We start from the raw sequence: 288,358 nt of genomic DNA, 5'->3' as shown, positions 1-288,358 counted from the left end.
GATTAAATTTTTCAGTTCTTTAAAATATATATGTGAAAATTACAATATTAAAGGCTTTGTACTTCAAAACACTTGATGAGCCAGCGTTAAGTTTATCAAGTCAGAACCTTAAAATACGATTCAATTGCTCCTAATGGACTCCGCAGATAGCCCAATGTATCTTTGTTCTAAAACAAAGAATAACAACAATATCATTTAATATATCCGGAATTAAAACAATGAAATATTTGAGAACGTTTTACTCTGTTAAAGCTTTGAAATTATATGTAGACAAATTAATCTGAATACTTTTAGTCTATAGGAAGCACATCTAGACATGGAAATAATAAAACTTAGATTTTTATCAAACTTTATACTATTGAATAAATAGCCAATCCTTTCAGGTGTTGTAAAATATAATAAAAATGTTGTACTTTTTTTTTTTTAAAGAGCAACTGCAAATTTATAGTCATTGATTTTAAATTTTCAACCACTTCTGAAACAGTTTCACTCTATAATCAAAAGGTCGTTTTTCAACGATGAAACTGATTTTGATGCTATTAGTAATACACTAAATTTATATGTATGTGATAAGTTCAACTAGCGAAATATTTAACTAGGCAAGAACAAATTAAGAAAAAAAACTTTATCTGGATCAGACCATTAACGACTTTTGTCTGAGTTTCCAAACACTAGAAACTCAAGCATTACAAAGTAAAATAAAATTTCAGTTTATGACTGTTTCCTTTCAATCAGTAAGTATCCTGGCAATTTTCTAACTTCCACAATTACTGCGATCGTTTCAACAGTGACCAAAATTCTTAATATTGGTTTTGTACATTGATTGGATTACACTCTGATTGAACGAAGTCAGAGGGGTAGTTGATTTCGACGATCTTAAAAAAAAAAAATGATTCTGAGATTAAATAAATAATGAGTAAAGAAAACCTGAAAGTTCGTTGTTTTTGAATTTCGCGCGAAATTACACGAGAGCTATCTGCGCTAGGCGTTCCTAATTTAGCAGTGTAAGGCTAGAGGGAAGGCAGCTAGTCATCGCCCCTCCCCACCAACTCTTCGGCTACTCTTTTACCTACGAATAGTTGGATTGGCCTGTCATTATAACATCCTCACGGCTAAAATAGCGAGCATGTTCGGTTTGACGGGGGATTCGAAACCACGACCCTCAGATTACGGCTCAAATGCCTTAACCACCTGGCCATGCCGGACCAAACGTGAAAGTAAGCATTTTTAATGCCATTTATGAAAACGGCTTCACTACCATAGTTACTATTTATGGATAAACATAATTTTTACCTTCCATGACACTGGATTTATTGAGGGTTTAACACTCTTCACTAATATAAAATCTTATGTTCGATACTTTTAATTATTATTGAAATAAATATATCGTCATTTTGCATTGTGTGACTAATTATAGAGCTCATTAGGGCTCGTTGTGACAGTCATGCCAGGCTGAAAATAGTCAAAACCTGAATTTTATTTTGCAGTATCTTGGCTTCTGGCCAATTGAGTTATGACCAAAATGCATTGTGATCATTCTGAAACGTCAGATCCAAAAGCATTAGCCTGTTATTTTCTTAATAAAAAATTTTCACTTCGAGCCTGATGCACACATACACATATCAGTTAATTATGTAACTGATAAACAGAACAAATCAAATACTAAATAAAGAGAAATAAAAGCCAAGCAGATAATTGAAAAATACTATATTCAAAATGAAAGAGTAGTTTATTCCGTAACGTTCATCTGTTGAGTTGAATATATCCTCAAACTAAAAATGTTTCTTGATGAAAAGTTCGTTTGGTTGTCCTCCTAATGGATAAGCAGCAAGTTTAGGGGTGTACAACGCTAAAATCCGATGTTCAATTCTATGAGATATATAGGGCTATCTGAGTCCAAAAAATTGAGTTATTGATTTCAATAGACATATAATTTGTCTAAAAAGAGACTAAGTAGAATTTTATATTAAGATTTAGAATAACAACTTTATTTTTTTTATGAGCAAAATATTCACATTACGAAATTTAAGCGTTTTCTACACATATTTAATATTTATAATTTTTTGTTTTTGATGTCTAGTGAAGTTTAAATTTCAAAGGTTCTACTCAAATTGTTATCTCACTACGTATAAATTCCTTTCTTTTAAATTTTCAAATGATATAACTCAATTTTACCTCAATAATCTATGTATATAGCGTTTTTTAGTATGAAGCTACAGAAATACGACCCTCATAGAAAACCGAAAAGCTGTAAGTCGCTTGCGAGTTACATGTTACTAACACTAAAAAAAAAAGGGCAAAAAAAGGAAAAGAGGTGAGTTAGGGTGCTTTCTGACACCCTGTATTCTTAATCAAGCAACGAGGACAATAAACCAACACACACTCAAGTATCTTAACATTACAATACTTTGAATATGTATGTCAATCTCACGAAGCTTTGTCTGAGATTTTATAATTTATTTATATATTTTATACTTTGTTAAGGCAGACCTATATGATTTTTTTCGTATAATAAATAAGGTTTACGGTATTGCTTGTTATCAAAAACATTGAATACATAAAATTACTCTCAAGTTGTAAAATTTTATTAATAGTTAAGCCTTTTATTTTGAATGTCTAATTTAGCTCATTCCTCAAGTAGCTTTGAGGACTGAAGTTGGCTATAACCTCCTTTAGTTTCGAGCTGAAACACTAGAGGGAAGGGAGGTAGTTATAACACCCATTGCCATCTTTAGGGCAAATCACTTTCTAATGAGATAGTGGAATTTGAGTGTCCCCCATGGAATGCACCCAAAAGTTCCAAAATACGGTGTAAGGGGACGCAAACAAAATCCTGCATGTCCACAGTGTGTCACACTAACGACTGGACCACGTTTGGCCTGTAAATCATAGGTTTATAATTTTATAAGTGTAGGTAAAACATATCTGAAATTATATAAGAATTATATGTTTAGGTTTTCTCTAGCACCTTTAGTGAAAAAGGTAAAACTTCTTAAGGACAGTAGACATGACTAGCTAGTTTAAAGGTCAGATTGCACGTATGGAAATATAAAATGGTTAGCATGATGCATGTCTTGTTTATCATTCAAACATAAGTTAGAATCGAAATAAATAGGTTTAAGCTATACTTACACATTTATGCTTTTGCTTGTGATCAAACATGATGCAAGTTCTCCATGTTTTCCAAAATAGTAATTACTTTATTGAGTATATCATATTAAAATGATTTTGAATTTGCAACTCATCAAGTCACGTGATAACCACAGTGACATAAAATCTGGTGGAACGAAATGTATCAAAACTAAATTTGTACATTTTTTTGGTGTTTAGTACATAGTTCGATGCCTCCGAAAACTGATCGCTTTTGAAAAGGGTATGTAACAATCATTTTCAACAAAAACATATTTACGGTCTTAGATCATAACGATGTGTTCCGATTGAGGATTTAGAATTTCCAAGACAGGAATATCCTGCAACAAATAGTTTGTTTGTTTTTGAATTTCGCACAAAGCTACTCGAGGGTTATCTGTGCTAACCGTCCCTAATTTATCAGTGTAAGACTAGAGTGAAGGCAGCTAGTCATCACCACCTACCGCCAACTCTTGGGCTACTCTTTTACCAACAAATAGTGGGACTGACCGTCACATTATAACGCACCCACGGCTGAAAGGGCGAGCACGTTTGGCGCGATAAGGATGCGAACCCGCGACCCTCAGATTACGAGTCGCACGCTTTAACACGCTTGGTCATGCCTAGCCGCAACAAACAGTACTCTGTCTGGAATCGAAATCAACAGAGTATGAGTTCAACAAAATTAGAATTCTAATAATACCTCCCGTTTATCTGTTGCATACCTCAAAGAGATATATTAATGATATGCCATGGAAAAAAGTCGTTATACACAGCGCTTATGGAGTTCTCTACTAGAGGACTGTTGTAACTGGCACTGAGAAGCGTACGACTCGTGTACTAAACGGATTATGGAAATGTTTCAAGATGGAGTGTAGTGCTTTCGTTATAAAAGTTTTATTATGAAACCTTTTGTTAAGGGGCCCGGCATGGCCGAGCGTATTAAGGCGTGCGACTCATAATCTGGGGGTCGCGGGTTCGCATCCTCGTCGCGCCAAACATGCTCGCCCTTTCAGCCGTGGGGCGTTACAAGTCACGGTCAATCCCACTATTCGTTGGTAAAAGAGTAGCCCAAGAGTTGGCGGTGGGTGGTGATGACTAACTGCCTTCACTCTAGTCTTACACTGATAAATTAGGGACGGCTAGCACAGATAGCCCTCGAGTAGCTTTGTGCGAAATTCAAAACAAACAAACTTTTATTAAGAACTTTTCTCAAGATGGACTGTCGATGGACGGAGCATGGCCAGGAAGGGACTGTAATATTATGGTGAGTAACAAAACCTAATTTAATATAATATACCGATAATTTGTTGTTCCTTGCATTCCAAAAATGTTTTGATAATTGACGTTTTATTTGTTCTCTATGAAAATAAGGGTAAACGTATATATATATATATATATGCTTTGGGATTTTCAGAAAATACAAAAGTGTAATATTTTTATTGTAATAGTTTATTTAACTTTGAAAAAAAATACAAATTATATAAACATTTCATATAAAGCTTCATAAAATAGAACACAAAAGTGCAAGTTTTATTTAACAACACACAAAGATTATAGATATTAACATACTATACCTTATACAGATATATAATATATATATTATTTCTTGTGCTTTCTATACTGTGTAAAAATGTAAGTAATGTTAAAATAGCTAAGGAAGTCCGTATTTAAGCTGATACGTTACGTAATACGTATCTGACGTGATTACTTGAATTGTTATTGGGTGGACAGTGAAAAAGAAATAAGTTAGACACAGTCATGGTTTCCATGAAAACTTTCTACTTGCTATAAATCTTTCATTCTTGGCAGGTGGACGGCAATTTACAGAGTGTCCATTAATTTTAACCAGAATATTTTTAGGTTACATTTAGATAAGTGCTATTAGTTGAGGCAGTGATCTGATTGCACGTAACTAGGCTTCACTAGTTGTAGCAAATTTTGTATAATCACTATAAACGTACTCATTAAAAGAACAGAAAATGGAATCTGAATAAACCAGCTGGGGTCTCTCATACTATGACATACAATATTCATGTTTCTTCAATTGATAGATATAGATAATTCTAGCCTTACCCGGTGAAAAAGAAAAACAATTGAAATGAACTGGTATTTGAGGGATCGGCCCGTGCAGTTTATTTTGAGGACTCAGAGATTTACTTATGATTTTATATTTATTTTTTCGTATTCGTTACGAAAACAAAAAATTATATCGTACAGTCTCCATCTGCGAACGCAAGAAGCCTGGAACGTGTATTACACAGAAAACTCTCAAACCCTTAGTCTGTGGGTGTGGGAGATAAGACACGTGGACTGTGGTATGGGAATATATCGACGCACAGCATGTGCTCTTGTCCTCTTAGGTTGCAAAATAATATCCTTCGGACCTCTGTCCTTTATTGCGAATGTATTACTCTGTAAGCAGTACCAAGTTGATTAAAGAAGGAAGCCTTGAGAAATAAGAAGCACAGAGAACTATCAAAGTTTCGTTTGTCTGTTCATCCACTTATTCAGACAATTGGAACGTAAAAGGCTCGATTATTTATTTAAAGAAAATCAATAAATGTTAAGTTGAATAATTTACTATGATAATCTTGAATGTAGGTGTTGAGAAATAAAGCTTTCTAGTAACTGAATAAGAATATTGTATTTGAAATACTGTATCTTATCAGTATTTTTAACAATGAAATATGTAGAGAGTAAAAATCAATATTAATTTATATAACGGACTTTCAATTAAAGGTTTATTTTGTCTTACATGGTTGGCCTCCTTACCTACTTTACTGAACAATATTTTAAAAAGTCAAACCTACATTCCTTTTTTAATTTCAATTAAATACATTGTCAAATGATAGTACGTAATTGGAACTATTGCTTTACGCACCTTCTCCCCCCCCCCTCACACCAAACATGCTCGCCCTTTCAGCCGTCTGGGCATTATAACGTGAAGGTCAATCCTACTCTTCGTTGGTAAAAGAGTAGCTCAAAATTTGGCGGTGAGTGGTGATAGCTAGCTGCCTTCCCTCTAGTCTTACACTGCTATATTAGGAATGGCTAGTGCAGATATCCCTCGTGTAAGTTTACGCGAAATTCAAAACAAATCAAACCGCACGCTCTCTAGTGAATCAGCTGTAAGGTTGAAGGTATGTAAGGTAACAGATAAAAGAGACAGTTCATTTCGTAGTTTTGTGCTTAACAACAAAGACACACGCTTACGACGTGAGATATGAAACTTACCAATTCTAATGGAACCACGTTTGAATTAGGTGTGAAAATCAATATACTAAATTGAAGGTTTTTAGACAGTGATTTAAATATAACGTTTGAAAATGATATTGTTATGCTAATATGGCGTAAAACAAACTAAAAATAAAACATCAAAATCCCTTTTCAAAATTAGTCGCATATATAGCCATGTTTAAACTTCCTACACTTGTCCTTTAAATCATTTATGTAATTTAATTTCACTCTGTTTTTCAAAGTAATGCCAAGAACGGTCTTATTCAAGGGCCAAACACCATGATATTTTCAGGTAAAACCGATTTTCCGACAAGTAGCAGAGAGGCAAACCCGCATATAACAGCAAATTCAATCAAGAAAGTAGGAAAGAGTTCTGTTATTGATAACTGAATTTTAAATTTCATGAAAAATAAAGAGATTGGACACATTTAAATGATACTAAAAACAGTATTTATTTAGACACACATGAAAACATTGTGCTTACCAGCGTATATCAGCAGACAACTGTATCTCAAAACGACTGGTAGGAGTATTAACACTTTTATTGACAAGCAGACAACAACGTTTCGACCTTCATAAGTAATCTTCAGGTTAACAAAAACAAAAGTGGGTTTCTCGTCACCAAGAAGTAGACAATTGCTTCTACTTCTACTGGATCAGTGAATATATCATCAGCTTTCCGTCTCTGATGACGAATTTCTACCAAATGGATTATGACGAAAATAGAACTAAGAAACAAATAGTGTGCCTCTGTTTCAAACATTACCTCGCCTTCTTGGTCCAGTGAACGGCGTCATCTTATGATTTCTATTCCCTGATACTACTGACCAGCTATTGTGTTTAATTAACGTCATAATTCGGCCAGCACAGGATATTCCGATTTAACTAGCTCAACTCATGTTGTTCAAGCTGGAGCAGTAAAACATCCATGAGAGCAGAAGAAATCATCTCACAAAAGAACATAGGGCTAAAGCGACTAAAACAAAACTGCATTAGATACCATGAACCACATGCTGCTGTCATGACAGTGCTGAAACTAAATAATCAATAATTCGGAATTAATTATTTGTTGCTTTAAAAGGTATGGAAACATTATATGCATTGCATACCACATCATTAGTTAAATAGTAAAATACATGATTAGCAACCAAATACTGTTGCTAATAAATACAAATAGTTGAGTACATTATATTAAAACAATTTTGAATATCCAATTTAAGAGTTCACGTGACAACAACATCCGATATAAAGTCTCATTAAAATGGAATATATAAGTACTATATTTTGACATTGGCGTAACATAGGTAGTGTAATACCATCGGGTGGCCCGGCATGGCGAGGTGGTTAAGACGATCGAATCGTAATTTGAGGGTCGCGGGTTTGAATCCCGTCACGCTAAATGTGCTCGCCCTTTCAGCCGTGGAGGAGTTATAATTTTACGGTCAATTCCACTATTCATTGGTGAAAGAATAGCCCAAGAGTTGGCGATGGGTGGTAATGACAAGCTGCCTTCCCTCCAGTCTTAAACTGCTAAATTAGGGACGGGTAGCGCAGATAGCCCTCGTGTAGCTTTGCGCGAAATACAAATACAAACAAAAAAATACCATCGGAAGTTAATAGCTTCTGGGAAAGATACGTAACAACCCCTTCAGAAGAAGAATATCGTGTTTTAACAGGTGAACATCTGTGACTACCAAGTTCAATTACAAGACCGATCAGATGCTCTAGGCATAAATACGTAATATAATCAAGAAGGGTCTCCGTATGAAAAAGCGACACAGTCGTGCTCACATAAGCACAAGCAAATGGAGGATGCATTGCGTAATCACGCTCTTTATTAGAAAACTTACAGGTCAAGTCGCCCGGCGCAGTAACTTTAGATTTATTTGTGATCAGACTGTCTGAGCAGGTGCTGGGAAACTGCCATTCTCGTGCATTAAATGGACTGTCGAAAGTGAGTAAAGAGGATCAGTAAGATTTGGACATGACATTCTTACGACGAAGTTTTTGCAGTAGGAAATACTAAGCACGTTCATCCAAAAGAGCATGCCCAGACGTGGTGACAACAACTCTAACAAAGTAACGAGATTTCAAAATAATTTTAATATATCTAGTGTACTCAGCCTCTATATCATTCAATTACTTGTTGACGTAAAGGATTACGCATTTAATGCGTAAAAGTAATCCCACAAACAAAAATAAGAATCATAGATATATATAAACAGGGCACATAACATTTGTCTTCCTTAACATTTCATTCTGAGAAGTTTGTTTTTTTATTTAGAATTAAGGACAAAGCTACTCACTGGGCTATCTGTGTTCTCTCCATCACTAGTATCGAAACCCGGATTTTTACAGGTGTGACACCGCAGACATACCGCTGTGACACTGGGGGGTCCATTCTGAGCAGTAAAGCTCCTAAAGCAACAATCAACTGTAAGATATAAAACTGAGTTATTGATATAGTCTTATACCATAGTAGTTGATTATCCTTTGATGCTTCATGTACACTCTTGTGCAAATTAATTGAAACAAATGGTCATTTTACAATATTTTCAGCATGGCAGCCGGTGTAGGCTCGCTGGAGCCGCTGATTTCCTTTAATAGTCATTTTTTCACACAAACGGAGTCATTAGTTGTGTTTTGCAATAGAGTCGATCTATTTTTGGGATGTATGACGAAATTTTGAGGAATGTTATGTCATTCAAAATTGCGTTAGAAGATAAAAAGACCAACTCAATGAAGAAAAAACGGTATCAATGGGGTCTGAAATACAAGAACTGAACGCAAGAAAAATTGAGGAAGGTGTTATTCAGTGACGAGACTCATTTCTTCGTACAGGGTCAAAGAAGTCTGCATGTTCGCAGATCTTCAGGTGAGAAACTTCGAGAATCTCACATCAATCAGTTCGTAAATATCCCTTGAAGAAGATGTTTTGGAGCTTTTTTAGCTACTATGGCGTCGGAGGCTTACATATCGTAGAAAGTATGATGCACGAACCATAGTACATCGACGTTTTGAGAGAAGAGTCGTTTTAGAATTGAAAAAGAGATTTCCAGATGGATCTGACATTTTTCAGCAAGATCTGACTCCGTGCCACACATCGAAACTTGTGAAGATTTTTATGACTACAACACGAATAAAGATGCTGGACTGGCCTGGAAACTCTCCGGACTTAAATCCTATTGAAAATCTTTGGGCAATTTGTAAAGAAAGACTTCGGGAAAAAGACTGTACTACGAAAGATAAGCTAATTAAGGCCATAATTGAGGTCTGGTACCACGATCCAAAAATTGCAGTCAGCTCGTGAACTCGATGCCAAAGCAGATTAATGATCTTCTGAAAAATAAAGGCGGTCATATTATGTATTAATTGTGAGTAATTTTTGGATTATCAGAAATAGAACACAGAAAATTGAAAAATTCGTAATTTTCCGTCTTGTTTTAATTAATTTGCACAAGGGTGTATTTAAAATAGTTGAATATTCGTACAGTTATGTAAAAAAGTTAGGGCACCCTATGAAAGACTGTGTATTTTTGTAAAATTTTTGGATATATAGATATTTAATCTCAGTTTCAACAATACTGAGAGATTATAGAAATATAACTAAACAATTAAAACTGAGGAAAAGACTTTTCAAGATCCTCTGTACATATAATTCTACAAAATGCATATTCTAACTGAGGATAAAGTAAGGACACCCTGCCCCTAATAGCTGGTGTTATCCCCGTTGGCTGAAATAACTGCAGTGAGACGCTTCTTGTAGCCATCTAACAGTCTCTGACATCGCTCTGAAGAAAGTTTGTCCCACTCCTCAATGCAGAATTCTGTCAGCTGAGAGATGTTTGAGAAGTTTCTTGCATTTACAGCCCGTTTCAAGTCATCCCCACAGCATCTTAATGGGATTAAGATCTGGGCTTTGACTCGGCCATTCCAGGACTCCCCATTTTTTAGTTTTCAGGCAGTCCTTGGTGGATTTACTGGTACGTTTTGGGTCATTGTTGCAGGGTCCAGGTCCGCCTCAGCTTTACTTTTCTCACAGATGGACTTACATGTTCCTCAAGCACCCTCTGATACACAGAAGAATTGATGGTGGTTTCTATGATTGTGAACTATCCAGGTCCTGCTCCAGCAAAGCAGCCCCAAACCATGACACTTCTACCTCCATGTTTCACAGTTGGTATGAGGTTCTTTTCCTGGAATGCTGTATTTGGTTTACGCCAAACATGTCCTCTGTTCTGGTGTCCAAATAATTCAGTTTTGACTCATCTGTCCAAAGAATATTATTCCAGAAGTCCTGGTCTTTGTCTACATTCTCTCTGGCAAACTTCAGACCGGCCTTGATGTTTCTCTTAGAGAGCAAAGGTTTCCTCCTTGCACACCTCCCATGCAAGTTAAACTTGTGCAGTCTCTTTCTGATTGTAGAAGCATGCACTTTCACATCAACAGTAGCCAGAGCCCGCTGTAGGTCCCGTGAAGACATGTTAGGGTGTTTGGAGACCTCTTTTAGCATCTTGCGGTCTGCTCTCGGGGTGAACTTGCTTGGACGAACAGAACTGGGCATGTTGGCAGTTGTTTTGAAAGCCCTCCACTTGTTGACTATTTTCCGGATAGTGGAATGGCTGATTTCAAAATCTTTTTAAATCCCTTACCAGACTTATAAGCTGCTACAATTTTCTTTCTGAAGGCCTCAGACAGCTTTTTTGCTTTCACCAAGGTGCTCACTCTCACTTCAACAGTCAGGAGCACACCAAACTAAATGTCTGAGGTTTAAATAAGGCAAGCCTCATTCAAAATGCTGAGTGACAATCTCCTAATCATGTGCCCCTGGTGTGATACACCTGTGTGTGAGTTGAGCCATTTTAAGTTGGAATAAATGTGGGTGTGTCCTAACTTTTTCCTCAGTTAGAATATGCATTTTTGTAGAATTACATTTACAAAAGATCTTGAAAAGTCTTTTCCTCAGTTTTAATTGTTAAATTATATTCCTATAATCTCTCAATATTGTTAAAATTGAGAGTAAATATCTATATATTCAAAAATGTTACAAAAATACACACACTTTCATAGAGTGTCCTAACTTTTTCACATGACTGTATATCACATTTCAGTCTAACAGCTGTTTGTTTTGTAGTTATTTTTACAAATTACAAACTCTCAATCAAACTGAAATGACAACTAACATCATCAAGGCTTTATTGGAAATAAACAAAGAACATTAATTGTAGTAAATTGGTAACATTTTTCTTGTTTAATAAATAAATGACTTAAATAAGATTTCTTTATGTACACTTTTTATCGCATGGTAGGACAGCAGTAACCATACGGTCTTGTAACGTTGAAATCCGAGATTCAATTCCCCACAGATGACACAGCAGATAGCCCATGTTTTATGTTGTTCGTTTTTTGCTATAAAATCGCACAGGTCAGTTTTATAGTCTGTTGTATTTTTCTTATACAATTATATGGCCTTACAATGTATACTTGTATTGGATCCTCAATGACACTGTGGAACGTCTGCGGACTCCACCGCTAGAAACCGTGGGATTGGTACCCGTGGTGAGCAGAACACAGATAACCTACTGTGTAGCTTTGTGCTTAATTCTAAACAAAGAGACAAATACTTGTATTTTAAGATGTAAGTAAAATCACAATATTTTAAAAATCAATTTAAAAGAGTGGTATTTTATACATGATTAACATTACTGTTATATTGACAACATATTATTGATCATTACGCTTTCGCTTTCTTTATTTTATGACATATTGAACCTCTGATTGAAGTTTTATCATTATGTTTTACTAGTTAGTTCTTTGAAATTATTTAGAATTAAGGTGTATTTCTCTTTAATGCAGGGGCCTGGCATGGCCTAGCGCGTTAAGGCGTGCGACTCGTAATCTGAGGGTCGCGGGTTCGCGCCCGAGTCGTGCCAAACATGCTCGCCCTCCCAGCCGTGGGGGCGTTATAATGTGACGGTCAATCCCACTATTCGTTGGTAAAGAGTAGCCCAAGAGTTGGCGGTGGGTGGTGATGACTAGCTGCCTTCCCTCTAGTCTTACACTGCTAAATTAGGGACGGCTAGCACAGATAGCCCTCGAATAGCTTTGTGCGAAATTTCAAAAAACAACAACAACAATCTTTAATGCAGGAACTATAACATTCTACAGCTAAAAAAAAAAGAAATACAGCATTGACTGTAAACTCTAAGCATGGCATTTCCTGACAACAATGATATGTTGAATTTTATGTATCAGGTAAGGTTACCCTTTTATGATAAAAAGTAGCTATTAGAATTTCATACGTTTAGATTTGGGTTGGTGTGAATGCTCATCACTGCCTGCATACAATGCTAAAATGGTGAACTACATTAGTAACAAGTCATTTATCAGTTATTGTCTTTAAACTAGTTCAGTGGTTTATAATATGCATGCATGTGCGCAGAAGAAAGTGTCCTCAGTCTAATATCCTAATTTGTTTCAGGATTATGTCAAGTTATTCTGTGGAAACGTTATAGCTCTGTTTACCCGATAACAAAAATAACAAAAAAATAGAGAAATAGTGATCTCCTATAGCTATATTAAATTAATGTAGTTTCTAATGTTATGCCAAACTGTCAACAAAATAAAAAAAACATATTTCTTGTGAGCTTATCTAACTATTCCTTTGTATGTGGTTTCCTTCTCTTATTTCTATGTTTTTGAAAATTTTATTTATTATATCTTCGTGGTGATAATCTTAAATACATAGGGATGGTACCGGATCAAGTTTGTTTGTGTGTTTTTTGAATTTCGCGCATAACTACAGGAGGCCTATCTGTGCTAGCCAGTCCATAACAGTGTAAGACTAGAGGTAAGGCAGCTAGTCTTTACCTATCTGTGCTAGCCGTACATAACAGTGTAAGACTAGAGGTAAGGCAGCTAGTCTTTACCTATCTGTGCTAGCCGTCCATAACAGTGTAAGACTAGAGGTAAGGCAGCTAGTCTTTACTTCCCACTAGCAACTATTGAGCTACACTTTTACCAACGAAGAGTAGAATTGACTGTCACATTACAAGCCTTCACGAATGAAGGGACGAGCATGTTTGGTGTGACATGGATTTGAACTCGTGACCTTTGAATTACAAGTCGAGCGCCTTAACAACCTTGCCATGCCGGGTACCCAATCAAAATATGTATAAGATACACTTCTTAATTTCCATGAACGAAAGGTTTATAATAAAGCTTCCGATGTTCCTTAATTGCACAACGGTTAGTCTGGGAAAACTTAATAACGATAGAAACTGGATTTTGATACCCATGGTGGACACAGTACAAATAGCCCATTGTATAGCTTTGTAGTTAATTACAAACAAACTGATTGTTCTAAAGTATAAGTAGTGGAATAGTGTATATAATTTATCACTGAGAGTAGTTAACAATTTTAATAATAATTTCAAAATCATTTAAGCATAGTGACGAGTTAGGCTACAAACCCTACAAAATGTAAGCTTTAAATCAATCATTCAAGTAGCATCGAAATGCGACATGATGTACAACACTTCCACTTGCTTCTTGCACAGTCACAGCTCTTTTCACCTTCAGTTATTGTTAACTCCATCCACGACTTGTTATGGTTATTCCATCTAGTCTTCTATATTACTTTTACAAGATTCCCAGAACCATGCCAAACATTTCTTCTTTGTCAAGCAAAAGAGTTGAAGTTCATGAGATGTGACCAAAGTACTATAACTTTCGTATCTTAATTTCCTAAACTAGTCTACACTCAAGTCCGGGATTTCTGCCCACAAACCTGCCATAGACCAAGACTTAGTAACAAGAGGGCTCAAAGTTCTTTTGTCATTAAATTAAGAGATATAATTGATTTTGAAAGTGTAGTAGAGTTAAATACAAACTACAGGTCATCATCTTAGACTTGTAAGTTAACGTTTGATAATTGTAGGTTTTCATTTTTTCAAATCATATATAGCAATAAGTTTATTGTGAGTGCTCTTAAGAATAAAAAAAAAATCGTTGACCGATTAGCCACTGATAACTGATCACCCCCATGTCCAGCTAGTTCGTCTTTTGTTATATGTTGCTATCATATATCGAAAACCCAAAACTTGTTAGATTTTGTTTAGAGTATTGCTAGTGTTTGGTTCTCAGTATGATTTTAACGGACTTACTTGTATAATTATTATTTGTTTGTTTTTAATTTTATTGATTATTCTATGTGTATACATGTGTATGTGTATGTGTGTATAAAATTATTATCTAATAAAGTAAAAATTCCTCACATAAAAAAATAAAAACTATACCAATTGTAAAACAAAAGCAAACGCTATAATTTTAAAAGATGCCTGCGGAAATAAAACCCAAAGGCACTGGTGATATCTCGTTTCTGTCTGGAAATCCTACAAGTTGCAGAATAAGAAACAAGTATGTAGAAACTCAACATTAATAAATGGATAAGAGTTCACTTGCATTAATCCATATCGTCCTGAGCTCCTTCCCTATAACTAGTTGTAGGCATGGTAACTATCACCTTACATTCAAAATTACAAGCCGCGCGAGTGTTTGTAGACATGGAAAGCCCAGGAGAATGTGGTTTTGGATATTTAAACCTTACAATTACAAGATAAATGTTTATTTACCCGCTCATGGTTTGAAGTAAATGTTAGGAACGCCTAAGTCCATATACTAAGCTATTTTCAGTGTTGCAACTGCTTACTTTATGACCATATTGATGGAATAGTGCTATGTCACACATACTCTGAAAAGATACATTGTTTATGAAAGATATCACATGATTAAAACCTGCTCGGAAACGAATTCATAACAAAAATTTTGCAATTGCCTTTGGTCAGTGCAGAGGAGTAAATCTCTAAAATAAAAGAAACTGCTTAAAATTAGAAATAAAATTATTCTGAACAAAACACACACAATCTTACAACACTAAATCTACCACATCTAAACAAAATTTAATGCAAATTGTTTATCCAATTAAAGTGCAAGTAACTTCTTGTGTAAATGAACCAATCCCAGCGCTTATTCAACTGGCCACTATATGCATTCATAAAGGTCTTGTACGGCCAAGTGGGTTAAGGCATTCGACTCGTGATCCGAGGGTCGTGGGTTCTAATCTCCGTTACACCAAACATGCTCGCCATTTCAGCCGTTGGGGCGTTATAATGTGACGGTCAGTCTCACTATTCGTTCGTAAAAGAGTAGCCAAAGAGGCGGTGGGTGGTGATGACTAGCTGCATTCCTTCTAGTCTTACACTGCCCTTTATATGCAGCCCTCATATTTATTTATTTTGTTAAAACACTAATATTCTTTTGAAAACGAAAGCCGCTTTATAATAAAACAAGTTTAATTAATGAACAGTGTTAAAATGGTCTACATTCTACCTTCTTTTTAGGTAGATTTATTTACCAATTAATTTTACGTAATATCTATCATTGTACAAGTTCGACTAACTTTGGATTATTGTCTAGCGATATCATACGTGCATTTTCATGCCCTCTGGAGACTCGTCTTTATTACATAAAACCATAAATATTTGAATAGGGAGAATGTTTCAATGACACTCTATGATGAATTGATATCATTATAAGTATTTTAGGCCTGCAAAGTCAAATGTTTTTGAGAAACCGCTAAGTGAAAAATGGGCAGTTCTAAACCAATAGTTATCAATATTTATGACCAGTCTCGTATTTTACAGATCGTAATCTCCAGACGCTAATGTGTATTTAAGTTTTGTTAATAAGAGTTTAAAAGTTTACAAATAACAATTGTTTTATTGTTGTTGTGTGTTTTTTTTCTACTTATGATGAGATTATGGATATTAATGCTTGATATTGCGCTGTCTTTGCTTTTCAGGGTTACGTCAAAGATCAAATTGAGTCATAATGTGTTCTAATTTTTTGTTATATTTAAAACACTTTATCAAAATGAGTTAAGATGTTAAAAGCATTCCTGTACATAAATTACATTCTAAGTTATATATTAGCTTTTTTGGTGGGAGGCGCAAATTTCCAAGTACAAATGGTTTGTTTGTTTGTTTTGGAATTTCGCACAAAGCAACTCGAGGGCTATCTGCGCTAGCCGTCCCTAGTTTAGTAGTGTAAGACTAGAGGGAAAGCAGCTAGTCGTCACCACCCACCGCCAACTCTTGGGTTACCCTTTACCAGCAGGAATAGTGGGATTGACCGTCACATTATAACGGCCCCACGGCTAAAAGGCCGATCATGTTTGGCGCGATGGGGATGCGAACCCGCAACCCTCAGATTACGAATCGCACGCCTTAACACGCTTGGCCATAAGGGCGGTAGTTATTCATCACCACCCATCACATGATTGATTCCTTAAATAATGTAAATCTGTTGATTTTAAAACTACACTTCAGACTTTCCTATTTAAATATTTATTGACTTAAACCTTAGAATGAATTTGTGCAACTGAATATTCTAATCTTATTAAATTTAGAACCACGTCCCCGAGGCTTAGAAAAGGTTGTGGATATGGTTTTAAAGTTAATAAGATTAGAATATTCAGTTATACAAGATTCATTCTAAGGTTTAAGTCAAGTAAAATGTACTTAAACTTAGGAAAGTTTGAATTCGTAGTTTTAAAGTTAACGAGGTGTACATTATTTAAGGAATCAGTCATGTGTGGGTGGTGATGACTACCTGCCTGTTCACGGTATCTGTTTTAAGAAATAAAAAGGCAACAGACAATCAGAGCCGCCATTAATAAACATGCTTAATACACTACTGACACTACCGCCGATCCTTTAGGAATGACAAATGTTGAGATGACACGCACAGTGATAATTCTACTCTGTTCTCTTGACTGTTGCCTGATAGGGAGGGGTATTTAGTATTTACCTGATTGTCTGGCATTATTTATCGTCATGATAGAGAAAACACAGAGGTGAGGGCGTTGTCTTCCAGCAAACTATTTTCTGTCTCTTATTTATCACCAAATATTAGTTGTAGAAAAAAAATAATTATGGTATCAAACACTAGGTTGAATGAGCAAATGCTTGTCTTTCTTTGTTTGTTTCTTTGTTTTGGAATTTCGCACAAAGCTACTGAGGGCTATCTGTGCTAGCCGTCCCTAATTTAGCAGTGTAAGACTAGAGGGAAGGCAGCTAGTTATCACCACCCACCGCCAACTCTTGGGCTACTCTTTACCAACGAATAGTGGGATTGACGGTCACATTATAACGCCCCTACGGCTGGGAGGGCGAGCATGTTTGGCGCGACTCTGGCGCGTACCCGCGACCCTCAGATTACGAAGCGCACGCCTTTACGCGCTAGGCCATGCCAGGCCCTCAAATGTTTGTCAATTTATCTGTTAAGACGCTGTCGGTGCTATACAAAGTTAGTATCTATATTGAGTCATATGTAATCTTTACATGTGAGTGAAAATATGTTCATGGATTCGGAGTTTTTCAGTATCTAAACTGTTATTTGACAACAGTCTGTGAGTCCGCTTATAATTCGCGAATCGCTGGATCGATTATCATCAAGTTTGGTATGAATCCTTAGGGTCCGTTAAGGAGTGACATAGGGAGGTCAGCGCTCGAATCTATTCCATATGTCACTCACCCTATGGCTCTCTAAGTCTTCCCTGTGTGATGAACTGGTACATTAACTAGTATAAACAGAGTACATCTGCAACTTATAGTTTCGTAAGTCCGATTGCTGGAAATTCGTGGTATATCTAAAATCTAACGATGTTTAGTAAAGGAATTGACAAAACCTGTATTGTTTTTGTTTTTTGAATTTTGCACAAAGCTACACGAGGGTTACCTGCGCTAGTCGTCCCTAATTATGCAGTGTAAGACTAGAGGGTAGGGAGCTAGTCATCATCACCCACTGCCAACTCTTGGGCTACTCTTTTACCACCTAATAGTGGGATTGGGATTGACCGTAACATTATAACGCTCCCACGGTTGAAAGAGCGAGCATGTTTGGCGCGAAGGGGATGCGAACCCGCGACCCTCAGATTACGAGTCGCACGCCTTAACACGCTTGGCCATGCCGGGCCGAGAAAACTCTCTCTAATGCTCATGTAGTAACAGCATCTGATTAACTTGTGTGTAACAGTTTACTTATGTCTATATTCAATGTTGTTTTAGAGCAAAATAATCACGATACTTGTAATAATCAAAATTAGTTTGGCACTTTTCTCACCCAGTGGTTCAGCGATAAGTTTGCAGACTAGCGACAATTAATAAACAAGTGTCTGGCTAGGACATTACACCAATATTAATAAACAGTTTATCATAAACCAATAACAATATAATCAGGGAAAAAAGAAACGTAAAGAAACCAAACCCTAATTTAAAAACAAATCCTAATAATATCCTTCAATAACTACCTTGTAATTCTCTCTTTTAGTGAAGCTTCTAGCAGGTTATTCATTTACGGTAGCGAAATTACAACTTCGTGATCATAAATGTAAGCACTTTTCTGTTACATTAACAGTTAAGCACAAAGCTATACAATGGGCTCTCTGTACTATGCCCATTATGGGTATTGAAACTCGGTTTCTTGTGGTATAAGTCTGCAGATATACCACTGTGTCACATGGGGACAACATTGATAGTATCTGTGCATCACCGCTGGGGAAGCAAGTGTCAGTTTCATCAAATACACATATATATTTACTCAAAATACTGATGATAACGATGAAAGTGAGTTAACGTACGATAAACAAAACCAAATAAAATAAAATACAATTTTGTATGTAGTTTTTCCATTACTTTGCTAACGGAAATATGCGTGGCTTGTTGACTGGTTTGTTTTGAATTTCCTGCAAAGCTATACGAGGGCTATCTGCGCTAGCCGTCCCTAATTTAGCAGTGTAAGACTAGAGAGAAGGTAGCTAGTCCTCACCATCCACCGCCAATTCTTGAGCTACTCTTTTACCAACTCATTATAACGCCCTCCACGGCTGAGAGGGCGGGCATGTTTGGTGCGACGGGATTCGAAGCCGCGACCCTCGGATTAAGAATCGAGTGCCTTAACCACCTGGCCATGCCGGGCCGTGTGGCATGTTAAGTAAGTAGTTTTCTATTATCACGATGTTTCGTTTGTTTAATCAACGAAGCAAGCAAATAAAGGTTAAGCCAGAGGGTAAAGCGCCCCACTGAGCAACGGCCCGCCATGGTCAGGTGGTTAGGGCGCACGACTCGTAATCCGAAGGTCACGGGTTCGAATCCCCGTCACATCAAACATGCTTACCCTTTCAGCTGTGTGGGCATTATAATGTTATAGTCAATCCCATTATTCGTTGGTAAAAGAGTAGCCCACGAGTTGGCGGTTGGTGGGGATGATTAAATGCCTTCCCTCTAGTCTTACACTACTAAATTAGGGACGCCTAGCGCAGATAGCCCTTGTGTAGCTTTTCGCGAAATTCAAAACAAACCAATTTAGCTGACTTCCCTCTTTTGTATCAGGAAAGGCTGACGCAGATTTAGTCTCCGAGTAACTTCGTAGAAAATTTAGAAACAAACAGTGGTTTCAAAAATTAAGAAATTATTTCTATGTGAATTTCTTTCTTTGAAGCAGTTTTATAATACTTCTCTTGTTAAGTTTATAGGTGGCTAAATTTTAATATGGCGTATTAAATAATTAGTAACTCTTTAATTGTTGAAACATCACATAAATAAAAATAAAATAAAACAGCTGAAAACTCAAACTTTTTTTCTGACTAAACTCGTGAAAATATTATTGTTTTCGATTTTGGCGAAATTAATAAAACAAACGACTTAATGCGTTCTATTTGTTTCGGAATTTTTGCGCTAAGCAGCCCAATGCTGTATATGCATTGCTGTCACTAGTTTCAAAATTATATACTAGAGGGAATAACACCAACCGCTTTTGGGGTTCTATTACTTGATCAAATAGTGGTATTTGATTGTCAATCTTACGGTGCATTCGCTATCCACGGTACGAAGCGCTTTTTTTTTTTCAGCAACAAGTCGCGAACAGGTACGATAATCAGCAGGCCACGCCTGACCCACGTTTTCTGGAAATCCAATGACGTTTATTCAGTTTGTGATTTCATTTTTCTGCTATAGTCCATTTTTCAAGACAAATCTGTTTGATAAAGATACGTTTGAACTCTCTAGTCTCTTTAACACAAACATTTCTCCAAACCACCCCAAGAGATGGGAGACAAATTGTGACATTATTAGTCATATATTGGCTCTTTGGCAGTATTGAAACATTAAGCGCATTGTTATTTCTTTTGATACAACAAGACAAAAGAAACACTTCTTTTTGTTACAGTTATTTTACCACTAACATCAACACCGCCATACATGCATACATAAACTGTGCTGTGGGTGTAACACTGTCCAAGTTAACCTGTTCCTAACATTCAAAGCTTGTTGCAGACCTCTGGTTATAGGCTGGAGGTAGGAATTGCTGTAAGCTGTAAAAGTAGAAGTGGTGGTTTCTCACAACTGACACGAGGCCGAGGCTTTACAGAGGCTTGGAGAACGTTGCTGGTGTATTAATCGAAATGTTGCTTTGGTGTTCCGTCTACAAACCTACAGTACTTTAGACGGCGCGTGCGCTTGTAAGTATTAACTGGTGGTTAACCTGAAATATGACAGTTATCATTGGATAGACGTATGTATTTCGTGAATACTTTTATATTTCGATAAGGTGAACGTGGAATATAAAAACTATGGTTTACTAGTCACTACTTGTTATGTTTAAAAGTTGCACACCTTTGTCTAAGAACAACTACAAAGTGTTTAAAAAAAGAAAATTTGTTAATGAATCCTGTCAGATAAAGATTATCCGGCCATATTCGGGTCGAAGGTGGAAATAACTATACCCCAAGGCTTAAGCAATCAAAAGGACTAAGTTTCGAAACATGGAACTGAAGTCTAATAAAAACACGATGCTCCAGGCTTTGAACAGATTTTTAGGACGTAGCAAAAGGTATGCACTTGTAACACATTTTTCATAGTTTATAAGTAATTAAGCTAATTCATTTATATACTTGGATGAATAGTAGACATCTTCTTTCAGAATTTTGTTATTGAATACTTTTTTGTAGTTTTATAGAATCGTTATTTAAATGTTTAACATAGTATTCTTAAGGTATGGTTAATAGTATTTTTTTTGGAAGATTATTGAACACTGTATATCATTAATAACTGTGAAAGGTACAATTTTAGGAAGTTATACCCAATCTCGTCCTTTAAAGACCAACGCTCGAGGAGGTTTGTCTTTTAATTTTGCGCATAGCTACACGAGGTCTATCTGCGCTAACCGTCCCTAATTTTGCAGTGTAAAACTAGAGGGAAAGCAGCTAGTTATCATCATCTACCGCCAATTCTTGGGCTACTCTTTCACCAACGAATAGTGGGGTTAACCGTCACATTATAACGCCCCCACGGCCGGGAGGGCGACCATGTTTGGCGCGACGCGGATGCGAACCCGCGACCCTCAGATTACGAGTCGCACACCTTAACGCTCTTGGCCATGCCGGGCCTATCAAGTAGCTAGCGCACCGGACTGCCGACTGAAGGTTCAAGATTCGAATCACAATACCTCGCATAATATGTTCTGTGCTTTCAGCTATAAAAGCTTGAGAAACGTGAGAGGAAGTATCTCTTTTCGGTTAAAAGTAACTGTCAGCGGTCTGTTCCGATGGCTGAATGTCTTCCTATGGTCAATAGTTCTAAATTTCAGATGGCTATAACTAAATATCTGGGTTTCTGACCTAATCATTTACTTCTTGTGTCGTATATAGTTGAAAATGTCAAAAATCATGCCTTATTTAAATTGGATTTTTAACTAACAAAGAAGAATAAACAGCTCCATTTTTAACTTAACTTATTTAAAAAAATAACAATCACAATTATAATTATTTCTGATTAATTGAAATATGAAAGTATCGCTGTTAAACTTAAGCAACTTTCAAAATTGTCGTTTAATTTAGATATTCTAAAAATGTAAATTCTTTAAGTTGGTTATTTTAATTTTTCAAATTAGACATCCAACGTGGTTTGGTTTGTTTTGAATTTTGCGCGAAGCTACACGAGGGCTATCTGCGCTTGCCGTCCATAATTTTGCAGTGTAAGACAATAGAGAAGGCAGTTAATCATCACCATCCACTGCCAACTCTTGGGCTACTGTTTTACCAACGAATAGTGAGATTGATCGTCACATTATAACGCCCCCACACTTGAAAGGGCGAGCATGTTTGGTGCGACAGGGATTCGAATTCGCGACCTTCAGGTTACGAGTCGAGTGCCTTAACCACCTGGCCATGCAGGACCCCATCCAACGTTACAAGAAACATACGAACTACCTTCGCAAATCGTCCTCCGCTGGTACAGCGGTAAATTCGTGGATTTACAACGCTACAATCAGGGGTTCGATTCCCCTCCGTGGACTCAGCAGATAGCCCGATGTGGCTTTGCTTTTAGAAAACACACACACTTACACATATACCTTCACGAATTAGTTGCAAAATACTTAAGTGCTTACTTTGCAATAATGATATCGAAAATGAGGACTAAAATAACAGAACAAAATCAACGTTTCACTACGGTTCATTGTTATCGTATGGTAATTACATGTGACAGCCCTTAAAAAAGGTTGATAACAACGTTTCGTATTTACACAGTTTAAAACTTTATTGGAATCGTACGGTTTCCTTTTTTAAATGACACTCTACATATACACGCTTTAACATGATATACAGTGATAATACAGTTCAGGTTTTGTTTCTGTTTTAATGCCATAATCTGATCGACAGTATTTTGTGATTACATACATGACCAGCTGCATTGTAAGTGCTTGTCCTCGTTATTATTCCAAGGGGCTTCTATCAATCAGGTTATGTGTTGTTGTTGTTTGTTTCCTTCTGAAATATGTTTTCTTACAAATTCAAATGTCTCAGGTATAGATTCTAGCGATCAACTACTTTTGATAAAGGATATTCAGTAGTAAAAACTGGATATTTATAATCGACGCCCTCCTATTATACCAGCTATTAATGTCAGCAAAAATGTTTAAACCTACAGCTTATATATATATATATGTGTGTGTGTATATATAATACTATTTATACAAAAATAATGCAAAACCAATTTATCTGTACCCACTCCAGTGGTGGATACAGGATTTTTTGGTGGGGGGGATGATCGACTAAGTAACAGTGAGTTAAACCTGACCCCAAGTAAACTTTTCCTTGTTACTGCAACGTAAGTTTCATAGAATTAACTTAGAAACAAATAAAAGAAATATATATGTCTATGAACTCTCATTTATTGATTTTATTCTAAATTATCAAGTTACAAATAATCCTACAGTGCTATACTAAATCACACAACATAGTGCATGTGACAATGAACTTTCATATATTCCTAAATAACATGTTACAAGTAAACATACAGCAAAAATATTCTAATTGAGATGATCAGTACTTTATATTTCTGATTTCCCATTAACATACACAATTTTGGTATGGCCAGGGGGGAATGCATCCCCCCCACTGTATCCATCCCTGACCCTCTCCTACATCTCTACGACGAGGCTTAATGACGTAACGTAAAAAAATATCTTTAATTTTCTCGATCTTATGAACGACGGGAAAATAAATATTTTAATTTACATAAACTGAAACAGTTAAATGTTAATAATTATAAATTTATACATACATATATATTATATATAATCATACTTAAGTTGTGTTGCATAAACGTAAATATTTCATGTTTTAGAACTGTATAAAACTTTAATTTTTATCCCACCCAGGCATGATGTGACCTGTTAGTAGGCCTGACAGGCTGTTGAATGCAGGGTCCAAGGTTCAAGAGTTGATAATGTCGAATACGTTCGACACGTCCAAATGTGTGTGTGTGTGTGCACTAAAACGTGTCAGTCGATCTCATTATTCGGTCTACAGAGTCGGCTGGAACAAGTCCCTGTGATAGCGCACCGGTGTTTAGGGCCAGGCATGGCCAGGTATGTTAAGGCGTTCGACTCGTAATCTGAGGGTCGCGGGTTCGAATCCCCGTTGCACCAAACATGTTCGCCCTTTCAGCCGTGGGGCGTTGTAAAGTGAGGGTTAATCCCACTATTCGTTAGTGAAAGAGTAGCCCAAGAGTTGGCGGTGGGCGGTGATGACTAGCTGCCTTCCCTCTAGTTTTACACTGGAAAATTAGGGACGGCTAACGCAGATAGCCCACGTAGCTTTGCGCGAAATTCAAAACAAACAAACCAATGGGTAGCTGGTTTTGGTCAATAGTTTAACATTACGAATGGCTTTTCCTGAACAATAATAGCCTTTGTCCTGATCATTTAGACCATGTGTGCATAAAACGCCTTTCAGTTTGAAAATTATAATTTCTTTTCTAAGCCCTAATCACTTGCTTGGATAATAACGGCGTTTCTGTGGAAACTTTTATATAGAACATATGAAGTAAATGTACTTATTATACAGGAATAAACTGTAGTTTACCGAATTGGAACTATAGTTTTAATTCTGCAATGAAGTATATATTCATAACACCGGTTATCATAAGTAAAGTACTGTCGCTTGGAGCCATGTGAAAGAAACGACCGTTTTAGAGGATATTTATTCTAGACAGTGACGTCACTAATTAAACCATACGTAACGACTGTCTACTGCCAGTTACAAAAACTACTTATCTCTACTGCATTTCGAGGCTTTTATGTCTTTACTTTGTTAAGTTTCAACTTTATAGCATGTGTTTACAGGCGTGTGCCTGTAAGCGTGTATGCAATGACAACCCTTTTCTATGTGAAACGTAATTATACTAAGCTGGAAACAAGTTTGAAATTACTTCTGTAGTTTTGCTTATATACTTGTTTTTGTTTTCAGGCTTTTCTACATTGTTTTGTATGTAAGAAGATAAATATTGTAACAAACTCGTAACTTGTCGACTTAAATTTCTGAGCAGGTATACCGATATTAAAATATAGTGTGCAGCGTTTTATCATAAAAGTAAGAATTTTTCCATTAAATGAACTTGGTTTGAAGGCTGAAATGGTTGCGAAAAGCGATATTTTAAATTATTTTGTATCTGGATGAAAACCAAATTATAAATTAGTCTGTGTTACAGGCAGGTTATAGCATTTTTATATGAAATAACTAGTTTGTAATGGGTGGTATTATACAATCTTAAGTAAGAACAGCCTAGTGCTACCAGGCCTTGACTTCGATAGTAATGACTGAGCAATATTTACTTGATTTTTTCCTTCCTTTACTACTTTAGTGAATAACGTGTAATATTTAGATTTGTTAAACAACTGTTTATTATAAGTTGCCTGTTTAACGAAAACTTTACGACCTTACCAGTTTTCAAGTACGACGTTGCCTTGTGGGTGATGTGTCATGCTGGACGGATACTGGTCAACAGTTGAATTGGTTATATGTTCTTATTTCACTCTTAAATTTACCGTTTAATTTAAAGACTTAAAAGACTTGCTACGATAATTTCTATTATGCTACACAAGACAGGTTTTGGAAATGTACATTGGTCATTTTCACACAGATTTGCGTTTTCATTGACTTACCCTTTTATCTCCATTGAAGGAACTTAGCCATTTTCTATCCTTTTGAGTTATATATGTTTAGTAAGCCATGTGATCAATCCAAACAATCCTGTTCAATTCTCTGCTGACAACTACTAAGAGTACTATTAACAACACCTTGTTTTTTAAGAACAAAACTAATTTCCAAAATATTATACAGTTACGTAACTCTGAGTAGTTGTTTTGTTGAAACTTTTTAGAATATTGACCTATCATTTTTCTCCATTTATAATTATGGCCATCTCTTTTTTTTTTATCTCTTAAGTATGCATATCAACATCGTTACAGACATGTAAACGGATATTTACTTATTATAAAAACACACATTATGTGTTTCATATATTTTCTAGTTTTGTTAAATTTCAACAAAACAAAGCTTTTATCCATCTCGCGTCAAGTTTTCATAAAGGATTACCTTATGTTCAAGGATGGTACCAGATGTGACAGCTGCCTTAAAATTCTGCTCTTCAGTGGCACAGTTGTATGCCTGCGAAAAATAGGGTTTCAATTCCCATGATGGGCAAATCACAGATGGCTGTATAGCTTTGTGCTTAATTCCAAATAAACTCTAAACTTCGTGTCATTTTATTTAAATTGCGATAACGATTCAAAATTATCTCAGAAGGCTCGGCATGGCCAGGTGGTTAGGGCGCTCGATTCGTAATTTCAGAGTCGCAGATTCGAATTCTCTGTTACACCAAACATGCTTGCCCTTTCAGTCATGGGCGTTATAACGTGACGGTTAATGACATTAACCGGTAATGGTGTTTTAATGTACATTCCAACTGTTCGTTCTTTTCTTAGTAACTTTAGGAAATCAAACTTTACGTTTACATGTGCGACAATGAATAGCTTGTGGTCAACATTTGTACTTTTTCTTCTTAATCTTTAGTCTAACAATTAAGGTAACTTTGTTACACATATTTTGAACGTACGGGTTTACTCTTATTATGAGGGCCCGGCATGGCCAGGTGGGTTAAGGCGTTCGACCCGTAATCTGAGGGACGCGGGTTCGAATCCCCATCGCACCAAACATGATCGCCCTCCCAGCCGTGGGAGCGTTATAAGTGACGGTCAATCCCACTATTCGTTGGTAAAATAGTAGCCTAAGAGATGGCGGTGGGTGGTGATGACTAGCTGCCTTCCATCTAGTCTTACACTACTGAATTAGGGAGTGATAACGCAGATAGCCCCTCGTGTTGCTTTGCACGAAATTCAAAACAAACAAACAAACCATCATCTCAGGTGTAACTCTACCTGTTAATTAAAAAATAAAAATATCACACAGTTATCATTTCAGAAGAAAATTAAAGCTAAGTAGAGAATAACTAAAATGAATTATCCATTTGAAAATCCCACAAATAAATTAAAGTTCTCTCACTAAAGCTGTTTAGAGAAAACGTGAGCACTCCCTTTTCTATTCATATCGAAACTAAACAATTTTGACAGACAATGGTTATGTAAAGCCCATTTTTCTTTTATCTAAATTCATGAAACTATTGTTTTGATTGCTTTCACTACACCTTTTCGTTTTCGTTTTTTTAAAGGTTGGCCATGACCTAATCTCGTGCTAAGTAGAACACGAACCAAATGCACGAGGCGGATAGGAAGAGGTTTGATACGCTACTACACAATTACGATGCTCAGTTTTAACATTTCATTTGAACCGTTGGAATACAATGTACAATATTTCTGAAATATTTGATAAATATTGTACGGGTTATTTGAAATAATGACCTTTGGGTTAATTTTGCGACGTATATTCTAATTATTGGAACAAACCATCACTTTTAACTGTTTATGTAATTTTTAAAAGTCTTGATTTTCCAAATTGTTCTTTGAAGAAACCAAATGGAGCTTCTTTGAAAACGTGATGTTAAAATTTAAATGTCACATACATACATCTATATATATATATAATCAGTAATGTGTAGAAAATATAGATTGCAGATAAGATCTGAAATGAATTTGTGAATTCAGAACACATATGACATCTTCAAATAAAACCCAGATTTCCATAATGTTTTATTTTAAAATAACTAAAACCATATATTGTAAACGTTTTCGTATTCTTTTCGACCGTTTAACGTCCTAAAGTAAAACATAGTTATCCCAAGTTGTGTAGCTGTTGAATATGTTACAAACAGGGACTTTTATCCAAGTTTGTAATTTGTATTAATTTCTCAATCGAAGAATTTCTCATTCTTATCAGTTTTATCGAATAGCACACTGCCTACACAGGTTATGGGCGTGAACACACTATTATTTGATATTTGTTTCACAAACAAAGGAAAAATATGCATCGCTTGCGCCACTGTTTAAGTGCATACTTCACACCATCGAAGAAATGGAATTACTAGTTTTGAGCAAACAAGAGCAACAGCGAATTGTGTTAGTTAAATAAACTTAAACACCAGTTTGTGAGATAAAAAAACACGCTAAAAATTTCATTCTACCTTTGTAGCTGTTTTTCTTTTAAAGTAGACAGCTAGACACACTGGACTCATTACGTAGGGCGTGTGTTCACGCCCACAATGCTTAACATTCACAGTAGGTTATAAAAATATAAAAAGCAGAATCTGTTAGCTAACTAAATATAAACGCCAGTTTCTGAGGTAAAACGACAACAACAAAAAACAACAACTTCGTCCATTTGGTTGTAGGTGTTTTTACATTTAAAGCAGGCAAGTATACTCCAAAATCATTATACAGTGTGTGTATTTACGTCAAAAATACTTTTAATTCAAAGTAGGTTAAAAAAAGTATAAAAATAAAAAATATATTACTGTTTCTTAATGTCTTGTGATGTCCCAAATTTCTGGCTAACAAGAGCAAAAGCCCGGCATGGCCAAGCGCGTTAAAGCGTGCGACTCGTAATCCGAGGGTCGCGGGTTCGCATCCCCGTCGCTCCAAACATGCTCGCCCTTTCAGCCGTGGGGGCATTATAATGTGATGGTCAATCCCACTATTCGTTGGTAAAAGAGTAGCCCAAGAGTTGGCGGTGGATGGTGATGACTACCTGCCTTCCTCTAGTCTTACACTGCAAAATTAGGGACGGCTAGCACAGATAGCCCTTGAGTAGCTTTGTGCAAAATTCCAAATCAAACAAGAGCAAAAAACAGATTGTGTTATCTAAATAAAGCTAAACCACAATTTCTGAATTAAAAAAAAACAATAAAAGCTTTGATCTATCTGTTGTAGCCGTGTTTACATTTAAAGCAGACGAGTAGACTCTAATCTCATTTTGCAGGGCGCACGTTCACGCCCACAATGTTTTGCATTCACAGTAGGTTAAAATGTTTAAAAATAAATAAGCATTACTATTTTTAACGTCTCGTAATGTTCCACTGAACTTATTTGCTACACACGTCCTAAAGAAGAGTTACTTTGCTGTGCATAAGATTTGTCAGGTTAATTAATGTGACACGATTAATTTTCTCAACATAAACTTTTGCGACTGTTCCGGCCTCCTGAAATCGATTTAAGTACATAGTTTGGGTTGTAGAAATTGAAATTTATGAGCGTTAGTGAACTTTTAGACCTTTATGGTTTTCATTATAATTATGTGGTCAGTTTTTGTGCAGTCCCTCGATGTCACAGTGGTGATTTTGCTGACTCACAATACTAAAATCCGGAGTTTGGTTCGCCACAGTAGACTTAACTAATAGTCAAATGTAGCTTTGTTCCAAAACAAACTAAGTATTTTATGCAAAGAAGGCTATTAGTTCAATAGCACCTTCAAAGCTAAAGCAAACCAACTTATATTGACATCGTTCAATAAAACCCTCAGAGTTAAATAGGGCGCACTCTCATTGCTTACTCACTGATGTTTTTCAGCAAAACCTTAAAAGTTAAGGTAAATCAACTAGATTTGTTCAAAATTACATTGTCATTCGGTATTCTCAGATAGTCCTGTTTATTTAGAATTGCATGGCCAATCTACTGGAAAATTCCATTCATAATATATTCGCAAAGCAGTTCCTGTATTTGCTCTGCTTTCGACCGAGTCTTTACATAAAAGAAAGAGGCTGGAAACAAGTTTGCATGCAATCATAAACTTTATTAAAACAACAAAATTAAACTTCGAGTTGACGCAAGTATTTGGACAAGTGTTTGTGTGTTTGAGTGGGGAGAACTTTATTTGTGCTGTTTTACAAATATACTTCTATCTCGTAGAAACTGAAGTTGAATAAGAAAACTGTCAAAAGCAATCTGGAAATATATTGATATAAATCCCTCAGTGTGTATCAAAATGCTAGCAGGCTATAAAACTATTTCATAATTAAATAAACTTAAAAACATGTACAAAGCTTCCTCGGGCTATGTATCCATCGCTTTGCCAATACATCAACCACCGACTGTGCTAAAGTATCAGCCAATGGATAAGCTTCGACCCATTTATTGAAGTAACTGATAACGACTGGCACATATCTATTATCTAGTTCAATTTCTGGGAGAGACCCAGTAATATATGGGGCTAGTCTCTGTAGAAGAGAACCAACAATTCTTGGTTTGAGTTTACTTTGTCTAGGCCTAACGCCTTTACTCAAATACGGTCGCACGTTAGCATAAGTATGCTTTAAACCTTGGTAGTCTAGAGTTTTTACGTTATGTAAAACCTGAAGAATCGTCTGAAACACAGGTAGGAAACCACATTTATAACTGCTAATACATATACCACAAGCTGCATGTATTCATCCTCACTCTGTGTTCCTTAAGCTGTGTTGGCTGTACTTCATCTTGTTGCATGGTAAGGAGTATCCATTCTAGCTTGGACTTTCCCAGTTGCTGTTCCCAGAGCACTTAGAGGTATTAAATGTGGTACCAAATCACTAGTGGAATACAGTGCCGACAAACTTCATCGTATTGGTATGACAAAAATGGCTTTCACTATCTACTATCACATTGTATCTTGACTCGGGAAGTTCAACAAACTGATAGAACCTAATTTGAACTGAGCAGTCTGTCTGTGCTTCCACCTCGTATCACAACCAAACCTTGCTGTATAAGTTTACCATACTGATTTGATGTGTTGTTATTATATCTTCTAGGTTTCTGAAATTTATGAGCCACATCCGTAACGCATGATCTAGTGCAATAACCTTGGAGAAACTGGCCACAGAAGGTCGAATATGAAGCAAAACACAGGAAATCTCTTAATTTTCACGGTTCGATCGAGACCAGTCTTAGAACTCCGTGGTCTTTGCAGGATCTATCAAGATGCCACTTGTACCAAGAACATGACCGAGAAATACTATTTCTGTGTATATGAACATGTATTTTCTAAATTTATCTTTGCGCTGGTTTTTCTTATATGCTGTAGCTTCATGGACAAATTCGTAATATGATTAGAATGTGCCAGCAGACACCAAGACATCCACCATAGATCATGTATTTGTCCTGTTGTAAATCTTTAAGTGCAAGTTTCATTAACTTACCAGCAACCAGATGAGCATCATGCAGATCAAATGGCACGACTTAGAACCCATTTGCACCATTTTATTTGCTGAACACAGTTATGGTTTTGTTCCCATCATTCAGCTCAACTTGCCAGTAACTAGAAGTAGGTATAAAATGTCGAACTTTTGGGCACTTTCCACTAAATGTCAGTCTCAGAAATCAGTACAATCTATACGCGTTGTTCATCCTCTTAACAATCACTTCTGAAGATTATCATTCTCTCATTGAAGGCTGCATAATCTTATACTTTACCATCTGCTGCACCTTTGTACTGGCTATATTCATAGACAATAAATGTACTGTTCCCCCCCTCGAAATAAAATAGAAAGTAACTCATTAAAGACTTAAGTATCTACTGAGAAGTGTGTCCAGTTGCACAATTTTAATAAATAGTGCGTATCGACAAAGGACATGAGAAACTAATAATATGTTTCTGCTGCATTAGTTTGTACGTTGTCATATTTAGGAACAAAATATATGGGACTGTTCGCTTCAGTGATTGACGTCATCACTTCACAGTACGTATCACTATTAACTGTTTCACGTACTTCCACTGAGGCATCACAAATAAAGAAACTCGAATAACATTTTGTTCTTTTCACTTGCAGTTAGTTGAAATAATTTGGTAAACATGGTTTACTGTATTACATGTGATCCCTCCTCAGGGACAGCGGTAAGTCTACGATTTACAGCGCTAAAATAAGGGCTTTGATTCCCTCGGTGGACATAGCAGATAGCCCGATGTGGCTTTGCTGCTATAAGAAAACACACACACACACTATTACATGTGTTAATTTGATACATTGACGATGACTGGTTTTATGCGCACAAACAAACACACATGCAAATTCACGTCATAAACTTGTGGCTGAAAATCGTCATTTCCTAATTAAAGCAATTTTAGATATTAAAGATTATACTTTAGAATGGACGAAATGTTCATTTATAGAAAACATGTCACAAGACGAAATAAAGAACTCAAACATTCTACAGTAACTAAACCAATATCACTTGGCATTCATATATACTTGGTGTTTTTAAAATCTGTAGAAGACATTTCATAATATAACCACATTATTATATGTTAGCCAGACTCGACTATGAAACTATATATTTCACCTGAACTAAGATACATATCACATGCTGACAGTATCAGTAAATGTAAGCTACACATAAATGACTATGAAAACATTTCTCCACGTTCTTGTCACTGGTTTGCACAAAATCTTTATTATGCTTGTTTCAAGTTTGTCGTGAAGATAATTAATTATCCGTGAAGTGTTTTTCATAAACTGGAGGCAAAGACCAAAATTTGTTCTCGCTTTAGAAAATCTGCTTCTAGAAATGCAGGTCGAAATAATAAGCTAATTACTTTGTCATGTGAAAGAACTTCGAAGCCGTGTAATTCTTTTAATTATTATAATTGAAACAATACACGTTTATTCACGTAAAGTACTAGCATAAAAAGTTCTAGGTGTAAAAGGTAATAGCTCCAGGAATTCGCAGACTTGTCTTAGATTGTTTTTGAATTTTGCATAAAGTTACACAAAGACTATCTGTGTTAGCCGTCCCTAATTTAGCAGTGTAAAACCAGGGGTAAGGCAGCTTGTCACCACCACCCACCGCCAACTCTTAAGCCATTCTTTTACCAACAAACAGTGGGATTGACTGTACATTATAACGCCCCCACAGCTGAAAGGGCGAGTGTGTTTGGTGTGACGGGATTCGAACCCGTAACCCTCAGATTACGAGTCGAGTGCCTTAATCACCTGGCCATGTTGGGCCGAAGTCGGTATGACATGTTCAAGTTATTTTTAATCAGAGGAAATATAACATTTTTTTTTTATTAGATGTGATATACATATAATTCAAGAATAGCAACTCTGATTTTTTTGAGCTGTGAAAAGAAAAGGGAGAGCTACAGTTAAAAAATCTTATTGCTTATTAATTAGAATTAGAATTTATAATCACTAGAAGCATGCAGGTTAAACGTCCTTCACAAAATGTGTATTAATAAAAAGTATGATATTATGTAAATTTAATGGACATATGAAATTATTAGTTCACAATTTTTTATCTCTGAATTTGGGGGAGTGTTTTTTTAGAGTGTGTGTGAGTGTGTTTTTGAGAGAGAGAGAGAGTTCATTAAGCATATTTTTTAACAACAATCATATTTTTTGATTCATTCTACTTATTTCATTGTAATGTACCGGATTAAGTTTTAAAATACCACATATAATGTTTACTTCACAACTTTCCTTCACAATTGATTTTCTGTCGTGTATTGGTTCATCATCATGTATCTCTCAACTAAATTATAATTTTGAAAAGTGGGAGGCTAGATAACAATATGCCTTTAATATTGTCACTAATGTTACTTTAACAAGTATAACAAAATCCAAGAATATGATTTTCTAAACAGGACATATAGTTAAAAACATAGATTGCAATCTAGCGAACAGATCCTTTGGTATTACATCTAGGCTATTGATTGAGAAGTCTGTGTGTATGTAAACAGTTCACCAATTTTCGCTTCCCGGAGATGAATATCTGCCGAACTAGTCGTGACAAAAGCCAAGTATAATTGAGCTCAGAAAGAGTGTCTATATTTCGAACGTTGGCATGCTTTCTTATTAAAAGAGTATCATGACCTCTGTACTTTAACAGCGTTACTCAACTATCGGTTGTATTTGACGTCAAACAAGTGAGACGGGAGAGGCATTGAACGGGCATTTCAACTAGTAAATTATGAAAAAGCCTCCTACAAAACAATAATAGTTTATCACTAAGTTTCTCTAGAACGCGTGAACTAGTATCGTGTTTAAACATTTCATCGTGAGCTTTAGGTCATTTTGTGCTTTATGTTATTATTGATAGTTAGTGTTTACTGTGTTTTAAATATTTCAGAAAAACGATTTCTAGCTAGCAGCATAATTCATGCAAACATTCGTTGAATATTATAGGTTCCGTGATTCGTGCCTATTAATCTTAGAAAAACAACAACCTCGATTTGCACTTTGAGGGACATTATAAGAGTAATTATCACGTCCCACTATTCGAGTAGACCACGAGTTGGCGGCGGATCGTGTTGAATAGCTACTTTCAATTCAGTTTATCGTGTTCCTTTATCCTAGCACATAGTCCTCGAAACCTTGTTCGAAATTAGAAGCAAAACAAAACAATATACAATTGATTATCGCAACAAAGAAACAACAATACAAGAAAGAAAACTAGCACAATAATCACAATAGAAATTAGATAAAATTAATAGACATGACCCTCAGAAGGAGACGAATAATAAGTAATCAAGCAACAACAATAAACAAAACATAAGAATACGAACTACAATGGTACAGAAGGGAGTGAAAGGTCAACTAGAACCTTCCAGGTGTTCAAGACTAACTCCAGATGCCTATAAGATAATGAGCAACATTGTCATTTTTTGACATACAAATATGTAATTTAAAAGGAAGGTAAGGTTTACAGAAAAACATTGATGAATTAACTTCGTTTTATTAATGTGGCAATTCATTTCTGTTTTTGTATAAGCTATTCCTCACAGCTAATAGAAGCGTACACTTTGTTCAATACAAAGTGAAAATTGCACCTGAAGCTAACAGTACACTTCCTGCACTTGTTTTTTGTTAGTGGAGCTTATCGTGTACCATCAAGATTACAAGTCACGTGATGAAGGTAAAATTTCATGAAAGGGAAGGTATAGTCAATGTTTAGTTACATAATACATCTTTACACTTTTCTTTCCGAAAGTGTTTGAGATTATTTAGGTTTCCAACTAAATGATTGTTTGTTTTTTTAATTTTGCGCAAAGCTACTTGAGGGCTATCTGCGCTAGCCGTCCCTAATTTAGTAGTGTAAGACTAGAGGGAAGGCAGCTAGTCATCACCACCCACCGCCAACTCTTGGGATACTCTTTTACCAACGAATAGTTGGATTGACCGTCACAATATAACGGCTGAAAAGGCGAGCATGTTTGGTGCGACAGGGATGTCACACGTTTTAACCCACCTGGCCATGCCGGGCCTACAACTAAATGAAAATGGTCTATAAAACGATGATTTTACCTCTTCTTTGAAATCCTTTATCGATTTATAATGCTTTCACCATATTCCACAAGTGTTGAAGAAAAAACTATAACACTACCAAAAAAACATTTTTAGTCTTGTTCATAACAAACCTTGGTAATGTCACTTTTGACATACCGTCTTCACATTACACCTGTGATATTTTCAGATGCAACCATTTTCATTACAAGTGTCAGACAGACAAACCCACAAATAACGACAGATTCAATCCATAAATCAAGAGAATAAATGTTTTGTAATTGATAATTTGGCTGAATTCTAGGTTGTGTGATAAATAACCGAACTGGATATACTTAAAAGGCAGTAAAAATGTGTGTTTGTGTGTTTTCTTTTAGCAAAGCCACAAAGGCTATCTGCTCAGCCCACCGAGGGGAATCGAACCCCTGATTTTAGCGTTGTAAATCCGGAGACATACCGCTGGGCAGTGAAAATATTATTTACTTATATACAAGGTAAAAACAGTGTGCGTACCTATGTGGATAAACAGACGATGAACTCTTCTGGATCAGTAAACAGTTCACCAATTTTCTCTCCCCAGAGATGAATTTCTGCCGAATATGTCGCGAGAAAAGCCAAATTTAACTGAGGTAATAAAGTGTCTGGATTCCGAACTACGCCATGCTGTTTTGTTAAATGGGATAGCGTCACCTCGTTACCTCAATTCCCTGACAGCATACGAAATACTAATTGCTTCATGTGAACAAAGGATTGACACAAGCTTGTTTTTTTTTTTTTTTAATTCGCGCAATGCTATACAAGGGCTCTCTGCGCTAGCCGTCCTCAATTTAGCAGTGTAAGACTAGAGGGAAGGCAAAGTTAGTCACCCACTGCCAACTCTTGGGCTACTCTTTTGTTTGTTTTTTGGAATTTCGCACAAAGCTACTCGAGGGCTATCTGTGCTAGGCGTCCCTAATTTAGCAGTGTAAGACTAGAGGAAAGGCAGCTAGTCATCACCACCCACCGCCAACTCTTGGGCTACTCTTTTACCAACGAATAGTGGGATTGACCGTAACATTATAACGCCCCACGGCTGGAGGGCGAGCATGTTTGTCGCGACTCGGGCGCGAACCCGCGACCCTCAGATTACGAAGCGCACGCCTTAACGCGCTAGGCCATGCCAGGCCGGCTACTCTTTTACCAACGAATAATGGGATTGACCATCACATTATAACGCTCCCACGGCTGAAAGCGAGAGCATGTTTGGTGTGACAGGGATTCGAATCCGCGACCCTCAGATTACGAGTCTATTGCCTTATCCACCTGGCCATGCTGGGCCTTGACACAAGCTACTTGTCAATGGATAAAATTATTATTGGTTTTACAAATTCATTGAGAAAACATTGTAGTGGCCAAGAATTATTTTTAAATTGATCTACTTCCATAATGAAAATATATATGTTAGAAGTAACGATTTTCAAACAACGATATTAAATCATAAAATTTGCCTATGTAAACTGAAAACAACTAAGCTGTAAATCACCTCGAAAAACGTAGAAAAGACGCGTTGTTACCTCGTGAAAGTGGAAACACAGTGTTGGATGTTACATGGGAACGGGTAATAAGTGATTTTAACGTAATTTTCTCTAAGAAAGCTTGTGTTTTAAGCTTAAGTTTCTTTTTTTGTGATCCTGGGAGTTTAAAAAATGGAAAGATTTCATACGGACATATGTTCGTATTTTTTGAGGGCCAAATATGATCAGTGTTGCGCGTCAGAGGTTTGTGCTTTCCTGAGTGCCCTCTAGTGTTTATTTTTAGCACAATAAGTGTTCCTGAAAAATACTGTATTTGTCATTTATATATTTAATTGTATTACAAAGGTGAATATCGTTTCTGTAGACGATTGGTTCTACTAAGACTGTACATGCATTTTGTTACTAAGAGGCAAATTTATTTTCAACGTGCTACCAATGTGTAGATTTAACTATGTGTCCGAAGTAAAACCAATACCATATTATGCACAACAAAAAATACTCTTTTACTACTTGTTTCAAACACAACTGTTTGTGACTAATTTGATGATGTTGATTCTAAAGGAATCATGTTGAAAATTACTAAATCATCTCTTCTTCTCAAGTTATAATAGAATTATTCAAAATATTTTTATATATAATGTACATATCAATGTTTTTTTTTAGTAATTTTATTTATTAATTTAAGAATGCTCAACAAACAATACATAATAACAACACTGGTTTAAATCGCAATGAGTATCATAAGATTACATTCTGAAAGTACATTCGAGCTACGTTCAAACTTTTATAATGATATTGTTTTCATTGCTTGTTTCACTTGTTGCACTTGTAGTGTAAATTCTCAGTTTCACGCTGTCCATTCTTTTTACAAGATACTTCGTGATGTGTTTCTCTCCTTATTTCATGTTGAATGGAGAGAGAAACGTATTTTGAAGATTCACGAACGGTTTATACTCAATATTATGTTTCCTTGGTACGCAATTTTACATTATTGAACATTCCTTCTTTATTAAATGATTTTTACCATTTCATGTGACAGAGATACAATAAACAACTGTTTAATATAGCTATTATGCACGCCTTGGAGAAGTGTAATAAGTTATAGTTTTGTTTGTTTTGAATTTCGCGCAAAGCTACTCGAGGGCTATCTGCACTAGCCGTCCCTAATTTAGCAGTGTAAGACTAGAGGGAACCAACTCTTGAGCTACTCTTTTACCAACGAATAGTGGGAGTAATCGTCACATTATAACGCCCCCACGGCTGAAATGGCGAGCATGTTTGGTGCGACCGGGATTCGAACTCGCGACCCTCGGATTACGAGTCGAACGCCTTAACACACTTGGCCATGCCGGGCCCATAAGTTACAGATCGCTACATATGTTCTACCTACGGTGATCATATTTGACAGCTTCAAGCATAATCCACGTGCTTTGATAAGTTCGTTAATGATCACAACATGAGCAACATTAATTGATAACTTAGTGTTCTCATTGTAGAAAAGTACAGCTTTCACGCTAACTTCAGATAAATTGGTAACAAGTTTCTAATCTTGCGGATAATGTTCAACATTTAATTCTTCCATCAGCGGATAATTGTTTGTTTTTTTGAATTTCGCACAAAGCTACTCGAGGACTATCTGTGCTAGCCGTCCCTAATTTAGCAGTGTAAGACTAGAGGGAAGGCAGCTAGTCATCACCACCCACCGCCAACTCTTGGGCTACTCTTTTACCAACAAATAGTGGGGTTGACCGTCAAATTATAACGCCCCCACGGCTGAAAGGGCGAGCATGTTTGGCGCGACCGGGATCCGAACCCGCGACCCTCAGATTACGAGTCGCACGCCTTAACACGCTTGGCCATGCCGGGCCCCATTAGCGGATAAAGATCTCTAGAGAAACACAATGACTCTGATGAAGCCTTCAATAAATTAATATTTTTTGTACCTGGATCTTATAAATTCCATTGTTGTAGACAAGAGCCAAGAAGTTCCCAACGCTCATTTCATAGAGACAATGAACGAATCAGAGCATTTAGCTCTTTATGTGTGATCAAATGAGGCAGTTTATGTTATGGTGCAACAGGAATACAATTACTACATAAGGAGGACAAATATGATTCCATTTTCTTCTTCTCTGGATAACGTTTCTGTTTCCAACTTCATTGGTGGATGTGGCACTGAAAGACCACCCTTTCGACGTACTGGTTTCATTGCAATAGCAATATATGAATACTTAATGCGTTGTTTAGTTTTGTCTGGATATTCAGAAACATTAGCCATGCAAATATAACAGCCAGGTAGATGATCTTTGACTCACGATATATCATGGGAACTATAAATGACATATTTATTCTCTTATTAGTCAGCCGTTGTCAGAATTGCAAATAGTACAACACATGTGTGGAGTCTAATGTTTTTCTTGGTCTCCAATTTTACATAATAGTGGTAGTAAGCCACCTTTACCTTGTGTGTCGTGATTTTCTTTCATGAAATTGTAATATATCTTCTACAAATGTAGAGAACCTGCTTGGCTGTATTTTTTCTTACTTTTGGACTTTACTTGAACTGGAGGCGGCCAACATTTCAAATGACTTTGTAAATGACTATGTTTGCACAACTATGGTTTAAATGTTTCAAGAACAAAGTTTTGCAGAAAGTGATTATATCGCGTGTACTATGCGATGAACAAAAAGATTTTATCTTGTTTGACTCCATTTGGAACAAGATGAAGTGACCAACTGAGTGAGTGAAACGAAACTGTGGTAGAAACTTTGTACTTTTTATGCTCAGTTGACGAACTTCTTGAATGTTCAAGCAAACTAGGCACGTGAGGATTTCGTGATTCTCAGACGAAGCAGGTGAACGTGAGAATGAAGCAAAAGTGTTGCAATTTGCTATAATTACATCGAGGACAAATAATATATCTAATTTATTTGTAATTTTAGACAAATACAGTGAGTATTTGAAATTTTCAAGAACGTGTTCCTTTTACCCATTAAACTGTCCAAGTACACGTAATCTGACAGACTTCTAAATACGACCATTTAATATTTCCAGAAGATTCTATTAAAACGATCTAATAGGCGAAGTAACCCATTACTGCACACATATTTGAAATATACTGGAATACTTCTCCTCACTAAATATCTACATCGAGTATAAAAATTTGCCATCTACAGTTAAGAAGTAAAATACTGGATGTGTTTTCTTATAGTAAAGCCACATCGGGCTATTTGCTGTGTCCACCGAGGGGAATCGTATCCCTGATTTTAGCGTTGTAAATCCGAAGATTTACCGCTGTCCCAGCGAGGGGCAAGTAAGATACATAATTAGATTAAGTTAATACGAAAGTATTTTTAAAAAGGGTATTGTATGTAAATAGTACACACTTGGTAGTTTAAACTAGTGCAAAAAAACGTGATTACTTATGGAACTGTTTGCAAACGTGGTGCAGAACTACAGCACAAACCTGACATAAGTGAATTATTAATCTCGCACTAAATGTTAGCAGTGATATATACATGGACTTGATCCAAAGAGAGGTTCAGAAGAAGTATTCGAACAAATACAACTCCTGGCTCTCATGTATCAACAAAAGGATGAAGAGTTCACCATTGCACCTAACGTCCCCAGGTCACTGGCCTTAGCACAGATCTTTAAAATCTTGACATTGTAGTTTGACGTTGCTATAGAATCCTCCACTATCTAAATTGCTGTTATTAAGGGATAGTGTTGCTATCCATAATCGTTAGATATTTGATTATATTTAAGTAGACAGTTTCCAATAATTGTATGTAAGTTACATGCACTATTTGCACGACGTTTCAAGATCATTAAACCGTGGATCGTCAGACGTGCCACATAAGTTGCCCTCTATCTTCGTTAATTTGGAATACACACTTTTTACAGGCGAGGTCACATTCGTGAATGCTTGTAGAAACGTACACGTTAAATTACTGGTGCAACTACTTCACTTTCAAGTGCGTTTTTAACGACCTGTTCCGCTTACAGGAACCATTTGATCGCGTTTGAATAAATTTCATTCATAATCAGCATATACAGAAAGTTTCCATGAAGATTTACACGCCCATAAAAATAAACAAAATAAAAACGCGAAAATATTACAATCTACGAAGTGTCAACAATTACTCTGGGCTTATAAGTCAAGAAAGTAGTGCACAACTCGCAAGCGGTGTAATTGGATATACCTTGCATCTGTAAGAAAATGAAGCTTAGAGAATTAACTAAGTTTGCTGTTTAGTTTTTTAAGGTGCAAAATCTCGATTGTTACTTTCACCAAATGATTATTTAGGAAAAAACACTTTTGGTCCAAAGTTAAAAGTTGATAACTACAGGTGTTAGCATTCTATTGCTAGAGGGGTCTGAAGGAAAGTTAACCAGGAAATTGTAAGCCAAAATATATTGTTAAAAACATTGGTTTTGCATACATTTAAAAATGGAAAACCTCTGGAGGGATAAACCAGTTTGGGGCAAACCCTCCTTGGCCCCCTTATATCTTATATACTCACCACGAATTTTGTGTGTTATGTTTTTGTTTGTTTTTGAATTTTGCGCAAAGCTACTCGAGGGCTATTTGCGCTAGCCGTCCCTAATTTAGCAGTGTAAGACTAGAGGAGAAGCACCTAGTCATTACCACCCACCGCCAACTTTTGGGCTACTCTTTTACCAACGAATAGTGGGATTGACCATAACATTATAACGCTCCCACGGCTGGGAGGGCGAGCATGTATGGTGCGATCGGGATTCGAACCCGCGACCCTCGGATTATGAGTCGAACGCCTTAACACGCTTGGCCATGCCGGGCCTTGTGTGCTATTGCAAACAGCACAACCCAATTTACTACGGTTTTCAAAACTACAGATCAGTGACTATATCTTAACTATAGATCGGTAACTGTATCTTACGAAAATATTTTATAATAATATTTAATTCGTTTAAGCAAATTAATTACAGACAATGAGACAAACAAATTCTAATCATGAACTTAAAATATATTGGTAAAAACTACCAAATTTAGTTCATGTACTGTCGCTCTTTTCTCTCTCTCTCTCTCTCTCTCACACTCACCAAAAACAGAAAAACTATTATAGTTCATGGTATGGGTTACATCCAATATAACTGGTCAAATCCTCGATCACTTACTTTTTAAATGTAGTGTATAACCGGTTAAACTGTTTGTTCAGGAGCTATTTGAATGTGCGCTCAAACAATTTTGTGTAGTCATGAAAGTTCAATGTGCAGTTGGAAATTGAGTTTTGTACAAATGCAGATATCAGAGAGTTGCAGAAGCACAAACTTTCCTCTAAAAACGTACGTCACATTTACGTATAACTAGAAGAGACCTCTTCAAATAATTCAGCAGTAATTTTCCGAAAAATAATTATGGAAAAACATCGAATTTGCATTCAACTCAATCCCTTGGATTACAGCGCATGTGTAGTATGATTGTCTAGTGGACCATTTAAAGCCGTTTGTTATTCCTTATATTATTTCAATAAGGAAAATTTTATTGGTTTTGTTTTTAACCAAAGGAGAGTGACTGCAATGCATTGTTGGTAAAAATGTTTGGATTTGAATGCAATGTTTACATCCAGAACAGTAGAGCACTCACTTTCGTTAAGTAGCCCTAGGTTCTTTTTCGTTGGATGTCGCAGTTCCTTGTCATATAACTGGGTGCAAGGAACGACCGCTACCGAAATGAGCGCTTTTTAACACTTGTAATTTCTATACGGAGTATCAAAACGGAGATATTCAAATCAAATAGATTTTATTTCCACATGGTACGATAAAATAAAATAATATCCGTACATAATACTAACATGAAACTGAAAAATAAAGGTCCACCTTTCGTAATTGTTTAGGTTATAGGGTACCGTATCTTTTTATTTAATTTTCAGCTGTTAGATTACAGGAATGGAAAATACTCGACAGCATTAACTAAAAACGTTTAGACGATTTTTTATCTAACCAAATAGTGGCATTTGACAGTCATTGGCCTAAAATCCACAGAACATAACATGTGTCATTATGACTTCTGATCTACCCATAATAAACGCATGATTTAAAACTATTTCCTGACATTTTAGGCACTCAAAAATTCAATGGAAGCTGAATTAGAAATGTTGGCTAAACATTCAAGGTCATCTGCATTAGGTCAAGATCATTTTTCCGAAATGGCTTCCAAATTCAAAACATATCACTAAACCATGCTATCTAGTGTATCAATGTAAAACATTTTGTGTTGTTTTACGCATCAGGTATTCTAACCAATGCGTTACGTAACACATGTTGGTTGTTTAAGGTCATTTTGGAAAAATATTTTTTTTCTCTCTTATAAAACGTCAAGCTATATCAGTTCATTCAAGATACAAGTAATTTTATATCTTATCTTGGTATTTTAAACATATTTACGTCCAGTGAAACCTAAACTTAATATTTGAATTAACATTTTAAGGTTCGTTGCCAAAAGTCAAGTCAATTTCGTTTCAAATGCAACTTAACATAGTGTTGATATTATATTAAATTCCCAGGTGTCAGTTAAGAACAATAATTCTGTATCCAATATCTAGCTTTAAGACATTATGTACACATCAATCTCCTAATACTATGATTAATGTAGGATCAACCTTTATTGCCTCAGTTTATATTTATACTAGCGTTGAAAGATAATGCGAAACGTAGACTACGTTTGGTAGGTTTCTGACAAAATGTGCACAGCTTTCAGTATATTGGTTTTTATCAGCTTCGAAAGTTTGATCCATTAATCTTATAACTACAGCTTGGTAGTGGATTAATGAACCCATTGATGAACATGATTTCCCTTTCGCTTTGGCACAGCGATATGTCTGCGGATTTACAAAAGTAGAAAATGGATTTCGATACCCGTGGTGGGCAGAGCACAGATAGCCCATTTTGTAACTTTATGCTTAACTTCAAAACAATAAGACAAAACAAATGACCATCATTTGTGCCCCTGGAATGACTAGTTTGATCTAAAGAAAATTTACAGACCTGTCTCTGTTTGTGTCTCTCAGAGTCTGCTTCTTGTTAGCACTTGTGTAAATTTTGAACTTCCTGTTGACCCTTATTAACAACCTCTTCTTTTCTGTCACCTTGACGTATGGAAAAAGCAGAACATATGAAAGTGTTTAGTCTCTCACGACTGATAATTGGTTATGTAAAATTGCTTTCTTTGTGGAATTATTTGTTTTGGTTTTTTTTTTGTTGTTAGTCTCTGTCTAGTAAACCCACAGGGTCACTACTGTTTTATTAGAGGTTATTTACTTTGGGTCATCCCTTAAACTACTTACGTTTGGATCCACTACTCTAATCACATGTACTTCATGTAATACAAATCTACCAACTTTAGAAAAATTGAATCGTATATTTATGGTGGAAAGTACCATTGAGTTTCTCAAGGTGGCCTCAAATGCATATTCCTGTATATTTCTATTGTGCTTTGGCAGATTCCTCGATACCTACGACATTATATTGCTCTATCTTGTCTGGAACAAAGGTCATAATATCTTCAATTTTGTTTGAAAATAATTGTGAAAAAAAGCCTTGAATAGTTATCGCCACAGTTTTAGTTTTGCTTTTGTTGAATTCCTGAATGTCTAAAGTGTTAGATAATCTTTATAGCTTGGGAATGTAATAGTTGCTTACATTGTGATTGACGGCCACCTTGATTTTCACACATTTTTGAGTGAAAAAGGCAAGAATGAACTATACCTCAAGCTGTATTTCCTGGACATGGGACTAAAATATAAGATAGCATTACACATACTAATTTAATTACACGTTTTTGTGCATAACTTCTTTATTATAATACCTACAAATGCAGTTTGTTTCGCTAACTATAAAACATATTGATTGGATATTTTTCTCTTAATCCTCAACTTATTGGCTCGTTTTTTTATACTGTTTACCATTGGTTGAGAGCCACATATTCCATTATATCGAGTTATTTTTTTGCGTATCATAACGCTCAATGTAAAAACAAAGGAGCGTGAAATCACTTGTTTTGTTGTTGTTGTAATTTACGCAAGAGTCTCCAATATAATTAATGTGGTTAATTTTCATATATTTTTCATTTCTTTTACGTTGTTAGAGATGTTATAACTAAAAACGTTAGGTACCAAAAGACGTAATGATTCACAAATAGTTCATAAAAATATGGACTCTATCAGTAATACTACTGTTAAATTCTTAGCATTTCATTCCAACGTATTTACATAAATAGAAAACTACTTGCTACTTTGCAGATCCGTCTCTGACGCAACACTTCAAGCTCCCAACCCTGTGTCTGTCAACATTCTTCAGAATCTATTCGTCACACCTAATCTGCCTCCTAATTCAGATAGGGGCACTGAGAAGCTGCAAGTGGGGTAGTTGTAACTGAAGGTACTAAAAAGCAACTTGGACAGAACAAATGGTCATCAAATCAGCAGTATCCATCCCATCTTCCCACACTATAGTAATTCATTTTATGCACCAACGCAAACCATTAGAAATTCTCAAAATAAGAACCCTATTGCACGTTTCATCTTGCGCTTCTAAGAATTATTAGTAATGCAATACGTTTTAATTACGTGCTAGAAACACAAATCGACAATTATTTTCGCGTATAACAGTTTCATACGTAATTACATAAAAAAACTAAATAATTTTAATTTGAGTCTTTTAAAATGTGAAGTATTCAAGTTTTCTCTTTATCAGTGTTAACGTAGGTTGACGAGATATCGTTTCACAATATCTTTAACCTGAAACCCTAAGTTTTCGATTATTAAAACTGGAAAAGGAAAAGGATTGTATACATTATTTTGTGTTACTAACTTTATCGCTAAGTGGCTTTTTCCCCTATTCGATGGTAAATGAAATATAGAATTTGTAACGATATTTTTGGGCTTATTTGAAATATTTTCAGTTGTATTTTCTTTATAATTTCGGATTTAATCCGTTGCTAAGAAAGATGACCGTCTGTGTTTGTTATCCGCCATTGAGCAAAACCATCATCCCTAAATGTGAATGACAGACTAGAGAAAAAGCAGCTAGCCACACCCATTGCCAACTCTTTGAGTTATTCTTGTCTGAACGATTATTTGGATATTACTGCCACATTTGTAACGCACTCATGCTTCCAAAGTACACCGATCATAACTTTGGGTCACACTCAACCCTAGATGCATAAATAATTGCCCTGTTTTTGGTTTGTTTGTTTCCAAAAAAAATAAATTCTCAAGTGTTTTATTATGCAGCCACTTTTATATAGATAGACTTTTCAGTAATCTGAGTATGTTACAGAACACCAACCACACCCGCAACCGCTACACCCAACTGTCCTTTTGTATTTCTTTGCAATGACCTTTTTCGTATTTCCGACTTATGTGGAGCTTTAATAAAAGTCAAAATCTGTGGCTGGAAGGCTGTAAATCTCAATCGTTTGGTTACTTTTAATCTGATTTTTAGTTATTAATTGGTGAATTTTAACTATTTTATGCACTGCATTATTTTGCATTATATGAAAGCACTACCAAAAATCTGCAACACACAACACAAATAAAACAACGTAGAAAATAATTATGTTGACATTTCTATATAAACACACTAAGCTGTGGCATTAAGTATTGATTATATTTCATTCATGAAAGAAGACGAGCTTGCACTGTTGCAGAATAATAATGTGACACCTGTCACACATCAAGACACATCAACAACTTAGCGCCTCCTATTGAAATCATTTCATATCTGGATGGCTAGAAAGAAAGTGTTGAAAACTAATGTACAAGTAAGTATTTGAACTAGTTCAGATAAGCTTCTTTAATCACCCCTTTTTGCTATGGAAAATTGCAATACCATTAGCTAATATCTTCTGTTATTATTATTGTAAATAATGCTACTGTTAAAGTTCTCAGAAATGATCAAAACTCCACTGCCAGAACAGAGACCCCCGCTAGTACAGCGGTAAGTCTGCGGATTTACAACGCTAAAATCAGGGGTTCGATTCCCCTCGGTTGGCTTAGCAGATAGCCCGATGTGGCTTTGCTATAAGAAAACACACGCACACGCCAAAACAGATATAAGCATTGCTAATGAAATTTTCAAGAATTTTGAGGGCTGGTGGTTGAGGTGTTAAACTCGCAACCTGAGGGACGCGAGTTCGAATCTCCATCACCAAGCGTGCCTACCCCCTTTAGCCGAGGGAGTGTTATAGTATGACGATCAATCCAACTATTCGTTGTTTAAAGATTGTCCCAAGAATTGGCGGTAAGTGATTATTTGGAAGCTGCTTTCTGTCTAGACTGTTACTGCTAAGTTACGACTGGTGGGGGTAGCTTTAGTGTAAATTTGCGCAAAACTCAAAACATATCAAATCAAGAATTGTGAATTTAAAGGAACTAAAATTTAACAAAAAAGGGACATTTATTTCAGAGCTTCGAGAATCGAGAGAGAGCGCGTTTTAAAAAATAAACTCAGTTATTATTTACATTTATTCTCTTTTATAAATGAGGCTATTTTTATATATATATTGTTATTACACGAGACCCATACATTAATTACGTAGTGCATATATCTTTTCCAGCTGGGCTATTGCATATGATTGGTATACGAGCTAAGACATTTGAAAAAAGTGTGGTTAAAATACAAGTCCTCTAGGGCTCGCCATGGCCAAGCGTGTTAAGACTCGTAATCTGAGGGTCGCTGGTTCGCATCCCAGTCGCACCAAATATGCTCGCCCTTTCAGCCATTGGGGCGTTGTAATGTAACGGTCAATCCCACTATTCGTTGGTAAAAGAGTAGCCCAATAGTTGGCGGTGGGTGGTGATAGCTAGCTGCCTTTCTTCTAGTCTTACACTGCTAAGTTAGGGACGGCTAGCACAGATAGCTCTCGAGTAGCTTTGCGTGAAATTCAAAACAAACAAGTCCTCTAGTTTGTAAAAGGCTGTTATACATAAGTGCAAACATTTCACGAATATTTTTCGTCTTTTTGGGGGTTTCTTGTTCATGTTTTTTAACAAAACTAAGAAATGTGATTTTCTTTTTCGCTGAATGAGAATACCAATATTTCTTTTTTGTAATCAGAAATAAAACAAAATATCACAGGATCGTAAAAGCAATTGGACAAACATTTATTTCTGTTATAGTGTTTAACAGTGCGATACCCTCTAAATTTCCACGCTCTTTAAGCCGTGAGTGCATTACAAGAGTGACAGTTATTCCCTTAGCGTGGGTAGCATGGCACTTCTAACTGCTTTTCGTCGGTTCAGTAGTTCAAAATTATGAATGACAGCACATAGCTTCACTAGAAGTAAAATAAGGTATGCATGTCATTATGGACTGTTTTATTGAGTTTTTTCTGCTTATTAAAGCGTTATTATCTGGGCATTCGTAGAAATATATGTAACTTAAGTTATTTAGCATATCAATGACTCGCGAATGTGACAATTAAACGTACAAGAGAGGTTGGCATCCCATGTTTCACTATGCTGTGCTTGTGTTCTTGGTTGTAGATCATTAAAATGTGGTTTCTTTTAATCACCGTCCATGTACTAAGTAAATATCTTGGTCATTATGCATGTCACTTTTTACAAGTATTTATACCATAGTCCGCTTTTAGATGACTGGCATGAGATCAGTGCCCTACTGTTATAGTAGATTAACATTTCATAAGCAAGACGTTACATTAATAAATTTCTATCTTATTATGTTGGTGCGTTTGGTAACTAGATACCGTTCCTGCAGAGCACTCAACTTTCTCGTGCAACTAGCTAACCTGCTTTACATCTTCAAGGACATCTGAATATCAGTGACCCAACATACCTGCCATGCAGTTCATTACCTTTTCTGTACGTTATCACCAGACACATTGAAATACAGATCCTTCTCTAGCATGTATTATAAATAGTAGTGGCCAGACATCAAGTATGACCTTAGTTTATCTTTTCCTCGTTATAAGTTGTAGCATTATTCACTAATATGATGAACTATATTGCACGGTATGCCATCCATGTTTTATTAAGATCATGTAAATGTCTTAACAGCACAATAATCAACGTTAGTTAGTGGTAGAACTGCTCGAGTCTTCTTATTCAGGCTTTTGTGATGAAAGAACTACAAAACAGTTTATAGACAGCGTTATCCTGTAAAGAAGACCGGGAAAGTGGTTGATAACAGTATTTCCACTGCCCGTTAAAGGAGTTGTTGTTGTTGTTTTTGGAATTTCGCACAAAGCTACTCGAGGGCTATCTGTGCTAGCCGTCCCTAATTTAGCAGTGTAAGACTAGAGGGAAGGCAGCTAATTAAAACCACCCACCGCCAACTCTTGGGCTACTCTTTTACCAACGAATAGTGGGATTGACCGTCACATTATAACGCCCCCACGGCTGGTGGGGCGAGCATGTTTGGCGCGACGACTCGGCTAGGCCCCTTTAAAGGAGACGGGAAAAGTAAAGATGTATCGCGAACCCGCGACCCTCAGATTACGAAGCGCACGCCTTAACGCGCTAGGCCATGCTAGAAAATAAAATAAAATATAAAATACCTTATAAGATATAACATTTTTGTTATTTTGCTATGGCTACCACATAGATCCAACCCCAAGTGTTAGTAAAAGTATAAAAATTGAATTTTCAATCATCCCTTGGAATGAGATTTAATATAACTAAATTTATAACAGCGATTTTTGAAAAACAAAGCACAACTGTAACAACGTTTTGTAAAGGTGCTACAAATTCCAAACATAGACTGCTCAGGGCTAAGTTTGAGGATTCTAGGCCTCAAACTCCACTAAATGCTTTGCTAAAACTTTTATTGTCGGAAAGTTTAAGACTTCTCAACTTAAATATCAGTTCCCCTTCTTCATTATAAAATACCTTATAAGATATAACATTATTGTTGTTATTGTTTAACGTCTCTCGTTTAAACGACTGTCGTAAGTTTTTATTGTGAAAATGTGTGTCCAGAGAGCGCTTTAACACCGCAGTGATTGGTCAGTGCTTCCAGTAATACCTCTTCAAATGGATAGAGAATGGAAACGTAGATCATGATGGCCATTGACGCTGGTAAGGTATTACGACTAGTGTTTGGGCTCATATATCAATTATACGTGATAAGTATCGTAAATGATTTATCGTACACACTATTAAGGTAATAATGTTTCACGAGCTTTATGAATCATGATTCATGATTAAGCCTATAAATTACCTTTCGCATCTTAGGTATCTCGAAGTGGTTTCACTACGCGAGTTCTCTGAAATATGCGTTGATAAATCATTGGTATTCAAACAATTATTCTCTACAAGATAAAATATCCACAGTTTTCGCTTCCAGTGGGTGCTAACTTTGTGACAGCGAGATGCGTTATAAGTTCCAATTATGCTGTTTCTGAAATAATAAGTCACGAGTAATAAACACGTTATCCACCTAATTTATTTAGTGTCAGTTCATGACCCCAAGGTTACATTTCTTCTTCTTTAAATGCTATTAATTTTCCAACCTTTCTCTTTTTGCTTATAAAGTCAAAAACAAAACAGCCTTGGAATCGTGCATGACCTTCAGAAAACAGGGATAACTGTGAAACTAAAACATTATAGTTTTATTATAAATTTTTAATTTGTTTTTTCTTTTAACATAAATTCTCGCTGTATTGGTTTTTTCAAATGAGCATTGGGTTGACTTATAACTGGCCATGAACTGAAGTATTGAGATAAAATAAAATAAATACCAGACGGCGCCTCTAGAAATAATTTATCACGTGACTATTAACTTGAACTATTATTTGGCAATAAACACTCTCCAGCAGTCAGTTGCTTAGTGGCGCAACTCTCTTTTTACCAAAATATTTTCTTCATACTATAAAATGAGCAATTTTTCATTTTAATTGCATTGATTATATACTAACTTGAACTGTTCTGGTCATTTCCAATCACTTATTTTATGGTATTTTTGTTAGATTAGGTTTAATAACCCTAACTGGTTTTCGACTGTCAATGGCCATGTTTTCCAAAATTAAAAGCATATGCGTATTTAAATTCCCGACAATGATTGAAATCTGTTCTGACTTATATTACCTCAGACAGTGAGATAGATTATAACGAAACCCCACGGGTATATAGTAATGACGACGAGTTATGTCCTATAGGCCTGGGGTTTGATATCTGAGGTGGACAAAACGAAGATAGTCCGATATGTAGCTTCGGCTTTTAAAATAAACAAAAAGAAGCTTGAAATTCCCGTTTTAAATGCCAATTTCTTCTGCTTTCCCTCTAATTCTTTGCATATTATAAACTGGTTTGAACCATCATTCATTGTACTCATACATAATAACAAAGCAGGGGTTAGAGTTAGTTGTAAGTATATTACTTTTCTGACACATTAGACAATTAAACGAAAATCAGACTTTGTTCTTTTTTAACACGGTTCAGTTATGTTTAAAACGTTAAAAATGCACTTCACAATGTTTGTTCCTCACGTTCAGCCGACGTTTAATGGTATATTTTCAGACAAAAATCTGATATTTAAAATAAACGATATTTTCTTCGGTCAAAACATTTCCTTGTGGATTTATTTCGAAAAGATTTATTTATGTGTTTTTAATTAATACGCACTTCTTTAAAGCTGCAGTAAATGTTTTGCTAAAGCTTTATTACAAACACTTAAGTGCCCTGCATGGCCAGGTAGTTAAGGCGTTCGAGTCGTAATCCGAGGGTTCAAATCCCCGTCACACCAAAAATGTTTGCCCTTTTTAAGCCGTGGGGGCGTTATTATTTGACGGTCAATCCCACTATTCGTTGGTAAAAGAGTAGCCCAAGAATTGATGGTGGGTGGTGATGACTTGCTACGTTCCCTCTAATCTTACATTACTAAATAAAGGACGGCTAGCGCCGTGGGGGCGTTATTATTTGACGGTCAATCCCACTATTGGTTGGTAAAAGTGTAGCCCAAGAATTGATGGTGGGTGGTGATGACTAGCTACGTTCCCTCTAGTCTTACACTGCTAAATAAGGGACGGCTAGTGCAGAAAGCCCTCGTTGTACCTTTGTACGAAATCCAAACAAACAATAAACCAATATATTTCAAAACATTTGCTTAACATAAGAGAGTAAAAACTAGCATCCTATTTTACATAGTTTAGTTTATTTTCCCTTTTTTCGAGTCCCCAGGCGGCATCTTTGTGAACTTACAACGCCAGAAACCGGGTTTCAATACCCGTAGTGGATGGAGCACTAAAAAGTCAGTTGTTTAGCTTCGGGCCTAATTATTAATAATCAAAATTTTTAGACTTAACCTTAACAGTTGTTAAAATTACGTTATGCAATAGGCCTAAAATTTATAGTAACAAAATAACGTTAACTGCAGATGTTTAATTTTTTTCCATATTCATTTTAATTTACTAACTTTGGATTAAAAATCAGAAGTGTGTTATTGAAAAAATACAATCTGCATTTAACTTGATTTCTGTCTCGAATTTTGTATCTTTACGGATTTAAAACACTAAAATCAAGGGTTGGATTCCCCTCTGTGTACTCGGCAGATAGCCCACATTTTTGATCCATTGATTTTTAGTACATCGACAGTTGTTAGCGTTCAAGCCTAAACATTTAAATGTAATACATTATTATTTTGGAATTAATGCTCATGAATAAAATATATAAAATGTAAAATTGACCCTTGTTTAAAGGCCCATCATGGCCAGGTGGTTAATGCACTCGTCTCGTAACTCGGAGGTTGTGGGTTCAAATCCCCGTAACACCAAACATGCTCGCCCTTCAAGCCGTAGGAGCGTTATAATGTTATGGTCAAACCCACTATTCGATGGTAAAAGAGTAGCCCAAGAGTTGGCGGTGGGTATTGATGACAAGCTGCCTTTCATCTGGTCTTACACTGCTAAATTAGAAATAGATAGCCTTCATGTAGTTTTTCGCGGAATTCAAAAACAAACAAACGAACAAACTTTGTCTGAATTGTGGATGTGTCAACGACCACGAAGAGAAACTGCGAGGTCAAATATCAAAACCTAAATAACAATTTATTAATTATATTTACTTTATTACTAAATAATTTGGGTCTACGTGTATTCTCACGTAGGCGTATCGGAATAATGAAACAAAAAATAAAAAGCGATAAGTGCAATTTCTGTTTATAAAAACACTTATGCCCCCACTTTGACCTTTAAAAGCTAATTAGGTCTAGAGCTTTGTATGCAGTACCTGTTGTATAAACTTGATCAAAATCTTAGCATTCAGTCTTGAGATATCCTAAGATCGGGGCGGACGGACAAACAGACAAGACCAATATGTCTCGGGTCTGCTTTGTTATGGCAGCATAAATACGTTTTAAATTCCAATTCGAATAAGCTGAAAGCAGCAAAACCTACTTGTTTATGACGGATACGTTTTGGTCGCCAAAACAACCTGTTGGCAACCGTAAATTAATCGCATTACAGGTGGCTCTCAAGAGCTTTCCTTCAACAAACCAAACAAGAGATGTCCGGCATAGCCAGGTGAGTTAAGGCGTTCGACTCGTAATCTCAGAGTCGCGGGTTCGAATCCCGGTCGCACCAAACATGCTCGCTCTTTCAGCCGTGGAAGCATTATAATATGACGGTCAATTCCACTATTCGTTGATAAAAGAGTAGGCCAAGAGTTGGCGATGGGTGGTGATGACTAGCTGCCTTCCCTCTAGTCTTACACTGTTAAATTAGGGACGGTTAGCGCAGATAGCTCTCTTGTAGCTTTGCGTGAAATTTCAAAACAAACAAGAGGTAATAATATTAAAAATCACGAATTTAATTCAAACTTATTCACATTTATTATTTGAATACCAACATCAATTTTTATCCATTAATTATATATCCTTATCTAGCAATATCTGAGCAACTTTAATTGTGTTATCCAAGATAATTAGTTGCTATGTATTTAGGTTCTTTAATTAGATCTGTGACACAATAACCGCATTACTTTCTGTCCCTTAATTATAAATCTTTATTTAGGAATAGCTGAGTACCTGAATACGGTTAACCAAGGTAATTAGTTGTTACGCATTTGGGTTGTTCAATTAGACCGGTGGTACAATAACTACATTACTTTCCATCCCTTATTTATAAATCTTAATTTAGTAATAGCTGGTTAACTGAATGCGGTTAACTAAAGTAATTAGTTGTTGTGTAATTGGGCTGTTTACGTAAAAATGTCATACAGTAACTGTTGAACCGTTCAGCCAGATATTGTCGACTGTATTTAAGTATCTTTTAGAATAGCTCAGCTGCAATAAGATGTTTATAAAACCTAAAATTTTCGTGAGTTAAAAAATATCTCTATTAACATATTTTGTTCGTACACAGCATGAGTTATATGTATAATATTCGTTTTCAAATAAAGTAACAAGTTTACGAAATTTTGGATGTTGTCACATGAAGTTAAACACATTGAATAACTATTGACAAGTTTAAGTATCTACAACACAAACTACGAAAGTTTAATATGTATCCTATTAAACATGAGCTAAAATTTCAATTTTTTTTCTATTTGTTGTTGTTGTTAAAACGAGGGTATCACAGCCATTTTAATACCAGTTATGTGTTTGGTTTAGTACAATTATTATTGGAAAATTTCAGTATGTAGTATTTTTAGTAATGAGTAATGCTAATTCTGGTTATCTCCCTACAGCCAATTATGCATTTTCATTAATGCGTATTTACATAATTTAAGAGTGTTGGGCCATTAATGATGTTTAAGTTTTAAGGTGTTTTTTTTATTTAGGAAATGAGAAAGTAGAATAATTTTATTTTCTAAAAATTGCAAAGATAATAAAATGTAACATTTTTTTTTAATTTTGGGTTTGATAATTACATAAATTAACAGCTTTATCATTGGGGATAAGATAGAAAAATACCTGGCAATAATGATTCACATATCCGAAGGACTGTTCGAAGATCAACCGAACAAGACAATATTTTAAAAGCTTTTGAAGTTTTTAATGAACTTGATACAACTGTTTTTAAGCTAATTTATAGTATAAGTTTGATACTGTAGATGAGGTAATATAATTTATCATTCAAGAAAACGAGATTGTGCGTTATCTTGCTACAGTTTTAACAGTATCCGTCACATGTTGTTTAAACATCCCTGATGATGTTGTACTCAAATATTTTATCATTATTACTTTTTAACTTACTTTATACGTTCCATAGGGTTAGTTTCCTATACTTACTGTCCTCGTGTTATGATCATTCTTGCTCTTACGGAAGCTCTAAACTGGGACTTTGCTATTGTGTTATTTAATATTTAATTGCATTTCACTTTTGTACGGCCTCATATATATTTCACTATACCTTTCATATACAGTACTCTTAGCAGAAATATGTCCTTTGGCAGCCTTGTCTATGTATCTTATTCTGATATCTTGAGCATTGGCAGTAACAGTAGCCCAGTTTTGATGTGCTGACCCAATTAAAAATGTTTCTTGCAAACTACTTCGTAATATCTGGAGTGGAAAAGTTTTGTTTCTTATCTGATTTTAACTTCAACTTGCCAAGTACTTATCCATACTGTAGGGCTTTTGAAGTTGACTCAGAAAATTATTCGAGCGTGTTGCACATGAATGTCAGACTTGCTCGCAAGTAAATGGTATTTTTAAATCAGTGTCTTTAAACTACGTTTAGTACGAAATAAAACAAACTTAATTTATTTGGACATTAAAAAAAACTTTAAAATAAATTGTTTTAGACCTGCAGTTATTTCAAATAGCATTGTTTCAGAATTGGTAAACGTTTTGTTTTCAACTGAAGCAGATTCGAAGTTGACTGTCAACTTTCCACAAATTACATTTGGCTTTCAGGATTTCGTGTGACCACATTTATCGAATATACTGACTTCATACTTAGCTTGTTAATGAAAGGTTAGCATTACTTCGCGATTATTGTTATTTTTAAATTCCTTGCAAAGCTACACGAGGGCTATCTGCGCTAGTCGTCCCTGATTAAGCAATGTAAGACTAGAGGGAAGGCAGCTAGTTATCACCATCCACCGTAACTTTCGAGCTACTCTTTTACTAGCAAATAATGGGATTGACCTTCACATTATAACGTTCCCACGGTCGAAAGGGAGAGCATGTTTGGTGTGACGGAAACTCGAACCCGCGACCATCAGATTAAGAGTCGAACGCCCTAATCACCTGGCCATGCCGGGCCACTTCGTGAGTATGTTAGAACGTTTATCTAACACTTTTTTGCAAAGCTTTGTCAAAATCATGATTATTTATTTTTGAAGAGTGTACCGATTCCAAACCTTGGTATTGAAATATCATAAAAGCTAGTATAAAAAGTTCTGTTATGGGTCATTAATATTTTGCTGGTGAAAAGTAGTACAAATATACTATTATTAACCACTGAAAACTGTGCAAGGTTTATTCAGTTGCCCAATAAGTTTGTTACTGTTTATAGCAAAGGAACTAGAAGCAACCATGCAGAGAACCAGACCCTACTGTGAAATGAAGAGAGAATGTGGTAAGACTTCTTAAAAGTTAGTATGTGTCTAACAAAAACTGATATCTTAAAGGAGGAATATGAAAGAGGTCATTCGATATCTTGTTTCTTTCTTTATTTGTTTGTTTCATTAAGTTAAATATCAAACCAAGAGTAAAAACTGAGCAAATAGCTTGCATAAAAAAATGGAGTGTGACTTTAGTATTCAAGGAAGCATAATTTATTGTTCTTTGAAGGTGGAACTGATATGTATCTTTGCTTCGAACCGAAATATATAACTTCAAGACGGTGTAGGTTGTTGGTTGTTGTTATAATCTTGCAGAGATGTCACCTTCCTAATGAAGTTTTGTGTATACATATATATGTATTTTCCCTACATGTAAAATTATAACAACACATATTACCTTGGTTTTGAAACATTCTGTTTACAGTGACGTATCACAGTGATGGATTCTTTAAATTTACTTACGTCGTTGGTTAGCCCCAGTAAAAAAACCCTCCGGGAGCTAGAAACTGACGTGTGCTTATGATATATGTTTTCACAGTTTTTGTAAAAAAAAGCAAAACGTTTACACTAGGAGTATATTTGAAATGGAAATGGAATAGCTTAATTACACAGTTAAATTTAATCAAAAATATATGATATTTATTTTAAGGTTGCCTGTTGAAAAACTCATACGTGAACACAGATGCCACATGTTGGTCTTTTATCAAGTAATTTGCATTGTTACTGAGGTTAAAGTGATCTGGACTTACTAATGTTGCATTTAATCACGTTAGGTCTCTTGTCACTGAAAAAAAATGTAGTTTAACATTTTTATTTTGCCAATTAATATTTTAAATTGAAATTAATAAACGTTTTTTCTTTCTTTTTTATTGTGTCATTTTATAATTTCCTCGCGTTTCGCTTCAATTATTTGTACGCATATTGTTCTTCTAACACATACAAATTTTATAAAATCGTTCTGTGAGTTCCTTTGTTTAAAAATCCTCCTTGTGGCCCGCGGTGACTAGGTGGTTAAAGCACTCGACTTGTTATCCGCGGGTTCGAATCTCCGTCGCACCAAACATGTTCGCTCTTTCAGCCATGAGGACGTTATAATGTACGGTCAATCCCACTATTCGTTGGTTTTAAAAAACAAAAGTAGCCCAAAAGTTAGCGGTACGTGGTGATAATTAGCTGTCTTCCCTCTAGTCTTACACCGCTAAATTAGGGTCGTTCAGCGCATATAGTCCTCGTGTATCTTTGCTCGAAATTAAAAAACAAACAAAATCCTTGTGTTGTGTTAGTTTACAAAATACTTTACGAGAGTAACTTTCTTGTGTACAGAGTAAATGATCCAGTTGTTAAACAAGGATTGTGGCTTGTATAACACAGTATTTCCGTAATCTTATATTTAGTTTATGTGACAAGCCTAGTTCCAGACTTTATTCTATACCTTCCATTACTTAATCAACACGAATTGTTAAACATTTTCTATTGTAGTTTCGTTTATACACATACATTCTGATTTGTTTCTTGATGGTAAAAGAGTATTTGAATTTTTTTCAGTTAACCTTAGAAATAATATATTCTAAACTTTGATATTTCAATAATTACAACATGAAATGCGTGATGATCACTTATTAACATTTTGATTATTATAAACGTGTTTGATTCAAAAATTGTGTGAAGCGAAAGATGGCCCCCAATTTTAATATGGGAGAAGAAGAGTACTTGGTGGGAGTTGAACATTTCTGTCTCAGTTAAGATGATGAAATGTCAAGAAGAAGTTATATATATATATACTGTTCATCAGATGTTTATTTCGTTATAGATGTAATCTGGATATATTTACTCGCCTCTGGCCATTCTCAGAATATACTATCGCTGGACTTTGATATTATTACGAACGGATTTGCTGATCTTGGAATAAAACGTATATAATTAGCTCTAATTCTTACAAGATTTGTTGGAAGGTGTTTAAAGCATGTTGATGTGGTGATGTGCAAGATAAAAAAAACTTAAAGTGCGTTGCTGTGTACATGAAACGTATATGAAAAACACCAGAAACATTTATGAAAGATCTGTTATCACCGAAGAGCTAAAACGTCGACGAAGAGTTTATACAAGTTACTGACGACAAGAATAAGACGTAGAGTTTATACAAGTTACTGACGACAAGAATAAGACGTAGAGTTTATACAAGTTACTGACGACAAGAATAAGACGCATAGTTCATACAGGTTATTGACAATATAAATAAAACACAGAGTTTATACACGTTACTGATAATAAGAATAAGTCGCACAGTTTATACAGGTTATTGACAACATGAATAAGACAAACAGTTTATACAGGTTATTGGCAACATGAATAAGACAAACAGTTTATACAGGTTACTGACAACATGAATAAGACAAACAGTTTATACAGGTCACTGACAACATGAATAAGACATACAGTTTATACAGGTTACTGATAACATGAATAAGACAAACAGTTTATACAGGTTACTGACAACATGAATAAGACAAACAGTTTATACAGGTTACTGACAACATGAATAAGACAAACAGTTTATACAGGTTACTGACAACATGAATAAGACAAACAGTTTATACAGGTTACTGACAACATGAATATGATAAACAGTTTATACAGGTCACTGACAACATAAATAAGACGTAGAGTTTGTAGTCCATATTATTGCCCCATCGATGTTTTGTTGAGCCAATGTAAAATAATCGAATATAGCTTTCTGGTGCTTTGTTATGTTTTTTTTTTCTGACGAGTGAAGGAACAAGATATACAATTTTCCGAGTTAATGTGTTCATAACTAACCGATTTAGAACGTTTGACTCCGAGACAATCATTGAACCGATCATTAAGCTGAAAAATTGTACGTTATGTCAGAACTTTATTACACAACGTATTGACTATAAGTAGACTTTATTTGATCTCTGGTTGCTAATGTAATATTCACAATACTTTAGAATCAGCATAGTAAAGCAACAGCCTTTTGTTAGAAATAAACAAATAAAGGAAATTGGGCACAAAGAGGACTTGATAAAATACCTAAAAACACGTTTCATATTTCAACTAAAGAACCGCTATCTTATGTGTGTTTATCTTTTGTCATGCTACCTAAATATAAAGTTCTTTTACCTATAAATTCCAACTATTTTCTTTATGTTCTACTCGTAATAATTCTTCGGCCGTCTTTGACCAAAGAGTAATTTTTACACAAATGAAAGAATTGAAATATTTTTAGCGTGTGTGTGTGTGAATGTGTGCATTTATTTTGATTAGATTTAATATCATGTTTACAAATAATAAATATTCATGAAGATGTTTCTGTTTAATTCTGAGTCGCTAAAGTGAAACTCTATTTTCCCGTTGACCTGAAAATTCTTTTAAGTTGCAAACGTTACCTCGCAGCCTCAATATACAATTGAATTTTTGGTAATTCAAAAACAACCTTGCCCACGTTAATGCCAAAAGCGCGAAATTTGTAATAAAGTTTAATGTTTTTGGAGTGTAGAGTATGTGCTCAGATAACGTGGCTAATCTCTCATCCCATTGTAGTAATTATACTAATGTTTTCCGAAAGAACATCAATATGCTGAAGGGGGTGGAATAGGTCAAGTGCACCTGACCCTCCTAGGTCTAAAAAATGCCTAAAATCCGACCAAGAAGGAAGGGTGTTTTTTGTTGGTGTCGTTAATCGGTGCATGGAAGGGGACTGAGTAAAAATAAACCTAAAATGATTAGTTTTAAAATGTTCATCTCCAGAATACGTTCGTAAAGGAGTTCCGCCTAATGGGTGTATTTATGGTTTAAATGTCTAAATTCTAATTCTGGGAGAAGCAGTTGAGAGAGTATGGAAACAACCTAATAAATGAATGATTTTTACTAAAGTGAGTTAGAAACCGACTTGTGTTACAAATAAAAATAAAAAAAGAAAGAAAAAACGAATGCAATTTGAAACTTTTTAAAAATGGATTTCCGAACTGCTCAGTATTTGTTAACGTATGAAAACACTATTACTTCTAGTAATCTCTGTAGAATTAAAAAAAAAAAGTTTTGATACGTTTGTTGTTATGAGGCCCAATTTATCGTTAGTGCGATTTATTCAGCTGTAGCCAGTTCATAGCGTGTTTCTTTATTTTTAATGTTTTCTTAGTGTGTAAGTTATAAATGTGCCAATGTGCTAAAATATGTAAAATTATGAAAAAAAGGTAAATTTGACATTGAATCACGTTTATTTTGCTTTACTTTTCTTCCTCTAAATTACTGAATAATTTTTGAAGTAAATAATACCTAGAAGAAGTCTTACAAAATAAGTTAACGAATTTACAATTTAAATAGAAACAGAAAAGTTAAGTTTGTAGACAAGCATGGCCGAAATGTTACTGCGTGAGACTGTGGAGCTAAAGGTTCGTGGTTTGCGACCTGCTGGGCCCGGCATGGCCAGGTGGGTTAAGGCGTTCGCCTCGTAATCTTAGGGTCACGAGTTCGAATCCCGGTCGCGCCAAACATGCTCGCCCTTTCAGCCGTGGGGGCGTTATAGTGTGACGTTCAATCCCATTATTCGTTGGTAAAAGAGTAGCCCAAGAATTGGCGGTGGGTGATGATGACTAGCTGCCTTCTCTCTAGTTTTACACTGCTAAATTAGGGACAGCTAGCCCAGATAGCCCTTGTACAGCTTTGCGCGAAATTAAAAAAAAAAAAAAGCGTCCTGCTGATATAGGAAAAATATCGCATTCCTCGCTTTGGAGGCGTAGGTGTGTTATTATAAAAGTAACTGTCAAAACCCACTATTTCTGTTTTTTATTTGTGTTTATTCTTTTATCCGAACGAATGACCATCTTTCTTCACGCAGCAAGAACAAAAGAACTGACTATTTGTTCTTTGGACCTAGGTCCTTGAAGTCATAATTTTTTTCATTCTAATAAACGGTCTAAATGGCACCAATTACGCAAAAGAAACAACTTATTATCAAGACTTCGAACATTTGTTTTGCTTGCTCCGTAACCCATTTTATAAGGTTTGTTTGTTTTTGACGAAATGACCCAAAGTTACACACAGGTTTTGTCAAGACAAAGCCAAAACAGTACAAAGATGTAAAGTTTTCACTTATAAAATATGGTCTACATACATTTATCGTTTTCCCATTGTGTTTTCAAGCGTTAGTAGATTTAACTGGTATTATTCAAATCACGCACGTTTCAGTGTTACTCGCTCTGTCAGGTAACAATGGAATCAGCGTTTAGACTTCTACCTCGCTATCATAACTAATGATATTGTTTTACGTTCTTCTAACAAAAATATTCAAAAAATGCCACGGTCTTTTAGGTGATACGTGTTTGAAATGTTATTATAAGTAGATTGTGACATGAATATACGAAATATTTGTATCATTTCTTGCTGATAATATCAATATTTCCCCTTTGACTTCTTCCTCCACGAGCGAAAGGCAACGTATTTTGGATTGGTGTGTGCGTGAAGTATGTAAATATTGTGTCGAATATGCGCATTCATTTCGCGAGACACGTTGTTTCTGTCATCTGTCACTCTTGCTTACTAGTAGGGTTTGCGACAGTGATTCCTAACATTCAGAGTAGCTTCACGTGCTTACATCAGTGTTAGCTCGTGCCTCACGACGTTTTCCATTCCGGTAATTATCGGACAGGCTCCAGCACGTGCTACACTCGGTACTGTTCACATGAAGCAAGCACATCACGTGGGGCAAATAGTGCATGCTACCTGTAGCTTCTCACTGTTTTATGTAACCAGTCAGGTGTAGCACAGTCGACCCGATTAACCAATCAGGAGCTTGTGAACCGATCATCACGAGATGTGTTTGCTGGAAGAAGGTGAAGGTTGGGTACGATGTGGGTAGTGTTACGGGAGTGTTAAGAGCCCGTGGACTGAAGAGAAACAAATATCGATAAACATTAAAAGAACTGTTAAATAACTGAGAATGATAATCAAAACGTTGACTTCGAAATATTGCACCTTTTTTCCAAGCATGAATTGTGACATGTTTTGATCCAGCGAGCGACGGGAACGTCGGCCATGTCTAGTTCCATCTCTGTGGATAGTCCTTTAGCTAACCCCAGTGCCCGAGGCTCCATCTACCGGTTCATCCGGCCCCGCCGCAGCCTCAAGAAGGAGATTCTTGCACAACAGCGGTACGTGGTGGACGATTTTTTTTATTAGGTTTGTCCCAGCAAGGCTAGGTTGTGACAACACAAAGTTAGAGAGGAACTGTGCTATAATATACGAGCGTACATAGTTATCAAGCTTTAGTCTAATTTAGACCATATAAAATGTAAATAAATCACCTAAAAAATCATGTGTGATAAGAAATACTAAAACATGTCGTTTTTCAGTGTTTCAGTTTACATGCCGGTATGGTTGCACAACATAACGATCATATGACCATCATATAATGACTTGTTTCACTGTTGTTTTAGGATCCGTCGGACATCATACTTTCTCACAGTAAAATAATCGCCCCCTCGAGTATACTTTCTCCTTTCATAATGTTATATTCTCTACTGATCATAAGTTGGCAAACAATAGTTTTAAGTGTGATAAAATTAATTATTTTTTGGAGGAAACATACTACGTATTTCAATGAAGCATTGGCGTGTCTTTTTCCTACCTGTATTATATCCTCCTCCCCTCAAAAAAAAAGGAAATAATTTCATAATGCTTATAAATCGTTGTCTGCTAACATACTATTATATTACTATAGTACGCTTCCTTACTCGGGTATTAGATAGTAATATTCAGTGTCTAATCGCGCTAACTTCTAAGTGGTTTTAACTCTTCGATACCGAGATCTGTACAAAGGCAAAACGAAAGTTGACCCAAAATTTGGCATTGGTTTATCTAACAGCACGTAAATAAGAAGACCTATAAATTATTGTTTGTAACTAAGTTGAAGAAATTAAGTTGTGTTACAGCGACAATGATAATTAAACTGAAAAAGTGCAAATGGTAGTTCAAGTTTTAAACTTACTTTATAGCAGCCCTTGAAATGAGGACCTAAAGCCTAAGGGTTCGTTAGTATTTATCTGTTATTCATTAATAGCACAATTTTCTTGAACCACTAAACCCTATCAAGCCTGGCCCGGCATGACCAGGTGATTAAGGCGCTTGACTCGTAATCTGGGGGTCGAGAGTTCGAATCCCCCTCGCACCAAACATGATTGCCCTTTCAGCCGTGGGGACGTTTTTATGTGACGGTCCATCCTACTATTCATTGGTGAAAGAGTAGCCCAAGAGTTGGAGGTAAGTAGTGATGACTAGCTGCCTTCCCTCTAGTCTTACACTGCTAAATTAGGGACGGCTAGCACAGGTAGCCCTCGTGTAGCTTTGCGCGAAATTCAAAAACAGAACAAACCATATCAAGCTACACGTTTATGAGATGAAAAAACGATGTCTTAATTAAACACTGTTGTTGAAATACTTAAGATTTGTAATGCGTACTTGAGGAATTTGAATACTTTGGCGGTGAGGTTTATTCTCCACGTTTACGTGTATTTTCCAGCCAAACAAATCTCTTTTGCTGAAGCTGCAATGACGAACCTGAAAAACAAAAACAGAAAGAGTATATCGCAAAACATCCAGCCGACATTAGTGATTGTTTGACAGTAGAGTTACAAAAACAATCTTTATATATAAAAAAAATATTTTGTCAGTGTTTCGCCATTGCATCTTCTTTAGGGCTAGAAGTAAAAAAAGGTTTGGTTTCTGAATACATGTAAACGTAAAGAGTAAAGATTGTTGTTGTTTTCTAACCTCATTACTAAGAAACACTTTTGGTGACCAGAAGCACTTTTGCGACAAATTTCGCGTTTTAGTCTCGATACAGCGAGTCATAGAATGGCTCTGAGTTTTTGTAGGTTTTTGTTTTTTGAAACACAAACTTTTAGCCGACCTAAAATCTTATTACAGTTTTGGACACAGGAGATCAAACCCTTTCGATTGATGTTTGTACCACGCCCAAGATCTCGTAGATTAATTTAATCGAAGTCTGCCTGAAAGAATTTCAATTTAAGGGTAGGCTGGTAGAGATCTTGATACGTAATAAAATCGAATCTAGTATTCGCGTGCCCCACGCTTGGTATTGATGGTGTACAAAAGTATTTGCTAATAAAAAGGAAAGAGAAACCAAAAAGGTGTCGTACCGTAATTTACTCTATTCCTGCTTAAAATAATTTCAACTGCCGTGGCTATTGGTGGTTCTCTCCATTTTCTAGCAATGTTAGTTTCGAATGTTATAGCTAACCTGATTATAGTGTTGGATGATTTGCCAGTTTGGTAATTGTTTGTTTGTTTTTGAACTTCGCGCAAAGTTACACGAGGTCTACCAGTGCTAGCCGTCCTTAATTTAGTAGTGTAAGACTAGAGGGAAGGCAGCTAGTCATCACCACCCACCGCCAACTCTTGGGCTACTCTTTTACCAAAGAAATAGGGGGATTGACCGTCACATTATAACGCTCCAACGGCTGAAAGGGTGAGTATGTTTGGTGCGAAGGGGATTCGAACCCACGACCGTCGGATTACGTGTCGAGAGCCTTAACCACTTGGCCATGCAGTTTAGTAAGATAAATTAACTAAGTATTTTTGTAGTAGCAACTATAGTTGTGGTAAAGTAACCACATTTCCCGAATACCTGGGACGCTTTTTACATAATAAGTGACACTGCAATAACTCTGAAAGAGCTTAAGTTACATTAATGCATATTTTAACATTTGCATCGAAATCCGGTTTCTGTCAGTGTGAATTTGGAAGGCATTCCGCTTTGCCACTGGAAGCGTGTGTGGGGGGAGACTATCTAATTCATGTAACTTATTTTTCAGTGGAGTTTTATAACATTAAAACTGAAGTGATAAATGTTTTTGTTTTCTTGTTTTTGTTATAGGATTGAAGCAATGATGTAATAATGTTACTGCAACTTAGGTCTACTGGGTTTAGTTGTAGTAGTTTAAGCTATAAACTAACCATGTTAAGAGGCTGAATCATACTTCGCATAGTTTTAAGTTAGGTAGAACAATAGTTCTTACATATGGTGTAATTGTACACATTGAACGTACCAGTGTTTTACAGGATGCTTTTTGTAAAACGTTTTGTGTAAAGGATAAAACAAGAGTAATACCAGAACGTTTATTACTCAGAAAGTTAACTTCCGGTACAAGCGTGTTGAATGTGATACTAAGTATTGCATCCGTTTTGTTTGGTGTTTAGTTTTCCGTTGTGGTAGTTTTTTGTTGTTGTTGTTTTCTCTCTGTCTCTCTCTTTTCTGATTGAATTGACAAACAAAATGCAACTTTTTTGGGAGTTTTTGTTTGCTGTTTTTATTCTAAAATGATTGCTGTACAATATAATGATAAACAGGATGAAACCAGCGTATCAAGATCTTTCTCATCCGGCTGTTTATACGTTATAAAGATGTGTAAGATATAACTCGCAACGGCCCATAATGTATCTAGCTAAGTAAATCTTTAATGACATTATCCTCAAGTTATCCCGTGATTGTAATTAAATTAGTTTAGATATTTTATCCATTGGATGAATAATATTTTATGTTCGATGGTTTGGTAAATAGATGGCCTAATTTCTAAGGCGATGTATTTGTTATCTGTGAGTCGGAAGTTCCAATTCCGTGACCAAATATGCTTGCCTTTTTATAATGTTATAATGTGACGGTCGATCCCAATTTTCGTTTGTTATGATTTGTCTTCATTTTAGTCTATCACTTAGAAATTAGAAGTGACTAGCGCAGTTAACCCTCGAGTGGTTAAACAAAATTGAAATATTAATAACTTTTCGTTTTTAAATAAAAATAATAATAGATAACCCTTAAAGATTAAACATGTAGCATTTTAAACTCTTGTTTAACGATTTTTGAATATAGTTTTTAATGTTATAATTAAGTGTTTATTTTTTAACAAAATAAATTTAAAAGTCGGTGTTACAACAGGATATATATTAGAACTTCATGCTACTACCGGCAGAGGGCACTATAGTAATTAATTCTTAATTTTATTTTAGTCTGAAATATTCTTTTAAAATTTTCATTTTTACATTCTCCAACTATTTTACGCGAAAATGTGATTTACAGTAAATAGTGCAGATATATAGTCTATGTGTGCGTATACATATATGTACGTATATATAATAGTTTATGCCTTGGGGAGTCACGGTTTGGCTAGCAATTACTGGGCTATCTAAGCGTTTAACCCTTACGATATATTATGGTTTTTATTGGTATTCCCGTCACTTTTCTCTGAGAATGCTCTATTATCAGGAAAGTAAGCAATGGGTAAAAAAGAAGGGAGACACATTGTTTTCTTTGCTGTTTTACAAAACATAATGTGTAGAAACTAATATGATATTTGTGAAGAAAATAGTGTATTTTATATTTTACAGGTACAGAAGGTAGGTTACATGTGGGAGCGTATATTCTTTTAAGTTCTAATTTATTAATTACCGAAATTAAACAATTTTAGTACATAACTTATCGTGTAGTTAAAAAGATTTTTTATGGAGATTACACTTAAAATGGCACTATCTTGGGGGCTTTTGCGACGTGTGCATATTTTTTAAATTATCGAATGATGGTTTGTTCACAAATTTAATCATAGGTAAGCCAGAGATCTGAGATTCACACACACACACGAGTCGTATAATATAGAAAAAAAAAGAACTTGATTATGTGCAGATTCGTCTGTGTTTTTATAGCAAAGCCACATTGAGCTATCTGTTGTGTCCAGCGAGGGGAATTGAACCCCTGATTTTAGCGTTGTAAGTTCGTGAAATTACCTTTGTGATTCGTCTCGTGATTAATGGCATTTTGTTTAAGTCTATAAATTCAGCAGCTAGGAAAAGTGTACACTTACCTTAAACACTTTCACTGCAAAGCTGGATGAAAGAGAATGTATTGAACTTTGTTTACGTGAGAAATAGATAATGAAACAACCTACACAAAGAAATTGGCACTAGAAATTCTGATAGCAAAGTGTTTGACAGAGCAAAACACACTATAAAGCCGAACAATCTGAATTGCTTGAATCTATTTATTCACGTTTCATGACCAGCAGAGAGTTTATGGGTTTGCAGTTTGAAAAGTTGTATTTGATAAATAATATTTTATATCATTTTATATACTTTTTATATAAAAATTAGATATTTATTTTATATATTTTAATATTCAATAGGGTTTTCCGAAGACCTGACTGTTCGTTTGTTCGGTGAAATGGTAGGATCAAATTTCCTTACCTGTCTAGGTTACGGAGTGGCCACTGTTACCTTTCACATATGACAAATTAGCAGAAGAAACAATTCATGAAAACGTTTCTCTGGCCACTACATAACCTAGACTGGGGGTGAGGGTCATCCCATTACGCAACGATCACAGTGTTTTATTTCTATGACAGACATTTTATCCATTTTTTTTTTTTTTACTTTAGGCTCAGTGTGAAGTCTGTATTGTTACGACGCTAATAATCGAGTTTCGATACCCGTGGGGTGAGAAGAGAACATGTAGTCCGCTTTGTTACTTTGCTCTTAACAACAAGTAAACAACAAAAGAACTATTTTATATAAGTTATACGAAGAATGGAGTTTGAGGACATGTTAATAATGCCCCGTAGTGCTATTCCACTAGATTATTATGTTAACAATATATATATATATAACATTGCGAAATATAAGGACATAGAGAGTAGTGATATTCCTCAAAACTATCCTTATAACTTTTTACATTTTTATTTGCAAAAGACAAACCTTAGTTCTAAATAATAACACATTAATACTTCATCATGATCCAAAACAGCCTGTTCTTAGCACACGAATTAAGTATAATATAGTTTATGATACAATACCAAAGCAGAGACAATGAATTAGATAATCAGTAAAAAGAAATTTTGCAAGGCCTAATTGTGTGGATGTTGTGGAAGGAAAAGTTATCTGATTAACGTACAGTAACAACAATTTCATGCAAGGACTTTGCTCTCTCACAAATTAGATGGCCCTTTTTTCCTTTTGATGTGAATTGTAATTGCAATTTAAAAGTCTAAATTATAAAATTCCATTTCAGTTCGTTTACCTCGTGCTTGTTAAAACGTATTTAACGTAAAAAAATGTATTTGTAAGTATTTCTCTCTGTGTAACTTTTTACGTTTACAGATTCAGTGCTGAGACAGTACAGGAAAACTGATGCACGTGGCATGCTGTATATACATACATATGTATGTGTATATATTGCTTGTATTTTATTTTAGTCAATACAGCTGCTTATCGACTTAATCTAGCTTTAATTGCACCTAAACAGCTTAATAGTGATTTATATGCAAGCACCTTGTCATTACTAAACATTTAGCGGCAATGCTAATTACACTAACAACGATACCCTGTAGGGTTAGCAACAACAAATGTTCGGCGCTACATCAATGAAAACTTTCGAGGAATCTAGTTTTATTCATTGACTTCCAGTCGCTTATTTTACTACTTATTGACACTGACCTCAGAATATCAGTCTCTGTCATTCTGCCAGTTATGCGATTGTGAAGTCTGATAATAAATGTTTCACAGTTGTTATATTGACATTTTTCTACTTCAGATTTTAATTTTTTTAATTTGAAACAGCTAGAAGTTAATCTCGTTTTGGTAGTTATCGCTAATACTGGTAGAGTACATTTTTCATAGAAACGCATCCATACAACATTATCTATCAATAATACAAAAACAAGTAACCTCTTCCAATCACATACCGTTCTCCATAGGATTTAAAAATAAAAATATAGAGATGTTATTCTAATTAAGAGGTCGTTGTTAAAACTGTCACTGCCCAATGTGAAGACTTACACATTTAAAGGACATTAAAAATTGGATTAACACTATCCTTTACCTATGAATGTATTTATTGTTCGAATAAAAGAGCCAGTTTTTTTTTACGATAATCAAAAATAATTCACGATTTAAACGAATGAGATTTATTTTAATTAGGGAAAAAACAATATTAAAGCACCTTTGTTTTTGTTGACAGTCAGAGTTGAACAAACTATTTTGTGCATTACGAAGGAGATTCTTAAGCTACGAGAATCGGATATTACTTTTTCAGATTGTATTACAAATAATCTGACTGATAGGATTAATCAGGTAATTTTTGATACGGTTCTGTGATAAGATTATGAGGCCCCTTAACATTCCTTTCAGACCAAAGATTATCTGTACTTCAGTGTAAGCTGCATTATGTTGATAATAAAACTTCTCTCGAGCTGAGCGAAACAATAGCCGTGAATAACTTGACGTTGGGAAAGACGCAGATCTGCTTATCATATGGAATCAACTGTCTGCTTTCGCTGTACTCTTTTGGCAACTACTGCCTTCCCCCCTAAGGAAGAATGGCCGCATGAATATCTGAACTGTCTTGATAAATGGAGTCTATGAATATATGTATAAACTATCTAGCAAAGTCTCACGTACAGCTTTTACTTTGCACCAGTCATGGGATCACGTGGTTTAATAGACCCCATGTGATTCTTTCAGAATGCAGGTGATGTAATATTTTAGCAAATATTGAGTAAATTGAAAGGCTTGAAAGAAAGATTACAAGTAAGTGACAAATATAAGCACAAATGATCACTCGAACAGCACGACTCCTGTTAGAAGTAAACATAACGTGACAAAAGAACAGGAAACGGCCTTCAAAAAAATATGTGTAATCAGAAGATGACAGGCAGTGATTGATAGGTGTGTAGTAGAGGAGACACGAGTCAAATAAAGACCTAATGAACTTTACTGGAAGTCAGTAGTGAATCTGTAGCTACCGCGATTAATTGAAGTAAGTGAGTTTCAAATGGTTCATTTAGTGTGTGTGTGTGTGTGTGTTCTTATAGCGAAACCACATTGGGCTATCTGCCGAGTCCACCGAGGGGGATCTCATTTAGTATTTTGACCAACTCACAGTAATGAAGGGATGGAACACCTTTTTCTTCTGTACAGGTTGTAAGCACACTTGAATTCTCACTCAAATGTGTAAGAGATTACGTCAGAATTGGAAGTATAATTTTGAAGTAGAATATTTAAATTGGGCAAGGCAGAGGAAATGAAGAATTTTAGAAAATAAAAAATTCAACTCATTTTCACTTGTTTAAAGTCATACAATCTGTTTGCAAATTCATTTACAAAGATCAGATATTTAAATTACAATTGATGTATTTCAAGGTCATAGTACTTGGAAAAACAATCCCGTGTTTTAAAGCGATGCCACCTAGTGAATTACTTTAAAATTACATGTAGTAAAAGGAAGGAAATTATAAACGTATACATGACATTCATTTAAAGGTATGCAAATTATATTTCCAGTTGCTGGGCATCGCATTGGTTTTAAACTAAGTTTTTCTCTGAACGTCTTTTTATCACATATTAACGTTTAGAAATTGAATCGTAATTTTCATCCCACATTTTCTTATTTTTGTAACAGATACTTAATATTTAATTATCAGTATTTCATGCATACCAAATATTAACATTAGTTTTACTTGAAAAAGAATTAGTTACGTGTAATTCATGTTTCTCGATCTATAAATTGTATCAGTTTTTGTCTGCACACTACCAGATATGTAAATAAATTTGGATAACAGTCAAGTCTAGTTTTTAAGGCGTTTATTCAACTTGTTGTGCTCCCTGGTGGATCAGCTGTTAATTTTCGGAATTCCAACGCAAAAATTCTGGGTTCGAGTTAAAAAAAAACAATAACAATTTGTAAATTTTACTTAATTTCTAAGAGTTACAAATATTTGTTCTGTTTAAAATAATTACAAATTATTTGCCAAGAACTGTAGCATTCGCGCCATTTTGCTCACAAAAGTAACTCTACTTTTAAGTTATATAGTTGAACTGTACAGCTGGTTAAAGTTCCAAACTTTCGTTCACTAAGTGGCACTCCAAAATAACTTTCAAAGTAGTTACTTCAGTACACGTGGAACAGCTATCATTTATATAAAATAGTAATAATTATTCAATGAAATTGACAATAAGAAATAATTTGTAGAAATTAGTCTTAGGTAATAATTAATACCGATCGTCCTCACAGGTAGCAACCTAAACATGCTTAAATATTTTTAAGAGTTCTGAGGATCTTTATTTTATACATATTTATGACAGAGATAGATGAAAAGATACTTAAAACTATTCTTTTATCATTTGATGCTTTAAACCTATTTTCCCCTCAATTGCACAGTAGTAATTCTGAACGCTTATAACGCTAAAATTCAGGTTTTGGCACCCGTGATGGACCCTTAACAGCTACCTCATTCTTTAGCACAGTCCTTAACATCAAACGAACATAAATATATTTATTTAGCCCTCTGGTGGCTCGACAGTAAGTACTGTGGTTTGTAATCTCCAAAATAAGGTTTCGATTCTTCCGATGGTAGATCACAGGTGATATATTGGTGATTAATATCGAAATAATCAATTTATTTATAACCTTATTAACTGACATAACATGTTAGAACAATCTTAATTATACTTTACGTTCAGTTCTTAATAGATTCTACTACGTATTAAAAAATGTAAGGCTCTTGGACAGAAATAAATATATTTTTTTTACTTCAAATTATATTTTGTTTTTTACGGTTAATGAAAATATATATTTGTTAAACCATGTATTTGCATTTCATTGTGTATTGGTCCGGCATAGCCAGGTGATCAATGCACTCGATGCGTAATCTGAGGGTCGTGGGTTCGAATCCCCGGCGTACCAAACATACTCATCATTTGAGTCGTGGGAGCGTTATTATGTGACGGGCAACCTTACTATTCGTTGGTAAAAGAGTAACAGAAAAGTTGGCGGTGGGTGGTGATGACTAGCTGCCTTTCCTCTAAATTAGGGACTGCTGGCGCAGATAGCCCTCGTGTAGCTTTGCTCGAAATAAAAAAAGCAAAAAAAAACATTGTGTATTAGTTTATTCACTTTCACTAGGTTTCTGTCATGCGTGTAAGTTTTGTTTTGTTGTTGGTTTTTTTTGCAACTGTAATATCTGTGACAAATCTTGAAGCCAAACATGATGCCTTGGTTCTCGATATACCAAGCTGCACTTATGTGTGACTACAAAGATTCTGTCTGTCTGTCCCAGAATATCACGCTTTACTTGCTTTATCATACTTTCTCATCCTGTGTCGTGAAAGTGTTTTGCACGACGAAATAAGCAACTGTATAGGAACAGAAAAAGTTGAAGAAACAACCATAATAGGCCGAGCTTCTGAGATGGATGGATAAGCAAGGGAAAGTGCACGTGTTCGTGCTTTTTGTCTATGATTAGGATACTCAACCTGTCCCCGTTGTACTACTTATTATCTTAAGTTGTCCACCACTCTTCAAAACAGTCTTGTAAATCTTGGCTCCCATATTCTAAGAATTAAAAGGTAAAGGGCAGATAAATATATATATATAACTCAAGGACATGACCAAACAAACCAAAAGGAAATTTTTTTATGTGTACTTAACGTAACATTTTTATAGGCATGGTCTACTTTTAGATGCTGAAAACGTCATTTAATGTTTACTTGCAAAAATATTTAATCAATTGAACAAATTTTTATCTTCATATCATTCTCTTAAAGAAACGAAAATATTTAAGATTTACATTTTTTAGATGCTTATTTATTTATTTTCATTGACTTCGGGGCCCCGGCATGGCCAGGTGGTTAAGACACTCGACTCGTAATCTGAGGGTTGCGGGCTCGAATCCCCGTCACACGAAACATTCTCGCCCTTTCAGCCTTGGAGGCGTTATAATGTGACGGTCAATTCGCTATTCATTGGTAAAAGAGTAGCCCAACAGTAGGCGGTAAGTGGTGATGACTAGCTGCCTTCCCTCTAGTCTTACACTGCTAAATTAGGGACGGCTAGCGCAGATAGCCCACGTGTAACTTTGCGCGAAATTCAAAACAAACCACACCTTTCTTCGGTTCAAAGCTAGACAAAACTTTTGGTGAAAGCGTATGCTGTTCGCAGACTGCTGTCTCACTCTCTTTAGGGTACAAATTAGGAAAGGCCACACCTAATCCAATTTATTTTTTTTATCTGCAATTTAGTCAACTTGTGTAAAAGTCCCGTTGAGGCTAAAATGACAGTCATTGGGTTTTACGACGAGACCTCATATTCAAGAGCTGAAATTTTACATTTATTAAAATAGCGATACAATCTACACAGAAAGATGTTTAGTAACTTCTACATCCAGCACCGAAGGTAATGTGGGCATGTTTTCACTCTTGTGTTTGTGTGTGTGTGGGTTTGTCAGCAGAATATCTCTGAAACGGCAAAATGGATATGGACTAAAGTTGGTATAAATCTGGACTATTAAAAAACTTAAAGATAAATAATTTTGGAAGGTCAAATTGAAAGGACAAGGTCAGAGTAAGGTAACGAAAATTCAAAAAAAATCTCTATCTGTTAAGATGGGGTCCATATTTTTACGTTATTTTTGCTCTATAATTTGAGTCAAAAAATGATCGAGTTTTTGTGACACATGGTGGACTCTTGTAGAATATTACTTCACATTCTCCTGCTAAAATTGGTCCATGTCTGTTGATAACGGCGAACATACGGTCACGATTTCGTATTACTTTTTGAGAGAGATATGATCAACGTTAATTGTCACTGCACAACAAAGTTTTTGCTTCTTGAACACTGTTGGGTGTTCCTTATAGATTTTTGGCCGCTGATCACGAAAATCACATCCAAATTTGCCCATCACGTACCGTTTCATCGAAATCTTCAGTTTCACCAGGACATTGCTACAATGGAAAAACGATATCAGGGCAACTGGAATCCGTCAATGCTTGCTGACTACTGTTGGACACTGCAACGTGATGCACCGGACATTGAATACAAACGAAAATCAGTAGCAAAACACTTTTAATTATGTTGAACTTAATTGCGTATTAGAAACATACACGCAATTAAATACGTTATTGCCGGTAAACAGTTAACTGTCTATTTCTCAGAGTTCCTTCATGATGAAGCAAAACCAAAACTACATTTGTGCATACCCACCAGGTACCTGTCACAATCAGCAAAAACTTTTCAGGAAACAAAACTTTAAAAAAAAATTGTTGTGCGATATTATATTGTCCCTCTGCAGTTATGAATATTAATTCATATTTACTATTGGATTATCCCCGTCCCACTAAACATGCTCGCTTTGTCAGCTGGATAGGCGTTATAAAGAAACGATCAGTCCCACGATTCGTTGGTTAAAAAGTAGCCCAAGAGTTGGCGGTGGATAGTGATGACTAGCTGCTTTCCCCCTAGCCTTTCACTACTAAATTAGGTACTGCTAGCGCAGGTAGAACTTGTGTAACATTGCACGAAATTCCAAATGAACCAAATCATTGGGTAATATTTTCACAATTCTTTCTGAATATTTCATCAGATAACTTTCGTTTTTTTCGCAATCTTCATAAATTTATATAAAAAAAAGAATAATGAGCAAACTATTTTACAAGAAGTTGAAGAAAAAGAACTTTTTTAAAATAACATATCAATTTATTTTCTATCCATTTTTAGCTGTTTCAAACCGTTAAGAGGGATCATAATCTGGAAGTATAGTACCGCAGTATAAATGCTGTTAATGCTGTTACATACGTAAGATAATTAACTTTATTTAATATTGATTACCTCGTACTTAAGTTTGTCACTCGTATAATCTTACCCACATATAGAAAGTTGAGTCAGTTTCCAGGGAACAATAAACCGACCGTTATTAGATGTTTGCTTTGCTGACATTATAATTAAACTCCTCTTCGAGCGGTCCGACATCATCAGATGGTTAAGGCGCTCGACTCGTTGTCTGAGAGTCGTGGGTTCGAATCCCTGTCGTACCAAACATGCGCGCCCTTTTAGCCGTGGGAGCGTTATAAATTGACGGTCAATCCCACTCTTCGTTGGTAAAAGAGAAGCCCAAGAGTTGGCGATGGGTCGTGATGACTAGCTGCCTTCCCTCTAGTCTTACACTGCTAAATTAGGGACGGCTAGCGCAGATAGCCCACGTGTAACTTTGCGCGAAATTCAAAACAAACCACACCTTTCTTCGGTTCAAAGCTAGACAAAACTTTTGGTGAAAGCGTATGCTGTTCGCAGACTGCTGTCTCACTCTCTTTAGGGTACAAATTAGGAAAGGCCACACCTAATCCAATTTATTTTTTTTATCTGCAATTTAGTCAACTTGTGTAAAAGTCCCGTTGAGGCTAAAATGACAGTCATTGGGTTTTACGACGAGACCTCATATTCAAGAGCTGAAATTTTACATTTATTAAAATAGCGATACAATCTATACAGAAAGATGTTTAGTAACTTCTACATCCAGCACCGAAGGTAATGTGGGCATGTTTTCACTCTTGTGTTTGTGTGTGTGTGGGTTTGTCAGCAGAATATCTCTGAAACGGCAAAATGGATATGGACTAAAGTTGGTATAAATCTGGACTATTAAAAAACTTAAAGATAAATAATTTTGGAAGGTCAAATTGAAAGGACAAGGTCAGAGTAAGGTAACGAAAATTCAAAAAAATCTCTATCTGTTAAGATGGGGTCCATATTTTTACGTTATTTTTGCTCTATAATTTGAGTCAAAAAATGATCGAGTTTTTGTGACACATGGTGGACTCTTGTAGAATATTACTTCACATTCTCCTGCTAAAATTGGTCCATGTCTGTTGATAACGGCGAACATACGGTCACGATTTCGTATTACTTTTTGAGAGAGATATGATCAACGTTAATTGTCACTGCACAACAAAGTTTTTGCTTCTTGAACACTGTTGAGTGTTCCTTATAGATTTTTGGCCGCTGATCACGAAAATCACATCCAAATTTGCCCATCACGTACCGTTTCATCGAAATCTTCAGTTTCACCAGGACATTGCTACAATGGAAAAACGATATCAGGGCAACTGGAATCCGTCAATGCTTGCTGACTACTGTTGGACACTGCAACGTGATGCACCGGACATTGAATACAAACGAAAATCAGTAGCAAAACACTTTTAATTATGTTGAACTTAATTGCGTATTAGAAACATACACGCAATTAAATACGTTATTGCCGGTAAACAGTTAACTGTCTATTTCTCAGAGTTCCTTCATGATGAAGCAAAACCAAAACTACATTTGTGCATACCCACCAGGTACCTGTCACAATCAGCAAAAACTTTTCAGGAAACAAAACTTTAAAAAAAAATTGTTGTGCGATATTATATTGTCCCTCTGCAGTTATGAATATTAATTCATATTTACTATTGGATTATCCCCGTCCCACTAAACATGCTCGCTTTGTCAGCTGGATAGGCGTTATAAAGAAACGATCAGTCCCACGATTCGTTGGTTAAAAAGTAGCCCAAGAGTTGGCGGTGGATGGTGATGACTAGCTGCTTTCCCCCTAGTCTTTCACTACTAAATTAGGTACTGCTAGCGCAGGTAGAACTTGTGTAACATTGCACGAAATTCTAAATGAACCAAATCATTGGGTAATATTTTCACAATTCTTTCTGAATATTTCATCAGATAACTTTCGTTTTTTTCGCAATCTTCATAAATTTATATAAAAAAAAGAATAATGAGCAAACTATTTTACAAGAAGTTGAAGAAAAAGAACTTTTTTAAAATAACATATCAATTTATTTTCTATCCATTTTTAGCTGTTTCAAACCGTTAAGAGGGATCATAATCTGGAAGTATAGTACCGCAGTATAAATGCTGTTAATGCTGTTACATACGTAAGATAATTAACTTTATTTAATATTGATTACCTCGTACTTAAGTTTGTCACTCGTATAATCTTACCCACATATAGAAAGTTGAGTCAGTTTCCAGGGAACAATAAACCGACCGTTATTAGATGTTTGCTTTGCTGACATTATAATTAAACTCCTCTTCGAGCGGTCCGACATCATCAGATGGTTAAGGCGCTCGACTCGTTGTCTGAGAGTCGTGGGTTCGAATCCCTGTCGCACCAAACATGCGCGCCCTTTTAGCCGTGGGAGCGTTATAAATTGACGGTCAATCCCACTCTTCGTTGGTAAAAGAGAAGCCCAAGAGTTGGCGATGGGTGGTGATGACTAGCTGCCTTCCCTCTAGTCTTACACTGCTAAATTAGGGACGGCTAGCGCAGATAGCCCTCGAGTAGCTTTACGCGAAATTAAAAGACAAACCTCCTCGAGCGTTGGTCTTTAAAGGACGAGATTGGGTATAACTTCCTAAAATTGTACCTTTCACAGTTATTAATGATATACAGTGTTCAATAATCTTTCAGGGACGATATGTCAGGATTTTGTAAAATGTGATTGTGGAAATCTGTTTAAGATGCACGTTTATTGCCTCTCGATAAGAAGGTGGTAAAAGGTGTAAAAATTATTTGCCCCTATTGTTTACAACATAATTTAAGATAATATTTATTGTGTTGCAGTTGTGTATCAACGTTCTTCATTCTAAGATATCTGAATAACTTCAGTGGTTGTCCATGTATTTGTAACTGACCACTTACACAAATAATTTACGTTGAGTCCATACCAGAGGAACTGTAAAACTGATACCCGCATTAAAACTTTCGTTGTTGTTTTCTTCTAGTCTTTTAGGATCTGTCTGAAACTGTTGCACGATTCACAAAGCTCTTTCGCTTAACTGAAATTTCAACCCACCAACGCTTCAAAGTCAGCCCAGCCCTGTAACTATATGGTCACGTGAGTGGTAGCTTTTTGTTAAAGTTAGTAACACCCGATGACCAGCCCTGCAAAAGTATATAATTTAATTTTTATACATTTTACCAACCAAAACTTCAGCACATGTAGCAAAAAAAAACGCTTATTTCTTGAAGAGTGGACGAAACAGCATTATAATAAACACATTCAATCGAATCAACTGTAAATATAGTCCACCCGAGCACACAGAGAGAAATAATTATTTTTGTAATGGCTGAAGGAATATTTTAAGACTAGTGATAAGAACTATAAGAAACCATAGTCATTTTCTACAATAATATGTTAAAATCTTAACAAAGTTTTAAAAAGCTCTAATATTAGTTTGTAGAACAACATTATAAGTTTACTTACTGATAGGATCAAGTACGGTAAAGTTTGTCCCTAACTAAACTAAAACAAAAAACGTACACAAGTATGTCTTAGTTTGTCTCTCAGTCGGATATAGGACGTGCTTAATAGAAGCTTAACTCAAGTTAAGCCTGTTTGCGATTAGAATTCTCTTTGTATTATTCTATACATCCTGTATTTAAAAAAGTATTGTTGCAGCTAAGTACACTATTTTAACCGTAAGTGTTTGGTGGACCTTGGATAGGGTTAGCAATAGTCAAGATTAATTAAACAATTCTTTCACAACAATGAATGGTGTAGTATTCTTACGTGCTTGTAGTTTTTGTGTACTCAGAATCTTAAGGAATACATATTCATTGTACACAAGCGGCAAGCATGAAAAATACGAACAATCTGAAACTTTTTCTATGTTAAAAGAAAATAGATGCAGCTTAGCAAGAACAGCTCTGACTTTCTATTTTGAGATAAACTGTAAAAATTAAGTTATTTTAAGCGAGTAAGTTATAGAAAACAAACACATAGACTCAAAATGAAATCATTATTTCTATAACAGGCCTATAAGCAAGACGTCTGAAAGGGGAATTTTAATTTGTGAAATAAAAAGCTAACAAATATTGTGCAGAGCACAATCACCATGAAAAGCATGCTAATGCTACGGGTGTCTTGAGGCATTACCCTCTCGAAACATTTGTAATCAAAACAAATAAAATACGTTTTATGAGATGAAATCTGGAAGCAATTTTGCAGGAAATATATTTTAAATAACTGCATGGCTGTTAACATAAAATTCACAACACCCAATGAAAAGTCAACAACTGATGATTCCGTTCCCGGTTGCACTAAACATGCTCGCCCTTTCAGCCTTGGGGGGCGTTATAATGGGACAGTCAATCCAACGTTGGTAAAAGAGTGGCCCAAGAGTCGGCGTTGGGTGGTGATGACTAGTTGCCTTCACTCTAGTCTTACACTGCTAAATTAGGGACGGCTAGCACAGATAGCTTTCATATAGCTTTGCGCGAAATTCAAAAACAAACAATCATTGTGTTGTAATACTACATGGAGTGTTAACGTTACCTGTGACAATTTCAAGTCAAAAATACTAATACTTCATCGAAATAATGTAAACGATGTATGAAACATTAAGTTCTACAAGCAGCTGCGCTATAACTGTATAAGCATTTTTTTTACATTACTTAAAAATAAGGGGTTCATCTGACACCTTTCATTCATCCACCTCCGGCACGTGTATAAAGTATAATGGTTTCCCAAAATTAAAGCTACTCTTCAGCCGAGAATGACCCAATCTTTAAATTGTTGGACTAGAGAAGATTTTTATTAAAAAACGTTACTTAATTAATATATATTACAGCCAAAGAAAATCTATAATATGATAACAATCGAAATACAAAAATATTAATCTTGCATCCGTGTTTCTTTATTTGGTTATATGTTTATAGACAGGAAAATGAGTGTTTGTGTTTCGTAATCCGACTTTTCTAGGCCCGGCATGGCCTAGCGCGTAAGGCGTGCGACTCGTAATCCGCGGGTTCGCGCCCGCGTCGCGCTAAACATCCTCGCCCTCCCAGCCGTGGGGGTGTATAATGTGACGGTCAATCCCACTATTCGTTGGTAAAGAGTAGCCCAAGAGTTGGCGGTGGGTGGTGATGATTAGCTGCCTTCCCTCTAGTCTTACACTACTAAATTAGGGACGGCTAACACAGATAGCCCTCGAGTAGCTTTGTGCGAAATTCAAAAAAAACTATTAAAAAAACCGACTTTTTTACAAAAGGCATTACACATTTCTGTAATGTGTTAATAATTAACCGTAGAAAAGTCGGATAATACATCATTCATAATAGCGTAATTTTGTATTTGTTTTAAGAATGAATTGAGATGTTGGTGAGCAGTATAAAAATAATAATTACGCTTATACAAGACACGATGCATTCAGTCGTTGGTAATTTTCATGACGATAAATGGAATGGAAATCTCTTGTTTATTTGTGAGCTAATACCTCACTTCCAACCTAGTGAAATAGACGAAGCTCAACAGTGGTTAATAGATTTTTATTACAGTTTTTTTCTTTATAGTAGGGGAAACTCCTCTAGTGACAGTTATAACCGACTTTGGCAGAATTTATAGTCAGTGTTGGAAAAGAGACAGTAAAAATTCAACAGTTTTATACTGCCCACGGGACACTACGTTTTCGAGATAGCCTTTAACAGTTGATTAAACATGATGTAGATGTGTCATAAAATTTGCCTCCCGAGGACCAAACTTGAAAGAACTATACTGTATGCAACTATTGGAAGCATCAAGTAATTGGTGGTTTTCTTTAATCATTAAAAAGCGATGGCGATTTTTAATCAAGCGCTTTCTCCCTCTGTGTCGTTCTTTCTATAATGGTAAAATAACTCTTAACCATAGCATGTGATCATCTTTTTGACGACTTGTGAAGGTTATAAACAGGTGGAACCGAAGTGGAAATCTGGTTCAATAAACTTTATAGACAACACGAAAAGACAGTATCACAAGTGATGAGTTCAAAAAATGTAATTACCATCAGAAGTGGTCTTCACTTTCAAAGTTAGTGAGAGTCTCATTCGATGTGGACTTAGTTTTTTTACACCTCTATTTCTTAAATTGTAACGAAACTTGATGAAAACTCTGGGTGCCATGATTTTAGTGATAAATTCAAAATCACAGCCGCCCGGCATGGCCAGGTGGTTAAAGCGCTCTACTCGCAATCTAAGGAGCGCGGGTTGGAATCTCCATCACACCAAACATGCTCGCCCCTTTCAGTCGTAGAGGCGTTATAATGTATTGGTCAATCCTATTAAAATCTTAATCTTATTGGTTAAATAGTAGCCCAATAGTTGGCGGTAGGTGGTGATGACTAGCTGCCTTCCCTCAAGTCTTACACTGCTAAATTAAGAACGTCTAGCGCAAATAGCCGTGGTGTAACTTTGCGCGAATTTCAAAATCACAGCCTTTTTTTTTTTCTGTAGCTCTATAAATTCAAACGAGCACGTTATCGGTAAGTACATCTACATTTTAGGCGTGTCTTTGGTGACAAAATCTGTTTATTCCGTAGCATGATCTCCATATTTTCAGGTCACGCGGAGGTAGATTTGCACTCTACTAATATTTTAGGTTAAAGAATTTCTTTTTCCTGTAGACCGGCATGGCCAGGTGGATAGGACTCTCAACTCGTAATCTTAGGGTTATAAATTGGTAAAAGAATAGTCCACCGCCAACTCTTGGGCCGACGAATAGTGGGATTGACCGTCACACTATAACGCCCTCACTGCTGGGAGGGCGAGCATGTTTGGTGCGACGGAGATTCGAACCCGCGATCGTGGGATTACGAGTCGAACCCCTTAACACGCTTGGCTGTGCCGAGCCCGGTAATATTACCACTGTTTCTTTGTTGAAATACATGTTCTTGTGTGTTAGTATATGTGAACACCGTAGTTATTCTGTGCTGGTGAGTGCTAAGAATGTCTGACCGCTAGTGAATCTCTAGATCTATTTAGAATGAAACAAAAATAAATAAAAATTAAATCGGAATATTGCAGAAGTAAACAAACGGAACGCTTCTAGATCATCGAGATCTAATTGTTCTTATTTTCTCATTAGATTTTCCTTGAAAATTATGCGGTGACCTTGGGGTTTCAGTCAATAGATTTCATTTTGTTACAATGGAGGACAGTTGTTGCGTGAAGGACTAAGATTATAAGGTCAACCAAAATTTATTAAAACAGCAGGTATGAAATGGGTAAAAACACCATGTTTAGCAATTGAGTCTCAAGCTGCTTGCACGTGTTAATTTCATGTTTTGTTTGTTTTGAATTTTGAGCAAAGCAACACGAGAGCTATCTGCACTAGCCGTCCCTAATTTTACAGTATAAGACTAGAGGGAAGGCAGCTAGTCATCTCCACCGACCGCCAACTCTAGAGCTACTCTCTTTTACCGTGACGTTATGACGCCCCTCACGGCTGAAAGGGTTAACATGTTTTGTGTGACGGGGATTCGAATCTGTGACCCCCATCTTACGAGCTGAGCGCGCTAACCACATACGTGGTTGTGCCGGGTCCTTTGTTGTTTTACTCAGGCCGGCTTGACTAATATTGATTATTTGAGTAAGAAACATTGGAACGGTAATAACAGAATAAGTAAATTGTACACTATGTATAATTTAACTCCAGTAAAACTTGTGCTAAATAGCTGTGGAAAAGTAGCTACCAGGTTAATTAAAATATGTCAGTTATAAAAACTGTCTGCCTCATATAACTGGTTGTATGTGTAACTGACCATTTTCTTAAACATTTCCTAATGTTTAAAGCTCTTAAACTATTTTAGATAGTGAATAAAGTTCAAAGAAAACTAAATTGTTTTTATGATATTACGATAAATCGATCATAGTTAACTATATACTTTGTTCTTAAACATGTTAAAATTTAATACACGTTCAACATTAATTATTCTCTACAAATCGTGAATCAGCATCGTCGATATTTTTAAAATATGCAAGTGCTGATGCACGTCGGTTGAGCGCATGAACATTCAATAATGCGCAAAAATCACGAGAAATTAACTACCTTTCGATGTTTTTCTTTGTTGTCACAGTAAGAGTCAACATTGTTATCTAATGTTTCAAACCTTTTAAAATTCAGTCTTTAACATATGAGCGTTCAGTTCCCATTTTGTTAATATTCACCAGCCGAGCACGAAAGTCTGAAGAGTGTAATTATGTTGATGTAATGTTTAGTTGTGCTTAAAGGTCTAGACACTTGCGGTAATGAAAAAAAAACCACCTATGAAAATATATGAGAACAAGTGTTAGAGGTCGCTCACAGATATGCTTTAGTTAGTTGTTTTTTTTTTTTAACTTTAATGGATTGCTTTAATATTACCTTTGTTTCGTGATCTATTTATTGATTTAGTCATGGATTTGCATGTAGAGTGACAAAATTATCTCTTATTGAACTTTGGCAGGAAGGGGTAGCGACAAGAAAGTATTTGCGTGGTTCATTTAAATCATAAAATAGTGCTATGGTTCAGCTCTATCATAAAATTTGTCAAAAAAATAGCGTCATTCCAGCACGATAGACACGACTACTTGCCGCACCTAGCGGCACCCAACCGCAACTGGCTGTATGATAATGAAAACTGTATTAAAGTGCCATAAGATACTAGTTAGTCATAGCAATATGCTAAGTGTACTCTAAAAGCACATTTCACGCACACTTTCACTGAGTAATGGAGCACAATGAGTGCTTCTGAGTTCACGTTGTGGACTCTTTTTGTGTTGTTGTTACGTCTTTTATTTCTATAGAAGTAGTACTTCACCCAAAAGGCATATTTTTACTCTCCAAGAGATGTTAAAGTGCATTCGGTAGATTACACTTTTTCTTGACGTAATCTCTTATGATACCAACACAGCAGTTATCTTACTTTTGAATTACTGATCAAAGAGGAGGTAGCCAACCACCTTCTTCGCTGAGGGATTGACTGTTACTTTTATAATGCTTCTACAGCTTAAACGCGGGGAATATTTTGTGGTATGCACGGGTTCGAACACCGCCTCGCAAGGCCTGAAATCTGAGCTTCACCAGTGGTCGAACCTATTTCTGGTAAAGTTAAGACAGTAATCAAAATAAAATACCAAATACACATAAAGAATGTCGATTTAAGTTAAATGACGTTTGTTATTGAAATTAAGAAATGTAATTATTAGTCAGGGTACAACCAGGTTTTTTCATTTTACTTTTACAACCAAAACGTAACTGTAACTGAAATATTACACAAAACACTGGCTTCTCGTTACACGTTTAGAGAGTTTGTTTGTTTGTAGTTAAGCACAAAGCTACACAATTGGCTATCCGTAGTCTGACCATCATGGGTATCGAAACCCTGTTTCTAGTGTTGTAAGCCCGCAGACGTACCGTTGTGCCATTGGGGGGAGAGTTTACAGAGATGCTTTTCTTTTTGTTATTACAACACAGGAGAGTACTTTTATAAGTATACGGATTATAAGTAACCTTAGGCCTATGAAAACTTTTTTTTTTAAATTATAAACAAGAGGAACAAAATGCAGAAATTAAGTTTCTTTTTAAAATCAGTTTTACTTCCTGAAAAACAGGTTTAACCCTACCTACATGCAAAAAAAAAACCCTTAAAAGTCTTTCTGAGAAACGTTAACAAGAGAAGCAAGCGTTAAGAGCTCTTCTTTTTTTTTCACATCTTCTCGTTTCAGGTTTCACTTAAGGACATTGTTCAGGTCTTTACCACCTAGTGTTCGCGAGAATAAACGACAGCGCATAAAATTGCAAATGAATTCAGAACGTTGCTTTTATAATAATGAACATTATTTCTGTGACTTTCATTATAGGTGTATTTTCGAGAAAGATATAGAGACGACTTCGGTTGCTAAGTTTACCCCTTTTTACATCCGAGTTTGATTAGTTATATTGACAGGTGACACCATTTGTTTACTCAATAGGGAACTTATGATTGTTTTTGTTTTTGGAATTTCGCACAAAGCTACTCGAGGGCTATCTGTGCTAGCCGTCCCTAATTTAGCAGTGTAAGACTAGAGGGAAGGCAGCTAGTCATCAGCACCCACCGCCAATTCTTGGGCTACTCTTTTACCAATGAATAGTGGGATTGATCGTCACATTATAACGCCCACACGGCTGAAAGGGCGAGCATGTTTGGCGCGACGGAGATGCGAACCTGCGACCCTCTGATTACGAGTCACACGCCTTAGCACGCTTGGCCATGCCGGGCCTGGAAATTTATGAACTAGAATAATATAGTTACAAATTAAAGATATTTATACCCTAGCAACATTGCATGCTGTATTGCATGTTATAAATGTAAATAAAATAATGACATATCTTCTCGTTTCTTGAAGTTAAGTTAACCACGTGTTTGAAGTTAAGCACAAAGCTTCACAATGGGCTATTTGTGCTCTGGCCACCACAGGTGTTAAACCCGGTTTCTAGCTTATCCATATTTGTATTTGTTAACTCATTATTTCACTATTACAGATTTGTCAGGGGGACATCGCTGTCCTCTATGTTCATTAATGGACTTAAAGGATATCGATGCTCCCCTGATAAAGTTGTAATAGTGAAACATCGAATTCAGAACAATAAATTACGTAGGTATAGAACGTTATTTTATTTACTTTAATTGTTATTTCTCGTTATAAACTCTAGTTTGCATTAAACAAAGTTAAGACTAATTATCGGCTGCTATCGTTCTAACGACTTACAATATTATGTGTACAGAGCTCTATCTACGTTAATCAGGCTTGTTATTTTCATTAGAAAAAAAATAAAACTCGTATGTTATTGTGGGAAAATTTTCATATGTTACATCGCATGTTTTCTGTTGTAATTTACTTGGAAAAGAACTTCGGCTCTTCTTTGTAAAAGCTTACGTAAACTTTTTTTAGTGTTGTAAAGTTGTTGTTTTTTTTAATGTTGGCCACCAATGACTCAACGGTAAGCATGCAAATGTACGATGCTAAATATCAGGTTTTGGTTTTGATATCCGTGACAACAGCAACCAAATCAATCTTTCACGTTAAACTGTTTTAATTCCGCATTATTCGTGTTCAATGAAGTTAATTGCACAGATGTTTAGGAAAATAAATATTGTGCTAGTTTCTTATTTAGGTCTTTCAGGTTAATATTTTTGTTCGGTCTTAACGAAATAAAATGAAGTATAAGTTATTTGAGAAAAACATTTTTAATGCTGTTACTCTGTTATTGGCCTCTCAATATTGGGTGGTGGCGCCATCTAGGAATAATGTATTTTACAAACTAAAGCTGTGAATTATAAAATCTGAAATATTGTAGAATAATTTATTAATGATATATTCTTCTCTAGATGTTCAAGTTAATTGCAGTAGTTTTAAGGAATGTGAGAATATTCAAATAATTATATACATAAGTTAAATTAGAGATTTAAAAGGTGTCATCGGTAGGTACAGGTGGAAACATTTTACCCACGCCATTTTAGGCCTCAAAGATGTAACAATGGTGTGGCTTAACGATAATTTTGAGTGCAATGTTTTATTGCGACTCGTATAGTATCTTTTTTTTCTTCATATTTTAGCACGGACCATAGAACTATAAACTCGTTTAGTACAGAAATGATATGATAATGTTTTAAAAATTTCTAAATACGCCTGTTTCCTTTAATGCGTGTTGTGCACAAGTGAACTCTTTACTTTTGTGCCTCAATCTTTTATGTTAATAATTATTACCGACTGCACGTGAGTGTTTCTTTTTCACACTTTTGTTTATTAATTCATTTCTTTATTTTATTGTAAACTTTATCTGAACTAATATTTCTTTTCATCATTACAGTAGCATATTTAGACAGGGGCTACATGGGGCTCAGTCCCTGGGCCAAGGGTCTTAATGGGGACCCATTGATAGTTGTATTCTATGTAAAATTATATGAAATGTAGTGGCCACGGGCCCGGCATGACCAGGTGGTTCCTTTCAGCTGTGGGGCGTTATAATGTTTGCGGCCAATCCCACTATTCGTTGGTAAAAGAGAAGCCCAAGACTTCAGTGGGTGGTGATGACTAGCTGCTTTCTCTCTAGTCCTACACTGCTAAATTAGGGACGGCTAGTGCAGATAGCCCTCGTATAGCTTTGCGCGAAATTCAAACAAATCCAAACCCTGAGCCCACACAACCTTAAATCTACCACTGCGTCTTTACTACAAACACGATCAATTTGAGTAGGACTATTTTTTCGGCAACCTGCACTGCAAACACCACATGAATGTTTGTGTGAGAAGGTTGTGGCTCGTCGGAAATATTTCACTGCATTCCCAAAGTATTTCGGTCATTCGCCTTGAAAGTACTGCATTCATACAAAACCAAAACAAACATACTAAAAGAAGTAAACAACTGTTATGTTTAAAAATCAATATTAGGAATATTCTAGTCTTAATAGCATTAGATCTGATTAACTTGAACTGATCCAATTTTTCATTCAAGCAAGTACATTTTGTAGTAACTTAATTAACCGGTTCCTTCGATCAGTGCTATAAAATAAGATCACGGAATGCACTTATGATACATATGTATTTATAAATGTGTTTTTAAAACGACACAAGACCCACAAAAAAAGACTTGGTGGTATTGTTAATCAGATTTGTTTCTCGTTTAATTATTTCAAGTGACATTTTAAGCTGCGTGTGCAGACAGAGAAGACGTAAAATCCATCTGGCATGCCGAGAGACCATTCGAGCGTGTGTCGGATGGTCTAAAGTCCACTTACCCTGTCGGGTTTTGTGTTGTCACAAGGTTTAAGTTACATCCCTAAAGAAACATTGGGTCTGTGACATCGTAGGAATTTAAGTACACTTCCATGCCTAAATCAGTTAGCCGAATCCTCGTGCTTTTAAACGTGAAGGTCAATATTTCTAGTCTTTGTAAGAAAGAATGCCGAGCTTTGTTGTTGTTGTTATTCGTGCCACATGAGAGCACAGTGTGTTACCGTAACTTTGAGTTAAAAAGGAATCGCATATTTTAGATTTCTGCAGCGCATAGTAGAGACCATATTAATATTTTCGATAATGATCGACATTGGGACATCTCTTCACCATCACTATTTCCCTTGAATTACCTAACAGATTGCTGGTTCACGTTGCTTTCATGTAGGTCCTTTGCCTAATTTGTGAATTTAAATTTCGTACAGTCTCAAGCTGTAGAGATATCAACGCTTTAAATCAAACCAAATTAACTAACTCATCAGTTACTCGTGCACATTTTTGTAAAGTTCGTACAATTGCACTTTTAAAGACTACACTGAAAAAAAACAACCTCTTATCAGCATTGAGTTAATCGAGGTAACTTACAAGCAATACTTTTCGTAATTACTTTTGAAATTATAATCTGTAGATTGTTCCGTGTACATGTAGTCCACATTTATTTCAAACAATAATCTAACGTAGGCCTCATATCAAGAGAAAGCTATCACGAATCTGTTAGAGCAAATAGCTATGTAATTCCGTTTTAAATTGTATTCTGATCTGCGATTCGCGTAAAAAAAAACAACAACAACAACGAAAAAAAGTAGACATAGGCTTTGTTCCGATGGTAATCGCTGTAAGTTTATTTTGAGTAATAACATGCCATTATTTTGTTTTAATGAAATACAAGTAATAATACAAAAATAAAAAAAAATTGCGTGTGCTTCTAGTTTCGGTAACACTATTGCTATCATTAGGTTTGTTTGTTTGTTTTGAACTTCGCGCAAAGCTACCCAATGGCTATCTGCGCTAGGCGTCCCTAATTTAAGCACTGTAAGACTAGAAGGAAGGCAGCTAGTCATCGCTACTCACCGCCAACTCTTGGGCTACTCTTTTACAAACGAATAGTAGAATTGACCGTCATTTTATAACACACCCACGGCTGAAAGGGCGATCATGTTTGGTATGACGAGGATTCGAACCTGCGACCCTCGAATTATGAGTCGAGTGCCTCAGCGGGGGGGGGTGATGACTAGCTGCCTTCCCTCTAGTCTTACACTGCTAAATTAGGGACGGTTAGCACAGATAGCCCTCGAGTAGCTTTGTGCGAAACTCAAAATAAACAAAGTAACGTAAATGTCTTAACAGGCCAAAGATAGGGAGATGTTGTTGGAATTAACAACGAAAATATCGTTAACAGCGAGGTCATCAAACTGGTGAAACTAATCCGTAAAATAACAATGTGAAAAACAATATATGTAGTGAGGTACATCCATTACTGGGTTTGTTTCTATCTGTGTCAGTACTTGCTTCTATCACGAATAGGTATTAAGTCTTTTTCCTGCTTAACGTTAAATGAAAATAGAGTTTTTGTATATATTGTGACTGAGATACATAACTTCGTTTCTTCTTTGTTTGCTGATATCAAGAAAGCTCCACAACAGACTACGTATAATGTGCTCATCGCAGGGATTAAACTCTGAATTTATCACCATAAGCCACAAAACTTACCGCTGAGCCACTAGTGGGGGACACATAACGTACGAGGATTTGGTACATTTGCGTCTGCATATTAGTGGACGTTGTGTTTTATTTGTGTGTTTAAGTTACGTATAACAAAATGCATCGAACTCGGTAATGCTGTTTCACGTATAATTGTGTTGCATTTGTTTCGTTTTCAAATGCGATATGTTGTCAGTAAAATAACGCCGGTAATTAAATTTCACACGGCCTTCTAGTCATATTTATAATACACTTAAGTAATGTATATTCGTAAAGTTCAGTAGGAACTGTTCAGTTATCAGTGAAAAGCCAAAACGTTTGCTCTATAGTCGCGCGCGTATTGAATTATAGTCGACAAGATTCAGAACTTGTACGTTTTTTTTTTTCCAATTATTAATCGTGACAAAGAATTCGAACAAATGGTTATTATAAAATACAGGTCAAATACACCGTACAAATCACGTAGACGAAGGCTGCTTTGAAGGCCAAATTTTTAAAGAGCGCGAAAGGAGAGGTTTTTACTATTTCGAAACACGACCCACGTATGCTATAAATATTCTTGATGTATAGCTGTTATCAGATCGAGCTACGCTATTATAGTGGAAATATTTAGCGACAGTTCCAGCCTTAACTACTGTGGGGCCCTAGGCAAAATACAAAGTGTGGGGCCCCTTATTGTATTCAGCAATTAAAAAAAATAACTGACGGAAATTGGACAAGAGAACAATGTTGTTTGTTTAAGTTTTACAGTTTCATCTGTAAAAAAATTCTCATGAAACGATGTCTATAGAGGTCCCCCATAGCGTAGGGCTTTAGGCGGTCACTTTGCTTATTTTTCCTACTGGCTGATTCCATATAGCTATATAGATCATACTGAGCTTTCTAAGCAACATCATCTAAAGTCTAAAATGTTTATATGCGATTTTGTCAATGAATAAATAAAAATATATTTATACTCCATATAATAATAACTTTTCATTATTATCCGGAGACTGAAGGTCGTTTTCTTCTAAGTTTATTGTCAAAATGGCTAAATCTCTCTAGTACAAATTTGCATTATAAATTTTGAAAAAAAAACCACAATAAAATATTTGCCACATTTCATTTTTGTGTCCTTGTTTTTGTTTGTTTAACACGATTCTCAAAGCACGAACCTTTCTTAAGAATCGTTGATAAAAGAGGTCGCTCAAAAAAATGTAAATCATAAATACATCAATTTCGCAGTCAAAATCACAGCTTGAAGCATTAATTCCGTATGTATCTTACACAAGCTGAAATACCCGTCAACTGAAGTGGAATGTTTAATCGTAAATAAAACAATGTAAGTTTATCACCAATCATATATTTCAAAGTAATAACTTGAACATCAGCTTTATCGCAAAATTTTAAAGCTATGACAATGCTTATTCGTGAAAAAAACAATTGCAGTTTGCTTTCCACCTACCAACAAATAAATATTTTAAGGTGATCTCGCCCCCGAACATCCCACATCTCATTGGCCGTGAGAAAAGCATGGTTGTTTGAGAAACATTTCATCAGCTTTCATACTTTAACCTTGAATCCCTTTAGAATATTTAACATTGTCTACAGCGTCAGCCTGCCAAGATTGTTTGACTCAATAGGCTGGGAACAATTAACCAACAGGCTTTACACATAAAATAGGGTTAGCTCCATTTTGTCCCCCCCCTCCCTCATAGTTCTAAGTACTTACATACACATTTTGTGTGAGGTTGGTCCTACAGGTTCGGAGGAGTTATGGTGCAAACAAACACACAGTTGGTCTTTACATATATGTATACTGAATGAGTGAGTTTACACAGTTTCTATAAGGTTTTTACAATGAGCATAGCAGACCAAAATATAGAATTACTCAATGTGATACAACAGTAGATCCACCTGGTAATGAATGGTATTCAAATGATTTGTTAATTTGAGGATTAAAGTAAGGTATCGAAACAAAGTACGTTTTGTGAGAGTGTGTTGTATGGATTACGTTTTGTGCGAGTGTGTTGTATGGATTATAAGACTTGAAAAACCAGGATAGTACAGCGATTGCTGTTTGGAGAACACAATTAGGAACGTCTAAGATTCGTTCCGTGATGCCGCTAAAGAAACATGCTCTTTCAGGAAGCCCGGCATGGCCAGGTGGGTTAAGGCGTTCGACTCGTAATCTGAGGGTCGCGAGTTGGAATCCCCGTCTCACCAAACATGCTGGCCCTTTTAGCCGTGGGGGCGTTATAATGTGGTGGTTGGTGAAAGAGTAGCCCAATAATTGGCGGTGGGTGGTGATGACTAGCTGCCTTCCCTCTAGTCTTCCACTGCTAATTTAGGGACGGCTAACGCAGATAGCCCTCGCGTAGCTTTGCACGAAATTCAAAAACAAACCAAAACTAAAACTGAACAGTTATTTTTCACATTATAGTCGAAGTTCTCTTTTCTTGTTTCAATCCCTGGGCACTGCATGTCAACTGGTTTTTACATTAAGATGACGTTAAGACTAAATAAATCAGTTTATTGCCATGTAAATTACATGCCAATTACAAGAAAGGTTCAGAGTTAAAATCAACAAAACATTCTCGTCCTTTCAGCCATGGGAACGTTATTACGTGGTGGTTAATCCAGTTTTTTGTTTGTAAAACAAAACTGAAGAAATGCTGGTGGGTGATGTTGATTAAATGTCTTTCCTATTGTCTATCACTTCAAAATTAAGAGCGATTACAGTAAATATGTCTAGAGTAGCTTTGAGCGAAATAAGAAACTTAAGAATTATTTTCTGTTACGTCCTTGTTTATCATCTTGTTGGGATTTGATCGTGTAATTTAAACTAATGTATTTTCAGCAAGATCGTTTTTCTAAATTGCAATAACAAAGATAAACACGATGTTAGTAGGTATTGCATAAGACATACAAATTCCATAAGTTGATTTCATTGTATCCAAAATACAGCAACAGAAAACTGGACGTGTTAAAGGTTTTCTCACTTCCTTGTTCAAAGTTATCCGTACTGGTAATGATCTAAATGTTGTAATCAATAAAATTTCAACTTACTCTTTTCTATTAAGGTGTAATATAGTAACTTAGGTTTGTCAGTCACTAAATAGTTTGCCTGATAGTCATGATGTATTGTGTTTGTGCGATAATTTGGATATTTTTAAGCATTTGTATATATAAAGTTACACCTAATATTAAGTGTCACTTCGGTGAACCGAATGCTCATTTGCCTCTTTAATCGCTATATTTGATACCTTTATTCAGAAAGATATTTGACATTTTGGATATCATTGTGTAACCGGACACCAAATTTTCACCTACTGTTGTCGTTTGTATAGACTATAATACAGAGTTTAAGCCTAGAAATGTTATAAAGTTTACAGTATAGAATAAATAAGATTTCTATATGAACCCCACGTTTCAAACATTAAAACCCAGAGCTATTATCAAAAACACCTGCAGTTATAATAATTTCTTTTTCCTCCAATAAATTTGTTGCCCCTCATTTTACACTGGCTCTGATTTTAATATTGGACTCGACCACTTCTTTCGTCGCGAGCTCTCGCGACGAGGTGAAAGGACTTTGGTACTGTTATCAATAAAACGTTGGAAACAAAGTGTTTGTATCGTGAAAGTGCATCAATCAAAGTGTTGTTTGCTTGAATGTTTTTGTTTTATTCAAGTCATTGTTCCTTTTAAAAACCAGGTAAGTTTTAATATCTTAATTTTCCTGTTAGGTGTTTCGTAATTTCTGGCAAAAAATCCTGGTGGCTGTTTTTGAAACTGTGAATATAGTATATATTTAGATAATGCAGGCTTTAATTTAAAGCTGTCATTGTAAGAATTTTTTTACACTGTATTTTCTAGGTAGTGCAGAACTGTTATCGTATAATTTATAAATATAACATTAAGACAGAGTTTTAGATTCCTACTTTTGTTTTTACAAACCAATTGTGGTACGTTGTATAAAACACTCAAACAAACGTAATTTAAACTCTTTTCAAACTTAGCACACTATGATCTTAAGATGGGCGGCTTCATTATTGTTCCGCTGTTCACTTTTTTTTTATATGCAACTTTTGCACTAGCCTTTATTGTCGACTTCAGTTGCAACTTGTAGAAGGCATGAAAATCATTCGCGATTAATGTGAATTGAAACTTTACATTTTAAAACCTGTAACCTAAAGTGGCTCACTTTTCTTTATCTAAACACGAATTGAGCTTTCTTAAGTATCGAACAAATGGAAGAAATAGAGAAGTGACACAGACATTGTATGTAAATTACTCATCTTCTCTCTCTGTTTTTGGATAACAGGGGTCAATAGTGTCACAGAAAAACGATCGATGCATGCTATGCTTGCATTTGGCCTTTAGGTTTTGATTCGTTATCGTTAAATCACTCAGTACTGTTTTCACTGGAGACAAAAGGCCCGGATGAACTGTCTAATCGGTGTACCAAAACATACCTTACTTGTCAGTTATATATTATGGTAGGGAAAAGAAATCACGTGCTATTAAAAGGGGGAATGGGCAAACAGATTTACTTGAGTACCGATTTCTATAAATGTGTGTGTGTATGTGTGTGTAAGAGAGAGAGTCAATGTGCTTGGTCTACATCGAAGACAAATATAAGAAGCGCCGGAATCGAGAGTGCTATAGCACCCTCAATTTTACATAAACGACTTTGTATAGTAACTGTAAATTATATTATTATTAATTTTCTGGGGAAGGGCATGCTCTCAGACTTCCCTATATTAATCTTTCTTTCGGAACAAGGGAACTACTTTTAGCAGCACCTTCTACTTTTAATCTATCAAGCGCCTCTACTTTACAACTCCTTCCTTCATCATTGTAATTTGTAAATGTGATTCGGGTTTTGTGGTTCTCTGATTTAGAATTAAGGTTACTTTTTGGGTAAATTATTGAACATATATTGAAATAGGGAGTGAGGTATAACTTATGACGGACAGACACTTGTAAGTTCATGTGATAACAAAAGCGCATTTTACTTTCGTTCGTCTTTAAAATTTAATGTCTCGTCGCGTCTCCTTCTCTTGTTAATTTGTATGGCCAGGTGGTTAAATCGCTTGAATCGGAATCTGAGGGTCGCGGGTTCGAATCCCCGTCGCACGAGACATGTTCGCCCTCCCAGCCGTGAGGGCGTTATAATGGTACAGTCTATCCCACTATTCGTAGGTAAAAGAGTAGTCCAAGAGTTGGCGGTGGGTGGTGATAACTAGCTGCCTTCCCTCTAGTCTTACACTGCTAAATTAGGGACGGCTAGCGCATATAATCCTCGTATAGCTTTGCGTGAAATTCAAAAACAAACAAACAAACTTGTTGAATTTGTAAGCTTCAAGGGGTAATTGAACTTGTGTCATCACGTGATGTGTGTAAACCGTTCTTGTGTAAGTTGTGAGTAAATAGGCTTTGCTTTACATCGTTTCATTCACCGAAACTTGAAACACGTTTTATTTTAAGCTTTTTCTTCCGAAACATCTAAGGTAACAAAGTATCTAAATTGCTAACAACAATAACATATATAAAGCTATTTAAGCTTTCTTTTTGTTAATATACCTTAACGCTATCGCACAAGAAGAAGTGTGATCAGAAGAGCTTCATGGCAGAGTTCGTGGCCCGGCATGGCCAGGTAGTTCCGGCATGACCAGGTAGTTTAAAGCACTCGACTAGTAATCTGATAGTCTAGGGTTCGAATCTCCGTCACACGAAACATGGTCGCCCTTTCAGCCGTGGGAGCATTATAATGTGACGGTCTATCCCACTATTCGTAGGTAAAAGAACAGTCCAATAGTTGTCGGTGGGTGGTGATGACTAGCTGCCTTCCATCTTGTCTTACACTACTAAATTAGGGACGGCTATCGCATATAGCCCTAGAGTAGCTTTGCGCGAAATTCAAAACAAACCAAACCTTCTGGGTGTACTCGTTGAAATCAAATACATTCTATACTTTGATATATTTTTGAACGCATAGATTAGGAATATTGAATTAAAAGATTGTTTTGGTAGATCTATTGCAGTTACAAAATTAGGAGAATTGGTTTACATTTATTATTTGGTTTTCGCAATTTTCACACCGGTAAATCCATACACCAACTAATAGAATAACTGAGGCCTAAAGGGGGAGGGTTCCAGCTGATGTGAGACTAATTTTGTTCATAGAAGTTAGTTATCACTTGATAACATTGTATTTGTGTGTGTGTATTGTTCAAAGAAATGTCATTACTTCCGTTATCTTATTACGGAGTAAACAAATGATAACGAATACTGCATACTAAACTGGAGTCGTTTGGAATACCATTGCACAACTTTCATGTTTCGACTATCAGTTTTTTATTACTTAATGATGTAAATGGCTATATCCGTGTATGCGTTTTCGCGGTTTTTTTTTTTTTAAATTATATATATTTTACGAAAAGCTAAGAAATAAGACGTAAAAATATGACGCCATCTGTGAAGCTTTTTCATTAACACTATTCTTTCAGATATTTGTGAAAACGAGAGAATGGGGGATGTACGAGTGATGCTGTTACAAACTAATTACACACTATACTCCTCATGTTTTCTGTCTAAAAGTTTATTTGTAATTTAGTCAAAATCCTCCTGAAAAGTATGTTATAAACGTTAAACGGGTTAAGTGACTGGCTGGGTTACTATTGGCGGAGCACAAAAACGAGTTTCAATAAGGAAATAAGTGGTATTATATCTCAACATTGATAGTATTGCGTATTGCGTTTTTTCAACGGTGCACGTGGAAAACGTTTAGTGATATAAGTTTATTATAGTGAACGTATACCAGAAAAATAGGGGTTGTGTATTAATACTCATATACAAATAGAAATAGTTCAGAGAACTAGAATATTTTATCGAATATCAATCGTGGTTTGTAGCCTCTACGATCGTTTAAGCCTAATTCTGTGTAACTAGTTGCTGTTTATTAACTAGTTGTTTTTTTTATGTTCTGGCTACTTATCTGCTGCCATCTTCAGGTTCGTCCCGAGAACTGTTTTCTCTGTTAGTATTGGTTGGAATTCTATCACGTGTCTTCTTGATGAGAGTCTGGTGCATCATCCATTCGAAGGAGACCCAGGTTGTGTGTATAATATTTCTATCAATAATATACCTTTTGCTGTCATATGTTTCAGCAATTATCGTTGGCTTTAGCCTAATGAGTGATAAGACTCGTACCCTCGGTACTAAACTGCTCGAAATTCTTCAAGAAGAAAATATTGACAGCATGAAGTAGAGTGCACTTATGTCAGGCTAAGATCCCATCTAAAATACCTGGAATGTTCTAAGGAGACGTGTCGTATACCCGATCAATTACCTCCAAACTAAAAATATCCTGGAAGCAGCTCTTTTCAGAGGAAATGTCGATGTTATCCCCAGTACTTTGAAAACATTAAAACATGCGTTTCAGTGAACATGATGGCTATGTTCCTTAGTGAATTAAAATTGTACGGGAAGATGAAAACAAACAACAAATAAAAAGAGACGTAGTGAAGTTCAGACACGTTTACTTGCCATGATCTTTAGAAGATATAAACCCATCCTTTCCAAATGACCAACTGATTATAGGCTGAATGAAATGACCAACATTTTTATTTGATCTTAAGACTGAACATCAGGTGTGCATAAAAGTGTAAATCCTAGATGATTGATTGCATTTTTGTAATGTCACTCTTTACCACACCATAGCTGAAATAATATGCATTCTGGTTGCCGTCTACTGGTTTGTGAACTGATTTTTCGTTATGGAGTTATGCACACGCAAAAATGTAAGTTATCATAAATTTATTAAGCTGCTGTGTCCCTCGCTGGTACAGCAGTATGTTTTCGGAGTTACAACGCTAAAATCAGGAGTTCTATTCCTCTCGGTAAACTCAGCAGATAGCCCAATGTGGCTTTGCTACAGGGTGTTAGGAAAGTTTTGTAATCATATTTTATTCAGTCTATTTCAAGCTAGCAACTGATAACGGTGTTTAGAAACAAAATAAGAAGGACCCAGGCCTGTATGATGCCAACGGGGTCACTTTCAACATTGTTTATAATTGTCATTCATATTTACCTCCTGTATTCTGTATTGAAACATGCCTGTTAATAAATATATTAGTGCATAGTGACCAAACACCCTGTATAAGAAAACACACAAACACACTTACACATTAAGCTGTTACTTGTTGCTATAACCAATTGATCGCTTAATGAATTTCTCTAATTGTTAAATGGTTATCGACATGTAGTTATACCCTGTAATATTGACATATTCGATAGCCGATTTTGTTTTTTACATTATTCTAAAATGCGTTTTCTCACGCTTGTAATACAGCGTGAACGATTTGACAAAAAGATGATTTTAAATGATTTAATGACAAAAATTTAATTCTCTCTTTTTGTTTTTTATCAAGTTTGATTGACGGTAAGTTTTCGTTTCCCCTGACGAGAGGTGAATAGGTGGATAAAAAATATTCAACTAAGAGAGTGACACGAACCGATGTGAGGCTTCAGATATTGTAGGGTTTTGTCAGAGAAGCTCGTTCGTGACGCCGCAATAGCTGTGTGTATTAAGTGTAATAAATTAAATCAGTGTGATGCCTGCAGCTGTAAACTCAACACATTATTTCACTTACCCAAGGAGAGAGAGAGAGATCTGTATTCAGTTTATCCTTCACCCTTCCTGTCTCTCTTTTTACATTCCTTACAGAACCTTTATTAAATCGCATCGGCATATCTACCTACAAGGCCTGGCTTAGTGTGATAATATTATGCAACTACAGTTTTCAAAAGAAAATGTTGTTTTACTGAATGGGGGAGGGGGGAGATGAACAATATTAAAATTCACCTCGCTGTAAAACTTGTTTGTAGCAGATTTACTGACTGATAAAGTACTTCTAATTGGAAGAAAAATTTTCAACTTTATCATAATTCTTTAACATTTGGTATTGGTCATGAATAAACCATTAAAACGCTGAACTATATATAGATGACATTAGTAAGCCTCTTAACCGAAACCTAAAGCTTTTCATTAAAAAAGATGGTCTATTTGAATGTATTCTTTCATTCTCTCGGTGGAAATTGTGTGAAAGCATTAAAATAAAGAAATCCGATGAAATCGTCTAAATACGTTGAATGTATTCCAGTTTCATTCTCTTGCCCTCTACCAGTGGAAATTGTGTGAAAGCATAGTTTACCACCCACCGCCAACTCTTGGGTTAACCAACGAATAGTGGGATTGACCGTAATTATGCACACCACGAAATCGGTGTTTTCGTGTGCAACAGGGACAGCATGATATACACATCTCCATCTTCCTTTTCCGTTGAAATACACATCTCCATCTTCCTTTTCCGTTCTATAGATTGAAAGTTACACTGTTTGCCTCATTAGTTAGCTGCGTATCTTACCATGATTTGAGAATGCTTGTTTGTCCTTTTAACTTCTCCTGGGCTTTTGCATTTGGATTTGTCAAATGTAGTTCAATCAACTAAAAATGATCCGATGTGTGTTAAGAAGCTATTTTCCTTTTAAAATACATAAATTCGCAACTCCAGCAGTGGCTAATATATCAATCAATGGGGTGGTTACTAGAAGTACTAATATCATTTAAGCTTCCTCTCTTAACACGTGGGGATACAAACTTTCAGTCATTATTGGCATACTTTGACCAGAAACACCATCTATATTCATAAGTGGTAAAACATTAATTCTACATTTGCATTTAGTTTTTAAATCTCATCAGTCATATGAGGGTTTTTTCGTTCTTTCACACATTATTTATATGTTACATATTACAATTTCGAATGACCTGAAAGTTAAAATTTTGAATTTAGAAGCTAATTAAATATTGAAATGTATCAAATTTGTGATATTTGCCAACAAGACTGATACTCACAATTTTCTTTCTAAATACTAATATATTTTAATACACAAACAATAATACAGTTTATAATAACGGTTATTATAAATTATGATTTATACACAATGGTTTTACAAACTTACAAGATATATTGATTCTACTATTTGATCCGAAACTTCCTTGATATCGATGGTTCACGACGGTTGATTGATATGTGTACAATTTACTTACGGGAGCTAACTAGTTCTCCGCTGATCACACATGAGTTTTTACCGCTGAAATTATATAATGTCCTCTTTAAAATACTAACGTCTGATGTTAGTATGTTGAATTTAGAAATTTGTAATGTTCGAAATTTATAAACTTTCATAGTCAAAAAATCTGAAGTTTCCCGATTAATAAGCGTTATAACTTCCGAGGTTTATAGTATTACAAATCCTGTAATATCACTTTCGGATGAGCCGCTGAAAGGAAGCAACGCACTGAAAACATGAAGTTGGTATACATTTTAAGCGTTTATGCTAGCCGTCCCTAATTTACCAGTGTAAGGCCCAAACCAGCCGTTTTTACATATATATTTCTCTACAAGTGGGTTTTCTCGTCATCATTGAGCAGTAGGATTGACCGTCACATTATACGCCCCATGGCTGAAAAGACGAGCATGTTTGGTGCGATGAGGATTCGAACCTGCGATCCTCCTCCTTCGTGAAATATTTGTCAACAGTAGTTGGTAGATAACTTGCTTTATTTTAAATTTATTCAAAGATGAACTATTTCAATTATTTTAATATTCTTTTTTCTTTAAAATATTCATTTTTTGTTCTGGTAATGATAGACTTCATTTATTTATTGCTATGATATTTTAGACCAACATGAAATCACCAGGTTTCTTGTATAATTGCCCAAAGTTTTTAATTGAAGATGTAGCTTGTATTTCACTGTTAATTTTTTTTTTTTGTAAATAGTTTCACTAAGTTTCAGAGGAGCTTTCTTAATATTGCAAAAATTGTTTTTAAGAGCATAACCAGCGTCTGCTTTTGCAGACCATCTGGATGTTGCATATGTTAATAATTTATCTTTCCCTAATCAATATATATGAATGTTCCATCTTTGTGGAAAAACAGGAAAAAACAACAACAAATAACTTCTGTACAAAATGAAAAAAATAATGTCGTTTTAAAACATGATTTTGTTGCATAATTGTTGATTAGATTTAACGAAAGGTTAACACGTAGTATGAATAAGGTTATGTTGCTTTCTTTTTAATTATCGCTTGAAGTCCCGAATGTTTTCAACCATATTTAAAGCAATATAGTAAGTTTTTAGCTATGATATTTTATGTCTAGATTTAATAATTGCAAGGTATTTAGCACAACTTTTTATGCATTTTCGGTAGTATGAGATTTTATAAGAATGAAGACAAAAAAAATTATTTTACCATCTGTTCCAGTACATCTTACAATAAAAGTAAGCTGGTCAACATAACTTGCACCTAGTGTTGAATCAATAATTATGGAAAAATAAAATGCACTTTTAACTTCGTTTGTAAGGCTGAGACGAAGCTGATTGCTATTAATGTTATGAAAACAAGTTTGATGTGACAAATAATTTCTTTATTCTGATTGTTGTAATATTCCAAATTATTTTAAAATAATAATAATCAAATTCCTCGAGATACCTGATGCAATTTCATCGAGGTTTGGTCAATATTTTGACCAGAGAGAATCAGAGTCAGGATCTTACTTTTTATACCATATATAGTATGTATTAATATGAGTTAAATATGGGTGTGTTAGGATAAAGATTCTTCTACAGGAGGTGTCTGTGACTTGTTGGCGATAAAATAAAAATAAACAACATCATGCGCTTTATTAGTTTTTTTTTAATAATAAATTTAAAAGAAGTTTAACATATATGCAAAAATTCTTTACACTATGTATGTCATAGTTGTATCTAAAATATTGTATATTTCTTTTCTTCTTGTTAAAAGTCCACTTAGGCTAACTCAATTGCTTTAAAATTCAACTGAAAAGCTGAAATTTTTTCTCTATTTTTATCCTTAACATTATCAGTGTATAATTCACTTATTCGATGTTTTCAGTCTTTCTTTTATTTCCTTTGAGATACAGTATTTGGGTATAATTCACTTACGCTGTCATTGAGTTATCGCAGTTGTATTCTGAACTTCTTACTTACGTCGTCGTATCCGTACTTAGGCATACGTACAAATAATAGTCTGCTTTCTGTCAAAACCCTTACAGGAAGGTTCATTTGCTTTAGAACACACTTTGACGAGACTAACTATTCTACTAAAATGACGGAAAACTATTAATCTCGCGTTAACATATCAATCTTTAAGGTATTCACTCATACGATGGTTAACTTTACGTTTTCTCACCTTTCTCTTACTGAAACACTTTTTCACTCGGCTTTACTTTTGGCTCTCTTTCCATTCTCTGGCCTCTGGTATGTTTCCTACTATTTATAACTCTCACTCAAGCGTTCTAGAAATCCCCTGGTCTCGACATCAGTAAGTTCTAATAATCGTTTGCTTTCTTCTCTATTATTTTTATGATTAGAAAAATTAAACAACTATGAAATATGAACTCATAAAATAAATTAATTAATACTACCTACGCTGAGTAGTATTTTGTATCCTACAGTTAGGTTAGGCGTTGAACTCTTCCTCGCATTCAAGATTTTGTTTTTGCACTGTAACTGATTCCTATCTAATAACCGTTGTTATGTTGTCCAATTCTCGCAGTACGTTAAATATCGTCCATTGTTCACATTTTTAACACTTTTCATGCCACTTTCAATTTATGAGCAGCATTAGCTCGTATATTTTCGCTAACTTCACTTATGCGTGATCACAATAACAGTCAGTATTCACAATACAGTTCCACTTCGCAGTCGTGTACACACACACACAAATCCTATTTTTACATGCAAAACCCTTTCAAAATAGAGTAGAGTTTGTTTTGCCTGTAAGATTTTTATTTATGATGTTTAGATGGATTATGTAACTATATAATTTGCTTATCAGTTTATTTTTTATCATATTTTTCTTATAATACTGAGGTGAATTATCTATGAGTCTGTCTGATAGAGTTGGAATTTTTGAATAGTTGTTCAGAAATACTGACTTTGATTATCGTGGGACTCTATACACTTTCGATAAAATATAGCATTGTATTTGCTGTGGTTTGTTGAAATGTGTGTTTGGTACATTTATCCTTGTTATTCAGGCGTATTCTGCGACTGGTCTTAGGTATGTTCTGTAACTTTTAATTTGTTTTTTGGCGAATCTGCTTGTTTGTGTTGCTAGTAAGGTTGTTAAAGAAACTCACTTTTTCCAAATTCTGATTTTTTTTTTGCTAATAATTTGTGGCATCCGGTCAGATATAATCCCTAATAATTCTGCTGTTATTGCTACCTGTGAGATAATCCTTTCTCTGTAACTGTGGTATTAATTTGCTTGTTTTGTACGATTTTGTAAATGATTATTTGTGTGTTGCGCGCATTAATTTTGATTTTTTTCCCACTTACTAGAGTTAAGTTCTATTTCGCTTAGTATTCGTTGTATATTAAAACAGTTTTACAGTATCTACTAGGCGTTTCTAAACATTGTGCTAATATCTTAGTTCACTATCCATTTGTTTTCTTATTTCAGAATCATTACGACCGAAGTTAGTCCAACGCCTTGGAAATTTTGACATATATGAATATGTGGTCTTTAGGTATTTCATGTTCAATCAATTTGCTGTATACATTTTCTCCAGTCACAAAGACTTGTAATCAGATTACTTCCTAGGCTTGCCCTTTTATTTTCAAATGTAACAATACACACAACACCTGTGGCGCTGTAGACAAACTACCGACGTTTTTATTTTATCATTATTCGACTTTACATAATAAAAACTTGTAAAATAATTTCTTCTGCGATTTTACACATTTTAAACTACACAGTGATATGTCTGCGGACCTGTCCTACTAGAAACTGGGTTTCGATACCCGTGTTGAGCGAACACAGATAGCCCTTTTAGTAGTTAGGTGCTTAATAACAAACAAACAAAAAACGACACATTTTAATTCGTTCGTGACCCGGCATGGCCAAGCGTGTTAAGGCGAGCGACTCGTAATCTGAGGGTCGCGGGTTCGCATCCCTGTCGCGCCAAACATGCTCGCCCTTTCAGCCGTGGGGGCATTACAATGTAACGGTCAATCCCACTATTCGTTGGTAAAAGAGTATCCCAAGAGTTGGCGGTGGGTGGTGATGATTAGCTGCCTTCCCTCTAGTCTTACACTGCTAAATTAGGGACGGCTAGCACAGATAGCCCTCGTGTAGCTTTGCGCAAAATTCAAAAACAACAAAAAAATTCGTTCGTGTCTCCAATATTTTCTAATCTACAATCAGCAAATTTGTTAGTAATTACACCTGGCCGCAAAGGAATATACTTTGAGTAATTAACAGCTGCATTTCAATACCTTTCAATTTTAACTTGATTTCGTATTGGATGAGGCTGTATCTATTTGATTATCCCAAGATTCGTCATCAAATTTTTGGTTGGTTGTTTTCTAAAATAAACTAGCCCCCTCACATTCGATGAAATGGTGCCCTAAGTAACGAGAAATTACACCAATCTTTTCCTGTAGACTTTATTTTAGTTTTTGTTCCGCACCGAACTGGTATGCCTTTTTCTTTTTTCTTACTTCAGTGCGATTTTAAAAGAGTAAAAACATTTTTACTTAAAAAAAATCGCTAAATACCTAAATCTCCTTCCTTGAGGTGCTTCTGGTAGATATTCCTACTTGTGGATGCTACTTAACTGAATGTCGGTTGTCATAACAAAACAGCCACAGGATGTCAAAATGGATGTTCAAGCTGAAATCTGCTGCTTTTCATGCGCATAACGACGCACACACCTCGTGTCTTGTATCGACTTGCTAACTTTTGGAAACTAATAACATGAAAGTGAAAGGTTGATAACAATTTATCTATTTAAAGAAAAGTATTTCCAAAATAATAACAAACCTTAATTCACGCAATATGTATACAAACACTAAAGTAAACATTGTAATGTTTTTTTAGGAATATTTATTTAAATTTATCTTTGTATTGTAAGTAACAAGTAAACAATAATAAATTAATGTATGTCACATACGTGTTTAATAAAATACGAACATATGTATATGAACATTTACAATATAGTGTTTTTTGCCCCATTTATATTAAGTGCATTTTGTGCACCCTTTTTACGACTACTGAGTGATACATCAGCCGTTGCTCATAATTTCCATTATTATACATTATTAAGATTCTATGACAATAGCACTGGCTTACTTCCCAAATTGTAGTTTTAAATGAACCAAAAATACAAAAAATAGCTATCTTATGTGTCATAACTCATAAGTTAAAAACAAAAGTAATCTCCAAACGAGTGTATCCGAAAAGAAAACGCAGTCTTTTAATAATTCCTTTACATACATTGTTGTGGAAGCAGTAACGTTAAGCGAGTTTGTTTAGTAAGTCTAGCTTTAAGATGTTCTTCAATATTTATTTCTCAAAGTTTGGAGGATTGGAACAGTCGAGATGGACCAAAAGGTGTCACATCGTCTCAGATATGTTAATCAATGCACGATTAATCAATGTACGATTTACTCCGCGACTAAGCCTACAAATTTAGCAGTACGAAAACTCTCGAAAAGAGATCCACAGATTTAAACTATGCGCAGCCCATTAGAACAGCAGTAATTTTATTTTTGTATCACAAATAATCGAGCATTACTTTTCTAGTTGAACATTTTTTGTTGTATTTATACAGTTCGCTGTTGAAGGAAAATGTTCTCAAATTCTCATCAAATACCTCGTAAGTTCGTTGTCGAATTTACTATAATATTGCATTCTATAGAACATGTTAAGAAACAGAAATCAGCTGTAAAGAATTATTGACTGTTTTAATAAGTGACAGGAACAAAACCTATTGTTTTCGTTCAAAATATTTAGCATTCTTATGTAAAAGGATTTGTGACTGAGGCATGCTGTTTCAAATCTTTTTATGTTCTTTACGTCAAAAAAGTGATAAAGAGACAGAGGAAAACAATTGCATGTTAATAGACAGACGGTGTCATTCTAGGTTGGGACACGCCTTAGACCGGATTCTTGTCTATAGTGCTCGAGTTTCTAAAAATAAAAAATAAAAAGAGGGGTAGATAAAAATATTCGTCTGCCCATGTTGCTTACAAATACCGACCGAAATCGGTCATAATGATCGCCACGTGCGTTATTGGCGCCAGTCAGCACATATATTAGAACTGCCTCGTAAGGACGGTGAAAGTCAGTCATGGTCAGTTCCTTTTTATCGGATACAGTCTTTGTTTTTAATTAGACGTTAGCCAATTTTGTGATTTAAGACCAGCCTTGATTAAATGGGTTATTTAGATTACTACACGTACAACAAAACTGGTTAGAAACAATAAAAAGCGTAAATATTTTGTTAAGTAATTAACATGCTGGCTGTTTCTCGTGAAATGCAACACTTTTCATTCTTAGCATGTAGAGCTTATTTCATTCCGTTTTTCGCGTGTTATATTAATTCTCAAAACAAAATCTTACGTTAAGTAGGTGTTACCAAATTTTTGAGTGTCGAATATGTAGTGAAATAAGGTGTCTTCCTTCAGCTTTAGACCTGGCATGGCCAGGTCATTAGGGCGCTCGACTCGCAATCTGAATGTCGCGAGTTCGAATCCTCGCCCTTTCAGTGTTTAATCGCATTATTCGTTGGTAAGAGAGTAGCCCAAGAGTTGGTGGTGGGTGGTGAAGACTAGCTACCTTTCCTCTAGACTTTCACTGTTAAATTAGGGACGGTTAGTGAAGATAGCACTTGTGTATCTTTGCGCAAGGTTCAAAACCTTTCAGCTTCACTAAATCGTGTCTTTAAAAAAAATTAAGTTTTTTAAAATAAAATCTAAATTTCAAGTAATGTATCATAATATTCTTGTTTAAATGCCTGTTACGAAAGTAAGTCAGTATTACTAGTTTAACTGAAAACACTTTTCTAACAATGCATTATTTTATTTTTCATTTGCAGAAGTAATAGTATTAGCGGTGAACATGAAAACGAATCTGTTAAAAATGAGCACCTTAGTTTTTGGAAGAAAGCTTCATCCCTTCGTCAGTCTTTACGGGCAAAAACGTTAAGTAGTAAAAACAAAGATCCTGAAGAAAGATGGTCTCGGCTGTGCAGGTCTAACTCCCAGTTTCACGTTAGTAATAAAGATAACTACCTACAGAAGGAATGGGGCTCCCAGAAGGATCTAACGCTCTCGACCAACCGCAAGAAATGTTTGCAGTCACAGCCTAGGTTCAGCCAAGACTCGGAGCGCCCTCTTCTCTCTGACAAACATTCCCGATCTTTAAGTGACTATTGTGATATTGGCGAATTCTCTTTTTGGAATACAGATGTCTCTGCTCGGCACAGTCTAAACTCCAGTTTATCGTCCCTGACAACTCAACACGTTCAATTAAACAACTCCGAGGATGTGCGACCACAGCTTTACCCAACGTATTATCAAAAATCAGCAAGCAAGCTGTCCAGAAATTCAAGATGTGACACTAGAGCCCAACAACCAGATCCAGATTACATAAATACGGACTGGCTGGTCAGAAGTGGGGAAATATACAGGCGACCATCTTTGTCTTCTGTGCAGAACGACTTCCAATATCAAAGTACCCAGAGGATTTCAGCTCCTACTGTGTTAAGCAGCAGGATTTGTAGAAGGCCTGACAAAGAGGGTGAAACGCAGAAAGTGCCGAAAGTATCAATAAATTTTATTCCGTAAGTATACAGTTAATACTAAATATAATATCAGGTCGTTTAAATAAAACCCAAAAATATAGTTTATGTTAATAGTTATGATATGCAAATATATAAATAAATAAAAGTGTTATAAATCACTGTTTGTCAAACATCTTTGTGTGTTTGTGTGCGTGCGCGCGCACACACACATATATACACACAAACACGCGGTGGCCTATAACTGTCGAACCGCTATACCCATTGTCACCAAACTTTGCATATACACTTCCAGTATACGGATAAGCCTCCTCCTCACACGTCTTTCCGTTGCGTTAAACGGGGACGTCAGCTGGTAAATAAACCTAAAATAAAAACCATTAATATTTGAATTACCGCGTTTACTAAACGACAGTCGTGAATAGTTTTCACATCTACTTGTCTCCGGTTGCGATAAGTCTGCGGACGTCCAATGCTAGCTATTGGATTTTGATACCACTGGTAATTAATTACCAAACAAAGCACAAAACATACAATGCGCATATACTTTTGGATTATTAATTCCGTTAGTGTTTTAATAACTGGATAAACATTTCAATAAAATACATCGACACCTATAGATGGCGACAGTGCTGTAGTGAAGAAAATCGTATTTTGTATTCTCTTCTTTCGACTGGAGAACGTGTATTTGAATAATTAAAGAGCCAAACAGCAGTCTATTAAAATTGTGTATTGTACAAACCTATAAATAATGAAATAACTTTGACAACTGGTCGTAAATCCTGAATTGGAAGATAATTAGAGAGACCTTGACATATTTTCTTTATTTATTTGAAAATACTAATAACTAATTCGTTTTTAATTCATTAGCAGCTCCCATACTTGTAACAACAAAACTCGTAAACCAGGTTCAGTAGTACAGCATTAAATTTCCAAGAACAATAAACTTATTATTCTAACAACAACATTTGGTTCTGGAGGTATAAATTAAATACCAACCTCCAGTATCTCTTGGTATTTTAGAGGTTTTAAAGTTTATACCGAGGAACTTGCTTTTAATGTTATACAAGTATTCTTTTTTCTGACGTCATGGACAGATGATGTCATGGAAGTCTTAAGTTTTCAAACCAATTACAAAAACAATTCCTATGAAAATGAAGAACTTCGCGCAGTGCTCCAGTCAGGTCATTAAGACGCCTTTATTTATTTGAAAGACTTGTACTTCTGTAATAGGATTTCTTTAAATACAGGCATTTAAGCTCATCACAGGAATCATTCCGACGGTAAAGTTAATGATACTTTGGTTGGCAAACGAATTCAGAAGTAACGTGTTTGTTTTTCCTCTGCTAAGACTAGCGACAGGACCTTGTAACACATGCCTCTAAATTCCATTGACGCCCTTAAACGTATGAATAAAAGTTTGAATGCATGTAACTACATAAAGTCCTTTACCCTCCACCCCCCATATTGTTATGACAACGTTTTGTGATATTCGTGATTGCGAATGCTGGCCCGTACTTGCAAAGCTAGGTTTGTTTGTTTGTTTGTTTATGAATTTCGCTCAAAGCTACTCGAGGGCTATCTGTGCTCGCCGTCCCTAATTTAGCAGTGTAAGACTAGAGGGAAAGCAGCTAGTCATCACCACCCACCGCCAACTCTTGGGCTACTCTTTTACCAACGAATAGTGGGATTGTACATTATAACGCCCCTACGGCTGAAAGGGCGATCATGTTTGGCGCGACCAGGATGCGAACCCGTCACCCTCAGATTACGAGTCATACGCCTTAGCACGCTTGGCCATGCCGGGGCCGAAAGCTAGATTTATAATTATTTGACATGGGCGGCTGTTATCTGTCGGGAAATATTGAACTAAAACCTAGCCTATTTTAGTTTTTTTGCAGGACTTGTAATGCTTGGTTCTGTGTTTAATTTATATATATTTATTTGTTCGAATTTGAACTTCGAAATTTTATCGAAGTGATAAAATTGTCTCTACGCTATTATGGTGGATACATTTAAGAGTGACAGTCAATCGCTCAGTGTAGACGTTGACTAGTTGTCTTCCTTCTCTCTGGTCAATAGTTTGGAATTATGTGCAGCAACAGATAGTCGCAATAGCTTTGTTACAAGTACAAAAGATGTGTACATTAAACATACGCTTAATGACGTACGTCGTCAATGTAGAGATAAACTATATATGATGATTATAACATTGGTAAAAATGAATATCGTTATACTAAAGAATTCAAGATCTAGGTGATAATAGTATAGGCTAATGATGTCAGGATATCTGATAACACTTGTGTTCTTGTATTTTACGTTCATGATACCAGTGAAACTACTGTAATGGTAACGGTCTTTGTAACTCACGATTAAGTTGTTATTAATACGTTTCATAATCACTGAAAATTATCAGAGAAAATGTATTTGATTGTTTTCTTGAGGAACAGGATCGTAATAGACATTCTCAGAGTCAAATATGTTGATGAGAAAATTATTCTTAATAACATATTTCGGGCTCAGCATGGCCAGGTGGGTTAAGGCGTTCGACTCGTAATCTGAAGGTGGCGGGTTCGAATCCCCGTCGCACCAAACATGATCACCCTTTCAGCCCTATAGGTGTTATATAGTGAAGGTCAATCCCACTATTCGTTGGTAAAAGAGTAGCTCAAAAGTTGGCGGTGGGTGGTGATGACTAGCTACTTTCCCTCTAGTCTTACTTATGGCCCGGCATGGCCTAGCGCTTAAGGCGTGCGACTCGTAATCCGAGGGTCGCGGGTTCGCGCCCGCGTCGCGCTAAACATGCTCGCCCTCCCATCCGTGGGGGTGTATAATGTGACGGTCAATCCCACTATTCGTTGGTAAAAGAGTAGCCCAAGAGTTGGCGGTGGGTGGTGATGACTAGCTGCCTTCCCTGTAGTCTTACACTGCTAAATTAGGGACTGCTAGCACAGATAGCCCTCGAGTAGCTTTGTGCGAAATTCCCAAACAAACAAACTCTAGTCTTACACTGCTAAATTAGGGACGGCTAGCGCAGATAGCCCTCGCGTAGCTTTGCGCGAAATTCGGAAAAAAAACACACAACATATTTCGTATTTTAAATATGCTGTTTGTGTACCTGAAGAAAAAAAAAAGACTATAATTATGAGCAATATTAAGATGTGTAAATGTGAGTAAATTCATATAGGTAACCATCCGAAATTTGAGATGAAAGCCAAGGACGGAATCACAGCCACTCCTTATGCGTAGAAAGCTAAACACAAGTTAACTTTGAAGAAACAGGAAACAAACGATATGTTTTATGTTGTACACTCATATTGGCCAAAGACCCAATTCCTTGTACGTAATGTAATAGGTTTCAACAGGACTGTTTTTCGTGTCGCCAAAACGGAAATTGGACGTTTTTTTGGAACTCATCAGACCAGTTTGGTAGGCTAACCAGCAGAACGATTCATCTCATACCAGGTGTACTTTTGCATTGCTTCTTGACTTCCATTTTGCACTGAATTAACGTAGCTCACTGCATGCATTGTTAAGACCGCGCGTTGTATCTCAATTAGAAAACTAGTTCCTTCTAATAATTGCAAGTTGGTCAGCTTACCACAAAATGAATATTAGTAGGTTGACGAACAACCGTGTCATGGCGTGTAATTAAAGTAAAATTATGCTTGGTTTCTTTGCGGTGGCATAAGTAGATTACTGAATTATAATATTCAGTGATGGGTGTAGGTAAGTCACATTTAAAAAATATCTCTTTGTACGAATATATTATGAAGCTTACTGAATGTCTTTGGTAATGTTCCGAGGTTCCACTTTTCATTTTTATAGAAAATAATTTAGGTGGTTACGTTACTTTAATATTCACTTGAATATTGGCTTTTTGTATTATTATTAAGTCTAGCTAAAGCTGATTAGTTTGGTGTTGAAGTTATCTGAACAACTGTTTAGTGTTTTGTGAAAACATAAGAATCATCCTTCATCTCGTAAAAAGGTTCAATAAATAGTAGCAGATTGAATGGTAATGAAATAAAACTATCCTCAGCTTCAACCTTGTGACAGGTTGATTAAAACTAATTTCTTTTGTTTTTTCTAAAAATACAAGGACAGACTGACGAATGGCACAGATGTAAGCAGACATTTTCAAACATGTAACCAAAGGGAGGGCGTAGTGTTTCGAAAAGAATGAACGTGACATTGGTAGATTATATTCACTAATTAACAAAGGATGGCTTGTCAAAAAGGACAGTATTCAAACACTGTAAGATGAACGTGGGGTGGTGGTGGTCATGATGTTTAGAACTGTGGATTGCTTCTGGTACACAAAAGGTAAGAACCATAAAAGCAGACAGACTCCTTTTATTCCTATTTAGTTGGCTTTATAAACATTTTTTCAATCTGCAACTAAACAATGAATTATTGCGTACTAATCCTAGCATATCAGAATTATTTATTTTATCATAAATACGCCCACCGCTAGTACAGCGATAAGTCTACGGATTTACAACGCTAAAATCAGGGATTCGATTCTCCTCGGTGGGCTCAGCAGATAGCCCGATGTGGCTTTGCTAAAAGAAAAACACACATTTACCATAAATAGCTGCAAATCACTGTGTACCATTCATTTCAATGTTATGTTCTCCCCCCCCCCAATTGCAGTAAACAAGTTGTGGAATCATATGTATCCTATTGTAATTGGTAACAGTTAGTACCGGAGAAAAAAAAAGTACTTTGGGGCATAAAACAAGAGCTTGAACTCGTTCTTAACCTCCACCTATGCATTTCACTGGGTGGGTTAAATATTATAAATGGGCAGGAGAGGGGTAAGGTCACAGTCTATATCAGGACTAAAATTAAATGTACATGTCTATTTATGTGTAAGTTAAATATTCTGACAGATAAGAACAAAGTGCTTTGGTTTTATGATTAAAAGTTTAATTTGGTTTAAATTTTGCCCAAAGCTACACGAGGGCTATCTGCGCTAGCCGTTCCTAATTTAGCAGCGTAAGACTAGAGGGAAAGCAGCAGTCATCACTACCCACTGCTAACTCTGAGGCTATTCTTATACCAACAAATACTGGGATTTACCATCACATTATAACCCCTTCCCCCGTAGCTGAAAGGGCGAACATGTTTAGTGTGACGGGGATTCGAACCTGCGACCCTCAAATTACGAGTGACAAAGGAATGGGAGAGAGCAGTTTTTACTTTTTTTTTCGCATGAACACAAAAGAAGATGCCAATGAGAGAAATTAATTCTGTGTATGTTTTTCATGGGTACGATCCGAAAAATAAATTGAAGTTTTTATAATGCTAAGAAATACCTTTTACATAAATACGCCATGTTCAGTGCAGGTTTTGCGATACTTAGAGAATCATACAATGTTATATATCAGTTAAGGACAAAAGGTATCCAACGATAGCAAGCAACTAGCTGAGGGGCACTCGTTAAGGTAACAAAAATTAAATAAAAGACAATGATACATAATGTACATAATATTCACCCTCTTTCTCTTGTTATTGGATCCCTGATGACTTCATTAGATAGTGATTGCATACCTTGTTTTGTGGAAGGTAATAATTGAACCATATAATTTACTAAGTATGCGTTTTACATTCAGACGTGAAGTGGTATATAAAAAAGTGAAAATGTGTCCTATTTCAATTATCATACAAAACATTACGGTAACCCAGAGATCTCTGAACGGAGGCATGGACTGTTTTTCCACAACTCGGCAAAAAAAAAATGTATATATGTATATATACTCTGAAGACAGTGAATTAATAAAAAACGACATTCCATAGAGACGTGAGTTGCGTTTGTGCTCGTGACATTAAAAACGAAATGTTTCCAAATTATGTTTGTCGTTGTTATTATTCAGGCAGTTATGTCAAACATGACTAATAATTATTATATTCACCCTTTCATTCATTCCTTTTCCTAATAAATTTTAAGTGTACTTACTGTGTCCAAGATTTTTGTTCTGTGCTTAAATCAAACCGAAAGAATGTTGTTGTTTGTTTTTTTCCAACTCCCACTGGTATTATGGTGGTAAAGATATTGGTGAGGAAATAATAAAAGATCTGCTTCAAATAACGTGACTGTTTTTGTCGTAGTTCACCGGCAAACATAATAGTTTTATCTTTACGCTTCTTTTTGTATCTCTGCTTGTGCGGTGTGAAACGGTAATTAGTGTAGCCAGACTGTGAATCTTAAGAGTCATGGCTCGTTTCTCGCTGCCGCAGAAACAAAAAATTGACGATCAAATTTCACTCTTTGGTCAGACAAGAGTAAACCAAGAGACAGCGGTTGATACTGATGGCTTTTTACTCTATCTAGTTTAAATTTAGAGATGGCTATGCACTGATAACGCTAATGTAGTTTTGCGTGAAAGGTCATCATATAAATTCTGCTCATGCTTTCAAAAAAGCGATATATTTTGATCATTCTACTCTACAAACGAACATGTTTCCTGGCGTATTCTTATCGATTGAACAATTGAAAATGTCTTTGTTGTTTTTAAATAAATAGGAGGAGCAGAGAACCCGTTTCTTTAAGGGTGTAACTAGTCATCACAAGGAAAACAAGTAACACTAGAGTAATGGCATTCCAATCCTGATGAAGAAAATATGATAACATCAGATATTCGTAAGATAAACTTTTCTTTTTATAGTGCTGGAGTTGTATGTCATCTCTATAGTTTGTATATCATTAAAGTTCACGTGAATAATTAACGGGTGTATCATGGCCGTCAGTTTCTTACTTTGTAAAGTTATCTAATTCAAAAACCTCGAAGGTCATACAACCATTGCCATTCCACAAGGACTTATACGAAGGATATGATAGTATCCAAATGATTTATGTTTACTGAATTAAAATGTTATTTTTACTGTAGAAAAGACTCCATTGAAAGTAGTTAAACCTAAATGTCGATGTGTACAAACAAACGGTCATACGTGTATAAATAAAAGGTCGTGTAACAGCACAGAACAAAATGGAAAAAGGTATGGAACTACTTCACTCAAAACTAGCTTTTGAAGTTTTCCGACAAGTTTGTTTGTTTGTTTGTAATTAAGCACAAAGCTATACAATGAGCTATCTGTGCTTTGCTCACCACGGGTATCGAAACCCGGCTCTTAGCGTTCTAAATCCGCATACATATCGCTGTACTACTGGGGGGTTTTAAAGAGGCTATGTTCGATGCTTTTCAACTTAATTGTGGGGCGTTCCCCACCAGTGGCGCAGCGATATGTCTGCGGACTTACAACACTAGGATTCAGATTTCGATACCTGTAGTGGGTAGAGCACAAATAAAAAGCCGTACTACTTTATACAATAGTACAGTTTTAACTGCTGGATGCGCCAGACCCAGCCGGAAGTGTCTCTGCAGCACAAAAGGTTATGTGTATATCCGGTAACCCAAAACTGGTAATATCAGCTTTGTAATTTTTTCACGATGAGAACAAAGTAGTTATAAGCTATATTTCGTTATAGAAGTGTTATAGATATTGAAATATGCAGTACAAGTGAATGATACCTGGTTATTAAAAGAAGATAACACCCTTGCGTTTAGATGACGATGACAATTAGGTACTTCGATGCGATTCGGTATACGTTAGCACCCAATTTACAGGTTAAAAAAAATTGCTATTCCAAGTTAACCTGTACCAAACATGTTCGCCAAATTTAGTTACGTGGTCTCTAACTGCGCCTGCGTCACATAAAAATAATGTCGTATACGTTGCAGTTAATTCCACCATTTACAGCGAATATGTGTTCTAAATATACAAGTGATTTTAATTTTTCTTGACGGGGGCATAACTATTTACATTTTGTTGTAATAGCCAAAGTAAAATTCATGATGACGAGAAATCCACTTGAAATAAAAATGTATTCTCAAGACGGGTGGTATGGGTATTAAAACTTTAATTAAAGTAAAGTACAGAACAACGTTTCGACCTTCTTATGTCATTTACATGTTGACAAACTGTCAACCAACCGTCTTGAGAAAACAAAGTAAAACTCATAAACTTGTAGTGAAGAATATAGAAAATGATTAATTTATAATCTACTTATGAAAAGGTTTCCATTCTACAAATAAATCTTAAAAAGTCTGCACTGAATTTCATTATTAGTGTTTTAATTGCTCTTTGAAGAAGGTACCAAGAGTTGGTCCTCACATGAAGCACTTTTTGTTAATGATATCCGGTACACACGGTGTGTTGCAGACGTGTGTGTAGAAACCGGTATTTATTTGTAGTACAATATTGGAGCCATTTCATACTTATTTTAAGACAGACTGTGGCACAGTTAATTCGCGTCGCACATTGAAACAGCAGGTGCAGCATGAGAGCAATGGTTACAGTATTTGGTCAGACAAAGCAATCCAATAGTCGGCGCTAGGTGACGCTAACTATATGTCTTTAGAGATGTGTAGCACAGATAATTTTCGAGTAGCTTGCTTTGCGCGAATATTCGAGAACTTGTAGCTGTCTAAACTAAATTACAAGTTTCGTCTGCTGTGGCGTACTTTATATCATAATGTGATTTTTAACTATATTTTCATGGTGTAAAAAATAGAACTGAATCAATCGGAAAATTTGTTAATTTGTTTGTTTGGTAGTTTGGTTTAGCTTGTTTTGAATTTCTCGCAAAGATACTCGAGGGTTTTCTGCGCTAGCCGTTCCTAACTTAGCAGTGTAAGACTAGACGGAAGGCAGCTAGTCATCACCACCCATCGCTAACTCTTAGACTACTCTTTTACCAACGAATAGTGGGATTGACTGCAACATTATAACGTCCCCACGGCTGAGAGGGCAAGCATGTTTGGTGTGATGGGGATTCAAACCCGCGACCCTCTGATTATGAGTCGAGTGCCTTATCCACCTGGCCATGCCGAGCCGTTTGGTACCTAAACTTAGTGGTATTCAGTATCGCCTTTAGCACAAAATTAAATATATTAAATTAAAATAAACTCTAGTATAGGATGAAAACACTTTGCGTTTATTCTTCTGTGTGTAAACCATAAATACCAGAAAGTTCAAAGTTAAATATTTATTACCTATACAATCTGATGGCCATTCTGGTGCCGAGTGGATGGATAGATTTTCTGACGTCTTATTAACATCTGAAGTACAATCGTGGGACATGTATAAGTTTTTCGAATACATCTATATTTGTCATGCATTTCATTTTATCCTTTCATGCGATGGGTTTCGTATTTACATTTTATCATAATTTGAAGTTTGATAAACAGTAGAGGAAATTATCCGACTTATGCGTCCATGTATTGTCGAACGTGTGACTTGTGTAAGTGCAGTACAGGACTAGCACACAGTACCTTTGGATAGAAACTTTGGGTAGGTGACTGGAAAGCTGCCAGTGGTACGTGAATAAAAAGTTGCACAATCCATTTATGGAAAAAGATAAAACTTATCTTTGGGTAGCGTTGAAATCGTGCCGACTTTCAAGTGACGTCACTGGGAATTGTAGTTAAAATGCGAATTTGGTGTCGGAGATCATTCGTTCACTTGTTGGTGATGCAGGAAAACTGTTAAAACTACTAGTTATTGGTCATTAACCAAAATCTGTCTATCATATCTCTTACTTCCTCTGCAGTTTGTTGAAATGGATGAAGGGCATGTTGAATATTCTATGAGTTTGAACTTCTGCTACTATGTCATTGTCGAAATAAGTTATTTCATGATCAAATTGCAGTGACGACTTTTGTTTTTCCAACTAGTGAGTTCCACGAGTGTTTTTATATTCTTATATCACAACTGGCAAAGCAGTGAAATGAAAACTTTTGTTTCTGAGATGAAAATCCACGATTGTAAAACGATGTTTTTGTCACAAAATATGTATATGCGTCTAAATTAGGTATTAAATATAGCATCTTAATTGTACGAAGGTAGATATTACATAAAATATCTAACTCAATATATTAAATTTATTATTTTATAGATCTATTTTTTGTGTCGAAAAATTGTTATTAATGAGCCGAGCATAGTCTAGTGATCGTTGTTCTGAACTGTAGATTTGAAGTTCCATGGTTCCTGTCCCGTTGCTGCAAAATCGCAGAAAGACGTTCATCAACACCACCCACCGACAACTCTTTGGGTGTTATCAGCTCATCTTTATGAATGACTAACGAAGATAATCTTTACGTAACATTGCTAGAATGCCTGTAAACATAGATATTATAATCTGATGACTGGATTAAACCTTGGTGACATACCTAGCCTTGTGTGTTACGTGACATGTTTCAAATGCAACGCTTTGTTGTTGGACATTTACCTAATAACTGGGTGTTCCTTTTCATGTAATTATTTTCAGAAAATAGACAAGTATTTCATATTTCTCGTGTTGAAGAAAGTGTAATTTTCTGTTTTGTGTTTCTTTTTAATGTGTAACACTATTAAAACAAATCGAAGTGTTAAAACGTACAATGTGATTTCGTGTCAGTGATAAATCGAAGGGTTTTATTTTTTGCTATAATTATCAAAGTAAAAGAAAATTTGGAAGTTGATCAATAACTGGCGGTCGAACTTTGTAGACCAGTGAATCGTGAGAAGCATTTAACTTTATTAAGTTCACTTCCCGTCGATTTACCGACACCCTTCTTAAAAAAACAAACAAGTTCATCTAATTACAAATCAATACATACCTGTATTTTGGAAAGAGAAAGAAAGTTAGACGGAATATTTAGTACCCGTATTCACTAACATACTCCATACAGGTTAGTAACCAAACCGAAATCGCATTTGTTGTTGTTTTTACAGGTATATCTATGAAATGCGTTGTACAAAAACAAATGCATTAAGTTTGCCTTTAATCACTTCTCAGTGCAGTCTCATCTTTAGTTTGGTGTATATTACTCGTTTATAGTGTGAATAGATAAATATTACAATAGCTGTTAAATAACACATTTACTCATGTGTGCTCAGAATAACCCACGCGTACATTTATAATATATATCAGCTTACACGCATGTGTAACATGTATCTCCGGAGTATTTAAACATTATTTTGCGTCGTTTCATGACCACGTGCAGATACTACTCCGTCACAAGTCTTCAGTGTAGTGGTAGAACAAATGAACTCAATCGCTATTTATCTCTTACAGTTATGCTCAAAAATAACATACACACATACACCCCCACTTCGTCACCACCATACAGAGTTCATCTGCAATGAGTTTTATTGCACACTAGACTAAATTATGCTCAGTTATGTTCAGTTATGTAGTTATGCATAACTACAGTTATGCTCAAAAATAACATACACACATACACCCCCACTTCGTCACCACCATACAGAGTTCATCTGCAATGAGTTTTATTGCACACTAGACTAAATTATGCTCAGTTATGTTCAGTTATGTTTATGCATAACTACAGTTATGCTCAAAAATAACATACACACATACACCCCCACTTCGTCACCACCATACAGAGTTCATCTGTAATGAGTTTTATTGCACACTAGACTAAATTATGCTCAGTTATGTAGTTATGCATAACTACAGTTATGCTCAAAAATAACATACACACATACACCCCCACTTCGTCACCACCATACAGAGTTCATCTGTAATGAGTTTTATTGCACACTAGACTAAATTTCTTTTTTGGTGTGCTTCGGTCTTTACAGCAAAGTCAGTTTTCTTCGTTAAAAGTCAGTAAAGGTTAAGACGAAAATAGTAATTGGTAAAGAAGATTTCTAAAGCATTTTGCATAAAACGTACCATATAAACATCATGCAACTGTGGAAGAATGTTTGTCATAGAGTAATGTAAGTGTTTACAGCTGTCCTAGACACAAATTCAAAATAGAACAAGAAGTATTTCGAGACCCTTTAAAAATAATTAACTATTTCATTTAATAAATGATGTACCCATTCAATGCAAGGAGAAAACATGTGATCTCGTCCGTGACATAGGGAGGGTTAGTTCTGAACGCTGTTCCTTCCTCCGATACCACTCCCTGGGAGAGAACTTAAAGGTGCCTGTCTGGTTTAGTGACAATCGGTCTAGCAGCTCACCACTTGGCCCGGCATTGCCATGTGGTTAAGGAACTCGACTTGTAATCCGAAGGTCGCTTGTTTAAATCACCGTCACATCAAACATGCTCGCCCTTTCAACCGTGGGGGCGTTATAATGTGCGGTCAATCCAGCTCTTCGTTGGTAAAAGAGTAGCCCAAGAGTTGGCGGTGGATGGTGATGACCAGCTGTCTTCACTCTAGTCTTACACTGCTAAATTAGGGACGGCTAGTGCAGATAGCCCTCGTGTAGCTTTACGCGAAATTAAAAAACAAACAAACAAACAAAACGCTGAATGAAAATTAGGTGTGCAGTGCGTACAACTCTTGAATTTCTGTAAAAAACGATTTGGTATATCAGCTTTCGATATTGTATGTTTCCTGGTCACAATGCGATGTCACATACAGTGGGAGATCGTAGTTAGCCTATCAAATTTGGGGTTTTAATAATAGAATTTATAGCTAATGTTATGGCTGGTGAACGGATTTCAGCGTTGTAAGTCCGTGAGACTTACCGCTCTACTAGCAGGGGACAGAGAAGCTAGCCTTTATGCCTAAACCTACTTATATATACATATAATGTGTGTGTGTGCGTGCTTGTAAATGCATATATACATATGAATAATGTTTGGAAATGGGAATAAAAATTGTGTTCAGAATAGTCTCAAATATTTGAGTGAAAGCAAATAAGAATACATATGTCAACCACACAATCTGCGACATACAGTGCAGAAGGTCCTTCTCTGCTAAGAACAGATGTAACTTAATGCTTAGATTCGAGAGTTATATAAGATGTATGTTAAAAGTGTATGATGCATCTTGCTTGGATACATTACTTAGTTTTTGAAATGAAAAACAGGCCTGCAGGTATTTACTCTCTATAGTGACCTCGCCAGGGATTTTAGTTGGGGGGTGAGTAATCTTAAATCGATAAACTTAATATAACTAAGTTGTTTTCTGCAGCATCCCCCGGTGGGGACTTAGAACATTAAAATCCTGCGTTTGATGTCCCTTGTGTGACAGAATACAGAGAGATCGTTGTGTAGCTTTGCACTTAAACAACTTTCTTTGTGTCTTTTGTATATTACCTAGAGAAAGTTTTAAATTACGGATAAAATAGGAACGGGCTCAAATGCAATTAAAAGTTAGGACTAATGGGTCACTTTGCCCCACTGAATGTTTCTTGTTGTTGTCTTTATGCTTTAATAATTTTTTTGTTTTGAAATTCGTGCAAAGCTACACGAGGGCTATCTGCGCTAGCCGTCCCTAATTTAGTAGTGTAAGACTACAGGGAAAGCAGCTAGTCATCACCACTCACCGCCAACTCTTAGGCTACTCTTTTACCAACGAATAGTACTGATTGACCGTTACATTATAACGTCCCCACGGTTGAAAGGGCGAGCATGTTTGGTGTGACGGGGATTCGAACCCACAACCCTCAGATTACGAGTCGAGCTCCCTAACCACCTGGACATGCCGTACTAATAAAAAATAAGTATAATTTGGTAATTTATTTAAGTTTATTGGCTCATTACAATGTTAGTTTTTTTGGCTCGAGTGACTAGATTCCCGGATGCTATATTAATTAAGACTTTAGAGGGAAATTTTATTTGGTGGTAGTATGCGACCTTGCTCCACATTGTGGGTACTTTAATTCAGAGCCACCACCCTATGTGCCTCGAGAGACAACCAACCTACGTCAAAACTTTCTGCAGCACATCGTGTGTAATGGTGAAAGAAGTTTGGTACCAGTTCCATGTGCACTACTCGTGACATAATACTCTGGTATTTACAACTCGAGAGCCTTTTAACTTTCTATCTTTGTTTGTATTTTTAACGTACTACTTGTGTACGGCGTCAGTAGACCTGCACGATTTTAAATACTTTTAGGTAAATGAACAAAAGATTGTCTTATTTGATGTTTTAGCTGTTACACATTTCTTCACTTAGTAAACTGCATAAAAAAAGTAAATTGTAAATCTGGATTTCACGCAAATGCTTATATTTATTTAATCAACACGAGGTGTAATAATTTTTTTGAATGTAGTTACCTCACAAAAACGTTAGGGGTATTGATAACTTAAAACCTCATGTTTGTGATAAAACTTGTTTCACTGAGTTCTAAGTTAGCAATAGAGAAAGTAAAGTAATCCAGTAAATCATAAACCATTTTAAGATAATATACGGCAACATTGTAAGTAAAAATTAAACATCTCTAAATAAAAAAATCTACAATACAACGACTTTTTACCACCATTAATGTGGCAATATCGGGTATGTTATTCAACAAAACACATGATGTAAAATACATCCAATTGTAACGTCATTAACACTGACCTTAGCAAATGTATAAACCTGCTTGTTTCATTTTATTTGTTGTAGGTTTGTTTTATTAATACTATGCTCACGACAGACAAGTTTAACAATTTTATCACATTTACAATGTTCTCTATTGTTAGAGTGTTGGTGAACACGTTATGGGAGATATCATTGTTTCTCTGTTATTGTGCTTACATTCCTACCAGCCTATTTTAAAGGTTATTACGGCTCGTATATTCTGGCTGTAAATTACTTCTTTCTTAACTGTAAGTATCTTAACTCTGTTTTGTAGGTTTGTATTCAACGTTTTTCTTGGTAAAATAAAAATATTTATATGAAATCATTTCAAATGAATTTGAGTTAGGTCTTATTTCTATACTCGTCTTTGAGAATAAATCTTTGGATGTTATTGTGGTAAATAAGAGAAACAATTCTAGTGTTTCAAAGTTTCGAATTGGAAGGAATATTAAAGACTGTACCTTTTAGGGCACATTTACTTTGCAAGTTGGTCAGAGATATCTTAACTTTTTTGCTACCCTGTTTGCATAAATGTATATGGATGACTGTACTTGCTTAGTTAGGTAGTACTGTAGAATGGTTGTAATTAATACATCAGTAAAATATGTCCTTCGACTACGGTAAATATCCTAATTGGTAATAATACGGTGTACATTTCTGGTGCCAAGTTTATAAGAGCTTAGGCTAATTTAAGTTCTTTTTTGACTTTGACTTTTACGTATTAAGATTTTTTTTTATATAACCAAAGCAAAGGTACTATACATGTAACATGCATTTTGAACAAAAGAATGTGCTAATTCTTTGTACGTAAAGGTGGAGGAAGAGTTGTTACTTGAAATTAAAAACCGGGTGAAGCAGTTGTTTCTATAATTCCCTGCAGCTGTTACAGACGCTGCTTCAACTAACCAGAATTCTATGATCTTAGACGTGGGAAAAAATGAGGCCATTATCTTCAGGTGGACTGTTTAACTTTCTTTTGTGGTTCATCGTCATTGTGGTTAAAAATTTGCGTCGGTTGACAGAATAATGTCATTTTCATGCCTACTCCTCTAATTGAACATGTGTTAAGTAGTCAACGTTGAACAAAGAAACAACACCTGTGTAATAACTGTAAGCACAAATATCATGCGAGATATTACAGGAGATGAAGAAATGCTAACTGCACCTGTAACACATTGTCCGCATGGGAGAGAAATAATATGTAGGCTGGTCCAAAACTACCATGTTAAGAAGGGATAGATTTCGTGATGTTATTCCAGGTCCAGGTAATTCGCACACGTTGTAAACACAAAACTAAATTAGAATGGGATAAGTCAGTTCAGAGTGGTATGCTAAATATGTAATCTTTGTAACACTATCGTTAAGAGTACCAGTTCAAAAACATAACATTCTGTACGTATCAATTTCTTTGTTTTTGAATTTCGCGCGAGATTACACGAGGGCTATTTGCGCTAGCTATCCCTAATTTAGCAATATAAGAACAAAGGGAAAGCAGCTTGTCATCACCACTCACCGTTAACTCTCAGGCTTCTCTTATACCAACGAATAGTGGGATTGACCGTTACTTTATAACGCTCCCACGGCTGAAAGGGCGAGCATTTTTGATGTGACGGGTGTGCATCAAAATACTACGCTTATTTGGAACATATTGTGTACATAAAATAAAGCGTTCTGTCAATAGTAGTTATAGTTGCCATATTCTTTGATAAAAACAAAAAATAAACGTTATTTTGGATTTTCCGAAGTTTAAACTTTACCAATATATGTCAGAAAATATGGGCGTGCGCACTCTCAAGTACAAAACTACAGTTTTACTCCAGGATATGATATTATTATATGATATTATTTTTAGAACTGTTTTTGAGTCTCTTATCGCGATAATGTTTAAATAATTCTTCGAATATCTTACCGCTGTTTCTTCTTGGGATCTGTGTACCTACCAAATCATATGTACCTACCAAACCATATCCTCCCCTCCAAAACATTATAGTGAAAGAATTGATATAGTAGGATTATCATTCAGTTGTTCGTGTGTGTGTGTTACATGGTAAGTATCGGTTGCCAAGAGCATTCGGTAGATGTGATGAATCTGATGATAGAATTCATTTAAGATATATATTAATGAAAGAAATATAAAATGTGACAGATTAGTTTTTAACCTGACAAATTTAAAACAAGGTAAGATGTGTAGTGTTTCACGTTAAGTAAAGCCCAGGATTCCATTCTATTTTGTTGCTCCTTGTTGAACATAACATCTTTTGGACCAAAATTAACGTTTATTTAAACTATACCTGACGGAAGGATTGCAGTTTTTATCTTTATTTATTCATTTTACGGCTTTTTGTTCGGGTTTCCTTCTGTTATAAAACTAAAGTCGAATATTCGACTCCCTTTTACTTTTTCCTATTTATTTTATTTTGATAGTAAAACTGGGCCCCCCGCTAGTACAGCGGTATGTCTCCGGATTTACAACGCTAAAACCAGGGGTTCGATTTCCCTCGGTGGGCTGAGCAGATATCCCGATGTGGCTTTGCTATAAGAAAAACACACACAGTAAAACTGGTGGGATACCGGATACTCTCATTCGCTTAATAATTTGAATATTTCAACATGTGGTTTCGATAAATATACTTCTCGAAACTGTATGTTAAATTAAAAGAACTTCCATCTACACGTAACGCCACAGGCTAACTCTGTTAAAAACACAGAGTTACATCCAAAAACCCATTACTTTACGCCGCTACCTTCGGTGGTGTTCACCCCGCCTCCCTTCTTGTCTTCCCTTACTATTTCTGTCTGCGTACAGAAGTAAGAAAACCAGATTGTAGAAGGTGTTTTTATCACGTTCTGTTAAATCGATTTCTTAAGTGGTCTTAGTGTAATTAGTTCAGACTAAGTGAGAAAGAAACACCTTAAGAATTATCCCAACCTCTTGAATTACGGCATTTAGAAGCATGAGATTTCTCTCTGCGACCTGGAGATCTGGATCATGTATATATTTTACAATCTTTAGGTTCCTGTCTTAAACTTAACACTGTGTATTCTCAAGTGTTCATACTTGTTATTTGTAATAGGTAAAAAAAAATATAAAGACTTTAGTGACAGTATGAATGAGTTCGTAGTTATGGAATTTGATCTATAATTAATTTTTAATTATATTGTGTATATTAGCACAGAAAGAAGAGTGATCGGTGGCCAGCTATGTTTGTCGGTATGAAAGCTGGGATTCGTAAGAGATGATGAAAGTTAATGTTCGTGTACAAACATAGGCAGAGTTTGATCACTTCGAAAATATCGAACTGCAGTGAACCCTAACTGCCACGGGCCACGTGTATAGAACACACTACGTAACTTTTTCTTCGCCTTGAAAATAGTGACACGAACCACATGTGAGTTTGGAATTTTGCACCACCGCGAAGAAGGGAAATACCAGTTTAAAGTTTCAGATACGTAACGAAATATTGAAACATTTTTTTTTTTTTTTTGGTTTTCTTAAATGTGTAATTATTTGTCTGTAAACTTGTGAGTGAAATAATTGAACCTGCTAGTACTCGTAGCGAGCCGACTAACCTCCTGTACAGCCACATAATTAACTCTAGTTTGACCGTTTTAAAACTTTGTTTGGGAAAATGTAACCTTGAAATTATTCGGTCAGGCGTAACCTGTTGGTTATGTTGTTGGATGAAGGTTCGAAGAGCAGAGTTCGAAACGTGACGTGGTTGACCATCTTCCGCACGTTCAACTCCAGCGCGTTATAAAAGTGACAGTCAATTCCGTTATTTGGTTGAAAGAGTCTGACTCAAACCCGAGCGTTGCTATGTAGTTGTCCTTCCTGTGGTTGTTAGAGTTAAAAACAGCTAAACTTTTAACTTAAGTGCGCACAAATAGTTTCTTTATTCAAAATAGAAATATTCATTATTGCATGAAACACAAGTTCTACCTGTGTAGAGCTTAGTACAGTTCCGGTGTATTGCTATTGTCGACAATCGTAAACAGCTTAGTACGCACACACGAATCACTAAGTTTTAGAAAAATTACCTTATTTTTTATTATTGTATTTTTAGACAATATTTAAACTAAACTTTCTCAGAAAAACATTACTTTCAGTAATTAAATTATTATTAATGTTTTACCATTGTATCCTACTTAAGTTTTACATGGTATGTAATGAACTTTGACAGTGCATCACATACTGTTCTTATTTTAGCTTTTTATAATCTAAATAAAAATATTAAGGCTTTTACTAGGTCATTATGTTTTTATTAAAATTCTTATCTATATCGTGATAAATGTTTTATTTTTTAGGAATTTCGCTAGCTATCAAAAACCTTTTTAAATTGTGTATAATACTGAGTTCGGTAGACAAGGATTTGTTAATAAAGATACATAGTGTTAACAAAAACAATGTTCATAACTCGTTGGGAGTCCGAGAACTTTATAGTTGTGTGTAACGGTTTCACAATAGCAGGAAAACTTTACACTTCAGTGAATCTGACTGTTTATGTAACATGTTGAGTAACAATATATTTTTAAAACGTGTGTGTAACAAACTTATGTTTAGAGATTCGATGACATTTGAGTGTGGAATGGTAGTTTAACCAAGTTTTAACTGTTTTAAAAAGAAGTTAAATATACAGTTATATCCAAGCTATTTGGTGATTATTGGTTGTCAATGAAATTTGGAGTTATCATTTCATTATTGTTCATCACAAGAAACATATCACGTTACACTCAAGAATGAAGAAAGACCATGACGTATCATAAATACAATCAGCATTAAAAATGAGACTTAGAAAAAGCCGGAACCCACATAATTGTTTATTTGTTTAAGCGTTCCTATTAACATGTAGCTGTAGGAAGATATGAACCGGTGACATTCATTAACGGGTTTTCAACAGATGGTCCGTTTATCCTTCATGTAATTATTTTATTTATTTTCGAATATGGCCTTATTAGGAAGACACGTTCTACTAGTTATTGTACGTTTGCTATTTATAAGTTCACATCCTGACCATTGTCCACGAGTAGCACCTACCTATCGCTTATTAGTGTTATAGAAAACACTACAAAGGCGTACTACAGACACATACACAGAGAGAGCTGATGTCATTCCTCTTTTAGACAGGAAGTGCGAGTCGTCCTACCAATAAAAGACGAGGGGGCAGGTGATGGGATTATGAAAGATGAAGCCTTGAGGCTAAGGATCTCAGCGTTGCTTCAAAACAGCCGGTATGCTAGTAATTTCCCTTTCCGCTGATAGCCTTTCTCTAGACCCTGTTCTACCTCAACTAGAAGATTTGTCGGTTGAATTCTACTCTGTTTTAGCTTGTCTTTCTGTCTGTCTAAACGCAGTAAGACACCGAGCAACTGGTAATATAACAAGCTTTCGAACTAACCAACTGCCACCGACTTAAAAATTAAAAATGTTCGCTGTTTTTACCATCGTAACGAAGTGTGTATCGAAAGATTTTTGTTCCTGTAACATTGAAGAGTGTATGTTATCAAGTTATTAAACAGTCCACATCCATAGAACACTGATTAGTAAGTTGATATGAAGTCACCACGTGGTAAGATTATATTTGTTTCTTTGTTAAGTTTAGAGGTTTTAAAATGTAAAAGCAGAAAAGTTTGTTGTTGTTTTTTTTTTTTTTTCCAAATCTAACTACGCGAACCACTGCTAATTGCATCAAGATAATATAGATTTAATTTTGATACAGACCTCGTTATGGTATATAAATGACTCGCTGATTTTTCTCTTACGTTGGAGCCAAAAATATTACCAAGAATAGAAAATTATGGTAATTATAAACTCCTTAGTTATTGTTAACGTAATTCTTTTATTTTCAAAATATGCAAACGAGTTTTAAATATGGAAATCACTTTATTTCGTTAATATGTCTATAGTGAATGTAATATGACAAAAAAGTGTCAGTTTTTAGCTTATTTCCAGTACATATATGTAAACTTGATAACTTCGATAATTTCTTAACATAATTTTATTCACTTAAATAGTACCAAAAGTGACAACAGTTTCAAACAAAATCAAGTAGTTTTTGTTAAATCCCTGTATATTTGCATATAGTTACTTGATATAATGCTAGTTCATACCATATCATTAATTCACTTGGCACAGCAGAGATAGACATTTTATAAAATGTTATATGGGTATATTTTACTAATTGACTGAAGCCCCTCAATTTGTACAACCGAAAAAATTGGAGGCAGCTTTGTTTATTTGTTTGTTCTAGCCCCATCGGGTAAAAGTTAGAAGAAGAAAAAAATTGGATGTTTTTATTTTTTTGCGCGCAGGCACACAAAGTTTTGACATTTTGCGACATTTAATTTTGAAGTGTATGATTTAGTGATGGTTGATATAAATCATGTTCCTCGGGAGTTTAACCGATTCTGATCATCATATTTCCTGTTGTATCTCGATTTATCTCTTTAATATAATTTCTTATAAAACGTTTAGCCATTCTTCTTTATTCTGAAAAAATGGCTTAAAATCCAATAAGTAGGACAGACAGGTTCTACCAATTTGTCAATTTCAAAAGAATCGGGTAATAAAAATTATTTTAATAGCTTAAAGTGGACCTCAAGGACACTTTAGCTAACAGCCCCCGACATTAAAATTAATATTAACACTATTTATGTCGGAGTTTTGTTTTTGAATTTAACAGGTATTTTTGGCTTTTGTTTTGTTGTTGCTTGTTTCTTTGTTTATGGAAAGCTTTTCAGTACCTTATTGCTTGCTTATGGTAAGCCTCAGTTGAAACGTGTAACTCAGAGGCCTTGTAATAGATACTGAATCGTGACTGCACTTTCTCATATATATGTATATAATTTATAGTATTCTTAGTGTGAGCACATGTTAGAGCTATAGCCTAGTTCCACCTCCTCATCTTAAACTTATGGTTGTACACCGCGCCATGTAGCAGAGTATGTGCAGTTTAGCCCATGACTTGTACGCCATACACCTTGTCTCCCCTCGAAATTGAAAGTGGTACAATCAAAGCACTCATTGGATGAAAGTTAGAAAACGTGGTTTTGGTATAAGGTGAAGCTGAACAATCCGTGGAAACGGTTACAGGTTTTTGTGTTATGGAACAATGATTCTTGTTTAAAATTTCGTGAACCATATTTTCCTTGTTTCAGTATCTGAAGTAACTTTGTGTACCATGAAGATTCATTAACGGTTATTGTGTTATTGTGGTCGAGTTTCGAAGAATGGTCACTTTTTTTATTATTCACTCGGTTGTATTTCGATGAATGATTATGCGAGTTGAAGAAGATTTATCAGGTGGTAAGAGATCCTTGTTTGAATACACACATATTTCCTGTATAGAACTTTACTAATTTCCTGCATTTCATTTTTACTATGTAAAAGTGTTGAAGTTCCACTGTCATAACTGAAATTGGCTTTTGTACAGAATAGTTTACAAATTCCACCTATTATTTTACGTTTACACTATACGTCTGATATACTTGATAGAGTAATTTAAGTAACACTGGTATTGTTATTGTATTGATTTACAGAGGTACTATCTAGTACTTCTGACGGGCCTAAAATATAGTTGTTCGTAATTGTGTCCAGCAGTATAAACGAGTAACACATAGAGAGACCAGTGCACATTGTTACCAATACTTGTTACATGCATCCAGTAACTGTGTCACCCACTAGTACAGTGCTATGTTTACGGATTTACAAGGTTAAAATCAGGGGTTCCGTTCCCCTCTGTGGGCTCAGCATACAGCCCGATGTGGCTTTGCTATAAGAAAACACACACACTTCATTAACTTTATCCTGCACTCTAATTATTTCTTAGAAACAGCAATATTTTTTAAGATATTACAGGTTGTATTGCTACTTGTTTGAATTATGATTCAGTATTTTATCAGTATAATCTAATCAATATGGGTATTCGATTACTAGACAAGTCTTTTATGAAAAGGAACAAACTAGTACTTTTTTGTCAAATGTGTTATTTCTACAATACAATGTAATCTCTGAACAAGCTATATCACACAGACTTGTTAGAACCGTTAGGTGTTTCTTTGGCTTTTAGGATAAATATAGTACTAACCAGGGCAACCTGGTTTATGTTCTTTCTTGAACAAGCTAATACTATCTATACCAAATAACTGTGCCAGGATCCTTAGATGTAACCTTAATGCTTATAGTAAATGTAAAAGTAGCTAAAATAATCTAGTCGGTTTTGTCCTGTATTTCTTTTGTTTCCCTTAACCAAGTTTGATACAAAGATTAACAAATTAATGCACTTTATTTTAAAGCGTAAAAACAAAATTTCTCGCCGTTGTTCATTCGTTATTGTCTGTTTCCTTACACACTGGCATTTTTGGCATGTGTTACGTATTTTGTGGGTGGTAAGTTCACAAGCTTCTAACTGCTTAAAAAAAAAAAAAAGCCGAATCCTTTTATCTTGACCATGTGTTTTTTAAGCAGTGACATTTTCCTGGCTAACATATAAACCGTTTTCTTAACATTGAAACAAGCATGTAATTAGAGGACCTGATAACTATGATAAGTCTCATGGTGAAAAGCAGATATTAACTACATGGAATAATCACTTCATATGCGGCATTTTTAAACTGGATACAATGTTTCCATTTTTATCTCGAAGGAAATAATTCGCTAAATGAAAGTACATTCCAATCAATCTCGTATTTTACTTGTACTTATGTGTGAGGTGTTTTGCAGCCGGTGTAACTGTAGTAGCAGTTTTAAATAATTTTCGTGTGTTACTATACTATAATACTGACTTTAAATAAGCCTTCGTATTCAGTTATAGGTGTAGCATTTTAAACGTTCATGACACGTGTAAATAATAATAAAAAATGGTAATTGTAATCTATTTTATACGTAAGGTATTTGCTATTATTTAAGAGTGCGATTAAAAAAAAAAGTTGCATATTCTGGTAACTAGATGGTATCCGCATACATACGTTCTTACTTCGAATGATCTTAAGTTATCTTCACTAGTCATGCTGTATATGTGTGACTAATACCTCAAGGTTAGTGCAATTTCATGTATGTGGTTGCACAAGTGACCTCAGTTGTTTAAAAATTAAAAGGAATTCTTGTTTTTAATTCGATAGAATAGCTATTGTAGTTACGTCCAAAAGAATGTCTGTAGTTATGTGTGTTAGAACTTGCTCTATAAGTTTATGCGCCCAGTTTAATTCATGTATAATATGAATGTTCCAGAACAGACAAAAACTGGTCTCACCGTGTTTATTCTCACTTTTTGTCTAACGTTTTCTATTACATCTACCTATGGATCTTTTAATTGGTCTCTACAATTTTATTGTGGCCAATAGAATTAAAGGAAATATTTCAAATTGTCCGAACTGTGGATATCAGTACTATATATATCATTTTGTATTGTAAAAATTGTGCACGTTATGTACTTACACTGTAGGTAATGGCAATATTTTGCTGACTTTAAGATAAACGTAAAAAAAATAAAAATATGATGGCCATCAAAATTTTTGGTGGTTATGATGTTTGAACCGGATGCAAGATGTTTATGGTCACTTTTAGTTCCGGTTCTAAAACTTTTAGCGAGATGGGCTGATGTCAGTATGTTTTTGCTAATCCTGAACATCATCGTTCAGAGCAGTGTTTACTACCTAGTGAATCATGACACCCAGATGTGTTCAAGTGTCTCGCAGAAAACATTTCGGCGTCAGCACGTGATGTGACATTCTTCATCAGACAGAACTGACCCTTCGCCAGATAATGCACGTGACTTGACTGTTTTGCCGCTGGGTGTAGCAGGTCCGGGTAAGATTGGGTTTGTTGCTGTGATGAATCATCACGATGGTTCATATATATCTTATTCTATTAGAAATAACTTAATTTACTAGAGAGAAACGGATACAGTAGTAGATACGTCATCAACCAGCTGTTACACAATTTCTGCTACCTGATCGTTAGTACTGAAAGATGCATATCACTATATCTGTTTCTTATTGAATAGCAGGTCTGTGTGAAAAAACGTTTTTTCGAGTTCTGTACGAAATTTAAGTTATAATATATGTTATATACAACACTTCACAAGATAGGTACGTAAAACGAAAAGGAAGGTTAGTAATTAGAATAATAAGTTAATTTACTGTCTGATAATTTTAAGTACCACACTCGATGGTTTTAATTTATTTTTTGCGCAACTTAAACGATTCTATGAGCGAGTGAAATGCATTTTGTGTACGTATATCCGGTTCCAAAGTTATTATGAAAACTGGAACGTACCTAACTATATAGTGTTAATAGTCAGGCTGTAAACGTGGGCTGAAGCTGCTACAAGTAGTATAGTTTGTAGTAACACTGACTGCCCTATAGGTGAGGAACATTTTGAAGGTGTTTGTTGTGGTCTCTCTTTTGGAGAACGTGCAGAAGAGGCCCGGCATGGCCAAGCGTGTTAAGGCGTGCGACTCGTAATCTGAGGGTCGCGGGTTTGCATCCCGGTCGCATCGAACATGCTCGCTCTTTCAGCCATGGGGGCGTTATAATATCACCGTCAATCCCACCTTTCGTTGATAAAAGAGTAGTTCAAGGGTTGGCGGTGGGTGGTGATGACTAGCTGCCTTCCCTCTAGTCTTACACTGCTAAATTAGGGACGGCTAGCACAGATAGCCCTCGAGTAGCTTTGAGCGAAATTCAAAAACAAACAAACAAACGTGCAGAAGATAGACAGTATAATTTAAAACTTGATATAACGTGTCTAGCTTCTAAATCTGTAATTAAAAAACAACTAATTTTGATAGAAACTGAACGAAAAATACTTGTCAATTTTGGTATTAGTTTGCTGGTGTGCGAAATGTAATGAATATCTTAAGCAAATGCGTACGAAACGATTTGTTTATTGCCCCCTCCTCCATGAATAAAACAAGTATAACATTTATACCTTATATCAGTATAAGATCTTGGTTAAAACTAGAATCACTTTGTATTTCCGTCTTATAACACGATTCGAAAAATAAACTTTGTAATTTTATAGCGTTGTCTATTTTCTTAGTTTCTTCACATCAGCAGACAATTCCACAACTGGTGAATATAGAAACATAAATCTTGATACAAGAACAGCTGCTGGTGACCCTTAAGACATTTTTATTTCTCAGTGTTCCTGATTTTGACACGGTTGGAGAAAGACATTTCGTGAAAGTACACGAGCAGAAGTGAAAATCGTTTTGTAAATTTTCGCTGCCATCAATCGTACCACCTTTTCAAAAACACGTGATTAACACTAACGATCGAAATTCGATTAATTTGTAGCAGAAGTTTCTAGTCTTTACAGAATAACAGAACATAATACCTTCTTTAGCAAGATGTATTCACGCGAAACAGTAAAAATACATATATCATCTGTTAATATTTGCGTGATGTTTTTGTTTTTGATAGATGCAAACTAAATTGAGCATGGAAAGGGGTAAAATGATAAATACAAACGAAGAGCTGATAAAAAGATGTTGTTGTTGCTGTTGTTTTACAAATGTGGAACACAATGGAGCCCATAGAGGGCAAACCTTAAACTGTTACGTATTTACTACCGTTGCATGTGTCGTTATTAAATATTTGACTTCTTAGAATGAGTTGTTTTATGTTAATAATTATACGATAATTTTAAGTGTAATTGTATGGTTATCCTAATATCTGTTGGTAACGAGTAGCTCAAGAGCTGGCGGTGGGTGATGATGACTACTTGCCTCTACTTTAGTGAATCGAGTTTGTCACTTCAGAATGAGGGATGGTTATCGCATGAAGTCCTCTGCACGAAATTCGTCATACAAAAAACTCAATTGATCGTATTTATATTTTATTTGAACACTAGCGCCCTCTTCTATCTAATTTGCTAAATCATTGTTGAGATTTAGCAAAAACAGATACAAAATTACATTACATTTTAATGGTGATATTTATTACTACCTTAAGTAATTACGAGCCTATAGTTTTTCACGTTAAAATCTAACTTTCAACATTCTTTATGTACGTCCATAAGAGTTAGTTAGCTGTGATGAAAAATGAAGCGATAAATAAGTAAGAGGCTTACGTTATCTACCCAACTCTGCTTTATACGTACTGTCATAAATAAAACTGTGAACTCTCTAATAGCTAATCAAAAGCTAATAAGGCAAAATGATTGTGAAAAAAATTTTTTTCATTTTGAATAAATCAAATAAAACAGATTTTCTGTCAGTATAGAAACACTTTGTAAATACTTTCAATAGAAAATTTTTAAACTATAAGAAGTTTGTATGCTGTTTTCGTTTCATAGGGATTCAAAGACCAATAAAACCTCATTATTTCTTAAGAAGACTTTTTTCAGTTTTCTAGAACTTGGATATGAATTTAAATAAGAATGACCGTGTTACGTGTCTGATTGCTGTAAATTAAAGAGAATGTCAAGAAAGTTTTTTAATATAATTTCTGTTATAACGACTTTCAAAAATAAAACTGTAATTTATACATTCCGTTGGAGTGACTCATATCCTGCAAAATCAAGAGATTGAGACATAAAGAAAACCCTGTTTAACTCTGCGTTAAATGAGTGTGTAAAGTAAGTCTTATTTAAAATAATTCAAAGTGTGCAAAATATTACATGTTTATTTTAAATACTAGTTTCGTATTACTGCAACAGATGGCATTCCTACTTAAGCTTTGGGTGTACTTTCGCCGTGAAATTATTAGTAACTGAAATTTCTTTCTTTGACCAAAATTGATATATGTTAGCAATGAAGTAGTTTCTGGTTTGTATTAATGAGAAATATATTAGATAAGTGTATAATATTTGTCATCATATATTCAGTACGAATGTTTTTGAAACCAGTTAGTAAATGTTTTTAAATTAATAAATACAGTTCCATAGAATGAAGGTTGTCTGATGTTTTTTACATGTTTGTTTTAATTAACCAATTATGTAGCTTTTCGTTTTGTAACTATCGGTTTTCAGTTTCTTCATTGGTATCAAATGACGTTAAGCTCAGAACATTCTCAGAGTATATAGTAATCTGATAAAATGTCTCTCTTACAGTAATTGATTTCCGTAAGGTAAACCTCATTTAGTTTAAACGTGCTGAAGAACTTGTCATTTTCTTTAAGGACCTCTTTGTAACGTCTCAGATGAACCAAATGGTGGTGCTAAAACTCTGAATAACTTCACTACGATTGTTTTAATCCTAGAAGATATAACATTACAGAAGACCTTTATCAGTTCTGGTAACACCTACTTACTATAGGGCCAAGCAAAAAGAAGGCATTCCAGAAAAGAACAACTTCATATTGCATGGAAATATTCCTTCAACAACAGTACACACGATTGTTTATTTCTGTAGGAGACGTGTTATTACGTGATTTATATTAACGGTAACTGAATATATACCGAACCTTTATCGGATTACTGTATTTATAGCTGCCTTCATTCTGTTAAGTCTAGTCTGTCACGTCAAAATAAGGCATGGCTGTCGCATGAAGCCCTCGAGAAGCTTGGTGTTGTTTTTTTGGAATTTCTAACGTATTATAACACTGAGAAGTGAGTATAGCATATTTCCTGCTGAGTGATTCGTGACAGTTGTACCATATATTCTACAAATGAAATATAACCGGTTTAGTATATGTATTACTGACGATATTTTTCTCTGTTGTAAAACTTGTTTATATACAACCTAACTTTTTGTAGCATCAGCAGCTGAAGGACTCTCTTATAGCTTGTATTTTGAAACATGTAGCATTTGATATCTGACTCAATTGTGGTTTCAGTTTTGGGTTGTTAAACTGCATGTGATCCTTTGCTGATTTAAGTTTATTTCCTGATGATGATTGAGAACTTAGGAGTTTCTATATTTCGGTCACAATTATTCCACTGCGTTCGAACTTTCCTTGTTTCTGTTACCAGTATATTCTTATCTACTTATTAAACCCACAACTGAACCAGTTTCCTGAAACTATTAATTGAACTGTGGGTTTTGTATTCTGCCTTTTTATTTCAAGGGGAGTGTAGCATGTTATTATTAGTTGTATACTGAAAGGAGTGTAACACATTATTAAAATATGGTCTTCTAAAGGAATTGTATGTTATAGCAGTCTTTCGAAGGAAGTGGAGCATGTTATTTATAACGTTTGTGAATTAACTAAAAAAATTATTTCCAAAGTTTCGTACATTTAAATAATACTGAAACAATAAAAAACACGTATTCTTAAACATATGCAATACGTCAAGATAAGCTTATTTAATTTAATCGTGAAGTTACTCTAAATTATTATTTTAATCTTATCTGTTAATTCGCAACTTATATAATTTACAATCGTAAACAATTCGCATGCCCCGCCTCTTACATTGCAAATAAAGTTACGGTTAGAATCGATCTTACCGAAAACACCTTAAGTGCCAAAAGAAAAGGTGCAGACAAGAAAAAATGGGTTAAGAATGTGACTTAAAGTAATGAGATTAAAACTGATAACCAAACTGGTAGTTACACTTGTAGCTTTGATATTCATTCATTAATTAGCCAGACTACGTTTTTCCTCAACTTTGGGCATGATGTTGGATAAGATAAAATACCTGGTCTAGATTTAGGATCCACCCCTGTTATTCGGAAAAGACCTATAATTTACAGAACCAACCAAATTCCTTAAAATATATGGTGGAGCTTTCCTCTCTAAGACAATATTAATAATTTTCTTTGGAGTAATACCATGGAAACTAGATTAACACTTTCTTGTCATCACCTGCATATAATTGGTGCAGCCGTACCAAGCATCATTATTTATGCTAATTGGTTAAGCTAATATTACCTACAACTGAAGGCTTTTCAGTTAGAAGAACTTTATAAAATTTAGCAAATGTGTGATTTAAAAGCTAGCAATGAATAGTAACCGTATGATTCCTTTGAAAATTTAAGCCAAAAACTGCTAATCTAGTTTGTTTGACCCAATGAATATGTATGTATCGGTACGTACTTTTACCCTATAGTTTTGGTGCTATAAATCAGCTGTCTTTAATCCAAGTAGTTAAAAAAAACAAAAACAATTCAAAACAGTCAACATTTACTCTTAGTTGATACTATAGTAAAATTTTTGGAACGATAGCTCCGTGACTTATTACGTAGATGTGCACAAAATGTTTAGTCAAAACTGAGCACTTTTTTTTGTTCAATCACTTTAACCCATGAAACTTATATTCAGACCAAATCTGGCACCTAATTGTAGGTTGTGAAGAGCTATTAATGTATCAAACTTTAAAAAGAAAATCCATGAATATTAAGTATGTTTCTCTATCAGATAGTTTCCGTACTTTCAGTGCAAAGATAAGAAAATTCAATAAAAGTTGGATATTGTTGTATACCTCGTGTATTTTAAAATGGGTTTTGTTGAAATTTAAGGTTTCAGTTGGAAAAAATATGTGATAGTTTGGATTACCATAGTTCTAGTTAAAGAAAGTGGAAAAAATGTTAAACTGTCAGACCAGTTAATAACACAGTGTGTTCTGCGGGTTGTTTTGCCTCACGAAATATTACTGTTTGTCTTGATAAAAATTCCCAGCATCTACGATTTACCTTATTTGTGATGTAACTGATATCTTACGTAGGTGTCTTCACCTTTCATTTTGCCTCGGTTCCTGCAATCACCGTTTTTAAAGTTCTGCATAATATAAATTGCTGTATATTGGTTCATACTTAATTCTGAGTACCTCTAAATACAACCGCTTCCTGATTCTAAGTATCATTTACTCGTTTAAAAAAAAACAAACTTAAACTCATGTTTTGGTAAATCATACTCCGAGGTAGTTTTAAAAATTACAAAAGATTCGTTGTTCACGACAACTGATGTCACGTGATATAGCTCTTTACCATGCCCATGACAACTGACGTCACGTGATATAGCTCTTTACCATATTCATGACAATTGACGTCGCGTGGTAGGCATAGCTTTTTACCATATTCATGACAATTGACGTCGCGTGGTAGGCATAGCTTTTTACCATATTCATGACAATTGACGTCGCGTGGTAGGCATAGCTTTTTACCATGCCCATGACATCTGACGTCGCGTGGTAGACATAGCTCTTTACCATGCCCATGACAACTGACGTCGCGTGGTAGACATAGCTCTTTACCATGCCCATGACAACTGACGTCACGTGGTAGACATAGCTCTTTACCATGTTCATGACAACTGACGTCACGTGGTAGACATAGCTCTTTACCATGCCCATGACAACTGATGTCCCATGGTAGACATAGCTCTTTACCATATTCATGACAATTGACGTCGCGTGGTAGACATAGCTCTTTACCATATTCATGACAATTGGCGTCGCGTGGTAGACATAGCTTTTTACCATGCCCATGACAACTGGCGTCGCGTGGTAGACATAGCTTTTTACCATGCCCATGACAACTGGCGTCACGTGGTAGACATAGCTCTTTACCATGTTCATGACAACTGATCTCCCGTGGTAGACATAGCTCTTTACCATGTTCATGACAACTGACGTCGCGTGGTAGACATAGCTCTTTACCATGTTCATGACAACTGACGTCGCGTGGTAGACATAGCTCTTTACCATGTTCATGACAACTGACGTCGCGTGGTAGACATAGCTCTTTACCATGTTCATGACAACTGACGTCCCATGGTAGACATAGCTCTTTACCATGTTCATGACAACTGACGTCGCGTGGTAGACATAGCTCTTTACCATATTCATGACAATTGGCGTCGCGTGGTAGACATAGCTTTTTACCATGCCCATGACAACTGGCGTCGCGTGGTAGACATAGCTTTTTACCATGCCCATGACAACTGGCGTCACGTGGTAGACATAGCTCTTTACCATGTTCATGACAACTGATCTCCCGTGGTAGACATAGCTCTTTACCATGTTCATGACAACTGACGTCGCGTGGTAGACATAGCTCTTTACCATGTTCATGACAACTGACGTCGCGTGGTAGACATAGCTCTTTACCATATTCATGACAATTGACGTCGCGTGGTAGACATAGCTCTTTACCATATTCATGACAATTGGCGTCGCGTGGTAGACATAGCTTTTTACCATGTCCATGACAACTGGCGTCGCGTGGTAGACATAGCTTTTTACCATGCCCATGACAACTGGCGTCACGTGGTAGACATAGCTCTTTACCATGTTCATGACAACTGATCTCCCGTGGTAGACATAGCTCTTTACCATGTTCATGACAACTGACGTCGCGTGGTAGACATAGCTCTTTACCATGTTCATGACAACTGACGTCGCGTGGTAGACATAGCTCTTTACCATGTTCATGACAACTGACGTCCCATGGTAGACATAGCTCTTTACCATGTTCATGACAACTGACGTCGCGTGGTAGACATAGCTCTTTACCATATTCATGACAATTGGCGTCGCGTGGTAGACATAGCTTTTTACCATGCCCATGACAACTGGCGTCGCGTGGTAGACATAGCTTTTTACCATGCCCATGACAACTGGCGTCACGTGGTAAACATAGCTCTTTACCATGTTCATGACAACTGATCTCCCGTGGTAGACATAGCTCTTTACCATGTTCATGACAACTGACGTCGCGTGGTAGACATAGCTCTTTACCATGTTCATGACAACTGACGTCGCGTGGTAGACATAGCTCTTTACCATGTTCATGACAACTGACGTCGCGTGGTAGACATAGCTCTTTACCATCCCCTCAATTATGAAGACGATTTGTTTAAAACTTATTTTCGTGACTATCTTTCTCTAAAATTATCGATTTTAATGACAGGTATAAAAATCGTCTGCGTATCATTATACAGTTGTTCAGCCTTTGAAACCACTTTTTTCTCTACTCTTAATTTTGTTTGATGGAAAACAAAAGTTTGATCTAAAGGTTCTGTAATTAACTTTTAAAAGCTGAAAAAACAAGTTAATTAACTATGAAGTTATACAGACAGAAGATTTAATCATCTTTCTTGGTTCTCGTTCAGTTGAAGAGGTTTTGTGTTTTGACAAATATTACCCTTCACTCATGAAAGACTTGGCTTTTCTTTTTGGATTAGAAAATTCTTCGAAGCAGTTTCCTGACCCTGGTGAGAATCAACGAACTAGTAGTTGCTTCAAAGGCTACGAGCTTGCAGGCAAGAGCCTACTGTGTTTGACGCATCATAAATTTGAATGCGTTGACAGGACTAGGCGATTTAAATCTAATTACGCAACATAGGTACTTTTGGAGACTTTATTTTTGAGACATGACTAGGGATCTAAAAATGTCAATTTAAAATCGTCATTTGGTTAAAATAAAAAAAAAAAACTAACTGAAGCATTATTCTTATTTAAGTATAGTCTTATAAAAGGAGAGCATTCAAAGATTATATACAATCTAATATTCCAAATAGATATCAAAGGCACGAGGTTTAAAACAAATATTTCAGAAACATTATGTACAAGATGTATGGAGTTACTTTAATTTTTTCAGTGTTTCTAGAGGAATGGACCTATTTAAAGTAGAAGAAAATGAGATTGAAAATTAAAGGAACACTATTTGATAGTGCAGCATGCACGAGCTATCACTACATGAATTAAAGGATGGAATATTTTCAGTGGATCGCACCTAGCACCAAAAAGGCTTTTATTGGAGACAGGATTTTCAAAAAAATATTTTCTTGAAGAACTGTGTTTTGTCGGGTTGGTAGTTCATTGTTTTTACACACTAAGATGTCATATATCCAAGATGGCTACACCTTTAGTGCGCACCCTTTTTGTTTTATACGCTAAGATGTCATATATCCAAGATGGCTACCCCTTTAGTGCGCACCCTTTTTGTTTTATACGCTAAGATGTCATACATCCAATATGGCTACGTCTTTAGTGCGCACTCTTTATTGTTTTTTGTTGGGTTGGTAGCTTTTTGTTTTATACACTGAGATGTCATACATCCAAGATGGCTACATATTTAGTGCGCACTATTTTCTTCGAGAGCTGTCTTTTTGTTGGGTTGTTAATTTATTGCTTTTATACGTTTAGATTTCATACATCCAAGATGGCTAAATAGATAGAAGTAATCAATTCACTATGTGTTTTAGTATCCGTCATAAGTGAATGTTAACAGATATGCTAAGTAAACTGTTTACTTGTGGCAATAGCTGTGTTTAAATCATTTCTATTAGTTTTTCTGAATTTCTAAATATTGAACATTTTATGACTGAACGTTGGTTTTTAACGCGTTGGATTTTTTTTTTCAGAATAACATCAGAAATTGTGTTAACGCAGAGCTCAAAACGGTTGAAAGACATCGGTGTTTATTTTTCTAGTTAAAGAACAACTGTTAATTCCTTAGCCCTCCTCCACTCAAACAAAGGAAAGGTAAAATGAGGGATCAGGTGTTATACTCTCCATAAACCAATAATCACTTTGGAAACATTGGAATTTTGTCAAAAGTTTAAAAACCCTAAAATTATTGTAACTTCTGCTAGTGAGTCTCTTCGAAATACGTTTTGAAGCAGAGAGACTCTTGGATCATATGGAAACTTGTTTTACATAAAAGTGAACTTGGGGCGCCATCAATATCATTAAATAATAGAAGTTATTCCTGCCACATCAGAAGCAAAGAAAAATTTTAATCACCTTTCAATGGGAATAGTGAATATGAAGATATTGTGAAAATGTAACTTTTTTTTGTGTGTGTCTGAACACGATGATTTTTCATGTGGGTCTCAAGAAAGTCAATTTTACACGAAATATAAATTCTGAAGTGAAGTATGGCAATAGTAAAATATCCGAACTTTTAAATCAAGGTCATATTATACATACGATGTCAAAGTTCACTTACATTTTATTGGATCAATTTTTCAGAAAGCTTTCTACAGATAACTCTTGCCACATTCCCTTTGGCTTAATATCATCAGGAGGTTGTCTACAATATTCATCTGGACAGCCGGTTGTATTTCTCATATCCACTTTTCATCTTGATACGAAAATGGTCTAGTCTTTCTCTATCCTGTGAAGCAAGTTTCTCTCGTATCAAGTCATGAAGAGTTTATCTGAGTTGCCATTTTGAACGACGCTTCTAATGTTTTTGCCACTAAATGACTTCAATACAGTCATCCTAACCCATGTAGGTGTTGTAAGTATGGCAAACACATTGTTTCAAGTGTTCTTTTGTTTCATTGGCAACTTTTATGGTTCTATAGAATAACAATCATACTTTAAAAAAACAAAAAAATTAATATTGTATAAATTGGTAATGGAACGTCAAAGTGTATACGCTGTAACACTGTAATAGTAATACACCTCAGTAATATTCTTTCTTAAAGTATATTTGTTCTGTTTATCGTTGATGTCGCTTTATTGAATACAATAAAATGGTATTCCAACTAGCATGTAAATATATTGTGAAGTAGTTGGAATACTTGTGTAGTTTTGTCAGAAATGCAGTATATTAATTACAGGGTTTCCGATGTTTATGTTTCCTGCGGCATATTGGTTAACCCTTTCCGTTCCTCCGTCCGTCCCAATCTTGTGGTCAAAATGTCTCAAGATTGAATGGTTTGATTTTGACCAAACCTGTACAGCAAATACTAAAGTACAAACTTCTAGGCTCGATTAACTTTTGAATGTAAAGAAAGATCATACAGATTTCTTGTGGGGGTGGGACGGATGTTAATCATACAGTGTAATATAAGGGGGGATACAGGTGTTTCATAGACTCAACTTGTTAGTATAGTTCTTTGAATTAGAAATACTTGGTTATTAAAAATTCTTAAATTGTATAATATCTTATAATTTTATGTTTTCTATTTACTTTTGGAACAGTTTTAAGAACATTAAAAAAATGTATATGAAGCTGAGCATTCCAGTTAGATTTAACGTGAATGTTTCTTCTCACCTTTGGAAAGTGTAATATAAAACACCTTGAACACTGGCTACACAGTGCACTTAGGTCGACTGTAAGATTTGTAATCCTGTAATAATGTCACTTCAAACTCCATTTATTTTTATTTGTATCTTTTAGGATGAGATAAAATTAAATAATAACTAGATTATCCACAATCAGTACCTTAAGTCTGTGTCCATGCAAGTCACATTTAAAACGACTATACAAAAAATCAAACACACGTTTTAGATTGAACGAGTTTTAGTTTTAATAAAACTCGTTCTCACGGAAGAAAGAAACACGGAATGACGATTTTGTTGTGTGATTGTATAAATACGCTAACGAATAACGTTTTATAAACCTTCCTAGTTTATCAGTTAATATCGTAACCATTGTGTTGTGTGTGTGAACTACGGGTTTAACATTACAATGCGAAACAAAAGCGCATCGAGACATTAGTAATAGCTCTCAAATGATTCAATTTCTGCCTAAGGGGACAAAATGGATGATGTTACTTTTTTATTTAAATATTCTTTTGTTTCAGATGTGAAGTGTTTAACGTATCCAGACAACTTTGTATATGTACTCTTATCTCGCTATGGATGTCACATTGGTTATAGGTGAAGTAACAGTGGCGCTGTTTAACTTGTAGATCTTCCTTAGTTCAAATACTTCCACGTATATTTTTTCTAACGTATGTAGTATTTATTACCGTATTTTTACCAAAGAACCTGTAAAGTATGAAATAAAAACTACTTTATATTTTAGTGTTAACAGCTCCAGGAAATTACTTGTATGGTGTCAGATATAAAGTATAATTTGTTTTGAATTTCGCGCAAAGCTACATGAGGGCTATCTGCGCTAGTCGTCCCTAATTTAACAGTGTAAGACTAGAGGGAATGCAGCTAGTCATCACCACCCACTGCCAACTCTTGGGCTAGTATTTTACCAACGAATAGTGGGATTGACCGTAACATTATAGCGCCCCCACGGCTGAAAGGGCGAGCATGTTTGGCGCGACGGGGATGCGAACCCGCGACCCTCGGATTACGAGTCGAACGCCTCAACCGGCTTGGCCATGCCGGGCCAGGTAATGTTAATTAATTTATTTTGCGAATTAATATTTCATGATTGTTAAATACAAGATACAACAAACATAAGTATCAGAAGCTCAGCACACAGTTGCGGTAACTCAATGACAGCGTAAGTGAATTATACACTGATACTGTTGTGATAATAAAAAGAGAGAGAGGAAAAAATAAGTGAATTATAAACTGATAGTCTTAAGATAAAATAGAGAAAAATAGTTCGTCATGTCAATTCAATTCTAAGGCAATTGAATTCGCCTGACAAGATAAATAGAACTGTGTAGTATATGAGATACAACTCTGATATATGTAGTGTAAAACACATACGCTTACCTTATATGCAAAAACGGCTCGTTTGGGTTGAGAAAATATTTTACGTAGAAGAGCGAACAACGTTTCGACCTTCATCGGTCATCGTCAGGTTCACAAAGAAAGAAAGAGGTAACTGACCGGAAAATGTAACACAAATTTTATTCCTGGATAGTATGTGTTATTTCTATGTTGTAAAAGTAAAGAAAATGGACATTATTCCCTTCAAACTTTGTTTTGCGACCTGGATAATGAAATTTAGAAATTAACATATTTTCTTTGTAAAAATGTGCATAAGGTCTGAATAAAACAACATATGAATCAAGATTTACATGTATTTATACTGAAGTTATACAAAAATGTTTAGAAGTGAGTAGTTTTTCGAGATATGCGACTGTAATGTAAATCACTTTCACGTACAGCCCCAAATATAGTCTCTCATCATGTTTTCGTCAATACACTCCTTGGTAGCGGCGTTCAAAGTCTAGTATATCTCGGTGCAAGCGCTCGCCTTGCTCCTCTGAATATGCTCCCATGTTCTCCTTGAATTTATCAAGATGAGCATCAAGGATATGGACTTTCAGGGACATCCTGCAGCCCATTCTGCCATAGTTCTTCACCAGAGCCTCAACTAGTTCCATATAATTTCTGCTCCTTGTGATTGCCCAAAAAGCCCCAAACCACTGCGACAAAGCTGCCCCAATCTTTTTTTCCTTCCTACTGAGCTTCTTGGGGAATTATGTGCACTCCAGAATCTTTTTTATTTGTGGTCCAACGAAGACACCAGCTTTGACCTTTGCCTTAGACAGCTTAGGGAAGAAGTCTCAAAGGTTCTTGAAGCCTGCAGACTCCTTATAAAGAGCTGTGACAAATTGTTTCATAAGATCCAATTTTATGAGCAATGGTGGTAACAACACCTTCTGGAGTTCCACTAGTGGCTCACACTTGACATTGTGCCTCCTCACAGAGAACTCGGTTCGTTTAGGCCAGTGGTTCCTGTTGTAGTGTGCTGTGGTGTCCTTGCTGTCCCAAAGGCAAAGATAACAGGGAAACTAGAGAAAGCCTTTTTGGAGACCCATCAGGAATGCCATCATTTTGAAGTCTCCAATAACCTCCCAACCATACTCATCATACTTCAAGGCTTTTAGCAAGGTCTTGATGCTGTTGTATTCCTCTTTGAGGTGCACCGAATGAACTAGGGGAAGAGTCGGATACTTATTCGTGAAAATTCTTGTAAGTTCGAGAAAATTCTCTATCAGGTACTCGACACTGAATCTGCCTGGAATGTTCTGGAAAATGGGTAAATTTGAAACTTTCATTACCCAGGTCACAAAAGCAAAGTTTGAAGAGAAAAATAGGGCCTTTCCATTTACTTTAGGCATAAGTAATTGGGAAACAACACTTTCTACCCAGGAACAAGAAAAAGTAAAAATTTTGTCACAAATTGTCATTTGAAAAACAAGTGGAGTACATGCTGTTCGTTTATTTTTGAATTTATCGCCAATAACTCACAGACACTTACTGTAGAAGAATCCTTAGCCCAACACACGCATATAAATACATATACCTCACTACTACTCAGAAAAATACTTTTTCTTGATATTACTATGCTTTATAGAATATCTGCAGAATTTGCGATACTGTTTTTCGTTTATACAAAAATGAAGACTATTTTTGCTGCCCAATTTCAAAGTTCCTTAGGAATAAATGATTACTAGAAGTAAGAAACGTTCGGTTATCTTCTGAAAGGCTACCTGCTCGTGTTGTATTTAGATTAACAAAGAAACAAGGTTTGTGTATATACAAAAAATGTTGCAGTTGAATGTTAATGGTTTTGCTGCATTGCACCGAAATAAAGGTGTTGGCCAATTTTGCCAATATTTTTCTTGTAAATCGTAAATTAAAATATGTGGAATGCGGCATTAATTCTTATCCATCCCCCTCCGATGTGCCTACGGTCCTATTGAGAATTTGATAAAGCAGAGATAAAGACCACCAGCGTCGTTCTAATAAATCTTTTGTTAAAACTTCAGACGCGTATGGAAGAGAGGGGAGATAAAAGTGATTTTTCTTAATGTATCTCAAACAATTTTTCTTTCATATACTTTTCCTCTTGCTCTTAACAACAGTCAGTTCTAACATTTAGCTAATTCCAACTTTTCTTGCCATTTCTGTTTGTTTGTTTGTTTTTGAAGTCCGCGTAAACCTACTCGAGGGCTATCTGCGCTAGCCGTCCCTAATTTAGCAGTGTAAGACTAGAGGGAAGGCAGCTGGTCATCACCACCCACCACCAACTCTTGGGCTAGTCTTTTACCAACGAATAGTGGGATTGACCGACATATTATAATGCCCCCACGGCTGAAAGGGCGAGCATGTTTGGTGAGACCGGGATTCCAGCCCGCGACCCTCGGATTATGAGTCGAACGTCTTAACCCACCTGGCCATGCCGGGCTCTTGCCATTTCTGTCACGACTCATCAGATAGTCCGATGTGGCTTTGCTATAAGAAAACACACACATACACGCAATTTAATAATTGTGGTAAATTTGTCTGATATTCCTGTGTTAAACGTGAACTTTAAGACACACTACATTAGTTAAGTATCAGTTTCAAAATGTTTATATTTTTAAAACTGTGCATCGTAGTAGCAAAATAAGTTGACACTATTCAACATGTATGTTTTATCTGATTTTAAGTTGAGTTTTGTTGATGGGTCTAAGGTGCCCTAGAAGCTAGCATGCTAGACTCTGATATTAGGGTCCAAGGTTCGAGTCCTGTGTCATTCTGTGCTTTGGGAATAGCAATTTTGAATTTTCATTGTGCATATAAGTGAGTGATCTAACTTCATGCAGATCATAAATAAATAAACACGTATAATGTTAAGATTAAGCCATAAATCCTTAAACCACGCTGAAAGGTGTTAATTATAATAGTACCAACTAAAATATAGGACACAACGTAAATCTAAAGGGCTGATCTTCTTATAAGCCTAATTAACAGTTACATTGAAATAATAATTTCTTTTCTCTTAAAGTTTGAAACCGTAATATCCACGAAAATGTGTTTTGTTTTTCAAACAAAGTAAAAATGTATATTTTTCAATTTAATGAAAGACCAAGTTGTCCAGCACGTTTTTAACACTAATGTTAGTGAAATATGTTCACAAATAATCGACATAAACAGTTGGGCAAGTTTTCAATGAGCATATTACGCCAACTAATAAGCGCATTAAATGAGAATAACTTTACGTATTACAACCATCTACGTCCGAAAGTTTAGGAACAAAATTCACGTTCGAAAAGTCAAATTGCAGTTCTGCTAAAATAAAAAAATAATCTTCGAACTTCTGATACTAACTACCACGAGTTTTTATTTCAGAACGCATAAATCTTTTCATAAAGTAATATCGGTGACAGCTAGAATGTTTGTTCTAACGTTATTGCTTTTGATACATTTGATTAAAGCCAGTGTAGTCTAATCTTAACGAACGCTGAGAATGTTATGTAGCAAAATAATGTAGCATTTTTTCTTACTTGCTTAGACCTGTCATTTGTCATTCGTGAATGAGTTGTTTTGAACAGTTTTGTTTTGCTTTCACTTTTTTCTCTCTCTCATATATTTCCAAGTATGATTTCGTAATTTGATGAATGTTTTCACGCACGTGACTATTTTAGGAATGGTGTTTTCAGAAGAGGTAACTCAGCACCTGACTGTTCCTTTTATAATGGATAGCAATCGACCAAAACTACTTTAACGTGTTAGTCATTTCTTTTTGTTCTTAAACTTTTAACATAGTTTATTTAGCTTATGCTACATAGGTAAAATATTTTTTGTTTGGCTCATCCGTTTCTTGAACTTGTAAGATTTGAAATGAGGACATTTCTTTCGTGATTTTTTTTTTGTAACATGCTTGTCTAGTAACTAATTAACATGAAATAAACCGATAATAAAATGAAGTGTAAATGTTTAAATGCAGTCCCATTTTAGTAAATCTTTCACTATCGCATCTTTTGTTTCAAACTTTTTTTTTAGTCTAGTATTCAGTCCACACTGTTTTACTAATAATCAATTGATAATCACCATATGTCATTAGAAGCCTCTTATAGTTTGTGATTTTGATTAGTAACTACAGTTATTTCTTGGTTTCAGTCATCAATCTGAAGTGACGAGTGTTCGTCGAAGTCAAAATTCATCCGTAGGAAGAAGAAATGATCCCAAAGAACAGTACATATTGAATTCAACCTTGGACAGTCACTTGAAGCGATGTTTCACTGCACACAAGGAACACGAAAAGTATCATATTCTAACAAATAACTGCTATCTTTGTTTAGAAGCTTTTGAAAACTGGCGTACCAGCCAGCTAGTCTCCGATCCAAACGACATCCGACACACTGTTCAAAGTGATCCTCACAGTGAACCCTCACTTAATTCACAAGCTATCAGATCGTACGTAAACACATTCTCTACCACCCCATCTCTGGATGAAGATACAGATATGGTGACAAGAAGATTCAAGAAGAAAGGGTCTGTATACGAAGCCCTAGCTTCTAAAAGTGGTTTAGACTTTGCCCCTGTTATCCAAGGGAGGCCATACTGGGAAAGAAACGAATCTGCCAAAAGCTTGACATCCATTCCTCAGTCTTCAGGTGGCCGTCAATCTGTCGATTTCACTGGACACTGCCAAGGCATCATCAGTAACATAGAAGGAAGTAAGCCTTCAGAACTCAGTGCCAAAAACAAAATATTCTTTTCTGAAGAGAACCTGACCTATCAGACTCATGACTCAAAGAAACAACGATCAGAAATAAACAAAGAAAATCTTAAGTCCTACTCACTTTCCTCAGATTCATTTATTGATGTGACAGTAAGTGCTCAAAAAACTAACACGATAAATTCTCCATCTCCTCCTCCGCCTCCTGTTAGAAAATCCAGTATGATGCACCAAAGATCAGGACTTACTCATGAAAAGTATCCATCCTGGCCCGTGTCTTCTGGTTCACCAAACTTATCGCCTTCTTCTTTACCAGTCACAGTGACCAGCTACCGATCGCATTCTTGGACTGATGAAACAGACTATCCTAAAGTGCGAGCAGTATACTCCAGGCCCAAAAAGTCTTTTAAGATTTCAACAAATCAACTCCAACCTGTGCTAGAGAAGATAATAGACGGTTACGGAACAAAACGAGCCGTAAACGGTGAAAGTGCTGTTCCAATCCCGTTAAGTAATAGAACACTAGATGGCGAAGCAACTATAGCCGAAATTGATTCGTCCTTGAAACAAGCATTATGCAGAATAACTCCAGAAAAGGTTGGAGACACTGAAAATCGTCCTTCTTATATCCCTATGTGCTATGGTGACAAGGAATACGATATTCCCTCTCCGCCAGAACGTGACGTTCCGATTAATCAGGCGCAAGATAGTTTGGTACTAAAAGACGCGGAACCCAATTGGAATAAATATGATGACTTGATAAAGCATTACAATGTATATTCTTCTTCCTTATCTTCTACTTGCGAAAGTCAAATAACATTTTATAGTAGTACAGATAATAAGGATGAGGAATTTCATAATTTTAAGATGCCAGATTCCCTTGAAAATGAAACTCCTTTTTTAGATAGACTTCGATTGGAATGCCAAGCGTTTAGGGCAACCTGGCCACCATCACCTGAAAGTGACCTTTTGAAACATCCAGTGAAGCAGGAACTCTTGTTGAAAGCAGTGGCAGCGGAAGCAGTCATGATACTTTAAAATGGCACGGATCGTATAGCGATCTGAGTACATTTAGTGTCCAAATATCAAATCGTTCGTCGTTATTTGATAGTGGTCTATCAACAATGCCAGATAGTGGACGTCTGAGTCCTCAGTCATCTTGTGATGGAAGTACATCCACTAACCGTGTAGAAACCAGTATTCGAACCCAAGTGACATCAAGACATGGATTGCAACGAGAAAATATAGCTCATAGTTCCAAGGTTCAACCTGCCAAGAGACACGATTCAGAAAGTGTGCTTTACTATGCACCAGGTTCAAAGCATTCTTACAGCAGAAGTTCTAAGAGTGTTCGTATCTCTTCTTCCAAAGAAGAGCATCTGAACATTCACGATATTTCGGGAGTTAGCGTAGCCCAAAGAATCAAACTGCTTCAGCAGCAGGTTGAAGAACAAAAGTCAAATAAACCTTCAGTTGTTTCGTCACCTTTTGCTGGCTTTTCAAGATCACAAACATTGACAGAACAACATAATAGTAAACGTAGAGAAGTAAACAGTTTAATGAAAGGCACAGGGCATTTGTTCGGTAGTATTAATAATTCGTCAAAAACAACAAATTCAGAACAATATCCTACAATCGCTGAAATGGAATACGTATCGAAACTTGTATCGTCCAATCGTAGTGCTCGTAGCTCTGTTTCAGAACCCGGTGATTCCACACAAAAAGTGGCGTACTTTCATCCAGATAAGAAGCATTTTGTGTCAGACCCAGAGTTAAGGACTGTGCAGAAAAAAGCTGTCCTTTCATCTTATCAAAGACAAAAAGGAATCTCGGAAAGTCAGCCAGCTGGCCAAGAGCTGAGTTTATCCATTGCTATCGCCCCACCGGTTGACTATCCACAGGAACAAATAACTTCTCAAGAGATGGATCCATCCACTACCGTCCAACAAACTGATGATATGATAGATCTAACTGCCCAATGTCCTTTATCTCCACCAGAACACAACAAGCATTGTTTGTGGAGCTCTTTATCACATTCACAAGTTGATGATCTAGAATTTAACAACACTGTAAGAAGCAGAGGAAGCGGAACTCTTAGTTATATACCTGAAGAGTCTTTGTCTCGTCTAGAGAAATGTAAAAAAACAGGAAACATTCAGGGCAGATTATCTGAACAAGTGCCCGAAACTAACTGTGGCTTCTTTCATCAACATAGTTTTTCTGTTCCAAATTTGAATGATCTCCAGTTTAATTCTGCCACCCCTTACGCTCAATTTTCTGGCAGTCGTAATTCACTTAGTAGCCAGTTATCAAACGAGCCTTTGGAATCTGTGCACGTTGATCGTCCAGTAACTTTCAACTGTAGAACTTGTAAGGAATTCGAAACAAACCATGGCATGAAAACCACGCTTTCTTCAAACATTGTCACGCTGGTAAGTTAAGATGGTTCATTGTCTTTTAAAATTCATTATTTCAGATGTCTTGTTGTTGTTCTTGCCCACTCGTGTAAATGATAATGGCTTGTCAGTGATTTAGTTTTAACCTAATTTCTAAATCGACTTAAAGTTCACTCGTGTATTGATACATATTTTCAAATTCAAATTACTTTAAGGCTATAACATAAACATATGTATTCCAAAATAAATATTAAAAGACAGATAGTCGTACCTATTAACATTTTATAAACATTCTATTTGAAGAATGCGTTCATTCTGACAGTTGTAGAATGGTGTATATGACTGTGGCTTAACTTATTTGACTCTTAAAAGTTCTTGTTAAATGAAAAGAAAAACATATTGATGGTTGATATGTTTATGATTGCGTTGTAACTCTCCTTGACAGACTGCTTTGTTGGCAACAAAGTAATTACAAATCAAATAAATATGATGTACAATATATTGTCTTAAAGATTTAAGTTAATACGCTATAACAAGGCAAGGCTTTTCTTTCTAAATATAAATACTATATTAAAAATTGATATAAATAAGTAAAAAAATGGAAATGAACTAGGAAAGTTATTCACTTTAAAATTTGAATTCAATATAATTTAAAACAGGACAATGATTTCTAAATTCTGTTTATAAAAGAAGTTAAGGAAATGTTTGATTTTTTTCATTAAATTCAAATACCAAATAATTTTTCTACTTTTAGTACTTTGTTACTAGTTTTCTTAAAACGTAACTTTCTGGGACTTATAACAGCAGCAGAGATCACGTTCAGAAATCTACTATTAATTCATAACTTAAGAAGTTAACACACAGGATCACATACAAAACTTGTATATTGATTAGTTATATACGTGAAGTAACAATTTTACAAATGTATATACATTTAATATTTGAAAACATTATTCTGATATTCATACTTAATGATAGTTACATTACTGAAGTTAAAAAATCATCTTTATTAACTGGTAACTGGTGTTAATCCACGAAATGTGATGTGCTAAATTTTCCAACAAAGAACAGCAAAAGTAAACGTGTATGTGTTACAGCCTGTAATGAAACATTCCGTTTAAAGGTGCTAACATAACTACACCTGCAACGTTTTTAATTCGTTATAAAAATAGTAAAACATTTCCTGCTTTCAGTAGATTAAACTTCGTATTTTGGATTACATTGATAATTACGTTCATGCAGCAAGTAGAAATTAATTTTTGTTATGGAGAGGTAAGTACATGAAATAATAATTTTTCTTTGCAATTCCATACAAGGACAGAAAAATTCAATCCAAAACTGGTCGAGCACGTTTGTTTTAGACAATCAAGATATAGAGAATAAAACTTTCCTTAAGTAGACGTACCCTTCTACCAACATCAAATTCCAATCATTTGTTAATTTTGCCTTTTTTTCAACAGAAATCAAGATGTTGGCACATTGTAGAAAATGTATTTTTGTGATAACGCATTCTTGTCTATCTTCATGTGTGTGAATGTATTCTTAGCACAGTAGCATTTTTGTTATAGTCTGGAATTGATTTTCAAGTAATTAAATTTTTCGTAAATATTTTCACACTGATATATCCACACATTAAAATTCGACTACGTAAAGAATCATACTCATTTTTAAGTTCGTTAATTGGACAAAAGCCCAATGGGTTGGCCTGGCCAGGTGGGTTAAGGCGTTCGACTCGTAATTTGAGTGTCGCGGGTTGAAATCCCCCTCGCACTAAACATGCTCTCCATTTTAGCCGTAGAGGCGTTAAAATGTGATGATCTATCCCACTATTCGTTGATAAAAGAGTAGCCCAAGAGTCTTACTGCTAAATTAGGGACGGTTAGCGCAGATAGCCCTCATGTAGCTTTGCGCGAAATTAAAAATAAAGAAAACCGAACACCCTCTGTTATTAACGATATTTAGTTTAATCGACAACACTCACAGCAGTAACATTCTACCATCGTGTGAGTAAAATAAGTATTTTGATATAATTAAATATAAAACATTAACAACAATTGATATGTTATAATTTTTTACAAGTGTTTACTTACTAGCTAAATCTTTTCACTGAATTGTCAATACATTTCAGTGAATTGAACAAATATAACTTTCTTTCTACAAGATTGCCCACATAAAAACTTTCTACTTTGTTTAATAGAATTTTAGTTAAGCATGATTTAATTTAACTGAACTTTTTTTTCAAATAAGTAATTCGTTTCACAAAGATATTTTGAAATTCGTCCGATAGGATATCCGAGTGCATTCCAAAATTTTACTGTCTCTTCCCAAGCCTAAAATAGAAAGTATTTTTTGACAGCAATTTAAGCTATTACTCGAATGTACTCATTCATGCAAACAAAGAATCGCTGTAACAATTACGCACTTGCAGTTGTAATGTTTTGTTTTGTTTTTTTAAAAGGTATTTGTTTGAAAAATTATTAAAGGTGGTTTTATATCAGTTACATGTGATAAAGAAAGATAAAGTGACACCCTCTATCTTAAGCATAAAAACAACCAAAGAAAGAACAGAGAAACAAACTTATGCTATTATTAATTTATGTTTCTAATGTTTTCTGTACACAAAAAGTATGTATAAGTATAAGAGTATGTGAAGTTTATATAAAACCTGAGATCCATAATTGTAACTTTCTTATGAATTCTTTAAAAATTAAAATATAACCTTCAATTTCTAAGTCAAAGTCGAAATACACTAAATTTGAACTGTATATATAATTCCAACGCTCAAATTGGTTTGGTTTGAATTTGTCGCAAAGCTACACAAGGTCTATCTACGTTAGCAGCCCTCAATTTAGCAGTGTGAGACTAGAGGGAAGGCAGCTAGTCAAACTCTTGGGCTACTTTTTTACCAACGAATAGTGGGACTGACCGTAACATCATAACGCCCCCATGGCTGAAAGGGCAAGTATGTGTGGTGCGACAGAGACTCGAACCCGTGAACCTTGGATTACGAATCGAGTGCTTTAACCACCTAAGCATGCGTGGCCTCAACGCTAAAATTAATTGGAACAATTTAGTTTCAAAACTTGTACCTTATAAAGAGTAAAACTAGGCTTAAAAATTATCTATTAGATGTATCATCTGATAGTGGATAACGTTGAAACTAATTTGTAAGGGTCTATGCTTGTCTGACTGCGTTTTTTTTTCTTTAAGTAAACTAGGGTTTATCAATCTAACACTTAATGTATGCACAAAAGCGTAATTTAAATGGCATGCGTGGCCTGGCATGGACAGGTGGTTAAGTCACTTAACTTTGTATCTGAGGTTCGCGGGTTCGAATCCCTGTCACACTAAACATGCTCGCCCTTTCAGCCATGGGGTCGTTATAAGGTGATGGTCAATCCCACTATTCGTTGATAAAAAAATTGGCAGTGAGTAATGATGACAAGCTGCCTTCTGTCGTCTTACACTGTTAAATTATGGACGACTAATGCAGACAGCCCTTGTGTAGGTTTGCGCGAAATTAAAAAGGAAAAAAAGAAACTAATTGTTAAAAACAAACGATTTAAAAAAAACAATAATGTGTTTTTACGGATTTGAAACTTCCATCTTAATGATCTCAGTAATAGTTTCCGGTCGTTAGAAATGTCGTTAAGGGAAATTTCAAAGTACAAATGAAAATTCCATTGTATACAGAGATCCCGCCTCTTCTGTTATCGGATAAACGGTTGATGTTCTAGGAATGCTTTCCATAAGGTGTTGTTATTTTTCCATGAAATATTTTTCTTTTTAACAAGACATTTTGTGATTAAATGGACGATATTAGCATCTAGAATACTTCTAGCTGCAATATCCTGATAAACATAATTATGAATTTCCTGTCAACGACGTGTTTTTTTGGCGTGTTTTTTGACTTATTGAGAAGTATTCAGCTCGCATAATATAAGCAATAACTATTGGAATATTTATAATTGGTAAAATGCATCAGAAATTTCAGTTTAACTAAATGACAAAGCTAAAAATAGAGATTGTTATAAACCAGTCTCTATAGGATTGTCCAAACGCGTTGTCTTATGGCAATAATATTTAAGTCTCATTTTGTGATTATAGAGGGCGTATTCTGGTGATTAGTGTGTTGGACTTCGAGTTGCGAGAGTTTGTGGCTCGCGTCCCATTTCTGCGGTAAGACTCGTGGTTTGTTTGTTGATTTTGGGTATTTCGAACAACAAACTATATTTGTTGAAGAAGGATGGTGGGACACCAACATTACTTTCAATGACAGATGTATTAGCTTGATAAGAAGCCCCTAATACCACCACCCATATGTTAGTTTGGTGGACTGTTTAAATGTCTTGTGATTTTATTAATAGCAAAAGGTTTTTGGAATAACCAATTATTTAATATTTACAAGAATAACTGTAACGTACAGTTTGGGAAATTTTTTATTGTAATTTCTCATTTCCTGCAATACAGATCTGAAGACCCCGCTAGTACATCGGTAAGTCTACAGATTTACAACGCTAAAATCAGGGGTTCGATTCTCTTCGGTGGGCTCAGCAGATAGCCCGATGTGACTTTGTTATAAGAAAACACATATACATACATACAGATCTGAAAATGCTATCAATAAATGTCCTTAAAGCCACAAAAGTTATTTTTTAATTGCACACTCAACGCTTTCCAGTTTCTTCGAGAACGTTCCACTAAAACACAAACTACAAGTGGCAGGACAAAACTCTTAATGTTGTAAGGTCGTTTATTACTGATATATTTAATACAATACACTAATGTACACTAAAGAGATGGAATAATGAGTTTTATTAATATCTGTTCACAACTATGACTTCATCTCATGATTTATGCAGTTTGACTTGGAGTCATAATATTCAATATTATGTGCACGATATACCAAAGTGCATATAGGTAGTATTCAAGAATTACTGGTTACAAAACCAACGGTAAGTAGTTCAGCGCTAAATATGGGGGCTACAAATAGGATTTCGATACTCGTGGTGGGTATAGCACGGATAATTCTTTGTGTAGCTTAGCTTTATAGTTTACAATACTTCTGTTGGTTATTGTGTTTTGAGGCATCTGTTAATAGGAAATCTGGCTGAACAGTAGAATGAAAAATATAAATTTAACAACATGAATATTTCGTGCTTTCACTCCTACAATATACGCTGGCTGCCCTTATCTTCTAATATTCCCCATCCTATAACATTTTATAATACAATTAAATGTTGCATTAGGATTACTTTTGCACGCCATTTTTGATCGTAGTTTTCATTTCTAACAAGCAAAACAAATTGTGCGTTTCCAAGTATTCTTACCATGCTAGCCCGGCATGGCCAGGTGGGTTAAGCCGTTCGACTCGTATTCTGAGGGTCGCGGGTTCGAATCCCCGTCGCACCAAACATGCTCGCCCTTTCAGCCGTGGGGGCGTTATAATTTGACGGTCAATCCCACTATTCGTTGGCAAAGGAGTAGCCGAAGAGTTGACGGTGGGTGATGATGACTAGCTGCCTTCCCTCTAGTCTTACACAGCTAAATTAGGGACGGCTAGCGAAGATAGCCCTCTCGTAACTTTGCGCGAAAATAAAAAACAAAGAAACAATCTCACCATGTTTAACTAAGCGATACTTTTGAAGTTTACGGGAAATTTTTATGAATGGAAAAAGCATTCGCTGTTACATTTTGAGTGAGTATAATGTTTTGTTTCTTCTGGCATACTCTGGTTCTCAGTAAGGTATCTTGGAAATCCATAAATTTTAGTGCAGCTCATTTTCATCATAATTTTTCTTCTCAGCAGACAAGTGTGCTGTCGTATCAGAAAGGCTCGAGTTATTCGCAACAACCATACAAGCGTATGGAATAAAAAATGTGGTTCTGTACACTCCATCAGAGACGGAACGATTTAATGTGTGGCAGGAAGTGGCCGACAAGTGGCTGTATGAGCACGTGCCGCTGACAGCTTCAATATCGGTGTTTCGGAAAAGCGAACCTGAAGGAAACACGAAAGCCATCGTGCCTTTGGGACCAGCTCTCCAGACACTGGAGCAAGCTGTGCTGTCAGGAAATGAAGGAAGCAGAGTGATGCTTCGTGGAAGGAGAAGTGTCTGTTTCACATGATTGTGTTTGTCCTAGCGAGAAGAATCTTGATAGTATAACTTCTTGTTTTGACGTTACCACGCATGATCATACTTCTTATGGTATACTCTTCGAATCCTTGTCTCTACGATTTTCGCTCGTTAGTTTTACAAAAGTTTGGGCACTGTGATGCTAGTTTGTTTGTTTTTTGAATTTCGCGCAAAGCTACTCGAGGGCTATCTGTGCTAATCGTCCGTTCGGAGTGGAGGGTATGGTGCTTCCGGAACGTGATGTCACCGATCATTCTTAACACTTTCAGTTGTCGTCGCATTATAACAGCGACAAACGAATACCACGATTTTCTTTAAAGAACGGAACAAAATCTTTGTGCTAATGTGTTCTGTTAATTGCCTTTTCCTCGTCGGTAGTTCAAAACTAGAGATGACAATGCTTCACCTTCATGCGTCCCTAAGTTTGCCTGCTTAGTTTTCTCGCGCATTTTGAAGTGTTTTTCATGTCGAAAATTTAAATTCACGGACACAAAATATAAATTTATTCCAAAATTTTAGAGTGGTGGCTGTACGAACAAAATACGACAAATCACTCTATTCTTCAGAAATAAATAAATGTTCAAGTTAAATCATTTTTAAATTTCGCGTACAGTTGTGTACCATGTAGTGTATATTTGGTGTCCAAAAGTTATGTTTATGAATTTATTATTAACATTTGTTTATTAATATTTCAGAACTATATTTTGATCCGAGTTTTTGTAGCATGATACTCAATGTACAACATAAAATATCCGCGCTCTGTTGAGGGATTTAAAGGCTCCAACGTATCGACCTGCGCAGTTATTTCGATATCTATCCCAAGTGATTCCGTACCCCTAAAAACAAATAAAAATGTAGGGCATTCATCTGTGGTACTGTTTGTTTGTTTTTTGTTTTTGAATTTCGCGCAAAGCTACTCGAAGGCTATCTGCGCTAGCCGTCCCTAATTTAGCAGTGTAAGACTAGAGGGAAGGCAGCTAGTCAACATCATCCACCGCCAACTCTTTTACCAACGAACAGTGGGATTGACCGTAACTTTATAACGCCCGCACTGCTGATAGGGCGAGCATGTTTGGAGCGACGGGGATTCGAACTCGCGATTCTCAGATTACGAGTCGCACGCTTTAACACACTTGGCCATGCCGGGCCTTCTGTGGTACTTTAGCACGTGTTCTAATTTTGGTCTCGCTTGCTTATAAGTTGTGATATGATCACAATTTCATTCGTTATGCATACGCGATCTCGGATGAGACCAGGAACACAAAATCCAATGTCATATTCTGGTTTAGCGACCACGAACATTTATTCCGATGTCTCTCACGGCAGGGTGGCATTCTGAGTACTTTTCAGCTCCTCTCGGTAGGGATCCAACTCCATATAGACAAGGACTCTTCCCACTCTACTATTAATCCACCTGCTAGCTCCAAAACAGCGCGAAGAGTTCGTGGACAAACAAAAATAAACATTACACATAAAGTTTATTAGTGTATATAGGATATTTTGGTGTATATCTTTGTGATCGAATTGGGGTAACCTTTATTCTCAAGGTTCAAGGCTCTTATTTCCCAAACGTGAGAAAATAATAACATTAAAATAATATCTGGACCTCCTGCGTTTTTACACATACAAGGATTGCTGTCAATGTTTTAAAACTGGTCTAGTAAGTACCCTGGTGGTACTTCTTTACATTTTGTTGGAAATAAATAAAAAACTATTACCTTTTTAGTTGATTGTTTGGTTTTTTTTGGTATTGCATGAAGCTACGCACGAGCTCTTGCGAAACTGAATTATGGAATTGGGCAATCACTTTCATAAGGTACCTATGGCGCGATTAATAAGCATTTTTATGGTAATGAAATGTCAATCACGGAACTTCAGCTCCACAGCCCGAAACACTAGCTATTTAATCGCAATAAAATAAAAAATACATCAGAAAATCAAATGAACTGTATAATGCACTCGTATGTGCAGTATTTTTGTAATTCCGTAAGTATATCAGTGCCACAAATACGTATATATCTCCTCGCAGTTCAACCAAAGCAGTTAAATTACAGTTTGGCTTTTCCAGTTCCCATATAAGCCCATATACAGCTTTAATATTATTCATCTTGAGGCTTTGTGAAGGTAAGCCCATAGCTTGAATGTTGTATCGCCCTTTTTCTCTCTTTTAACTTCCAGGTATCATTTTAACATATTGCATATTTGGAATGATTTCCTACTCAGCAAGTCTTGTTCCTACGGGAATGACATAATGATTTACTTGTACCTGGTGGCAGTCAGGGTGACATCAATTTTGTGTGGATCTCGCACTTAGGTTTCACCGCGACGTGCTTTATAAGTATTGACGTCCATCGTATACTTCTATTTTTATCGTTGATTGTTGCCAAACGATTGAAATTCGTCTATAAAGAACACTTTCTCTATTCAGCTTTGTTCATCACATTGTTGGAATTTTGGTGCCAGTTTTAGGTTTTTGGTTAGTTATTTATTATAAGTCGTGATCCTTCAGCAGCTTTACACATACACACACTGAGGTCGCTTTCTGCTAATCCTGGCAAGATATTTTATAAATTGTTGTGTATTACGTAGAGAGCATAGCCTAAGTTACCTATCACTTTTGATGAGCTTGGACTTTCTATATGTATTGCTTCTATTATCAACAGCGCTATTTTCAACTCCCATTTTCCGCTTTCGTGCAGCTACCACCGAAACATGATACTTCGTCTTAATCTGCTAGAGTGTAACCTTCACCAACCAAAATCTTTAACTTTTATCTATATTCATCATAGGATATTTCTGTCTCGGAAACCATAGGAAGATTACTGCTTGAACCTTATGGCTGCCTGTACTTCTATAGTCATCATGCTGACGTACGACTTGTCTGATTAATTGGACGACAGTTTAACCATTCACAATAAAAATCTCCGAACACGCTACCGTAGTCTGGTGCAATTTAGTTTGATACACTAGAAAAGATGATCCTGTAATTTTAAAATAATTTTATTCACTCTTTCTTTCAATATAACGTGTGTGTGTGAATCAAGGTTTTATAATCACTGACACGTGTGAAAAATAGTTTAAAAATTGATTGTTCGAAATATGTTTATGTATTGCAAAGTATTGAAGTTATTTTACTATAGGTCTATTTTTCACCCTGTTAAAGCACTAGAAATGCAACACACACACGGATATATGTTACATATCTTGAAAAGATAATTTGCTACCGTAGGTTGTTTTCTAAGAATTAATATTCGAAGTATGGTTGGTGTTATGGATTGATCTAGCTCTGCGCATTGATTTAAGTCGTACCACAATGGAATACGTTTGTAAAGGCACTGTTTATCGATTATGAAATTTTTTTTTCTCCCAAAATTGTTAAAGCCAAGACAGAACTTCCTAGCTCTTTTGCATGTAACAGTATACATACGTTCAGAGAGAACATATATACATACCCACGTTTAACGTTAATTTTATGTTTCAAGCATAGTGTGTTTCAGTGTTTTTCTTTTGTTTGTTGATCTTTCAAAAGTAAATTTCAAACTTCTCTGAAAACAGATCAGTGGAAAGAAAGTGTAACGTTCAGAAAACAATCAAAAGGAGTAGTTTAGAAAGAAACCTTGAATATTGATTTCATAAGGTTTGGTTTGGCGGCGCTACTTATCAGTTTTAGAGAAACTCTGTTTTCTCAACAAGAAAAACATTGTCATAAAATGAAATTTATGAGCTTTTTACTCTCGTACGAGTACATAAAACGAGCTAACTCCATTGATTTCCGACTAAAGTGTTGTAAGAACGACGTTTCGAGTTCAAACCTTTCCTGAACGGCTTAACTTACGACGTTTCTGTCAAATTGCACGTTCTGAATTATACAGCTTTTCTTCGTCGTTTGAAGTGTTCAATCTTGTTCAGCTGTTTTTACGAACTAGAGGGCGCACTGATATGGTTTCCCTCGTAGGTGATACGTAAAATCTGGGAGCCACTGTTAGATGAGATACGAATATTTTGATTGTCTACCTCCATTTTATAGTGGCTTTTGAATTCAACTACAGTCTCAACAAACACATTTATATTTCATACTGTTTTCTGACTTATCATAATCTTCATTTTTCTTCTCTCGTACTTTGTAATTCCCGTAACATACGTAAGATTTCTTTTATAAATCTAATTGCAAAATACTCTTTCATTTGATTAGGTGTAACATTGCTGTAAATTATATTTTTTGACTTGTGAAAGATTTCTTACGTATAAAACGTGTCTCTTTTCCCCTGACTAGAACATTCTTTAATATAACTTCTTTTGACCAAAATATCTTGGTGTAAACGTGAGTTTCTCGATTGAGAACAGTATTTTAGCTTTAATGATGAATCATTACTAGCTGTCATGTATATTATTATTTGATAAGTTTTCTAACTATGATCTGACCTTCTTGAATATCGAAGAATTCTGTTGCTAATTTTCAAATGAACACAAAACTTTCTCTACATTGTTGTCTGTTATATGAGTACGATATTTATAAATTCATATGCTCCCCCCTAATACAGCGGTAAGTTTACGAAGTTACATTATTCTAAGCCAAATAATGGAAATATTTCTGAGTAATCTTTTAAAGATATTTCTAAAAATCACGTTGAAAATTGTTGATCTCTTAGTTTTCACGTTATGATAGATTTATACAAATACTCTTACGTCGTGAAAATATCAACGTTTTCTTTAATAATTTTATTTATTCATTTAAGAATGTTCAAAAACAATATGTAATAGCAATACTAGTTAAAAAAGCAATGGGGCTATGTTCAAACCTTTTACTGTAGTATTATTTTTGCTACAAAATATCTGCTTGATTTGCTCCACCTTTTATGTATGTTCTCAGTTTCACGCTGTAAGAATCAACAGTAATCTCCCGTCATCGCAGGATTCCATCGTCTTTGATATCGCTATTCCACTGTGATAATATCTTGATGGAAGCGCTCACCATGCTCATCACTTTCAAATCATCTGGAAAGAAGTCTAAATAAGAAAGTAAGAAGTGCATCTTTACTGACATTCTACATTTTTTATGTAGTTATCAACATATCATCAGTCACCACAAAAAAAGTTCCATCTTTGTGATTTCTTAAGAAATTGCTGACAACCAGTTTGAATAGTTTCTAAACAACGAGTTCTTTATGACTGACTACTGTTTTAAAGTCATCACAGCACATCCCGAATCTGTAACCCAACAAAGATACTTTCTTCCATTTTTGCTTCATTGATTTTTGGAAACCTGCCATACAGATATCCTAAAACATTGTCATCTTTGTTCATTCCTTTTACCAAATTCTTAAAAAGTCCCAGTTTAATATGAACTGGAGGCCAGAAACGCATTTTGAGGATTCATTAAAGGTTGATAAAATACGTTCTATTTCCCTGATATGTAATTTTCTTTCATTGGCCATTCCTCCTTTTTAAAAGTAATTTGAATCACCTCACCTGTCCCAGAGAGTGAAAAAACAACAATATTTGGTGTATCCAGTTTGTAAGCTAAGCAGGAGTGCAGTAACATTCATATCACCAAATATTTTTCACCAATGGTAGTCATATTATTTTGATGGCTTCCACTATAATCTCCATACTTTAACAGTTTTCTCTCATGTTCACTGCATAAGCAACAGGAATCAATGTCTTGGCGTTCAAATTGTGCATAAGTACAGCCTTCAGACGCACTTTAGATAGGTCGATAAAAGTCTCCATTCCTGAGGATGACGTTCAGTACCTAATCCTTCTATCAGTGCTTCAACATTTGTACAGAAACGCAAAGTAACTTGTATACTGTAGTGAGAAGCAAGACTGATGGCGACTCTAATAAACTGAAGCTCTTTCTCTGAAAGATAATAAATTTCATTTCTGTAAACGAGAACCAAAAAATTTCCCATCTTGCTTTGATATAAACAATCCATGAATCAGATCATTTAGCTCTTCTTAGGGGATCAGATGAGGTGTCATACGAATAAAATTACTAGATTAAGAGGATGAAGGCGATTCATTGTTTTTATCAGTGGATAACTCAACGTAAATGATTTATCTTGCATTGGAAGACTATCCTCATGAGGTACTGTTTTCATTACAGATGCAGTATCTGAATATGTAATATATTTATTTAGTTTTGTCTAAATACCCAGAAACATTAGTCATGCAAAAATAACAGTCAATTAGATGATCTTTAGACTCGTGCCATATCATGTAAACTGCAAATAGCAAACTTGCTCTTTTATTCAGCCACTGTAACAAGCCAGTTGCACAAACCGAATGACACACACATGGAGCCCAATGTTTTTCTTGGTCACCAATTTTACACCCAAAATAGTTATAGTAAGTTACTCTTACTTAGTGAAACTGTAACATATTTTCCACAAAGGTAGTAGAAACTGCTTGGGCGGTTTTTGCACTTTCAGGCTTTACTTGAACCGGAGGCAGCCAGCGTTTCAAATGATTTTCTAAAAAAAAATAAAATTTATGTTTACACAACTAGTTTAAAATATGTTTTTAAAATCTTGCGGAATTTATTTATATAACAGTTATGATGTAAGGAAAGACTGAACTTTGTTTTGACTGTGAGTGGAAGTGATCACCTGAGTGAATGAGAAGAAACTGACATGAAGGTGTTTGACTCCGCTCGTTTTATGCTTAGCCGAGGGACTTCTCGAATGTTCTAGCAAACTAAGCACGTGAAAGTTTCATGATTTTTTGGCGGAGGAGATGAGCATGGAAATGAATGAAAAGTGGTGGAATTCGCTACAATTATATCGATAACATATGAACAATATATTTGAAATTTTACTTTAATACGTTACATTGTATCTCACATTGCGCTGGTAAAGTATTGAGATATTACAACAACTCAAAATCTAGATATAATGTAAATATACTCTTCAAAAAAAGAAACGCAAAAGGGATATTTTTGTTATTTTAAAGAGAAATATATGTAATAACGTTACAAGCTCAGAGTATGTGATGTTACACGTGTTAAGGCACTGATTGTCAGACCAAAATGACAATAAAAGTTGTGCACTTTGAAAACGGAGGAAAACATCGGATTTTTCGCCAAAACGCATTCGTGTCCAATAAATTTGTTTGAGAGATCTGCATGTTCTGCAAGTGCAACATGTGCAAAATCCCTATAAAAGTGACGGATACTCGGTTTCCATAGTTCAGTGTTAAGCCACCGACACGCAATACAGTTACGCCAAGACTGACTGAAGCACAACGCAACAACGCCATTGGTCGCTTGGAAGCAGGCGAATCTCGATCAGATGTTGCCAGAGCTGTGAATGTCTACCAAAGCACCATCACAAGGCAATGGAATCGTCACCAACAACATAGATCAACTTGTGACCGTCCACGATCTGGCAGACCTCGTGTGACCACGCCCGCACAAGATCGCCACATCTGGTTACGTCACCTTCGGGATAGGACCACCACTGCGACGTCTACTGCCTCAACCATATCAGGGCTGCGTAGGATTTTCAATCAGACCGTACGCAACCGTCGACGAGATTCTTAGCCCCCATGTGCAACCCATCATGGTGAACGTCGACGACGTTTTTCAACATGACAACGCCCGTTTTCACACAGCCCGACTCACCACAACATCAACGTTTTTCCCTGGCTCTCCAGATCACCAGATTTAAACCCCATCGAACATCTTTGGGACGAGTTGGACCGACGTCTGCGACGGCGACAACCTCAACTGCAGACTCTATCTCAGCTTGCAGCAGCTTTGCAGGCTGAGTGGACAGCTATTCCACAGGATGTGATTCGTCATCTCATCGCTTCCATGGGCAGAAGATGCCAAGCAGTTATTGATGCTCACGGAGGGCATACTCGTTATTGACGTTGAGTGACGTTAAACTTCAACTAGTGAGCGTGGACTTCGCCTTTGCAGACTTTGGATGTTCAGCAGTGAATGTGCAAAGTTTCACACATGTCATACAGAACTACCCGGAATAAACTTGTTAACAATATGTCTCAAATTTTGCCTTTTGCGTTTCTTTTTTTGAAGAGTATATTTTTACCACATACTTGAAATCAACACCACCTAAGTACTCCAAATCACTTTTCTCCAGTAGAAAATTTTTGTTGTCCAATGTTACTCACGTACTATATTTATTTATGAGCGTAGCTAATGAAGTTGTAGATCACAGAAAATGTAGTTAACAAATACAGTTTAAAGCCAGTTTGTTTTGTTTCTGTTGTCTGTGTGAAATTGCACAGTAATTTTTTTTTGAGGGGATATCTTTGCTTTTGTCTTTAGAATGCTTCGCATTTTTCTTTCTTTGTTTTATTTTAATAATTTTATTTTGTTTTTTACCCATGTATATCTGGAGAGTAAAACGTCACAAAACTGGTCGCTACTAGTATTTGTCATTATGACACTTAACCTCAAATTAAATTAAGGTATTTTACACTTGAAAACGGTGGGTAAAACGGCTATAATAGACACATACTATTAGTTTACCATCCTTTTATCGATATAAAATCTGTTCAACTGTGTGGCCAATGTTGATAATTTACATTGTGATTGGCTGTATGAAGTTGGCTGTACTGGTTGTATCATGAAGAACAAGTGGAAAACCTACACAAGAACGGTAAATCCACTATGTTCAGCAGTATTGTATAAATCCAATCATGCCTCCTGGGTTTGGAAAATAGAAATCAAGGCAATTTTCTCTGTAAGATCGCAGTAAAACTCCATCTTTCACTAGAAACTGGAATACAAGGGGTAAATGAAATGGCACTGGTAATAATAAAAATGGCAGATGTTAGAAAGTTGAAACTCTCTAAAGTGATTTTAAGTATCTCGGAGTGGATTCTTTAGGGATACACGACGCTTGAGTACGTATCTTGCTTACGACCTTTCTCTTAATACAGGTGTGAATGTTACCTCGATAACAATAAGTAGAATTGGTGTCAGATGATGTAGAGCCACTCGAAAACTGCTTCTGAGAAGACGTAATTAACTCTAAAGGATGAAACGGGCCACAAACGGTGAACGAGCAAAGGTGAAGACGTGTGTTCTATACATATAAGGCGCAGGTTAGTTCTTTGTCAGAGCTATGTACCTCGGAGATGGCGAGCCGAGCTATACTATACACTTTGAACTGTGGGTATGTTATAAAAAATATTTAATAACTTAGCGTCGATAGATGGTAGGCGGTTCCGCTGTCTGGCTGCCTCTCTTCTGGTCAGTAGTTCAGAATTAGGGACAGCATAATACAGCGTTATCATAACTACGACATACATATACTTTATAGATTAATACAAGTTTGAGTCTTTGCAACAATCAAGCTCAATTTGATTGAAGACGAAGCTTGACAATCAATTTACAAGGTTTGCGAAGTTTGATGGACGACGGTACATGTTTGGGACTGGTTCTCGGTTAACTCTGTCAGTAATCTACACAAGATTGATGGTATGACTGCTGACAGTTACGGACCGATTCTGATCAGTCACGCCATTCTCTAAAGAACATGATTCATTGGGTCGGGATTCATCTTCCAGGAGGACAAGGATTTCAAGCTTAAGTCAAACATGGTAAAACTATAACACCAAATTATAAAGTCACCATATGAACATAACTAAGGCTTTATGGGCATGTGTAGAAAGTGAGAAAATTAACTGGTGACCATTCAGCTGGGTTGAATTTTAGGAATTAATAAAGGACGTTTGAAATGATGTTCTAAAATCGTACGTAGATAACATATGTGGCGATCCGGCATGGCCAGGTGGGGTAAGGCATTTGATTCGTAATCTAAGGGTCGCGAGTTCGAATCCCCGTCGCACCAAACATGCTCGCCATTTCAGCCGTGGGGGCGTTAGAATGTGACGATCAATCCCACTACTCATCTACTCTGCCAAAGAACAAACCTGCGCCACATATGTAAAGAACACACGTCTTCAACTTTGCTCGTCCACCGTTATAATGTGACGGTCAATCCCACTACTCATCGGTAAAAGAGTAGTCCAAGAGTTGGCGGTGGGTGGTGATGACTAGTTGCCTTCCCTCGAATCTTACACTGCTAAATTTGGGACGGCTAGCGCAGATATCTCTCGTGTAGCTTTGCGCGAAATTAAATAAACAAACAAACGTATGTGGCAGCTCGAAAACTATCTATAATGCTTAGCGTATCGCAAGGGTTCGCGTACAAAATACTAGTGAACTGTACAATATATTCGCTTTCTTTATTTTATATGGTAATGAATTTACACTGCATCATCCACTTGCCACTATTCCTTGTTTCTGACTTGTGTGTCTGTACACGTGATTAGTTCACTTCTTTGCAGATAAGTATGAAATTAAAAAAACTTAATTTTGTTTGTTCTCCGCCTTACTCGCCCTAGTGCAGTGGTTCCCAACCAGGGGTTCTCGCACCCCTTGGGGGTGTGAGATAGCGTTCCAGGGGGTGCGAGATAACATTTGTTTTGGCCACCTTCACCTTTATTCTTAAATAAATAATTACTGTCAGGGATGCGAGAACATATTAAAATTTTTATGGGTGCGGGGCATAAAAAAGGTTGGGAACCACTGCCCTAGTGAGAACAAGAAATAACACACAATAAATGTGTGTAATGTGGTGTATAAGATTTATAATTTATCAACTTTGACGCCTTTTTAAACATATTTTTTTAAATATTAAAGATCAAATTTGGACTACATTTTTAATATAATTTTGTTTTATATCTTTCTTGCTTTATTATTACAAGATATGGGGCATACTTGAAAAAATGTTTTGACTACCAAATCTATCGTACGTTCATGCTTAGGTAATGTATTATTAACCAGAATTTAAAACAAAATTCATGGAGAACCGGTTGTTGGCAGTGCATGTGTTGAATTATAAGTACTTAATGTAGGTGACAGTAATTATTTCAAAATGATATATATAAATTCAAAACACAAAACGTGGATTGTGTTTTGATCATATACTGTATTATTAAACTGAAGAAAAAAAAAAAGGCTATTAAAAACCAAACTAATATCTCCGTTTATCATGTTTTATCCAAATACAGGTGTTAAGAGTTTTGATGGAAGTTTATAATTTCTTAATATATAATATCTAATTCTGAGTATAAACAAATTCAACTATTTCTAATATTATATTATTTCTATTATTTCTCGAAGTTTTATAATAAACTTTTATGTTTTTAATAGTACTATCTACCTTTTATAATAAAAAGTTTCAGTGTGGTTATCTATAATTTAGCCCTATGGTGACTCAACGGTAAGTGTGAAGGGTTATAACACCAAAAATCGGATCTCGATACCGGTGTTGGGCAGAGTGCAGTGCAGATAAACACATCGTGTGGTTTTGTACTTCGCAAAAAAACAACATAGAAAAACGAAAAACATTAAGAATTTTCATTCAGATGATCAACCTAATTACTTTCTTTCCAATACGTTCACTTTTATTTTCATCGGTTTCTCTTACCACAGACATTTGTCCTATAACTCTTGGTCCTAAAAGATTTCCTATTTTGTGAGTATCAAATATATGTAAGAAGTTCCTTTCCTTTCAAATTATATTTTTAGAAGAACACTTTTATCATGTTTTTGTATAATTATATTTTCGTTATTCTTTATTTTAATTAAAACAATCTATTTTGCCATTTTTCATAAACTTTAATTTCTGTATCAGTTCGAACTCTTTAAGTATGTTTATCAAATAATTACTTTATTCATAGCAAAATTTCATAATTTTTTTTAATATTCTATATTATCATTTAGTTTATTTTCAGGTATAAAGTTTAACTTTTTTTAAAATTTTATTTCTCCTTATAATATAACTAAATTTGAAGGTACGAGGTTGGGAGTTTCAACTTTACGTTTTGTTTATGGTGTGCCAACATTGAGCATTGAAAATCATAGGATCGAATTAATGGTTCTACCAGAACGAACTAAAACAAAATGTGAATCAACCAAATGTGGCGTTTAAGTGATTACGTTCGATAAAGAAGCTTTTCTTCACAATGATAAAAACGCACATAAAGCGAAAAATGTGTCATATTAGTTATATTCTCAAATTTGTTGGAGTTTTATTACTAAATGGTGGCAAGTCAGTGTTAAGTTTCGTTTCTTTATCGTTGAAATGCGTGTTTTTTTTACGACTTCTAACAATTTACCCATAATCTATGAAACGATAATACTTCATAGTTCATAAAATGAATTGGACAGTGACCAAATTTCCCAAAACAAAAGATTTTGTTCTCGTTTTTCAATAGCTGACTTAAAGAAGTAGAGGCCATTTTCAGAGCCATATAGCGCAGATAGCCCTCGTGTAGCTTTGCGCAAAATTCAGAAAAACAAACACTTTTCCCGTAAATTGTGATCTCGATAATACTGGAAAGAGATGATATACAGAGTGTTCGGAAAGTCACTGTGCAGTTTTGTAATCATATTTTATTCAGTCTATTTCAAGCCAGCAACTGATAGCAGTGTTTAGAAACAAAATAAAAAGGATCCAAGCCTGTATTGATGCGAACAGGGGTCACTTTCAACATTGTTTATAATTGTCATTCATATTTATCTCCTGTATTCTATATTGAAACATATCTGTTAATAAATATATAAGTACACAACGACTTTCTGAATACCCTGTATTATTTCGTCTGGACGACGGTCAAAAGCGATCGTCGGGAAATACTGACTTACATGAATAATCAACAATAACGTACATTGTAGATCATTAGTAAGTAATGTTAGTGGAACTTTCACACCCCTTTATGTTCGCACTATGCCCGACTGCCTTTTTCTACGCTCGTATAAACAATTTTGACAACTAATAAGATTGTTAGTTTTGCTATCGTCTTATGATTAGTGTGTGTGTTATGAATTTCGCGCAAAGCTACTCGAGAGCTATCTGCGTTAGCCGTCCCTAATTTAGCAGTGTAAGACTAGAGGGAAGGCAACTAGTCATCACAACCCGCCGCCAACTCTTGGGCTACTCTTTTACCAACGAATAGTGGAATTGACCGTCGCATTATAACGCACCCACGGCTGAAAGGCCAAGCATATTTGGTGCGACCGGGATTCGAACCCGCGACCATCAGATTAAGAGTCGAACGCCTTAACCCACCTGGCCATGCCGGACCGTTCTGATTAGTGGTTTCATTGATGGTCTTTGGACTCATTTTATTATACATCAACCGGACGATAAACGGTCAAAATACATCACGATTTTATATGTTAAAATTTTACATTTATAAAATATGCACTGACATTAAACTGTAATTAGTTTTCGTTCAAAGCAGAATACTTCAAGGATTTTGGGTGTTTTAAACTTTTATCGGTACAATTACGCTCTGACAATGTTTAAGTTTTGTGAACCTTCAGCATGTAGTCGTTCTGCATACATATTTCGATACAGTTTTTCTGTCCACTAGTTCGGTTGTTCCTCTAGTAAATTATACTTTAACGTATTGTCCAAGGCACTAACTAATATGAAGGTGCCCCCTCACACCAAACATGCTCGCCCTTTCAACCGTACGGGCGCTATAATATAACGATCAATCCCACTATTCGTTGGTAAAATAGTAGCCCAAGGGTTGGCTGTAGGTGGCGATGGCTACCTGCTTTCCCTCTGGTCTTACGCTGCTAAATTAGGAATGGCTAGCGCAGATAGTCCTCGTGTAGCATTGCACAAATTTAAAAAACAAACAGACAAACAAATTACGAAGATGATGTTAGACTTACACCTGCAACTTTTTATTTTTTTTAACCATATGCTTAAATTACAATTCACTTCGTTTATCCCAGTACTCTGCGTGTCAGAAACATTCAATAAAATCAGGCTTTAGGTTTGTAAAATCTGCAATACGTTTTGTGGTTCTGTCCTGATTGGTACCTGTGAAAGTAGGAGAGTGTCTCCATATCCAGGCTATAAAGATACCCCATAAACGGCAGCGGAACTTAGCTTTCCAAGTCTAGCGGAAATATTGCTTCGTTAACAGAAATGTACTATCCGTCCAAGTTTTTCTTTATCCCTATCTATTTGGCACATGTCCAGTATGCTTTTGAATGAAACGAGTCGTCGAATATTGACTTTAGTGGCGCCCTCACCTCAGCGATTCGCGCATTCGATTGGTTCAGACTCCGCCCCGTGCGTTGCGGCTGCTGCACACGCTTGGTGTACATCAGGTCATAGTTGGCTTCACAGATCTTGGACAGAACACGACCTCTTACGTGCTGCTTAATAAACAGTACGACGGTCAGATGTGGGTAAAGGGAATAGTACTTAGGGCAAGGTAACCAGACTATCCATTTGCTTCGCTGTGAACCAACAGACAGAGACTGTAATGTTTACTCTGTCGCTGTATGCTGTAGCAGTCACTCTAGGAGTCTGTATTTATTGGTTCCTGTACAATGGCCCAGGACGTCGGTTCCAAGTTCTACACCAGGTAAAATATACGTTTCTTTGAGGCTAAAGATCTCCAACATAAATCACTTTCACTGATGAGCGATGTTGGGCGCTGTAATTGTTTCGAGTTGGTTTGATTTTACTTAAATAAATAATAAACTATACCAGCAATTTCATTTAATCAACAGATCAGTGGAAACTATTGAGGTTTAATACATTGTGTGTTTCGGCTATTAGAGGTAGGATAAATATGTGAATAAAAATTTACGTAACCGCTTTTTAAAATAAAATACTATTTTCGTACCAAGGGTAAGATGTGTTGTTTATCTATTTTTTTGCGGCAACTGAAGAATTTTGGCATAAGGTCATCAGTTGATGAAGTAGCTTGTATCTCTTATTTGGAATTTGAGAATTTATGTAAACATATAGGTGATATACCAGCAAAGAAGATGGGAAATATTTATTCGAGTGTACCGTAGCTATATTACAATGATCAATAGTGGAGAGGAAAGCTGTAAAAGTAAACGTTAAAATGAGTTGCTACTCATTGGGTGCTGAACCGAAGTTATTTTGTGATTTGGTAAGATTTTTGGTGAAGACTAAATAACCTTTGATTCAATGTCTTTAATTGTCGTTATATACGATTTGTATCTCTCACTTACAAAACTGAATCCGTAAAGTTGCAAGTTTTGTGTTTTTGGAGATATGAAAACCCAAACCTGGAACCTAATAAGCCTGCAACTGACACTGAAAAAGAACATTAACATGTGACGAACATGGCTATCCAAAACAGGTAGTTTAACGCAAAGCGTGCCGGACTTTGAATTCAAGGGCTTATGGTTCGTTTCCTGTTCCTACAAACACACTGTTCGCACTTTGGACCGTAGCGCGTTATAAAAGTAACATTCAAATATCAGTATTCGGTTAAAGTAGCTTCAGGTTTTGCGGTATATGCTGTTGACTAGCCTCTTTTCCTTTAGTCTGTCTGTTCAGAATTAGGAGCAGCTAGCACAGATAGTCCTCGAGAAGCTTTGCGCAACTTTTAGCAACAAATACGTCGGATTTGATTTCACTCACTCACTTGTTTTATATATCTTGTTACAGATACATATAAACCAGGATTTCTTATGCATTTAAGCCGTTTGAACAATGACTTGTAATAATCACACATGTATAACTTAGCATTAAGAGCCTGTGAAAGACTTTTCAACATTGGCATAACATGAACATACTTATTTCAAACTGTGAGTGAAGTGACCAAGTTTAAGGTGGTGAAAAAATAATTTTCTATGTAAATATATATCAAGATGGCAACTTCATTCGTCCCTGACTTATACCAACTAGCTTATGGATGGATGAACGAGTTCACAAAGAAGGCGAAACTGTATACTCTAATAATATAGAGACATTTTATTAGTATTGAAGTAATTGAAGTATAATTTCAAAGTTGCTAGCTAAAGTTTAAATTGTTTGTTTTTATTACAACGGTTTGAGTTAGTAGAGGGCGCCATAAAGGGTGCAGGATTGAAAATATAGAGACGATTTCTATTTAATAACCTAATTCACTTCATCTATTTATTTAATTTTACTGAAGAAGTGAACCGTGAATTTCCGGGAAGTAAACATAACTTTCTATTAAGGCGAGTCTTCCATTTTATAAAATATTTTTTAAAAAATATTTTTGGACCAATCGTGAAAAGGAAACGATTTTCAAGGAATTAAAGAAAGCATTACGGTAACAAAGCAGAGTTTATAGTGGTGACTAACTTCTCAATTAATAAAATACGTTTGAAAATAAGTCAAACACTTCGTACACAAGCTAATAAAGTGACATAACAGGCTGAAACCAAATACATGATAGAAGTGATTATTGATGAATAAAAAAGTGGCACTATGTGTGTTGATTAAAAGTCTCCAGAAACTACTTTACAGATGTAAACAAAGATGTTAGAATACGTTACAAAACCCCATTGAAACAAGTGTTCTGCTGTTGAAAACACTTAGTGTCATTTATTTTATACACGTCTTTTACATAATCAACAACTCGCACCTTTTTCATACACAGAAGTAGAAAAATATTTCCACTTAAAGTGCTACATAACAGTATTTTTAAAGTGCTGTAGTACGTCTTAATTATCGTGTACATAATCTGTCAGTTTGGTGTACAACAAGATACAAACATACCTGTTTACAGTAAGTGTACTAAGCTCTCCTGTAAAATAAACTGGAGTTCTCGGAAAGACTTCGAGTAATAAGGCGTAACCATGTAAATTATTTTTGTCAAAAATTTAACATTCGCTGAATGTTGGCTAACGGGGCGATTTCCTCTTTGTTTTATTATTCGATTACTTCTTAGTTGACAGTGCTTTGACTAAACACCACCACCGTTAAATGGAAGATAATACAAGTAAAACGTAGGTGCTTTAACGTAAGTTTCCGTTTTTCTTCAGTAGAATAGATTATCTAATATGTCTGAAATGATGCTTAATTATGTTATGGTGTTAAAAAAATGTAACTCGCATTTCAGTCCTTCAGCCTCTAAAATTATATTTAATTATGTCATTGTGTTAAAAATGTAACTCGCATTTCAGTCCTTCAGCTTCTAAAATTATATTTAATTATGTCATTGTGTTAAAAATGTAACTCGCATTTCAGTCCTTCAGCTTCTAAAATTATATTTAATTATGTCATTGTGTTAAAATGTAACTCGCATTTCAGTCCTTCAGCTTCTAAAATTATATTTAATTATGTCATTGTGTTAAAATGTAACTGTAGTCCTTCAGCTTCTAAAATTATATTTAATTATGTCATTGTGTTAAAATGTAACTCGCATTTCAGTCCTTCAGCTTCTAAAATTATATTTAATTATGTCATTGTGTTAAAAATGTAACTCGCATTTCAGTCCTTCAGCTTCTAAAATTATATTTAATTATGTCATTGTGTTAAAAATGTAACTCGCATTTTAGTCCTTCAGCTTCTAAAATTAATTTAATTATGTCATATGTAACTCGCATTTCAGTTTTTCTAAAATTATATTTAATTATGTCATTGTGTTAAAAATGTAATTCACATTTTAGTCCTTCAACTTCTAAAATACGCATATCTGAAGTATGAAAACTAAGATATTACAGTTTTCAGTGACTTTTCTTGACGTACGAAAGTATTTCGTTCGTTTATTCCAAGAAACTGTAATTTTTTGCTTTTTATTGGAACACAAGAAGGACCTTCAGTGTTTATATATATATATAGCAAAGCTACATCTGACTATCTGCTGTGTCTACTGAAGGGAATCCAACCCCTAATTTTAGCGTTGTAAATCCGTAGACTTACTGCTGTCCCACCGAGGGGCCTTATAGAGTGGTAGGATTACGCTGTAATATGCAGTTATTAAGTAATTATTACCATGTTAGTTTCTAGTTTTCAATGTAATACAGGTATTGGCTTTTATAAGTGGCCAGGCATGGTCAGGTGGGTTAAGGCGTTCGACTCGTAATCCGAGGGTCGAGGTATCGAATCCCCGTCGCATCAAAATGCTCGTCCTTTCAGTCGTGGGGGCGTTATAATGTGACAGTCGATCCCACTATTCGTTGGTAAAAGAGTAGCCCAAATGTTGGTGGTGGGTGATGATGAATAACTGCCCTCCCTCTAGTCTTACACTGTTAAATTAGGAACGGCTAGCGCAGACAGCCCTCGTGTAGCTTTGCGCGAAATTCTAAAAAAAAACAAACTTGTATAAGCTTAATTGTGACTTAATGATTCAGATATGAGCAAACATTTGAAGACTGTTGCAATGGTCTTCGTATGAGCAGACACTCGAAGACTGTTATGATGGTCTTCATTCAGCTAATAATTCGCGAAAGCGATTACTTTTAATATCCTTGGGGTTTCTTCTCTTTTTGCATGAGACAAAAGATAACAGAAACATCTGAATAACTGAATGTTATTCATAGTATCAAAACTTCTGAATGTTTTCCATAGTAATGTAAGAACGTTTAGGAATCAATCCCGTAGGAAGTAGAGTAATTACACTTCGTGTATGATACGTAATTCTTAAAAGTATTTGAATTTATATTCTGATATATTAAAATTCTGCACAGATTTCATGAAAGGTGCCTTCGCTCGACTGTAAAAAAATATTCAAATGAATTTATAGGCCACGAAACTCGACTGTAGGCTTACGGGGATCAGGTTCCCGCCACGAGGTGAAGGTAGGATTAAAGGCGTATATTTCGAGTTATCTTGGTTTGACGGTTCCCGGGTAGTTTTCACTAACAAGTTTGCTCGCTGCCAGACTGCCGATATAATGGTTTGCCTGACTGCTTGTATTCAATTATGCTGTGTTATTATAATAACTTGGTCGACTGATAGCTCCATTCTCTTGTTCTGTTTGATAAGTGGTTGATAGTCACCTAAAATTCATAAGTTATTTTTTATCTTGTAAAATCCTTGGAAGTACAGTTTTTAATGTTAAACCCTAATAAGGTTGCTAAGTTAGTTGAATGAATAAAAAGGAATTATTTGCGTTTCAGCTTTCTATATCATATACCAGCAAATCTGAGAAAAATGTTTTTATTGGAAGTGATGAGACGTCCTATAGAATTTTAATGTTTTTTTTTAAAAGCGAGAACTATAATCAGCACTGTTCATATGTATTGAATAGGTTTGTTTTAACTAAATAAACTCTGACCGTCTTGAGTTCATTTGGACTGTGAAGTGACGGGTAAAATTTGTCATTAAAGCTGTCCTTACTAAATTACTAGTTATATAATCAAAATAAAGTTTTGGTCAAAATAAATATGACAAAGGAATAGTAAAGAAGTGGAACTGTATTTGACGAGCTAAAACGAACTTGTTTTTGAGTATATTTTAAAGTATTTAATTTATATAAAGATTGTTTTACTTTTGTGCAATTTAAGTGTATATTTAATTCAGGTTATCTGTTTTAGTTGAAAAGTGGTACTTAAACTTTTTTATCTTATTTTCTCTGTAAAACTGTGTCCTGAAGGGTGACCTTTGAAGTCACGAAACCAGTATAAATTAGTAACGGGAAACAGAATGGCCCAAGTAATGTTGTATTTTAAAATATGTAAATACACAGATCTAAAGATATATAGGCAATAATTCATTAATTATCGGGCATGAATTATTGGAAATATATGAACAAAATACAGTTTAGATGGGAATGTTCGTTTTGAAACATGCAAGGTATTTGTCCCTCCAGTTCTAAGTGTGTGTATATGGTGTTACGTGTGCTAATACTTTAGATATTAATATATGATAGTTTATAGCTTTTTTCCATTTTAATAAACTTATTTTCCCTAACTAAAACTCGGTCTACTGATTGGAAATAAATTAGTTTCTTGTGTCAGAAACATCACACTGTTCTAGGAAATTGGCAACAATCCGTAACATATTAAATCCCATTCAGCAGAAATAGCGTGCATGCCCCAGAAACCTCGTGCTGTCGATTTCTGATAGACTGTAGGAAGTTTCGTGGTAAATTGTATCGATTAGTAATAAAAGTAAAAGTTCGGGAAGAAGCACGAGTTGACTGGTGTTTTTGTGCGTTGTCAATATCAGCCTGACACGTTCGAACAGTTGTACCAGTTTAAAACATTGCTTTTTTCTCTCTCACGATCTTTATATATATTAGTGCATGCACTCCTGATTTCCTTGGAGTCTTTTCGATGTTTGTATTCGTGTAGCTGGTTTATCGCTTCGTTTTGGTCTTAATGTATAGAATATTTGAGTTGTATGAGCTGTCGTCTATCGGATAAGATTTAATACTTTGCTCTTTTGTTTTCTCTTCTTCCCATCACAGACTACTTCTTAAAGAATAACACCCATCAGTCACATCATACATCTCAATAGCGCTATCTAAGCTTAATAAAAAAAAAGTCGGACACAATTATATCGACAGTCTATTGGCGAGCGAGCGCACTTGTTAGTAAAAGCTACCCGAAAAACGTCAAACTAAAGCGGCTCTGTATATACGCCACTAATCCGGTGCATGTATAGGCTGTGTCAAAACTAAGTAACATAAGATATTATTATGAAGTAACTAACTGAGCTTGAACATTTTTAGAGCGTAAACCTGGTAAGACTTGATTGTATTTACTGTTAAAGGACACAAGTTTAGTACCAACTTAAGCGGTAAATAATTTTAATAAAAACGACTTGGTTTATTTCTAGACAAAGGAAATTCAAAACACAGTTGTCCCTGCATGGACAGGTGGTTAAGGTACTCGACTCGTGATCCGAGGGTCACGGGTTCGAATCTACATCGTTGGTAAAAGGGTGGTTCAAGAGTTGGCGGTGGTTAGTGATGACTAGCTTCCTTCCCTCTAGTCTTACACTGCTAAATTAGGAATGACTAGTGCAGATGGCCCTCGTGTAGCTTTCTGGGAAATTCAAAACCAAACCAAACTAAGACGCAGTTCTCTCTGGCTATAATTAAATAGTTAGGTGCGTGTCCGACCGAAAAACAACAACGACACAGCCAACAGAAGCATTTACCGATTTCTTAACTGTATTTATAGACAAATGTTTTGCAATTTTTGTTCTATGATTTCCCCTTACTAACACGAACATCCCTTTGTTAAGCACACTATGAATAGAGCATTTAAATAGTGATAGAATATTTTTGAAGTTTAATTCATTTTTTTTTTCCGGATTCGTCGTTGCAATGTTTTATCATCTGTTTTCTTCAAATTGCATTGATCTTCCACAGCTTGGAATGACCAGATGGTTAGGGCGTTCGACTCGCAATCTACGGAGAGAAGGGTCGATTGATTGTTTAGTTTCGAACGTGCTCGCCCTTTCAGTTGTGGGGGCGTTATAATGTGACGCTCAATCCCACTATTCGTTGGTAAAAGAATAGCCAAAGAGTTGGCAGTGGGTGGCGATGATTAGCTGCCTTCCCTCTAGTCTTACACTGCTAATTTAGAGACGGCTAGCTCAGATGGCTTTGCGCGAAATTCAAAACTAACCAAACCGAACTACTAAACTAGGACCAGCTAGCACAGGTAGTCCTCGCGTAGCTTTGCGCGAAATTAATAACAAATAAACAAGGCATTACACAAAAACCTTCATATTACCAGTAAAAACAACAATACATGCTTAGAATTATTTATCTAATTAATTAACACGTATAATAAATATTTCATATATATAAACTTAATTTATACCCCTTCCCCCACATAATGTTTTTTTACCTTTTTTTATATTTTACTCAGTATTTCTCTTGTTACGGTAGCCATTTGTTTCATCCCAGAAACTGTTGCTAACTGTTCTTGTCAAGATGATTTATTTTTATTCCACTATCTGACAGAGGTTAGATGAACCAGAGAACTTAATTCACTGTTACAGCTTTAAATTTGACGCCATCTTGTTGATGTATCACTTTGTTAAACGCTACAGAACATTCAAAGTTTGATAGATAGTACTCTTTTTATTATTATTTATTCTTCGCACGTTAACAGCCAGCTTTCGCTTAGCTTAGTGACGATGAAATATTTCATCAAGACCACGCGCAACCTCTTTTACAGAAACTTTATTGTTTTGTTCCGAAAAGTAAAATATTTACTGCTCTTCTAAACTTTAAAGAAATTCTGGTGGTGTAACTCTAGTTAGGTACATCGTTACAAAAAGTAAAGTACAGTTCGTGTTGCCTTAAAATACTTCTTTGTTTATTGTTAACTTTCGTGTTGAGTAGCCAGTTGAAAAAGTATAAGATAATTTGTGAAATAGTAGTAACAAAATCACTTTCAGTTCTCAAAGCTAACACCAAACATGCTCACCCTTTCAGTCGTGGGGGCGTTATAATGTGACGATCAATCCCACTATTCGTTGGTAAAAGAGTAGCCCAAGAGTTGGCGGTGGGTGGTGATGACTAGCTGCCGTCTTACACTGCTAAATTAGGGACGGTTAGCGCAGATAGCCCTCGTGTAGCTTTGCGCGAAATTCAAATCCAACCAAACCAATCATTTAGTTCTTCACTCTGTACATATTTAAGAGGTGCGCTTCTTAAACACAACAGTTGTATTATAGATGTGTATTATACACATTAAGTATGTACGTGTTACATTATTGGTACCTTTGAATAAAAGATTAAAACATACGATGACCATGTGATTGCATAATACCAGTTTTTATTCTGAGGAAAACCGCACTCTTCCGTAAAGATAATTAGAATCTTCAGTCTAAGATAGTACTTTTTCAATAATAATTCCCAATCACAGATTTGCACTAATTGTTTTACTTATTTTCCACAGGCGTTGATAGAATGCAAATGCACTTCCGTGTCTTCTATCACTGCAGTTTTCTCGGCTTTCCTATTCAAATCCTACCTTACCTGACGTCATAATGATGTGGATGATGTGGTGTCACACACACACAGTACTATGCCTGATCTTGTCCTGGGAACTTCCTCCTTGACAGGCTTTTAGATAGCAGAAAAAGTGTTAACATTTAGAAGCCATTTATGCCAATGTTACAAACTAAATTTACTAGAATAGGGAATGGATGACCAAAAGAGGAAATAGTAAAGGAGAAACACTGGAAGTGAAATTTGAGCGTGACTGACTGACTGACCAACAGATGCTTAGTTTATATATATATATTGACTGCTTAATCTGAAAATAAGGTGGTTTTTGTTTTTTATTGTTAGCGAACGACGTGAATAATACTACTTAATGAAAGCATGGTTGAGCAACACGTTTTTAACAGATCGAGTGATCATGAAAGACTTTCTCTTGAGGAAGTTGTCTGTGAATTTGGTGTTTCTTCCTTTTTGTTTTTCTTCATAGCGAAGTTTAATTCGGTTGTTAATCTCTATATTCATTTCTTTTAAATGATTAGGATGATGAATTAAATCAGTAAGTTGTGTACAAAGTTTAAAACTAAGACACTAGTTTGGTGGTTTGGTTACTAATAAGTTAACACGCTCTATGCTGTTACCCAGAATTGCGTTTGGTAAAATTAAAATACGGATTTGCAGTTTGAGTTAATAATCTATACAGTATCTCCAGCCTTGTTTCTTTATTTTTTATTTTCGTTGTTTGTGGGATTTTAAATTCCATTTTTTTATTTATATCGTTTGCAGGCTTTTTTTATTCTTCTCAACTGTGGGTAAAATATTACTTGATACGGTAACTAACTTTATACATTAATGATTATAAGCATATATAATAGCTAGCTGATACAGTTCATGATGATTTACTATAGCTATTGATTATTTGATCACATTAGTTCGAGATGTAAAATGTTAAGCTGCAGCTAAAGATTGTCACTGATATTTGTTTCAGAATATAGTAAATATTATTAATTTATTTAACTGTCTTATCTATATATAATGCATAGCAATGGACAAATATATGCCTAGACACATAAACCCCCGTTCCGTCGTGGCCAGGTGGAATAAGGCATTCGACTCATAATCCGAGAGTCGAGGGTTCGAATCGCGGTCGCACCAAACATGCTTACTCTTTCAGCCGTGGGTGCGTTATAATGTGACGGCCAATCGCACTATTCGTTGGTAAAAGAGTAGCCCAAGTGTTGGCGGTCAGTGGTGATGACTAGCTGCTTTTCTTCTAGCCTTACATTGCAAAATTAGGGACAACTAGCGCTGACAGCTTTGCGCGAAATTCAAAATCAAAGAAACAAACAAACACAACCCCAACTAAACTGTATAAAATTTAACCAGTAAAAAAGTAGCCTTTTCAAATCAAACACATACGTCTATAACTTCGCTTTAAATAAATATTCGTCTCTTTTAAAGTAAGTATTCGACTCGTATTGTCCCCCAATGGTATAGTTGTATGTCTGCAAACTCGCACCGCTAAAACCAAGTTTTGATACCCGTGGTAGGCAGATCACAGATAGCCCATTGTGTAACTTTGTGGCTAATTCTAAACAAAATAAGCATATCTGTAATAAAATATAATACTATGGTTATAGATTTTTTTCGCTTCAAAATATATCTGTTTTTCCCTAAAGACATTGATTGCAAAGTATACAAAGCATTGCGTATGCACTTCATCTTGTTATCTAACGTTCATCTCTTGTTGGCTGGCATTTCCTATTATACATCTTTGTAAAAAGGCTAACTTGAAATGATAGCATCGTTTACACTAGAATTATAACGTTTTTTAACTTGTGTTAAATACAGAAGAAACGCATCAATTTTTCAATACTGTGGTGACCTTTGTATGACCTTATTCAGTATCTACAGAAAATTTGGTTACACTATGCCAAGCCGTTTTTTGTTGTAGGCTGGTAAGTTAATAGTACATATAATAATTACAAATGGGCCGTTTAGATCGGACTTTCTTTTCTTTGTAGGTTTTAACATGCATGTTTGTTTGTTGTTGTTCTTTTTGTTTTTCTGGTGTGTGCATATTTATATGTGCAGCCTTAACGATCAATAGTAAAAGTTTTAAAGTGTTGTTTGGACTGAATCAGGACTGGATTAAGTTGTGTTTTGCCCGAACTTTCTATTAGTTTTCTGTAGATCCTTGTGATCTCTATTATGAATCTTTATCGAGGTTCGTGATGGTAAGCGTATAAAGTTAAAAGTATGAAATCTGAGTTGATCTTGGTAAAATTATTTTGAACCTAAAATCCAGATTTTGATAACAAGTAAATAAATAAAGTGCTTATCAACCTCCATGTGTAGTTGTGGATTAATAATAATAAACAATTTAATTCAAACACTTTAAATTTATATTCCATCAAATGCTGTCTAAGCCTCAAACTCACAAATTAAATTGTTTATTATTATTAATCCACATTAATACATTAATACTCGTAATGTAAGACCAATTATTCTCCTAGTTATTATAATCTTCCATAGTTTTCTACAAAGCTAACGCTGTAGCTTTTCTCAGACCAATTTAGTTTTCCGAAAATTTAACTCTGAATTATTATTATTATAGGACTACATTGACAAGAAGTAGCTGGCAAGTTTTAGGCTTTTGAAGAAATCCAAACCCCAAATTATATGAATTTGGACTATTTCTCGTAGACCCTTAAAACCATGCTAAGCTCTGTCTATGTTAACTATACAATGTATACGATCTAAGCATATTTTACAAAATTATTCATCTCATTTCCAAACTAACCCGAGAACCATATATATATAAAACATTATTAGAATTATTAATCGAGTATTAAAAAATTCCAGGAAGAAGAGATTTCTCCTGTTTTTTCATTCGGTAAATTTCACAGCCAAGATGTACCAGTCAGAATATTTTGTTAGGAATAACTTTTAAAAAATGTCAGTAAGTGTACAGCGAGCAGATCGTTTCTTTTGTATTTATGCTATTGTATTACAGGAGCACATGTATATACATATTAAAATGTACACCAGACGCATGAGTGTGTGAGATAAAAAGCAAGATACTTTGTTTTTGTTTTTCTAAAATTTAAATTATATTTATTTCAGAAATTTTCAAGTTTCCTCAATAACTAACTTGTACCCTCCCCTTACAAGAATTGTATAAATACTGAACTTGGAGCACCAATTTGCTGAAACGCTGTGATGAACTTCGCTGAAGAAAAATCTAAATATGGAAATCTGATGTACGTCACGTGATGCATGCAAGCTTCTTGTTGATGGAATAACAAAAGTTTTTGGTCACGTTAAACAAAAAGAATAAAAATGTATAATATTTCAAACATAAATAAACAACTAAAACTCATAAAATAATTGAGATCATATCTGTCAATCGATTTGCAGAAGGACCGACACTTCTCTGTTTTTAATTTATTGAACCGAGGTGCACAATTCTAGTTTGTGCGTGTGTGTTTTTAGTTCACGATGAATTCCAAAACCTTCTTGTGCGTTTTCTTCAGATGCGTATTATACACAATGAGCATATGAAAGAAAAATGGGGAGGGACAATTTGTATGAAAGGAAATGATTGATATGTTAGGTAATGAAAGGGAAATTGAACAACTGGAGGCTTGACAACAAAGGAAGAAAAGATATGTAAATAACACGATTAATAAATGAAGAATGAACGAGCAAAGAAAATATGAATTGAAAACAATGCTGAGAGAGAGAGTAAACGCTGTAAATGAAAACTAATGGAATAAAAGTTACGAACATAACATTTTTTATATACAATACTTGGCAAAATATATGATATTTCATAAACGTTGACGTATCTGTATTCGCATGCTTTCTACGTACGATTTAAGAAAAAAAGCAAAACCTTTTGAAGACGATTTGCGAAATTCTAGACCAGTAAGTTAAACCAATGTAAGAATGAACAGAAGTTAAAGAATTAAAATCCTTATTGAATACAATAATGAAAATAAAAAAATTACAAATGAAACCGTATTAGTTAACATATCTGAAGACGGCTGATATGGGTATTAAAACTTTCATTAAAATAAAGTAGAGAACAACGTTCCAACCTTCTTAGGTCATCTTCAGGTTGACAAAAAAAAACACACATGAAGATGACCTAAGAAGGTTGAAACGTTGTTCTCTATTTTAATAAAAGTTTTAATACTCATACCAGCCATTTTCAGATACATCTTTAAGTGGGTTTCTGGTCATCACAAGTATTAGATAATCATTTTAACCGTCTATATGAATATTTAGTACCTTCTATGTGAATTTTTGGTACTCCTAAAGGTTATATTATGCTATATATTTGTGTATATGTAACTGTGCCTTCTATGTGTAGTTGGAAAACAAAGTAGCTTTTTGGTAAGTCATTTTTGTATTATTACTATTTGTAATCATGAAAATTAGAATCCACAGCGTGAGTAAGTAAACTTTATTAGCTGGTGGGGATTCAGCCAACGAAACATATGATATGGTTTCCACTAAAATTTAAAATTATAATAATGTGCTCATCTTTACAATAATTCGTGTCTGTAATGTGTATTGTTTTTCGTATACCTTGTAAAAATTGTTAATTTCATTATTATTTTTTACTGATTTCATGATTACTTCTTGGCCTGACATGGTGAGAGCTTTCAACTCCCAATCTTAGGGTTGCGGGTTCGAAAACCTCTCCCACCAAACATGTTTGCCGTTTTACTTGTGGGGCGTTATAATGTTACGACCAGTCACACTGTTCTTGGGTAGAAGAATAGACGAAGAGTTGGCGGTAGTTGGTGATGACTAGCTGCTTCCAGTGCTAAATTAGGGACGGTTAGAGCAGATAGCCCTCGTGCAGCTTTGCGCGACATTGAAAACAAATCAAACACGTAAAACTACGTTTATAAAATATCGGTAAATTACTGATAATTTTATTGTAAAGTCTGACAGCAATGACGACGTATATGTGATAATGGTGACTGTCTGAAGAGTGAAAGCTAAAAATAATATTAACTGTGTATATAGTCATGTGACTGTATAATATTAACTGTGTATATAGTCATGTGACTGTATAATATTAACTGTGTACATAGTCATGTGACTGTATAATATTAACTGTGTACATAGTCATGTGACTGTATAATATTAACTGTGTATCTAGTCATGTGACTGTATAATATTAACTGTGTATATAATCATGTGACTGTATAATATTAACTGTGTATATAGTCATGTGACTGTATAATATTAACTGTGTATATAGTCATGCGACTGTTTAGTATCGTATGTTAAAATGTTGTTGAAGCTTCCTATTTTGTCACGTCTGTTTATGCGATTTATCACGATTGTACATCTTGGCAACAGCCATGCATTGTTGTTTCCACTGCAAAAAGCTTTAGCGTAAGACTGTTATGTCTAAAGCAAATCCATCCTCCTTGCCTGCTTTCCATAACCCACCTAGTATAGGAAGACTGGTTTTTCACAGCCTATTTCAACACGAAAGTCCACAGACTTCGCGTATTGCAATTTGATTTGTATGTTTTCATATGTAGTAGTTGAAATAGCGTGAATACATATTTCATTTTTAAGCTTCTTTAGGTACACGACAGTTGAAAAACATATCATGAAAGCAACTTATATACGCCTCACTTGTGTTTCTTTTCCAAATGAAGATCGTTTTTATTACGTTATTTTCTGTTGCACAAGGCTCGTGTATGTCATTTGCCATTGAGCTTTCTATTCGTGGATTTTCATATTACATGAAGTCGCATTTTATTTGCTACGGCTGAGGAACGGTCTTGTTGCTGGTGTCTTTATAGAAAGTCCCGTTTTCCATAGCTTATACACATCCGTTTTCCAAAGCCAATTATTACAAGTAATATTCCCGTCCTGAAAGTTTTAACCTCTGTTCAGATTGAGTACTTTTTGACCTGAGTTTATGAATATTATGCATCGGAAAGGGATTTTACTTGTGTTTTTATAAAGCGATAATTTTCGATGGTATCACACTACATAGGAAAATCCAAATAATGTCAAGATGTAGTTCTAATACATTCTGTTCCACCGCGATGTGCTGACTTGTATTTTAAATCGTTTTACATAATTTGCCCAATCTTTTGTAAATACTGTATGATCAAATATTTATTAACTTTTTTTATTAAAGAGTGCAAGACCACGACGTATTTTATCACAGCCCGAATTCGCCGTCTCGTATATTAGCCTAGTCAATTTTTTTTTTTCACTATGTCGGTTTAATTCGTGTCTCGACATGCTGTAGATGCTAGATCAGGAAATAAGATTTATAGGCTTTGGCGACTCGGCAACTTCATTATCATCTAGTTACTTCTGCCAATGAACTCTTACAGCGTACTTCGAAGATTCGAGGGTGTTATCATAGATATTATTGTTAAAATAACTTTGCAATTTGTTCATAACTTAGTTAATTTGTTGTTGTGTTTTTAATATTACGGCTATATCATTATGCAGATGATCATTAATCTGATTACTTTCAACGTGATAGAGAAATTATTGTTAGGCCTACTTTCGGTTAGGTATAGCTACAAACAGTGTCACAGACATTCTTTGATAGATTGTTTAGGCAGAGTATTCATGATGAAATACAAGTGTAGAGGACAACGTTTCGAAAGTCTTTCGCCTTTCGTGAAAGTTTCATCAGTGTCAAAAACTTTATGAAGATTGGTGGTTTTGTCTTCTATTATAGTTTTCTTTGTAGGTCATTCCGTTGAGGAAAATTGAATAATAATTAAAAAGCATCTTTTCTTTAATTAGTTTTCTCGTTCATTAGTTTTTTCCACGCCATCATTATTTGTCAGTTTCGTATTTTATACTGGTCTTTACAGCATTTCGTATCATGTTACATTTTCACTTGTTGAATTTGTTGTTTTTTTCTTTTAGTTGTTAGCACTAACGACATTAATTTTCTTAACTTTAACTCTATAATTTTATTGTTCATTTAATCACTTTAACTGCTATCATTTGCCACCTCTCTCAGCTGTTACATTTAACCTTTGTATACTGCCATTAGTCACGCATTTAATTCACATCTCTAACCATCTCTTTTGAACGCTACTTTCAACCATAATTATAGTTACCATAAGCCATGTTTTTCAGTTGTTATATTTAATCACCGCCTTACTTGCTCCCTCTGTGGTTCTTCCGTAAGTAATACACTGAATTTGAAACTCTTCATTTTTAAATACAGTTTTGAGTTTTTCACACAACTTTCTTAAGTAATACTTTTACTGGATGCAACTCTTTCTCTCCCTATTTGGCACACACATCTTTTGTGAAAACTTTTTTTATTGTTCAAAGTGCTCATAGAAGTAGTTGATGTCCAAGAAACTAAAACTACAAAAACTTTTTGTTTAATTTTTGTTCATTGAGTCTGCAACGCTTCAACTTGATCTCTTTCTATAATTAGCAAATTATATTTTAACTTCTCCTTACCACACCTCCACAGACAGAGGCAGGCCCGGCATGGCCAGGTGAGTTAAGGCGTTCGACTCGTAATCTGAGGGTCGCGGGTTCGAATCCCGGTCGCACCAAACATGCTCGCCGGGGCGTTATAACGTTACGGTCAATCCCACTATTCTTTGGTAAAAGAGTAACCCAAGAGTTGACGGTGGGTGGTGATGACTAGTCTTACACTGCTAAATTAGGAACGGCTAGCGCAGATAGCCCTCGTGTAGCTTTGCGCGAAATTCAAAACAAACAGACACAGATGCTTCTGCACCAATACTCCCTTCTGTCATGGTTTCCTGTACTTATTTTTTCTCATTTTTGTTCTTCAGCTCTTGCACTGTTTTCTAGACAGGTGTCTCTAAATTCGAACTGCCTATCTTATCACGTGTATCGATTTTCGAGGAACTGAATATTTAAGAGCATTTTTCTGCAACCTACCAAAAAAAACAAACAAACTTGTACACACTTAAGTATTACACTTTATATTTATTTTTTATGAAATACATTGGAGCTGTTTTAAGGTGAAATTGCTTATGTGATAGCCCAGGAAGTTAAGAACTGAAAGTATGCTCGTTTAGTAATGATTTGTTCTTAACAAAAAGTATGTTCTACTCGTATATTATCTAACGCTAGACGGGTTTTACATTTAATAAAAAAAGACATACGTTATACACATTTCTACCTGTGTGTCGTTGAAATCTAGAACTTACAGTGAAAAAATCTAAAAACTGCAAATTGAGGATTTCAGGCACTGTGTCAAAGTCTTCGTTTTTCTGCCGTATCGTTTTTATGTCTTCAGAAAATTAAAACTGAAGCTACACAAGTAAAAGTGTTAAATTAGTAATAGTGAATTCAAGAAAGCTTGCGTAAATAATTATGCACGAACGAAGGTGAATAACACAAGCTTTTTTAAGCGTGCGATTTCTTTAACGTTACGATCCAGAAAATTTAGAAGCTGTAGTGTATATACAGAATTCGTATTCATTCTAGTATAATTTAAAAGTAGACACCCCTCAAGCTGAAATACGTATCTAATTGAATTTTCTCACATGCACGTGCGATATTTTTAGTGACAGTAGAAAGTTGGATGCCAGGTGTTTAAGGCACTCGACTTGTAATCCGAGGGTCGCGGGTTCGAATCCCCGTCGCAACAAACATCCTCTCCCTTTTAGCCGTGGGGGCGTTATAAGTGTCGGTCAATCCCAATATTCGTTAGTAAAAGAGTAGCCCAAGAGTTGGCGGTGAATGGTGATGACTGGCTGCCTTCCCTCTTACTTGCCCCCCCCCCCCAGTGGCTCAGCGGCATGTCTGTGGACTCACAGCGCTAGAAACCAAGTTTCGATACCCGTGATGGGCAGAGCACAGATGGCCCATTGTGTAGCTCTGTTCTTAATTCAAAACAACAACAACAATAGTCTTACATTCCTTAATTAGGGACGGCTAGCACAGGTAGCCCTGTTGTAGCTTTGCGCGAAATTCAAAACAAACAAACAAACGTTAAAATTATTTACAAGAGGGAATCCTCAGTAGACGCGGCACTTGGAATTATTTCATGCAGAATTATTGTAAATTAACGTATGAGACTTTTTCCTTTTTTATTAGCTATATTTTAATACGCTTGCAATACCAAGCGCAGGGTTCGCCTATACCTATTTCGATTTTATTACTCATCAGTGTTTACCAGCTTTCCTTTAACTTGATAGGCAGGATAAGAGTAAATTAATACATGAGATCGTGGGCAAATACATCAATCGAAATTATTTGACATCCTGAATCCAAAACTGTAATTAAATTTCAAATCGGTCTATAGATGAGGGATCAATGAGATAAAAGTTTGTACTATAAAAAGAAAAAAAAAAAGAGAGAGAGAAGCGGAACCATTCTATGAGCCACTTTGCCGCGGCTGAAAAAACAAATTTTATTGAAAATATGTAATTCAAATCTGTTATGTGTTTACTTTTTTTTGGGGGGGAAACTCACAATTTCTTAAAATAATATTTATTTTAATAAAGTCATAAACACCGAGATCGTAACACACGCTCAAAGCATACAAGGACAAAAAGGCTTAATTACACTTAACGATCGAGGCGACAGACACCAGAATTATAGGTGTTTTTTGGTTAGCTGTGTTTGACTGGGAGTCAGAATATAATACTGATGCATACTAGTGACATTTAAAAGTTACGTGTCTTTACTGTGACAATTAATGAGATCGTTGTTATTGATAATGTGTGTAATACAAAGATAAATTTGTAAAAGTATTTTGAGTCTGGCGAAACGTATTCGTCGTTGAATAAGTGTTTTTAAAAACAGATCATCACTTTGTATTATTCAACGTTTCCACATATTGTGGAGGATTTAATTGAATCCAGTGGCATCTGTAACATGTGAAGTAAAGCATATGGTTATATCACGATAAAATAAGCAGTTGTATGCTTTACATTTGTGCAGAAAAGTGCTGTCTGTTTTCGCACCTATTTCACTATTTGTATATTTTTACAGTAAGTCGAAGATCAGTTGATAAAGTTAAGAACTGTAACTGACGGTTTTTTTCTAATATCGCACCGCACTATAGTCAGACAAAGTATTTGTTTCTGTTGAATGGTTATTGATTTGTCTACAGAAATTCATTATATGATGTGTGTGTGGGGGTGGACGTGTATCACATGAGGCCTTGAATAAGCCTAGCATATGTTACGTTTACTTGCTTATTGATTCACCATGTAAACCCCCATCATACGAGGGGCAGCGGACTGTTAAGCCTAACACGTTGTATGTTTGTTTACACAGATTTAGTCATACAAATTGCAGCTTGTTTAGTAGCTCTTTGGAGTTATCTAAATGGCACTGAATTTCTTCTAGGGCTTACAGCAAGTGGGTGATGTCAGCTTGCACGTTTGCCATGCACTGAAACCTCCGTTCTCTGTTTGCGTTTAGGCAGTAGAATTTTGGTTAAAGTTTAAATTTTTGTACACAACTTTTGTAGATATAGAGTGCAACTTCGAAATAATATTTGAAATCGTAATTTTAATTGTGCTTACTGTAACTATGAAAGTAATGCCAACATGTAACATGATTTCGATTTAAATCGATTCGCCTTAATTATTTGCTAATAATTATGCGAAAATTTTAAACCTAATTTTCACATGTTGATGTACAGGGTGGCCCGTAAGTCCCTACCCATCCATATATCTTATGTATCCAGTGTATCTGTGTGCTGTCCCTCATTCTCGCTGCATAATATTATGCGACGCCATGTTCTGTGAGACATTTTTAAGTGTAAATGAGCTTACATCGGCCATATTTCTTTGAAAAAAAAGAAACAAATTTATAATACATGCGTAATTGAATATAACAATAATATATGGATGGATAGGGACTTACAGGCCACCCTGTACAATCCATCTATATATCGATCTTCAGACTTCTGTATGTATTACAGGTTTACGTGTGTGCAGGTTTCTAACTACTATCTGAACCAATTTATTTCTTGTTAATTCGCCTCCAATGGCACAGCGGCATATCTTCGGACTTACAACGATAAAACCGGATTTCGATATTAGTGGTGAGCAGAGCACAGATAGCCTATTGTGTAGCTTTGTGCTTAACTACAAACATAATCTTGTTAATTCGCGACATTGTAATGCTGGTTTACATATTGGAATAATTAACACAAGAAGTACAGATTTTATTTTATCCTTATGGGATCTGACTTCCTTTTGTTTACATAGAAATATTGATATTTTTGAACAGGTTTTATACACATCAGTTTTTATTTGTTATCTGTAACGCTTAATTATTGTTGAAAAGGTTTTTGTTGTTGTTTCGGCTATAACAGTGAAAACGTCTGAACAACCACGTTTTTTTGAAACTACATGTTATGTTCCTAAGTGCTTGAGAAAGATTACGTAAATTTTAATGTTTGAACGGGCCAGACATTATCTAGTGGTTAACGTACCAGGCTACGGAATGGAAAGTCCAATGTTCGACACAGCAATGTGCTAGTGAATAAGCTCTGCGCGTCAGCTGTGGGTGCGTCAGAAGAGTAGCCATAAAAAAAAGTGTGACAGTAAATCCTCCTATTTTATTAAACGTTTCTGTGTAGGCGACGGGCTCTACTAATTCCTGCCCTGCCTCTAGGTAGTAGTTCGAGTTGAAAATACCAAATGAAAAAGTATTTGAACTATGTTTTTAACTGAACAGTAATCACTCGTTTCTTTTAAAGGTTTTAGGTTTAGCATCTATTCCCTAATACTGTACATACATGCATATAGACCTATGATATGCATATATCATACAGACCTAGAGTTCTTACATATTTTTAACAAATGATTCCACAAAGATTTATCTTATTAGTTCAATTCGTCATGAGATAAAAGCACTTTACTACCTCTGGCTACTGAAGTCACGTGCTATAAGCAAGACAGAATGAATATTCATATCAAAGAACGTCTATTAGTTGTGTGTTTCGGTAGGAATACCTTCTTTTTTCTGTGTACCACAAGCAGTTAAAAGTAATAAGAGAAATAGCCTATTTTAAACTTTGATTTTCATTGCATTAAACGTATATTTAGTATATTTTTATACTTATGTAGTTGTTTTCAGATTAAAATCTTGTGTTGTCCATGTATGTAATTTTATAAGACTTCTCGAAGACTCAGTGGTAAGTCTGAAGGGTCATTACACTTAAAAAGTCATACTTTGGTGCCCTCTGTGGGCAGTTTGTAATTTTGTGCTTAATAAGAATAAAAAAAAATTCAAATTAACAGAAAAGATTGAAATTTTTGAAACTTCTAAAGTGTCTTAGGAAACGATGTGTAAATCGAACTCGGAAAACCAGTAATTTTAGACTGACTTCAGAGACCATTGTTTTATTGTTCAAAATGTACAAACGATTATTCTGTGAAGCGTAAGTTTCAGGAATTCTATCTCTTAATATACCATAGTTTTAAAAGGCGTTCCTGGCTCTCTGCCATACGTTTTGGTTTAGTAGGAAAATAAATATTCGTTTAGACACAAACTTGTAAAATTTGTTATATAATTTTAGTGAAATATTGTTGTGAAAGAAAGTTCTTTGGCGAACCTCTACTGTGTTGGAACAAACCTGCCGTTGCTATGACTGACAGTTCTCAGAAATGAAATTGTAAAACGAAATTATAAATCAATTCAAATGCGTTTGTCTTGAACGGGAGCTCAATACCAAAGAAAAATGGTTTTCGATTGCAGCTTTCAGGAAACATATCTAGAACTTATGTAACATTAAATTTGTGTCTCTATATCTGTGTGATTTATAAAAGTATGTATTTGAAGATTTTTGTGCTCTTCAAACCAGTGGCATTTTAATTCAGTTACTGTGATTTTAATCGCTGTTGACTACAGCATTTGTTATTGTTTTATGTGAGAACACGTTAAATACTGATCTATTCAAAAAGAGAGTGTGACATAGTAGCTGAACAATCGCGTTTCTCTGTTCATTTCATATTCATTTTAGTTAGTTTGTTTGTTTTTGAATTTCGCACAAAGCTACTCGAGGGCTATCTGTGCCAGCCATCCCTAATTTAGCAGTGTAAGACTAGAGGGAAGGAAGCTAGTCATCACCACCCACCGCCAACTCTTGGGCTACTCTTTTACCAACGAATAGTGGGATTGACCGTCACATTATAACGCCCCCACGGCTAAAAGGGGCGAGCATGTTTGGCGCGACGGGGATGCGAACCCGCGACCCTCAGCTTACGAGTCGCACGCCTTAACACGCTTGGCCATGCCATATTCATTTTAGTAATTTTCTTGTTGTTATATATATAATCATTAACAATAATAAAAAAGGAAGGGTGATATAATTTGCATACCATATCCCTTATCCCTTATATGTTACACAGTGTGACATCATTCGATAAAGTAAATTATTGGAGGTTTATTACCATTTTGCCTTCTATCTTATCTGTATCATAAACAAATGAAAGCCGTTTCCTGCCTTGTATAATATGCTTTATTTATAACTAACTTGTAATAAATATGAATACATATAATACGCCAAACAATATTTCTTTACCACAGGGTGTTCGGAAAGTCTCTGTGCACTTATATAATTAGTAACAGACATGTTTCAATATAGAATACACGAGGTAAGTATGAATGACAATTATAAACAATGTTGAAAGTGACCCCCTGTTGGCATCAATACAGATTTGGATCCTTCTTATTTTGTTTTTAAACACCGCTATCAGTTGCTGGCTTGAAATAGACTGAATAGACATATGATTACAAAACTGCACAGTGACTTTCCGAACACACTGTATTATTTTTTTTAATTATAATTCTACGTGTTTTTTGCTTAAAAGTTGCATCATCACGTTACTACAAGAATGTTGATACTTGTAAGAATATCTGATTTACGACTAGGTATTAATTTTACAGAACTAACACGTTATTAAAAAAGAACGTTACAATAATAACTGTATCTTGGTTGAAATGCTCAACCTGTATTATATGAATTTAGAGAATCACACAACTGTCAGTTGTATTAGTTCATAGTATATTTCACATTCTATCTTTCATTTGGTAACAGATACCAACTGATCTCAATTTTCATAACAATAAGTAATCTTAGTAGTTTCTAAACAAATTATTTTCTACTTAAATATGAGAATTTTTGTTGATTTATTCCGAATAAATTTTATAAAGTATTATACTGCGTGGGAAAATTGAAAAGATTATACATGGGATTTTTATCGTAAATGTAGCGATTCTGCAGTGTCAAACATCGCAAATTTAATAACGAATTAATTTGTTTAGATTGATAAGACGTGGTTCAGTGTTGCTTGATAATTATTTTACTCAGAGTGATTTCATAAGAATCTGACAACAAGGAACATTTGAAGTATAGCCTTGCTTTTGCCATCTTCAAATTTCTTTGTCATCAGAGTGATTGGATAACAGAATAGTAGCTATTTGTCTGAGCTCTGAGGTTTTCTTTTATCTAAAAAAACGGATTTTTGCGGAAGAGAGTGTGTCTCACTATCGATTCCGTTTGATAAGAATCCCTTAGCTAAATGCTTTCATCCATATCCAATCTGTCGAAACCGTTGTAACTTGGTACAACGGTTATCAAATGACTCTTTGTTACAGTTAATAGTGGCTTTTGTGTATAAGAATCAATCTTAGTGCTGTGGATCTACAATATCATACACGATAACGTAAACCACTCATCTCAGTTAAGTCTGGCTTGTGGGTTTTGTTCTAATGAATGACCCAAGAACAAAACGTTTCTCATATTTCGTGTAACAACTTTGATTATGTACGAGCAGAAACACTGTAATCGAATATAAACATGGAGTTTCTAAATACACCAACAGTTACTTCTTTGAATTGAACAATTAATATCACGGTCTAGTTAGTTCCTCCTAGTTACAATTCCATTAGTCTTTTCTTATATTCTACTTCATATTTCCTCTTACATAAAAGTTCATGTGTATCAGTTGGCTGTTTCCATGGTGATAAACTTACATGTTTCAGATATGCTATTTATGGCAGACTGTCATTTATAGTGTGTTTTATTATTATTGCAGGCTATCCAAGGGGCTCAAGACTCCAAACAAATAGTACCTGTTAATGAAGCTTCTTCGAAGTAAGTTCGTCGTAGTTTAACATTATAGTCATGCGTAAGGCTCAGTTGTAAGTATAGAATAACATGACAGTGACTTGTGAATGGTCTTCATGCTTTGAGTAAGTTCATCATGGTTTAATATTATAGTCACGCCTTAAGGCTTAAGTGTAAGTATGAAGTGAGATAACAGTAACTTTCCAGTGGTTCCCTTATTATGAATAGAAGGTCTAAGAGGATTTATAAAACTACGTGTAAAAATTTATTTTCCTTTCTTAAGCAATCAGAGATGCAAACAGATTGGAGTTAAAGTACAGAAATACATCTTTTGTAGGTATTATGCTTGGCCAGCATCTTTATTCTATATTTTCTTAACCTGTCATTATCATAAATGGGAAAACGTTTCCTAGTACTTTTAAGAATATGTTATTATATTTTTCAATAGTTTTTATTTTGTGTGTGTTATTTCAACACGGTGTGAAAATATGGAAAGATTCAATCTTCTGAACTAAATATAAGAGATCGATTTATACATTACTCGGAAAAAAAGATAAATTTAAAGAAATATGTTATTACCTTAGTTTATGCCAAGATTTTACACATTCAAGGAATATATTCGTCTTTTTAAAATATTGTTTAATAAATGATTACTTGTTCACAAATTCAACATTGAACAGTTGTTTTTCTAACCACAAGCTTTCAAGTTGTTTTAAGAGCTCGTCATCCTTCTGGAGGAGTTAAACTGATAACAAAAGGAATAATTTATAATGATTTCAGATCGTAGTACTGACGTGTGTAAGTTAGTCGGATACGATACAATATTTGAACAATTGAACTATAACGGTGTCAGATGTAAAAAATAAAAAGAGAGAATGACTGAGATTAATAGATCTTAAAAATTGTAAGCGAAAAAATTACAATATTTCTTTCAAACATACAAATTTTATAAATTAAATATGGGAAATATTAATGTAAAGCATGGTTCGTTGTGTATTTGTAGAACGTTTATAAGAAGTAACCAAAACAAAATAAACGCTGCAGTAAAAAGTACACAAACAAGTAAAGTGATACTAGTTTGATAGATTCGTTTGCATCAAGTGATACTAGTTTGATAGATTCGTTTGTGTCAAGTGATACTAGTTTGGTAGATTCGTTTGTGTCAAGTGATACTAGTTTGGTAGATTCGTTTGTGTGCATTTTATTGCACCGTTTATATTGCTTTAAATACTTATAGAAATTCTACAAATAACCAATGATCCGGCCCCCGCATGGCCAGGTGGTTAAGGCACTCGACTCGTAATCTGTGGGTCGTGGGTTCGAATCCCCGTCGCAACAAACATGCTCTCCCTTTCAGCTGTGGGGCGTTATAATATGATGGCCAATCCCACTATTCGTTGGTAAGAGAGTAGCTCAAGAGTTGGCGATGGGCGGTGATAACTAGCTAGCTGCCTTCCCCTAATGTTACGCTGCAAAATTAGGGACGGCTAGTGCAAATAGCCCTCGTGTAGCTCTGCGCGAAATTCAAAACAAACCAAACTAGCCAGTAATCGATACTTTCAGTTAATATTTTATCATCTTTTTTCCAATTCATCTATTCGATAACCATATCCACTTTTACAACTACTAAAACCACAATCACACAAATTTATCAAATTTAATCGCTACTTTGGTCTGCAGAAAACTGTATAAAAGTAGGGGTTAAAGTTTATAAATCTGTATTTGTGGTTTTAATTCTCGATTTATGTGGAAGGATTTTTTAATGCTCTTTCTTAATTTTTGTGTTATAAAATGTATACTTTACCTTTAGAAACCGTCGCGTGTCTGTCGATCAATATGTCGCGCTATCCGTTGGGTTGAAAAGTTATTCGCGTAAGTGCATACGTTCACATTTATATTATTTCTTTATATAAGTGGATTTTTATGGAAATACCAAAAGCTAATACCCACAGACTAGTCAAGAAAGCCGAAAAAATCTTGTTGTTATAGTCCGAACCGTGTAGACGCTGCCCCGCTAACGTAATTTGGCAAGTAGGTAGTTGGCGAAATAGTTGCTGTTTTATAATTTTTTAAATTATTATACCAGAAATGTTAGCGAATTTTTATTGTATTATTAATGTGTGTATATACATATATGCGCATAATATATCGTAACTAGTACTTTGAATGGTCGATGTTTTAGTTTAGGGATTCGATAGGGTTCCTTGTCAGCGAGTGGAATATTTGGAATCTTCCTCAGTCCCTACTATTATGCATTGTCCTACCGAACATTAAATGTTATTCATACAAAATGTGCTGAAGATATTTTGTCCTAAAATATTTCTTGTATAATGTGAGATCACTGTGAAGCACTTTAGTCAAGGTTTGGCTTATTAGTAGGAAGCTAGTTGAAGATTAAATTCATTAATAGTAGCCACAAAACATTGACTCTAAACTTTCCAATTGTTATTAGAATGTTCGATTTTCTCTCTAAACTGTTTTCACACTTTTTCCTAGATATATATTCGTAGTTTTGACATAGTCGAGGCAATTAAGAAACCATAACCATTGACAGTTATTCTGAACAGGCCTTTTGTTAGCGATCATTCCTTGTCAAGTAGTTAGATATCTTTTCTCGATATTGCTTTTATGTGTCTTGATTAAAAATAAAATATACGTTATATTTTATAGTCTATGTTAATATGTTCTTGATTATTCATAACCTAAGTCCACACGAGTAAAATTAATCTTGATTGAGATGATGAGGAAGGCTTTTAGGTTTTCTGTAAGTCTTCATATGTTCATTAAATCTCATTCGCAAGGTGAGATTAGTTGTTGAACATTGATTATTTAGGTGTTTTAAAAGCTCATCTGTTTTGTTTTTGTACCGTCAGATGGGAGAATAATCGTCTTTACGCTACTATTTAAGAGGTTTATGGATAACAGAAGAAATTGCTGGTTTTCTAACTCTTACATAAAATAAAGTTCGATATCGTTGAAACCGAACCTTATTCCAGATGATAATTAAACGAACATTAAAAAAGAAATTGTATAAAAAGAACCAGAATTTGGGAGAAAATCCCGTTAAATTTTATTTCATTAAGGAATGAATACGTGCGTGTAAAAATGATTTGGAAACATGGGGAAAGTTCACTACTGTTTTGAGTTTTGTTTGAAGTGCAACTACTACTTAACCTTATATCGACTTTGAAAGTTCAATATATTTTACCCTATGGTAATCAGTAGAGTCGAGAACGGCCAAGTGGTTGGTGTGCTTGATTGTGGACTTTGTGATTCACAGTTTGCGTCCCGTTATTCCAAAATAAACTTAGGTTACTGGTGTGTTATAATGTGATGGCCAAATTCCACTACCAGCTGTTAAAAGAGTAGTTTAAAGATTGACATTGAATAGTGTTGACTAGCTGCTTTCCCTCTAGCCTATTACTTCAACATTTGGAACGACTGGAGTTCAAATTTCAACGAAGTGGTTAAAATAAATAGTTTTGTCTTTAAATAAACACTTCATGTACAAGTTTCTCAAGCATTTTGTGGAAGCTATAGATGAAAGGTATTTTATAACATATACCTTGCTTAAAAAAATGAAAAGACATTTTGTTTAAGTATCAAGTAGCAATATCAGTGATATGTTTATATTTAGAAAAATAGTTATTACTATAAAAACAACTTGCGACATGACCAAAGAGCAGTTTTGTTTTGTTTTATAAAATAAATTCTGAATCTATCGGCGCAAGTGTTCTTGCATTTTTGAACTCGTGGTTACCATAGATAGATACAATTTAATACTAGTGAAAGGTTGATTATATGTTATTAAAGCTGTCTACCGTTTCAGCTTCTGGTTTCTTCGCTGTTCAGGGACAGTATGTAAAATGAAAGGTACTAGATCCCATTCAGTAGTAGAACTCTCAAAAAAAAAAAAAAGATTGTTTATATATTCAACTTTGTACTTTCTTACAACTCATCTCAACTACTAGTTTAAATTTCCTTTTCGTTTTCATAAAATTCTGTAATGTCGATCCAATTCGGCTGAACGGAGTTGTAGTATCTCGGATATGCACTTCAAAAGTTGCTTTTAATCATAAGGGATTTCTCAAGTAACGTGCTCAAATACGTTTTATCACAAAATTTTTTGTTTTTTTCATACAGTTTTGTTAAATAATTACCCAACAAAAATTTTACTGATAAATATGTATAAGGTGATAATCCCTTTTACCCCTTCCCTCCCAAAGAAAAATTCACAAAGTGTTTGTAATTCCATTTCCTTGTTCAAAATTCAATAAAAATGATTGAACATGGGCGAATTGAATAATACATGCATGTGTGGTTGAATGATTAGATGTCTGTGATTTATCTTGATTCGATGGACACTCCTAATTCGGTCACGTGATAGTCTAGTTTGTAGAAATTACGTTATCTATCTTTATGTACAAGCTTTTCGTGACTTACTGACTAACTAAAAAGATAGTTTCATTCCCCGGGAATAGACGTGTGAAAATTCTAGTTTTTTTTCAAACAATTTTTTTATAATCGCTAAGATTATATAAAACTTTTCAAGTCTATTTTTATTCTTTGGCAAGTTATTAACTTTGAGTTCAATCTGTGTGTGGGTTTCAAGCTTTATCACTTCTACAATAATTTTTTTCTTATGTTTGTCTATTAAGACCTGTCTTGTACTATTCTTTTTGCTATAGTTTAAATTATTAAAGCACCATACCTCTTAGTATAAAAAAACAAACACTGATTACTTATAATACTTTGGTCTGTGTATGAACTACAATTAGAAAAATAGTTATAGCCACTTAGGGGTTCATGTCGCATGTATATATATATTCTTTAACTTTGACTCAGTCTCTTGTTGGCTTGATTGGCTATCTAGCTGGTCAGTGGACGCAGATTGAACAATCTGATAGACCATTAATGTAGAATTTTGTTATTGGTACTGTGTAACTCCCAAGATGCAGCCAGAAAAAAAAAAAATTTCTAAATCTATACTTTTTGACAGATAACTGGTGCAAGATAGTTTTATACTTGTCTATAAGTTTCTATATGTTTATGTACAGTAAGAAGTATACTGCTTTTGTATAAAGCAATATAGACCCACACACACAAACTAATATGCGAAATGTGTATCTCGGGGCGGCTGGTATGGGTATTAACACTTTTACTAATAGAGCAGAGAACAACGTTTCGAAATAAAAGTGTTAATACCTACACCAGCCGTCCTAAGATACATTTTTTACTTCAAGTGGGTTTCTCGTCATCACATAATATGTGAACTGTTTTTATTTCCTCGTCATAGACAAGGACAAATAACGTCGAATAAACTGCTTCAACTTAAAAAAAGTTTTTGATCTGATATGTGACAAAGAAATAACTTCTTCTTTTTTTTTTTTTACTGGTGGAAAGTAAAAGGTTTACTTCTGGAAGTGTGATATTTGAACATTTGCATGAATCAGGATCGAATACCGATAGTTGTGTACTTCAAGCAAGATCTCTGTTAACTAATCTAAATGGTAATTAAGTTAACCTATCAAAAGATAAAGCACTTACTGGAAGACCAGATTCGAACCAGAGAAGTGGAAACTGTTGTCAGATCGTTCAAGTTGTTAAAAAGTGCATTACTTGCAGCACCTCGGGGTTAACTCTCAGTTGATAGTGTTTTTTTGGTGAGCTAAAAATGTAACATTTAATTCCTAGTCATCATAAATGTTAAAATAACCATTTGTGTTCCACTACGCTAAAAATACAAGGGACTAGAATCACCTTGTTTTATGAACTGAAGAAAATACTTTAATAATTACTATCACAAGGAAATGATCTCTTGCTTGTTGTTTTTTTCTGAATCATTTTTATTTTCTGTTAAAATACTTTTATTTGAGAGTTTCACAGTTAATTAATTTGTATCGCTCTGAAGCCTGGGATGGCCAGGCGGTTAAGACGTTCGAATCGCAATCTGAGGGTCACGGGTTCGAATCCCCGTTGCAGCAAACATCTTCGTCCTTTCAGCCGTAGGGGCGTTATAATGTAACGATCAGTTCCACTATTCATTGGTAAAAGAGCAGCCCAAGAGTTGGCGGTGGATGGTGATGATTAACTGCCTTCCCTCTAGTCTTACATTGCTAAATTAGGGATGGCTAGCGCAGATAGCCCTCGAGTAGCTTTGTGCGAAATTCCAAAAAAAAAAAAGTCCGAGTTACCTGCTTTTCACTACAATTTGTACTTTGTAAAAAATAAAACAAGAATAAAAAACGTTGTTTAGTTATATATATTGCAGTGTATAAAATTTTCTCTGAAATATTGCTGTCCAGTGTTAAGGAAGACCCCTGGAGACAGTCTCGCAGACCTTCACTAGAACCACTGCATTATATGAGTGACACTCAATCTCTTTGATTTATTAAAATTGAGTCTTGTGCTGTTAGGAATAATAACAATATGAAGATATAAAGATTTTTAATGCATTTAGTTAGATAGGCCTATATCTGGTCGAAGGTTTGATGTATCTGATAACGGTAATCAATATAAAAGAAATGTTTAATAACTTGCCATCTATAGAAACAGTGCAAATATCATTTCAAAAGCCATAAGCAGAATTTCGATAAATGTAATTTTTAAGCGATAAAACCGTCGTACGTGACCACACGGGATTTGTGATGTGATAACAGCGCCATCTTAGTCTTGTTTTACACATGAAATTACTTATAATGTCTAATTTTAATCTCGACGTTTCTTCTTAACAGTTAACACCAGTGTAGCACTTTAGCACCAGTACAACTTGATGTTCATTGTGTAAGAAACCAAAGTATTCGATTAAAAGCAGTGCACGATACAATTTTGTGAAAGTCAACAATCTATTTATATTTAACGAGTTGAACAAGGCCCCTTGGAAATGAAATATTGGTATACAGTGTTATTAAAGAGAAGTCATTATGTTACAATCAGACGTTTTTTAATATTAGTTCAAAGAAGGGAGAGTCTGTTTGTGTGCTTCTATTAAAATAAAAACAAAAAACACCAAAGGAAACGCATCGTATATTTACAAGACTAAAGGCTATTCTTCAAGTTGTAATACGTATCTTTGTGAGAATACGTTAAGTCCAATCTGTGTTATACTAAATGCTTCAAAACTCGTGTTGGTTTCTTTTGTTGCAGTCGTTAAGGGGCGCATTAAGTGGACTTCTCTGTTGTGTACAGTCGTTAAGGGGCGCATTAAGTGGACTTCTCTGTTGTGTAATTTCATATTCGGACGCTATAGTGCTGTCATGTGAGGTACAAAATAAAAATTAATTTCTTATTGTAACTTTACGCTTGAACTAGGTATTCTGTTTTATTGTCACGTGATTCTTTTATATGCATTTAGTAATGAAAATCGACTTATCTTCGGTTGGTGGTTTAGCGCATTATTGGATTTCATCATCAATATTGCTATTGCGTGTGATGTAGTACGTATTGATTAGTCTACTGACTGTAGTGTCAATGTGTGTCCCTGGTGCCGAAATCCTTTTATTTTTTTCCTGGTAATGTTATTGCAGTGTTGCAGTTTTTTGTAATATAGTTTTAAACTTATTAAAACGGGCCTTGTTTATCATATATATATCATAGTAAAATCCTCTGTTGTGACGTTTTGTTCATTCACATTTTAGTATCACTCAAAAAACAACATGCGTGACACTTACAGCTCTCAGTTACGTTATTTATTCACATCATTATACGTACACGCAGTGCACACTTTACAGGCATCCTGTATTTAAAACTTGTTTCGGATAAATGCTGGGGCTTCTTCGATGTTTACAGCTTTGAATAATAGGGAAGGAAACCTCTGGTAGAAATGAAACCATGATTGATACGTTTTTTTATTTTATTTTCTTTTGTGTTTGTCGGGGCTAAACAGTAATTAATATACATATACAGAAGCAATGAACGTCGAGAAGACCCTGCTAAATAATTTGGCATGCGATTTATACGGTGTGCTTTTGTTTTGAATTTCGCGAAAAGCTACTCGCGAGCTATCTGCACTAGCCGTCACTAATTTAGCAGTGTAAGACTAGAAAAAGGCACCTAGTCATCACCACCCACTGCCAACTCTTGGGCTACTCTTTTACCAAAGAATAGTGGGATTAACCGTCGCATTATAACGCCCACACGGCTGAAAGGGCGAGAATGTTTGGCGCGACCGGGATTCGAACCCTCGACTCTCAGATTAAGAGTCGAACGCCTTAAACCCACCTGGCCATGCCGGACTACCACACGGTGTGCAGTGTAACCAATAGAAAACTCACAGACTTCCCTGTGTGTTATTTGCGATAGATTCTACGTAATATAACACACATACAACTAGATATTGTGTCTTAGACTTGTATAGCAAAACATAGGGAACATGCTAAAACAAAACTTCTTTTTTATAGTTGTAATTACATACGTAAAAATAATCTAATAGTTCAACATCTCGTACCGTATTACTACAAAAGTTGATGTTCACAAGAGATTTAAGTTCATTCTCTGGATTTATTTACAGTAAAATGTTTAAAGATTGTACGTTAAACTTGAAACCATCCCTGAACGATATCAACCGAAGCAATCGTTAATCCTTCATGCTTTTTTAGTCTTACGTTGAATATTTCTGTTTCATTAACCCTCAAATTACTAATTTGTTACATACCGTTTACTGACAGTTGAGTTCACGTAGTGCAGGGTAATTTTACTCTTTCAACTGTTACGACACTCGTTGTAAAGAATGAAAAATTTTTCATTGAAAAACATTGAAAATTCGACCCGTAATTAGTTGGATTAATTATAACGTTGACAACAAAGCGTTCACTTTTTTCGTGACGCGTGTATTTTTAAAGATATTAGCCAATTAAATCGTAAACCTGCAAGTAATGTGGTGAATAAATAGTTTTAAGAAAAGTGTTTAACAATATGGACGTCAGGAATAGACCTGGATGAAATATTTCAATATTAAATATTGCATTATTTTGATAATCATTACCACTCGTATAATTAAAAAAGGTCATTAGAGAAATTTCGAAACAGAATAATTTTGACAACGACTAAGACTAAATTTTCCATAACACGATGTGCAATGTAAGCAAAACTTTACATTAACCGACTAACTGTTTCCACTGTAAGAAACTAAAAATATGGCGCTGCTCTAACGTCAATGAAAGGCTCAGATTTGTAGAACGTGCGTAAGCTTACGCGCTGAAACAGTGAAACATGTATTCTAATTTCATACCACATTACGTCTGAAGATATCGTAAACAGCGACAGTACTCAACTGAGGAAACAATGCATTCTAATCATTAAGGGTAGAAACGTAAGAAAAGTGTATTTAATTAACTCTACTGATTGCCAGGTTAATGTATATTTTTACTCTATGTGCATAATGGGGTTAAAAGTTAATATTTATTAGACAGTGTTATCAGTAAGCACTCGAATAACATCAATGAGGAAGTGCAACTTGTGGATTCGTTATGTTTTGCTATGGATAAAGCAAACATACAAAATACAGGTGAATTTGATTTCATCGTCAGTGTAATTTGTCTCACATTTTATGGCTGAGTTTTCTTCAGTGAAATCTTTCTTTTCACTCCAGATATACAATTTCTAACGCATCTCTTCATTTCTTCCTCCACACTCGATCACAGATGGTTATTTTTTTATGTGTATCTGTGTTTACACGAATGTGAGGTTGCTGACACCCATCTCATGTATTGTTCATCCTTCCTTACGACGGGTTATAAGAAGCAATGTATTATATATCTTTCTCTCTTTGTTACTGTTATTTATGAACATTTATTTCGGGAAACTAACTTACGACCACTTGGGTAATCAACATTTGGTATCCTGTCTTATTTTATTACGTGAAACGTGTTGGCTGCAAGATTTTATTTATTATTAATGTATGTTATTCTGTTTATTTGCCCTTTCCCCAAGTGATAAGTGCTTCATGTACGCAAGTATTATATGCGTCTTGTACGATGTTTATTTTGGTGTTTTTAAAATTGTATGTACTTTTGTTTTCGAAGATAAAAAAAATAACCCTAAAATTATTTGTTTGTTTGTTTTTGAATTTCGCGCATAGCTACACGAGGGCTATCTGTGCTAGCCGTCCCTAATTTTGCAGTGTAAGACTAGAGGGAAGGCAGCTAGTCATCACCACCCACCGCCAACTCTTGGGCTACTCTTTTGCCAACGGATAGAGGGATTGACTGTTGCATTATAACGCCCCCACGGCTTAAAGGGTGAGCATGTTTAGTGTAACGGGGACTCGAACCCTAGACCCTCAGATTACGAGTCGAGGGCCTTAACCAACTGGCTATGTCTGGCCGACTCTTAAAATATAAATCCTGTTTCTGCTGTACTGATGACTCGGATCCCCTAAAATATTATCAAACCTTCGTCGCGGTTTTCTTTTGTATGGTGTAGGCCTAGCATGATCTACGACATTAGCGTGCTAGACTTTGTATTGGAAGGTCAAAGATTCGAGTCCGACATATGTTACTCAACACGATCCACAGTTTCAGCCATGGGTGCGTAAAAATGTGACACCCAAACAATTATTCGTTTAAGAAAATCTGTATGGGTGAAGCATGTTACTGATGTGTTTGTCATTCGTTTAGCCAGCAGTTCTAAATTTGAGAAGGTTATACTTAAACTTGGGATCCTTGCCATAATCCTTTGCCCCTATGTCGTATAAAGTGTCATTCAGATTGAAAAATACTGTCCTTTGTAGTTTTAAGGAAACTTTAATTATTAACAGCTCAATGAGCATTGAATACAACGCATTGGTGACTAAGTTTTGCAACTAAGAGACCTAAAACTGTAAGCAGAAATATCACAGCACTCGTCCCTCATTAAATTTCTTTAAGAGAATATTATTTTTAATTGAGATAAAAAATACGTAATACTTTGATGTTAGATATTTTAATGTATATCATTTCTTTTTTTATTAGGTGTTATAGCTAATCCCAAATAACACTGAAGATATGTTCAACTTACCAGATGAATTCAGTATTTTATTTCTGTTCTTAGCTTGATGTAGAAATCATAGACCTATTTACTAGTCTTGCCTAACAAAAATATAACCAATACCGTACCAGACTCGTGTCTGTCAAGCTTCCTGGAATACTAGATCGCTGATTGTATTCATTGAGGTCATAAGGCCTAAAAACATTTGGAAACCACTTTCTTGGCGCTGGTCGAACTTTGCTGCTTTTTTGATAGGTAATGTTCGAATGAAAATTTTGCGGGACTTTTTGTAAAAGATATTTCAGGTTTCTAGTGTTACTAATGCCTTTTCAATTGCAAAATATTTGGCCCAGCATGGCCAGGCAGTTAAGGCGTTTGGCTCGTAATCCGAGGGTCGCAGGTTCGATTTCCAGTTACACCAAACATGATCGACCTTTCAGCCGTGGGGGCGTTATGATTTGACGGTCAGTTCAACTGTTTGTTGGTAAAAGAGTAGCTCAAGAGTTGGCGGTGGGTGGTGATGACTAGCTGCCTTCCCTCTAGTCTTACACCGCTAAATTAGGGATTGCTAGCACATGTAGCTCTCGTGTAGCTTTGCGCGAAATTCAAACCAAACGAGTGCAACTGTTAATTTTTAAAGAACTTGTATGCGTCAGGGATTACGCTTCTCGCCCAGAGGTCTGAGAGGAAGTAGGCGACATAAAGAGGCAGTTAGCCACTGCTCCAGTACAAAAAAAACTTGTCAATGCTTTCGATCGATCACACAAAGTGCAATTGAAATTGATGCATTCATTCATAAGGTAGGGGCAGTTTAGTAGATGGTAAACCTAAGACTAGAGAAAAAGCGGTTATTCACCACCACCCACCGCCAACTCTTGGGCTACTCGTTTACCAACGAATAGTGAAATTGACCGCCACTATAATTCCCCTCGGCTGAAAAGGTGAGCATGTTTCGTGGGACAGGGATTCGAATCCGCAATCCTCGGATTACGAGTCGAGCACCTTAACCACCTAGCCATGCTGGGCCTGTATCTTTAAGGAGCTAACCCCTATGTCATGTATGAAGTGAAGGAGGAGAAAAAAAATCGACAATCATGTTAATTTTTTACACGTATTCTCAGAATACACTAACTTTTCAGTTAGGAAAAAAGTCACAAAACAAATATAAAAAAAACACTTGTTTATAAATGTAAAATGATGTAGGGATGGCAGTATAAAGAATAATGCAAACATGAGTATAGGAATGGTAAAGTTATGCATTTTTCATGTTTTTTTCCTTACTGTAGGTTCCTTAGCATTACGTCCAAGATTATAGTCACTAATGATTAAGTGTATGGCATAATACCAATATTTCAGGTCATTTTACGAGCACTATGAAGAAACTGACAAAACGAATGCGACACTAACAAATGAAGTATTAAAATAAAACAAATATTTACTTCTCAACCCATTTCAATAAAATTGTTTTTTATGAGTAAACAACTAATAAATAATTGCAAAGTGTGATGTAGCGATTGCAGTGCCAAAAGGTACGGAAACAAGATGAGGATGGATGCACCAAACCATACAAAATCATTACACAAGTAGCTAAATCTTTACAAAAATAACTTTTATCTGCAACTTAATGTTGAATTCCTGTCAGTTGCGTGAATTCAGGTTTCGAATAAAGGCATTTAAACTGAATAGCGCTATACAGTCTTACAGTCTAAAAGTTTGAAAGACTGACCCAGTACTTTGTGGATATTTATGAAGGAACGTTTGTACGGTTTCTATCATCCTTACCTTCTTTCTGTATTTTTTGACATTTTACATTGGTTTTTTTACTCGTTGATCAAGAATTTTTTTATGAAATATAACCACTTCTTGAGCTTTATGTCGGAAAATAACGCGAAAAAGATAATTGTCAGTATTCTACAAAACGGGACAAAAGGTGATGTGTTATATTGAGTATACACAACAGCTCTTTATAGTGGTGGTGGTGGGGAAGGGGGTATTAAAAAAAAGAGTAAAATCACCAAGCCCGGCATGGCCAGGTGGGTTTAAGGCGCTCAACTGGTAATTCGAGGGTCGCAGGTTCGAATCCCTGTCACACAAAACATGGTCGCCCTTTCAGTCGTAGAGGCATTATATTGTGACGGCCAATCACACTATTCATTGGTAAAAGAGCAGCCCAAGAGTTGGCAGTGGGTGGTGATGACTAGCCGCCTTCCCTCTAGTCTTACACTGCTAAATTAGGGACGGCTAGCGCAGATAGCCATTGTGTAGCTTTGCGCGAAATTCAAAACAAACCAAACCTTAAATATACCGATTGTATAGTGTACAAGGCATTGAGTATCTACATGTTATTCATCTGATGTTCATCTATTATTTCGCTTTATTTTTTGTAAACCCCTACGTTGAATTTGTTTCGCACATCACATTTATATGTTTTTCAACGCATTTTAAAAATTTCATTTCTTGCTTCTTAGTGAACAATTCATTACCAAAAGAAGCAATTTTTAATTTTTCAGGCTACTGACACACTGTCATTTCCAGGAACGTCTGGGTCATGCTCTCCCAGAAAAGTTTTAAATATTTAACGCTATGAGGTTAAATCTCGAGCCATTTTAACAAGAAATTCTGCAGACACACAATGTAAGGTACTGAATTAAAAGAAGCAAGATTTAATGTATAAGCTGCAGCTATACATGCTATGAAAAAGTGGTCAGACCGTGGCCTGGCTGGCCTTACCATTTCCTACGACCCTATGATAAACAAGTTGTGACAAAAACAGTTACATCCAGAATGTGATAGATTAGTTACTACAGTTGTCCCGTTCTATTCTACAAACTAGACTCCACCTTCCCCGACTGAATATATTGAGAACAGTTGTGAAATACCCGAAAGTATTTGCGTTACCATGAACTTGTAAAATACACAATTTGGAATGACGACTGTTACGGTAAAGACGTACTGTTACAATGAAGTTACTCGACATAACACACTAGCACTTCAGGTATCACGAATATTGTGTTGTTTCACCTAGACAGAATTTCCCATATGTAATATTATATATCAATTTTGTATAAAGTTATTTCACGGACATTTGCGCTGCGCAGTTGTTACTTCATATAACACTAAGTGGTATCTTGGCACACAGCCGTCATTTTCAGATGACACAAAGTATGCACTAAAAAAGACTTAAGTACATACGATTTGAGAACCTTACTGTAACAGCACATGACGACCGTAAATCTCGACTTTAGTCCTGTGGTTTAGTCAATATTATAAAAAGCTTCGTCCTTAATGTTATCATTTGCAAAACGCATTACTTTTCCCAGTATGTTCTTCATAATATTTTCTAAATGTCCGTTTTAACAGTCCGACCGGACAGAAACCCATTGACACTGCATTTGTCGACTTAACATGTATGTTTCTGTATGGAATAATTTTAAATTAATATCATTTCATTCGCCATCTGACTGAAAGCCCCCCGCTAGTACAGCGGTATGTCTCCGGATTTACAACGCTAAAATCAGGGGTTCGATTCCCCTCGGTGGGCTGAGCAGATAGCCTTTGTGGCTTTGCTAAAAGAAAAAAACACAAAAAACACAAACTCTGACTGAGAAATACGACGGTTAGACAGGAGATATGACTTGATAGGCACACTGACTGAGGAATTCGACGGTTAGACAGGAGATATGACTTGGTAGGCACACTATCTGAGGAATTCGACGGTTAGACAGGAGGTATGACTTGGTAGGCACACTAACTGAGGAATACGACGGTTAGACAGGAGGTATGACTTGGTAGGCACACTGACTGAGGAATTCGACGGTTAGACAGGAGGTATGACTTGGTAGGCACACTAACTGAGGAATACGACGGTTAGACAGGAGGTATGACTTGGTAGGCACACTGACTGAGGAATACGACGGTTAGACAGGAGGTATGACTTGGTAGGCACTGACTGAGATACGACGGTTAGACAGGAGGTATGACTTGGTAGGCACACTGACTGAGGAATACGACGGTTAGACAGGAGGTATGACTTGGTAGGAAATTCATCATTTTAGCCTCGTTTCCAGACTCAGATCCATCTGGTTTACGTTGTGTACTGTTGATTGCTGTACGTGAATGGCTTTGTGTTCATGGACTCTAACTAGTTTCAAGACACTGTACTTACTTAACTAATGGCACGACTTTATTTCTTCCAAGGCTCCTTTTGAATAGCCATATTTTTTGGTCGTATCGTGACACGAACATGAAATCCATTTTACTTTATTGTTTCGACACTAAAAACTGTTATATATGGTCGTTACTACAGGTAATGAACACCTACAACATAGCGTGTGTATCGTTTAACCCTATGTAGCACAGTAATATTCATGAAACAAGCTCAAGTTGTCTTAAGGTGCGACATATACCTTTTCCTTTGGTGACATTTTATTGGCGGATTGATGGTTATATTTGTGTACTTCTATTACATTCATGTGTTTTGTGAAAGAACAGTGTCATTTATTTACTTATATACAGTGAAATGCTTGTAATATTTTCGGGTTTCTTTTTCTCAAATAAATTCTTGCATATTTTTTGATAGTTTTTGCGACTCGTAGCATCTTTAAGTTTCAACGTCAGATGTTAACAAAAGCGATTATACGTTATGTGTTAACGTCATTGACGAAAAGGGTAGTTCGTTATAAGGTAGGCCTTAATACTTGTATCGCTAGCTCATGGCTGTTAATTATCGGATGAAAAGCGCTGTAGAGTGTTTAGTTAGTATCCGTAATAGAACTGGATTTCCGTTTCTGTTATCTGAAAAGCAAGTTAATCATTATTAATCGTAAACTTTTGCTGAAAAAGTAATTACCACCTTGTATACGTAAAATTAGGTTTTATAATGAAGAGTATTTCGCCGTGAGAGTTTATTTTAGCTCGTGAAACTGCTCTAATAATTACTCGGATCACCATTTACGAAATGATAAAACTACAATCAAGTCTAGATAAACATTTTAAGGGAATTAGTGTCCGGAGATGCTGTGTTGCGTGTGAGCTTGCGTTATCTCCTGTTGGAATATGTACGTCAGCAATCATATATGCTCTGTATTCAAAAGTAAAGACAACATAAACGCGAATTTACGTATCAAAAGTATTACTTAGAAACATAGGAATTCGTAGATTTAGTTATTAATATGCTCAGCGCATACTACTCCGGAACTCGATGTCTACGCATAGGTGGGCTGGAATGTAGAATACAGAAACACCCAGTTCATAAATCACTAGTCGATAACTCGGAATCGCCTTTTTGTTTCTTATATTTTCATTAAACGTTCTATAACTGATTATCACAAGAGGACAGGATCCAATATGCGTGCATCATAACCGTCAGTATTAATGTGCATTGAATTGAAAAAGATGAAGTTAGTAGGTAATCAAAGTTACGATTTTCCTTGTAACGTATTTTTGCTTGATAATATTTCTCCAGTCACATGAATTGAGCAATAACTTTTATAAGGTTTAGTGCCTAAGTTCGTGAGCTGTAAAAGCGTTTGAAACCCGTATACTTATTAATAGAAGAGAGTCTCTCTAACGCACCGTTTTGTTGTTCGCGTATTTATATCTAATGATGATCGACCAGTTAAGAGGGGCAGTGGTGCATAATGAGTCGGATGGTAGTGTAGTTGCGTTTATCTGAAAGAACTGTGTTTGTTTTTTCTTATGTCCTTGTTGCTTTTGTCTCTAACATTAACTATTTGCGTTTTTTGAGGTTGGAGACAGAAATGTAAACTTTATTAAATGTTTAAAATAAGTGAACATTCGTTAAATTAACAATTTAATATCGTAATTACATCAAAGATAATTGTATTCTGAATTTTTATGTCCCGAAGTTAGTGGAAATATATTAAAATTTTAAGTTCGTTTTATTTAAGTGTTTTATTTTATAGTCAATTTTAAACCTATACCAGTAGAGAATTCATGTTAATGTGTACAATGCTGAAAATAGATTTCCAGTTGTAAATTACTACAACATTTCTCTGACATAATTACATTTAAAATAGTTACAATTAATGTAACAAAGTATGTGCTTATGGCAATATTTAAAATAGTTACAATTAATGTAGCAAAGTATGTGCTTATGCCAATATTTAAAATAGTTACAATTAATGTAACAAAGTATGTGCTTATGGCAATATTTAAAATAGTTACAATTAATGTAACAAAGTATGTGCTTATGGCAATATTTAAAATAGTTACAATTAATGTAACAAAGTATGTGCTTATGGCAATATTTAAAATAGTTACAATTAATGTAGCAAAGTATGTGCTTATGGCAATATTTAAAATAGTTACAATTAATGTAGCAAAGTATGTGCTTATGGCAATATTTAAAATAGTTACAATTAATGTAACAAAGTATGTGCTTATGGCAATATTTAAAATAGTTACAATTAATGTAACAACATATGTGCTTATGGCAATATTTAAAATAGTTACAATTAATGTAACAAAGTATGTGCTTATGGCAATATTTAAAATAGTTACAATTAATGTAACAAAGTATGTGCTTATGGCAATATTTAAAATAGTTACAATTAATGTAGCAAAGTATGTGCTTATGCCAATATTTAAAATAGTTACAATTAATGTAACAAAGTATGTGCTTATGGCAATATTTAAAATAGTTACAATTAATGTAACAAAGTATGTGCTTATGGCAATATTTAAAATAGTTACAATTAATGTAACAAAGTATGTGCTTATGGCAATATTTAAAATAGTTACAATTAATGTAGCAAAGTATGTGCTTATGGCAATATTTAAAATAGTTACAATTAATGTAAAAAGTATGTGCTTATGGCAATATTTAAAATAGTTACAATTAATGTAACAAAGTATGTGCTTATGGCAATATTTAAAATAGTTACAATTAATGTAACAACATATGTGCTTATGGCAATATTTAAAATAGTTACAATTAATGTAACAAAGTATGTGCTTATGGCAATATTTAAAATAGTTACAATTAATGTAACAAAGTATGTGCTTATGGCAATATTTAAAATAGTTACAATTAATGTAGCAAAGTATGTGCTTATGGCAATATTTAAAATAGTTACAATTAATGTAACAAAAATATGTGCTTATGGCAATATTTAAAATAGTTACAATTAATGTAACAACATATGTGCTTATGGCAATATTTAAAATAGTTACAATTAATGTAACAAAGTATGTGCTTATGGCAATATTTAAAATAGTTACAATTAATGTAACAAAGTGTGCTTATGGCAATATTTAAAATAGTTACAATTAATGTAACAAAGTATGTGCTTCTGGCAATATTTAAAATAGTTACAATTAATGTAACAAAGTATGTGCTTATGGCAATATTTAAAATAGTTACAATTAATGTAACAAAGTATGTGCTTATGGCAATATTTAAAATAGTTACAATTAATGTAACAAAGTATGTGCTTATGGCAATATTTAAAATAGTTACAATTAATGTAGCAAAGTATGTGCTTATGGCAATATTTAAAATAGTTACAATTAATGTAACAAAGTATGTGCTTATGGCAATATTTAAAATAGTTACAATTAATGTAACAAAGTATGTGCTTATGGCAATATTTAAAATAGTTACAATTAATGTAACAAAGTATGTGCTTATGGCAATATTTAAAATAGTTACAATTAATGTAACAAAGTATGTGCTTATGGCAATATTTAAAATAGTTACAATTAATGTAACAAAGTATGTGCTTATGGCAATATTTAAAATAGTTACAATTAATGTAACAAAGTATGTGCCTATGGCAATATTTAAAATAGTTACAATTAATGTAACAAAGCATGTGCTTATGGCAATATTTAAAATAGTTGTAACTAATGTACCAAAGTATGTGCTTATGGCAATATTCAAAATAGTTACAATTAATGTAATAAACTATGTGCTTATGGTAATATTTAAAATAGTTACAATTAATGTAACAAAGTATGTGCTTATGGCAATATTTAAAATAGTTACAATTAATGTAACAAACTATGTGCTTATGGCAATATTTAAAATAGTTACAATTAATGTAACAAACTATGTGCTTATGGCAATATTTAAAATAGTTACAATTAATGTAACAAACTATGTGCTTATGGCAATATTTAAAATAGTTACAATTAATGTAACAAAGTATGTGCTTATGGCAATATTTAAAATAGTTACAATTAATGTAACAAAGTATGTGCTTATGGCAATATTTAAAATAGTTACAATTAATGTAACAAAGTATGTGCTTATGGCAATATTTAAAATAGTTACAATTAATGTAACAAAGTATGTGCTTATGGCAATATTTAAAATAGTTACAATTAATGTAACAAAGCATGTGCTTATGGCAATATTTAATATAGTTATAACTAATGTAACAAAGTATGTGCTTATGGCAATATTTAAAATAGTTACAATTAATGTAACAAAGCATGTGCTTATGGCAATATTTAAAATAGTTGTAACTAATGTAACAAAGTATGTGCTTATGGCAATATTCAAAATAGTTACAATTAATGTAATAAACTATGTGCTTATGGTAATATTTAAAATAGTTACAATTAATGTAATAAACTATGTGCTTATGGCAATATTTAAAATAGTTATAACTAATGTAACAAAGCATGTGCTTATGGCAATATTTAAAATAGTTATAATTAATGTAATAAACTATGTGCTTATGGTAATATTTAAAATAGTTATAACTAATGTAACAAAGCATGTGCTTATGGCAATATTTAAAATAGTTATAATTAATGTAATAAACTATGTGCTTATGGGAATATTTAAAATAGTTATAACTGATGTAACAAAGTATGTGCTTATGGCAATATTCAAAATAGTTACAATTAATGTAATAAACTATGTGCTTGTGGCAATATTTAAAATAGTTATAACTAATGTAACAAAGTATGTGCTTATGGCAATATTTAAAATAGTTATAATTAATGTAATAAACTATGTGCTTATGGTAATGAATTAAGGGAATGTTTTAAGAAAGAGTAATCGGCCCAATTTTGACTTTGCTCCCCACTGTTATGTCTGTGGGCTTGTTCCACTAGAAATCAGGTTTTGATACACCTGGTGGGCAGAGTACCAGTTTTGTGCTTGATAGCAAATAACAGCAACAAGTCATTTTTGATTTCGTCTTTTAGAAGAATTACTTCATTTCGCATAACTATATCCGCGTAATCCCTGAAGATACCGCTTAGAATAAATAACTTATATTTTAATAATCTGTACTTTATATATGAAGAATAATGTGATAATAGTGCTTAAAATATAAATGTCTTTAAATGTTAAATAGTAATATTCACCTCATTGGAGGTATTAGTTTGCATAATAGAAGAATGAAATGTTATATTGGAAGACAAACAAATCCAAGGCGCCGCTTAAGTAGATTCCGTCTCAATATTAGAGACAAAAGTAATTCCGAATCAGTCCGTCTAGATAATAATTTGTCGATGAAATCCGACACATTTTTCCCTGTTACATCAAACATGCTCACCCATTCAGCCATGGGGGCGTTATAATGTGACGGTCAATCCCACTATTCGTTGGTGAAAGAGTAGCCCAAGAGTTGGCGGTGGGTGGTGATGACGAACTGCCTTCTCTCTAGTCTTATATTGCTAAATTAGGAACGGCTAGCGCAGATAGCCCTCGTCTAGCTTTGCGCGAAATTCAAATCAAACAAACAGACAAACAAACATTTAGGTTGAAAGCTCACAGCAGTTTTTAACTTATCGTTATAGTCTGGTTATATCCAGGTTTCTAGGAAGCATGCAAATGTATTAATGTTCCATAAAGAAGAAAAGCCAGCTAATAACCCAAATAGCTACTGACCAATCAGCCTGACCAGCTATGTCGGCAAAATTCTTGAGAGAATAATCAGTAACAGACTCTCCACATTCCTGGAGACAACGTCAGAATTACCAGAAGAACAAAATGGTTTCAGAAAATTCAGACAAACTACAGACCATTTAGTTAGATTAACAGAAACGAGTGTTGATAGTTTTACTAAAGGAGAATGCATAGTCTGTTACTTTCTCAATACTGAGAAGGCTTTCGACACTGTAGGGCATAACGGTCTCCGGTACCAAATGCAAGAAATAGGACTACCGTGGGTAATTATTCGCTGGCTATGAAACTTTCTGCAAAACAGAATGATGTAGAGTTAATGTTGAAGGAACCTTCTCAGAGTGTTTTACTCCAGAAGCTAATGTCCCTCAAGGAGGGGTGGTTAGCCCTATCCTATTCATCATGTACGTGAATAATATGCTTCTAAAAGATCCAAATAATGGATACTCCTCACAGTTCGCTGACGACGTGGCAGTGTGGAAAAATGCACCACCACCACCAATAGTGGCCACAAACATACAACCACAATTAAATATAATAAATCAATATTGTCAAAAATATAGAATTAAAATAAACACAACTAAAACACAGCTAGTAATATTCACAAAACTTACTAAACACAAAAAGCACAACCGTAGATGTACATGAATGAAGCACTCCTTCAAACTGCTACATCCGCAAAATTTTTAGGACTAACATTTGACTATAGGCTAATATGGGTAAACCACACAAATAATATCAAAACAAAAATTTGGCGAAGAACAAACTGTGCTAGGATTCTAACTGGTAAAAATAGTGGAGTAACAGCAGACAACATTATGAAAATATATAAAATATACATTGGACCCGTAATTGAATACGCAGCCTCTGCTTGGATAAATGTAAGTACAAAACTACTTCAAACAAAACTACAAACAATACAAAATATACTACTTACAAAAACTTATAAAGTACCCAGAACTACATCATCTGAATTCATGCATAAATACGCACACATGGAAACAGTAGCAGATGGACTCCTACATTGTACAATAAACTATATTGACAAAAATTGGAGAAAAATGAACTAGACATATACTGCATACATGATGAGGATAGACCTAAACACCTTTCCCCAGTGAATATATATTTTCAAAATAAAAGAAAAAGGCCACCTATAAACTAAACTCCACATTAGTTTAGGAGTTAACTAATAAACATTGAAAGGGATTTATGTAAATGCTTTATAATTAATACCTAACTAATAAAGGTGCCAATAATTATGGAACTATAAAGAAAAATGATTTATTTGCACCAAGTGTATGTGTAGATAGTGCATGGACATTGCCCTGATAGGGGCCTGAGTAAGTGTGTGTTACTCTGGCCTTCGTGTACAATATATAAATACACTTGACAGATGCTGATACAAATACAAAGGAAGGAGGAAGAGGTTAACGAAACCTGACCATCCTTGAGTATATAAACATAAATACCCAAACATCCACACAGAGAGAGAGAGAGATGTAGAAAGTGCTCTTTGGTTATCACGTATGTTTAGATATTCGATTATTGCTAGCCGTACACGGACAAATTTGTGTAAATAGATTCTAAATTATCTTTCTCATGATGTGAATTGTTTGAATGTTACTGCAGATATAATGTGTTTTAATACAAGGTTGTTCTTGTTTTCAAATACATACAAACGATTGATTTTTAACTATCGTATTCTTGATTCATTTATCTGTTTAATAAGTATATTTAAAAAGTAAGACGGATACAGTGATCTGGTTAGACAAAAACGCAGCTGTCTTCTAAGACAGTTCATTGTTACTGCTATTAATTAAATTGTAATTAAACTTGTGGAAGTTTCACACAATGTTGAATCGAATGGGTTTTCAAAAAATATTCGCTTCTTGGTAAACATTATTAAAATTATTATTCGGGTAAGGAGAGTTCATAAAATAATTCATTATATATTTTGATATATTCCTCAGGAATAACGTATATGATGTCGTTTAGCTAAATATTTATCAAACGTGTCGGGTTTGTAGAAGCGAATATTAATTGTACTTAGGCATACTTTTTCGTATCATAAGTTAATCTTCAAATAAGGCTGATTTTGACAGATTCTATTAACTAAAACCCTTTAAGCATAAACCTGAAGAGCCCTGGGTCATACAGTGTCAGTGTAAGAAAGAATGCCTTGTGGTGAATAATATTTGATACTTGCGTCCATTATCAAATACAATGAAAACCTCACAGTTTAATTATAGGCCGTAGTTCGTGGCGATGGCACGTACAAGATTAATAGGATACCCTTCCCCTGTTCACTGTTTTGCTGTATCGTCAGCCACTAATGTGATGAGTTATACAATTTTGATAAATTTGTAGCTGATTCAACTCTTTGTTAAAGGAATATTCAATTTTTGTACACGATAACGTAAATTTGAAAGTAGCTACAATTTTCAATTAGCAAAGATCAGTGATCAGTTAAGGTACTTTTGACGTCATAAAGTAAACAAAAAAAAACTTTCAAATTTAGGAGAACTGAGTTTCAAAGTATTAAAACCACATTTACAAAATTTGTGATTAAAACATCCATTACTTTCACAAGAGCTTGAGCAAGAATGATACGGTAGATGAAATTCCACGAATCTATTTATTTTAGCTACGGAGAAGTTAGTTCAAAAACAGAAAATGGCATACTAAAATCTTGATGTAACATGTGGGTGGGATTCATGCAACTGAGAGTTCTGATTTGTTCGTGATATCAACTGTTTACCTTTACAGACTGGGCGTGGCTGAGCAATCGGCGTGAATCTTCGGGCCTATGGTTCGCATATATTTGCCACAGAAACCCATTCTGTATTGTAGATGCGTTATAAAAGTGGCTATAAAATTCCGTTATGTGTTTATAATAGCTAACAGTTGATGTTTGGTGCGGTTGACGAGCTGCATTCTATCTAGCTGAACTGTTAAAATCAAGGTATGCTAGCACAGGTAACTTGTGTGCAGTTTTGCACGAACTACGGCAACTGTTATTTACGTTGTTTCAACTTTGTCGAAAAGTAAAATAGTAAAAAACTACAGATAGTTTTATCCTTATAAATACCTGTTAGTTAAATCCCTTAAAGTCCAGTATTATTTATAAATGATTATCGTTTTGGGAACTTTTATCATTTTTTTTCCAGATGACAGTGACGTCCAGTAATATGTCTGTGCTTTTGTTTTGGATACTGGAGTTATTAAATCATAAGTTACATTCATAATCTAAAGACTGTTTTGTGTAAAAATCGCAAGTGATTTTATGATAAATTATTTTTTCATAAGGCTGAAACGAGCAGTGAAAATACAGACTTTGTTCCGTTTGTGTTATGGTTTAAAACAGTCTTGTGTGAGGTGCTCGTTTCCAAATATTAACTATCTACGAACATCAGGATGTCATATGAACGTGAATGATGATTATCAATGATCCCTTAGGATCTTTGATGGTGAAGCCTTTATAGCCTTAGATTTTAAACTTTGAATTATCGAAACCTGAAGTACTCAACTAAAAACAATTTTTAGTGGTGTTTCAGGATATTTTGCAAATCAAAATTTTAATATTGGAAGGTGAAATTAACAATACAAAATAAACTGTCATACGACAGCGTTTATTACACTTGTAATTGTAGAATTTTTTTTTTCAGAGTCAGAACTGATATAAACTTTTAAATCAAAGTAAGTTCTTAAATATATCAACTAAAAACGAATCCAGTTATTAGTATATAACTGATTAATCAAAGATTAGATTACATTATTTTATCAGTTGATTGCCCTTACTGCTTGCCAGTTTTTGAGCAAGTTTATTTTTTAATATTACATCATTGTATAAACTATGGTGTTATTTTTTTCTGAGGATGCCCACAAAATTATAAAACTGTTTAAGTATAGCGAATCCATTCAGTCCTTGAAATTGGCACGTTTTGTGACCATCTTGTATTAATCAGGTATAAAGACAGACTTGTATACTATTGTACAGACCAACGATTGGTAGTTGAGATGTTGAACTAAAACTGAACACATGGTGTAGGGTCCCTGATTGGAGGTTTATTATTGGCACTTTGTCAATCTCTCATGTTTAATACGACAACAAATGAACTCATCTTGTTTTATGTTGTGCTTTATATACCTAGTTCTATTGTGATTAATGTCTTGATATTTCATGTTCACATGATGTGCTGCTTCATCTGATCAGAAGTTAGTTCGTATTCTATTTCCTTTCTCCAGTGAAACAGGAAATTGAATTTGGTTGTTAAAGCTGTTAATTGTTGAAATAATAGTTATATAAGACGAAATAAGTCGATTGTTAATTAACTGTAAATACAAGAAAACATACTATAAAGATTAAAGAGTGAAGTCATTTGGAGAGAGAGATACATATACATGATACATATATGAGAAACCATGATTCGCCATGAATTTCAAAGAAACTTACCTACTGACGGATTAATAGCTAAGTTATAAATACCGTAGAATTCGCAAAATGTACTTAATTCATATCTTTGTAATCATGTTTGATTGAAGACATGTACGACCACCGAGAAATCATGATGAAAAATTATATCTTCCTTTGTATGTTCTGTCTCGTCTACGATCATTCGAACAATTTTTTCGTTGCATTCAATAATTTATACAAGCAGTATTTCGACCATTGCTATGTTTGTTGTATCCCAGGCAATTTAAAAAGCTCTGGATGGAGTGATACTCGTCGTGTTTGTTGTATCCCAGGCAATTTAAAAAGCTCTGGATGGAGTGATACTCGTCGTGTTTGTTGTATCCCAGGCAATTTAAAAAGCTCTGGATGGAGTGATACTCGTCGTGTTTGTTGTATCCCAGGTAATTTAAAAGTCTCTGGATGGAGTGATACTTGTCGTGTTTGTTGTATCCCAGGTAATTTAAAAGCTCTGGATGGAGTGATACTTGTCGTGTTTGTTGTATCCCAGGTAATTTAAAAAGCTCTGGATGGAGTGATACTCGTCGTGTTTGTTGTATCCCAGGTAATTTAAAAAGCTCTGGATGGAGTGATACTCGTCGTGTTTGTTGTATCCCAGGTAATTTAAAAAGCTCTGGATGGAGTGATACTCGTCGTGTTTGTTGTATCCCAGGTAATTTAAAAAGCTCTGGATGGAGTGATACTCGTCGTGTTTGTTGTATCCCAGGCAATTTAAAAAGCTCTGGATGGAGTGATACTCGTCGTGTTTGTTGTATCCCAGGCAATTTAAAAAGCTCTGGATGGAGTGATACTCGTCGTGTTTGTTGTATCCCAGGCAATTTAAAAAGCTCTGGATGGAGTGATACTCGTCGTGTTTGTTGTATCCCAGGTAATTTAAAAAGCTCTGGATGGAGTGATACTCGTCGTGTTTGTTGTATCCCAGGTAATTTAAAAAGCTCTGGATGGAGTGATACTCGTCGTGTTTGTTGTATCCCAGGTAATTTAAAAAGCTCTGGATGGAGTGATACTCGTCGTGTTTGTTGTATCCCAGGTAATTTAAAAAGCTCTGGATGGAGTGATACTTGTCGTGTTTGTTGTATCCCAGGTAATTTAAAAAGCTCTGGATGGAGTGATACTCGTCGTGTTTGTTGTATCCCAGGTAATTTAAAAAGCTCTGGATGGAGTGATACTCGTCGTGTTTGTTGTATCCCAGGTAATTTAAAAAGCTCTGGATGGAGTGATACTTGTCGTCGACAGTGGGTATGACAAATATAATGTGGTTGGTTTTATTATACTGTTCTAATTCTTGAAAAATCCTTAAGAGACTTTTAGATAAAGAATATACTGTTTAAAAAAGTGATAGGCCTAATACCAATGTCTTGAGACAAGTGTCCTCCGGCAAGACAACGGTAAGTCTTCATATTTACAATGTTTGAATCAGGAATTCGATTCTCCTCGATGAACACGGCAAATAGTCCATTGTGGCTTTGCTATAAGAAATCGCACACTTATGACAAATTTCTTTTTTGTTATTTTTATTTTCCACAGCACTATTGTTGATCTTGGTGGTAAAAGCTTTGTTTCTTTTACGTAACACGCAGCAATGTTTCTGTATTCAACTACAAACAAGTCTAAATTTTACAAGATCTGGGATCGACGGTACAAGGAAGATATTTGGAAGTCGTTAGTATTATAAAGGAATTTTTTTATATGCGGACCATCAAAATTTTGTCGCCATGTTTTTCAGTTTTGTCAGATGTCTTCACATATTAGTTACACAACGTTTACTTGATTGAATCTCGTTTTTCTAAAACTCTAACTGGTTGCAGTAAAATCCGTTTATACGGATAACCCTCAGCAATAATTATCGAAGTTTGTGTTGCGTCACGAACATTGCAGGCTACCCATAAATCGATTTCTAATCTGTTTGTTTCTGCTAGATTTTTCCAGTTTATATCCAAAACTAACACGTTATTGAAATTACTGTTTGTACATTGTACACGTTTACGTTAATTGCGTTTGTCTTATAATACACTTTATACAAAAATAAATGAAAGTAGTCAAATGTATATAGTAAGTACTATCAACATGGTTTGGACGTAACAGAACGTTTCAAGAAATGCCAAAATAACTGTCACACGTTCTGTGCATAGTTATAACACGTACTTTATACTTTGGTGTCTAAAGTTTTAGCGCGCGTTGTATAGACTTATTCAAGGAACTAAAAATACTGAAGGTTTAATTTAGGCGGAAAATACTTGTAAGATTTGTTTGTTATACATATCTGATCATCATTCCTTTAAACTATTATTGTTGTTTGTGTGTAAACAAGTTCATGTCATTGTTGATGTGTGAATAACCCGTTCTCCCTTAAAATAAGCCTTGTTTGTACATACATCATACGGTTTTCTTCAGAGTTTATGAAACCTAATATTCTGGTAGCCTTAGGTTTAAGGTGAAAGGTAGATACAAACCGTATTTGGAGTTCAATCAGCTAAAGCCCCCTTTTCAGATCTTCAGTGGGTTGGAAAATCGTGATTACGGCTCCATAAAATTGAATACAAGTACATTCGATAATGTATGTGAATAAACACAAGTACGCTTGTGTGGATATATATATATACAGTCTGTGAATTCTTCAAAATGTTTTAGAAAACTTTTCTTCGTTCAACTGGAGTTTAATTATATTTAGTGTTAGAGATTCGATCATGTCAGCAGTACATGTATCGTTATATTTCTGTACTGGTTAGTGTTAGAGATTCGATCATATCAGCAGTACATGTATCGTTATATTTCTGTACTGGTTAGTGTTAGAGATTCGATCATATCAGCAGTACATGTATCGTTATATTTCTGTACTGGATTTATTTTTCCAGTATAATTACTGTTAGGCTGATACGTCTCCATGGAAAATGAACCATTTGTAATTATTTTTCTGTGAACTACTGAACACTACTTGTGTAGATCTCGAGTATTTTGGTCGGAGTTACAAAGTAAAATATTTGTTTTCCATTAGAACTGTTTGTGTTATATTTGTGTAAAACACCTCTATTAAAACTGTTTGTGTTATATTTGTGTAAAACACCTCTATTAGAACTGTTTGTGTTATATTTGTGTAAAACACCTCTATTTTATTTTGGAAAGATGAAATTTAATATTTTCTTAACGGTTTTATTGCCCATTTAAAAAGTTATATTTGGAAACACACCAACAATATATTCCTGCAAGGTCGTAAATTCTTTACATTTAAACATTGAAGTCGATCTTCTAGAACATAAACCATCCATTTCAAAACTCACACAGCTAGTTCAAACTGCAAAACATATTATTTGAAATATTGTTTAGGTGTGTTTGTTTTCGTGGCGATAAGAGGTTGATTATAGACTTCTTACAGCCTTCGAAGCATAACCCCTCTCGAAGAGAGAGTCGGTGGACGGCGACGTAGGAACGTTATAATGCGCGGTCAATCTCACTATTCGTTGGCAAAGGAGTAGCCCTAGAGTTGGCAGTTGGTGATCTTGAATAGCTTCCTTCCCTGTAGTATTTTACTGCTAAATTACAGACGGCTAGCATAAATAATTCTCGTGCTGTTTTGTGCAAAATTCAAAGCAAACCAAATATGTTAACCGTCCATTCAATCCTCTTTCACCATGAAACAAATTTGGGACATGCGTGCTATGCATTTAACCTGTAAATGCTTGGTAATAAGGTTATACACACACACACACTGCGGTGAAGCGCTATTTATCATTTATATGCAAAGTATTTTCAAGCTGTACTTAGTCTGCATAACAATAGGTCTAGCATACCAGGTGGGTTAAGGCGGTCGACTGGTAATGTGAGGTTTCGCGGGTTCGAATCCCCGTCGCCTCAAATATACTCGCCCTTTCGGTCACAGTAGCGTTATATGTGAAGTTCAATCCAACTATTCGTTGGTAAAAGAGTAGCCCAAGAGTTGGCGGTGGGTGGTGATGACTAGCTGCCTTCCCACTGCTAAATTAGGGACGGCAAGCATAGATAGTCCTCGAGTAGCTTTGTGCGAAATTCAAAAACAAACAATTATCCGCTGATGGAAGAATTAAATGTTGAACATAATTGTGATAAATTCCAAAACAAACAAACAAACAGTCTAAATTTAGACAGCCATCAGTATTTTAAACTTAGTGAAATGCAGTGATGCTTCTAAATTGGTAAACTCCACAGCTTATTTAAACGTATAATTCATTATAAAATATTCTAGCTTGTTTCTTTGCACACCACTGGTTTTCTGAGACAATCTATCTACCTTGCCAGAACAACCCGACTCTAGCGTAACTTGGCTAAACCTTCTTAAATACGACCTTTATTTTAGCTAGGATCATTCTAGGATGAAAGTGATATTATTGCTAAAGAAACGACGTTTGTGACATAATAGTGTCTGATTTGTGTTTATGCTGTGAAAAGTGGTTTGCTTTAACAACCTACATTTACACACTTAAAGAAAGCACATTTCTACAGCTTTGTCATAATATTTATATGTTATGCTTCAAAGCTATTACTCGGTTAATTTACTGTAGAAAATTTAAAAAAAAAGTATTATAAGAGCTCTGGTATTTAACCGAAAGGCCTAACAGACGCTGGATGATGAATGTATAATATAGTTGATATGTTGTTACATTTTTCTTTGCCTCTACTTGTGATTTTAGAAATTAACTGAAGTTACTTTTTGTTAAAAGAAAAAACCACAATCTCGATTTCTGTCGTTATTTGTAGCACAGTCTTTAAAACTGTGTTAATAAACCTATTAGTACACTATACGAATTGGAAATTTTGCCCTTAAAACTCTCAGTAAGGCTTATCAATGGAAAAAAACTAAATATCTCTTTATGTATTAAAAATATTTTGCAAAGACGCTTTAAGAAATGCGTACATAATTCTTCAATTCTTTGTTTTCTGGAGATTCTCCTGAATCACTGTTACACGTTGCGTTTCCTGTAGAAAAGTTTCATAAGTCACATAAACAATAGTGTTTGAACTTGCTACTTACAGTTTCATAAGTTACATAAATAATTATGTCTAAACTTGCAACTAACTGTTTCATAAGTTACATAAATAATTATGTCTAATCTTGCAACTAACAGTTTCGTAAGTTACATAAACAATAGTGTTTAAACTTGCCACTTACAGTTTCGTAAGTTACATAAACAATTGGGTTTAAACTTACAGTTTCATAAATTATATAAACAATTGTGTTTGAACTTGCAACTTATAGTTTCATAAGTTTCTTGAAAAATAGTGTTTAGACTTGCTACTTACAGTTTCAGAAGTTACATAAATAAGTGTTTAAACTTGTAACTTAATTTTTAAGAACTTAAATAAGAAGGATTGACAACTACAAATAGATTCCGGTAGTCACACAAGTGATACCACGTACTAAAACTTCTTGAGCTGTAGCAGTACTGATATAAAAATTGTAAACATCATGTGAGTGTGAGTGCGGTTCCGTTTTGTTGTTTCAGTATCATTTTGATATGGGGCCTGGCATGGTCAGGTGGTTAAGACACTTAACTCGTAATTCAAGGGCCGCGGGTTCGAATCCCTGTCGCACTAGAATATACTTGCCCTTTCAACCGCGGGGACGTTATAATTGCACTGTCAATCCCAATATTCATCAGTAAAGGAGTAGCCCAGAACTTGGCGTTGGGTGGTGATGACTAGTTGCCTTCCCTCTAGTTTTACTTTGCTAAATTAGGGATGGCTAGCGCAGATAGCCCTCGTGTAGCTTTACGTGAAATTTACAAAAAACATTCTGATATGCTGCTATTCTCTTCACCAGAAGTCTTCTGTGTTATTAATCTCGTAACAGCATCTCGTGTGTGGTTTTTATTATTTCATCACTGTTACATAATGCTGACTATATAGTATTTATTTAATCAATAATATTAGTACTATTTACTTTTACAAGTACAGATTTTACACGACATGAGCCTGTTACTGACATGTAAGAACATGATCAGTATAGGATTTCCCCTGAGCTTGTTTTCACAACACGAGATGTTTGACGTTCACTTTTCTATCAATTTACCGACAACCTGATGTATTGGTGTTCCTTCTGGCAACTTACATTGCTTTATTCTGCACAGTCGGTTGCTGTTACACTAATAAACATTGTACTGGCATTATAATGGAGAATAAACTGACGAAATAAAAAAAAACTTGAATGTTTCCAGGGTTACACGTTCAGTTACAGAATGGCTAAAAGTACGTTACTTCATCCCTTCACGCGCATACTTCTTCCTCCTTTATACTTACCACAACACGCTAAAGAGCTAAATACGAATTTGGCAAAACCCCAGTTGCAACGCATGTAAGCTGACGATGTCATTCTTCTAACTCTACGGGCCGTTTTATTACACCGCGTGTCATTGGATGTGTTTCATGTCTCGGAACCTTTGGTTGGATGCCCGAAATTTTTGCGTTTTTTTCTCTTTTCGAGTCGATAGAGGTAGCATGAGTGTCATCCCACGTGTTCTTCCAGATGTTGGCCGTCGCTGTCAGTATTCTACCAAATGGACGTTTTCTGAAACGACTGCTAACACATTGCGACCCTGCTTAATAGCAGAAATAATACATGCACGTGTTTTTCTATCCAAGTTTTGAACAGCCAAACTGTCGGCTGTACGTGTAGCTTCCGTTTGGTTTTGCACTGTTCGAAATGGGACTTGGAAACTGAACGATGCAGAATTATCATCTAGGGTGACATCTTTACGTTATGCCTCTGATGTACTCGGAACGTTTCTCTCTGTTTAGGTTAGTTTAACTTACTTCTCGAATATCGAAGAATCTCATTTTGTTTTCTTCAAACTTTTAAAAATCCATGTATAATATATATATATATAAAGTAAGCTTAATTTTAAGATAGTACTGACTGTTGTTATTCTAATATTTTTCGTTATTTTATTTTGATTAATAGTACAACAAAAAATCCATTGTCACTTTCACAATGGTATTAGTAGTTACAACAATGGTATTAGTAGTTACATGTTTTGAGAATTTGAAAGGAATGCAAAATTTCCATCGACCGCTGGCTGTTACTATTGTAGTTCTCTGTATCTATCCTTCTAGTGATGTTTTAACCAAGCTTTGCTAATTTGCTACTAGACGGCGTTTTTGAGAAGTCCGATCTTTATTACATAGTCAGTTTGACTTTATTAGTGCTATAGCTTCAATGGATTGAAACCGTATATTTAACTTATTTTATCGTCAATTTGTTATGGCTTTCGTAATGTATGTCAAACTCCAGAGAGGTGCTATAAATTTTCTAATTCACAAAGTTTTTTTTTTTTTTCAAATTTTGACCTTGACCTTAGGGTTAATGACCCCATAACTTCACAAATTGTATCAAATATTCATACTTGGATAGATACAAAGTTTGCATCGCAAGTTATGAAAACATTTAAAGTTACATAATTAATTAAGAAATAAAAATTGTAAAAGTGTGCGAGTTACACTATTATTCAGCAACACTTGTTTTATTGATAAATATAATGATCTTAATGTATTTTTTTTCAATCTACCAAGACCCGCATGCGTTCATCTATTTTAGTATTAGCATGGCCAGGAACATGTTTCATTTTGATGTTTCAAAACGATGATTGTTGTGAGAGAAATGAATACGAATCAGTTTCAAGTCTGCCGGCATGACCAGGTGGTTAAGGCACTCGACTCGTAATCCGAGGTTCGCGAATTCGAATCCCCGTCACATCAAACATGCTCGTCTCTTAGCCATGGGGGCGTTATAATGTGACAGTCAATCTAACCATTCTTTGGTAAAAGAGTAGCCAACGAGTTGGCGGTGGATGGTGATGACTAGCTGCCTTCTCTCTAGTCTTACACTACTAAATTAAGGACGGCTGGCGCAGATAATCCTCGTTTAGCTTTTTGCGATATTCATAACAAAATCAAACCAGTTTCAGTCAACTGTTACTAGAAATTAAACAACCACAACTTTGTGAGTGGAACAAACTAATTATAACGTTATCGCAACTTAGCCAAAAACAAATTATTTGGATAATTTGATTTTTAAAAAAAATTTAATTAAAAGTGAAAAACTCCACTGAAATAATAATTATATTTATAGAAACTAAATTAGCTTTACAGATCCTTGATTTGCGTTGTTGTTTTTTCGATGCTTAATTACCATGGTTACTGTGATCTTTTGTTCAAAAATGTGTTTTATTTACATAGAAAGTGGATATTAATGTATAAACACATGTGGTAAAAATGAGTTTCGTTATAAATAACACATAACAACGTTCTGTTTAATTACTTTCATCACTCATTTCAAACTATGCAGAGTTATGAGTTTCAATCATTTCTGGAGGGCCCGGCATTACCAGGTGGATTAAGGCGTGCAATTCGTAAACTGTGGGTCGCGGGTTCACATCTCTGTCGCACCAAACATGCTCGTCTTTTCAGTCGTGGAGGCCTTATAATGTGACGGTCAATCCCATTATTCGTTGGTAAAAGAGTATCCCAAGAGTTGGCGGTGGGTGGTGATGACTAGCTGCCTTCTCTCTAGTCTCACACTGCTAAATTAGGAACGGTTAGCGCAAATAGCCTTCGATAGTCAAAAACAAACATTTCTGGAGATGTGTATCGCTGTCTAATATTTCCAAAGCTTTTCAAAATATTTTATAACTTAAAAAATTATTTGGAATTGGTCTATTCAGCACTGTGATACAAAAATGAATTCAACCATGCATTTCAGCTTTTACCTGCTTATGCTGGATGCAATATTAGCTATTTCTCATTCACAAATGTTTCTTCTGATTTTCAATATTTGTTTTTTCAGAATAAAATATACCCATTCTCATATCCTGCACTTAGCACTTATTCGAACAAGTTGCAATCATTGAAAATCGGATATGAAAGGATTTACTTATAAAAGAGTTGTGTGGGTACTGCCCTGTAAATCGAACTGTAAACCCAGGTAATTAGCTATTACGAAAACCTGTTAAATTAAATGGAATATTTTCTAGTTCTGCTTCTCTCAATGTGCAAATAAAGTGCTGGTACATCACTGAAGTACCAATGTGTACTAGTACTTATGCTGTCGAAAAACAGTCGCAGACGTATATTACATATGACTTGATCTTCAACGGTTACCCGATGGTTCAGAGTTAAATATGGGTTTTATAATTTTACAAATCTTTTCAAATATTGTGTATTATTACGATTATTTTTACTTAGTAACTCAAGACTTGTTTAGTACTCAAAAGATAATATAAATACGTGCCTACGAACACACATAAAAAGAGTTCAGATATTTTTTTTTGTTCAACGGACCACTTTGGCGGGGTAAAAGATCCTCCCTTGAACATCCTGCCGGCCCGAATCCACCTGATAGCTACCACAAAAAACTTATCAAAATTCATGGGAAGGTCTGCGTTACTTTTGCAGCTCTGGCCAACCCGTGAGTACTCTTTCGGACCACACTTGAGAACCTCTGTTCTAGTGCCACGTGAATTACTTGTAACTATTCCACGAGTATCAAACAATTGTATATCATTTACATAACACCTAGAATTTCAAGTAAATAGCTTCTTTAGGCGTTTGCTATTCAACATTGAGTCTAACATCACAGCAAAAGGAAATTTCATTTCCTTGCAACGTTGGAGATGAAAAATATATAGGAAAATAAAACAAACAATAATCGCTTTCACAAATTCGAACATGGTTCCCATCTAATCTTTGCTTAGTTACAACAAGGCTTGAAACAACTAGATTGTATGCCCTTTGAAAAAAGCGAATTCTGCTATAAGATTGTTAACAATGTTGTTCTTGTTTGATGTTATTTCATCATTGTTAGCTTATTTGGTTATTCAGTGAGCGTATTGACAGTGGCTGTTTCTACTTTAATAATTTTAAAGCGTATTCAGATTTGAAAAAGTTCATTTATGTTCAACGTTTTCTTAGCAAAGCCACATCGGGCTATCTGCTTAGTCCACCGAGAGGAATCAAACCCCTGAGTTTAGCGTTCTAAATCCGTAGACTTACTGCTGTACTAGAGGGGGACCGTTATCATAGCAATTATAATATTTTTATAAAGGATTTCATTAGTGAAATTTAAATTATGGTTCCCGTTTACGCACGACTAAAATTCAAAACTTTTCTCCAACGTTGAAATTCTTGCAAGTTAAGCTTGTCGCCGGTGGTTGTTTAGTGTTAACTTTATAATTCTAAACCAGATTTTCACGACAGTAAAGAAGGAAATTAGTAAAACGTGTTTAATAAATACTGGTTATCTTTCTTTGAGAAATGGCAAATTCTACTAGCTGTGATTAAATAAAGAAAAAACACGATACATTTCAAGAAATTCGAGAAAGATCGCTTACCAGCAAAATGGTTGGGAAACATTCACCGTAAAACCTACACCTGATTACATATTAACACGTCACATATAATCCTTTTAAAAGGATTGTTTTGTATTTTTTTTATATGTAAAGTTCGTACGTACGTAGGATTTTCAGAATGATATGGTTGTTCCTGTGAATGGCACGAATTGCTGTAAAACGTTTCCATTCGATGAAAATGCCTTCTATTCTACACATGTTTCGAATCCCCGTCACACCAAACATTCTCACCCTTTCAGCCGTGGGGGCGTTATACTGTAATGGTCAATCCACTATTCGTTGGTAAAAGAGTATCTCAAGAGTTGGCAGTGGGTGGCGATGACTAGCTACCTTCTCTCTAGTCTTACAGTGCTAAATTAGGGATGGCTAGCGCAGATAGCCCTCGTGTAGCTTTGCGTGGAATTAAAAACAAACCAATCTACACCGTATAGCTTTTTACTGAACAGTAGTAAAACAGGATATGTAGAGCGCTTCAACAGAGCTCACTTGGGTTCTACTGAGATTACCATACGTAATTATTTTTCCTCATGACAAAAACTTCAAGAAACTAAACGTTTGTTTGTCAAGTCAGTTCAGTGCGATAAACAAAATATACTGATGCCAGTTAGATAGAGACAGTCTAAAACTTAGTATATTATCACATATCGGTCTTACTTTTACATTAGTCTTTTGAAAGTGTCATCACTGTACTTTTCCTTGCTTTAATTTTTTTTTATCCTGACATTTTCACTTCTTAATGTTTCAAGATTTTGTGCGTAATAGTATGGAAATCAAGTCATCTGAAAATGAATTTTTGGTGACTTTTCTAATAGAAAGATTGCGTGATATCCTTCGGGAAATTTGTTTTTGTGAAGTGAAAATTATATACTCGGATTCTTTACCCGTTTCAAAGTCATTCTAGTACATTCGTGTAGATTCCTGTTCTGGTGCCCCAAGGCTAGCCGGAGACAACGTTCATATGGCAACTTGTATTTTCTCATGTTGTATAAACGGTCATAAAATTAAATGACTGTGTGGGGGAAGCTTCTGCTTCAGACTTTATATCCTGTTCTTTCTTAGGCATAAATCGGCTCTTAGCATTGAAGTTGTATTCTGCAAATGAAGTGGATGAGAAAGGGTAGAATTTAACTTTTAAAATTCCTCGTTTCTTTCGTCTGAGTGTCATTTACTCGACATAACTATTACAGGCCAACCTGTATTAGAAACATAATTATTTATATATTAAATGAAATTGCTATAAGATACAACCCCTTAATCTTGGTTATAATGACAAAAACAACTTCAGCAAAGAAGTTTAATTTTTGAGTAATGATATAAGAACGTTAGGGATCTTTTATCTTTTTGGTAAATTGCAATAATCTATTTTTATGAGACTCGCATATGAACTTTAAACATTACTGTACGTAAAATATTTCACATATATGTAGTTTTAACAGTTTTTGCAAGATCACGGTTTTGCGTCAAAAAGAGGGTTACTCCCCATTAATTTCTTCAGGACTTTGTTTTTCGTGGTTATTCATGCAATAAAAATAATAATTGCACGTTGTGTTTGTGACAGTCAGTATGTAAGAGCTTCTCTTAAGTTAGTGTGAACGTGAGGTTTGAGCGAGAGTGTGACTGGTGCAATGTGACGATTACCTTACTCTACGTGGTTCTCTGCTATTCGCTGTAGAATAGACGTAGTCATGTATAGTCATGATACTGTTGTAAACTTTTACTGTCTTCTAGTGAATATTTCAAAAATATAAAAGTGGTTGAAAATACCGTACATTCCCTCTGGATCTTCTTTTCATGGATTCATTCACAAAAAACAGCTTTCAGCTGTCTCGAGACCAAAAGACAATTTTATCAAGGAAATTGCTTGTCTCTTTGAATTCCTTCCATTAGTTAGTGTCAGAAATGTCAAAAAGCCATTTCTTTGTATTATAATATAAGCTCTCGGCCTCTTCTATGTATAACGTGAGATTACTATTTGTACTGTTGGTATATGTCTTCGTTAAAATACCATATCTTGCCGTCGAAGAGATTTCCCAAAAGATTAAAGTTGAGGTTTTACAGCATTTTGAAACTATTCGGTGTGCATCAACAGTCTTTTCTTTCACGTCCATATAAGTTAACAGTGGAAAACAGTCACCCGTTAACGTTTTCCTAGAGGCGCTTCTACGAAAATGGGAGTTGTTTGCCAGGTTTTTCAATAAAAAGGGAAGGAACTAATCATGTAGAAAACTTTCAGAAACTCTGCCAAGTTTCCTGGAGTTAAGAATTATTGTTTTGTCTTTTTTATACAAAAGGAAACCAAAGATGAATGTGAAAGTGTAGAGATATTCAGCAGTGTATGCGTGTATATAGAAACTATTAAGGATTGAATAGATTTGCATTTTTTAGTTTGATTTTAGAATGACTGTACAAAAAAGATATACCAAGAGGTATATTAGTAAATAGCTGGATTCTAATGGCTCTTATTGTCAACAACCAAACTGGGATCTTCTGCTTTGTCAGTAAACTGGTTTGTTTGTTTTTTTCCTCTATCTTTAATCCACTTTTGGTTGGAGTCAGACTTCTATATTTAAACTACACGTATACTGTGTTTGCTTCATCGCAGAACTTGGAAGAGTGTTCAACTTATAAAACTATTTTGTCCCCTTTGCTTTACGATACATGATTTTATTAATCGTATCTTTCAGAAATCAACTTGTCTAAAGCATAAGAAACGTTTGCGTGTTTATTTTTAATGGTAGTTGTTAAATGAGTCCAGTAAAGCATGTCATAAAATTAAAACGTGTACTTGGAGATAAATTCTGTTAACAAGTCGTTTTTCTCTAAACCAGTTGTAACTGTTACTGATTAACCTATTTACTGTGAAATCGTGTTAGTTTATTTTTAGCGGAAAAACATATTTAGGACGCCAGCCGTTACGCGCACGCGTGTGTGCTTATGTGTAGCATTGTGCGTTGAGTCTAATTTGAAATGTAAGTTTCCTAGTTTCGCACATTTTAAATATTGTCTGATAATGACAGCCACATGTTTCCTGAAATGATCTGTTGTTTTACCACTCAGTAATGCGAGACTGAAGTGTTTTTGTACTCGCCTTTGGCTCACTGAGATTGAAAAAAGAAATTAGTTTTCAGATCATTTCGTTGGCTTGCAATCTGGATGTTAAAGTTTTTGTTGACCTTTATTATATCTGTAAGCTCTTTAAGAGAAAGAAGAAGAAAGTACGATGAAGCTTTGAGAGTGGTAATCGTGTTTTAATTAATTATCAAAGCACAGAGTAGTTGTGTATAAACATAATGCTGTATGGAAGAGAATAGTGTAGTTCTCACTTGAATCAAATTTAGAAGTGTATTTGGTTTTAAGTTAACGTAAGTTATGTTCTTGTAAGTGATTGGTGGGCAGACTGAAGTTGTAACTCTCGCTTCTCGAGATGTCCTGGAAGATGGGTGATGCCGCTTATATAAATATACACCCAGAATATCTTGTGGACTTTAATAAAACATCTCATGCAAAGAAAGAAGAGAAAATATGAAAGCTGAAAAAGCTAAGCGTTTAACTTCGTCTCGAAATATATTGGATCTCCAAAGTGAATATATATGAAAATTTGAGTGAGAAAAAAACCTTGTGGTTTGACGAGAAATATTCTTTCTTATATTGGCAATTTGTACGTATATTTTGAAATTCTTTTATTGGAGTTTACCTGTGTAAGCGTACTTTAGTTTATACAGTCAGTTTCACTACATCATTTAACTGCTCATATTAAAACTTCCGTCTGTCCGTCATCTCTAACGGTTTAATTCACCTAACTTTACGGAATTGAAACAGGCGGAAAGAGAGCCAATGATACCGACCACTCCGAGTTTTGGAATTTTATTTTCAAATATTGAACAAATATTGATCTGCGCTAGTCATCCCTAGTTTAACAGTGTAAACCTACAGGGAAGGTAGCATCACTACTCATTGCCAACTCTTGGACTACTCTTCTGCCAACGAATAGTGGGATTGACCGTAACTGAATGTTTGTATCTGTTAGCGACCAACTGCTATAGCAAGCACATTGATAACTATTGTAGGTTTAAGGTAAGTAATGTCTCAAATATTCACAAGAAACTTGTTGAAGTAAACTGATTTTCTTGAGTACCAATGTATCTAAATGTTGTCATTGGCCCAGGAATAAGAAAACTGATATATTGCCTAGTTCCAAAATGAAGTTGAAATACTTTATAGAAAGAGTTTCGTAACCGAGACAGTTTCGGTTGGTTTAAATTTTAAGAAGAAAGAGGAAAAAAAAATGTCTATTACCTTACATACTTCGTGTATCCGTTATATTTAAATAAAATGGACTGAGTTAAATTCTATCTTTAGAGCGAACATACAGTGAAATTTGAGCTCGCATAAAATGTCAGATGTGAAGCTCTCCAAGAAGTCTGGAAGGCTGTTCAGTGAAAGTAACCTTGCTGAGAAAAGTGAATGTGGACACACGCTTCTCTAGTATATCAGATCTGTTTGTCATTTTACTAGCTGTTTTTGTTGTATTACCACAGAACGGAGAAAATAAGTTGAGATGTCGTGTTTCGTAAGGGTAATAGATAAACTTTGCTACTCGTAAATGTTTATGAACAAGTTTCGTTTCTTGATTTATATATGAAAAATAGGAATCACAACTTAGAACTTAATCAAAGAATTAAATTGTTCGAATGAAAAAGCTTTTCAAGAGAAACGATTTTGAGAAACCCATTTACTTGGTATTTTAATTACATTCGATTTGGTGCTATTATTTGTATTGATGCGCTTACATTTTTATACTTAAAAGCTCAGTGTGGATCAGACTGTTTTTTATCTTCTTTTTAAGGGTTTTTTTCTGCTTTGATTTAGTTCAACGAAACATAAAATGTTTTAATGATGAATGTCGTTCCAATGTGTTCGTTTATCAGACGGGCAAACAGATATCAACTCCAGCGTGCTTTCACATCTCTTCAAAGCAGGAGAGATAATGCAGCTTTTCTAGCACTTGTACACGTACAGCAAGTTTCAAATAACTCTGTATAATGTTTGTTGTTGTTGTTTTCAAAATACATTCTTAAATGTATAAACCTATTCTCCTCCTGTCTTTTTATTGGAAGTCACTGTGCTCTAGTGTCGTCAATATTTTAACTTTGTATACATTATTTTATAACATTTTTATCGTTTGAATACGTAATTCTTGCTGTGCTAAAATCCTAACGTGGTTTTACGTATTTTGTGCATAGTGAATTGAAATATTTTCAAAATAGTTTCTGAATGTCATGTTGTAATATTGAAATATTTTCAAAATAGTTTCTGAATGTCATGTTGTAATATTGAAATGTTTTCAAAATAGTTTCTGAATGTCATGTTGTAATAGTGAAATATTTTCAAAATAATTTCTGAATATGATGTTGTAATATTGAATAATTTTGTTTAAAACCATAAAACAATCGAATGCAGTAAATTTCCTTGTACAAAGTAAGAAAATTAGTGGATGTGACTTAAAACTTTGTGTATTTTTGATCTCACTTATACAGCAAGTACAGCTAATACACCACTTTATAACTTTCAGAAAAAATCAGAGAGAAAAATTCATAACGCAAGGTTGTTAATAACAGTGCCAAAGTGCAGGTTATTTTGTTTGTACATGTATATAATTAACAGTTATTACAAAAAAAGGAAAAGCGTCATAACATGTTTTTATTCTTACTCTCTATCACGAATGGAATAAAAAAATCGTCAAAATCCAGTTTTGTATTTCGTTTAAAACTCGTTCAGGACATTGTACTATTTCCTTGCTTTTGTTGTTGTCGTGATATAAAAATTTGAACATTTTGTTGATAAAACGTGGTTAAATAAATCGCGTTCAGGCGTTGTGTTTAATATTAATGTACAGAGCGATACGTATACAAGAACTGACGAGCAATCAAACTCAGGATAACTGTTTATTGGTCACAAGATTTTGTGACTTAGCACTGTCCAGTAGCTATCCTGCTAGACTGTGGAGCCGAGGGTCATCTCCTGTTACTGAAAAAAAAATTAAATTGCGCCTCGAACATCGAATCCGCGTTTATGTTAAATGACTACCAAATCGCACTATCTTGTATCATAAAGAGGCCCAAGAATTGACAGTGAGTAATGTGAACTGGCTGCTTTTCCTCAAAGTCTATCACTACAAAGTATGTGGTTCTCGCGTAGTTTTGTGTAAAATCCAACGAAATCGTCTTGACAAATGTTGGACAAACTGTAATGTCTTCTTGTGAGGTTGTAACTTAATATTTTAGTTGGTCAATTTTTTGGGGTACATTTTATTAGACATATGATGAAATAATTAGTAAGTGTTTTCAAAATCTGATGGAGAAATGTTTAATTCGACATATATAATGCAATCTTGTTTCTTAGGGGAAGATATTATGTCAAACAAGTTGTTGAAAAATGGGTAAATAAAGATAATGCCATTTACAGTTTTTGGCATGTGTATGTAGAACAAATCCAGTTTCTTTGAATGTTGTTCTTATGAAAACAACAGTTCAGTTCGAAATGTGACGAGAGACTTGTTCAGTTTGTGAGGCTTTAATGTTTCATATTCTTATTCACATTAACAGGAAATAAATGGTCCCTTGTGTCAGAGAATTGTTTTTCCTCATCGGTCCAGGGATGAGGTTTTGGCTCTGATTGGTTTATATCGTGATTACATATTTGATTATGCTTTTACATGCTGTAAAAAATTCTTCTGCTTCCATGTAGATAATGAAAGATGGCTTCCTTCTTCGAAACATTCTTACCTCCTCAGAACATTATTGAACAGTCTCACTGTATGAACCATTTATATAAATATATCATAAACCACGATAGTGGTTGATAAGAGGGATCTCAAGGAACTGCCCAAAGCCCTAATAGAATATTTGGGAGAAAACTTTAAACAGTAAAGATTTCATTCAAACAATACAACAAAAACTATTGACAGTAAGGCTGTAAACATTAAAAAACGCACATAAAGCACGCATTTCAGACTTACAAAAAGAACATTCGCTCAAAACGGCCCATTTGTAATTCTTTTTACTGTTATTATTTCCTTGCCAGGCTACTGTAAAAACATCTTTGTATATTGTACCAAATTTTTGTATAACACTAAATAAGATACTTCGAAGGTCGTGGGAGTTTTCAAAAGTCGATTTGTTTCTTTTGTATTTTACGTAAAGTAAGCCCATTATACTTTTAGTGTAAATGATATGCTATTATTATCCCTTGAAGTTAAATTTTTTATAAATATCTTGAGTTCTTTTTTTAAACAAAACTCAAGTAGGGCGAAACGGGAATTACCAACCAATAATAAATGAACGTTAGATGACTAACGTTTACATACAGAATGCTTTGTACACTATACAGTTGGCGCCAACCACAACACTACTTATGAAGTAAAGGAGTAAAAGAACAATCAACACGTAATATTGTATTTTATTACTTACAGTCATAGAATAATTACTTTAAAAGAGACGAAAATTTATTTAAAGCAATGTTTTAGATGTGTATGTTTCGTACGTTAAAGGCTGAATTTCTACTAGTAAAATTTTATAAGCGCTTACTCTATGCATATATTTTTCATTGCTACGCATGATATATAAAGAATTAAATTACACATAAACTATAAATGTTCACTATATTCTCAAACAAATCTATGTGACAATCTCCAGCTGCAGCTTAAAATTTTACATCTCGAACTAATCTGGTCAAATAGTCATTAGCTACAGTAAATCATCATGAACCGTATCGACTTAGCTACAGCTATGTTAATTATCATTACAATATATAAAATTAGACTCCATATCAAGTAATCATTTGCCCAGTGTTAAGCATAATTTTTTTTAAATGATAATAAAAAGAAAAAAACTGCAAATGGGGATTGTAAAAAAGTAAGATAATAAGGCTGGAGATACTGTAGACATTGCTTATTCAAACTACAAACCGTTATTATGGCTCCATGCTATTAACTAGAATTACATTTGATGAAGTCAAAATACGAATTTGTAGTTTGAATAAATAATATCTACAGTATTTCCATCCTTGTTTTCTTACTTTTTTACGATCTCTATTTGCAGGTTTTTAAATTTTTAATGTTTTATTTATCTTGTATATATGTATGTACGACCGTGGTTTAGGATGCACTATATTTATGTACTTATATTCTATAGTACAATATAATACCTTAGTGTTACATGTAAATTACACTTGTATCGATGCAAAAGCACAAGCGACGAATGTTTTACGTTTCTTCATTAATATCTTTCTCAGTTTACATAGAAATAAATAAAAAACTATGTAAAAAAAACTACTATGTAAACAGAGTCGCAATTTCCTTTCTGTCATTAAAACGTCGTTTCTTTATTTTTGTAGTCTGTCAAGCGCGTCTATATATGTGTGTATTAGTTCACTTGTGCTGTACTTCTAACTATAACATTATTTCAGTTAAATATTTCAAATATAAATGCCCTCCATTATTTTGTTGTCTATCCTATGCGTCTTGTTTATCGATGATCTCAGACAGTATTACGTCACACTGTGTGTTTGAGCTTCCAATATGGTGGATTGCGATGCCTCGAAACCAGCTGGTTTGAGCAGTATTTATTTACGAACTTGCGTCATTATTTGTGCTCTGCTATAAAACTTTAGGCTCACAAAGCAAAAATTATTTAATGAAGAGAAATAAAGCAACACGAATAAGTTTTAAGCTTCAAAGGCAAATCCTCTTATGGCAGGACAAATTGCCGAGATGGAAACTCCGATGATATGACTTTTTTTTTTTTCTAGCGCAACAACAAATTCCCTAAATCATATAAGTAGTTACGGATGAAACGTCTAAATGAATTGCATTAAATTAACTTTACTCTATGACATGGCTAACATGTGTTCTAAATAAAATATATTTATTGGAAATTAATTGTTTTTGACAGTAGTAATTAACTTAAATTTATATGACTGAAATTAAAATAAGATGTAATTAAGTAAAGAAAATAAGTGGTGAACCTGGAACGAAATGTGTACATTCGGGTAAAAACAAAATCATAATTACTTAAACCCGGATCTAAACAGTATCGGGTATACTGCAAAATTACTAAATTTTACTAAACCATGCTGTTTGTTTAACTCCTGTTTATTCTTCTAGCTCTCCGAATAAAATATTTTTGTTGTTGTTCACCTTAAAAATGATTGTCATTGGTGTGGATGCTTTCCTGTTCCGAACCACTTCTAGTAAATTTTGGTTTTAGATGGTGTATTATCATACTGAATGTTTAAAGCAACCTAGCTATGGTGAAATAAAACCCTCTGAGAAACTATTTGGTGAAAAAGGGAAAACGAGAACTAGTTTTTCTTTTATCCAGAATATTTTATTTTTGACTAAAATCATCTTCCAGTTAGTAGCTAAAATTATCAACACAGACACATATACACACACACACTTGTGAAAGATTTCAAACGAGTGTTAACAAAATCGCAAAACATGAGGATTCTAAAAATCAGTAATTTTAATAAAAATAACAAAAACAGAATTGAAAGCAATCGTTTTACAAACAAACCGGATGATATTAAAGATAAAGAGGTAGCGTCTGTAAATTATATGTGAGAAAAGCAGATTGGCTTGTTTTGAATTTCGCGCAAAGCTACACGAGGGATATCTGCGCTAGCCGTCCCTAATTTAGCAGTGTAAGGCTAGAGGGAAGGCAGTTAGTCGTCACCACCCACCGCCAACTCTTAAGCTACTCTTTTACCAACGAATAGTGGGATTGACCGTAACATTATAACGCCCCCACGACTGAAAGGGCGAGCATGTTTGGAGAAAAGTAAAAAAAACAAAAAAAAACGTGTAAAACGAGGGATTAGCTTATATCATACACTGCCCTTAAGAAAAATTAATGAACTTAAATGTAAATAGTAATATTTGATCCAGGGAAGTTAACCATAACACAAGAAAATCGGAGGAAAAGCTTGACGCAGTTGGAGGTGAGGAAAGGATGACGTCTGAGCTGGCGTCTCGGCTGCCACGTTCGCAGGTTTCACGTATGTGGTGCCCTGATTTCCTTACCTAAGAAAGACACCTTGGAACTGCCGGTATACGATCAGAGATACGGATTTGGTATGTTGGTCCTGCAGTGTCCTTTTATCCTTGCTATGGCTGTATCTAAGTTCGTCAAAAAAAAAAAAAAGTGGCAGTATAGAAGTGTTTAGCTCACATAATTGAAAGTGTAAATAGATAAGGAATTGCTTTATAAAGCACAGCTCTTGTACAACGTCTGTAAGGCAAGATAAGTGAAATAATAAATCCGCTCTATACATTCTATCTTCTCGTAATTCATATCTTACTGGGATTTGCTTACCTCGGCAAACGGTCTCGCAATTCTTACTTTAAGCAGGATTTCGCTCCTGTTTGTACACATGCGCACACCTTTATTGAAAATGGGTAGCTTGTAAATTTTTATTAGCGTCCTTTCACAAGCCAATTACATATCAACAAGCTTTAATATAAAATCGGGTTCAAGAGGTAGGTACCCTAGTAATATAGTTTTGATATTTCTGTATATCAGTACTGTTAATAAATTGAGAGATTTTTCTCTCTCCACACAAAAGAAGTATCTACTTATTCACGTAGCAACTCCAAGATTTATGTATTATTTTACATTACTTCAGTATTAATATCTTAGTTTTAAGCATAGACACAATCCATCTGAAGTAACTGCATAATTCATGAAAACTTTAATAACCCCCTAGACTATTTTCTGTCGTCTGACGCCTACTCATTCAACGGACATTGACCAGGACGTTTAGAACTGAGTGGATGGAACTCGGAACATTTGATGTTGTGTACCACAAACAAACGATATATTTCTTAGTGTTTTGTCTGTCCCTTCAAAACAAAACAACTAAGCCATCGCTAAAAAAAAATGCTTGTAATGTTCATTCCTCGTGCAGTTCAAGATATAGCCTGTTTTACAACAAATCGAGTCATACAAGTTTGCAGAATAAATACTCGCGTAGCTGGTCAGGAGTTTAAACGACAACATTATACGTGAAAAATGCGATTTCTCTGCCACATTTAATCTTGTCTTTGTTTTCTTTGTATCGTTTTGTTTTTTCAAACATTTTGGGTGTGTTTTACTTCTTTTTGTGTGTTCATTTTTTTATGTGGTAAACTAGTTCTTACTGTAGTTTATCATAAGGAGCTGGCTAGTAAACTGTTTCATCGCATATTCACGTGCTGTTTTAATCTGTGTAACAGGTTATGAGATTTAAAAAAAACATACAGATGTGAACGTTCTCACATTTCTACCACGCACAGGCCTGTGTAAAAGAAATGTATTGAAGCCGAACATCTGAAATTCACTGTTCAGTAAAACCGAATATTTTGTCTTTACCAACTTACTAATTGAATAGTGATATTTCATTAACATGGTGAACATAACGATCCATCCACACCATCAATACTTTAGTTGATAATCACATAATGGTAAATTTATAATTGTTTTAAAATCAAGAAGTACAGTGGAATTTATAAATCGCATCACGCGCATAATCTGTTAGTTGTACAAACGGACACTCTTAAGTAAAGTGAAACAACCGTATCGCATGTCTTTGTAAATTCAGTCATTATAACGTGTCATCAAATTCTCTTTTAGTTTAACACCTAGATTATGCAGCAGCAAATTTTTACTCTTTTACCAACGAATAGTGGGATTGACTGCAACATTATAACGCCTCCAGGGCTGAAAGGGTGAGCATGTTTGGCGTGACAGGATTCGAACCCGTGACCCCGGATTATGAGTCGAGTGCTTTAACCACATGGCCAGATAGTGCTCGTGAAGTTTTGGGCAAAATTCAAAACAAACGAAACCAATCTAATTATACAGTATATGTTTTTTGTTTTTTTTTCAATTATCTCAAAATATAAGTTAAACAAGCTTAAATATATCTTGCTCTTATTGTATACAGCCCCCCGCGGTACAGCGATAAGTCTATGGATTTACAAGGTTAAAATCAGGGGTTCGATTCCCCTTGGTGGGCTCAGCAGATACTCCGATGTGGCTTTGCTATAAGACAAACACACCCTTATTGTATACAAGTTTAATATTCTAATTTTACCTTCAACTTTGCCACACTTAGATTTCAACACCGGTTTAGGAAAATTTCTTTTTTATATATATACAAGGTACAGGAATGTGCAATAGTGTTAGGACAAGGTCAAAAGTTAGATTTCGGGAGCAGTGGAAAGTAAATCACGTGTAAAACATCGAAATGTTATTAATCTTCACATTTAGTACAATAGAAACTCAGTGTTTCAGTTCAACAAACAGTTAATATTTTGTATGTCCCATTTTGCTTTAATAACTGCAGACAGACTTTCAGGCATTGTTCCAACACATTTTATTAAAGTGTCCTTTAGAATGTTACTCCCAATGTCTCTCATACACTCCCAAAGTGTTTTTTGGAAGTAACTTTTGATTTGTAAAGTATTTTTTTCTATTAATCATATTCCACATCTGCTCAAATGAGGTGGGACTGGAGCTCTTTTGGGACCATGGCTTCATTTGAATTATTCCAGTAGCTTCTTTCTTAGCTAATTAAATTCTGCACAGTTTAAATGAGTGTTTGTGGTGATTATCTTACTAACTGAATCATTTACCAATAATACACATAACACTGGATATACCGAAACGGATCAGTATCTAATGGTGCTTGCACTGGTCCATTATTCTATGTATTTTGCAAATGTTTCATGTTTCAGCAGACCCCTCCTGCTAAAAGAAAAATCGCTTTGTTTCTCCCATGCTTCATGGTTACGTATGACAATTTCAAATAACATGAAACAGCTAAGTGATAATCTAAAATTTGTGGTTAAATAAATTTCGATATGTATGCAATTTACGATATTACTAACAAAATTGATAAGCCCAGTTTTTTCGTACAAATATGTTTTGATACGCAAACAAAAACACAATTTACGATATTACTAACAAGATTGATAAGCCCAGTTTTTTCGTACAAATACGTTTTGATACGCAAACAAAAACACAATTTACGATAACAGTGATTGCAAATAATAATTTATGTACAAAAGCTGTCCAAACTTACAAACAATATTGAGTCCTCTGTCCGGTATGGAACTTCCTTCATATCTTGTCGAGGGTTCACGATGAATTAATTAATTTTGCGTTGATGTAGATGCAGTTAATTAATAAGGGAGCTAGCCAGCTCTGTATTATTCTTTCTTCACCGGCCATACGCCGGTATTCCACCGCTGAACGTATGTAATGTTTTCGTACAAAATACTAATGTTCTATATGTAACCGCTGAAGTTAAAATGTTTTTAATGTTCGAAATCTATAAACGTCCCTGGTCAAATATCTGAAGTTTCCTGATTAATAAGAGCAATAACAACCACAAATATAGCGTCCGAGGTTTATAACACCCCAGCTATAGCAAATAAATAATATATACTGTTTCTAAGCGCATTGCGTTGGTTACATTTAGAAGCGTGAGGAGAGTTTTTAGAAATTTTAGCATACACAACAATATAGACGATGCACTACTGTTTAGGTACAAACATACGCTGTTGATTTTTACACCCGAAAATCTTCTACAATTTTATGGAAGTGAACAGACATTTTGTAATATATATTTAACAGTGTAAACTACATGCATGTCTAGATATATATATTTAACTTAAACAAACATCGGTATTAAAATAGGTATATGATAGTATATCCTTCACACTATGCACTGAGGCAAGAATTTTTCACCTTTCTTCTGCTGGACGTAGGTTGTACAACCTACGCTTTGAACCATATATTTAAAACTTTGACTCATCCGTCCATAACGCCCTTTTCCTCTCATCAACAGTCCAGTTTTTGTACTTGCTAACAAATTTCAATCTCTTGACAATATTTGGGGCTCGAAAAAACGTTTTTGTACCTGCTACATAACCAAATATTCCATTCTAATTGACTCTTCTTGATACTGTAAGTAAGAACACTTTTCTGTCATTCGGTACCTGGTTGTTTATCTCATGCTTGAGATCAGTGGCAGTCTTCTTTATATCCCGAACGCTACATAAACGAAGAAACTTAACACCAGTGTCATTAAATTTAGATGTTCTGCCTCTGCGATTCCTATTTTTCAAATTTACATGTCTCGGTCTCACGATGTACGGTGTGCTTTAGAGTGTTTGAAGAGACTTTCAAGTCTGTAGCTTTTCGTCGCAGAGTACAACCAGTATCACATACAACTTTTATGTGAACTTTCTTCTCTTATATCCGTCCTCTATGCTTTGTAGTCCTTAACATGACAACGAAACTTAATTTACAGTTTTAAACACTGTTTTTATTAAGGTCTACTTGAGAAGTATTATTAAAATAGTTTATTCTGTCATATACCAATACCATATGCTAGCTACTTTCTATATAGTTAAGACACAACAGAGTACAACCAGTATCACATGAAGCTTTCCTGTAAACTCTGCTCTACTGACAATTCGCTACGCTTTGTTGGATCGTGGCATAAAAACGGAACTTAATATATGGTGTTCAACATTGCTTTTATCAAGATTTATTTGTTTAGTGTTATGAAATTGATTTCTTCTACCATATACGGGTACCATATGTTAGCTCCCTGTCAGCTCCTTTCTTTATTGTTAAGACACTGCTTGGCGGACCATGACAGTTATTTCATACCCTAAGTTTGATCAGTATATTCATTCAAGCAAAACCCTTATGACATGGCCTTGGTATAAGTGTGTGGAGGGGCGAATTGTAATGAATAATTATTATATTCTCTCCCTGACATATTTAACAGGGGTCAGTGAAACATTACCATGGTGTTGAAATTTACATGGAAGAATTAGTACCATAGAATGGAAAGAATGACAAAATATTCTCTTGTCCTAACACTTTTGCAGCATACTTTAAAGTAAACTAATAATTTTCGTAAACGCATATTCGCAGAACACTTTTGTATACCATGTGACAAAGTAATATTGGTTAAATCTACATACCGAACCCCAATATTTTAATTTTTTAACCTTAAACAGAGTAATATGCAATTTTATTTAACTGAAACCATAATTTCCTATCCCGAATATTCAGTCATCCGAAGCTCGATATATATAATTATAGAATAACACCTTTATAAATTAATTATTTTGTCTTTCTTGGTCTTTCAAAAAAGTCAAGTGTTGGACATTTATACTAATTTTCATCAGGTGTCAAGAAGGGTGCTAGAAGTCAAAGTATAACTTTAGTGATAATTTTTATATTTGGTCATTTTACTTTCAAAATGTTAATGGGCGCGACTCGTAATTTGAGGGTCGCGGGTTCAAATTCCCGTCACATCAAACATGCTCGCCCTTTCAGCCGTGGGGGCGTTATAATGTGACGGTCAATCTTACTATTCGTTTAAAAAAAAGAGAACTCCGTGAGTTGGAGGTGGGGGGTGATGACTAGCTGCCTTCCCTCTAGTCTTACACTGCTAAATTAGGGATGGCTAGCGAAGATAGCGCTTGTGTAGCCTTGTGTGAAATTAACGAAACAAACAAATGTTAATAATGATGTTCATTAACGTGTCTAAAGCGATTTGACGATGAGCTGTAATTTTATGTTTTTTTGTGTTTTTTTTAGTAACCGCTGACATTGCTCGCTGTACTTGCTTGTAACACTCGTAAACCTACTGCATACACACATATACGTGTGAGTCTGTATGTACGTAACATCAAAGAATATATCAGTAAATTAAATATCATAATGGGAAATAAGCAAATATGCTACCTTGTCGACTTAAGGTATACATGTAACACGTGCTACTTATTTGATTGATTGATGAACGCCTCTACAATACCGTCTTCATACGAACATTTTATTACGTAAACATTAATATCACGAAACGAAAGGGATATTTTGAAAATTGAAATGAGGCGAGTCTGGAAAGTTCTCAGTGTCTTCATCAGAGATACAATACGTAACAATAACATAAAGGTGAGACCTGAATCCACCTTGTCATACATCATGATAGAGTAAATAAGTCATGTGGTTCAGACTTGGAAATCAAAAGAACGATGATGCAGATGGTAGATTGAAGGCGTCCCTAGCGTCCTCAGAAACGTGATGATACAGGAGGCGAACAAACTAGCAAGAAACTATTCCTCGTTTGTACACCTACCCCCAACGCTGCAAGGTATTAGGGAAAGGCAAAGTGAATAAAACAATGAAAAGTTTGTGTTCTTTGCTCATCTCGGGCATGACAACTTTCTCCTAATTTGAGATGCGGTAGTGTTGTTCGTTGGCTGTTCAGCTTCGGTTTTATATTTCGAATTTCGTTTCATTTTTTCCTTAATGTCCATTCCTCAACGCTAAACAACCAGCGAACAACACCACTGCATATCAAGCTATGATAAACTTATGACGCTTGACTCATTCAATATAAGATAGTTATCACGGATAGATGGCGCTGACATTACTATTTTCTCCAGCTTCAGTGTTTATGCATGTGTATTAATAACATAGCGAATTTTTACAACAGAATTTATGTCGAAGCGTGTGTTGTTATTTCGTTTTTTTTTAAATCAAGTGTAGGTATAATTGAATAACTCACTTGTACGTGTTTGCTTGTGTATCCACGTACTTTATTCATAAAGGAGGAGGAATCTCAAATCGCGTCAGGTTTTGTAATACATACGACCTGTATGAAGTAAGAATCGTTTTCATGTTGGTGTAAATAACAGTGAAACTTCAACGTGACATCCATATCTTTTTAAAACGTCATTCTAAACAATCATACTAAATAAGGACATAAAATTGATTTAAATAGACATAGTGTAAACCAGTTTTATGGGCCTTGCTTATGTAACACTGTGTACTGAATGCATATTTCTAAATTGCATATTGCATTTTATTTTTTTACATAAAAGTAATACAGTGAAACGTTTGTTATCAGTTGATAGTACTGCTGATGTGAGGAAATGTAAGACACCAGTAGTCATCAGAAATGTACGATGTATCTTCAAGATATAAAACAACAAAAAAATACAAATCTTTTTTTTTTTTTTTACAGATATTGCCTTTTACTTAATCTTTTGTTGCTGTAATTTCAGTGGAACCAGTTATTTTCGGTCTTACAAATCACCTCGCAAGGCCCAAGTTAAAGAAATACACCACTCCAATGAAACTGCCACCGTGAAAGTAATTACACCAGATGGCATTACTTTAGTTGAAACAGTCGATCGCAGTGACATCTCACGAGAAGAAACTAATTTCTCGACGCCACCTAAAATTCCACCTCGACGAACCAGTAAACAACCTCCACCTCTACCCCATCAACGGCCTAGTAGACCACCTCCGCCGCCACCACCACCACCACCAGTGCCCCTTCAGCAAGTAGAAGATAAATTCAATCGTAATACTGAAGATGTAGAGCTAAGTTTCTTCGACGAAGACACCAGAGGACACACTACTACCGCACATGCGCAGAAGGAATCTGTTGACGATATTTCCGTTGCTACAGAGGGTGCCTCAACATGTTCCAGCCCTGAACTACCTCTTCCGCCCCCACCATCTATAACAGACACTGAGATTCGCCATTCTGATGAACCTTTTCCTCCACCCCCTGACCCTCAGGAAATGGAATTATGTACGAAGACGCTGCCACAAATATCGATGTAAGTAACATCAAATTATTAATGGTTCGATTAAGCAAAATTCATCAGTCGTAATTTCGCCATATGCTCTACTGTGATTTATTTTCAGATACAGGAAATCAATTAAGCAAAAAAAAAAATATTAAGTCGCACACTTTGTACAACATATTAAAACTCTGTCATAATCATTATTTTTTTATAGTTTTACAACACATTTACATAACCTTTATGTCTGTAAAACGTTATAAATAAATCGGTTTGTTGTTTTTTGAGGTAATACAACAACAATTACAAGTGTATCAGTTTAACATAGACGTATGTATAAATTTATAAACAATAATAACTCATCTACTTAATAATGAGGATATAATTAAGGAATTAGCGAAACGTAACACAAACGATTAGTCAATTGTTGTTTTTTACATTGATGTGTTATTACTGATTTTGTCAAATGCATCAGTATTTATGATACTACAGTACCATTGATATTAAAGTGAATTTAATTAAAGTAAATACGGTTTATTACAGCTAACGCACTAGTTCAACACACGAAAAAGACATAAGTGCCCTGGGGTTATATTATGATATGGGCAATCCCACTATTCATTGGTAAAGAAACCCAAAATTTAACTTAATTGTATGCTAACTTACATCTTTCTCAGTAATAAGATGGTAATTTTTTTTCCATTGTTAAACCTGACTTATTTATTCCATATAATGTAAATTATTCAAAATTGCTCATTGTTGGAATTTTTACAATATTTAATTTTTGGTCAGTTTATTTTGTCATAAATTTAATACGACTGTTATATTTTCTTTGATAATTACAAAATATGGCATGTTGATTTATGGCATATTTAATGAATCATTGATGAGAAAAACATTATTACCACCGGATGTTTTTTTGATAATATGTGAAATTTTCAATTCACAAAAGCTGTGACAACAGCTTGAAGCAGTTTTTTCTTTTTATTATCATTTAAAAAAATTATGCTCAACTATGGGCAAGTGATCACTTGGTATGGAGTCTAATTTTATATATTGCAATGATAATTAACGTAGCTGTAGCTAAGTCGATACGGTTCATGATGATTTACTGTAGCTAATGACTATTTGACCAGATTAGTTCGAGATGTAAAATTTTAAGCTGCAGCTGGAGATTGTCACATAGATTTGTTTGAGAATATAGTGAACGTTTGTAGTTTCTGTGTAATTAAATTCTTTATATATCATGCGTAGCAATGAAAAATATATGCATAGAGTAAGCGCTTATAAAATTTTACTAGTAGAAATTCACCCTTTAACGTACGAAACATACACATCTAAAACATTGCTTTAAATAAACTTTCGTTTCTTTTAAACTAATTATTCTATGACTGTATGTAATAAAATACAATATTACGTGTTGATTGTTCTCTTACTCCTTTACTTCATACGTAGTGTAGTGGTTGGCGCCAACTGTATAGTGTACAAAGCATTCTGTATGTAAACGTTAGTCATCTAACGTTCATTTATTATTGGTTGGTAATTCCCGTTTCGCCCTACTTGAGTTTTTTTTTTAAAAAGAACTCAAGATATTTATAAAAAAGTTAACTTCAAGGGATAATAATAGCATATCATTTACACTAAATGTATAATGGGCTTACTTTACGTATGATACCAGATAGTGCAAACAGTCTCAGTTATTTTGATATATTCATTTCTGCAAAAATTACGTAAAGTTTCAAAATTTCAGTACCATTTGAGATAGTTTTGCTTCAGATGAAATATCGATAATAATGCCAGTTTTGGACTTAACGTGAGTATAAACTCCGATTTCATTTGGCGTATTGCACTTTAACTAAATGTTAAAAAACATCGGAGATTTTAACTTAATAATAACTCTTTTGACCAGTTTAAAGTTTCAGTGAAGTAATGAAATATTAAAGCATATGTCTTGTTTTTATTGTTTATCTAAAATCAATCTGTCGATTAAACAGGTGACTGTCGAGAAACGTCCCAGAAACAATTTATTCGGTAATCGCGTGTCCCTATCGTTAAACAAGTACTGCATTTACAGGTAGCTATGCAAACATTAAAAGGCTTACGTGTTACACACATGATCGTTCAGTCGCGTTTATCCTGAAGCTGGACTGTATATTTGAGGTTATTTGGTTTGCGTCCCTTTACCGTCTCCCCCTCGATGTGGATTCCTGTACGTGGTGAGGGGACCTCCCAGAAAATGTTCTGTTCTTTCAGTTTACCCCCTCATGGAACTAAACGTCCACCCACCTGATTGCTGAACGTGGTGACCCGTGAAGGGGGAATGAGAGGATTCTGGTGGTTGAGGGGTCCAACCCTAACACACCACTTTGGCCTTGAATTCTTAAAGCCGAGCAGCATTGGAATGGCCCCCTAGGGTCAATCGGCTGGTCCACTTTAACTAGTGTCAACCAAGTACCAGTGTTGGATGTTCTTAACAGGTGTTGTGGACATTTTATCCGATGCTGGTGTTTGAGAATGGTGCTCATGAAACACTGGCATTTTAGCAGCGTCCTTGGTTGACATTGTAGTGCGTCCCCTCGTAGGGCTTCATGGTGGGTGGGATCAATAGGCACCGAAACATTCTTTCTTTATTATGGATCCCCCAAATAGAAACTTAAAAAAGTGAAAAACAGTCCATGTGTAAACGACCACGTCTTGTAACACCTGTGCCTCATTTTCTTATATTACATTCTCTTTCAGACAAACTTTTAGAGCAAATGTCTTTCTTTTTTAATCAGAATGGACTAGAAGAACTTACTGATTCTTCAAAGTCAGTCAAAAAGCTTCACTCTGGTGGCATATTAGTTGAAACATCCATCTCAAAACAGTGAACTCCTCTTGCATTTAAAGACCATTTGGGATATACCTATTGAGGTTGCGCCCCATGCTACTTTGAATTCGTCACGAGGAGTTATTGTTGAGAGGGATTTGAAGAACGTATTCGAGTCGGAGATTCTTGCTGGTTTCTCCACCCAAGGAGTTTCTGCAGTGAGGTGTATCTCCTTTCGCAAAGGTGGAATTATGATGCCGACCAATGTCCTGATTTTAACATTTACATCACCGTGTCCACCTGCCACCATCAAGGCAGGTTATCTTAATTGCAAGGTGCGGCCATAGATTCCAAACCCTCTCTGACGTTTCCAGTGTCAGCAGTTCAGTCACTTAAAGACATCACGTTGTGGTTCTTTGACGTGTGCTCGTTGCGGTCGCAAGGACCATGATGCTTATGAGTGTGAAACGGACCCTCATTGCATGGATTGCAATGGCTCTCACCCATCCTACTTTCGTTCTTGCCCTAAATGGTTGGAAGAAAAAAAAGAGGTGCAGCGTTTGAAAACAATTCATAACATTACTTACCCTGATGCTCGAAAGTTGCTGTCCACCACTTCATCTCGGGCGTATGCTGCTGCACTTCGTTCCACTACTACAGTGGAAGTGCAGACAGATGGCCTCCAAAAGAATCATTCTCAAACCATATGAAAAGTCTTTTGATCTTTATGGTGAAATCAGTTTATGAATCAACGTCAACACCCATTTCTGTCCCTAACATTCATTCCAGCAAACCCCAAGATTCACTTCCTTTGATTCCGGGTACGGACATTTCCTCGGGTACATCCTCTTCTCCCGCCTCCAAAATGCAAAACGATCATTCGCTCACGTCCCCAGTCACTAGAATTCACTTTCAACGACAGAGACCTGCTCAATCGATCCGGGGCAGGATCTATGGAGGTCGATAGACCTCCTTCGAATAAAGAAAATAAAAAGACGTGGTCAAAAATTGAAGGGTTCTTCACCGAATTCACCTACACTTAAATAAAAATGGCCATCTTGATACAATGGAATTGTCGAAGTTTACTTTCTAATCTGGATGACATCAACGCACTGATTGCTTCCTACCGTCCTGTACGTCTATGTCATTTCTTACAGGAAACATTTTTGAAACCTGTCGATATAGTCGCTTTTTTGGCAGTTCTCTTTGTACAGAAATGATAGGTTGTGTGATTACGTAGGGATGGCACAGTTGGTTGATCAGCATGTGCTCACCCTGTCTTTGCCACTCGACACACCTTTGGAGGCCGTAGCCATCCGTATTTCCTTGGGTCATACCATCACTGTTTCTTCTCTCTACCTGTATCCTGGAGAGATCTATGATCAATCAGACATTGATACTCTTGTTGAAAAGTTGTCATCTCCGATTTTAATCCTGGGAGCCTTTAATGAACATATTCCCCTCTTGGGAGGTACTGATATTGATGATAGGGGTCGCTCCGTAGAGTGTATGCTCTCTGATCACAACCTTTCTTTTTTTCAATCGTGGTTCTTATACTTATTTTCATGCACCAAGTCAGTCCTTTACTGCTATTGATCTGTCAATTTGCTCCCTTTCACTATTCTCTCATTTTTCACTGAGGTTTGACAATAACCTATGAGGCAGTGATCATTTTCCTATCATTTTGAGAGTCTGGCCGTGTCGATGCCACTCGACCCGTGTCCTCGGTGGAAGCTGGATCAAGCCAACTGATCCTCTTTTACTGCTCTCGTAGAACTTGATCCTTCCACCGTCTGCAAGCCATCAATAAACGACTGCATGGCAGCAGTAACTGACTGTATTATACAGGCAGCTGCTCAATATATTCTTATAACCTCGACACGTTTTCTACGATATCTTCATCTGTGGTGTAATCCTGCCTGCCGCATGGCACGGAAGGCTCAAAAACGGACCCGGAATACTTTTGTAGGTATCCCACACTCTCGAACTGCATCGCTATTCACTAGGGCCGTGCAAATGTTCGGCAGATAAGATGTCAAAGCCAGAAGGAATCTTAGATTAAATTCACAACCAGCATCTCTTCTACCACCAGTTCCAAAGTCATATGGTACACGACTCGAAAGGTCAATGGGCAATATTATTCTGTTCTCCTTTCGATCTTGCTCTCTGATGACCAGGAAGTAGCTGGCTCCCCGAGCATCGCCGATACTGTCGGTGAAAGCTTTTGCCGGGTATCTAGCACTTCTGCTTCAGCCTCTACTTTCTTAGCCATAAAGACTCGAGCATAGCGATCACCTCTTTCTTTCTGAGCTGATCGTCTCTATGACTGTAATCACCCTTTTTACACTGGCGGAACTCAAATTGGCCCTTCATCAGTCTGGACATGATAATATACACTGCGAGATGCTGCGCCATCTAACTCCTGTTTTCTTGCTGTTCTTTTGATTGTTTTTAACTGAATCTGGCAGGAGAATGTTTTTCCTGATGCCTGGTGCCAGGCTATTGTTCTACCTTTCTCTAAGCTTGAAAAAAATCCCAAGATTCTTTAAAACTACCGTACAATTAATTACTTTGACAAACTGTCTCTGCAAGACCTTAAAGAGGATGGTTAATGTTCGAGGAACTAAACAATCTCTTCTTGCCCATCCAGTGCGGGTTCCGACGACAACGTTCTACCATGGTCCACCTGAGTTGACTTGAAACATCGATCAGAGAAGCCTTTCTCAAACGACAACATCTTGTGTCAGTATTCTTTGAACTTGAGAAAGCTTACAATACTCCATATATGAAGTATCGTCTTTTATTTGCGGAATATCTTTCGAACCATCCTTTCATTCCTATTTATACAGATGGTGACTGTGTAGGCTCTGCCATGGTTTATTGTGGTTTGATGGTTGCACGCAGAATCCCCTCTACATTTTCTTTGTTCACCGCGGAACTGTACGCCATTTCTCTTGCCCTGGATCACATAGAAGCTAAGCAGTACTCAAATTGCACTATTTATATTAACTCGCATAGTTATCTACTGGCCCTGGAATCGCTTCACGTTGGTTCACACCCTGTTCTCGCCAATATTCAAAACCAACTGGCCCATTTCTCTTTAACATCTAGTTCAATCCAGTTTCTCTGGATGCCAGGCCACGTTGGTATTCGCGGGAACAAGTTCGACGACACCGCAGCTAGATCTGTGTGCTCTGGCACTACCACTGCTGTGCCTGTTCCATACATGGACTATGGTCCTGTATTCAAGGCTCGGCTACATGCCATTTGCAGTCGACTTGGAATGAGCAACATGAATAATAAGCTTTTCCAAATAAAACCCTCTTTTGGCCATTAGCCATCCTACATCTGTAAGCCATCCTACATCTGTAAGGATCGGAAAGAGGAGGTTGTCCTAACTTGTCTGTTGCTCTTTGGCTGTTTTGATTCCAACGAATCGAAAGGAGTCAAGCTAGGCTACATATTGGTCACAGTTTTCAACTCATCGTTTTCTTTTATCTAGGACTGATGCACCAATGTATTGTCTGTGTGACACTCACGTTACAAGAAACCATATTTTATTGTCTTGCCGTCGTTACGACTCTCAGTGACGGCGTGTGTTTGTGTTTTTCTTATAGCAAAGCCACATCGAGCTATCTGCTGAACCTACCGAGGGGAATCGAACCCCTGATTTTAACTTTGTAAATCAGTAGATTTACCGCTGTACTAACGGGGGTCTCAAATACGGTACCATTTTAGACATGTTTTGTCCCAAGGTTTTCCACAATGTTGAACAGTGTTCACCTTACAAATGATTTTAGTTTTTTAAAGGCCTTTAACCTTTTTAATGTTATTTAAGCTTTAGATTCATAAATTAGTCCTTTTTTAAATATGATTTCTTTTTAAGAATTAAGGTACAATTAGTTCGATATAAAATAAAAAACGGCCGTAACGTCAAATAGTTAGAAACCAGAACTGGAAAGGCCAACTTCAGGTGACTAACGCTGTTTTTGAACTTTTCTGTTAGCCATCCTGGCGTGTTATGATAATTAAAATTATGCTAGAAAAAGTCCTTTACACCTTGTAATACTGTAGTTTCTCTCTTACTACTGTAAACTAGATATAAAAATTGGATTTAACGCTATTTAAGTTTTTAATTCAAAAATTTAACTTTGTTTTGTTTTACCTTAATTCCTTTTTACGAATTTTAATAATTTAACTTTAATTTTAACTTTTTACTGGATGTTTGACGCAGATAGCCTAGTTACTTTACGCCAGAAAACGCCAAACCAACCAACCTACCAGCTCTTTACCGCCAATAAAACATCGCGTTCAGCACTTTGAAGCCATGAGTGCGTTATAATAGTAACGATCAAATCCCACTTCATTCAAACAAGAGGCCCGGCATGGCTAGATGACTCGTAATCCGACGGTCGCGGGTTCGAATCCCCGTCGCACCAAACATGCTCGCCCTTTCCTCCATGGGGGCGTTATAATATGACGGTCAATCCCACTATTCGTTGATAAAAGAGTAGCCCAAGAGTTGGTGGTGGGTGGTGATAACTAACTGCCTTCCCTCTAGTCTTACACTGCTAAATTAGGGAGGAGTAGCGCAGATAGCCCTCGTGTAGCTTTGCACGAAATTCAAAAACAAATCAAATAAACCAATCAAACAAGAGTAGCCCAAGAGCTTGCGCTAGGTGGTGATGACTAGCTGCCTTCCATCTTGTTTACCAATTCAAACTTAGTGTCAGCTATCATATAGCCCTCGTGTAGCTTTGCGCTGAATTCATCAAACTTGACTGCTGGAAAATGCTCATAGAACTAGTTTCTATAGTTATCGATTTTGATCATCCAGTTGCTTATAGTAGCTGATAAATATGCAGTTAAAATATTTAAGATGAAACATAAAATAATAATTTACTACTATGCATCTCTTCAGCTCTCTATAACTGGAATCTTATTTTAATTAACCCTACACTTAATGACCTCTAGAAATAGCATGTCTAGATAATTTTATAGAAACGAAAAAATATATTATTTCGAAAAATTCAAATAAATCAACGTAACTTTTGTTTTGAATTTCGCGCAAAGCTTATCGAGTGCTATCTGTGCTAGCCGTCCCTAATTTAGCAGTGTAAGACTAGAGGAAAGGCAGCTAGTCATCACCACCCACCGCCAACTGTTGGGCTACTCTTTTACTAATAAATAGTGGGATTTACCGTCACATTATAACGTCCTCACAGCTGAAAGGACGAGCATGTGTGGTGCGACGGGGATTCGAACCTGCGACCGTCACATTAAGAGTCGAGCGCCTTAACTCACCAGGTCATGCCGGGCCAACTCAACTTAACGAAGTAAATTTCTTAATACGTAAAATAAGCTTGAGTTCCAGATCTTTTTTCCTTCCCATATTTCGTTGCTTACAATAAACATCAGAAGTTGAAATCCTCCATAATTGGATAACCATAGGCCAGAGTTTTAATTACAAAAATGCCCTTCTTGTTTCTCTTCTATTCGGAAAGCTATGTTCACTGTCTCTAATGAGAGAAATTAAACTAAGAGCGTGAGGATGATTGGCTATTAAGGTGCATAACGTCATTGTTAATTGAATATACAGTCAGTATCAGATCATTACTTGTTAAGCTTTCTCTGCACCGTATCCAGACGGAGAGGCGACTTGGCTAGTCTTAAGCTAAGCTGAATCATTAAATAAGGTTTAACAGCCTGACTAAGAAGGCCCTTATACTTTATATAACCAGCAAATCGGGATAATTAATTGTTGTATGTTTGAGCTTTGGAGATTGGAGGAAAACTAAGTTCGGATTGTGACCGGACTTTCCTATAGGCTTCATACCACAGTAAGCCTGATTTCACATTAAAAAAAAAAATCCACTTTTCTTTTACATTTACTTCAGACAATCCTCTAAATTGGACCACATAAGCTGCTTAAAATATTCTCGTTGGCACAACTCTAGTTGTCTCTTTTGTTTGTTGTTACCAATTTTTTCAACTTCCAAACCTTATGTAAACATTCGATATCAAGAAACTTCAAAACGAGTAAAGTAATGCTCTTCCATAAGTTTCCGGGTGTCTTTTGAAGAAACAACAAAATACAAACAAATGTCATGTGTAGATCTTGAAATTACATCCAGTTCTATATTAAATTACAAAACTAAACTCGTGTTTCGAATATTAAACTAACTGTATAAAAACACTTGAGATTGCGTCATCGCTACGATGGCTTGTTTTATACTAGTATTTTTACGAGTATCGCTGATTATTTTGATATGTCTTCGAACACTCGTTAATAGTTTTCTTTATCATTGGTTCTTCAGGCTAATTGGTTTAATATGCTCTCATGAAGCCAGCATTCGTTTTTCAACTTCATATGTTCTCACGAATTCAACCTTGATTCTACAGTCTAATTGATTTAATATGCTCTTTCAGAGTCAGCATTGGTTATTTAGGCTGATTGATTTTATGTATCACTATTACTCACCACAGATTCAACATTGGTTAGTCAAACTAATCGGTTTGATATGTTACCAAAGTTCAGATCAAACTTGACAATGTTTTTCAGGTTACATATCGGTGAGTTCCAGTATCTTAACAATTAGATGGCAGATAAACTAGAGAGATGTACCTATTATTAATAGGCTCACTTGACTGTGACTCTGAAAGAAATAACCTATGTTTATGAGTCCTCATGTATTTATACAAAAGATCATTGTCTCATAAATAAAAATTATATTTACTTCTGTAAACAAACCTCACATCCAAATCTGCATTGACAAAATAGATTTATTTCTATACAGATAAAATTGAGATTTTCGTCTCTTTGGAGACAGACCTTGTAGATTTGTTTCCCAAATCTATGAAAACTTGCAACACAAGAACATTAAAATTACCATTACAATAATTTAACTTTATATTTTCGAGACATGATGAATTTCTATAACTGTAACGTATGTTAATACCTTACAACATATTATTGTAGTGCTTCTTTGTTAGAATGTCTGCTTTATAGTATTACATTAAACACTTCATCATAATTTACAGATACACGCGTTCAGAATCCTTCACGAATTCCATGTCTGGTTATTTTCACGTAAAACTTAGGACGCTAGAAATTATTCATTGAGACTTTGCTAAGTATTGTTTCAATAATTACGCGAACTTTGATGTTCCTTAGCAACGAATACCTTGAAAGCATACATGTTAATATATCGGTTCACATTGCTTCGTTATGTACTCAGTGTGTCACTTCTAATTCAATTATTACAGTTTAATTAGGGTTTTCTACGAGTTGCTAGCACACTTGAACAAATTGTAAGATTCATAACAACAGAAAATGATAAAATAAACCTTCGTTTCTAATGTTAGATTGTTTTTGTTAACATTTTTCAAGTTTGTTTTAGCAGTAATTATAGTTGTTGCCGATAATTAGAAAGTTATGATAAACGTATAAGACTATTTTATAATATATTTGTTTTGCATGGTACTAAAACGTCTCTTAAGTCAGAAGTTTTCCTTCTAGAAAGTTCATCAGTATTAACTTTCGATCAGAGCAAGGTACCTGCTTTGAACGAAACGAAAACTCAACCTAGTATTGAGTAGAGATGACCGAATACATTTTTCTTATATTATTACTCAATATATAATGCATTGTTTGTCAACTACCCTCGCTGTTAACGATATTTTCGGCCGTAAATACGGTTATGTCTCACGAGGTTCAGCCAGCTCAGGCGATTTAGGTTGGCCCTCAGTACACGTGTATATTAAGCTAGCAATGCAAAATAATAGCTATAATAATGAAAATAAGATTAGATATATCGAGCATTCTAACCAACGGTGTGAACGGAGTTAGCAATACAGAAATAATAAGAGCATACCTTTCTTACACAACTCTCAAACATGCTGACGTAGTCTAGTATCGGCGTGTTCGGAACTTGGATCCGAAGTTTGATGATTCTTTGCCTGTCACTGTAAAAAATGTGCCCCACGCTCTAAGGCAGTGGTTCCCAACCTTTTTTATGCCCCGCACCCCTAAATAATTTTAATATGTTCTCGCACCCCTGACAGTAGTTATTTATTTAAGAATAAAGGTGAAGGTGGCCAAAACAAAAGTTATCCCGCACCCCCTGGAACGCTATCTCGCACCCCTGGTTGGGAACCACTGCTCTAAGGAATGCTTTATAAGAGTGATAGTGTAATTCCACTGTTCATTCAGTACATAAGTCCAAGCGGGCATTGTTAACTACCTGTCCTCCCTTGTTTTAATCATTTACAAGTGACGGACGGGTGTCCACAGACTGTCTTTATGTATCTTTAAGCGAGATTCTGAAATAAGCTTTTGTTTATCAATATAAATCCCTAAAATAAGTATATAATTATAATTTATTAAAAGCTCATATTTCCAACTTAAGTGTAAATACAACAACAGAAAACCTTACAGTCAGCAAATAAATTGTACAAATGAGGCTCTCGTTTGAATACGTAAAATACTTGTTTTTAAACCAACCACACACACCCTTGTTTACCCATTACATTCTCTATCGGTCGATGGTGACCCACCCGCCCGTTGTAACATGGGATGGGCTATGCTACCGATGACTACACACGATACATTCTTTCAAATGTCTGCTGTTCTCTCCTATAGGACCGCATGCAGTACACATACGACTCTCTTGCCTCGCGGCCACGAGAGCGCTGTGGGGAACTATGAAGAGTCGGGTTGGTCTGTTGCCAGGTGCAGCAGGTGTGATGTAAGTGCCACAATGGTTTGTAGGTCACTTGTCTGGATAAAGTTTAGTGCAGCAGGTTGTTGCCAATGTGACGCTTTGAAACTTACATTCATAAATATTGAATCTTTTAAATTATCAGATTTATCGGATCATATTGCTAGTATTTAATGGAGTTAGTTATAAACCAGTGATCAAAATTAGTACCCAAGAAATCCAACACGCCCACGGTGAGAGGAATGGGCAACCAAACGGAGAGAAACAAGGGCGGAAATGGCAACGTACAGCCTGTTAGTATGAACCAGCTAGAATATCGTGTTTTCAAACTGGCGTAAAATGGTGGTCTTATCTCCCCTTGTGTGTGTGTTCTAACTGACATCTAATAACCACTTAGTTGGATTCATTACGTAGCATTCATTTAACAAGGCTATTCCAAAAGAGAGATAATTAGTTTTAGCGAGAATACCAAGACAGTTGTTCTAATAGCTAATGAAGTTAATACGATATTATACTGATTTCTAACCATGGATAAAATTAATAATACTTAGTACAGGGTGGCCCGTAAGTCCCTACCCATCCATATATCTTGTGTATCTGTGTGCTGTCCCTCATTCTCGCTGCATAATATTTTGCGACGCCATGTTCTGTGAGACATTTTCCTCAACATGGGCTTAGATCGGCCATATGCCTCTGAAAAAAAAAGAAATAAATTTATAATATATGCTTTATTGAATATCACATAATAACATATGGATGGGTAGGGACTTACGGGTCACCCTGTATTACTTTTTCAACGTACTTTGCACTAACAGTTTTAAACAATAATACACTGAACTGCTTTTAATTGTAATTAAAATTAATAATAAATTGTTGAACTCTTTCTCAGTATTAATACTGCCTTATATTACTTTTTTAATAATACCACATTAGTCTGCCTTATATTATTAATATTTTATTTGACTATTTTTCAATGCTATATTGGACTCCATTTTTAATCGCATTTAAAATTGATATTATATCGTTCTGTATTTTAATTAATTTCAATACAACGTTCTGTTATATTAAAATCAGTCGTCAATGGTTTTAATATAACTTTGTGTGTTTGTTTCCTTATAGCAAAGCCACTTCGGGCTATCTGCTGAGTCCAACAAGGGGAATCGAATCCCTGATTTTAGTGTTATAAATCCATAGATTTACCGCTGTACCAGCGGAAGACTATAAATTTGTAATCTCTACGTTGTCAGTAGTGTTAATGATACATTATATAAGTTGCTGCCTTTAAGTGAGGTAGATTTATAAAATATGCATTGAGGTTTTTGTTTTTTTCTTATAAGATTTATAAAGATTTTAGCTGCGCGTGTTAGTAACAAGTGTTTTTTTCGTGTGTGTTTTTTCAGTGTTTATCCGAAAAACTCTTACATGTCCTATAGAAATGAGCGGAAACTTGGAAGACATGGATTTGACGGTAACTACTGGAGATCTTCCTCAACGCCTGAATCTTACGATCCAACCTCTAAAATAGCACACGATGGTCAAAATTCCGTGTCTCCGGCCTCATGGGAAAAATTACACAATATTAGAAAGCAAGGTACCACTTTGATTTTCCACTCCAACTCCATTCGAGATCGAACCTGGTCAGATAGTCGATGCCTTCTTAACCGAGGACCTTCATTTTCCAGCTCGGAGCATAAACTCTCCAGTGCACCACCTACATCTCTTCAACTTGTAAATGAACAACCAGGATTATCGGGTCTCCTAAACGAGGAGTCGTCTATTTCCGAAAGAGATGGTCAAGACCCACAACATGAATATCCTAGTCATGCTTCTTTTTCATCGCAAGGAAAGTTAAACTTTCCACAGACATCGGAACAAACGGAATCTCAGAAAGACTACTCTTCACTTAACGATCAAGATGTTTGTGTTCAGTATCAGTCAAAAATATCTGTTCATTGTACTGAACCTCTCCAAAAGGTAGCAACTGAAGAATCTGGGAATCAAAAGGAAGCTCTAATAGCCCACGAAAACTCAATTGTAGTGGCACAAAATGATACAACTCTTCATCAGGGGCAGCACATAGACAGTGAAAATGGCGAACAGTTGACAGAATGTAGAATTAATAGTGCGACTCAGACCACGGACACTCCAAGGCTTGGACGAAAATGCATGACTCAAGAAGAAATCGTGTGTGAAAGACTGTCAAAGGATTTTGTCAGCCATTGTGATGACACCGTACTCAAAAACTTGCTTCGTAAGTTATACTTGTTTTTTGCTTGGACCAACCTTTGACCTTTTTGATATAGGTAACTCTCAGAAACAATAAATGAAAGGAATATATCTTTTCAACACAAGTCTAATACGTCTATTTCTCGAAAACGTGTTTAATAATATTTTAAGTTGCCTGTAGTGTCTGCACCACAGATATATATAATAATACTTCTCTGTAGTCAGAAATACCTTTTGTTATTACCAAAAACACGTATTTTTGAATATCTGTGTAAGACTACTAAACGGCTATCCACGGTAATCCTCCCTAATTTTGAACAATTTGATTAACAGCCAGTCAACAGTGCCTAATGTCAACTATTTTTTCACTTCTGTTTGACAGAATGGTGAGATTTGACTATTACTTTCATAATGCATCCACTGCCCCGAAGTGCGGAACGGATTTTTACTTTATTTTTTAAGTAACAGAACGCCTAGATCCACAGACTGACACGCTAACTACTGAGCCACACTCAACCCTGTTTAACTACTATGCCACACTCAGCCCTGTTATTACCAAAAGTAATAATTAAATCGCCAAACATTTCTTTCTCCTATAAATTCTTAATTAAAGGAAAGCTTTGTAACTAGATAGATCATGCTTGGCGAGAAAGGTTGGTTTCAAACATACATTACTGCAGCGAAGAGTGTTCACTTTGTTCATATGTGGTTTATAAAATGCTTTTTGTGTTGGGTTTTAATGATTAATGTGTGAATATATGCAATTTAAATATTCATTGTAAATAACTACATGATAATAGCATATGTTAACTAATCTAGTTTAAATTTGTGAATTAGTAGAAATATAAACCGAGTCTTCAGGGCTGAGTATCTTTTTCCCATAATGCATATACAAAATATAATAATAAACATATATAATTATTGGGTTAAAATTATTTTAAATTGTAAAGAATGAAGTTATAACAGTTTTTTGTTTTTGTTTTTTTTTTTTGGGGGGGGGGTAATGAGTAAATTGAAAGTAAGGGTGAAACAAGTTTAAATGTTGCTATTTAATTTCAAACCATTAAATGTATTAAGTTCCTTATCAATTTATTCCTGACTGAGGAGAAAAAAACAAAAAAACGTGGCGTTTATGTTTTATGATTGACGGTAACATACCAACAGGACCAACACCTCAAAAAATTGGCAAAAGTAAACCATTTCTCAGTTAAAGTTAACTTGGTTTATATTGTGTTCTTTTTGTTGTTGTTTGTATGTTTTGGGGATCATTTTTGTTATTTCTATGTGTGTCTTAGATGTTCATTTGAAATCGATACTGTTGCTTTAAAGTTTTACAAAGATTAAACATAAATGATTAGGTTTGGTTTGAATTTCGCGCAAAGCTACACGAGGGCTATATGTAGTGGGATTGACCATCACATTACAACACCACCACGGCTGAAAGGGCGAGCATGTTTGGTGTGACGGGGATTCGAACCCGCGACTCTCGGATTATGAGTCGAGTGCCTTAACCACCTGACCATGCCGGGCCAAATCTAAAGGAGACGGTAATTAAATTTCGACAAGGGAACATAACAAACTTGACAACCCTTGACTTCATTCATAGTAAACTTCCGAAAATAAATTAACAGAGTTGCATCGCGTAATTTTGAAAGAAACGCCTTTACTCTATTTCGAAGTTGTTGTTTTTTAATCGAATATTTAGTGACGAGCGCGAGTTTTTAACATTTTGTTAAAGTAACCTTGGAAGTGCGTGTTAACTAGTACACCAACGGTTTTTATCAAAGTATTGCACAAATCACGAGGAAAACGTTAGCGTGAAAATCGTTTTTTTATTTCTTTACTCACGTCTTCATAACTGAAAACATCAAGTTTCTAATGTTTGTACAGTGTTGTTTGTGAAGTCAGCCGTTTTCAAGAATTTATTTGGTGACGTGTGGTGGTACTTTCGTATAGTGATTACGTTTTTACAGGCCATCAAACATTTTTGTGCACTTAAAACAAGTGAAAAAAACCTGCAAAATAAAAGTATGCTATAATAGAGTAACTTAAGTTGATAGCCACTGAATTAGTGTTAGACTTTGGAATCAGATAGTTCAGAAAAAAACTACTTAAAGCCATGTTGAACACGAAATACAAAGAACTACATGACTTACAAAACAAAAAATGAACCCAGACTATCAACTGGCATGCTGCATCAAGCCGGAAATTTACGGACTTATACAACGAAACATAAACCAAATCAACACTAGGAATGACAGAGACAAAAAGATCTGCCACAACAAAAAACTAGAAAAACTAAGATGCGAACAACAGAACAAAAACCACGACAAACCGTTGACTAACCTCATAATTAACAGATCTGACTGACTATTAAACACATATGAGATACATCAACTTATCAAAGGACTCAACTTCGCAATGGCACCTAGGTACATTCCAACTTTAGAAATCAAAACATGTTTGGAAGATCAAGTTAGGAGACTTACGATACTTTCCACAGAAAATAAAAACAATAAAACAACCGAAAACAACCAACAGAAGGAAGACAACTTAGACAATTTTATTGGCATCCAACAACCAAACTTCCCAGGAAAAATTTATATTTTCCAGAAACGCCTAAAAACAACATATTAAACGATTTTTTCAAAGAATTTTCTCACAAAACCATCAACATAATTTCACAAAACAGAAAGATAAAAAACAATCTTACAGAAAGAGACATTAATTCCATTAAAAACCAAAACCAAGACAAAAACATAATTTTAAAAGTAGATAAAGGAAACACTATAATAATAATAAACACGAATGAATACATCCAAAAAATGAAGAACATCCTATCAGACAGAAACAAATTTAAACCAATACACACAAATCTAACAAAGACACACGAAACGCAACTCAACAAAATACTACTAAAAATGAAAAATTCCAACACAATTTCACAAACACTTTATTCCAACCTACGTAAAACCGACTCACGCACACCACAAATATACGGCATCCACAAACCTCATAAACCAGATTGTCCATTACGACCAATAATGTCTACATATGAATCGTTTAATTACAATCTTGGTAAATACATAGCATAGGCATTCTCCAAATATGCAACATCAGCCAGCTCATTCATCAAAGACTTTTAATTTCAAGTCTAATTTAAATCAACTTAATCATAAAGCCTTAATGGCCAGTTTCGATGTTATATCCTTCTTTACAGAAGTTCCAACCGCTGAAGCCTGCAAGATAGACTTGGAACTCTATAGATGGGTTACGGTCTGGGATATAGACATTCCCAGCAACCAATTAGCAACCCTCGTAGAATTCACCACGATGAAGACAAACTTCGTGTTCAACAACCACAACTGTATACAAACAAATGGCCTAAGCATGGGCAACCCGGTATCACCAGTTTTAGCCAATATTTTTATGACACAAGTTGAAACACAAGCAATTAACACAGCATTACATCCACCACTATACTGGTACAGATATGTAGATGACACGGTTGCAGGATTCACACCTACAGAACACATACTTAATTTTTTCAATCACATTAACTCTATACATCCCAACATTAACTTCACATGTGAACAGGAAGAAAGCAATCAAATATCATTTCTGAACCTCAAAATTACAAGAACCAACACACAATTCAAAACAGAAATCCACCGAAAAATCACCCATACTGGACTATACATTCCTTGGGACTCAGCACATGAAACAAAACAAAAACTCAACATACTAAGAAACCAAATAAACACAGCCATAAAACTATGCTCACCAGATAAAATTAACGATGAATTAGACAAAATAAAACAATACTTCATCAACATCAATAAGTTTCCTCCACAAACCGTAGAAAACATTATACGCCCACACCTAGACAGAAAGCAAAATCAACCAACTAAAGTAAATATATCTCACGAATCAAAAAATCACGAAACCATATACTGCTGTATACCATATATTCCTGACATCAGCAAACAAATAACCAACATTTGACAAAAACTAGTAACAAAATATGACATTCCAGTTAATACCATATTTATTCAAAAACCAGACACAAAACTGAGGTCTATACTATATAAAAACTACACTGACAAACACAACACCAACATTACTTATAAAATACAATGTGATAACTGCCACGACTTCTATATTGGAGAAACAAGTAGAAAAATGGGAACCAGATTCAAAGAACATAAAAAGTCACCTTCACACGTTTTCGAACACTGCAAGTCAGGTAAACGCAACATAACCATAGAAAACACTCAAATACTGAATAAAGATACAAACATAAACAAACGCAAAATTAAAGAAGCCTTACTTATACAACAACTCAAGCCCAAAATAAACCAATACAAAGAAACACCTTTATATCTATATTAAAAATAATACAGGGTGGCCCGTAAGTCCCTACCCATCCACATTGTGTCTAAACAACGTTATAATACTAATAATGAGTTGAAGGCAGCTGTTACCGCGGCATTTGGAACAATAACCCCTGCTATGTTGAAGAAAATGTCTCACAGAACATGGCGTTGCATAATATTATGCAGCGAAAATGAGGGACTGTACACAGATACACTGGATACATAAGATATATGGATGGGTAGGGACTTACGGGCCACCATGTATAATAAATAGTGATAATAAAATAAATGATATAAAATTATGTATTCAAACATCTAAGCAGGCCCTCTACACTCCGACACTCAGCTACACAACCCCTTTCAAACATGTGGTCAGCTTCCGGTCAGTTAATTCTTCCTTTCTTTGTGAACCTGACGATGATCAAAGAAGGTCAAAACGTTGTTCGCTCCTCTACGTAAAAAAATTTTTTTCAACCAAAACGAGCCGTTTTTAGATATATATTTTTCAGGTATATATATTTTAGTGATGTGCACTGTTTTGTTAGCATCTCTTTGATGCCCCAGTGAAATGCTTTTTTCTCTCTTACTCTCGATAGCAGACGAACATGAGGTGTAAAATGCGGAAAATTATTAATAAATACATAGTGTTTTCTCCTGCCATTATAAATCATTTGTATGGAATGTAGCCACGTGCATTTCCCCTTTTATTTAGCAACTTAAATCAAGTATCGCAAAAACTTGCAAAAGTAAGTTTAATATTCTCTCGAAATGACTCGCACGAGTTTTGTCGGAATTTCAAAGAACTTTTATAAAGTTTCGTCATAATCTTTTTAAATACATGTGTAAACGTTTACCGTAAAAAATGAATGAGTGTTTGTTTGTTTTTGTTGTGTTCTCTTCGAAATATTCACATTTATTTCCAGAATTTTTCTACTTTTTGTGCTAAATTTTGCTGTATATAAAACGCCCGGCATGGTCAGGTGGGTCAAGGTGTTTGACTCGTAATCTGAGGGTCGCGGTTTCCAATCGGTGTTGCACCAAACATGCTCGCCCTTTTAGCTGTGGGTGCGATATAATGTTACAGTCAATCCCACTATTCGTTGATAAAAGAGTTGGCGGTGGGTGGTGATGACTAACTGCCTTCTCTCTAGTCTTACACTGCTAAATTAGGGACGGCTAGCGCAAATAGCCCTCGTGTAGCTTTGCGCGAAATTCAAAAAACAAACTGTATATAAATTCGCACACTCTTGAAACAATATGTTAAAAAATATTAACCATAGAAAGATAAAATATTCGTGGTGTGTGTGTATGTATGTACGTTTTCTTCACGAACATAGTTAACTTTAACTAGTTAAAAATGTATAGCACAGTGTAACAGTTCGACTTGCGTCAGATTCACAACATCTGTTGCATATTTTTATTAGGACGCATTGTACATGCAAAATGAAGAAAACTCTTGAACCAGGGACATTCTGACTCGGTACTGGTCGCCTGCGAAAATTAGAGTAAACTCGTTATTGCGACTAACAAATGCCACCACTTTTAAAACTATGTTAATTATTAAGGTTGGAGTACCACATAAGTGTTTACATTTGTCTTAGAACAGACTTTTACTAGAACAAAAACGACCAGATATTAAATAAGACAGGTTTTGTTTTTTAATACATTTTTTTGGAATTTTTATTACTTATGCTAATCTCTCCATTCTTAACTTATGGCTAGATTTCAACATACTTGATTATAGACAATTTTAATTAACATTTTTAGTAATGATACTTAAGAAAAGGCCATTTTTATTTCTTTCTTGTAAAAATAAAATACGACACCATAGTAGGAAAAAAAAAAGAGCTAATAACCTTATATTTTAACGAGGTATAAAAGCACAAGAAATACCAGAACTTTAGACATCGCTCATTATACAGGGGAGTAAAAAGTACGAGAATATTTACGATTTATTTATTCCTAAAAGTAATATTTTGTGACCTATGTTCTTGCTCTGAAATCTTAAATTACTTCGCAAGAAAATATTATTTGCTGATGCTGGGAATATTTGTTGTTTTGATATTTATTTAAAAATTAAATGAAAAAACATTATTGTGTGCTGGACCAGTACAAACGTGTATGTTTAAAACTTGTAAGATTAGAAACGATACCCTGAACTTTGACTATTGTCATATTTTTCACTAAGGAGCATGTCTCACGAAACCTTAGGTCTAAATAATTCGATAGATGACGTTATTGTGTTGACCAGTGGAGTGAAAAACGTTGCATGGGTTATTCTGCATATGAAAAGAAATGCACAAATTAAACACTGACGTGAAAACAAGTTTTATGCACAATTAATAAAACAGCTGAAGTAGTAAACAGAGTAAATGTTTAAGGTAAAATAAAACAAAGTTGGAAAGCAGAGTGAAATCTGTTGTCTCAGCCAACCACTCGCCTGAACTGTGACATGACCTACAACGATCACCAAGACCCTAAGGTCAGTATGACAGTTCCCAAACTTTAATTTTTCAGAGCTGACAAACTCCATTATATACAATCCCAAATCTACACAAATATTCGAGTTTTCAAAAATATATTTCAACCAGCCCCTTTCAGTTCTGTTTGCTGCAGGTGATTTTTCTCCGCAAGTCTCACAGCCCCAACATCGCCTGCCGCGATTCCAATTGGGGTCGCGATCCGAGGTTGGGGTATCACTCTTCTAGATTGAAAACAACTGGCGAAGCAAGTTGTGACATTTTACTGTGAATTAAAACCAAGTTAAATACATACAATTTGGTAGTTCGTTTAATCTAAAATGATCGGAAGATATAGTTTATAACATAAGCATGCCACAGCAATTACAAACTTGTATAGTCACATATTCTCCTTACCATAGAGAACACTTCCATCAAATTTTCTTTGTACATTAGTTTTTCTTCACTAATATGAAAAAGAATAAAAGTTAGATCTAATTTTGTATTAATTACTTAAGAATGAAAAAAAATCAGCAACGTTCATATTGTATCAACATTTTATTAGTGAGCATGATGGGTTTAAATGAAGCAGTGATAATAGAGTCGAGAACAACCATTCTGAAAACAGAATTAGGGCAATAACTTTTGTTTTTGTATATAAAAGGTGGTATGCACGAAGCGATGCCTGATCAAATATTATATTAGCTTAAGAAATCAAAAGCAGATTTACATTATATGTCAAACGTTCTGTAAACATGTCGGTTTATTATGAAATATTTAAAAATTTAACTTTACATCGAAGCATCATATTTTGTTTTACAAAATTATTTACGATCTCACACTTAAGAAAATTTTGAAAATTAAATTTTATTAATGGCAGTGGTCAGAAAGGATATATTTAATAATCTACTGCCATTGGAACACAAATACAATGCTCTATTAATCAGTGGATTACTTTCATTTCTGGGGTTTTCAAGAAAAGATTGGGGTGGGGAAGTTTATTTATTTATGAGGCGTGATATAGTCGAACGATTTAAGGCGCTCAATACACAATCTGCCGGTAGGAATCCCTGTTCCATCAAACCTTTTAACTTGGAAGGGGGCGCTTTAATGTGGTGACTAATCCAACTATTCGTTGGTAATAAAAGGTAGCCCAAGAGTTTGCGGCGGGTGGTGGTGACTGATCGCTTTCTCTTTCACTGCTACGTTAGGAACGGCAGCGCAGATAGCACGCGCGAGCTTCCAAAGAAACTTAGTGTTTAACGTGTTGTACTGTGAATTCTGGCGCCCGTTATGAGCGTTTCGATATCACAAAAACGCGCACCGCACTTTGGGATTGTGGGCCTGTTGTTCGATTAGAGTAATCCAAGAGTTGGCGGTGGGTGTTTCTTGGTAAGCTGCCTTCTTTCTGTCAGTTCATAATTAGAAGTGATTAACACAAATTACTCTTGTGTAGTGTTTCAGGAATACCAGAAAAACAACAACACTTCTGGCTCATATAGAATTTTGGGCCCGGCATGGCCAGGTGATTAAAGTGCTCGACTCGTAATCCGAGGGTCGCAGGTTCGAATCCTCGTCACACTAAACATACTCGCCCTTTCAGCTGTGAGGCGTTATAATGTACGATCAATCCCACTATTCGTTGGTAAAAAGAGTAGCCCAAGAGTTGGCGGTGGCTGGTGATGTCTAACTGCCTTCCCTCTTGTCTTACACTGCTAAATTAGGGACGGCTAGCGCACATAACCCTTCAGTAGCTTTTGAATTTTGAATTTTATTTTATCTAATTCAGTATACAAGTGTCAGTATAATATTGCAGACTCGGTTTTATTCTTAATTTTGTGTATGACATTTTGCAGTAATTGTATTTGTTTTAGGCTTAATCTTGTTTTTTTTAAAAGGCAATCTTTCGTTAATAAGCAAATTAGACAAAGTATATGAAATTGAATTTGTACAGAGTATATACCCACCACAAATGTTTAACATGTTATCTTATGAAAGAAAAAAAAAATCTTAAAATAACCGTATAATGTTTGTCGTATCAACATCAATAGGAATTATGACAATAAACCTTTTACTAACCTTGAATTCAATTTCAGTAATGTTACCAAAGTCGGCAAGAATATGCCGCAGATGTTTGTTCTACGTGTATATTTAACGACAAATACCAGTTGAAGATGAAATACGATTTTCTCTCTATAATCCATCTTTGTGTAAACATCTAAGTCCGTAGGGGATCTTATGATTGACTGGATGGTAAAGTTTAAACAACTGTAAAAGCTAAGTATTAAAGTTAAATAACACACTGAAAACATCGAATCCCGACAAAGTTTTAGGCTCCTAAATGTGTTTGTGTAATATTTTTTTTAATTCGTATTTACATTTTGAGGTAAACTTAGACAATAAGTTTGAGCATTAATTGGCTTACATATTCGAACCTTTACCTTTACTATATCGTTCGTTAACATGACTCGTATGAGTCCAAAGTTTTAGTTCATCGAGTAGAATGTTTGTAGCCTGAGTTTTAGTCATTCTAAAACAACAGCAGGGAAAAGTTGTTCTTTTTTAAGGATATTCGTGAACAAATTCTTTCTCCAGTGTAACTGAATCATTTCTGGTCGAAACCAAATATTCAGCTAGAAATTAAGGGTGTTAGTTTTGAGTAAAATAGGTCAAAGATTTTTTTTTTTTTCTCCATATCTCTCGGTTTTAGGTCTCACCACTATTTAAGTTATGGACAGTTTTAAATTCTAGTGGTTTCAGCCTTCCGATAGAGCCCGGATGTTTAATTCTGCAAATAAACTAAGTACTTTTATAGTAATTACACACATTTTGCTTATATGAGTTTTATCATTGTTTTGCAGTCCCTGCTCCAAATCATAAGACTATGTCTGACTACATGGAGGGACTATTTAACCTGGAGCTGGAAAAAGGTGGACAACCCGTAAGGAGGAAGTCCTCAATACGAACAGAAGCGGTCAACCAGGCCAACAGCTCAGCTGTTTCAGATACTTCAGACAACAGGTAATGCATTCGATCTAATGATATTATGTACTAATTTTCTTTTTCTTTTATAATATATAGATAAAATAGCGCGTAAATTGTTTTTCGGAGTTGAAGTATGTTTAATCAATAGGTTCTTTATTATTTTTGTATTGAAGTATTAATCTAAAGAAACCACAGATATTTTATGCGTACGACGTTGCGTTAGTTAAAACATCTATATCGCATTTAGGTCGCACTTGAATGAAAGATGGTAAAATGTAAACAAATTCTAGGAATGTAAACTTTACGTACATGGTTACTCTTAACGATGTACCATACAAAAACATACATCATCAAATGTTTCATTCGCTAGAAAACGTGCATGTAAATAATTGTGCGCGTGCATGTATGTAAAAATACGGATCTATAATTGTGACTTCAACGACTGGGCGTCATATTTTTCATTATGCTTAGATTCTAAACGCAAAATGCGGCCCGGCACGGCCAAGGTGGCTAAGGTAATCGGTTCGTAATCCGAGGGTCGCGAGTTCGAATCCCCTTCACACCAAACATGCTCGCCCTTTCAGCCATAGGGGTGTTATAATGTAACGATCAATCCCATTATTCGTTGGTAAAAGAGTTGCCCAAGAGTTGACGGTGGCTGGTGATGACTATCTGCTTTCCCTTTAGTCTTACAGTGCTAAATTAGGGACGGCTAGTGCAAATTTTACCCTCGTGTAGCTTTCCGCGAAATTCAAAACATACCAAACTGATGACGTAATATATTTATATATTTTTGATTGGTTAATTAATTACCCCAGATTCCCCATGGTGGACAAGCGCATATAGTTACTTATGTAGCATTACGCTAATTAAAGCAAGCAAACCAAACTACTTTTTATATGTTTTATTTTTTAAAAAAAACGTATCATAGGATTCAGTGTGAAAAAAAAATCCTTACCAAAGTATGTTCATGTGGTTCAGAGAAATATAAATAGTCGGTGCATATGGTATAAGCAAGGTGTTGATTAAAACAAACTGTTTTAATGTTTGTTTACTTGAATAAAATAGTGATGTTTTGTTTATTCAGGGAAGGAAGTGAGCTTCCAGTAAACAGTACCTATTGTACCACGTCTGAATTTAAGCTCCTGATTCGACACAACCAGGACACGAAACATGAAAACTGGGCTACACACAGTGAACTGTGTAACAAAAAGGTACATGGAAATATTACAGCCATTTTACTCTGGAAACTAAATTGAAAATTTAACATACCTGACTCTGACTACGAGGTTCTGTGATTTGCAAACATTTCCACTCAGCCATTTGGAGCTGTAGGTATATTATAAGTTAGACAATCAAATCCCACTATCTGATAGACACGGTTAACTAGTTACCTTCCCACTAATCTCTCAGTTAGTCCTTATACAATTTGAGTGAATATCTGAAACAAGCAATGTTTCTTTACAAAAAAAATCTAATCCAGTTTCCTCTACTGTTCAGGGCCCTCTATTGGCAAAAATCTAAGAACCTACATATTTAGAATCCACATGAGACAACCACTTAAAAGTTTTCCTTGCGTTTTGTAGTATGGTGCTATATTTGAACGATATCAAACACGCGTAAAGTTATTTTATATAAGATTAAACCAAAGTTCACCAAATTGTAACTGCTGATGCCTGCTTTAAATAATTAATTCTTTAGCTATTTATTGCATTAGTTCCTATCTTCATTGTATATAACTCTTGTAAAGTCCTGGCACCCTCTACAACTTATTCCAGAGTGCCTGAATCTGTCTTAAACTATATGGTATTATAATTATATTTTAATTAGTATGTGCATCGTGGTGTTCGAACTGGAATTTACCCTGGCAGCTAGCCACGCCTCTGTCTGTTATAGAAAATTGTTTTAACTAAAGCCTAGACTATTTTATTAACTTTTAAACTTGTATCACCAAAAATAACGCTCAGAAACATAAAAAAAAAAGCCACAATTTTCCTTAGCAAATCCATCTTGGTTTTCTATTATGGTGTCGTAATTCGGTAAATGGTTTCACCAAGCTTCTTCAGCCACTAGAAATTTTCCTGTGACGGAAGTGAGACTAAATGGCCAATAATCTCTATGAAGTTGATTCACCCTGTGTAAAAATAAGAGTGAAATTAGCAATTTTACAATTCTCGTGCACTTTTTCACTGCATATTGAACTACCAAAACTAGAAGAAAGAGGCTTGCATATCTGACTTTGACTTTTAAAAAATCCTCATTTTTATTTATGTAATGATGTACGCTTTTGATAATTTTCAATACTGGTATGCGTGTAAGAGATATACGGATATTCCTTTCCGTCTTTTTTTATAATCAAATAGTAAAAAATAAATTCTTAGTTAAATAAGTGTTAAGTAAAAAAACAACTTAAATTTATAGTTCATTAATGGTATATTCACCTAATTTTTTTTAATTTTTACATTACTTTCAGATTTTATATCTGATATCCAGTTTATATACACAGTATGACAGGAATGAACAATTTTGTGAAATTTTTGAAAAATATGTCTAGTGATTAATATGTTTATGGCAGAAACTGGTTGTAACAATCAATTATCTACTTGTAATATTTTAAATCGATGTTTCCTGATAATAAATTTAAAAAATAATGATTTACTGTCATTATTGATAATCATAATTTGAATTTTTTTTAAATCTAATGATATGAAATTTTCAGGACGAGTTAATAGCTAGTATTGACCGGAAATTGGAAGTTCTTCGATTAGAACATATTGCCCTTCGTGAAGAAATGGCCCAGAACGAGATTATTGGAAAGGAAGTGATGTCACGGGTGGAACAGCTGGCCAAACCCAACGAATTAGAAAAATACAGACTGCACGTGGAAGAACTGGGGAAAATAATCAATTTACTGCTTTCGCTCTCTGGAAGGCTTGCACGATCTCAGAACGCCCTCTTATGTTTACCTAAAGAAGCTGGAGAAGAAGAAAGGGTTAGTTTTGTATTTTCTGTATCGTTGGCTCCTACGATACACCAGTAAACTGGATCTTAAATTGTAAAGTTTTATAACCCCAAAATTTCTTGAATATATATTGTTTACCTTTATAATCACATCATCAATCATTCTGGATGGATTTAAATAACCTGTTTTAAAATTTACGTACATTGGAATTGTACCATTCAGAAGTTACTTCCATTCCCAGTCTATTCGTTCATTTTATGTTTAGCCCTAGACTGGTATCTTGCACTACGTTTTTTGCACCTAAATAATTTTGTAAAGTTTCACAACACACGTTAATTTATAAAAGTAACAAAAGTGAACAAACAATATGTTTCGTAATCAATTATTTGAGCAGTATTTTTTTTTTTAATCCAAGAAATGCATCTCTCTAAATAGACTGGGATCTTTTAAAAACATGAACTGAGAAAATTTTCGTTTTGTTTTCCCATAGCAAATCCTTCAAGCGAAGTGCGACAAACTTAGTAGACAACACGAAGAAGCACGTCGGCTGAAAGAAAGTATTGACAAACGCAGCCGCCAGGTGTCGACGATTCTTCGTCGCTTTTATCCAATGAGGAGTACGCAGACTATGATTACTTCATCAAAATGAAATCCAAGCTGCTAATGGATGCTCGGGAGATAAGTGACAAGATTAAACTTGGAGAAGAACAGCGGGCAGCGTTACATGATAATACGAACTTTCAAATTTGGAGAGAAGTTCAGACAAAGACTCGAGTCTCACCTTAAGGATTCATAACTGAACCATTTATTGTCGTGAAGATTGTGCAGTAGTGGTCATACTACTTGAGTCTGATTCTGCAGGTTACAGGCCTTTCAAATATTAGTGACCACGACGTCATCTGGTTAAATTTACTGACCATTATGGACATTTGTTGAGCACGATTTGTTGTTTTCGTGCATTTTCCGATCGGTCTTTCTCGTAAACGCCTGGGCTATGGGTATTACATATATGAACCGTTAAAATTTACATATTTCGGGTATTAGTTGCCCAAGCTAAAAACGAAAGGTTTTTACACTATAGGTGATATAATTGGGTTAAGGAAAGGTGAAGTGAATTTCAGTAGAATATCTAATTACTCTTATTAATTTATTCGTCTTTTTATCATAAGAAAAAAATATCCTCATCGTGGTCATCGTATTGTTAATATCGATTAATGTATGTTCGTCACTTGTTAAAACCAGTAACATAATCACATTTTACAAGAACGAAAAGAAAGTGAGAGGCCCTGATTTTGAAACATAATTTTGAACTCCCTCATTGTAGTAAAGACTATTGGGAAGGAAATTTAGTTAACGGGCGTTTCGCATAAGAATGATTATAAGCTGCTAAGTTCTGAGGGCCTTTGGTGACCATAAGAACAATCAGTATTTTTTTGTAGAATGGTCGAGCATAACGTGCCAGTGAAGGCATATCACATGGTCAGATAATGTTTTGTATGTAGTCTCGCTTATCTCTGATTCTGTCTTATATGTTTGTTTAGAAAAGTGAACAATGTTCCTCAGTTTCACTGTGTGCTATGTAAATAAAAGCAAAATTAAGCAGCCCTACAAGGGACTTGTAATTTGTGATATATATATATACATATAAATATATATATGCTTGTAGGAATAAATCAATATTGAAAAACGTGACTTTTGTTTTGCTCATCTTTTAAAACCTTCGCTTGGAAATAACTGCATTTTTTTCTTCATTCAATGATGACAATTTTTTTAATAGCTACTTTGCATTCTCTATTAGTTTCTACGCCTTTAATAAATACGTAACGGATATAATCCTTTATATATGTTAATTAGTTTTAGTACGTATTTCACACAGATAAACTGTATTGGCTTTTGAGGAACGACAAACGTGCTCATGCAAGTTATATTAATAACACAGGCGTGTGAAGTTAAACTTCATAAACCCCTCCAGGTGAATTCCTGTACGTGGTGAGGGAATCTCTTAGAAAAGGTTCTGTACTTTCAGTGTACCTCCTCTGGGATCTAAACATCCACCAGTGTGTTTTTCGTGTGTTGTGACCCGTGAAGAGGATCCTGGTGGCTGAGGGATCAAACTTTAACACACCACTATGGCCTTGAATTCCTGTAAACAGGTGGCCTGGGATGGGCCCCAGGGTCAATCGACTGGTTCATTTGGGCTAGGGTCAACCAAGTACCAGTGTTGGACGTTCTTAATAGGTGTTGTGGAGATTGTGTCTGATGCTGGTTTTGAGGTGTAGTGCTCACGAAACCTTGGTGTTGCTACAACGTCGTTGTTTGACATTGCAGCGCGCCCTCTCTTAGGGTTTCATTGTGGGTAGGGACAGTGAGCACTGAAAAGTATTCTATTTATTATGGATACCCCCATCCATGAAAAAATAAAAATGAAAAAAGAGAGAAAAGAAACAGATTATCAGAAAAGGACAACGCATGGACGACTGTTGTTCAGTCACCATCACAGTCGGGCTCAACACCTCGAATTTTCATGCTGCATTCATTGTCTGAGAAATCATTAAGGCAGATGTCCCCATCTTGAATGAAAAGGGGCTCGCTGGCTCCCACAAGTCAGTAAGGAAGCTGTGTTTAGGAGACATTTTGGCGGAAACATCACCACAACACACTAAACTCCCCTAAATTTGATGGGGATATATCCATCGAGGTTACTCTTCATGTTACTCTGAATTCCTCAATAGGAGTTATTGTTGAGAGGGATTTGGAGATCCTTGCTGTTTTTTTTTCAGTCAAGGCAGTTTCTGCGGTGCGCTGAATCTCCACTCCCAAAAACGGAATTATGCTGCCCATTAATGTTCTGTTTTTTTTTTACATCACCACGTGCACCTGCCACAGTCACAGCATGTTACCTAAACTGTAAAGTACGGCCATACATTCCCAACCCTCTCAGATGCTTCCAGTGTCAACGGTTCGGTCACTTGAAGACATCATGTGATTCTTTAACATGTGCTTTTTGTGGTGGCAAAGACCACGACGGCTACGAGTGCAAAATGGAACCACACTGTTAAACATAGTGGTTTACATCACTTCTAATTTCGTTCTCGTCTTACGTGGGTGGAAGAGAAAGAGGTGCAAGGTTTGAAGACTGTGAACAATATCTCCTACTCAGAGGTTTGGAAATAACTGCTACCCCTCCATCTCGGGCATATGCTGCTAAATCACATTCCACTGCTACAGTGGGAGCGCAGACAGATCTTTCCGTGCTCCCAACAAAGTCGTTTGCAAAGCATCTGAAGAGTCAATTGCCCTCCATGGTTAAGAGTTCAAGAGTCTACATCTACTCTCATCTCTCCCCATTGGCTCCCTAGATCCACTTGATTTGGCTCCACGTTCGTGTGTTTACTCGGGCCCATCTTCTCCAGCCCCAAGATGCAGAATGATTATTTGTTCACGCCTTCAGTTGCTGAAATCTTCGTCGACAGATAGTGAACCTGCCCATTCTACCCAGGGCAGAATCCACGGGCTTCTTTCCAAGAAAGAAAAAAAGAGGTCGAAAACAGAAGGGTTCTCCATCCAATTATCTTCTACCCAAGTAAACCTGCCAATTCGATACAGTGGAACTCATGAGGTTTTCGTTCAAATCTAGATTATATTAAGAATTTACTTCATTCTTATCATCCTGTGTGTGTCTTCTTGCAGGAAGCATTTTTGTTACCTGCCAATGTAGTCACCTTTCAGGAGTTTTCTTTATTCAGAAATGACAAGTTGTGTGATAGACGACCAGAATGTGTTTGCTCTGTCTTTGCCACTCGATACGCCCTTGGAAGTAGTAGCCATCTGTGTTTCCTTCGGTCATACCATCAATAGTTGTTCTCCCTACCTCTTTAATGGAAAGACATATGATCAATCAAACCTTTATGCTCTCACTGAACAGTTGCCGTCCCCCTTTTTAAACCCGGGGGACTTTAATGGACATAATCCCCTCTATGTTGGTGCTGATATTGATGGAAGGAGTCGTTCTGAAGAGGGTATGCTCTCGGATCACAACTCTTCTCTCTTCAATACTGGTTCTTATACTTATTTTCATGCACCTAGTCAGTTTTTTACTGCTATTGATTTCTCTATCCAATCCCCTTCAGTTTTCTTTTACTTTTCTTGAAGAGTTGACTGTGACCCATGGGGTCAATGCTACCCGACCCGCGTGCCTAGATGAAAGGCAGCAACTCAAGCTTCATAAAACCTCAACACATTTTCTGTGATATTCTCGTTCACGGTGGAATTCTGCCTGCCACGTGGCACGGAAAGCTCAAAAAAGGGTCTGGGATACCTTTCGTAACTATCCCACACTTTTCACTAGGACCGTGCACAGGATTGGCAGATAAGGCGTCAAAACCAGAAGGAATATTGGATTAAATTTACAACCAGCATCTCTTCTACCATCAGTTTCAAATTCATATGGAATAAGATTTGGAAAGTCAGTGAGCAATATACTTCTGCTCTCCTTTATATCTTGCTATCTAATGGCCAGGAAGCTACTAATTCCCAAAGCATCATCAATACTCTCGGCGAAAGCTCTTCTCGTGCGGCTAACAATTCTGTTTCATTCCCTACTTTCTTAGTCATAAAAACTCGGGAAGGGCGATTGCCTTTTTCTTTCCGGGCTAATAGTATCAATGACAATAGTTTCCCTTTATACTAGTGGAATTCAAGCTTGCTCTTCATTGGTCTGACATCGGTTGTACCCAATGATATTTACTAGGAGATGCTGCGCCATCTTTCTCCTGCCTCTCTTGCTATTCTTCTGGTTGTTTTAAACCAAGTGTGGCAGAAGAATGCTCTTCTTAATGCTTGGTGCCAGGCTATTCTACTACTTTTTATCAAAGCTTAAGAATGGCCCCAAGATTTCTTCAAACTACCGTAAAATTGCTTAGATGATATGTTTCATGTAAGATCTTGGATAAGATGGTTAATGCTCGTCTTGTCTGGTTCCTCGAATCAAACAGCCTCCTCTCACCTTCCCAGTATGGTTTCTAATCACAGTGCTTCACTATGAACAACCTGATTCGACTTGAAACGTCAATCAAGGAAGCCTTTCTCAAGAGACAACATCTTGTTTCTGTATTTTTTACCTTTACAAGGCTTATGATAGATACTAAGTAAAGGTATGGCATTTTGCGAGACCTTCACTCATGTGGGTTGCGTGACCATTTGTCCATTTTTATAAAACTAAATTTTAACGGGCTAGTGATTAAATTCGTGTGGGCTTGACACTTTCCCGTTCTTTTCTACAGAAACTTGGATTCCTTATGGCTATGTCTTGAGTGCCACACTTTTCACGATAAAGATTAATGCCGTTGCTGTACAACTCCCTCCTACAGTTGCAAACGGACTCTATGTCGATGACTTCCACATTTTGTGTCAGTCATCAAGCATGAGGTTTACTGAGGAACAGTTACAGACTGACCTCAATCATTTACTGAAATGGAGCATAGCAAATTCATTTGCTCTAAAATAGTTTGTAGATACTTCTGCCACCAATGGTGTATTCACCCCTGCCCCTAGCTCTGTCTCGGTGAATTTGTAGTTCCTGTGGCCCCTGAGGCAAAGTACCTGGCACTTATATTTGACCATAAGCTGACTTTCGTTCCACACATTAAACAGTTATGTGTCAATAGCACAAAGGCATTGAACATCCTCCATGTGTTCTCTTCCCACTCTTGGAGAAGTGGATCGATGTTATATGCTAAAGCTCTATTGCGCCCTCATTTGATCGAAACTAGACTATGAGTTTCTGGTCTACGGCTCTGCCAGAACCTCGGTCTTCGAAACGTTGGACCACATTCGCCCTCAAAGTCTTCGGCTCTCCACAAGGACTTTCTGCACTTCTTCAGTCCATAGTTTATACAACTGTCTTCAAAACTTCGATCCTTACCACTGCTTCTCACCTGGGGTTGTATTTTCCTTCCTCAATGGGCCATGCTTTTTCAGAATAAACAGGCCGTCATTGTTCCTTTTGGCCTTCGTATCCAGGTGCAGGTGGCTGAATTGGGTTTAACCTTGGATGACGTTGTCGTCTCCATTAGTCAGCCCATCCCACTATGACTTATTACAATTTTTAAACGTGACCTTTCTTTGAGTCATCTGAGGAAGGCAGATACTTCTCTTAAGAATTACTGCCCTCTATTTTCTGAATTTCTTTCAAACCCTCTTTCTATTCCCATTGATACTGATGATTCGAAATAAGGTGACTCTCTGGTCTCTGCCATGGTATGTCGCGGTTCGGTTTACTACCGAATTGTACGCCATTTTTCTTGCCCTGTATCAGGTAGAAGCTATGCGGTACACGAATTGTACTATTTATACCGATTTGCTTAGTTCTCTACTGACCCTGTAATAGCTTCACGTTAGTTTCCACCCTTTCTCATTGATGTTCAAAACCGAATGGCCCATTTTATTTATTATCCATTTCTATCCAGTTCTTCTGGATACCGGGCTACATCGGTATTCGCAAGAACGAGTTTGCAGACATTGCAGCTAACTCCATCTGCTCTGGTGCTATCATGGCTGTGCTTGCCTCGTACATGAACTACAGTCCTGTATTCAAGGCTCGACTCTGGACCAGTTGGCAGTCGACTTGGAGTGAGCAACGTCATAACAAGCTTTTTTTTAAGATCTGACATTCTGTTGCTCTTTGGTGTTTTGATTACATAGGATCGGAAGAAGCAAGTTGTCCTGGCTAGGCTACGCATTGATCATAGTTTTTTTAACTCATCGTTTTCTTTTATCTGGAACTGAAGCAACAATATATGGTCTGTGTGACACTCAAGACACAACAGTTCACATATTACTGTCGTTACGACCGGGAGCAACTTCACCATTTTAGCCAGGTTTTCACCATGGGCTCAACTCTGACGTAGGACAGTATCATTGGTGATGGTGACACTGTCCACCTCAGTTGTGTGTTTAAATTTTTAAGGATCATTGGCATTTCTAATTCTATTTAAGCTTTTTAATTCGAAAATTGACCTTTGTTTTGTTTGGAAATTATTCCATTTTACGCGTTTTAATAATTTTATGTTTAATTTCTTACCGGTTGAATGGCGCAGACATCCTCGTTACTTTGCGCCAATTAACGTCAAACAACCAATAAAATTCTTAAAAGTTGTTTCCGTTTTAAAAACCAATTTTCCATAATTCAGCTCACATATTTCGAATACAACATTCATTTTTTTTCTATCATGTAAGGATTATATAAAAATCTGGATGAAAAACTTTGATCAAATTCGCTACAAATATAACAATATATTTAGGTCATTTACACAGTCTTTTGTTGCCATGGCGATGAATACAAAATATTGAAAAGAAAAAAATAATGACATACTGTGATATGGCCTGTTCACAATTTATATACAAATGGTGTTTTTTTGTTGTTTCTAGAACCGTGGCCCGGCATGGCCAAGCGCGTTAAGGCGTGCGACTTGTAATCTGAGGGTCGCGGGTTCGCATCCGCGTCGCGACAAACGTGCTCGTCCTTTCAGCCGTGGGGGCGTTATAATGTTACGGTCAATCCCAATCCCACTATTAGGTGGTAAAAGAGTAGCCCAAGAGTTGGCGGTGGGTGGTGATGACTAGCTGCCTTTCCTCTAGTCTTACACTGCTAAATTAGGGACGGCTAGCACAGATTGCTCTCGAGTAGCTTTGTGCGAAATTCCAAAACAAACAATCTAGAACCGTCGATAAAACTCTTGCTTTGCTGTTGGTCTAGAAAAACCTATAGCCGTGCTTGTCAGTATTTTAACCACAACAAAATATGATATGATTTCAATGAAAATTATTCATTTATGTAAAAGATATGTACGTGATAGAGAAAAATAAATATTTTCAGATTCACGTTACAGGAATTTTTGCAGAACATGTAAAAATTTTACGACAATGAAACTATCGCGGACTTGTGTAATTGTACATGAGCGCCTAACCTTACAAAACATCCATCGTTTTACGTGTACGAACTATCAGGTCATCCCTTAAGTAATGCCTAATTTTAGGTTCAGAAAAAGAGAAAGGATTTCAAATGCTTTTAATGTTATTTAATCAATAATGTATGTTACATTATTATTAATTACTTCCTGCCAACGATTCACAAGCTTCTGAATGTCGCTTCTATAAAATCTTGGGGTTTGGAAAAAAGAATGTAGAGAGGGTAGTTTGACATCTTCATGTGTTTCAAGCTCTTTTCCATCAAAATAGTTCTGTAAACTTTGGAATAGATGATAATCAGATGGGGCAAAGTTCTGGAGAATAAGGAAGATGTGGTAGTGTTTCCCAGTCTAGCTTTTAAATCTTTGCAGATGTGATCCTTGCTGTATGGTGCTGTACATTATCCCGATGTAACACAAGACCTTTACGATTGATCAAATCAGGCCTCTTTTCTTGCAGTGCAACAATCAAGCACTCTAACTGTTGACAATAGAAGTACAATGTAATCGTTACATTGAGTAGCAGCAATTCAAAGTGAATCACACCAACAATATCCCATCAAACGCTTGACAAGATTTTCCTAGGATGCAGGTTCATTTTGGGCTGTGCTTTAGCCAATTTACCTGCACTGAGCATTGTCTGTGATGCTTAACATTTTTATAACATATCCATTCTTCATCTCCCGTCACTAACCTGTCCAAAAAAGGTGAGTGACGTTCACGAGAGTGCAGAGAAGTGCAAATGTTCACTCTTGCTGAAATGTTGGCTTCTGTCAAATCATGGGGGACTCATTTTCCAAGTTTTGACACCTTTTCAAGTTGTTGCAGATTATGCTGAACTGTTGAATGAGTTGAATTAAGCTTCTGTGCTAGTTCTTCAATTGTTACAGCACAATCTTCATCAAGTGCAGCCAGCAGCAAGTCATCATTAAACTCAACAGAACCACCTAAACGTGGCGCATCACTTAAGTTATAATCACCTGATCTGAAATTCTAAAACCACTTTCGACATTTTTCATTGAGACTCTGCACCATGAACACCTTGAATGTTTCGTGTAGTTTCTGCTGCACTATTACCTTTTCTAAACTCATAAAGCATCCATCTTCATAAGTGTTTATTTGATTAATGATCTAATAAAATGTATTTGGATTAGTTTCTTTTATTTCTCTGAACATTTTTATATACGTCCTACTACATATTTTAGTCACTTAAGCCTTCTACAAATACAGAAACGATGATGCACTTTCTGCATAACATTTTCGGACATTACTTACGGGATCTGTAATTGCTTGTTTTAGAATGAATGAAGTTTCACGACTTTCTTTGCATTCATTGTACAGTCAACATATGTAAATAAAAACCAAGTGTCGGTCAGTCACGTTCGATTTCTCCGAATTTCGCGAGTTATTCGAATTCAGTACTACTTTTTGTTCTATAATACTTCTTTTGATTCTCTGTATCCATTTCAGTTGAATATAATTGCTAACATAGGAGTAAATAGCTTCTAAATTTCGGTACTTTTTCATCTGTATAAAACAGACTGTCAAGGAGGCAGTTCCCAGAAGCAGATCAGGCATTTTATTATGTGTGTGATACCACATCATTACGACTTCAAACTAGGTAGGATCCAAATAAGGAGGACGAGAAGACATCTGTGAGAAATAACTTAACAATTAGTGCAAATGAATTATTGAGAATTGAGAAAAAGTCTTTGTTAAAACATATTGAAGATAGCAGTTATCTGTGTGGAAGAATAGGACTTATCTGTAGAAGAAGAACAGATGTGTATGCAATCATATGTTCATCATATGTTTTAATATTGTTACCAAAGGCGCCAGTATGTAGCATGTTTACAGTCTTCAGGCAAAGGAGAAATTGCTCATGATAGACTTTGGTTTCTCGAAGCTAGAAGGCCTTTTCTTTTTTTTGTCTATGTTTACGGGAGGCAAAGTTGCAAATATGTATTAGAAGGCTCAAATTTGGTAGGCTTTGGTTTCCTGTCATTTTTGACGGCCTTTTGTACTTATTGAAATAACAAAGGTAAATTACGTCTCAGAAAGAACTACCATGGAAGCTATAGCCATTTCGTGGAGTTCACTTTCTGTTATTTAATTTGTGAGAAGCTAAACACATTTAAAATTTTCTCTCGATCATGTAAGTATTTATCCCAGCTTATTGTTTCTTTTCTTTTTTAGAAAACCTCATTGGTGTGCATTAAGTCATTGCTAACTCTTATTAGATCTATATTATGGTCCATGTTATACTTCTTAACAGAATAAAACACATGTCGAAATTTAATATTTACGTCTCATATGGAAATGTTAACAACGATAAACCTCGATCAACAAAAACATTTATCTTCTGATTACTCCACAGAAACTTGTATAAAAATTAAGGTTGTGAATTATCATCATAACAAAGGTTTGGTTTGAATTTCGTGCAAAGCTACGCGAGGGCTATCTGCGTTAGCCGTCTCTAATTTAGCAGTGTAAGACTAGAGGGAAGGCAGCTAGTCATCATCACCCACCGCCAACTCTTGGGCTACTTTTTTACCAACGAATAATGGGATTAACCTTCACCTTATAATGCCCTCACGGCTGTAAGGACGAGCATGTTTGGTGTAACGGGGATTCGAGCCCGCGACCCTCGGATTACGAGTCAAGTGCCTTAACCACTTGGCCATGCCGGGCCTAAGCAGTGTGAGAATAGAGGAAAGGCAGCTAGTCATCACCACTCATCGCCAACTCTTGGGCTACTCATTTACCAACGAATAGTGGGATTGCTTGTCACATTATAACGCCCCCACGGCTGAAAGGGCGAGCATGTTTGGTACGATGAGAATTCGAATCCGCGACCCTCAAATTCATTATAATAACAGTCACGATACTTATGTAGATACAGACATTTTATCAAGGGTTTGTTACAGTGTTTGACAATCTTGTCTGTAATTTATTATCCGTATTACTGACATTGTTTTATTTAAATACTTCACACTTAACAGTTCTGCTTTCAAATTCTCGGGTTTGATAAGCTAACTAGCAGCTGACAAAGGAAGTAAATAAGAAGTTAACACGACCTATCTATAGTATTATATTATTTTCCATGTAATGTCGTACAAAATATGCTCTCCCTTTCAGTCGTGGGGGCGTTATAAAGTTACGGTCAATTCCACTATTCGTTTGTAAAAGAGTAACCCAAGAGTTGGAGGTGGGTGGTGATGACTAGCTACCTTTCCTCTTGTCTTACCCTGCTAAATTAGGGAGGGCTAGCGCAGATAGCTCTTGTGTAGCTTTGCGCGAAATTCAAACCAAACCTTTCTTATTTGTAAAATGATAAGAATTACGTTTTCACAAATCTTCATAAAAGAAATGCTTGTCCATCGTAAGTTGCTTCCTCGATGGTTTCACGGTAAAATTGAGGTTTTATAATGCACAAAATCGATTTTGATATCAGCAAAAGCACAGATATCTTAATAAGTAGCTTTGTGATTAACAAACATCGCAGGTTATATAGCCGGCTAACCCTGTTTCAACCAGGCATAGTAACCGCTAGGCCACACTGATCAGACACGGGGTGTTACCGTTAAATATTAATAGGCAGGTTATCATTATAATTCCTAATCGAAATAATTCACCATGAATTCGGGAAATAGATTCTATCTACCTCACATGCTATACTGTCTAATTTACAAAAACTCTGTAATTTCTCTGATACGGTGTAGCATAGCCAGGTAGGTGGTTAGAGCGCTTGACTCGCAACCTGAAGGTCGTGGGTTCGAATCTCTGTCATACTAAACATGATCTCCCTTTCAGGTGAGGGGGCATTATAATGTGACTTTCAATCCAACTATTCGATGGTAAAAACGTATCCCAATAGTTGGCAGTGGGTGGTGTCTACCAGTTACCTTTCTATTTGTTTTACATGGCTGAATTAGAAACAGTTAGTGCAGATAGACCTCGTGTAGCTTTGCGAGAAATTAGAAACGAAATTTGATACACTATGTTACATGCAGTACAATAATACTTATTGAAATATACTGTATTATATTTTTTTTTATAATTTCGTGTATAAACTAACTGGTATCGTTTACATAATGTTTGGGTATGTATTTTATTATAGAAAAGCCATGTCGGGCTATCTGCTGAGTCCACCGAGGGGAATCGCACCCCTGATTTTAGCGTTGTAAGTTCGTAGACTTACCGCTGTATCAGCTGGGAACCATAATGTTTGGAATAACATTTTGAGTTTGACTGAAAGTATCGATGATTCTGAAATTAATGTTTCAATTATTTCTGACCAATCTAATATATAAATATAAGAAATCTAATATAATATATAACTATAATATAATATGTAAATCTAGTCCCCCAGTGGCTCAGCGGTATGTCTGCGGACTTACAATGCTAAAAATGTGGTTTTATTCTCGTGGTGGGCAGAGCACAGATAGCCCATTGTGTAGCTTTGTGCTTAATTCAAAACAACAATCTAATATATGAAATCTATAGAGATTTTGATAGTAATGATGGTTATTTTATCTTCAAGATTTTATCATCAAAATAAATGTATTTTTAATAGTTATTTGTGTGAATAACCTCATACATAATGTTCAAAAGTATTGAGACAAGAGAATATTTTCTCATTCTTTCCATTTTATGGTACTAATTCTTCTATACCCTTACATAATATAAATTTCAACACTATAGTAATGCTTCACTGATCCCTGTTGATGACTGAATCAGCAGGATGAGTATACTTATAATCTTTAGAATTACAATATACTTGTGCTAACGGCATGTCATGATGTTTCTGCTTCAAAGAACGTACTGATCAAGTTTAAGGTATGAAATAACTGTTATGGTACCTCATGCAGTGTTTTAACTATATAGAAAGAAGCTGGAAAGGAGCTAACATGTGGTACAGGTATATAGCAGAAGAAATCATTTAAAAAACACTTCACAAATAAACCTTCTAAAAACAGAGATGAACTCTGTGTATTAAGTTTTGTTGTCATGTCAGAAAAGCAGAGAGTTCACATAAACCCTTTATGTGCTACTGGTTAGACTCTCCGAGTAACTCTAGACTTGAAATGATCCCCAAACACTGTTGAGTTCAAAATATATCATAACACTGAGACAGGTAAGTTTGAAAACAGGAAAGAAAGTGACAGAAATCTTAAACTCAATGATACTCTTATTAAGTGTCTTTCTTTATGCAACCTTCGGATCAGAAGGAAGCCTGCCACTGATCTAAAACATGAGATAAAGAACCATGTAACAGATGGCAAAAAAGTGTTCAGATCTATTGTATCAAGAAGACTCAACGAGAATGGAATATTTGGTAGTTTAACAATTAAAAACAGCCTTTACTTCGATCTTTAAATATTGTTGATAGACTAAAAGTTATAATCACGGTTATTACAAATATTGGTTTATATACTAGAATTTTATAAACTATACGAAGTCTTCTTTTTGGTTTAAAACTGAATAGTTTATTGACGGTCCAGATCCACGACGAGTAAATTAATTCCAAGTTTA

General features: G+C 35.4%; 2 protein-coding genes across 6 annotated transcripts; both read left to right on the top strand.

Moving 5' to 3' along the window:
* The first annotated feature begins 62,047 nt into the window (after positions 1 to 62,047).
* LOC143230869 (uncharacterized) lies at positions 62,048 to 141,022 on the top strand. Of its 4 annotated transcripts, XR_013016653.1 has the most exons (4): positions 62,049 to 62,664; positions 106,563 to 107,309; positions 111,370 to 111,593; positions 124,812 to 126,738. XR_013016653.1 is itself a non-coding variant. In XM_076465149.1 (3 exons), the coding sequence occupies exons 1-3, from the start codon at positions 62,549 to 62,551 to the stop codon at positions 117,405 to 117,407; spliced, it is 969 nt and encodes a 322-aa protein (XP_076321264.1). In that variant the 5' UTR covers positions 62,048 to 62,548; the 3' UTR covers positions 117,408 to 118,583. The 4 variants fall into 4 exon arrangements, 3 of the variants coding, with proteins under 3 accessions (XP_076321264.1, XP_076321265.1, XP_076321267.1); XM_076465149.1 differs by lacking the exons at positions 111,370 to 111,593; positions 124,812 to 126,738 and adding an exon at positions 117,302 to 118,583 and having other exon boundaries at positions 62,048 to 62,664; XM_076465150.1 differs by lacking the exons at positions 111,370 to 111,593; positions 124,812 to 126,738 and adding an exon at positions 140,887 to 141,022.
* LOC143230868 (uncharacterized) lies at positions 126,899 to 276,548 on the top strand. 2 transcript variants are annotated; one of them, XM_076465148.1, is made up of 9 exons: positions 126,899 to 127,207; positions 148,064 to 151,057; positions 194,934 to 194,992; positions 247,792 to 248,355; positions 261,249 to 262,099; positions 271,771 to 271,930; positions 272,982 to 273,108; positions 274,614 to 274,886; positions 275,347 to 276,548. In XM_076465148.1, the coding sequence occupies exons 2-9, from the start codon at positions 149,750 to 149,752 to the stop codon at positions 275,503 to 275,505; spliced, it is 3,501 nt and encodes a 1,166-aa protein (XP_076321263.1). In that variant the 5' UTR covers positions 126,899 to 127,207; positions 148,064 to 149,749; the 3' UTR covers positions 275,506 to 276,548. The 2 variants fall into 2 exon arrangements, with proteins under 2 accessions (XP_076321263.1, XP_076321262.1); XM_076465147.1 differs by lacking the exon at positions 126,899 to 127,207 and adding an exon at positions 128,762 to 128,943.
* The last annotated feature ends 11,810 nt before the right edge of the window (positions 276,549 to 288,358 follow it).

Source organism: Tachypleus tridentatus, chromosome 10, assembly GCF_004210375.1.
Source record: "Tachypleus tridentatus isolate NWPU-2018 chromosome 10, ASM421037v1, whole genome shotgun sequence".
NCBI classification, from domain to species: domain Eukaryota; kingdom Metazoa; phylum Arthropoda; class Merostomata; order Xiphosura; family Limulidae; genus Tachypleus; species Tachypleus tridentatus.
Note: the sequence above shows the minus strand (reverse complement) of the source record. Positions and strands in the feature narration are given on the sequence as shown.

What these genes read in the sequence shown, in the direction of transcription:
- LOC143230868 (XM_076465148.1), top strand. Translation starts at nt 149,750, where the DNA reads ATGCCAGATAGTGGACGTCTGAGTCCTCAGTCATCTTGTGATGGAAGT. An exon ending in ACGCTGCCACAAATATCGAT is followed by an intron (nt 248,356 to 261,248) that starts GTAAGTAACATC and finishes GTGTTTTTTCAG; the next exon opens with TGTTTATCCGAAAAACTCTT. An exon ending in GTGAACTGTGTAACAAAAAG is followed by an intron (nt 273,109 to 274,613) that starts GTACATGGAAAT and finishes TGAAATTTTCAG; the next exon opens with GACGAGTTAATAGCTAGTAT.
- LOC143230869 (XM_076465149.1), top strand. Translation starts at nt 62,549, where the DNA reads ATGTCTAGTTCCATCTCTGTGGATAGTCCTTTAGCTAACCCCAGTGCC. An exon ending in GAGATTCTTGCACAACAGCG is followed by an intron (nt 62,665 to 106,562) that starts GTACGTGGTGGA and finishes TTTCATTTGCAG; the next exon opens with AAGTAATAGTATTAGCGGTG. An exon ending in GTATCAATAAATTTTATTCC is followed by an intron (nt 107,310 to 117,301) that starts GTAAGTATACAG and finishes TCTGAACTGTAG; the next exon opens with ATTTGAAGTTCCATGGTTCC.